Source organism: Caretta caretta, chromosome 1 (genome assembly GCF_965140235.1).
Source record: "Caretta caretta isolate rCarCar2 chromosome 1, rCarCar1.hap1, whole genome shotgun sequence".
Classification (NCBI taxonomy): domain Eukaryota; kingdom Metazoa; phylum Chordata; order Testudines; family Cheloniidae; genus Caretta; species Caretta caretta.
In genome coordinates, this window is record NC_134206.1 from 260,742,885 (window position 1) to 261,031,242 (window position 288,358).

The 288,358-nt window shown below is 46.3% G+C and overlaps 3 protein-coding genes and 3 long non-coding RNA genes across 15 annotated transcripts in view; 5 read left to right on the forward strand and 1 right to left on the reverse strand.

Annotated features, from left to right (window-relative positions):
• The first annotated feature begins 8,795 nt into the window (after positions 1 to 8,795).
• Positions 8,796 to 141,307, forward strand: CACNA1I (calcium voltage-gated channel subunit alpha1 I). Of its 3 annotated transcripts, XM_048834627.2 has the most exons (35): positions 8,796 to 8,906; positions 9,504 to 9,637; positions 39,187 to 39,284; positions 59,292 to 59,451; positions 62,141 to 62,456; positions 63,809 to 63,901; positions 72,655 to 72,961; positions 75,562 to 75,965; positions 90,941 to 91,092; positions 91,877 to 92,062; positions 92,803 to 92,920; positions 93,513 to 93,668; positions 93,945 to 94,035; positions 95,904 to 96,106; positions 97,328 to 97,747; positions 98,539 to 98,639; positions 100,026 to 100,149; positions 101,121 to 101,189; positions 101,983 to 102,167; positions 102,693 to 102,819; positions 103,875 to 104,000; positions 105,246 to 105,335; positions 106,361 to 106,553; positions 107,747 to 107,898; positions 110,246 to 110,355; positions 110,761 to 110,894; positions 111,925 to 111,995; positions 115,678 to 115,756; positions 116,672 to 116,793; positions 118,018 to 118,347; positions 119,507 to 119,653; positions 126,731 to 126,847; positions 127,605 to 127,770; positions 129,129 to 129,325; positions 131,476 to 141,307. In XM_048834627.2, the coding sequence occupies exons 1-35, from the start codon at positions 8,814 to 8,816 to the stop codon at positions 132,181 to 132,183; spliced, it is 6,279 nt and encodes a 2,092-aa protein (XP_048690584.1). In that variant the 5' UTR covers positions 8,796 to 8,813; the 3' UTR covers positions 132,184 to 141,307. The 3 variants fall into 3 exon arrangements, with proteins under 3 accessions (XP_048690584.1, XP_048690572.1, XP_074980289.1); XM_048834615.2 differs by lacking the exon at positions 119,507 to 119,653 and having other exon boundaries at positions 8,800 to 8,906; XM_075124188.1 differs by lacking the exons at positions 8,796 to 8,906; positions 39,187 to 39,284 and having other exon boundaries at positions 9,560 to 9,637.
• Positions 141,308 to 150,049: 8,742 nt separating this feature from the next.
• Positions 150,050 to 197,313, forward strand: LOC125629247 (uncharacterized). 3 transcript variants are annotated; one of them, XR_012666373.1, is made up of 7 exons: positions 150,050 to 150,318; positions 150,634 to 150,696; positions 164,971 to 165,021; positions 192,518 to 192,646; positions 193,071 to 193,273; positions 194,315 to 194,343; positions 196,770 to 197,313. It is a non-coding gene; the product is annotated as an uncharacterized LOC125629247 (long non-coding RNA). The 3 variants fall into 3 exon arrangements; XR_012666372.1 differs by having other exon boundaries at positions 193,071 to 194,343; XR_007354390.2 differs by lacking the exons at positions 150,050 to 150,318; positions 150,634 to 150,696; positions 164,971 to 165,021 and adding an exon at positions 173,765 to 173,854 and having other exon boundaries at positions 193,071 to 194,343.
• A 4,263-nt stretch (positions 197,314 to 201,576) lies between these two features.
• Positions 201,577 to 288,358, reverse strand: part of ENTHD1 (ENTH domain containing 1) — a 99,510-nt gene continuing 12,728 nt past the window's right edge. The window contains exons 2-7 of one of the 2 annotated variants that reach the window (XM_048834638.2): positions 267,759 to 268,194; positions 261,925 to 262,134; positions 244,339 to 244,457; positions 220,412 to 220,544; positions 205,376 to 205,834; positions 201,577 to 202,279 (exon numbers count right to left, since the gene is read on the reverse strand). In XM_048834638.2, coding sequence (XP_048690595.2) covers positions 201,681 to 202,279; positions 205,376 to 205,834; positions 220,412 to 220,544; positions 244,339 to 244,457; positions 261,925 to 262,134; positions 267,759 to 268,194 — 1,956 coding nt within the window. In that variant the 3' untranslated portion in view covers positions 201,577 to 201,680. Of the gene's footprint in view, positions 202,280 to 205,375; positions 205,835 to 220,411; positions 220,545 to 244,338; positions 244,458 to 261,924; positions 262,135 to 267,758; positions 268,195 to 288,358 lie in introns of those variants that run through there. The other variant, XR_012666374.1, reaches the window with a different exon arrangement.
• LOC125629278 (uncharacterized) lies at positions 208,822 to 232,783 on the forward strand. 4 transcript variants are annotated; one of them, XR_012666377.1, is made up of 2 exons: positions 208,822 to 208,980; positions 229,922 to 232,783. It is a non-coding gene; the product is annotated as an uncharacterized LOC125629278 (long non-coding RNA). The 4 variants fall into 4 exon arrangements; XR_012666375.1 differs by lacking the exon at positions 208,822 to 208,980 and adding an exon at positions 226,989 to 227,597; XR_007354392.2 differs by lacking the exon at positions 208,822 to 208,980 and adding an exon at positions 227,604 to 227,821.
• LOC142070518 (uncharacterized) lies at positions 245,149 to 260,497 on the forward strand. Its single transcript, XR_012666378.1, has 3 exons — positions 245,149 to 245,557; positions 254,361 to 254,536; positions 260,443 to 260,497. It is a non-coding gene; the product is annotated as an uncharacterized LOC142070518 (long non-coding RNA).
• GRAP2 (GRB2 related adaptor protein 2) overlaps positions 270,026 to 288,358 on the forward strand; it is a 63,370-nt gene continuing 45,037 nt past the window's right edge. The window contains exon 1 of one of the 2 annotated variants that reach the window (XM_075124189.1): positions 270,026 to 270,068. The gene's annotated coding sequence lies outside the window, so the exon portion shown is untranslated. Of the gene's footprint in view, positions 270,069 to 285,798; positions 285,818 to 288,358 lie in introns of those variants that run through there. The other variant, XM_075124190.1, reaches the window with a different exon arrangement.

A 288,358-nucleotide genomic window follows, 5' to 3' on the forward strand; every position in this document is an offset into this window, starting at 1 on the left:
ATGCTAAAGTGATTCTCATCTAGCTGGCAAAGTGCCCACAACGGCCTCCATGAAAGGCACTTCTTGTGAGTGCTGCTGACTGGCAGGAATTCAAAGTGAGGAGGGGATGGGACTGTGTGTCACTATGTGGTGGTTGGGATAGGTTTCACATGGCTGTGTGTTTGGGATTGTCTCTCCATGGGGCCTACAGCTTCCACTACTATTCCAGTCCTACAGCAACTCTGTCAATGTAGTGCCCACTGTTATCATTGTAGAATCCCTACAATCTCCCTTTAGCTAGTTTGTTCTTCCCATAGGACCAGAAAAATTCAGTTCCCGTGGCTGGCCAGTCACCAGAGCTAAATTTCCCTGACATAATCCCAACAGAGGTCTGCCAAGGATGAATTTGGCCCAAGAGATTTTGGGAGTGGGCTGACACAAGGTATGTAGCAGGGAGAGGGGCTGGAAAGTTAGCAGGACGTCAGCCCAAGGATCCTAGTGTTCTCCATGGAAATTTATCTATGTTTTTAATTGTCTGGGATCTCAGCCAGTAGGAAACTTTCTGGGTTTGATGCTCTCTCATGAGCTATAAAGTGGACTCTGGTTTAGGGAGAGCAGGGAAGTGGGCCATGCCTGCAAAATGCACAACACTTGGACTTCACTTAGTTTTGTTTTTTGTCTAGGAGAAACAGAAATGATTGTGGCTGATAGTAACCCATTTTGGGCCAGATTTTCCCTCCTATTGTTACTTGTCCTACGGAAATTGAAACCAAATGATTTCCCAGTGTCACAACATTGCCATGTTTTCAGTTTCATCTCATGGTCTCACATCAGTGCGTTAATTATCATCATGTATTTTCATGACATACAGATGCCGGAAATAAATGAAGGTATCTTTAATTGTCCCACACAATCCAAGGTGTACCATACTTTTTAAGACAGGTAGTGATCCTGTTATAGCCCAAGTTGGTGTCCTACACATCCCCTAAAGTAGACTTCAGCTCCCCACTTCCAACACCACCCTGACTGGTTGAGAGCAGAAGTTAAAGGATAATTAGCCATTTGGCTGATGCTCCAGAGAGTGCAGGCTGTCCAGCTGCTAGAAAATCAATAGACAAGAGGATGAGGGAAGGAGATAGATGACTGGTACTGTGAATTGTCACTGAAGTTGAAAGCCAACAAATGTAGAACTGATAAAAGGGACATACTTCTCAGGCAAAGCCTAATAAACCTGGATCTGGAACTTATAATAGGACTGGCTGCTTCCTGAGTGTTCCCTTGTGGCCAGAGGTCACTCTCTGGCATCCTGCCTCTCTTTCCTCCCCTTCAAGGCCCTTGAATAACTTACTCAGTCCAAAGGTAATCAAATCACTCCCCTTCTGGGGGTCCAATTTATTTAGTTCTCTGGGGACACACTGGCTCGCCAGGCTCCAGCCCCAGTTCAGTGTCTCTCTCCCCTTAGGTAGGGAAGCATCCAGCCCTTCTTCCCAGAGATGGGTCCCAGTTCAAAGGTCTCCTCCCAAGTAGGAGTTTGATGCCCCCAAACCCCATTCAATGTTTCTTTTTCTCTTATGTAGGGAGTTCTCAGCCCTTCTTCCCAGAGCTGGGTCCTAATCACAGTCACTTGGAGGCTTTATCTGGGTGGAGTTCAGCCTCCTTGCTCTGATTACTTAACTTCCCTGGTAGGAGCCTTTCTCACTCGCTGAGATTCCCCTTTCTTTGTTTCAGAGTAGCAGCCGTGTTAGTCTGTATCCGCAAAAAGAACAGGAGGACTTGTGGCACCTTAGAGACTAACCAATTTATCTGAGCATGAGCTTTCGCGAGCTACAGCTCACTTCATCTTTGAGTCTTCCTGCTGCCCTCCATCAGGCTCCATCCAGGCTGCTACTGTGGCACAGTAGGGCTGTAGTAGTTTCTTCAGAAATAGGGGTTGGTTGCCCTCAGGCCCCAGCCCGTAAAGGGCAAGCCATCCTGTTACAGAACTCATTGCCACAAGACAGCGCTGAGGCCAAGAGCTTAACAGGATTCTGAAAGGAGGAGACAGTTATATGGCTAATGAGAGCAATCCATGGGCATGGGAGACAGGACAAAAAAATTTAAATGAGAGATATGAACCCTTTAAGTTTCAGGGCATAAATCAACTGCTAACTGACAGTGGTTAGGAAGAAACTTCCCCTGAGGGCAAGTTATTACAGAATTGTTCACTACAGGTTTTCTTGCACCTTCTTCTGAAGCATCTGTTGCTGGCCTCTGTCAGAGAGAGGATGCTGGACTAGACATAAAGCTGATCTGATCCATTTTGACAACGTCTGAGTTCCTGTTTTCATTTCCTAAGCCCACCTTTGGCAACAGGCCTTGTTGTGAAAGTGTGTTGTCACTTCTCCATCCCTTTGGGATCCAGAACTCAGAACGAGAAGGAGAGCAATGACAGGAGAAGGAGGGATTGGAGCAGAGAGAGAGAGGGGGGTGGGAGAGGAACAGCTAGGGAAAAAGAGAAATGGGTGCGGGAGAAAGGGGGAAAATTCACTTGTAATTAGAAGACTTGAACTTCAGAAAAGTTAATTAGAAATGAAACTTCTGACTGAATGATGCAGATTTTGAATACCAGCTTTGTCAGCAGCTGAAATTAATTACAGGCTCAAACACAAGAGAAGGGGAGAGAGCAGAGAGGGAGGGGGAGACATTGCAAAAGTGAAGATTAAAAACTTGGTTCTAGGCTGTTGCCGTGGTGACTGGAGACAGTCCTTGTGGCTGACAGTGGTGACACATTGAAGGCAGCAGGTAGTTATAATTACCTCCTTCCATAGACTCAAGTTGACAGTGACCCCTCCCAATTCCAAGCGGGAGATGCTCCATTTTTCTCATCAGACTTTCTCTCTCTCAACTGTAGCTACAATGGGTCTTTTGGAGACCCACCTTCACTGAAAGGAAGACTACAGAGTGACAAGGGCGGGAGCCTTTTTTCTGTCATTTTAACCACAAGGATGCTCAACAATGTAACCAGGGAAACCTGGATGGCAACTACAAACTTTCAGAGCGCCAGTTTCTAAAAAGGGGAGGGGAAATCTAGTATGGCCAACCCCAAGTGTCCAAAAATCAGGTGGTTTTTAAAAATAACAGATGTGGGGTATTTCCATAGGCAGCGACTCCGTGGGTGCTCCAGGGCTGGAGCACCCATGGGAAAAAAAATAGTGGGTGCTCAGCACCCACCAGCAGCCCCCCAATCAGCTTCTCCCCCTCCCTCCAGCGCCTCCTGCCCACTGCAGATCAGCTGTTTAGCAGCATGCAGGAGGTGCGGGGGAAGGGGGAGGAGCAAAGGCAGGGAATGCTCAGGGGAGGGGATGGGAAGGGGTGGAGGCAGAAAGAGGAGGGGCAGGGGCTGGGGTTTGGGGGCAGGGGTGGAGTGGCGGCAGGGCCTGGGGCAGAGCAGGGGTCGAGCATGCCCCAGGAATGACAAAGTTGGCACCTGTGGGTATTTCTATTTACCTTCTGGTGTTTGGGTCTTTAGGGTTCATATTTTTTAAGCTTTTCTCCGCAACCATGAGGGCTAGAAAATTTTTATTATGTATGAGAACTGAGATTCTTATGTAATGCATGACTTCAGGAGCTAGGGCTTTAAGAAAAACACCGAATATTGTGAGATCACAGTAAAATCACGATAGTTGGCAAAACTGGGGAATCTTTCTCTCTTAGGTACTTATGTGGCCCCATTAACATAGTATTTGAGTGTCTCATAATCTGTTCTGTGTTTATCCTCACGACACCCCTGTGAGGCAAGGCTGTGCTATTATCCCCTTTTACAGCTGGGGAACTGAGGCAGAGGGAAACTAAATAATTTACCCAAGATCAGAGGAGGAAGCCCGGGGTAGAGCAGGGAATTCACCTAAGTCTGCCCAGCATCAGGCTAGCACCCTAACCACTGGACCAGCCTTCTTACACCATTATACAGATGTAACTGTCCAATTGTGGGACCAGTGATTAACCCACGTTGCCAGTGGAGGGCACTAGTCTTCTGTTTAAAAGTACAAACAAACATTTACTGGGTGTCAAAACAATATAGGGGCCGTCTCATTAGAATGACCTGGGTGAAAGCAAAGCTTTTGGCTCCTAGTAGCTTGGCCAAAATGGTGGGGGCAAAAGGGGGCTTCCCTTTGATTCCTTTAGTGAAGCTACTGCTGACACCCCAGCAACAAGAGCCCCCAGTTCCAGCCTCTAGTGCTGTAGTCATCTACCTTTTAGTCAATCTTATCCAGAGGGACACCCATGCCAGAGAGAACACTCCATCTCTTAGCAGGTAGAGAGCAGGGATAGATCAGCTGTAAACTCATGCTATATATGCAGTTAAATAATGTCCCTTGCTTCCAAAATGCCCCCATGAACCACCCAAGACCAGCTGGTCAGAGATAGATGTCATGACTCATTCCTGTCCTCTCTTCTGGATGGGCACCACTCTGTTGTAAACGGACCCAGCTCCTGGGCCTGTGTGCTACTGAGCTGCCCTGGGTCTGGGTAGTGACTGATTACTGTTCCTAGCTCTGTGTCTCTCAAGCACATGCCCAGGTGCAGGCCCCAGACACTTCTTGGGCAGTGGGACCCTGCAGTCCAGTTACCTATACCCCAGAACTGGTGTCGCAGCCCTTTGTTGTTTAGACATGTTTACCTCAGAGTCCATCTGGTTGTGGGTGCTCTGGTTTCTAGTGAAATCCTTCAGGGACAGTGTGGCAGGAAAGCAATGAATACAAGCTCAGCAAAAGAATTTCTTAAGCATTGTCATGCTAACAAAGCACACTAGAGGGTTACAGATCTATTCAAAACAAATTCCTGAATGCAACCCCCCATGTCTGATTTCACCCATCCTGTGTGCTCTGGGTTTGGTCATAGTCAGGCAGACATTTTGCCCTGGTCTTGGTCTTCTTTCATTCATCAGTGTCTGGTCTCGTGCTTAGAAAGGAACCCCTCTTTTAAAACAGTTTCTATTCCCTTTTTATGCATGTGCTCCAGGCAGCAGAGTTCTGGACTCCAGCTTCCTTCTCCCTGTCATCTTCTGTATAGAGAGACATTCAAAGTCAGTGGCCCCACCCATAGAAAATCCATTGTTCCCCTAGGGGAGAGTCATTCAACATTGATGGCTCTGTCATAGCTTCTCAGACAAAGACATTTCACTAGATGTTAAGCCCCTCTTACAAAACGACTCCTCTAATCCACAAAGGAGGTTGAAATACAACATGAAGGTCACAGTACAAACTAGAGCCCTTGAAACAAAGTGGAGTTCACAAAACAAAATGGAGCCTACAGTTTGACACAGACATGTGTCATAATGGGTTCCTGTAGAGAACAGTTTAGCAGATGAGAAATGGGAAAGAAGGCCTCATTTCCTTGAGTATGCAGGAGCATATTATCTTCAGGGCCATGAAAATGGAGGGAGAACCAGCAAACTGTGGAGACGCAGCTGAATGATAAGCAGCCCTTTCAACCCTCATCCCCACCTTCCAACAAAGTACAAAGCAATAACAAACTGTTTCTGTCTGCAGCAAGGGTGGACTGGGGGCAAAATGCAGAACAAGGCATCTCTGGCTTAGATTCAGCTTAGCACCTCCACAGGGAGTGTAGATAGGCAAAGCCCGTGCATCTAGGGTGACCAGATGTCCCGATTTTATAAAGACAGTCCCGCTTTTTGGGTCTTTTTCTTATATAGGCTCCTATTACCCCCTCCCATCCCCTGTTCCGATTTTTCACATTTGCTGTCTGGGAACCCTACATGCACCAGGCTGGTGAGTAGAAAGAGAAGTGGAGACTATCTAGAAACAAGGGGAGGGGGAGAGAGAACAAACCCAGGAAATGGACAGATGCCAATATAGGAAGAGAGGATGGGTGGAACAGAGAACAGGGATGGAGGAATCGGGTAGGAGAGGGGCAAAGAAAGGAGATGTTGCACAGTTAGGAAAGAGGGTGCTTTTCAAAGCAAAGGGGGGTCAAGAGAGTAGGATGATGAGGCACAAAAAGGAAAAGAAAAATGGGAGAGAATAGGACTGATGCAAACCCCACTGGAATCAATGGGAATCCTTCCATTGATTTCACTGGGCATTCGATCGGGTTCTTAAAGAAGTGAAAAGGAGAATAAAAGACACACATGCTCACAGATTTGACAGGGTGAGTGTATTTGATTAGTGTCCATATACTCTATGTTTGCAATGTTGGTTCCAGGATATGAGAGAGACAGGGTAGGATAGGTAGTTTCTTTTATCGGACCAGCTGCTGTTGATGGAAGGGACAAGCTTTTGAGCTTCACAGAGCTCATACCTTCCACCAACAGCAGCTGGTCTGATAAAATAGGTTCTTATTCTTCCTCATCTCTCTCATACTTCATAACATTTTCCTGGCAGGCAGGCAGTTTGTTTTAAAACTCGGTGCTAAAAGAATCTATTCATACAAAAATAAGCAGAAAGGACCTTCCTGGCATGGCTGTGAGGGGTGGGAAGGCAGAAGCCAGTGAATGATGGGGGGCAAAACTGGGGAAGGGACCACGTGAAGCTAAATAGGGAGCTAAATAGGGCCCCGTGTGCATTACTTTCTACTAAACCTGGTGCTGGCCTCACAAAGGAGCACAGGAGGAATGTGTTCTTTGAACTGCCTTTGAGCATGATTAACACAGAGCTCTGCCAGTGCCCTTGCTGAGCATTTGTCTGATGTCATGACAAAATGAAGCTGACCGCTGTTCCTGTTCTTCGGTGAGGGCAGTGGAGGAGAAGGAAGGGAATTCACAGTCCTCCATCCCAGAGCGTGAAGGTTTGATGTGCTTCACTGTCACATTACACTCAAGGAAGAACCCCACAAAACAAACTACAGGATTTGGAGTCTTCTTGAGACGTGACAGAAGTCTAGGCCACCATTTTGCGTTCACTTATGTAAGGAGTGAGAGACACCACAGCATGAGATTGCTTTTTAATAATGGACTCTTAAGCTCTTAAGAAAAGGTTTTGGTCCTGTTGATGCTGTAGCCCCATGTCTTTGCACCCCCTGGAGTCTGAGCAAGGTGTCGCCAGCGCATCTTAGCTCAGTTTTCCATCTCTCAGGTACAAACCAATACAAAACAGACTTTTGTCCTTTAAGAAGTGCCTCAGAGCCTCATTTATTGATAACAGAAAATGACATAAGTAAACCTTACTCTAGTAAGTAAACAGTCTCCAGTTCCTTCTGAACTCTTGCCCACTCCACGTGGGACCACACTCTGGTTCCTTCTTTAGGCACTCCTCTTTTGGAAACCATCTCATGCCCTTGCCTTGCCGGGTACACTGTTCTTCTCCCTTCCAGCCTGGAGAACTGTCACTCCTTCAGGTTGCCTTTCAGGAAGCTGTTCCCTCCCCATGGGAACACCCTCTCTCAGAGTTGCCTTTTAGTTACAAGCCAAGCTTCTCCTCTCTAGCAGCAGTTTCTTCTTCCTGTCAGGGAGCCTTATAGGAAGCAGTTGCTCTGCTGCTAATTGTCCATTAACCAGTTACTCCCAGATGGACTTCAGAGAACCGCCATGGGCATGTGAGGCCCTGATTCCCCTTGATTTCCCAGGCTCTAGGACTCTGTGAGGTGGGAAGGTCCCAGAGAACAGATTCCAGCCTGAGCCCATAAGTCTACACAGTGATGAAACAGCCCCACAGCTTAAGCCCAAGTCGGCTGGCACAGGCCAGCTGTGGGATTTTCTTGTTGTGTAGACATCCCCTTAAAGGACTGACACCCACTTTAAGGCCCTTTCACATTGCTAGAGCACTGTAAAGGGGGGTTAGTATAAGTGAAATCCAGGCCCCAAGTCTGTTTAGTTGGGAAGGGAGAAGAATAAGAGGAGAGAGGTATATAATTCTGAAGGGTATAGAGAAGGTCATTCAAGCACTCCTGTTTACACTGCCCCCTAATGTAGAAATGGAGCAGTACTTGATAAAATTAAAAGACAATTCATTTTTCACAAATAGAAGGAAACACTTTTTAATGTAAAGTATAATTAGCCAGAGTAACTCAATGCTGCTGGCTATTATCGAAGCAGATATTTTAGTTTAAACAAAGGATTCAACATTTTTTATGAATAAGTGTAGCATCTGCAGGGACACCAATATAGCTAAGAAAACAATTACAAGGACTATCAATCCTCATGCTTCTGGGCATAAACTGGTCACCAGCTGGGGTCAGGAACACAGTTTTCCCCTGTGGTGATAGTATAGCACAATTAGGCACATCATGGAAGTTTTATCCAACATTGATCACTGTTGGAGGCAGAATAACAGATTAGATAGACCATTGATCTGTTCCATTATGGCAGTTCCATGTTTCTAGGTTCTTATCAAGGAGAGAAAATGATTTCTAGGCTTTCAAACCTTAAGTTGTATTCTCCCCAGGAGAGACTCTTACTTCTAGGTTCCACTCCATTATGTTGAATGAACCCTGTCCTCATATGCTGAAGGCCTTTGCAGCTTTTGAGTGGAGGGCATGATGGGAAATCTGTTTCTATCACACTTAATTTGTAACAATTCAGCAAACCACTGAAATAGGAAGTTGGTGTGTGTCTGTGTTTAACAATGGATGTTAATTTGCCCACAATGCTTTGAGTTACTTGAATCTGTCCCCAAAATGAGTTTCAAGTTGTTTTTTTTCCTGGAATGGAATGGGAGAAGGAGGGTAAAGGATGGAGACAGAAAATATAGGGATCGATGACTTGGTTATTATATCACCTGGGATTTTGTTTTCTTTAAAGGTGTCTATTTTGTCATCCCAAGTTTTAGGTCAGTTGACCATAGCTGAGTTTTCCTTGACTCTTTATTCTCCTTTGCACTTGGTTCGAGTGTGTCAGCATGATGGTGATTCTGCTGAACTGTGTTACCCTGGGGATGTACCAGCCTTGTGATGATATGGACTGTCTCAATGACCGGTGCAAGATCTTGCAGGTAAGCAGTCTCCTGACCCTTAATGGGAGCAGGTGCACCATTGGCTGAGGCTCTGGACAGTGTTCTAATTGTTATGTCTGATGTTTCCCTTCCATCTGCACTCAGCTTTTTCTGAAAAAGGGTGGCAAGGAGCAGGGCTGATTGTGGGGAGGGGGGAAATCAGGGACAATTGCACTGGGGCCCTGAGTTCAGGGCCCCCCTCCCAAACATCTGTAAAGTCTGTTTAAATAAAATGAAAGGGCAGGGCCCCAGCAAACATGATGTAGTGGAGCCTCAAATTTCTCTCAGCAAGGATCCCATAGCAACAAACTAGCTTGATTTAAAAAAATTACAAGAGTTTGCCAGAGAGCAAGAGAGATAGATTGAATGTAGTTGAGGGCATAAGAATATAGAGAATTCACTTATACCTCTATGCATTCCTATTCACCCAGCCATGTTCCGAGGAAACTTGCCTGGCATCTCCACTGTCCAGAACTGTCAGTCACTCATTTTTGTGCACGCTGAAATTTATATTCATTTAAACACTTTGAACTGTAGACCAAAAGGGCAGCAAGCACTTGTTAAATTTAGCCTCCTTTTTCCCTGTGGCTCCTTCAGGTATTTGATGATTTCATCTTCATCTTCTTTGCCATGGAGATGGTGCTGAAGATGGTGGCCCTTGGGATCTTTGGCAAGAAGTGTTACCTTGGAGACACCTGGAACCGCCTGGATTTCTTCATTGTGATGGCTGGGTAGGTTAACTGTTTTCTGGGTTTTCACAGTGTTGGAGTGCTGGAGTGTTGCATGCAGTTGGGACATGGTACCCATCTCAGTCTTGTGGCAAATGCCGGAAGAGAATAGAAGGTTCTCGGGGTTTTTTACGCACAGAAACAGATTCAGCTCCCACTTACTTTAGTGAAAGGCCAGAGCAATTCCTGTGAAGTCAACATTGCTACTCTTGATTTGCCCTGCTGTAACTGAGAGCAAAACCCGCCCACAGTGTTTTTGTGGCTGTGTTGCTTTGTGGGCATCATCCCTGAGAAACTGGAATCACACATGTGCTCAGTTCAGCAGGATTGGGGAGAAACAAGCAGACACTGAAAGCCAGACCTTCCCCTCATATGAATGGGTGTAACTTCTTCAGTGCAGGGGACCTAAGCTGCTTTACGTCAGCTGAAGCTCTGGCTCTGAAACCCAGCAACCTTTTTTAACGTAATTGGTCCAATGAGGTGTCGCCTTGGCCCAAGTCAGTGCAACAGCTCTGCTCCCATTAGCTCAGCTTTCCGGTTAAAAACATCCTTTTAGAAACTGTGGGTTTCTGCCTTTGCATCACATGAGTCCACCCCACAGCACCTGAGGGACAAGTTGACATTTGAGCATTTTTAACAACAAAGTTGCTATGGTGAAGCTCTGATTTCCACTTCCCAAGCTTCTGTGTGTGCACAGCCAAAAGCCCACAAGGATTGCCCCTTGAATGTGTGGTGACATTTCACTCCTTGCACTGGCGAGTGCAGCTTTACAAGAGTTGCTTGTTTTTAATCAACTTGCCCCATGGCAGAAATTTTGCTGTTTAAAGAAGAAAATATGGCCTGGGTTTTTTACAGCAAAACAAAACATAAACAGCTCCTTTCTAGAGCTAGTCCAACTGCCCTTTTCCTCCCTGCAGGAAACAGCCAGCTTCCATTGTCATCTAGAACTCAGTGTATCACTGGTTGAGCTGGCAGAGCCATTCAAGCTTACCTCTCACAACTGTTCCCCAGGGTGAATAATAGGGCCATCTTTTACCTTTGTTTTTAATACACCTGTCTGCAACAAGGCTTGAAAGATGTTTCCCTTTGGGTGTGAGGACAATTGTTTTCTGATGCACTAAACTGAGACCTTCAAACTCATTTAATTTGTTGTCTGGGAGATGAAGTTAGGTGCCCAGCGGTGAAATCGGCCTGTACCTAAAAGAGAATGGAAGAAAATGAAAGATCCTGTTTTTCAACCCCTAAAGCGACATGGGCGAGATGGGAAGAGACTTCCACTCTTACAATCCCTGAGCCTGGTGTTTCAGTAGCTAGGGTCTTTAATTATACTGACCCCACATTGTGGTGAGCAGTGGCTAGTCAGTGAAAATAAATTAAAACAACATGCTGCATTCTACATCCCAGCGTACTGGTTCTGAACCTCTGTAAGATGAGGTGCAGCTGAGCGTATGGAGGGGGTGGGGTAGTGGCGTGAGAAGTGATGTTAAAGGAGGGGTATAATAGCTCAGATTTCTGAACTGAAAAGGACAATAAGTGCATTTGAAATGGGGTGGCTTGGCGCTGGTTGTATTTCTCTGACCATGTTAACCACGCTGTCATTCAGGTTGGGATTAAGACTCCATTCCAGATGGACACAGAAATCCAGTTCATTGATGTGGAATGAGGAGGATAGGAAATGGATGGCTTCTCCTGGCCTGACACTAAGCGCATATCCCATTAGGGAATGCCATTCACCTTTCCATGTCCAACTCCAGCACCGGAGATGCTAGACTAGAACCTCAAATTTGAACCCCTTCTGCATGGGCAGCGCATAGAGGAGGCGTGGGGAGGCTAAGACTCCCCAAAATAAAACAGGCTGGCCATGCGGGGAGCAAACGCCAGATGCAGGTCATCTTCCTTTTGAGGCGCACCAGCCCACCGCCTTTGTGCCCTGAGAGCAGGAGTGCCGGAAGCTCCCTAGAAATGGTGGGGCCACTGGTGCCCAGACCATGGCCCTGCCTCCCCTCCTCCCCAGGGGCCTGCCCTTAAGGCAGGAAATCCTTCGTATGTGATGGGGCCATGGCCCCCCACCCCGCACCCCCTATTCCAGTGCCCCTGGCCTTGGCGCCCTCACTTTTAAAAGTGGGAGGGTTATGCCCTCCCCCTTTTTTTCTTGCCTTAAGGGCAAAAGATGGGGGAGAGGAGGCAGAGAGGAGCGAATGAGAGCTGGATCTCGGGGAAAGAAGCGGAGTGGTGGCAAGGCCTAGGGGAAGGGCAGAGTGTGGGGGGAGCCCTGGGGGAGGGGTGTGGCCACCGCCTGGGCGCTGGTGGCCCCCCCACTTCTAGGGAGCTTCCAGCACTGTTGAGAGTAGCCTCCCCAAAAGAAAGAGTCACGTGCTGCCTATGCCCTTCTGATATCATGAGAGATTTCAAATCAAGTCCTGGATACAAATCCGACATGTCTGGTTATGGTTTCATTTCAGATTGAGAACTGGAAGGGGCTTTGTCATAAATATAAAGGGAAGGGTAAACCCCTTTGAAATCCCTCCTGGCCAGGGGAAAGCTCCTCTCACCTGTAAAGGGTTAAGAAGCTAAAGGTAACCTCGCTGGCACCTGACCAAAATGACCAATGAGGAGACAAGATACTTTCAAAAGCTGGGAGGAGGGAGAGAAACAAAGGGTCTGTGTCTGTCTGTAGTCGTCTTGGCCAGGGACAGAACAGGAATGGAGGCTTAGAACTTTTAGTAAGTAATCTAGCTAGGTATGTGTTAGATTATGATTTCTTTAAATGGCTGAGAAAAGAATTGTGCTGAATAGAATAACTATTTCTGTCTGTATATCTTTTTTGTAACTTAAGGTTTTGCCTAGAGGGGTTCTCTATGTTTTTGAATCTAATTACCCTGTAAGATATCTACCATCCTGATTTTACAGGGGGGATTTCTTTATTTCTATTTACTGCTATTTTTTATTAAAAGTCTTCTTGTAAAAAACTGAATGCTTTTTCATTGTTCTCAGATCCAAGGGTTTGGGTCTGTGGTCACCTATGCAAATTGGTGAGGCTTTTTATCCAACATTTCCCAGGAAAGGGGGGGTGCAAGTGTTGGGAGGATTGTTCATTGTTCTTAAGATCCAAGGGTCTGGGTCTGTAGTCACCTAGGCAAATTGGTGAGGCTTTTTACCAAACCTTGTCCAGGAAGTGGGGTGCAAGGTTTTGGGAAGTATTTTGGGGGGAAAGACGCGTCCAAACAGCTCTTCCCCAGTAACCAGTATTAGTTTGGTGGTGGTAGCGGCCATTCCAAGGATAACGGGTGTAATATTTTGTACCTTGGGGAAGTTTTGACCTAAGCTGGTAAAGATAAGCTTAGGAGGTTTTTCATGCAGGTCCCCACATCTGTACCCTAGAGTTCAGAGTGGGGGAGGAACCTTGACAGGCTTGTTTTCTGGTTCTGGTGCAACTGTCCTCATGAGATATCGATGATGGTGGAAATCTCTTGAGACTGTCTGGTCTCACAAGACTTCTCCCATGAGAGAGATTTCTCCCATTTACGTATATAAGTAGAGCCCTGTGTGGATACAAAATTTATATCCATGGATATAAAGCAGATATCCGTGGAGCTGCAGGGCTCTACCAGGAACCACCGCAGCGAAAGCAGCAGCGTGTTGGGCCGTCACTCGCAGGAGCCAGCGCCCAGCCTGGGCAGCTCATCCCACGTGGGTGTACTGCCCCCAGCCCTGCCCACTGGGGTGGCACTAGGCTCACCATCAGCTGTCCCTGGTCACATTAAGGTATGCAAGTGGCTTGCATGCTCTGGGACAGGAGTCTCTTCTATGCAGTGCTGTGCGCACAGGTGCTGGAACTAGGGGTGCCTGGGGTGCTGCCGCACCCCCTGGCTTGAAGTGGTTTTCATTAAAACCAGGGTTTACAGTTCGGTTCAGTGGCTCTCAGCCTCCCCCCCCCATACAAATTGTTCCAGCACCGCTGCGTGTGCGTCTCTCGTCCAGGAGCGTGCGAGCCGCTTGCACACACGAGCGTGACCAGGGACAGCTGCCGGTGAGCCTGGTGCTGCCGCAGTGGGCGGAGCTGGAGGCGGTACAGGCAATCTGGAGGAGCTGCCCAGGCTGGGCGCTGGCTCCTGCGAGCGATGGCCTGAGATGCTACAGCTTTTGCCACTGTGGTTCCTGGTAGGGCCCTGCAGCTCCATGGATACCCACTCTATATCCGCATCCACGGACATCAATTTTGTATCTGTGCAGGGATCTATATATAAGCTATTTTATAATGTATATATTATGTTATCTGTCAGAGAGAGAAAGAGAGCCATTAGTGCTATGTAGGAACTAGTTGTTTTGTTTTATTATTTGAAATCCATTAATATTGCTTATTCAATTGGGGTGTGATCAAACTAATGTTTGCCATCAAAATCTGAATGCAAGCTTTTATTCAGCCACAAACCCAACCCCAGAACTCCAGTTCTGATTCAGCCTCAAACCCAAATCCTCTCATAAATCTGTCCAAAATCCCAACCCCTCCTCGCTGGCTCATCTCTGACTAGAACTGACTCGTTTAGGAACCTCTTTTTGCCTGGAAGTCCCATGGAAATCCTTGACACTGGGTCCTCATGTCTCCTATCTGATTTAACTACTTCCTAAATCAGAATCAAGTCATTCCTCTCCCCTGCCCTGTACTGCGGGCCAAATTTGGCTCAAATAAGGAAAATGTGGTACTGGGGGAGATGATAGAACTAGGCACAATCAGGCTCCTCTCCTCAAATCAAGGGAAAAACAACAACTCGCCTGCCCCAAAACAAACGCCCACCCAGTCCACCAGACTGAGAGGCCAGGATTAAAAGATCACCCTGTGGCCAGAAAAAGCAGAGGAACAACAGACAGCAGGGGAGACTATCGTATTGGGCATTCTGTATGGTTCAAATTACCTCCCTCTGACTATTTGTGACAATAGTATCCTTTACCCAAAAATGTGGCAAAAACAAAAAGAACAGTCATTTGCTGACAATCACCCCAAACAGTGTTTGGGTTGCATAAACTTTGTTCACTTGTTCATTTGTTAAAGTCATTTATTCTTTTGGTTGTTTTTTCTCTCGCTCTCTTTTCACTACCTTTAGAAAGCCAGAAGCTTATAGTTTTAGTTAACTGAACTCCCTTGTCCGCCCCCTGCCCTGCTCTCCCTCGCTCCCCACACAATCTAGCCGCTTGAGGAAGAAGACTTTGTTGTCACTAAAAATGTTCAGTTTCCATGGCAATGGAAGCTGACATCACCAGAACTTTCTCCCCCTTCCCTCCCTAGTTTTTGGAGTGGATTAGAAAAAACAAAACAAAACTAAAAAAAAAAAAAAAAAACCCTCAAAACCAGCCTTGGCTAAGTCAATATTTTCCTCCTTTATTATTCCTTTTAAGAAATCTGCAAGCTCCCAAAACGAAGACAGCTGTTGCAGGGTTAAAGAACACATATGCCTGCATGCACATGAGCGATGAGGCTGCAGTCTAGCTTATGGATATTCCAGCCCTCAACTAGTCACTGGATGACAGTAGTCTCCAGGTACCCAGATGTCTAATGTGGGCTGCAGTTGTCACCAACTATCCTGGTGGGATGCCTTCCTCTCCACCTTTTGCTTTAGATGTTATCTCCTGTGATTTATGGCCTGCATTTCCCAAAAATGTCTAGTGATTTTGCATGCTGGATTTTGTTGGTGCTCAAGTTGAGACAACTTAATGGGACCTGGAAAACCAGGCCCCTTTTAGGGTCTCAAGTTTGGGCACCCAAAATCACTAATCACTCTGGAGAACGTAGGTCAATGTCTCCAGACCTAGGCCACCAATTTTTGGGATGGAATATTCACTCTCTCTGTCCTGATCTGGCAGCTGAATGCCTGTAAATAGTGATGTATTCACTTTCCTTGTCCAAATCAATTTGTGTGTGTGTGTGTGTGTGCGCATGTGCTTGAGGTCGGAGGGGGTCACTGCCTATTCAGGATGAGGAATACACTCTGAATGTCCTGCTCTGAGGGTTGCCAGTTAGCTGAGGTGTTATATAATCGTGCCACCCTCCTGGATCTGTGGGGGGATCACCTCCTATTTAGGGAGGGGTGTTTACTCTACCTGTCCTGATCCTAGATGCCATTATTACCTGACCTTGTTGGGATGCTAACTTTATCTCTGACCTGTTTTGTGGGGCCCACTTCAAGTCCAGATTGGGATATTCATGTGACCTGTCCTTACATGCGCATACGTGTGTGTGTAGGTTGAGGGGAAAGGGCTGATGTTCATAGATTACATAAGGCCAGAGGAGACTGTTGTGATCATCTAGTCTGACCTCTTGTGTAACAAAGGCCTTAGGACTTCCCTGAATGTGTCCCTGATCCAAGTCCGATAGCTGTCACTGAACTAGAGCATGCTTTTCAGAAAAACATCCAATCTTGATTTAAACATTTCCAGTGATGGAGAATCCACTACTATCCTTGGCAAATAGTTCCAGTGGTTAGTTACTGTCTCTGTTAAAAATTTGTGCTCCAGTTCTGGACTGAAATTGTCTAGATTCAGCTTCCAGCCATTGGATCTTGCTATACTTTTGTCTTCTAGATTAAAGAACTCTCTATTATCAAATTCCTGTTCACCATGGAGGTACTTACAGACTGTGATCAAATCACCCTTAAGTTTCTCTTTGATAAGCTAAATCGTTTGAGCTCCTTGAGTCTCTTATTGTAAGGCATGTTTTCTAATTCTTTAATCATTCCTGTGGCTCTTCTCTGAACCCTCTCCAATTTTTCAAGATGTGACTCGAGGTGCCTGGGGCAGCCCTCACTGGAAATGCCAAGGTCAGAGCAGGCTGCAAAAGGGAGAGCATGTATTCCCAAGGCTGGTGGGTAATGGTGAAGTTAAACTCCCCAACCAGTCAAAAACTGTGCTTCTGATCCCCCACACTGGTTATCAAGAAGCAAAAAATAAATCACACAGCCCCCTTTATTGTATTCCAGTTCTCTGGTTCCCAGTCAGTACATAGGTCCAGTACAGTGAGCAGTTATTTGAAAAACTCTGCTCACATATACAAAATGTTCTTCTGACCCCAAAAGGTCAGCCACATTATCAGGTAAGTATAAGTTTGGATCTTACCCAAAATACCACGCTGCCAGCCAATCCTTTAGTGTCTAAAACTAAAGGTTTATTATAAAGAAAAACGAAAGAACAAGAAGAGAGATGTTAAATGGTAAAGCAGTCACATACATACAAAGACTTCAAAGTCCATGTATCAGGTTCTTAGCAGTATTGGTGAGTTTGCTGGCTTGAAAGTCCCTCTGGAACATATCCACAGCTTGGATGGATCATTCAGTTCTTTGTTCAGAGCTTCAGTTTGTAGAAAAGTTACTCCAGAGGTAAGAAGCAGGATTGAAGACAAGAAGCAGGATTGATGACAAAATGGAGATGATGCAGCTGCCCTTTATAGTCTTTTTGCCATGTGACTGGTACTTCCTTTGTTTCAAACACAACAAACTCATAGCACATGTCATTGAAAGGCCTTAGAGTTCTCTTCATAGGCATGCCCCTGCATGCCTTGCTGAGTCATAAGGTGTAGTCTTGGCTCCTTTCAGTGGGTTCATTGTACAGCTGATGTCCCTTGATGGGCCATCAAGCAGGCCTAGTGCTGGTGCCATTCTGTCTGGGGGTGTCACCCAGAAATGCAGATCAAGTTTGGAAATACAGATATACCCTACATATCTATAACTCATAATACAAAGGTGATACAAACATATGAACAAGATAATCATACTTGGCAAATTATAACATTTTTTCAGATACCTCACACGGCATATCTGGCATGATTCATTACAATTTTATAATATTGGTATGAACAATATCATAAAGTGTCACCCATATTCCATATAGCGTCACACAAGAGTCTTCTTGAAGTGTGAGCACCAGAACTGGACACAATATTCCAGTAGCAGATGCTTCAGTGCTTAATGCAGAGGTCAGAGAACTTCTCTACTTTTATTTAATATTCTTGTCAATGCATCTAAGGATCACATTAGCATAGGGTCACGCTAGGAAATTTATGTTCAGCTGATTATCCACCATGACCCGCCTGTCTTTTTCAGAGTCACTGCTTACCGGAATAGAGTCCCACATCCTGTAAGTATGGCCTACATCTTTTTTCCTAGATGTCTGAGCTTACATTTGACTGCATTGAAATGTATATTGTTTGCTCCAGATTGCTCTGTATCAGTGATCAGACCTCTTCATTATTTACCATTTCCTCTACCATTGTGTCACCTGCAAATTTTATCAGTAATGATTTTATTTTTTTTCCAAGTCACTGATACAAATATTAAATAGTGTAGGACCAAGAACTAATGTGGGACCCCTAGGAACACTAGGGTCACCAGATGTCCTGGTTTTATAGGGACAGTCCCGATATTTGGGGCTTTGTCTTATATAGGTGCCTATTACCCCCCAGCCCCTGTCCCGATTTTTCACACTTGCTGTCTGGTCACGCTAAGTAACACACCTGCTTGATGATAATTCCCTATTTACAGTTACATTTTGAGACTCATCAGTTAGCCAATTTTGAATCCATATAATCTGTGCCGTGTTGATTTTGTGGTGTTCTAGTTACATCAATACTAGTATAGTCTTTATCAATAAAACCTGCAATAATATGAAGTTAATTTAATAAGATCTATTTTCCGTAAGCCCATGTTGACTGGCATTAATTATATTACCCTCCTTTAATTCTTTATTAATTGAATCCCATATCAACTGTCCCATTAATTTGTCTGAGATCTATGAGGGATCATGGGTCTCAAACCCAGGTCAGCAGGTGCCCAGGTAGTTCCCAGACTGCTTTCACTACCCAGCAGCTCACTGATACCAACAGGGAGTGTGGGCTGGTGGACCCAAGCTCACCAGAGGCACCACCCACAAAGCTCCTGATTGGAGGAGATGTCAGGTCTCTCTGACTCACTCAGAGTTACTATTTAAGCCAGAAGGAGGCACAGGAAGTTGTCTGAGCAACTTGAATTCCTGACTGGCTGCTACATTGAACCCTGCCTTCTTCCAGCCTTCTTGCTTTGTTCCAGATCCCTGCTTCTATGCCCCACATCTGGCTACAGTCCTTGACTTGACTTTTTGTTCTGGCTCTGACCCCTGACCCTGCATCTGTGTCTTGTTCCTGCTCCCTGGCTCTGGGTCCTGGTTCCGAGCAGTAGGCATGACCACCGCTAGAACTGACCACTTATAACTTGGTCCATGACAGGACTGGTGTCAGGTTGATAGGCCTTTACTTACTCAGGTCACCCCATTTACCCTGTTTAAATAGTGGCCCAACATTAGCTTTCTTAGAGTCCTCTGGAACTTTCCCAGTTTTTCAGGAAATATTAAAAATCAATATTAACATTCAGAGAGCTTCTTGGCCAGCTCTTTCAAAATTCTTCCATGCAAGTTATCTGCACCTGCTAATTTAAAAATGTCTGTCATCAGTAGCTTCTGTTTAGAATGCTTCTTAATTACGGTTGGAATGGAAAGTATTTCACCATCATCTTATGATGTAAATACATGATCTGGATTTTACCCGAATATAGAACAGAAATATTTATTGAATATTTCTCCTCTTCTGCATTACTATTCACAATTCTACCACTTCCATCTATTCATGGACCAATAGTATTACTAGGATTCCTTTTGTTCTTGATATATGTAAAAAAAAATCCTTCTGCTTGTCTTAACTCTGCTGGCCATAGAGTTTTCCTCGTGTCCTTTTGCTTCCCTAATGATTTTCCTACATATTCTAGTTTCTAATTTATGTTCATTGCTATAAACTGCCCCTTTTTTCCATTTGTATTTTTTGCTTTTTGCTTTGTTTTTGTTATTGCTGCTTTCATTTTCCTTCTAAGTCAGGTTATTTTTTTTTTTTTTAACCAGGATACTAGACGTTCTTCTCGATTATGGGATTGTGGCTTTTGGGGCATCTTGTAAAGTGTTCTTAAACAGCTCCCAATTATCATTCAAATTTTTCTGTTTTAAATTCTTTCACTCAGATGATTTGGCTTATAATTGTTCTAAGCTTTGGGAAAATGGCCCTTTTAAAGCACCAAGTATACATATTACTGGTTTGGACTTCATTCTGTTTGCACATAACCGATGTGATTAAGTCGTGGTCACTTTCTCCTAAGCTGATTTTTAGTTCTGTGAACAACGCCTGTATATCTGTTGAAATGACATCTAATACAGAATTCCCCCATTGTTGGATGTAACACTTTCTGAGTTATGAAATTTTCATTTATAATGTTTAGAAATTCCAAAGATGTTTTAGTAGTGGCAGCATGAGACCTCCAGATATGTCACTGAAACCAAAATCTCTCATGATGATGCAGTTTCCCCCCCTACACATTAGAGGTAGGTGCTTAGGGAGCCAGTCATCATGTTCTCTAGTGTGATCTGGTGGTCTGTAGCAGACACCAACTCGTAACCAGTCTTGCTACTTATCTGTTAGAACATTGATCCATAAGCATTCAAGATAATTTGCTTCTGAGTTGTCAGTGACTTAGAAACAGGTAATGCCATTTTTTACATAGAATGCCACTCCTCCTTCCCTTTGCCCACTCAATCCTTCCTAAATAGTTTATAGCCATTGATTTTAACATTCCAAAAGTGCAGATCTTTCCACCAGGTTTCAGTAATACTAACTAGGTGAAATATATATTCACAAATGAGCAATTCCAGTTCCTTTTGTTTATTACCCAGGCTCCTGGCACTGGCTGCCTAGGCCATTAAAATTTTTCTTCTTGTCCTTTGATCCTTGATTATTTTGTTACTGACATCTTGATTTTGTGGGAAATCAGAGCTCATTTGTTCTCCTTTTCACTCTCCCCTTTCATTGCTAATGCCCCCCTGACTAGACAAGCCAATCTGTGCCATAGAACAGTGGTCTCCAAGCTTTTTTGATCGCTCACCCCTATCAGTAAAAAATTTTTGAACATGCACCCCCAATATATGTATATGTATAAATTATATATATATGTACTACTGTACTAATTAGGTAAATTATAAAACATACACAAAAAATAGAAGTTAAAAAACGATGAGATAAAGATGAAATAAACAATATTTTTTTAAAAAAATTTATTTTATTTTATTTTCTCTCACTAAAAAAATTATTATTAATATTTTTAGTGAGAGCAATGTGATTGACTATGCTTTATTATTTTGGAAAATCTTGGTTTAACACTTTGTGATACAGCGGGCGCTCAGGGTGGGGTGCGGGGTCAGGGAGGGAGTTAGGGTGTGGGAGGGCGCTCAGGGCTGAGGCAGGCAGGAGGTGCAGAGCCCTTACCTGGGGCAGCTCCTGTTTGGGGCAGGGGGTGTGCAGGTGGCTCTTCGCAGCACAGCACCCACCCTCATGGCCACGATTCTGAGAGTCGCGATTCTGGGAGCTCCCCCCCCCCCCAGCTGGCAGGACCACCCAGAACGCAGGGGCTTTAGGGGCTGCAGGGCCCTGGGCTAAGGGGGCCCCGGGGCCCTGGCCTGCAGCTCTAAAGCCCCTTTTCGGGATGCGGTCCTGCGAGCATGGGCCGGAGGACTCAGGAGGAGCAGGGGCAGCAGCGCAGCCAGCGGCCGAAGAGAAGCGGCGCTTTCCTCTTCAAAGCGCCGCTTCTCTCTGGCTGGCTTTGAAGAGGAAAGCGCCGCTTCTTTCCAGCCTGGGCTGCGCGACTGCCCCTGCTCCTCCATGGGCCAGAGGACTCAGGGCCACCCCACCGCTTTTTTTCCCTCCGGCGGTGCTCCTCCTGCCACACCGCTCTTTTGCTCCGGCAGCACTCCTCCTGCTGCGCCCCCCAATCGGTCGACTTGTGCACCCCACTTTGGAGACCACTGCTATAGAAGATTGGATCCCCTTCTTCAAGCTGAGGTCATCCAAATTGTACAGCTCCCTCTACTCACAGAAGGTGGCCAGTATTCCATAAAACCAAACCCTTTACCTTATGCAACTTACTTAGGCACCAGTTCACATCCCAGAATCTTCTGTCTTCCTTTGTGTGCAGGACGGGAAGGATCTCTGAAAAAGATCACGTGGACATTCCTTTCCTCCTTCAACACCTGTCCAAGTTCTCTGAAGTCACCTATAATTAAGGCTAAGATTTTGACATGGTTATTTTTAGTAAAGTCAGGGACACGTTATGGGCAATAAACAAAAATTCATGGAAGTGATGACCTGTCCATGATTTTTGCTGCTGTGGCTCCATGATTTCTCCTGCCAACATGGTGGCTGGGAGCTGTGGGGTTCCCCCTCTGCCCATGGCAGCTGGAAGCTGCAGGCGGGCCCCCCTCTGCCCACAGTGGCTGGGAGCTGCAGGGTGACCATATTTCCCAAAGAGAAAACAGGATACCCCCACTTCGCCCAAGGTGCCCCCTCCCCTCCCACAAGGCTGTTGCCTGTCACTGGAACCCTGAGATCTTTTCATGGGCACTCTTGATAGACTTGTGGGTTGGGTTGAGTAGTACTTCTAGCTTCTAGCTCTGTGGGTATTCTTCCTGGTCCTCTTCTCTCTGGTGGTCACAGCGAGCCCATTCTGATATGCCTCCAGCCATGCAGAATGCTGCCTGGTCCTCTTGCCTCTGGTGGTTACAAACTGCCAAGCCTCCTCTCTGGTTCCTTGGTCACCAGTTTCTTTCTTTCTTGATTCTGCAAGGAGAGGGGTGCATGTGAGATTTCCTGAATCTGGTTTGCCAAGTACTCCTCAGTCTTTCTGTAGAGTCAGTACTTGTCCTTCCAAATCACAAATCTATTTTTGCAGCACAGCCACCAACTTCCACTTCATGTGGAGGAAGTCCCGTCTGGCTTCAGGCAGGAAAGAAAATGTCCATTGCTGCCATCAGGCTATTGAACATAGAACTGTACCTAGAAAGAAAGCCTCTTACACTCCCTCTATTAGCAACCCTGTTTGCCACTCCCGTTCATCTGGCAAATGATTTCTACACTTCTAGCTTCATCCCCCCGCTAACAGGGAGGGATTAACCGCTTGAACTTCAAACTCTGGGGTTAAGTACAGACCCAAAGTTCCCAGCACACAATCCTTAGAGAGACATAAACAAACAGACTGTCTCTCCTGGCCCATTCAGGAGCCCAGAAGCCCAGCCAGGTGACCCTCATGGAGAATAAACAGACTGAACACACGACTCACCCTGAATGGGTGCTGCTGGTTACTCAGTGGGATATGACAGTATCAGTTTATGAATTCTGTTTCCACCCATGCTGTATGGGCATGATGACTGCACAAGTCTGGGCTTGCCCAAGGGCAGCCTGTTGCACTTCATTCCAGCCAGCTGCCCTTCTCGGAAAAGGTGTTAAACACCTCGCTGAAGGACTGTCACCGAGAGCCATCTCTTGTTATCAACACTGAATGACTCTCAGCTACTGGCTCACCCCCATGGAACAAGGGTCTCTGTACAGGAACCTACAAGGGGCAAGCGAGCCTGACTGGTGAATCAGGAGCTTCTCAAGCCAGGTCTAAACTATGCCAGCAAATGTTCTTAGCTATGTCGATCAGAGGTGTGAAGAGATGAGTTCCCCGACTGACATACCTGTGCTGGCAAAAGCTCCTGATGTAGTTGCAATTTTACTGGTACAGCTTGTTTCACTCAGGGGGCTGGAAAAAGTTATGCTTGCAAAGTTTTGCTGGCATAGTTATAGTGGCTAGGAGTGTGGGGGGAAAATCACACCCTGAAGGGGACATAGATATTCTGCCAAAAGCCCTAGTGTAGATGCAGGAATCCCTTTGCCTGTATAGCTTATGGGGTTGGTTTTACTATACTGGCAGAAGAACTTCTTTGATCAGTATAACCTGCATTTCTACTAGGTGGCTTTGCCCACTTGGCAATACCAGTATAGCTATGCCAGCGAAGCACTTGTAGTGTTGACAAGTCCCTAGTGTAGAGTTGGCCTCAGCGTGAACACCTGCTACAGAGACAAGGGTCCTGTTTGAGAGCACGGTCCTGCTCTGTATTGAGGGGGCAACCATGGCCACATATAAGAAGGACTTGTAGGAGGATGAGAGCAGGAGGGACTGTATGCATCCTGAAACTCTGACGAACCTCAGACTCACAAGAAGAAGTGAGCTCTGACTAGGACAAGGTGTGCCTCGGGATTTTTGTTATTTTCAAGAATCTGTAACTGCTGCGTGTTTTAAGAGTCAAAGTGACTGTGTTCTTTGCTAAGCTTGTGTTCTGTGCTTTCCTGCCTAGAAGTCCAGAGAGTGGCCCACAATCTAGGTGGAGTTCTGGAGGAGCATGCCTAAGTAGCTTGGTGACTCCGGAGGTCTCAGACACTGGTTTCAGGGGCCAGGACAGCTGGATGCTGGTGTCCCATATCCCAAGGAAGGGCACTGGACAAAGAGGTCTGAGTCTGGAAGTATTCCCTAGAATCCCAGAGCTAAGAAATAGCTGCTAGGCTTTACCCATACCTAGTTGGCTTGGAAGTACAAGGGTCCCAGCATCTGAGTCCACCCACAACAGACTGATGACTATGCAGAGGGGTATTGGGCCAGGTAGTAACACTCAGCACTTGTGGAAGTCAAGTCACCTATTGAAGGGCCTAAATGTGGATTTATGAGCCTATTTTTAGGTTTGTGGTTTTAAAAACCTAGGCCCCACATTCTTTCTCCTGTTCCCTGAGCTGTCCAGTCTCCCCTAGCTTTCTCATCACAGAGAGAAAACCTGATTATGTCTCATATATTAGTCACAAAGTGTCTCTCCAACTCTTAAGGCATTCCGACATTTTCTCTTATTACTAGATTTGGAAGGAAATGTGAACATACAGTGACGTGAAATAATCACATCCCATGCAGCTAGGGAAAGGTATCATAGACTCAGGCAGGTTTCAGCAAGCCTTTGCTTGGAGAGAAATAAAAAAAACCCTGATTAAATAAAAAAATTACTTACTCAATTAAGTTATCCTGTACAGCATGGGTTTTTTTTTTGTTTTGTTTGTTTTGTTTTTAATAAGAAATGGAGTAAAAATTTCCATTGTCAGCAAAACAAGGAGGGCAAAAATTATATTGTATCTCCCAGCTCTGCTGCTAGTGAAGGGTTATAATTGCAGCACCATGAAATCTGATTTTAAAAGAAGTAAATAAGACTGCTTAGCCAATCAGTTTGTGGTATGCAAAGAAATCTAAAGCAAACTGTCATGATTAGCCAAGTCTCATCTGATGTCATATGATGGTTTTCTCGGTGGGGGGAAAGGAAGGTGTTATTCAATGGTTTCCTCAGTAGTTTTGCTTGACCCTTTAGTCCCCGTTTTCAAGCCTTGCCACGTAAGTTGTGATTGCAAAATGTGTGCAAGAGCCTTCAAACCTCATGCTTGAGTGTGTGTCTGGATACATAGCATGTGATATTGCTAATCAATATGTATGGAGTGCTGATAGTGTCCTCAGTGCTGTAGAGAGTCTGGAGTAGAGCCTTGCAACCCGACCTGTATGCAGTGGGACCTAGCTACAAGTGTTGGATTCGGCTTGGGTCAGGTCTGCAAACAACTTAACACTCTCGAGCTTGGTCAGGTTCAGGTAGCCATAGCCAACGCCAACACTGCTCGGAACATGAGCACAGCGGGACTGCCCCAACAGGGGGATCAGGATGCGAGGGGGACCTGCCTCAGTCTGGGGTGGAGGGGATGGATCCTGGACTCAGCTCCTCACATCAATGGCACCATGCTGCTTTCAGGACAGTCTGCCCCTTTATCCTTGTGGATAAGCCAGGGTACATACTTACTAATGAGGTTACTAATGCGGCTTCATGACAGGTGTCTTTCATGATACACTATCCACTTAAGCAATTTAGCTTCTTGTTTGCTGTCTTGCCTTCCCTGCTCTTGCTCCGCCATTATTGCCATTAGCATGAATGAGCCATGCTAACCAGACAGCAATTGGCTTCTTAGATGCTTTGAAGCTGGTTGGTTCAGCTGTTTCTGCCTCTTTCGTCCACTAATCGGGGCAGCTGTTGGAAGAGGGTGTGGGGGGTTTGTCCAGGCTGATTGTCTTTGACTTCTAGGAATTAACTGTATGGAGGAATATGCCTATCTGAGGTGCCAGGGTAGAGGATTTTTAATATCCTTGAATGGGTGGGGCTGGGCAAGGTATGCCAGGTGAGAGGAGACATAGGATGGGGGTATAGGATGCTAAGGTAATATGAGCCAATGAAAGGATTAGCCATGGAATTGGATGTTGGAATGTTTCCCCCACCTCACTCCATAGTCACAGATTTCTAAACTGGAGGTGGGAGTTTCCAAGGGTAATTGGCCTTCCCTCCATCCCTGCTTACCATGTGGATGAAGGAATTTTCAGGAGTGACTATCCTGGCCCCTCTTCCATATTGTAGGTGGGAAATTTGAAACACAGCATGTTCCCTTTCCTCAGCTATTATACTGACATCCACCAGGTTCCTTGACCTTGAAGTGGGAGAAAGGGGAAATCTAAAATTAGACTGGTAAGTAGATAAAATGCCCGTAGGTCTTATTTGGGAAGGGGAGACACATGACTGCATGGAGTCATCGCCCCTGGAATGAAGTGCCACAATCGGCATCTAAGACTGGACACATAGCTGACCACGCAGACTGAAAGAGACAATGTCATGCTGGCTGCCTCTTCAGGGGAGAGAGACCTATATCAGCATTCCCTTGCCTTTGCCCTCTTGCTAATGTTGTCAGCCTCGATACCCTGTTGCCTCTGCAACCTGGTGTGCAAGGGCAGCACCTTCTCATTCCATTCCTGAGACTCATTACTGCCATGAAGAGGGTCACCCACGATGTTTTAGATACCGGGGGAAAAAAAATCCCACCTTGCTGTGCAGCCTTCACTGTGTAATGTAATCCTATTGCTGTAACTCTTTTCCTCCTCCTCCAACTACTCCCCACTGTTCTGTCCCCTCTCCTTTGTATCTCGATTGCAAGCCCTTTGGGATATGGGCCAGGTCCGCTTTTTTCTGTCATGAAGCACCTTTGCCTTCTTTGTTCCCATTGCATATGACTTTTCTATGTGCTTAGTTTGTGTTGCCTTGTGCCCATGATGTGTACCTTTCATGTTTATTTCATGTCCCTTTTGTCTGTGGCTTTTGTACGTAAGGCAGGGGTAGGCAACCTGTCGTACGTGTACCAAAGGCGGCACGCGAGCTGATTTTCAGTGGCACTCACGCTGCCCAGGTCCTGGCCACTGGTTCAGGGGGCTCTGCATTTTAATTTAATTTTAAATGAACCTTCTCAAACATTTAAAAAACCTTATTTACTTTACATACAATAATAGTTTAGTTATATATTATAAACTTATAGAAGGAGACTTTCTAAAAACATTAAAATGTATTACTGGCACGTGAAACCTTAAATTAGAGTAAATAAATGAAGACTCGGCACCCCACTTCTGAAAGTTTGCTGACCCCTGATGTAAGGAATCCAGCTCATCTGAAAGAAAAAAAAACATCTAAAATGTGGCTATCAAAGGTCTCTTGTTCGGGACTTCTTCTTGTTGCCTGGCATAGTCACTTTGGCCAGGTTCTTTTGCTGCTCTCAGGTTCTAAACATAATTCTTCTCTCTGGAGCATATAGGGAAGAGGAGCAAAAGATGTGCAAAGTTGTGGCTGGTGAAGCTATTTGGCCTGGGCTCGGACCTCACGATCAGTGTCCCTCTTCCCTGACTGTTTGTTCTCTGCTTCAGTGGTTGGCATGAGTTGAAGGTGCTCCAGGCCAGACCCTTTTGGTACTTTCAGGCCAGGGTCAATGTGTTAATAGATTGGTCAACACATGGAACAAGTGACTGGGACTGTCCTTCCTTGTAACTCAAGGTCTCTTGTATATCATAGAATCGTAGGACTGGAAAGGACCTTGAGAGGTCTTCTAGTCCAGTCCCCTGCAGCCGAAGCAGGACTAAGTATTATTCTAGACCATCTCTGACAGGTGTTTGTCTAACATGCTCTTAAAAATCTCCAATGATGGAGATTTCACAATCTCCCTGGGCAATTTATTCCAGTGCTTAACTACCCTGACAGTTAGGAAGTATTTCCTAATGTCCAACCTAAATCTCCCATGCTGTAATTTAAGCCCATTGCTTCTTGTCCTATCCTCAGAGGTTAACGAGAACAATATTTCTCCCTCCTCCTTGTAACAACCTTTTATGTACTGGAAAACTGTTATCATGGCCCCTCTCAGTCTTCTCTTCTCCAGACTAAATAAACCCATTTTTTTCAATCTTCCCTCGTAGGTCATGTTTTCTAGACTTTTAATAATTTTTGTTGCTCTTCTATGGACTTTCTCCAGTTTGTCCACATCTTTCCTGAAATGTGGTGCCCAAACTGGACACAATACTCCAGTTGAGGCCTAATCAGCGTGGAGTAGAGTGGAAGAATTACTTGTCGTGTCTTGCTTACAATACTCCAGTTAATATATCCCAGAATGATGTTTGCTTTTTTTTTTTTTGCAACAGTATTACACTGTTGACTCATATTTAGCTTGTAGTCCACTATGACCGCCAGATCCCTTTCTGCAGTACTCCTTCCTAGGCAGTCATTTCCCATTTTGTATGTGTGCAACTGATTGTTCCTTCCTAAGTGGAGTACTTTGCATTTGTCCTGATTGAATTTCATCCTATTTACTTTGGACCATTTCTACAGTTTGTCCAGATCATTTTGAATTTTAATCCTATCTTCCAAAGCACTTACAACCCCTCCAAGCTTAGTATCCTCTGCAAACTTGTGTACTCTGTATGCCATTATCTAAATCATTGATGAAGATATTGAACAGAACCAGACCCAGGACCGATCCCTGTGGGACCCCACTTATTTTGCCCCCCCAGCTTGACTGTGAACCACTGATAATTACACTCCGGAAATGATTTTCCAATGAGTTATGCACCCACCTTATAGTAACTCTTCTAGGTTGTATTTTCCTAGTTTGCTTATGAGGTCATGCAAGACAGTATCAAAAGCCTTACTAAAGTCAGGATATACCACATCTACAATCATAGGTGCTGGAACTAGGGATGCTGGGGGTGCTACTGAACCCTCTGGCTTGAAGTGGTTTCCATTATATATAGGTTTACAGTTTGATTCAATGGCTCTCAGCACCCCCACTATAAAAATTGTTCTGGCACCCCTGTCTACTGCTTCACCCTGTCCATAAGGCTTGTTACCCTGTCAAAGAAAGCTATTAGGTTGGTTTAATAGGATTTGTTCTTGACAAATCCATGTTGACTGTTACTTATCACCTTATTATCTTCTAGGTGTTTGCCACTGATCGCTTAATTATTTGGTCTATTATCTTTCCTGGTACTGAAGTAAAGCTGACTGGTCTGTAATTGCCCGGATTATCCTTATTTCCCTTTTTGTAGATTGGCACTATATTTGCCCTTTTCCAGTCCTCTGGAATCTCTCCCATCTTCCATGACTCTTTGAAGATAATTGCTAAAGGCTCAGGTATCTCCTCAGTCAGCTCCGTGAGTATTCCAGGATGTATTTTATCAGACCGTGGTGTCTTGAAGACATCTAAGTAATGTCTAAGGACTTGTCTACACAGCCACTTTACAGAGCTGCAACTTTCTCACTCAGGGGTGTGAAAAAACACACCCCTGAGCGCTGCAAGTTTCAGTGCTGTAAAGTGGCTCTGTAGACAGCGCACCAGCACTGGGAGCTACTCCCGTCGTGGGGGTGGGTTTTTTTATAGCGCTGGGAGAGCTCTTTCCCAGTGCTGGTGCTGCAACTACACAGCCACGTTAAAGCACTGCCCTGGCAGCGCTTTCGCGATGCTAATGAATCATAGAATCATAGAATATCAGGGTTGGAAGGGACCTCAGGAGGTCATCTAGTCCAACCCCCTGCTCAAAGCAGGACCAATCCCCAATTAAATCATCCCAGCCAGGGCTTTGTCAAGCCTGACCTTAAAAACTTCTAAGGAAGGAGATTCTACCACCTCCCTAGGTAACGCATTCCAGTGTTTCACCACCCTTGTAGTGAAAAAGTTTTTCCTAATATCCAACCTAAATCTCCCCCACTGCAACTTGAGACCATTACTCCTTGTCCTGTCCTCTTCTACCACTGAGAATAGTCTAGAACCATCCTCTCTGGAACCACCTCTCAGGTAGTTGAAAGCAGCTATCAAATCCCCCCTCATTCTTCTCTTCTGCAGACTAAACAATCCCAGTTCCCTCAGCCTCTCCTCATAAGTCATGTGATAAGAGAGTCATAAGCCTCTCCTCCCCCTAATCATTTTTGTTGCCCTTCGCTGGACTCTCTCCAATTTATCCACATCCTTCTTGTAGTGTGGGGCCCAAAACTGGACACAGTACTCCAGATGAGGCCTCACCAATGTTGAATAGAGGGGAACGATCACGTCCCTTGATCTGCTTGCTAATCCCCTACTTATACATCCCAAAATGCCATTGGCCTTCTTGGCAACAAGGGCACACTGCTGACTCATATCCAGCTTCTCGTCCACTGTCACCCCTAGGTCCTTTTCCGCAGAACTGCTGCCTAGCCATTCGGTCCCTAGTCTGTAGCTGTGCATTGGGTTCTTCCGTCCTAAGTGCAGGACCCTGCACTTATCCTTATTGAACCTTATCAGATTTCTTTTGGCCCAATCCTCCAATTTGTCTAGGTCCCTCTGTATCCTATCCCTGCCCTCCAGCGTATCAACCACTTCTCCCAGTTTAGTATCATCCGCAAATTTGCTGAGAATGCAATCCACACCATCCTCCAGATCATTTATGAAGATATTGAACAAAACCGGCCCCAGGACCGACCCTGGGGCACTCCACTTGACACCGGCTGCCAACTAGACATGGAGCCATTGATCACTACCCGTTGAGCCCGACAATCTAGCCAACTTTCTATCCACCTTATAGTGCGTTCATCCAGCCCGTACTTCTTTAACTTGCTGACAAGAATACTGTGGGAGACCGTGTCAAAAGCTTTGCTAAAGTCAAGGAACAATACATCCACTGCTTTCCCTTCATCCACAGAACCAGTAATCTCATCATAGAAGGCGATTAGATTAGTCAGGCATGACCTTCCCTTGGTGAATCCATGCTGACTGTTCCTGATCACTTTCCTCTCATGTAAGTGCTTCAGGATTGATTCCTTGAGGACCTGCTCCATGATTTTTCAGGGGACTGAGGTGAGGCTGACTGGCCTGTAGTTCCCAGGATCCTCCTTCTTTCCTTTTTTAAAGATTGGCACTACATTAACCTTTTTCCAGTCATCCGGGACTTCCCCCGTTCGCCACGAGTTTTCAAAGATAATGGCCAATGGCTCTGCAATCACAGCCACCAATTCCTTTAGCACTCTCGGATGCAACTCGTCCGGCCCCATGGATTTGTGCAAGTCCAGCTTTTCTAAATAGTGCCTAACCACCTCTTTCTCCACAGAGGGCTGGCCATCTACTCCCCATGTTGTGATGCCCAGCGCGGCAGTCTGGGAGCTGTCCTTGTTAGTGAAGACAGAGGCAAAAAAAGCATTGAGTACATTAGCTTTTTCCACATCCTCTGTCACTAGGTTGCCTCCCTCATTCAGTAAGGGGCCCACGCTTTCCTTGGCTTTCTTCTTGTTGCCAACATACCTGAAGAAACCCTTCTTGTTACTCTTAACGTACCCTAAGTAATACGAAGACGTACCCTAAGTAATTTTTTAACTTGTTCTTTTCCTATTTTAGCCTCTGATCCTACCTCATTTTCATTGACATTCATTGTGTTAGATGTCCAATCGCTACTAAACTTTTTGGTGAAAACTGTCTACACTTGCAGAGTTTTTGTGCTCTCAGTTTCACGGTGATAGGGAACTGGTAAAAGAAAGGTTTCAGAGTAGCAGCCGTGTTAGTCTGTATTCGCAAAAAGAAAAGGAGGCCTTGTGGCACCTTAGAGACTAAATAAATTGGTTATTCTCTAAGGTGCCACAAGTACTCCTTTTCTTTTTGATAAAAGAAAAGCACTGATTTGTGTTCTCACTCACTTCCACAGGCATCAGATCGTGCTCACATTTGCAGTAGTTCCATTGCTGATGAGAGCAATGCACTGAGGGCAGCTATCCCACAGTGCAGCTCTCTCCATTTTGAGGATAGGTCTTGTGGGAAGGGAGTGATCCGGGGGCATCCCGGGTCCCTGCACAGCTTCCTCTCCCCAGACACTGATCAGCTCCACTAGCTCAGCATTGCTCCAAGCAGGGGATTCAGAGGAACAGCCGTGTTAGTCTGTATTCGCAAAAAGAAAAGGAGTACTTGTGGCACCTTAGAGACTAACCAATTTATTTGAGCATGAGCTTTCGTGAGCCACAGCTCACTTCATCAGATGTGATGAAGCAGGGGATTGTTTGCTCCGTGGAGCAGCCATTGTCACCTGGCCAGATGATAAGTGAGCACTTGCCAAGGAAACAGGAACAGGAGTTTCAAAGTTCCTGGGACTTTACAGGGGGAGGAGCAGACATCTGTTTACCTGGCATCGGAGCTGCTGGCCAGAGTGGTCACCTAGGCACTGTGGGTTATCCTCCAGAGGCTAAAATCTCTGTAAACAGGAAGAACATGTCTTCACTTGCACATCACCGCAAAAGTATCACCGATAAGAACTGTACACCTCTCGTGGAGGTGGTTTTCTCTTTGCGATGAAACTTCTGAGTTTCTCCGTAAAAAGTCATTGGCAAGCGTAGACATGCCCGAAAACAAAAAAGTCATTTAACACTTCTGCCATTTCCACATTTTCTGTTACTGTTTCCCCCCGACCGCCATTGAGTAACAAGTCTATCCTGCCATTGTTCTTCCTCTTGCTTCTAATGTACTTGTAGAATGTTTTCTTGTTACCCTTTATGTCTGTAGCTAGTTTAATCTCGTTTTGTGCCATGGCCTTCCTAATTTTGTCCCTGCATACTTGTGTTGTTTGTGTTTATATTCATCCTTAGTAATTTGACCTAGTTTCCCCTTTTTGTCAAACTCTTTTTTGAGTTTCAGATCATTGAAGATCTCCTGGTGAAGCCAGGGTGTTCTCTTGCCATACTTCCTATCTTTCCTATGCTACTGGGCTAGACAGATTTGCCAAGGCACAGGGTAGTGATTACCGTCAAAACAGAGAGTAGGAAGAGAGGAGAGAGAGAAGAGGAAAGGGAGAGTGGAAAGTGAATAGAAGGAAAAAGGGGAGAGTGAGTTATGAAGGGGGAAGAGTGAAAGAAGGACATCCCTGAAGGATGGGAGGGAGAAGTAGAGAGGGAAGGGGAGGAAGATGCAAAGAGGCGTGAGACAGGGAGATGGAGAGAAAGCAGCACAGCGATAAGAAGGGGAGAAAACTGGAGCAAGGGGGATTGAGGCAGAGCCACAGAGGAGGGAACATCTGAAACTACAGATGGCTGTTACTTTAGAATTCTGTGAAGCAAATATCATATTGATTTTGACAGCTGAAATGCACAGGGCAAAAACTGTGTCTTGCCTCTGCCCACCTTTTCCTTTTTCTGTTTTCACCCTTCGTTGCCCCCTCTTCTTCTAACTGGCCCCTTCCTGGGAATTGAAGTAACTTTCCTTGACGAGAGCTGCTGGCCCTGCCTCAGAGATGTCACAATGGATTTTTTACGCACCACCCCAAACCCCTACTAATTAATGCTGCATGTCTGAGAAGTCATGTCAACTGCTCTGTGGACAGGGATCTGAAAGCCAATCTCAGCAAGAGGGTGGGGGTGAGATTTGCACGAGGCTTTTTGTTCTTGACTCCTTTCATTCTCACTTCTCTAGTAACTGAAGTTCCCTTTCAGACAGCACCCCCATACCTCACAGCCCCTGGTACAGCACCATCTCCCCTTCCCCCAGCCTGTGCTTCCACCCTGTTCGCTACAGCAACTCTCCCCCACAGCCAGCGCTCCCACCACGTTCCTTCCAGCGACGCCCCCCCCAGCTAGTACTCCTGCCTTGTTCCCCACTGCAACTCCCCCCAGCCACAGACAGCCTTTCCACCCCGTTCCCTACAGTGACTCCCCCCCACCCCCAGCTAGCGCTCCCGCCCTGTTTCCTACACAACCCCCTCCCCACAGCCAGCACTCCTGCCCCTTTCCCTCCAGCAACTCCCCCTACAGCCAGTGCTCCTGCCCCGTTCCCTCTAGCAGCTCCCCCCACAACCAGTGCTCCTGGCCCATTCCCTCCAGCAACTCCCTCCACAGCCAGCGCTCCCGCCCCATTCCCTCCATCAACTTCCCCCTCAGCCAGGTCTCCCGCCCCGTTCCCTCCATCAACTTCCCCCTCATCCAGGTCTCCCACCCCATTCCCAACAGCGACTGCCCCCCTACAGCCAGAGCTCCCACCCCGTTCCCTCCATCAATTTCCCTCTCAGCCAGGTCTCCCGCCCCGTTCCTTCCAGCGTCTCCCCCCACAGCCAGAGCTCCCATCCCATCCCTCCTGACAGCAACCACCGACCCCCACAATCAGCATTCCCGTCCCGTTCCCTACAGCGACTCCTGTTGAGAGTGGCTTGAACTGGAAGTAGTTATGAGTTCCTACATCTTGAGCACTATTCTGCCATTCCCCACGGTGACCATTCATCATTCTTTTGCCCCCTACCCCTACCTTGGACAATAATAGTCTTTTGAGGTAGCATTACTCCCCCTCCCTTTCCAAGAAGGGTTGCACAGGAACCTTGAAGGGGAATATAGTCTCTGGGTGGAGAGGCATTACTGTACAAATTCAATTATCTTGACAGCTCTCTGCTCAAATCCCTTCACAGCTCAGGGGTTTCCCACTGATTTAGCAGTAGTTTCAGCTCCTAATCCCTTCCTGCACTCACCCACCCACAACCAAAGGCCAAGTAACATCTGTTCAACGGCAGAGGTGAGCTGCCATTTACTTGAGGGGGATGGAGGGAGAGAGCATTCAAATCCTGGTACAGGTTTTTGTTGGGCCGTTTGCTTTGCTTGATTGCTTCTGGGCCTGAAGACACCAGCAGCAATTACAATAAAAGAACAGAGACTACAAGATGCCGAGAGAAGCTAAATTGGAATATATAATCAGGCCCATGCTTTCTTGTCAAGCTGGGCTGCGACAAGGGGAGGATTAGGGGAGAAGGTGGTGTATGTCTTGGCTGACCTTAGTTTGACCCTGCTCTAGTTAAATTATAACACCAACAGCGTATTGTGATCAACATGGTTTCCCAAACTCTTTCAGATAGCTGGGGGCAAGTGATGGGTCAAAACCCCGAAGTTCAGATGCAGACTCAAACTTCCCCTTGTTCAGGTCCAAAGTTTTGGGTGCTAGCTGTGAAATTCTCATCCAGCTTCAGATTTCAACCCTTTCTCCCAATGCATAGGAGCCACTGGATCCAGGATAATTGTTCAGGCCCATTATAGAGGTGGGGATTTGAATTCAAACTTCAGAGCTGGGCCCCCTTCCCCCTGAGTTTTGGTCTAGTGAACTCTGTTGAACAGTGTCAGCCATGAAATCCTGATCCCTGTGAGGATCAGGCTCACTGCTGGTAGGGTGTGGGTATTAGGTGAACCAGGAGTTTGAAGGCAAATGTTACAAGAGCTTCAAACACTTGTGTGGCAAATGTGATCCTGGTTTCGTGATAGCCTGTTCCTGGCTACTCATTCTCGGTGACATCCCAGTCAGTCTCTGTGGTTATCTGTCCTACTGTCACACAGGGAAGATTATGACATCAGGTGATGCACTCAGCCAGTGCAGCCCAGCTTCCCGCCATGTACTGGGTACCACCAGTAGAAACACAGTCCGGGGAGGTGAGGCACAGGGTGGCAGGGGAAGGGTATGAAAGCAAACAGCAGGATTGAAAATTGGTGGGGTTCTGCAGGTCCACCTGCTGAAATTACCCGTGTCTCTGAAAGATCCCATTTTGAAAGGGGATGGAGGTGAAATTTGAATTGCCCACACAGACAGCAGGTTCCTTCCTGGGCAGGGGGTTGGCCTCATCCCAGTCTCCTCCCTCCTTGAGCCTGTGTGTATGGCATCACTTTGGAGGTGGGGGGAAATATTGACATAAGGTAATGTCAAGGCTAGAGACATCAGGAATGAGAGAGCCGTGTCAAGGAGTGGTCCTGAGACAGGAAAACTGCTGAAGCAGAAAGAACGAGGAGTACTTGTGGCACCTTAGAGACTAACAAATTTATTTGAGCATAAGCTTTTGTTAGTCTCTGAGGTGCCACAAGTACTGCTTGTTGAGGGGGGATAGCTCAGTGGTTTGAGCATTGGCCTGCTAAACCCAGGGTTGTGAGTTCAGTCCTTGAGGGGGCCATTTAGGGATCTAGGGCAAAAATTGGGGATTGGTCCTGCTTTGGGCAGGGACCTCCTGAGGTCCCTTCCAACTCTGATATTCTATGATTCTTTTTGCTGATACAGACTAACACGGCTATCACTCTGAAACCTGTCACCATGCTGAAGCAGAGGAGATTCTGGAACTGTGTGATGTGGAGGTTCAGGGTGTCCACGTTATAGCTGATATCTCTGAGCTGAACATAGTGGGCATAATAACCAATTAGCCGGGCCCCTTGTCATTCAGTGCGGGTGTGCATGCATGTCCCATTTGTTACCCTAGCCAAGACTATTACTGAGAATCCTCATGAGAAACGGTAAGTGACAGTTCTATCAGATGAGCTGAAACCCCTGGCCAAACCAGTAGGAGCTGAGCTCATCTGTATTAGAAGTTGCTCTCTGCAAAACCATAGAGGGTCAAACTTTCTCCCAAAAGAAGAATCCCCTCCCTTCCCTGAGAACCAGTTGTTCTTTTTCAGTGACACCTGGCACTGAGACTGACTGTTCCAGGATCTTTCAACCAAACAAACTAGAGTGTAACAAATCCAGAGCCACCTAGAATGCCACATACTGACACTGTGGCTACTGTAACTACAGCTGACATAGACTTCTGACCCTCCTGCTCCAAACTTCAGCTGGAGGAGGATCTCAGTTGTAGCACGATAGTTGACAAGTTCTGATTACATCCAGTATAGGGAAGTAGAGTACACGTACCCAGCAGCGAGTTCATTATGAGATTGTGCCTTTCTGCTGTGCTCATGCTCTGTGAGAGCAATTGGATCTTTTACCTGGAGACTTGTAGTTCAACAAAGGCCCCCGTTCCAAATTGCAAGGTTTTACATTAGGATCATTTGCTTATTTGATATCTGCTTGAGAGAATTTATTTCAGACTGTTCTGCTGTTTGTCAGAGAGGAAACCCCTTGTTTTCACAGCTCTCACCCCGCCCACCACACATCTCCGTAGGGGATATAGCTGACAGTGTCCTCGTGGTTTCAGTGTTGTTGTAGCCATGTTGGTCCCAGGATATGAGAGAGGCAAGGTGAGTTAAATAATGTATTTTATTGGACCAACTTCTGTTGATGAAAGAGACAAGCTTTCGAGCTCTGTGTAGCTTAAAAGCGTGTCTTTCTCATCAGCAGAAGTCGGTCCAATAAAAGATATTACCTCACCCACCTTTTCCCTCTAGTGTACTCATGGGAAGTGGGAGAAAAGAACATCTGCAAGTGTATAACTCTGTGTGGAGGCCTGTGTTTTTGCGTGCCTGCTTGTATGTCTGCAAGCACATATACAAGTGTGTGTGTGTGTATTGCCGTGTATCCTTCCCCAACTGCTGTTCACATCTTCAATCCCTGTCCATCATTCATGCTTTCTGTGAGCTGATTGTGTCTCCTTTATGAATATTTTGATTATCTGTGCAAAATCCCTTCTCTCTCTCTCTCTCTCTCTCTCTCCGTGTTCACTGTGTGTGGAGCTGACAGCTCCAGGGGGATAGATCAACACTGCTGCATTTCAGGAAAAGAATTATTTCACTCAATTACTCTAAAAGTATGAGAGAGAACAGAGCGGTGGGAAAAAGAGAGAGAGAGAAAAAAAATAATCACAACACCTCGACAGGTTTACCCCATTTTGTCTGAAAATCTATCACTCCGACAAGTCCTTTTGTGAAAAGTTTAGATAGAAAAGTTTAGATAGACACCTGCTTTTCATGTCCTTTGGTGGTGCTGGTGGTGCTGGTGGTGGTGGTGGTGGGGAAATGAGGTGATGGATTGCAGGGATCAATCCGGGTAGAGGGGTCACAGTGCTCAAAAGAACTGAGACAAAGCAACTTGGTATTTTAATATAAAGTGGATTTGGTGCTGGTGAAAGGTGCTGAATAGACAGCCCTGAGGTCCTAAGGCCTCTGTATATGACAAGTGCCGCATGTTAAGCAAGCGTTTCTGGTTTTGGAGTAGATGCAGCAGAAAGGAGAAGATTCTCCTATTCCTCTCCTGTGCATCTCGAAACAGCAAGAGAATGTCACCTTTTTTTTGATGGCCTTGTGGTTAATGTTGATTAGAACGATTCAGAAGATCTGGGTTCTATTCCTGAGTCTGCCACTGACTCAGTGGCCAACCTGAGGCCAGTCACTTTACTGCTGTGTGCCTCAGTTTCCCTTCATGTAAATTGGGAATCACAATACTTGCCTACCTTCCAGAGGGGTCATGAGCCTAAATTCATTAACGTGTGTAAAGTGCTTTGAGATCCTCTTACAAGTAAGTGCCTTATAAGGCCCATGTTTCCTCTCCTCCCCGCATATTAAAAAAAAAGGAATGTTTCCTTAATGTTTGTCTGACTGGCAGGGGTGGGTTCAAGCCAATGCATTACTTACAGCTGCTCAGTTCTCAAGGTGATTTGGGGAGAGAACTCGTTGCGTAGGTTGCAAGTTTAAAAAAACACAGATCCTGTATATATCATAAAATAAGGACATTCCCCTGAGGATGGTGTCCAACAGGAGTGACGTACAGCTGAGATGTGATCACTCCTGCTGCTCGTGGACCCTGCCCAGTGCTATAAGGACCCTTGATTAGATCCTTGCTATGGGAATCTATGGATGTGTATGTCACAGTAAGTCCAGCTGCACCATCTGGGAAGGGAAGGTGGCTGCTGTGCTCCAGAGTGTTCAGCTGCCAGTGAACTCCAGCCCATCTCTCTCTGCAGGGGTCACCTGTGGGGTGCATGCTGTTCTGCCACCATCCCCTTGTCTGTTCTTGCACAGCCTTTTCCCTTTGTGACAGTTGCCACAGGTAAGTGCCAGGCTGGGGTCATTGCAGCCCGCTGAGTTGGAGCCTGATGGCTTGTCACTGCTGCTCTGTCTCTCTTTTCCATTCCAAAACGTATGGATTGAAGGGCTGAATTTTCTACCTTTGGTTTCTGGGGACTTGAGTTCTGCTCTTGTCGGGCTCCCAAGGACTCCAGCTCCACTCTCAGGACTTATACTGTTGCCAGAAACTCTTGAATAAAAATGCACCCTGTGCTTTGTCAAGCCAGCTGTCATTAATTTCCTCTGCCTCTCTAGCCTCAGTGGGGAGCACATTAGCATATTATCAATGTGTTCGTGGGTTCATCAGTACCCCTTGTTTTTAACGCTTTCCCCACCAGCCGGATGGAAAAGCACGGATGCATTGAAAGGTTTTTGCACTGCATGGAGGCCGTGAACAGCCCTGCCCTCTCATCTCGGGCACCCCTCACTTCCTCCTGCTGGTGTCATACCTGTCGCTCAAACTGAGTCTTGGAATGTTTTAAACTCACTCTCTGTCTCTCCTGTTGCAGGATGGTGGAATATTCCCTGGACCTGCAAAACATTAACTTGTCTGCAATCCGTACTGTCCGTGTCCTGAGGCCCCTCAAAGCCATCAACCGGGTGCCTAGTAAGTCGTTCTTCCCTCTCACTGGCACCCCATTTCATCTGCACTTCACCCTTGTCTGTGTTGTTTTTATTCATTGCTCTGCTGCTATGTCTGGGATCTCTCCCCCCATTGATTGTCCCACCCTGGACCTCTAGGTAGCTGGATTGACCTTGTAGCCTATAAGACAGTTATGCATGTATACTCTGTGCAGATCACCAAAACCAGGGCCCCTAGATTCCAGTCTCAGCTGGTGGGCCATTGGCTGGGTCAAGAATTGGCAAATAGTTTTGGGGTACTTAGCCCTCCAGTTCTGAGTCACCAATCTAGCCTCAGTTTGGTGATGAGTCCTGAAGAACTCAGGGATGTTGGGATAATGGGACACAGAGCCCTCGTTCCAATCCAGGTGTAGGCTAAATTCCTGTGTACCTGAGATTCTCAGCCTAGCCTTCATTTTGTCTCCAACCGCCCCGCTCCCACCCTCCAAAAAACCCCTCTTCTCAAAGGGCTGTGCAAAGACTGCCTGGCTGCGTTGTGGGGAGTGTGTGAACAGTCGGGCTACACGTGGAGTCATTCTGTCTATAGTGTCCAACTGATAACCAAAGTGCTGGAGCTGGGAATTGGTAATAAAGCAAGAATTTTTTTTTGGTCTCACGTAAGAATATGGAAGAGGTGAGACCGCCTATAGAGACATGGTGAGGTGTGTGGTGGGTTATGGATGAGCAGTGAGATCAGGTGGGAGCGGGAGTGAGGGGGTTGATCTCTACTACCTTCTGCACCGTTCTTCAGTTTCCTCTCATTTAAAAATACACCAGCCCAGCTCTGCGTGGGGGTGAACAACAATGGCGTATTTTATCTATTCCTTGCTGCGCATTTTCTTCTTTCCCTCTTATTCTGGTTCCTACCTCTGCAGCTCTGTGTATATGCAGCATGTATGAGTCAGGGCTGTGAGCTCTGCTGGGGATTGAGCTGTCAGGATCTGATGGGCCGAGCCTGAACCTGGAGGCACAATCAGCTTTATACAGCTCCCTGGCCCAGCTAAATGGCTTCCCTGCTGGTTTGGCTCAGATCTGAGAAACGGTCCCACCTTGGTGTTAATTTCACCGTGGAGGGAAAGGGGTGAGGAGGGGTACCATACACAGGATCCAGCTACGTATCTGCTGTGTTCATATGACACTTCTCTCTTTCCTTCTTTCCCCTGCAGTCAATGGACACTTACCCCGGGGTATAATCTTTTGTAACCCTGCCCCATCTCATGAGGCAGGGGCTGGGAAACAGAAACTAGCCTCTTACCTGCGTGTCAATTCTTTATTACGCCCCACCTTTCTTCCTTTCCCTTTTCCCTCTTCCTCTGCATCTCCTCTTTCTTGATTCAGTTTTGATAACTATAGAGCACAGTAAGGTAGACAAGGATTGCCCATGTCACTACAGGAAGTATCCACTGTATATGGCACAGGTATCATGCTGGTTATAACAGGGGAATGAATTTGATGCAGTGGGCCAATTTCATGCCATTGAAGTCAGTGGAGTTACACCAGCAATGAATTTGTCCCACTCTGTCTGTTTGGTATTTCAGGTCATGCCTTGCTCAGTGAAAACAGCTGTCACATAAGACATTGTGGCACTTTCAGAATTTCTTCCATTTCTCCCTAGGTTTTATACTGGGTTTTTCTCCCTTACCATATAACAAGAAGTGTCTTTCATCTTCCACCTTTAATGCCCCCTGCTTCCACTTTTATCAGGCTATCAACAATGACCAAGACCTCCTTAGGGCTCTCCCACAGTGCTGAGGCCAATCCCATTCCTTACCTCAGTGGCTTCATTCCCTTCTCCAGAGCTGAGGGGAAGTTTATTACAGGTGAGAGCAGGCAAGAAACTAAATGAAAGAAACCCAGTTGACAGGCTGTCTCCTGAGGATGTGTGCCAAGGAAATTTTAATTATTGGGGCCCAGAACTAAAAACAAAGTTGGACAGATCAAAATGAAGCCCTGCATTCTTCTCTCTCTTATGCCAGGGTAAATAAGGAGTAACTCCACTAGAATCAATGCAATTACACCTGGGAAAAACCAGTGTGAGATCAGAATTGGGCCCACAGAGACTAGATTCAGAGATGTTAAAGCCAGAGGGGACCACTGTGATCATCTAGTCTGACCTCCTGCATAACACAGGCCATAGAATTTCACCCACTTACCCCTTTATAGAGCCCAATAACTTGCCATACAGCCACCTCTATGCATTTCTTCCCTACACTGGTCCCTCTTCTAAACTCTACTTCTCTCCACTATAGCAGTGTCTGTGTAGAACTAACACTGTTTTAGTTTCTGTTCTGCTATCAGACATTTATATCTCTGTCTGTCTACATAGATATATGGTTATATGTGCAGTAGTTCTGGATGAAGAGGCACTTTCATTATTAAATGAAAAAATAAATTTCCTTGGATAGGAAGACTGTCCTGTGGAGTGAAAACTGGCTAAAAGGCTGTAAACAAAGGCTAATGATAAATGGGAATGTGCTGAGGTGGAAGCAAGTGTCTAGTGAGGTACAGCCAATATCACCGATAGGCCCTTTTGTCAGAAATCTTATTGAATGTCTTCTTAAAATTCTTCATTAATGATGTGGAAGAACGAGCAAAGCACATCAAGGAGATTTGCAGACGATAGTAAAACTGGAGGAGTTGCAGACACTAGGCAGGACAGAGAAATAATACAAAGGGATGGAGAGAGAGTAGACACCTGGGCAGAAAGTAACAAAAGGAGAAAACTGGAGGGAATGATCTGAAACACAAGTATTCAATGTGAGGGAGGAGGACTCTGGGAAGTAGCCGTGGTGAGATAGACACAGGGCCACGTTTTCAAAAGAGCTTAGTGCCGCGTTTAGGCAACTAAATAGGGGCCAGACTTTCAAAAGAGCTCAGCACCCAATGTGCACCCAGTGGGCTGAGCTCTTCTGAAAATCTGGCTTTGTGTTTTGGTGCCTCCCAGAGAACTGAGTTCTTTGGAAACTCTCTTCCCAGTCATGGGTGTTGAATTCTTCTGAAAATTCCTGCCCATGGGAGTGAGAGCAGGCAGCAAAGAAGAGATGAGTTTGCAACGTGCAATGGCAGCATACAAGGTTGTTATAACTTTGGGCTTCATATGCCAAGATCTAGACTAGAAATTAAAAGAAGGTTTCTAATCATCAAAGGAGTAAGATTCTGGACCAGCCTTCCAATAGAAGTACTGGGGCAAGCAACCTAACTAGTCTTAAAATGAGGCTTGATATGTTTATGAATGGGATTATATGACTGGGTTGCCTGTGATAGCAGGGAAGTGGACTCGATGACCCAGGAGGTCTCTTCCAGTCCTGTTTCCTAATATTCCCCCTCTACATGGCCTTATCTAGAACATTGTTTTCAAATCATGGCACCGTACTACCAGAATATATTAGAAGGAATTCATAGAAGAGCAACCATAATGATCAGAAAGCTGGAGGGATTTGATTGATGAAGGAAGATTTTTAAAAAGTGAAATAGGTCTAGCTTCGCTAAACAGGGATTTCTAAACAGGATGGACATGATAACAACAAATAATTGATGTGTGTAAACACAAAAGAGAACAGATTTTTTGGTGTGCTGCCTGGGCTATAACTTAGAGTGATAGGATGAAATTACTAAAGAAGAAATTTAGAATGAATAACAGGAAGAACTTCCTTATACTGAGATCTGGTGAGCCATGGAATAGTCTCTCAAGGAAAGTGGTGGAAGCCCCGTTGGTTGTATATGACATGATAGAAGTATATAAAATAATTAATGGTACAAACATAGTAGATCGGGAACTTCTGTTAACACAAGAACAAGGGGACATTCAATGAAATTAAAGGAAATACTTTTTCACACAATCCATAATTAGACCATGGAATTCACTACCCCAAGAAGTCATTGAGGCCAAAACTTAGCAAGATTCAAAAGGAGATTAGACATTTGTATGGATGTTAAGAATATCCAGAATTATCATAGTTAAAGATAACAAGTTTTGGAAGAGACATTAAACTCCATGATTCAGGGTTTGAGCCAATCTCTAAACTACTGGGGAATAGAAGTTTCTTATACCTTCATCTGAAGCATCAGGTGCTGGCCACTGTCAAAGACAGGACTCTGGACTGGATGGGCCCAGGGTCAGAGCCGGTCTGGCAACTCCTACATAATTTTTAAATTAGACTGGACAAAATACGAGAAGCCCAGTTTTTATAATACTGTATGTCTCACCCATGCATTAGCATTCATGCTTCTCTCTCACATTCCTGCCTTTAGCCTTATGAATGCTGCCTGTCAGGGTTTTGTCTGAAGGTGCATGAAACAGAAATGATAGGCTGTTGTGGTCCTATAACCGTTCGATTTAATTCAGTAACACTGTATTGGCATGACAAGTTATGCAAGCTAACAAAGTGTAAAGAGGAGAAAGACCCTTCAGGTCTCTGTCAAAGGTAGTTACAATCTGCTCACAGTAGGTCTTCACACTGGGTTTGGGGTATTTTTCCACATCCTTTGGTTATTATTGTCCATTTCTGATTCAGTGGTAGGTTGCTATATAAAATGTCATCTCTGTCATCTCTTTTCTTCCCATCCTCTCAGGGTAATGCAGTTTTTCTTAACTGCTTTTTAATGGAAAGTCTTTAATCATGTCTGATAATTTGAGGAAATATCTCTTACTCCATCATATTTTTGAGATTGGAGCACAAAGTGTCTCTTCAATTCACTCTGCTGTCACATTGGTTGCACAGTCCTTTTGCACTGTACTATGTGTCTCCCAGTCTCTACCTCAAATTTATGGTCACTGATTCTTAATTTGAAAAGAGTCATCACAGACTGCACAGAGCTGCGGAAATCTGCTAATGTGAAGGTTCTGTGGAGGGATCTGTAGTAGACTGTTGCATAGCAACTTTGTTGAATAGGAAGCATATGTGTCTATTAATATATAGTGTATGACTGTAGGAATATATGTGAGGGGGTTGCATATACATATCTCACTATAGTGGCATATTATTATTTAGAGTTGTGTGGGAACAGGGATTTCCATTTTGTGCGGAATTCTGTGATTTCAAGATTTGTTTCAATCTGAATTGGAACAAAAACAAAAAAGTTCACATTTTCACTTGAAACAAAATTTCTTCCTTCCCACCACAAAAGAAAATAATTTTTGATCGATCAAAATGTTTCATTTTGGATTGTGACAGTTATACAATTTTTAGTAACATTAAAATAAAAGAAATTGTGAAATAAAAAATCAAAACATCTGAAAAAACCGAAAGTTTTCACCTTATTGAAACTTTTTTTTTTTCAAAAATATTTCCAAAATGAATTTTCATTGACATTGATACATTCCCGTGAGAAGTTTTGGTTTGATGAAATGTCATTTTCTTGATGGAAAATTGTTCCACTAGAAAATTTTCTACCAGCTCTGTCGTTATTGTTGTTCATTTATATTGCAGAAGCTCCTAGAAGCCAACCCGGTCAGGTTCCCATGCTTTTCAATTGCCAATCTCAAAAAGCTTTCCAAAAATGTATTAGTATTATCATCCTCTTGTTACAGAACGGGCGACTGAGGCACAATGAGTCACCGGCAGAGTCAGGAATAGAACCGACATCTCCTGATTCGCAGTCCTGTGTTCAGCCCACTAGACCAAAACAATAATATAAAAATAATGTAAAGCAGCTGAACCCTGGGATGGCAAGAACAAAGCAGTTCAGTATTTACTTGCCTGCCTTAAATCTATATTCCACACCCCGATGTTAGGTGTCATATCAGTGCCTAGGACAGAGATTTATATGGATGTAAACCCCACTTGCAGCACTGTGGAGAAATGATGGCTTTTGAGTTCTCTCCAATGTGTTTTTGAGGAACTAATTTCAATGGAGAGTGTATGTGAAATTAGCTTCTGATAGGGAGATGTATTGGTCTGTGGAACAGTCTGTCTTAAAACTAGACTAAACAAAAGCCTGTTTCCAGGGTCGGTGTGACCAGTAGGCGAACTAGGCAGGTGCCAAAAAGCGGTGCCCCCCAATTTTTTTTTACCCTATTGCTTAGGGGCAGGTACCTGTCAGTCTCCAGCGCTCGGGCTGTGCCAGGGCAGCAGCCTCTTCACCTCGGAGTCTCCCCCGTTTGCCCGGGGACCACTCCTCCTCTCAGGCTCCCCGGCCGCTGCCGCCGTGGCCACCCGGGAGGATGTGGGTGGGGGGCGCCACCGCGGAGGAGACGCAAGGGGCCAGGCTCGGCGGGGGCCCCTCACCTGCCGGCCGAGAGCAGCAGGAACTGGGCACCGCTCAGGGGGAGCTGGGCGACCTGAGCCCAGGGCACCTACGCTTCCTGCCTGTCCCTGCTGCTGCGAAGGCTGCTGCTGCCCAGGGCTTGGGCCGCCCGGCTCCCCCCCGACTGACGCCCGGTTCCTGCTGCTTTCGGCTGGCAGGTGAGGGGCCCCAGCTGAGCCCAGCCCCTTGCATCTCCTCTGCGGCAGCGCCCCCGGCCCGCGTCCTCCCAGGCGGCCGCGGTGGCAGCGGCCGGGGAGCCTGAGAGGAGGAGTGGTCCCCGAGCAAACGGGGGAGACTCCGAGGTGAAGAGGCTGCTGGCCCTGGCGCGGCCCGAGTGCTGGAGACTGACAGGTACCTGCCCCTGCCCCATCCCAGCACCACCTACCCCCCAGCCCAGTGAGTGTTACCTGCCCCACCAGCCTCAGTGCCCAGCCCCATACTGTGAGCCACCCCAAGCTCACTGTGACACCAGCACCCCTTGGCAAAGGGCCCCCTGATCTTCACAAACAGCTGTCACCATGGGCCTGACAAACTCACGCACCCCACACATGTCTTACAGGGCATTTACCCACAAAGAGGAACGTGGAAGGGATCTACACAAGGCTGGTAACTTGTCAAGAGTGAGAATCTTTGTGAGATGTGTGCATGGGTAATAGTGAAGGAATAATGTATTTACCTTAAAAGTCTGCTTTACAGACTTGGAGTAGAAATTAGTCACCAGGGGATAATGGCCCTTTGGGGCAAGGGGGATTTGTCACCCTGCCTAACCTGGCTGGTGTCAATCTGTCAATCTGTTTCTTCACTTCAGCAGGTGGTTATTGTAGTTGTAAGAATGCTTGATAGAGATCTTGTAGGTGTTTGTCTCTGTCTGAGGGGTTGGAGCAAATGCGGTTGTATCGTAGAGCTTGGCTGTAGACAATGGATCGTGTGGTGCGGTCTGGATGAAAGCTGGAGGCATGTAGGTAGGCATAGCGGTCAGTAGGTCAAGTGTTCTTACAACTACAATACCGACCTGCTGAAGTGAAGAAACAGATTGACAGAGCCAGGAGAGTACCCAGAAGTCACCTACTACAGGACAGGCCCAACAAAGAAAACAACAGAACGCCACTAGCCATCACCTTCAGCCCCCAACTAAAACCTCTCCAACGCATCATCAAGGATCTACAACCTTTCCTGAAGGATGACCCATCACTCTCACAGATCTTGGGAGACAGGCCAGTCCTTGCTTACAGACAGCCCCCCAACCTGACGCAAATACTCACCAGCAACCAGACACCACACAACAAAAACACTAACTTAGGAACCTATCCTTGCAACAAAGCCCGTTGCCAACTGTGTCCACATATCTATTCAGGGGACACCATCATAGGGCCTAATCACATCAGCCACACTATCAGAGGTTCATTCACCTGCACATCTACCAATGTGATATGTGCCATCATATGCCAGCAATGCCCCTCTGCCATGTACATTGGTCAAACTGGACAGTCTCTACGTAAAAGAATAAATGGACACAAATCAGACATCAAGAATTATAACGTTCAAAAACCAGTTGGAGAACACTTCAATCTCTCTGGTCACTCGATTACAGACCTAAAAGTGGCAATTCTTCAACAAAAAAACTTCAAAACCAGACTCCAACGAGAGGCTGCTGAATTGGAATTAATTTGAAAACTGGACACCATTAACTTAGGCTTGAATAAAGACTGGGAGTGGATGTGTCATTACACAAAGTAAAACTATTTCCCCATGTTTATTTCCCCCTGCCCCCACTGTTCCTCACACGTTTTTGTCAACTGCTGGAAATGGCCCACCTTGATTATCACTGCAAAAGGTTTTTTTTCTCCCCTGCTGGTAATAGCTCACCTTACCAGTGTGTATGGTAACACCCATTGATTCATGTTCTCTGTGTATATAAAATCTCCCCACTGTGTTTTCTACTGCATGCATCCGATGAAGTGAGCTGTAGCTCACGAAAGCTTATGCTCAAATAAATTTGTTAGTCTCTGAGGTGCCACAAGTCCTCCTTTTTTTATGAGAGCAATAGACAGAGAAGATGGAGAATGAACAGGGCCATGTAGAATTCAGTTCTGGCAAGTGAAGTGAAAGAGGTGGGTCTGAAGCAAGGATTCACAGGAGAAAAGTGGGTATGGTTGATAAACAAGAAGCGAGAGGCCATTCCTGCCCTAAATGTGGTTTGAAGAAAGACGTGACATTGATCTTGGAATAAGAGTGGGCGGAAGGGGAAATACCGGGGGTGAGGATTGGGAGGAGGGGGGAATGTCAGCAGAGATGGGGGCAAGTGCTACTAGGAAGAAAGTTCATTTTCAATCGAATAACTAAATGAGAAGTGTTTGGAAATCAGTATTTAATACTACCTTATTAATAAACTTACCAAGATCTAGAGTTCTAGACACATATAGGGATATCTAGAAATAATCCTGGTGCTGTCATACATATACATTTAAATAAAAATGTAATGCACTGGCCTTTATTTAAATGAGCGATCTATCAAAATAATTTTTTAAACAAAAATTAAATTACACTTATGTCAGTGCAGCATCATGGCAGAGATTTTAGATCCATGAGAGTCAGGGAATTCCAAAGTTAAACTTCCTACAATATTGTTAACGCTACCACATTGCACATGTGGGGACAAATTTTCAAAAGAGCTCTGCTCCCTTTTACGTTCATAAACAGGCCAGTGAGAAGATGTAAGGGTGCTCCAGCATGTAGGGGTTACTGGGTTCCTGTCTGTCAGGTGGCCAATTTGGGCAGGGCTATAAAAGGAAAAGAGAAGGATGTGACCTCTCTCCTCCCAGCTGGCTGAAGCTGGAAAGACCTCAGTTAGTTATTACCCAGTAGTTGGAGTTGATTTGTTCTGGTTGCAGTATTGCCAAACCCAAGCATTCAAAAGTCATGCCTCAGAAATCATGAGACTGGCTTAGAAATCATGAAAGTTTGAAAAAAAATAAAAAATAAACATGAGGTTCTTTTTATTTACCATATGGTTTTTGAACCTTCGACCTGGGTCCTGTTTTTAATCTTTTCTCTGCAACCATGGGGGATAGAAGCTTTTATTTCTTTTAAATGAAAGCTGGGATTGTCCTGTATTCCCAAGGCTGCAGGTCCTGGAACTTTACACCAAATATCACAAGACTTGCAATAACATCTCAGGAGTCAGAAACACTGTGGTGTTGGGTTTGGGTTTTGGAAATAAAGCAAGCCCTGAAGGAAGGGATCTGAAAGGGCCTTAGTTGAGCTTCCTTTTTCCTTTTAAAGCCCTGACCAAATCGGCCGAGTGACAGGCAGGATCTTTCAACATGCTCAGAAGCCAGCAGCTTCCATTGTGACACTTATGGCCAGATTTTCAGAAGAGCCAAGTACCTGACAGGCTGAGCTCTCTTGACTATCCGGCTGCTTATTTCGCACCCCTGCATGGGAGCTGAGATGTTTGGAAAATCTGGCACGATAGAGTGGTGGATACCATGGCAATATGTGTAATAATGCCAATATAGTATGGTGTAAAAATAAAGCAATATACAGTAATGCAAGTTACTGTCTATGTATGGGTGGGCCAAGCTACAACCATAACCTTGAATTTCTTGATGTTTGTGCATTTAGGGCCTGATTTTCCTCTCACTCCGGGTATGTCTACGCTGCAGTCAAAGGTGTGACTGCAGCACCCACTTTGCCGAAGCGAGCTTCAATAACCCTAGCAATGAAGCTCTAGCAGCTCAAGTACATACCCTGAGTTCTAGGCATGGCTTGTGAAGCCCATGCTGCAACCTGTGCTGCTGAGTTGTCACTGCTATTGTTATTCAAATTGGCTAGATAAAAGCTAGCATAGGTCTGCTGCAGTCACACCTTTGACTGCCGTGTAAACGTACGCTCAGTTTCATACCAGAGTAACTTTGTTGCCAGAGTAATTCCCATAGAATTACACCTGATTCATACCAGTAATAATGAGAGAACCTGCCCCTTTAAATCTTAACCACAGAATTGCATTTACACAGTTTTATGTCATATTTTGTATTGTTCTTTATTACGTGTCCGGCCCCATAGCTGTGTATGGCACTTTACAGGTAAATGGAAAGGACAGCTCCCTGCCCCAAGGGGTTTACAATCTAAACAAACACCTCCTGCAAATACTCAAGTCCACACGGCGATCGATAGAAGACCTGCAGCACAGCCATGGCTGGCCTAGGTCAGTGACTCAGGCTCATGAGACTCGGGGTAGGGGGGCTACATCATTTCAGCGTTGATGCTCAGTCTAGAGCCCGGGCTCTGAGATCCCATGCAGGGGGAGGGTCTCAGAGTCCAGACTCTAACCCAAGCTCATATGTCTCCACTACAACTTTTAGCAGTGACTGGAATCTCTGTTGTGCCCTTTTTTATTGTGAATATAAAACAAAACTGGGGGCAAGTGTCATGCTGAGACAAGTGATGTCTTGAATTGCTGAAGGCTCATAGTTTGATCCTGTTCCTTTCTTGCAGCAGGTATAACATTATCTCAGAATGACTTTGGCTTATTGCTTAATTGGCAACCCTACTAATTTTTAGCCCCACAGCCTGAGACCCGCAAGCCGGAGTCAGCTGACTCTGTGCTGTAGGTTTTTTATAACAGTGTAGACGTACCTTTACACGTATGAAGCCTGATCTAGAGCTCATTGATGTCAATGCAAAGACTCCTGTTGACTTCAGTGGTCTTCGGAACAGGCCCATGCTTCACTTTGTGTACATGAGTAGCCCCACTGATTCAAGTCCGTCACGTGTGTGAGTGTTTGCCGAATTGGGACATCAGGGTGTGTCTACCCCTGAAGCGGGGGGTGCGATTCCCTGCTCGAGGAGACACTCAGACTAGCTCTCTTCGAGCTCGTGCCCTCGCAGTCGAGTGTAGCTGTGGCAGTGTGAGCGGCAGGAGATTGGCAAGCCGCCCGGAGTATGAGCCTCGGGTCTCAGCTGGACACGTACTCGCAGGGACTAGTCCAATCTCAATTTTTTGTTTTTCAATCCTAATTGGAACTAAACCAAACCGTGACCCTATCAAACTCCTCGGCCAAATGGAATTAGCTTTTTCTGCCCAGCTCCAGTCCGGACCATTTGTGCTCATTAAAGATCTCATGACCTTCGTGTAAAAGCAAGACTGCCTAACCTAGTGCCCCAACCCCTGGCCATTGGAGTGATTCTATTTGCCTCCTCCTCCTCAAAGGATTTCATCATTTCAATTTAGATACAGTTTTCTTCACTTCCTGTCCTAAACCACTGCGCAGATTAGCCATGAATGGCTTCACCCAGGGATTGCTGCTTTTCAGCAGAAGACAAAGTGATTCCTGTGTGTAAAGATAGGACGACGTGCTCTGGAATGCGTTTGGATGAGAGATGCTGTGTAAATATAAGTTCATTATCATTATCCCTTCAGTTCTTGGCCTTCCCCTGCTCCAGTATGCCGCCGGTATTACTCGGAGCCAGAGTCTCTGCAATCTGTCCCCTGCAGAACACTGACCAACAACACTGCACCCTATTGAATCCTCACACTGCACTACGCTGCCAGTCACCCTCACAGCCCAGGCAGCTGCTGAGAGCTAGCGCCTGTTAACGCAGAGCTGGAACTGGGCGGGTCCGTGTTGACGTGGCGTATTACTGCTGTCCCCAGAATCAGTGCCAACGCACATCAGCACTTTCCCACCGTGCTCCTGACTCTTCTGCCCGGTGGTGGGTGTATCTGAGGACTGGGCTCTGCGCAGCCACCTCCTCATGCTCCAGCTGTCTAGCAAGGCTTGTGTGGCCTTCTTGTTCCCATGTACTCCATCAGAAATGGAGAGGGTGTGTAAGTTGCGTGGCTGAAATTGCTGGGGAGAGAAGCACTGTGGGGGCAGTGGAGGCCGACACAGGAGAACGGTGAAAAACAAAACCCAAGACCCAGCTACGTCCCCTGGGGATATCATACCACTTCCTCAGGGCTGGCCCCATTCCTTTCCCTGATTTAAATCCATGCCCAGTGGGCAGCTTCCCCTGGCTGGCTGGCTCCCTATGGGATGGGGTTCTGCCCAGTTGCCTTTAGGGCCCAACTCTGGCTCCCCACAATCCCCAGTCCCTGCTCTCCCAACTTGGAGGGCTCTGATTTTTCCCTCCATCATACAGTGCTGAGGCTAGCGCCATCTCCTGAAGGCCTTTGAACAAGGAAGCGGGTGGGCCAGACTCAGGGAGCAGAGGCATCGCAATGGGCTTTCCGGTCTGACCGATGAGTGGGCAGGGGAGGCGAATGGTGCTGCAGCCTATCAGGAGAAGGCCCGGGCGTACCAGGGAGCAGTGAAGGAAAGAAGGAGAAAGACCAAAGGTCTCCTGAACAGGAAGCTGGTGGTTTGCGAGAAACAGTGGAGATTCAGAGAGAGGGGTCACCAGAGTAATCAAGTAGAGGTGCAGGTCGGCAGGCGGCGGAGAGGGAGCGGTATATATATGAAGGGGGGGGGAGAGGGCAGGACGTAAATGGAGAGGAAGCTGATGCTCAGAGGGAGCGTACAGCACCAATACTTCTTTTCGGAGTGCCTTATCACTGGGGAATCTGGACACCTTGCCTCAGGAGGCCGTTGTGATGGAGAGGAAAGCATACGGGTTAGCAGGGCAACGGTTCCCGTTTGGGCTGTGAGAGGACACTGGAGCATAGTACAGAATGAGTGTTCAAAGGTCTCGGGAAGCTGACTCTTTGAGGTATTCCTCCCCCAGCTGCTTCCTGGCCTCTTTGCTTAATTTTTTTCCTGCCAGTCTCTCTCCCCATGTTCTTTTCTCTCACTGTGTTTTTTTCTCATTTTCATTCTCTCTCTCTCTCTCCTTTCTTCTCTCACCAGGTCTGTGCCTCCCTCTCTCTCCTTGTCTGACTCTCCCTCCCTCTCATCCGTTGTCTTTCCTCCCATCTCCATTTGTCTTTTTCCATTGGCAGAGCAGAAGCCACACTGGCTCACAGTGAGGAGCGAATATGAAAGGGACAATGACCTTTTCTGAGGCAGCCTTTGAAAAACAGCCGTTCCCTGAGAAGAGAAAGGAAGAGGGGCTGGGCGGTCCAGAGAAAAAGGGGGAAGGGAGGGCATTAATGAAGCAACACTCAGCAACCAAACAGGCTTCCAGGGCATAAAATATGAAAAGGTTTGCTCTTCAAGGGGAAGAAAAGCAAGAAGCATGAAATATTCATAAGTGCCAGGTGTGGGCTATGAAAGGCGTCTCACCCTCCCCACTCACCCTCTCAGGAAGACTGGGGGGACACACAAGGCTGTGTCTGCTGCAGGCAACCAAGGGAGGATTCTAGCTGGCTGGTTTCCCCCAGAAGACAGAGCTTGTGAAATGTTAGACAATAGTCCTCTACCACCCACCCATGCACACACCTCTGCACACACACAAAGGGTGGAGAATGGAAGAGCATGCCTGGTGGGTGTTTGTCATCTGAGGCTCCTCTCAGTGGGGCGTCCCCAGGACTCAGACTATGGGCGGAATGGAAACATCTCACTGACTCCAACATGGCAGTGTTTCATCAAACCAGGCAGGACACCCTGCCACGAGGGCAGGTGGAGGGGAGAGAGGGTTACAAGAGAAGGAAACTTTTAAGAAAACAAAACCAAAATCCACTGACAAGAGCCAATATTTTGGGAAAGTAGCTGAATTCCCTCTTGGATTTGGACAGAGCAACTCTGCTCTTTGCTCTTGAGGAGCCCCGGGGTCCTTTCTGACAAGCTTCTGTCAACTTCAGAGAGTCCGTGGTTCCCTCCAGACAGTTTCTGTCAGCCCCGATTAGCTTGGCCGTCACAGCTGAAACCTTCCTGAGTGGAAACACCTGGCATGTGCCAACCCTTGGGAAAGCAGAACCACGGTGAGCGATCCAGAAAGAACAAAGCAGGGGGCGTATGCTGCAACTTGCATGCTAAGCTAACAGAGCATGTGCAGAAGAGACCGCCTACTCTTTTACAAACAAGCGACTAAAGCCCAATACATTTCTTTTCATGGCCTTCATCACTCCAGTACCAAAACTGATGGAGGACACTGGACTGGTGGGAAAATTCTATTCCACTCAGGTTATTATACCTTTCCCCATCACCATGGTATCTGGGCACCTTCTAGGAGTGCATTAATGGACATGACTAGCATCTGTAGTGTGAAAAGTAGATGCAAGATTTGAGGCAATGAAGCCTTCTGTTCATTCAGTATCCACTGGTTCAAACAAACCAGGTAGAAGAGAGTATAATTTTCAGTACTCATCTTAACAGAGTGATGGGCCAAACTACCAGTGTGGATTTTTGTGGAAGCCAAAGCAATTAACTTCTCCATCAACATTTAGGACACAATGATCTGCAGGGGCACTGGGATACATAATTTTGCTGATTCCAATAGCCACTGCAGAATCTGAAGCATAATTCTGTCCCTCATCCAGGCAATGTGCCCCAACTGAATTTGCCCAAGCGTTCCCTCCTTCCATGCCCCAGTGTGCATGGCAATTCATAGGGATGTCATTGGGCTGGCTGGTCTTTTCTGTGGTCTGCTCTTTGGTGGGAATTTTCAGAAACCAGAGACTAGATATAGAAGTAGGCTGTATTTGGGTAGACAGAAGCAGAGAGAGATGTTCGCCTATTTTCATGCTATCCCCTGTGACTGAAAGAGCGTCCCTGTCCCCAGGCACAGTGCAACCCCACTCTCCTGATTCAAACCCAAACTCAAAACTTGCTTCTTTCCTTGCTGATCCCCAGCCTTCATTTTTGACATGGCCCACAAATTTTAGTAGGTTAAATTCATTTAAAACAATCCAGAGAGGCACTAATGAGCTGTGTAAGTAACATGTCACAAATGCACCACAAAACCAATGATATACCTGAGATACCTAGATAATATTTTCATCCTCTGGACAGATGATTTAAACTCCCTCACAGATTTCCACTACAACTGCCACCACCTGTCCATTAAACTCTTTCTGGAACACTCCCACACCAGCATCAACTTCCTGGATATCACGATCAGCTTCAACAGTGGAACCCTACATACAGCTAGATACAAGAAACCCATGGATCATCACACCTACCTTCACAGATCCAGGAACCACCCCAAATACACCAAGAGATCTGTTATCTACAGCCAGGCACTCAGATACCACAGAATATGCTCTGAGGAGGAAGTCTGGGGTATACACATTAACACACTCAAAACCACCTTCACCAAACAAGGAAACTCCACCAGAGAAGCAGGTCATATCATGGAACAGGCCACCCAAATACCCTGAGAGAACCTGCTCCAATACGGAAATAAAACCCTCTCCGACCACACATCCCTAGTTGTCACCTACCACCCCACACTGGAACCCATACAGGGTATCGTCCAACAACCACAATCCCTACTTGATGGGGACCCCATCCTGAAAGAAATCTTTCCTGAACCCCCTTTTCTGTCCTTCAGACAACCCTCCAGCCTCTCCGGATTTATCATCAGAAGCAAGCTCCCTACAGGCCAGGACATACCAACTCAAAGCAGCACCAGACCCTCCCAGAACAACAGATGCAAAACCTGTGGACATATCTCCACTGCTACAATGATCAACACCTCCCATGACATACCTTTCAAGATCCATGGGTCCTACTCATGCCTATCACAACATATGGTATACCTCATCCAGTGCATTATGGGTACAGGCTACACAGGGATAACCCGCACAACACGTTCAAAAGACGAGCCTAGGAGCTTAAATTCATAACTCTGCTAGACACTAAAAATCATAGACTGAATAGAAACATGGGGTTTATATCTTATTACAACAATCTGTAACCCACTCACAACATCCCTCCAGCTGCCTTTCCACACACCCCTTCATGTTCCCCCTATGACTGGAGGGGTGTTAATGGGGGTCCCTTGAAATATGTGTTAACTACTGATGCTAATCTATCTATTCCACCTTGTATTTAGCTGTGATACCCTGAGGGCAAGCCTACACTTAAAATGCTGCCTCAGTGAATCGGCGCGGTGAATCCACCTCCCTGAGAGGCGGTAGCTGTGTTGGTGAGAGAAACCCTCCCCCTGACACAGTGCTGTCTACACAGAAGTTAGGTCAGTAAAACTGCGTCACTTGCAGGGGTTGGTTTTTCACACCCCTGAGCGACATAGCTGCATTGATATAGGTCTGTAGCATAGACCAGACCTTAGTATGTTCCCCAGACCTGAAAGAGAGCTCTGTGTAATCTCAAAAGTGTGTCCCTCTCACCAACAGACATTTGTCCGATAAAAGATGTTACCTCACCTGCCTTGTCTCTCTACACGTCACCTGACATTTCATTGTTGCATGTTCAGCCCAGAGTCTCTCACAAACATTGTCATTATTTCTTAATGTGTTAAGTCTACACTGTGAACTGGGGATGTGATTTCCAGCTTGATGAGGAGCCTGGCAGGTGAGCTGGCAGGAAGCTAGACAGGTGTCCACGGGAGAGGCAGGTAGATTTTGGAATCTGCCTGTGTTCCATTGGAACTTCAGCAAAATTTGGCAAATTCTGACAAAACAATGTTTCTTCCGAATCTCTCGGACCGGCTTTAGTCAGGACCTCAGGTCTGTGTCTCATGTGAAAGATAGCACCATCCTCCTGTAGTGGGGCAGCTGCCGCACTCCATTAGGCCAGAAAGGGTTTAAAGCTAGCCCTTGGAGAGGGCTGGGGCTGAGAGCCAATAAGAATAGGCTGACTGGGAAGGCAGCCACAGCTGGGGCTGTGCCCAATTAGGAGACCGCTGACCCTATGAAAGGCCTGTGAGCCAGGAGCTGAGTCAGTCTCTCTCTAGTGGTGGAGAGAGAAGGATCTAGCTGCCTGGGAGCTGTGAACCAGAGGTAGAGCAGTGCTGGGGGAAGGCAAGGGAGTGGGGGAGCTCCAGCCTGATAAACCCCCAGGCTGTAGGCCTTGGTGAAGGCCTGCACAGGTGCTGGGGTTGCAAAGGCAGCTGGTTGAACCTCCTTGCCAATGATGAGTGGCCACGACAGATGGCAGTTTGCCCCAGTGAGCGGGGGCTAGATGGTGACTTGAAATAGCCACTGAGGCAAGGTGGGTTTAGAGGGTTGGGGGTTCCCCTGGGAGGGGAGACCCAGACTGTGGGTTACTACTGGGGGCAGAACCCCAAGGCAAAAGGCACTGGTGTACAGGAGGGACTTGGGCGTCAGCGGCAGGCGAGACACCGGTCAGGAGGAGGTGCTCTGTATGCTGGAGTGCTAATTCCCAAGACGGCCAGCAGGAGGCACTGCACTGGTGAGTCATCGCATCGCTACACCCCCCAAATACCAGCATGGAGCACTTGCTTAGCAGTGACTCAGTTGAAAGTCAGTGGAACACCTACTGCATTACCTGTACAGCCTCCTATGAGGCCTGGGTTTCCCTACAGGTCTCCCATTTACGTATTACCCAGTCTGATCCAGTCTAGCTTATGAGAGCTAATAAGATCACAACGTGTGGCAGTATTGTTGCAGGAAGCACATTACACTGTGGTGAGGGGGTGGAGTTGTAAGTTGGTAATGCTGTAAAAGGGTTTCTTCCAGCGACCGGGAGGTCAGGGTGACTGGCAGCACACAGCCCTGTGGCTGGACTGTGGGGCTTTGTATTATTACAAATCAGGAAACCAGATATGGGCAAATACTCTCAGGCAAGAGGCTGGAGCTGTGACCCTGTGCTAGTGAACTATTGGTGCCATATTAGGCTAGAAGGTGACTAACTGAAGACTAATGGCATATCCGGGCAGTGAAGAGACTGGGGCTTTGCAACCACCCTGACTTACGCTTATTAAGTCTAGAAGAGACTGTTCAATCATTCCTTCTACCCTCTCCCTCTCATGCATATTCCCCCCAATACTGGAATTCTGCATACCCACTACTGCACATGCAGACCACTGCCAGGGTGAACATGTAAAGCCCTGTATTAACTCATCAAATCACACATGGACAAGCTCTTCTACTCCCTCCAGCAGTGGAACCAGAAGGAAAGGAAATTCACCATCAGAACCCCCTCTGCTGGCTTAGCGCCTCACAAATTGTAAGGCTGGACAATATACACACCTGGTCAATATAAAAGATATATACCTCTCACACCCATACCATCTTGTCACATAGATACAGATACCTGTCCACCCCGTGTACATGCCTCACACTAGATCCATGCCCTCTCACCATACAGATACACTCTTCTCTCCTCCTCTCTCACCTTCTTACTCAGGTATAATAAACATCTCCACCAGTACAATTACACCTTAAACCTCATCCACCCTTGTTGCCCACACATGACATTTCTCTAAATGCCCAGGGTCCTCTCCCCCTGCAATAGGAACAAAACAACACAAGCAACTGAGACACAGTGTAACGCACAACTTGATGTTGCTAATTACTTGACAGTGGGCATAAAAGAGGGATTAACTGGTGCCTCAAGGGGCTGTTACTGAATCCTAATCTTATCTTTCCCTCCCCCTTCCTCTTCCACTGCCATCTGAAGTAATGAACTAGTTATAAATATCTAATTAGATAATTATATGCTGGCCTACATGGAGCGTCTTGTGTGATGAAATTCCCTGGACCCCTGGAGGAGGGAGTCTCAGTGGAGGAGGGGGGAGGTTTGTGTGTGTGTATATGTACGCATGTGTGGAGTGGGGGGCAGTGGGAGGGAGAAGGCGCTTGTTTCATGCTCTGAATGATTTCTAGAATTTTGGCAGCCTTGGAGACCAGAGGAAATGTAATTAATTTAGCAGTGGAGGGAGCCTGGCCTGACCTGACCCTGCTGGTCCAAAAACAAAACCACCAAAATTCTTCATGCAATAATTTCAACACAAAATTGTTTTGTTATGAAATGTTTGCAGTGGTCAGAGGTGCAGTATCAACAGCCCTGAATGCCCTGTTTTGCCAGAGAACAGGTACAGCATGGGCAGCAGCAGTGAAAGCTTCCTTCATACGGTACCCGCTAGCGTGCCTCAGCCCTGTCGTGGAGGGACCACTAGAGAGGAGAAGGGAGTTTGGTCTCCATGAGCTCTGTGTGGCTTGAAAGCTTGTTTCTCTCACCAGCAGAAGTTGGTCCAATAAGAGATATTGCCTCCTCCACCGTGTCTCTTTGATGAGGCTGTCACTGAGAAGGCCACCCCTGCCAGTTTGTTGAGGGGTTTGTGTGGTGTGCATACTCATCCCACTAGCAATTGGTCTCGGGCTCATTTCTCACAGGTCACTGGGCAGCTGGCAAGCAGTTATGACTGTTAGTTCCTGCCAGCTGAGGCTGGGGTTGTTGATCTGCATAGATTTCAGGGTGTTTTCATCCCATTGCCCTTCTGTGGGAAAGGAAGAAGATGGGATATCATATCCAATGGTGATTGTGCCAAAAACCTCTTAGAAAGATAGGACTAGCAGGGACCTCTTGGGTCATGGAGTCCAGTCCTCTGCTATCTGTCACAAGCTTATCATCATCCTTCCTTCTTGGGGCTATAACGTGAGGCCCGGGGTAAAGAGGATGCTGAACAGAAATGGCATTGTCCCCTGCCTATCATTTGGGAGTGAGACCAGGGGGCGGGAGCAGTGACCATACCTGAGTGACCCAACCTGATTTGGACAATAATGAATTTCCAATCTGCCTGTTTTATTTTCATTTAATTTTTTCTCTCTGTCTTTTTTTCCATTCCTCTTTTCTACTCTTCTTTCTTTCTGCTTCTCCCCTTCTCTCCCTCCATCTCAATCTCTCCTCCTCCTCCTCTTCTGCCTCTTCCCCACCTGCAGGCATGCGGATCCTGGTGAATTTGCTCCTGGACACCCTGCCCATGCTGGGGAATGTTCTGCTTCTCTGCTTCTTTGTCTTCTTCATCTTTGGCATCATCGGAGTACAGCTGTGGGCTGGTCTGCTCAGGAACCGCTGTTTCATGGAGGAGAACTTCACAATGTGAGTGCACGGGAGATGGCTACCCCCTTGTCCTGTCTGCTGCAGATTCCTTCCTTCCCCACCCTACTCTTTACTTCCTTCTCCCTTCTCTTGGTCACTGAAGATTTCCAGAGGCAGTGCCAAGGATGCTAAAAAGTCTAGCCCTCCCCCCGTCCCCCATTTCCACCCTCCCCTAGCCAGAAAGGTTTCTGTTTCCTTATGCGCACACACTTTCTGAAAGCTACCTCTGCCTGTGGAAGGGACCTGTCAGCATAATGGGCTACAGCAGCATTCCTCTTCTGCATCAGCCAGAGCAGTCTTCATTTCTGGGATCCCACTGCTACCTCTCCCATCCCCCTTGATTTCAGCTCAAACCGTTCCAATGAATAGAATCTCATCTCTACAGTCAAGAGGCCCAGTCTTCCATTGCCGTCCACCTGTGCAAAAGGGATGCAGGATTCCACGACCCTGATACTGAGCTGCATTCTGCAAAAATCAGAATGGGAAGGAGGGCAAAGAGGCCTGCACACCTTCTTTGCAGCCGCCAGACTCTTGGGCGAGCTGGGGACTGGTCCAGCCCTAATTACGTCTGGCTGCCCACAGCCTCAAGAGATCATTCCGGTTGCCAGGAATATCTATGAGAATAGTTAAAGGATTAGAAGACAGGCCTTATAGTGGTAGACCCAAGGTGCTCAATGTATTTAGGTTAACAAAGAGTAAGTTCAGGATGGCTTCGATCATAGTCTGTAGGTACCTACATAGGGAACAAGTGTTTGATAATGGGCTCTTCAAGCTGACAGACAAAGCTCTAGGCATATGTGGAATGTCAGATGGGATCTCTGTGTTCCACGGCACATGCTTAAGAGTGATCAAGGTTCTCTGCCCAAAGAAGGGAAGGATGGTCCAGTGGGTAGGGCACTGGCTTAGAACGTGAGAGATCCAGCTCTACCATGGACTTTCTGTATGACCTTGGGCAAGTTACTTAGTCTCTGTCCTCAGTTCCCCCTCTGTAAAATGTGGATAATAGTATGTCCCTACCTCATAGGGGTATGGTGAGGATAAATACGTGGGTGGGGGGAGAGGAGAGAGATCGTGAAGTGCTTTGAGATCTACTGATGGAAAGTGCCATGTAAGAAATAGGCATGATTAGTATTACCTGTAGTCAGAGAGAGCATGTACAGCTCCGTTTACTTCTTTCAGTAACACAATGAACCATGAAAATGTCTGTGGGTGATCAGAACTCCAGTTACCTTGCATGGGGAGGACAGAGCACCAGTGCCAGACTGCCGCAATCCCTCCAGATGCTTATTGTCTTCTTTGCAGCTTAAACTGATCTAAGGGTTTAAAGTGTCTTAGCCCCTTAAACAAATCTAAGGCCTTAGATCAGTTTAAACTGCTTAAAAATCTGAAGTGTTGGATCAATTTAAACTGTTTAAACAATTTTAAGTCCCTAGATCATCTTAGACTGAAAAAAAATATTGCAAAAACACAATTTAGGGGGCAGCAATGGGACTGGAGCGCTAACCAGGGGATGGAAGCTCCTTAAAGCTGTCTTATACTGTGTGTTTATAAGGGAAAATGCATAAGCAGGACTTTGTTCTTCTCTCATGTGCACCAGTGTAAATCAGGAGTAACACCGATGAGACTATGGAATTACACCCATGCAGAGCTACTGTAACTGTGTGAGGTGAATCAGGCCCACAGCCTGCACAACCATCAGATACTAGTTAATCTTTGGCTGACCATTGCTGGTTAAGTCTACAGAGACTCAGTTTACTAATAATATTAATATGCACTGATATGTCTTCATAGATTAGTGTCTATTAGTTATAGAATTAGGAGCTTTTCTTTTTTCTTTTTCTTTGGACACATTCCCATCCACCACAATATTTAATGCAAAAAATCTATATTAATGCAACATTCAGGCTGTGTATTATAGCTCTGTGAAGACTGGAAATGCACAAGTTAAGGTTGAATGCAAAATCCTAAATCTTCTCCCTTTCATTTGCTCATTATTGTCTAGTCTTAAATTAGGTGAGCACAGATTATTTCAGATACACGTGTATTTTGAAGGTTGTAGAACAGATTGTGTTACTGCAGAAATATCATGTGATCTTGAAATTAAAACGTTCTCTGTAGTACATACACACAAGGGGTCAGAGTTAAGATTGTTCATTCAGTTTTAACTTCTTCATTTATTGACTCTTGAGAGCTTAATTGTGCAACTTTAACTTTGCATTAAGTGGGGGTTTGTACTTTATTATAGAAAATTTACCACCAAATGTTATCAAATTGATGGTCACATTCACAGGCACATCACCATGTAGCCCTGTACATTTGCTTTACATTGCATCAGTTGTAGGCTTTGGTGCCAACCGGGTGGGAGAGCTGACTGCACAAGTTCCCTCCTTGTTCTTGAGAAAATGAAAACTTTCCTTTGGCAGCTGTAAAATCTTGTTCCCATCCCCCAAATCTGCTGATGGTGGGATTTGTCTTGGGACTGTGCAGTTTGACCAGGACAGGGCTCTGCAAAACCAGGGACCAGCTCAAGAAACTTCCTATGTCTCTATTCAGCCCCTCACCAAAATAGATCTGAAGACCCTTTGTATGCAAATTTCATGCACCAAAGTGGGAGTTCCCAGTTCCGCAAATGCCACTAAGGTGCATGTTTTTCACAGTAACTTCATTAGTACATTTTTCCTCTTCCTAGACAAGGCGACATCATTCTCCCCCCCTATTACCAACCCGAGGAGGACGATGAGATGCCCTTCATCTGCTCGCTGTCAGGAGACAATGGCATCATGGGGTGTCATGAGATCCCCCCGCTGAAGGAGAGGGGCCATGAGTGCTGCCTGGACAAGGATGACTATTATTACTACAACTCTGTCCGGCAGGAGTTCAATGTCAGTGGCATGTGCGTCAACTGGAACCAGTACTACAACGTATGCCGCACAGGCAATGCCAACCCACATAAGGGTGCCATCAACTTTGACAATATCGGTTATGCCTGGATCGTTATATTTCAGGTACGATAAGGTTGGCTTCCTAGCCTCAATCCAGGTTTGTGACCAGATCCTTCTCTTGCCTCCATGCTTTTTCAGCCTCTAACTGAAATGAGTTAGGCTTCACATTCCAAGTCTTGTTGTGTTTCTCCCTACTGCAGCGATCTGGGTTGAAAAGGAGACTGAATTTGTAATTCAGATCTAGGTTCTAAGAACCCACTCCAGGTGGGAACTGAAATCCAGGCCTGTTTCTTCTCCTCCCCATTCCAGAGGCTGTACCCAGAGTTCAAGCCAGAGGGCACAGAAATCCAGTTCAGGTTTTCTTTCTTTTTGTTCCAGGGAAACAAACCATTTGAATGAATGGTTTCAGAGTAGCAGCCGTGTTAGTCTGTATTCGCAAAAAGAAAAGGAGTACTTGTGGCACCTTAGAGACTAACACATTTATTTGAGCATAAGCTTTCATGAGCTACAGCTCACTTCATTGGATGCATTCATCGGATGCATCCGATGAAGTGAGCTGTAGCTCACGAAAGCTTATGCTCAAATAAATGTGTTAGTCTCTAAAGTGCCACAAGTCCTCCTTTTCTTTTTACTGTAACGAGAGTGATCACTTAAGGTGAGCTATTACCAGCAGGAGAGCAGGGATGGGGGTGGGGGAACTTTTTGTAGTGATAATCAAGGTGGGCCATTTCTAGCAGTTGACAAGAACGTCTGAGGAACAGTGGGGGGTGAGGTGGGGGGGAATAAACAAGGGGAAATAGTTTTACTTTGTGTAATGACCCATCCACTCCCAGTCTCTATTCAAGCCTAAATTAATTGTATTCAGTTTGCAAATTAATTCCAATGAATATAAATTGGTGACTAGTGCAGTTCCAGGTTATGTCTAGACTGCAGTCTCAGGGTGGGATTACAGCTTGAGCAGACATACCTGAACTAGCGTTAATCTAGCTAGTTCGGATTCTGGAGCTGTGCACATCTGTCAACAAAATCTAGCTCTGCAAGTAGTTACCCAGGGTTCTGGGTGAGTTCGTACAGCCTGCACCGAAGCCCATGCGGCCACAGCTTCACTGCTTCGGTACCTAACTAGTTTAGGTATGTCTACTCGAGCTGCAGTCGCATCCCATATGTATATAGACCTACTCTTTCAGGCTCTGTTAGCATGTCTCTTCACCTAGGAGAATCTCACTGATATTCTGGCCTGGAAATTTGGCTTCCTTGTAATGGATTCATTTTCTCACCTTTGTTGAGGTTTGAATCGCCTGCTCTGCTCACCAGCATCAGCCTGTGCCTCATGTAGAAATGAATATCCCAGCTGTTGAATGAATCCAGGAGTCCCACATCCTGGCTGTCTCTCTTGCTGTCTCTTCTCTTTGCAGGTGATCACACTGGAAGGGTGGGTGGAGATCATGTATTATGTGATGGATGCTCATTCGTTCTACAACTTTATCTACTTTATCTTGCTGATAATCGTAAGTACAGGGTAGCCTCTCACCCTAGTAGAATACTATTTTATGACTGAGAGTATTCCAGCTTTTTAAGCCAAGGGTCTGAGAAAGGGCATATATATAGATTGGAACCAATCTAGTCCAGGGAGCTGAGGAATCTAGGTCAGGTTCTCGTCTTCCTGGTTCTATGCCAAAGCATATAAGTGCAAGTCAGGTTTTTCTCTTCCTTCCCGCAGGATACACCCAGAATTTGTTCCAGGAGGCATAGAAATCCAGTTCAGGATTCTCTCCTGTTCCTAGGGATCTACACCCACAGTCCATTCCAAGGGAATCTAGAATCCAGATCAGCTGCTTCTGCCTGGTAGTGCTGCATGTAGATTCCATTCCAAGTGCACAGAAATCCATTTCCACTTCTTTCCCTGTAGATCCTTTTTACACATTGGGCAGTCTCGAGTAGTTCCTCCTCTTATTAATTTCTTTCTCTTACAGTAGCCCAAAGGACCCTGTTACAATCAAGTGCTGAGTGACATAATCACCCAAAATAAAAAACAGTCTCTGCCTCAAAGATCTTACAATCTAACTAGAGGCAGAACATAAGTTGGTGTAGTGCACAAGGGATGGAGGGGAAGGAGGAAGAGAAGTGTGACAGGAATAGGAAAATAAGGTTGTTTATTTTCAAGGGATGTGATCGTTCCCCTCTATTCGACACTGGTGAGGCCTCATCTAGAGTACTGTGTCCAGTTTTGGGCCCCACACTACAAGAAGGATGTGGAAAAATTGAAAAGAGTCCAGCAGAGGGCAACAAAAATGATTAGGGGACTGGAACACATGAGTTATGAGGAGAGGCTGAGGGAACTGGGGATGTTTAGTCTACGGAAGAGAAGAATGAAGGGGGATTTGATAGCTGCTTTCAACTACCTGAAAGGGGATTCCAAAGAGGATGGCTCTAGACTGTTCTCAGTGGTAGCAGATGACAGAAGAAGGAGTAATGGTCTCAAGTTGCAGTGGGGGAGATTTAGGTTGGATATTAGGAAAAACTTTTTCACTAGGAGGGTGGTGAAACACTGGAATGCGTTACCTAGGGAGGTGGTGGAATCTCCTTCCTTAGAAGTTTTTAAGGTCAGGCTTGACAAAGCCCTGGCTGGGATGATTTAATTGGGGATCGGCCCTGCTTTGAGCAGGGGGGTTGGACTAGATGACCTCCTGAGGTCCCTTCCAACCCTGATATTCTATGATTCTATTATATTAGTTAGGTGTACAGTTTGGAAGCTTTATAGGTTTTTGTATGGTTTTGTTTTAAAGATGTGCTCAAGAGCTATTAACGAACCACTAACAAGCTGGACTTAATCTCTTTTGGGTTCGTACATGCAGAAATTCTGCCTGTCAAGTCATTTATGACACAATCATCACCATGGTATCTGGATTCTGGGTATCTCCTCGTTTCCAGGTTACTGTCCACGTGGAGAATACGGAGGAGACAAAGAGAGAAGCAATAAGTGCTAATGGAAAGGGAAAAGGAGGGAATATTTTTAAACAAAGCCTGATTGAAGAGCTTCATTGTGGCTGACAGCTGAAAGTGTCACTTCACCCTAGCTAAACTTTGTTTCTGTCTGTCTCTTTGAGCTGAGATCTCTTTCTTTCTCCTCTTTCCCTTTATTGCTCAGGAAGTGTCTATGATCCTTCTTTCTGCTTGGGTCTGAAATGAGCAGGAGCACTGGGTGCCTAAGTGAGAGGATGCATGGAAAGCTGGATGCCATTGCTTCTTTTGTCCCACAGGACCTGCAGACATGAACATCCTCCCTTCTCCTCCTTCTCCTCCTCCTCCTCCTCCTCCTCCAAAAAGGGATTTTTTTTCAAAAACTATCATGGAGTCTGGCTACACAGGAACCAGACCCAAGAACAGAGGGGAAGCCCTAAAATGGGTTGTAGAATATATAGGATGTATCTGGGGAAGGCTCCGTCTCACTTCTTGATCACTTCCCTTGTAAGGCCTTTACTTAGCCTGTATTTTCGAAGTCTCACGATACATCTACCTTTCAAGCTTAAGGTTGTAATTTTCAGCTAAAATAGACGTAGGAATGCTAGCTGTGATTGACCTACCACGCTAAAAATAGCAGTGTAGCTGCAGCAGCATGAGCGGCATGGTGGGCTAGCCACCAGAAGTCAGGACGTAGGGTCCTGGGTGGGGTCGTGCTCAGGCAGTTAGCCCATCTCAACACACGACAGCAATGACACTTCTGTTTTTAGTGGGCTTGCTCGATCAAAGCTTGCAGGCCGGTTGAAAGTGTAGATATATCCCAAGTGGATGTGGAGTGGAGATGAGACAGGCCTAGCTAATGGCCTATTTTGCACCATTCCGTTGAGTTTGTGAACCCCCCGCCACCCACTCCTGCAGGGAAATGGGATCTCAGGAATGTTCTTGGAACTCATCCCCAGTGGAATTCTCCACATACAACTGCTTAGCTCATCATCTCATTCAAAATAAAGTGTTTCCACTTGGTGGGGTGCGAGGCCTGGGGCCAAGGGGGAATTTCCATTGTGTTCTTTTACTAAATATTCGTCTTTGTTTTCTGGCCTGTTGACCCCATTACACACTCACTAGTGTAGGAACAGAGTCCCCTGTGAGGGAAAAGAGAAATGGAAATGGCGAGGGAAAGCCATATCTTCAGCAAGAAGACAACAGAAAGCTGTCCCCTTTCCCAGTGGCACTGTGTACTGATGGGCTGAAGCATGGGCTAGGGGAGAGCATGGATGCAGGGAGGTATTTTTTCTTTGAGGGGCTCTGTTTATGGTTGGGGGAAAGAAAAACCAAAGGATGGGTGCAGGTCTATCAGCCTCTTCAAATCTAATAGACTTTTAAAAATCTTGAGGCAGAATCCCTTAAAATGGTGGAACAGCCTCTCCCCACCCCACCCCCAAAATGGAAAGTGGTCTTCTGAAGTCTCCACCCTAGCACCCTTTGGTAGAACTCCCCTGTCACCTCAACAAGAGATGTTATGTCTGAAGCAGTTTGTCCAAGAAACAACTCCCAAAGGGGCAAACCAAACCCTCTGTGTTTTCTATGAGTTTGAAACAATTTTCTTTCCGTTGCAATTCATTCATTTCCCCACAGGAACACACATTTTGGCCCCTTTTTCACCTGAATAGCACCATTGATTTAACCATGTTTGTACAGTGTAACTAAGGATAGAATTTAGCCTTGTGTCCACATCTGCAATGTCCACTGAGGTGAGCAGGAGTTGTGCGTGCTGTTCTAAAGGCCGAATTTAAACGTGGGGGCTGGTTCCCTCTGAGTAAATTCAGATGCTCCCAAACCACCTGGATGCTACAGGTGAACATTCCATCTCTGGAAGAGGAGGTGTCTTGCCAATTCAAGATTAACTCGCAGTGATTTGAACTTAGTCTCTGCATTTGTACAGTCATCTGAAACCCTCAATTAAACACTCAGCCTGAGACTGTGCAGCTGAATGCCATTGATTTTTTTTTTCTATGCACACCCCATTCATGATGGGTTTGCTTGCTTGTTTGTTTGTTTTTTTGGCAGGCACATGCTCAGCACAAAGACCCAAGGCCAAATTCATTTCTGGGGTAATTCCATTGCCTTCAGTGGAATTATGCCAGGGATGCACTTGATCCCATGTCATCATCTCTGCTTGTGTAGGGTACCCTGTAGCAAGGGAGTAGTCTCAGCGCACCCCACCCCATGGCATGGCACTGCCATCACACCATCTCAGTGCCCCCTCTTGGGTCTCCAATCTATTCACATGCACTCAGAAGTTTTAATAACATTCCCCTTCTTGAGGTCTAATTTATTAGGACCTCACAAAACAAATACAGTTCCTCTGGCCCTTCCGTGCTCCAGCCCTTCCTTCCTTGGGTCTTCAGGCCCTAGCTCTCTCTCCACTCCCAAGCTCCCTTTGAGCAGGGAAGCTCTGCTGGTGCTACTCCAGGCCATGTGTCTCTTTGGGGAGACCTCCCTCTAGGTCTTTTCTAGCACTGGTCACTGGGCTCAGATTCCTTCTTTTGGGAAAGAGTCTCCACAGCCTGTCTTGGGACTATGCTATAATCCAGGCAGGCTTCCCCAACCCACCCTCATCCTAGTTCTACCAGAAGAACCTTCTCTACTTCCTCCCCACGTAAGTCACACATGGCTCTCACTTGGGACAGAGCTAAGTGCACTTCTCTTTAATACTCAGCCAGTGGCCACGTGGCTCAGGCTCCAGGAGCCATTCCCAGCTTGATCTGGTGATCCTTCTTAGGACTTCCTGTTCTTAAAGGGGCCATGCCTTGGACAGGGCCGGCTCTAGGCACCAGCAAAACAAGCAGGTGCTTGGGGTGGCATATTTCTAGGGGCAGTATTCCGGTGCCGGCCACACTGCCCCTAGAAATGTGCCCCCGCCACCCCAGCTCGCCTCCGCCTGCTCCCCTGAGCGTGCCGCCACTGTTTCGCGCAGCAGGCCTGGGAGGGAGGAGAAGCCGAGTGTCAGCGCTCTTGGGGGAGGCAGTGGTGGTGTAGCGGAGGTGAGCTGGGGTGGGGGAGCGGTTCCTTTATCTCCCCATTACTTCCTGCACTCCCCCCCACCCTCACTCACCTCTGCTCCGCCTGCTCCCCTGAATGCACTGCCTCTCCCTTGCCTGAGAGGAAGGGGTGAGAAGCAGAGTGGCGGCGTGTTCAGTTCAGGGGAGCAGGTGGAGTAGAGGTGAGGTAGGGCAGGAGGTTGCGCGGGGGGAGCCACAGGAAGCAATCGGGGGGGGGGGGGGAATGCGGCACACCCGGGGGATGAGACAGGGCCGGGGATTTGGGGAAGGGTTTGGGAAGGGGCAGAGTTGGGGCAGAGCTGGGGGTGGGGGGGCACAAAAAAAAGCGGGGGCTACCAAAAATTTTTTTGCTTGGGGAGGCAAAAATCCTAGAGCCGGCCCTGGCCTTGAAACAGGGTTGACTGACTCCCTCCCCTGCCAGCCCCCACTGCCTTTAAAGGAGACAGACCACTCTGTGAAACGCACCACTCACATTCATAATAACCATCAACCTCCTTGCCAAAGACCTCGTGGGCAATATGTATGTGGTGAGTTAGGCACTTAACAGAAAAAAAGACCTCAGGTTCTTGAGGCCTGAAGCTGCTAGTTCGGAAATCAGAGTTGAGTCCAACGCACCCTTTGACTCTTCTCCTGTGTGTCCGTGGATTTTCCTGTTGTACTAAGAATAAAACAAACACATGCGCTCATATTTAATGACTTCAACAGAGTGGTTCATGAGTTGGTCGTCCAGTAGCTATATCCAGTCCTCCTCCTCCCCCTTCCTCTTGATTTTAGATGAGCCCATGGAGGAAGGACTGCTTTGCGGCACAGGATTAGGAGACGGGCGATCCGAGTTCTATTCATGACTCTGACACAGTCATACTTTGTGATCTTGGGTAAATCGCTTCACTTTTCTGTGCCGCAGTTTCTCCATCTGTAAGATGGGGATACGTCTTCTTTTTCCCCCCCTCCAGTTAGTTTGTGAGGTTCCTAGACAGCACAGTGAAGGGCACCTTAGAAATGCCTATTAAAAAAAACAACAATTCTTCCCAAACTCCATGCTCTGATTCATTCCATATGAGGGGAGGGAGACAATGTAAATGGGAAAGTGTATGTGTGGTGTGGTGGGGAGGGCATGTGTGAAGGAGATTTGGACTCCCACTCACTCATCAATAAAAACAAGATGAGAGTATGAACTACCCAGAATCCTCTGAGGGAAAGGGATCTGTAGCAAACAGCAGTTTCCTTATTTTCTCTCCTCCTTCCTAGGCCACATAAAAAATCTGAAGGGCAGATGGGCTGAAGTGGGGGAGGGCTCTGTGGATGAAGGGGAACGGATTTAGAACTGCTTTGAAGGGCATTGAGAAGGCAGGGAGAAGCACTTTATTTTGAAACCGCATATATTGTCCTAATGCTGATCTGGCCAGGAATGGCTTCATTTTTCAAAGGCTTATTTATATGTCAGCAGAGATGTCTCCCCTTTGAAATAGTAAAAGCCGCTGGATTGAATCTCATGATGGAACCTCTAGGCACCTGTGTGTGTGTGAGAGCGAGAGCAAGTGAGTGTTTGGGGTGTGTGTGACTAGGTATGGGTAGTGAAGTGAGGATATCATCTATTCGAGTAGATGCTTGAACACTGTTCATAAACAATCCCCACTGTTTCCTTTTCTGACTCAGGTAGATAGTGGAATTGGAGTAGGTGTTCTCCCCTTCATCCTACCTGCCCTCTCCCCTCCCGTTAGGAGGATTTTGATTTTAATGACCCAGGAGAAGAGTTGCCAAACAGGATGAGTAGGAAGGTATTGGATACAGCTCTGTTGTATTCCTGAGCTGCATCAGAGTTGCCACCCTGGGAAGGAAGGACTAGTAGTTCTGCTAGTGGTCCTAAATCTAAAAAGGAATGTGATGGGAACACAGTGCTGGTGGTACCTTCAGAAGCCCTTCCAGTGGAGCATGGGAATCCAGTTCAGGTTTTTCTCCTTCTCTCCAGAGGGCTGCAGCCAGAGTCCACTCCAGGGGTACAGCAATCCAGTTCACGACCTTCTCTTCTTCCCGGGGGCCTACACCTAGGGTCCATTCCAGGGTCTCTCTGTAGGAATCTAGCTCAGTCTTCTGCACAGGTCGCATCCAGACTCCATTCCAGATGAATACAAAAATGCAGTCAGAGTTCTAAAACAATCCCTCTTTTTAGCACTGGCATATCACAGTTCACAACTCTGTGGAGAACAGATGCCAACCATATTGTAACAGTGTTTAAAATGAGTGGTTAAAAGTCCTAGTGTGGACTGGATTTGCATTCCTGTTGAATTTCTATCCCCATCCCTGCAGTAAGGTAGTGATCCCATTGTGGAAATTCAGATTGATCCCACAATAGAGATACTTAAAACTAATATTGTGATTTTTATCTATACATCTCCAAGCATTCAGCATTATTGTCTCCATTTTAGGGATGGGAAAATTGAGGCATAGCTAGATTAAAGGAGATCTGCAAATGAATAAAATAGAGTGTTTGCCCTGCTCCTCCTGAGTCCTCGTGCTCGTGGTCTCAGGGCCGCATTCCAATTGGGGCTTTAGAGCTGCAGCCCAGGGCCCTGGGGCCCCGTTAGCCCAGGGCCCTGCAGCCCCTAAAGGCCCTGCATTCTGGGTGACCCTGCCTGGGCGGGGGAGAGGGGTGGCAGCTCCCAGAATCGCGGCCATGGGGGCAGTGCCGCGCTGTGCGGAGCCACCTGCACCTGCCGTGCACCAAACAGGAGCTACCCCAGGTAAGTGCTCTGCATCCCCTGCCTGCCCTGGTCCTGAGGCTCCTCCCGCATCCTAACTCCCTCCCAGACCCCGCACCCCCATCTTGAGCCTCCTCCCGCATCCTAACTCCCTCTCAGACCCCGCACCCCCACCCCGAGCCCTCTCCCACACCCTAACTCCCTCCCAGACCATGCATCCCCAGCCCTGAGCCCCAGGAGGAGAATGGTGAAAAAAAGAATGAAAAATGCAGGGGGGGGAGATAAGAGAGAATGCTCCCTCCGTGTGTGGGGGAGAAGGCAAAAATGAAGCTGAGCACAGGGCCCCACTTACTCTAAATCTGCCACTGGAGGGAGGGGGAGGATGTGGGGAAGCTCCACCCTCCCCTCTCAGAAAGTCCTAAGTGGCGCCAAACAGCGCCTGTTCTTCTGGGGGGAAGCTGCTGCTGTGCAAGGTGCTTCCTAGCGTCCTTGCCTGCCTCATTGCCTGCAGCGGGCTGTGCCTATGTGGGGTAAGCCAGGGGCACCTCCCCACCACAGTACAGTACAGTACTGTACCGTATATAATGCATTTTGTCTGCCCCCCAAAATTTTCCTTGGAACTTCACCCCTCGCATTTACATTAAATCTTATGGGAAAATTGGATTCGTTTAACATCGTTTCACTTAACGTTGTAGTTATGTTCCTGAGGGGTTACTGTATTTAAAAAATGAAGGGTTCTGCTTGTTTTTTACGTTAGCAATTGAGAGCTTGTCTAGACTGGAGACCTCTCGTGATTCGGGGACTAATGAAAGTAGGACATCAGATGAGCCAAGAGAGTGAAAGTTGAGCAAGCAAGGCATTTTTGGTCAGACTTTTTAACGCTCTTCGTTTTTTATTTGTTTTTGTAAATATCTATTTGACTTCAGTGTCTAGTTAACCTTTTGGAGAAGAGCCATCTTTGTTAAAGACTCAGCATCCCCATCTTTTCAATTAAGGCAAGAGAGTTAGCATCAAATATGCTCTGAGACCACCACCAAGTCCTCCAGAGGTACTAGGGAAAAGCAGGGATGACATTTCCAATTTTCCTAAACTAAAAACCAAGAAGGGAAAAGAAACCAAAACACTTCATTTGTACATCAAAAAGAAGAAAGCTTAGAGCAAAAGTCCAATTTTTATAAAAGCTTTTGCAGGTCACCTTTACATGACTTGCCCAAGGTCACACAGCAAATCAGTGGCAGAGTCAAGCATAGAACCCAAATCTCCTGACTCCCAGCCCAGTGTGCAAGCCACTGGGCCACATGGTGAAAATCACATCAAGGGAGTTGTCCTCAGAAACAAGGTGAGCCAGGCAAGGTTTCCTTTGAGGACTGAAGTCCCACCTTCTTGTGCAGAATCTCACCTATCTCTATTTTTTCCTTCTCTCTTTGTCCTGTTTTATTTTCCCCTTCCCCTTTTTTCCCTCTCCTGTCTGCCTCTTTGCCCCATGCTCTTTCTCTCTCTCCCTTTCTCACTTTTTTCCTCTTCCTTCATCGGTTGTAGGTGGGCTCTTTCTTCATGATCAACCTGTGCCTGGTGGTCATAGCTACTCAGTTCTCTGAGACCAAGCAGCGGGAGCACCAGCTGATGCAGGAACAGCGAGCACGGTACTTGTCCTCCAGCACTGTAGCCAGCTACACAGAACCAGGAGACTGCTACGAGGAGATCTTCCAGTACGTTTGCCACATCGTGCGCAAAGCCAAGCGTCGCACACTTAGCCTCTACAACAGCCTGCAGGACCGACGCCAGGGCCGGATGGAGTCAGGCTGTGCCAAGCTCGGTGTGAACGGGAAAGGACAGAGACGCTATAGTAAGAATCCCATGGGCAAAGCTGGGAATGCCAGTAGAGGAAGTGCAACAGCAGCTGGGAACTTCACCAACCTTGCAAAGGGCATGTGCCCCAAAAGCACAGAATTCAGAATTAATATTAGGCACTAGGAATTGGACAGCAGCATGGGAGAGGCAGGCAATGCATCAGAATAGTAGCAGGTGTTTCTGGCAGGAATTGTGGGGGAAAGCCAGATCTAGCATTCCAGGGCCTGCTGAATGATAGGATTGAGAGGTATCAACAGGTGCTTGTAAAGGGTTCCAGATCTGGAATAGCAGAGGGTATTGCAAATTGGTTTAAGTGCATTAGCAGAGTGGGAGAGAGGGGAATTGAGCTGCTTAAGCAGACCCTCTGGGACCTCAAGATTAAGGAACAAAGGTATTGCAGATCAGGATTGAGGTGTTTTGGCAGTGAAGTGGTGGGGGGTGTCCCAGGACCAGAATAGAAGGGAATGCTGAAGTATACAGTTTTGAGGTGTATTGGCAGAATTGGGGGGAGGGGGGACAGCATAATTTTTGAAGGGCCAGGGAAAACATTTTTTGAATGTGTAAAATTAGACGTGAGGTACAATTGTATAATTTAAATTGCAGTTCTAGTCTGAAGAGTGACAATAAAAATGGCTTTATGGGTTCTATGTTAATTGTCTCAAAGGCTTCCATATCAAGTGAGTTCAGTTTACGAGTGAACAGATAAAATTTCTAACTGCCAGCCTTGCAGGCTCAGCCTTTCACTTTTGCGCCTGTTCACCAATAATAAAGTTTCTGCAGCTGGCAATTTGTTGTAGCACTGGACTCTGACTCACGCTCGCATAGCTGTGTTGGTTCTGCAGAGCTAACAGGAGGAAAAAGGAATAAAAACTTAGGTCACTAAAGCCAACAGATCTGATCTCATACGCACAGTGTCATGTACAGTAACTCCTCGCTTAACGTTGTAGTTTATGTTCCTGAAAAATGCTACTTTAAGCGAAACGATGTTAAGCGAATCCAATTTCCTCATAAGAATTAATGTAAATGGGGGGGTTAGGTTCCACTGAAATGTTTTTCACCAGACAAAAGTCTATATATATATACACACATATACACAGTATAAGTTTTAAACAAACAATTTAATACTGTACACAGCAATAATGATTGTGAAGCTTGGTTGAGGTGGTGAAGTCAGAGGGTGGAAGAGGGTGGGATATTTCCCAGGGAATGACTTACTGCTAAACGATGAACTAGCACTCTACTGAGCCCTCAAGGGTTAACCCATTGTTAATGTAGCCTCACACTCTACAAGGCAGCATGAATGGAAGGAGGGGAGACAGCATGGCAGAGAGAGACAGAGAGACACACTGTGTGTGTGAGAGAGAGAGATGCATTGCCCCTTTAAGTACGCTGACCCGACTCTAAGTACATTGCCTTTTTAAGTAGATCAGCAAGTTGAGACAGCAGCTTCTACCAGCAAGCTCCCTCCATTCTGAGCCCTGTCCTGTCCCCCACCCCACTCTGTGGAGATGGGGTAAAGTAGCGGGGGGCAGGAGCAGGGGGGAAGGGGACACCCTAACATTAGCCCCCCTCTTCTCCTCCGCCCCTGCACAGCAAGTAGGAGGCTCCGGGGAGCAGCTCCAAGGCAGAGGGCAGGAGCAGCACACAGCAGTGGGGGGAGGAACAGCTGAACTGCCGGCAATTGACAGCCTGCTGGGCCGCTGCCGCACAGGGAACTTAGGGGAGCGGAGAGCTGATGGGGGGGCTGCCGGCCCACCCTGGTTCCAAGCCCCCACCAGCTAGCTGCAATGGGCTGCTTCTTCCTGCAAGCAGCGGACAAAGCAGGAGCCTACCAACCAATGTTATACGGGAGTGTTGTATAAAAAGATCTTCTACACTTTCCACAGTATGCATCCGATGAAGTGAGCTGTAGCTCACGAAAGCTTATGCTCAAATAAATTGGTTAGTCTCTAAGGTGCCACAAGTACTCCTTTTCTTTTTGCAAATACAGACTAACACAGCTGTTATTCTGAAACTTTAAACGAGCATGTTCTCTACTTGATCAGCAACGAAACAACATTAACCAGGACGACTTTAAGTGAGGAGTTACTGTATAAAGTAATGCCATTTTCAAAGTCACTCTTCTGGCTCTTTAAGATGCTGTCAAAGGGTTCCTAAATCAGGGGGCCCAGTTCTGCCTTTAGGCGCTCCATATGCTCTCATTGATTTTAAGGCCAGAAGGGATGACTGTGATCATTTCGTCCAATCTCCTGTGTGACACAGGCCATAGAATTTCACTCCCTGATTCATGCAGCGGAGGAAATAATTCTTCCCTACGGTGTGAGGGAATAATGTTGAGCCTAATCACTTGTGGCTGAACTAGAGTGTATGTTTTACAGAGGCATCCAATCTCAATTTAAAGACTCCAAATGATGATGAATTTACCACTTCCCTAGATAAGCTGTTCCAGTCTTTAATCACCCCCACTGTTAAAAAGTCTGGCTTTCCACTTTCGGTGCCTTCTTGCTATTTAAGCACACAAGTGGTGCATTGATTTGTATGCCTTATTTGAAAATTGAGCCCTGTTCCTTTAATTGTAATGATTTCTTTCCCCAGGGCATTGCCGGAAACACAACTCTCTCGAATACACTCCTCATGCCCTCGTCCAGCCCATTGCTATGACCCTGACCTCTGACCCCAACAACTGCCCCAGATGTCACAGGGTGCAGCATGAGGCAGCCCGGAGGCTCTCCATCCTGGACAGTGCTGATTCGGACCAGGAGGAAGGAGGGGCTGGCAAAGAGCAAGGAGAAGGAAGAAGAGGAAGCAAGGGTGCCACAGATCTGGAGAAGGAGGAAGAGGAGGGGGAAGAGGGCGGATGGCTGAGGCTCTGTAGTGACCTGTGGCGAGAAGTGAGGGTCAAACTAAGGGGGATTGTGGACAGCAAGTACTTCAACCGTGGGATCATGATAGCCATCCTAGTAAACACCATCAGCATGGGCATTGAGCACCATGAACAGGTAACACACCCTTGTGGGGAAGTGGGCACCTTAAACCCTATCGGCCAGAATAATATCTGGCAACTTAGAATGGGGAAGGGGGTTAAGGGGGGGGCTTTGGCACTTTTGGTTGCCTGGGGTAGAATCAGGCAGCATGGGCCTGCCGAACCACATGGTCTAGACCTGAGCTGTATCCAGTGGTGGGTCTCCTTAGGCAGCATCTAAAGTTAAATGACCCAGTGAGGACCTGAGGAGAGGCTCTTGACTCACTTCCTCTTGACATTAAATCTCTCCTCTCCCTCCTGTTGTGATTGTTTATTGAGTGCCAACAGAGCGCTCAATGTTGTATAAATATCTTAAGGAGACACAGACCCTGCCCCAAAGAGCTTACAACCTAGCAGAGGTGGAGACAAAACAGTTTGGACACAGGTGACAGTGCATGGGGTCCCATCATGGGTTTGAGATGGAGTAAGGACCGTGCGGGGGATATCCTGTGCCTGCTTCTGCACTCAGTCATGTTGGCCATGGCCATCTCCCTCCCTCATCTGTTTCATCCCCTACTTTTCTTTCTCTCTTTGTCTCCTCTTTCCCTCTCTTTTCTTTTCCCTTGTCTTTTCCACTCCCCCATCTCTCTCCCTCATTTCTCTCTTCATTAGCTGACTGAATCCTTAGACTGTTTGGTTTAGTTTAATGTGCTCTCTAGGGATGTCACAGAGACTTCACCAGCATCTGAATTCAAATCCATCCGCTAGCTAGTCTTTCCAGCTTAATTAAGAGAAGCACAAGCACAGTCTATCTGTGGAGGACTGAGGAAAGCTGGTAAGTCTTGTGGTCTTCCCATTCCCTTTGGGGGCCCTGAGCTGGTCTGTAGGTCTGGCAGCATCAATTGGCAGGTGGATCATGACACGGAAAGCAAGTATCTATCTAGGTACGTGTATAGCTGTCATCACACTAGTCTCCAAGCACCTCACAGTCATTAATGGATTTTATCCTAACAGCATGCCTGTGAGGTAGAGAAGGGTTATCATCCCCTTACGGATGGGGAACTGAGGCACCGGGTAGATTAAGTGCCCTGCCCAAAGCCACACAGGAAGTCTCTGACTGAGCCATGAATTGACCTCCAAGGCTCCTCAGTCCTCGTCCAATACCCTATCCACGAGACTGTGTTTCCTACCCTCGCCTAGCCCTCTGATAGGAGTAGGAGTAGCCACAGTTTGATCCCAGAGTAAAAACTGCTCTGGGCACCTCAGTACCCAAAAAATGCTGTTGAGCTGCAGGGAGCTCAGAGTCGAGCAATACAAATTACCAGGAGATGGAAGGGGCTGAATCATGAGAAAAGATTAAAAGAGCTGAATCTGTACCACTTAGCTAAGCTATGACTAAGGGGTGAGGCACAGGACAACATGATCACTGGCCACAAGTGTTCAAAGGGTGTAAACCCCAGTCAGGGAGAGGAATTGTTCAGGGTCATTGGAGGGGGTATGACTAGGAGCAACGGAATGAAATTTAGCAAAGGAAAATCTGAGGTGGAGATAAAGAATTCTTTCTCAAGATTCTTGGCTTATCAGCTCTTCAGGGCCATATCGTCCTGTGTATTGGTACAGCACCCAGCACAATGGGTTCTTCTTCGAGTGATTGCTCATGTGTATTCCACAATAGGTGTCTGTGCTCGCCATGTGCACCGGTGCCAGAATTTTTTCCCCTAGCAGTACCCGTAGGGGGGAGCGCCCCCCGCGACCCCTGGAGTGGCGCCTGCCTGGCACGGTATAAGGGGAGCTGTGTGCTCCCCCTCCTCAGTTCCTTCCTGCTGCCAGTGAAGGTGCATCAGAACTGCTCTGCTCCAGCTTTGCTGTAGCTCATCCCCAGAACTGTTCGTTCGTTCAGTGTTAGTACCTGTAGTTAGTTAGCTGTTTAGTTAGTTTAGTCAGTAAGTGAGCCCGGGCCGGGGCATACCCTGCGCCCCGGGGTTTAAGTCATGTGGCTCTTGCAGGCGTTCTATACCAAGAAGTGACCCGCACGCAGACTGTTTGTGCTGCTTGGGAGAAACCCATATCAGCGAACGGTGCAAGATTGCAAGTCATTTAAGCCTCAGACCAATAGAGAAAGGGACATTAGGCTCCGGGCCATCCTGATGGAGTCGGCGCTGACCCCGACCTGGGCACGCCGCTCCGAACAGGTACCCGGCACCACGGCATCGGTATGCGGCAACCCTCTGGTGCCATCGACCAGTCGGCACCACTTCCCGTCAACGGGGCACACCAAGAGGGCCAAGAAGACTCCCTCTTCTCAGCAGCACCAAGGGAAGTTTGGGACAGAGTCTAGGCCCATGTCAGGCAGTCCTCGATCCCCACCGGGACCCGGGCCTCCAATTCACGTTGAGCGGAGTAGCCCAGCCCCTTTGGAACAGGCCTCTCCAGATATCCGGATGCCGTCCATGCCTGAAACCCTCTAGGCGGCCTGGGACGTTATGTCCATGCCGGTGCCCGGGGCTCCGCCGATGTCAGCCCCGTGCTCCAGAGGCAAGCCACCACTGGGATCTCCACAGTTGCCTCTGGCCTGGTACCGGTCTCGGTCAAGAGACCCCAATCACCACCCAGCAATCGCTCAGGGCAGAGTCCAGGTGGATTGCCCTCGACGCTGACCAGACTCTGGCTGGGTTCCATCTGGCTGGGACTCGCAGCACCGCTCGTCCTCAAGGAGCGAATATCGGCGGGACTGCGGCAGGCGTCGCCATTGGTCCTCGTCTCGGAGAGGGTACTGCAGTCGATCATGGCACGGTCATCGATGCCGTTCCTGCTCGGACTCCCGCTCCAAGTCTCCACCAAGACATCGCAGCCCCGGGAGTCAATTGCCGGCGTTTCGCTGTCGTGGGTCTGCCCATCGAGGCCATTCGTGGAGCAGCTGTTACCGCTGGTACCAGTCCTCCACGTCGAGATCGCAGTCCCATGGCTGTCATAGATCCCGGCACCGCTGCTCCTCCCAGTCCAGAGACAGCAGCAGATCTTACCCCAGCCTGGTCTCCATTTGTAGCCGTCCTTCGATGGGCCAGGCCAGCCAACCCAACAGTCGGCCCCACCGGGGCCACAGCAGATGCAGTGGCACCAAGCGTCGTGGCCGGCCCAATTGTACCAGTGGGCACTGTGGCCTCCGGCGCAGCCCCTGATGGGAGCTCGCTCGGTGGCCAGAGCTTCAGAGGCACCGTCAGCCACCCTCTCCAGACCCCTGAGAAAGGAGGCAGTGGGACATGCGTCCTCGGCACCATGCCTGGAGTCCAATCAGGTGGTGGACCCTCCAGTGCCGACCGACACCCAGAGCACTGCACTGGCCTCTTCGCCCTGCCCGGAGGAGGTGATTGCGGCCCTGCCCCCCTCCGTCCGGCAGGAGGACTTCAGGGCCCACCTTCTTAAAGAGGGTGGCAGCAAGCCTCCACCTCCAGGCAGAGGAGATGGAGGAGCCCTCAGACTCCCTGTTTAACGTGTTGTCCCCTTCGGCACCGGGTAGGGTGGCCTTGCCTCTCCATGAAGGGGTGGCTAAGATTTCAAATGCTGTGTGGCAAACACTGGCCTTGTTGGCCCCCATCTCTGAAAGGTGGAACGCAAGTACTTTGTACGCGCTAAGGGGCATGAGTACTTGTATACCCACCCGGAGCCCAACTCCCTGGTGGTCAAGTCAGTCAACCACAGGGAACAGCAGGGTCAGCCAGCCCCGACCCCAAAGAACAAAGACTCTCGGAGACTGGACTCTTTCGGAAGGAAAGTTTAGTCATCTTCAAGCTTCCAGTTACGAGTGGCAAACCATCAGGCTCTCCTGGGCCGGTATGAATTCAATCTGTGGGGCTCCCTGCTCAAGTCCAGGAGCACGATAGGAAGAAGTTCAAGGTGCTAGTGGAGAAAGGGGCAGCAGCCGCTAGGGCATCCCTGCAGGCAGCCTCAGATGCTGTGGACATTGCCGCACGATCAGTGGCCTCCGCGGTGTCCATGAGATGGGCGTCATGACTCCTGTTCTCTGGGCTGTCCAGTGAGACGCAGTCTTCCATGCAAGATCTCCTGTTTGACGGGAAAGCTCTGTTTGCAGAGGAAACAGATACAAGGCTTCATGACATGAAAGACTCCAGCACGACCCTCCAGATTCTGGGCCTCTATGTCCCAGCTCCAGCAAAATCTAAGTTCAAGCCGCAGCAGACTCCCGCCAAGGCCGCAGCGGGACAATAAGAGATGCCCTCAGAGGCAGTCTCAGCCTGCCTCCCAGCCTGGATCCTCCAAGGGCAAGCAGATGGAGAAAAAGCGTTTTTGACAGGACACTCGGGGGCACCCCACCAGTCCTCATCAGGGATCCACCCCCAATAAAGCTTCCCTTCTCCAACCGGTTGTGTGCTTTCCTCCTGGAATGGTTGCGGCTAACCTTGGACCGATGGGTCCTCAACTCCATCTCCTGGGGTTACACCCTCCAGTTTATTTCCTCCCCGCCCAACCACCCCCCACCCTCATCCCCCTTGGGGGATCCCTCGCACGAAGCTCTGCTCGAGCAGGAGGTGGGGCGGCTCCTAGGTCTACGGGCAATAGAGGTAGTGTCCAAGGAGTTCATGGGCAAGGGGTATCACTCCCGTTATTTCCTTATCCCGAAGGCCGAAGGGGGGCTCAAGCCCATCCTAGACCTCCGAGGTCTGAATCAGTACATGGTGAAGCTCAAGTTCTGCGTGGTCTCCCTGGCCTCCATCATCCCCTCCCTGGATCCCGGGGACTGGTACGCTGCCCTCGATCTACAGGACGCGTGCTTCCACATCCACATATTCGAGGGGCACAGGCGCTTCTCCATTTCGTGGTGAGACAGAATCACTACCAATTCACGGTTCTCCTGTTTGGTCTGTCCACTGCCCCCAGGGTGTTTACAAAATTCATGTCAGTGGTAGCGGCCTTCCTCAGACAGCGGGGGTCCAGATATTTCCCTATCTGGACAATTGGCTTGTCAAGGGCACCTCCCGGTCGCAGGTGTGGGATCACGTGGCGCTCCTCCTGTCCACGTGCACCGCCTGTTGGGCCTGTTGGTAAACAACACCAAGTCCACGTTAGTCCCGGTCCAACTCATAGAGTTTATTGGGGCGCTCCTGGACGCAGTGTCAGCCAGGGTCTCTATGCCACCAGACAGATTTGAGACCCTGAAAGGTTTCATCGAGTCGGTCACAAGGCTGCCGGTGACAACAGCCAGGGTTTGCCTACAACTCTGGGGTCACATGTCGGACATACGTGGTCCGTTATGCCAGACTCAGGATGAGGCCCCTCCAGCTCTGGTTGGCCTCAAAGTTCTCCCAGGCCACGGACAGGATGGACAAGGTCCTCACCATGCCAGACTCTGTGATCACTTCCCTACGGTGGTGGTCCATCCCAAACAACATGCTCCAAGGGGTCCCATTCAGGGACAGGGGTCTGTTGTTGGAGCTGGTGTCCGATGCATCGGACCTGGGTTGGGGGGCCCATGTGGGGAACTTTCAGACCCAAGGCCTGTGGTTGGCTCAAGACCTGACCTTGCATATAAACATCAAGGAGCTCAGGGTGATTCAGCTGACATATATGGCCTTCCGCTCGCACCTGGAGGGGAAGGTACTCAGTGTCCTCACAAACAACATGGCTCAATGTTCTATATCAACAGGCAAGGCGGGCCTGATCCTCTGCCCTCTGCCGCGAATCCCTCAGGCTGTGGGACTTCTGTATAGCCCACGACATCCACCTGAAAGCCTTCCACCTACCGGGCGCCCAGAACAAGAGGGCGGATCGCTTGAGCAGGGACTTTTCCTCACAACACAAGTGGTCCCTGCACCCAGAAGTGGCCCACCGGCTCTTCCAAAGGTGGGGAACTCCCCAGGTGGACCTGTTCGTGACTTGGCAGAACTGGCAATGCCTGGGGAGGGGCTCTATGTCCGATGCCTTTCTCCTGTCCTGGTCAGGCCAGCTTCTCTATGCCTTTCCCCTGTTCCCTCTAATCAGCAGGGTCCTGGAGTAGATAAAGACAGACAAGGTCTGGGTCCTCCTGATTGCCCCGGTGTGGCCCAGGCAGCATTGGTATGGGACCTTCACGGGCCTGGCGGTAGCTCCGCCGTGGCCATTGCCACTCTGCCCGGACCTGCTCTCTCAGGACCAGGGCCACCTCCTCCACCCCAACCTGGTGACTCTTCACTTCATGGCATGGCTGCTCAGTGATTAGGTGGAGAGGAAGGGACGTGCTCAGAGCAGGTTCAGCATATCCTCCTCAAAAGTAGATGGCTCTTCACTTGCCGCGCTTATTTGGCAAAGTGGTCCCAGTTTTCTAGGTGGGTGGCGGACCAGGGTGTCTCCCCAGTGACTGCCCCAATCCAACTTATACTTGATTACCTCCTCCACCTGAGGGCCCAGGCCTGGCGCCCTTGTCAGTCAAGGTGCACCTGGCAGCCATATCGGCCTTCCATCCGCTGGTGCAAGGGCACACGGTATTTTCCCATGCTATGGCTGTCTGGTTCCTTAAGGGTTTGGACCTTCTTTTTCCGTATTCTAGACCCCCAGTCCCGCAGTGGGACCTAAACCTGGTGTTGGCTCGTCTCATGGGGCCCCCGTTTGAACCACTGGCCACGTGCTCCTGGTTTCACCTCTTGTGGAAGGTGGCCTTCCTGGTTGCAATCACGTCGGCCAGGTGAGTCTCAGAGCTGAGGGCCCTGACCTCTGAGCCACCGTACACGGTCTTTCATAAAGACAAGGTCCAGCTCCGCCCACACCCCGTGTTCCTCCCAAAGGTGGTCTCCGACTACCACATGGGTCAGGACATTTTTCTATGGGTCCTCTGCCCCACGCCTCACGTGTCCAGTAAGGAGCGCCATCTCCACACACTCAATGTGCAGCGGGCTCTGGCTTTCTACCTCAAGAGGACCAAGGCATTCAGAAAGTCCTCGCAGGTGTTCATCACCTCGTCTGAGCTTGTGAGGGACCAGCCGATTTCCACTCAGCGGCTTTCCAATTGAATCACTTTGTGCATCTGTTCCTGTTATGAGCTGGCGGGTGTCCCCCCACAACCCATTGTGAGGGCACACTTGTCTTGGGCGCAGGCCTTGTCGGCTGCCTTTGTGGCCCACGTCCCCATCCAGGACATTTGTAGGGCCGCCATGTGGTCTTTGGCTCACACATTCACCTCGCACTATGCGATCGTCCCCCAAACCAGGGATTTCGCCGGGTTCGGCAGAACTGTCCTCCATCCTGGGAACTTGTGAACTCCTACCCACCTCCAACAGATATAGCTTGGAATCACCTGTTGTGGAATACACATGAGCAATCACTCGAAGAAGCAAAGACAGTTAGCTTTTCTGTAACTGGTGTTCTTCGAGATGTGTCGCTCATGTCTATTTCACATCGCGCCCTCCATCCCCTCTGTCGGAGTTGTCTGGTAAGAAGGAACTGAAGGTGGGGGGAGTGTGCAGCTCCCCTTATACTGCGCCAGGCAGGCGCCACTCCAGGGGTCCCGGAGGGCACTCCCCCCTACGGGTACTGCTAGGGGAAAACCTTCCGGCACCGGTGCACATGGCGAGCATGCACACCTATTGTGGAATAGACCTGAGCAACACATCTTGAAGAACGCCAGTTACGGAAAAGGTAACTGTCTTATCCTCACTGTGGCTTCTGGGTGTTACCATAATATAAATAATAAATACTGTTAATAATACCTTCCTGAAGTGAGATTTATTAAACTATTGACTGATCTGCCCAGGGTACTGATGGAGACCCCATCACCTAAGTTGTCTAAAAGTGACTAAGACAAAGAATTGTGAAATCCTGAATTGGATGTGGGATGGAGATTGGACTACATGTGACCAAATTTCCATCTGTAATTTCTATGATTCTCCAGTTACTGTTGGGTTACTTTGATGTAATTTACAAATATGACCAGACTAGAGAAATCTCTCTATTATATTTATAAGGTACTTATCATCCTGATATCTGAGTACTGATACATGGGGCTGGTCTTATGATCCCACAGGGAGTCACCCCAGTAAGATTTCTGCATAGTTGCCAATTTAGACATGGGGGGAGAAATTCCCTGTATGGACAGGTCATCTGATACACTACAGGTGTTCTTGCATCTCCTTCTGAAGCATCTAGTACTGGTCCCAGTCAGAGAGAGAATATTGGACTAGATGGACCCTAGGGTCTTATCCAGGATAGCAATTCCTTTGTTCAAGTAAGGAAATGTGTGGTGAGGGGAGTCAAGACCAAACAGCTGCTCTCCTTCATCCCAGCTCCATCATCTGATCATTAAGGGGGGGCTCCAAATGAAATCAGCTTCCCTCAGCATAAAGGTGGACTACATTGTTTCACAGATCTGCTTAATCCTAGTAGGGAGAGAGGGTTCACTGCCGTGGGAATCTGAATCAGATAGTTTCATGGAGTTGGAAAGAAATCCAGATTCAGGATAGACAAACTAGTTCTGAGACAAGAAAAAGTGGCCCGAACCATGACATCCACCCCCCCCCCCCGCACCCCATTCACATCTGACTGCTTCCTTCCCCCTCCCCTACTTGGGCCCAAACACTCCATACTTAGGAAAAGTTCCATTTAAGTGTTTTTCCCCAGTGCTCATGTGTGAGACTTGTGCATGCTCTGGGCTGGCAATCCTGTGTGCGAGAGAGAAAACAGGCTTCTGTGCTGGGGAGGTTTCTGATACTTTCTGCTTCTGGCTAGGCAGGAGATGGTGTGAATCCAACCCATGTGCTGAATTAATTTTGTTATGTGCACCAATATGGAGGTGATGTGTCACATATCACCTTCATATTGGTGCACGTTAGAAAATTCATGTGGTAGGCATGGGGCCGAGGGGTTTGGAGTGTGGGAGGGGGCTCAGGGCTGGGTCAGAGGGTTGGGGTGTGGGGGGTGACAGCTCCGTCTGGGGGTGTGGGCTCTGGGGTGGGGCCGGGGATGAGGAGATCAAGGCTGAGGCAGAGGGTTGGGGTGGGCGGCTTCAGCTGGGGGCTCTGGGGTGGGCCTGGGGGATGAGGGGTTTGGAGTACAGGCTGCCCCGGGGCTGCGATGGGGAGAGAGGACTCCCCCAGCTTTCTCTCCCCACAGCAGCACCTCAGCTTCGGGGGAGAGGTGCCTCTCCCTGGCACGGCAGGTCCAGGCTGGGGCTGAGTTGGGGCCATGGGAGAGGTGCCTGTCCCATGGCTGTGGCAGGTCCAGTCCAAACTAGGTTGTGGCCAGGGGAAGGGTGCCTCTCCCACGGCTGCGGCAGGTCCAGGCCAGGCTGGGTTAGGTTGGGTTGGGTCAGGGCTGGGGAAGAGGAATCTCTCCCCGCTGCAGCCCTGAGCGCCTGCATGGCACTTAATAGGTGGCCATGCAGCTTAGAGGGAACTTAGGTGTGAATTGCAGACCTTTTGTCATGGCTTTGTCAGTTTTACTGACTCTGGAAAGAGCCAGGAATCCTGGAAATGACTCAAGAAGGAAAGTGGAACCATGTTTTTGTTAAACCTCAAAAAAAGTAGTGGGGAAAGAATGATGGGCTGCTATTTATTTGATTCAAAGCAGTTTTCTACAACCCGGCATAAACCAGTTGGTTGTGGTTATTTGTGTGGGAGCAGCCGGAAGGAGAGTGATTGGCTTCCTTTCAGCCTCCCCCCCTCCTTCAAGATTACCCTTCCTCTGCCAGAGAGAAGCTCCCTCCTCCCCGCCCCCACACTCTGCCCCAGCCAACAGCTGTGTCCACTGTCAGTCATAGTTAAGCTGAAAACACATGATGGTATTGCTAGTCCCAGATGGTTGGAAACTCTCTTGGAGGATGGGGGCCTCTAGCCCCACCAACAGCACCTTGGGCTCAACGCTAATGGTTCTTTTCACTCTGGCTAATTATCTGTCTCTCCAGAAATAGCTGCAATGCAGGGTCTGTCTCTGCTCTAGGAGTATGTTGCCTCAGGCCTCATGGATCCAGCTGGCTCCTCTCCCTCCCTTTATCGCCTTTTTTTTAATTTTTCCACTTCGTCTTTAATCTTTCTTTGTATCACTTTTTCTCTTCCTTTCTGTCCTCTCTCTTTTCTCTCCTATTCTTTACCATCTCTCCTTCTTCCTTTTTTCGGCGGAATGGAACTGTTTTGTTTTTTCCTCTTTCCTTTTCTCCCCTTATCTCACCCTTCCTATTCCCTCCCCCCTCATCCCTGCCTTTCCCTTCCTCCCTTCCTGCCCCTCTCTCTAGGAAGAATGCTTGGGGGAAGGAGGAGATTGATGGCCCATTAGAAAAAGATTAACAGGTGTGGGCTTGACTAGAGAAACAGATGTCAGGGAGGGGAGGAGGGCTGGAGAGAACAGGTAACCTTTTCCTTAAGAGAGATGCAAGCATGACTTTTAAAACATCAGTTGCGCCCTACAAGACAGTGAGAGAGCAGATGTGTGGACAGCACAGAGCAGGCTAATCCACCATTATACCCTGTCGTCTTTTTACATTCTTCATCCGCATTGACATAATCATTTGATTCATGCTGAAATTGGCGTCTCTGTTTAGCATATGGGCATCTCATTCCCTGCTAGTGTCATTACTGCCTGGCTTTGAGGTTATCTTCATCTCTCTCCTCCCCGTGCTCTCTCTTTGTCTCTCTCCCTAGTTTTTCAGGACCCGTTTTGTTATTCAAATGTAATTATGGATGAAAATTGAGCCTCCCTGTTTTTTATTTTGATTTTAGAGAAACCAGCAGGGTATAAAATTCTGTGGCATGGGGAGAGCCTGCAATTTCCCCTTCCCCCAGCCAGAATGAAATCAAAGCCAGGTCCTAGTGAAGAAGGGGAAAGGTAGAGGTGCTGAGGAGAGAAAGGATTGAGTGAAGAAGTGGTTTTGGGTCAGCATGTGTCAAATACGATACAGGCACATGGATGGTTGGGGTTGGGGGGCTGGCTTCAGGAGCTGGAATGAAAGCTCAGTTAGAAAAGGACATGGAGGGGACAGTTGTGATGGGCTGGACCCCCTGGGATGTCACCTGGTATGCTGGGACACCACTGAGTCAGACTGTTCTGCCAGCCTGGGCCCCCTTTTACCTGGTCTTGCTGGGGTAGGCTCCCCAGCCTTTCCCAGCCAAGCACTCAGGCAGGGCCACATCCAGCTGCACAGAGAGACAGAGTCTGCTCTGGGAAGGCTCAGTTTAAAGGGCTTGCCACAGCACACAGATGTCCACCCCTCGCCCCCGCCTTGGAGTACAAACCCAAAATTATATGAAATTCACCTCTTCTCTCAATGTGGCAGAGGGTATGCACAACTCCTCACCCCACCCCCCAGTTAGAAATCACATAAACTGGGTTATATTAGAAACCAGAAATAAATTTATTAACTATAATAGGTGTATTTTAAGTAGTTAAGGAGGTAGCAGACAGAACAAGGCAGATTACTAAGAAAATAAAAAAGAGCATGCAAACTAAGCTTAATACACTAAAGAAACTGGTTACATGTAAGTTCTTCCTAAATGTGGTTCTAATCTTCTTCACAGGCCAGATACCCTTCCAGCCTCAGTCCAGTTCTTTCTTTCCCCCAGTTCAGTCTTAGTTGTTTCCAGCAGTCATCTTGGGTGGCGTAGCAGGGGAGAACTGACTACCTGGATTACCTCACTCCCCACCCTTAAATAGGATTTGCATAAAGCACGAGTCCTTTGTTTCCCAGTTTGACACCCCTCCCCCTCCCCAGCTTCTTGTGGAAAAGTACAGAATTCAAGCTGGGTTCCAGTATCAGGTGACATGGTCACATGACTCTGTAGGGCCCCTGTAGCCATTCTTCAGAGGCTGACCCACAGGTTCACAGGAAGACTAAGCTCTTTTACAGTCCATTGTCACTTGCTGATGGGCCATCAGCACTCTCCAGGTTTTCATTGTTGTACCTCAAGTGTTAGCAGGGAGCGTCATGCAAAAGTAACATAGTTGAAATATAGATACATAGTCAATATTCCTAGCTTCAGATACAGAAATGATACAAGCATACAAATTGGATAATCACATTTAGTAAATGATAACCTTTCCAATGATATCTTACACGAGCCATCGTGCATAAAGTATATCTCAGTTATGTCATATTCATATCATAAGCATATTTTCATAAAGAAAAGGAGTACTTGTGGCACCTTAGAGACTAACCAATTTATTTGAGCATGAGCTTTCGTGAGCTACAGCTCACTTCATCGGATGCATACCGTGGAAACTGCAGCAGACTTTATATACACACAGAGAATATGAAACAATACCTCCTCCCACCCCACTGTCCTGCTGGTAATAGCTTATCTAAAGTGATCATCAGGTTGGGCCATTTCCAGCACAAATCCAGGTTTTCTCACCCTCCACCCCCCCACACAAAGGAGAGTGAATTTGTGTGGGGGGGTGGAGGGTGAGAAAACCTGGATTTGTGCTGGAAATGGCCCAACCTGATGATCACTTTAGATAAGCTATTACCAGCAGGACAGTGGGGTGGGAGGAGGTATTGTTTCATATTCTCTGTGTGTATATAAAGTCTGCTGCAGTTTCCACGGTATGCATCCGATGAAGTGAGCTGTAGCTCACGAAAGCTCATGCTCAAATAAATTGGTTAGTGTCTAAGGTGCCACAAGTACTCCTTTTCTTTTTGCGAATACAGACTAACACGGCTGTTACTCTGAAATTTTCATAAAGAATATGCTTTGGGGTGGGTGACTGGCTTCAGTAACTGGAATGAGAGCTCAGTTAGAAAAGGACATGGAGGGTACGGTGACTTGGGAGCAGGCTCCAGTCCATTAATTTACTTGGGATAAGAACAATCAGAGTTGGATTCTTGTGCCTCCTGGACTGGACTCTGGGTGCAGCCCATGGGAGGAGGCAGGAGGGAAAGAACCAGAACTGTATTACTGTGTGTGTGAGCACCCCTCCCCCCAATGTACTGCTGGTACAGCCTATGGGGAAGGGAGGAGACCCCATTATTTTCTTAATTTAAGTACCTTTCCTTTAAAAGGACAGTAACCCTGTCCTTGTCATCATCAATAAAAAGGTGAGTCAATGAGTCTCCTCCGCACGGGGCCCCATGGGGCAGTGCTCACTTCAGTGGAGAACATTTGCTTAGACCTGGATGCAGTCCCCGTCTCCTTTCCCAATGGGCTCCCCCGCCTGTCCTCTCTTATCACCACCAGGGGGCGCCAGCAGTCTCTCTGTCACTAATTTTGTGTTATGTCAGAAGTATGACCTGGCATTTATGGGTAGCTCAGCCCCACAGAGGAAAGAGGCCAAGTGGATCTGTGATGGACACCCAATGTGTAGGGGCCTGTGTACACCAGAGAGTGAATGCTGCTGCCCCCTAGAGGATAGAATGTATTAGGCTTGCTCATGTCAGTTCCCTCTAAGACTGGACTACGGGAGCTGCTCCTTTAGGGATGGAAGGGATGGGAGCGTGGGGGGAATCAGACTTCAGCTATGTAATCCTATCCTGGGCAGCTTGTACTGACATGTACACAAGGAGTCTGACTTTCCTTTCACGTTGGTGACACTTTTGTTGCTTGTCATGCCATTAAAGTCTCATTGAAGTATGTGTGACAGAGCAAAAGAGAAAGAGAGAGTCTGCCCCCTACTGACAGGAATGTGTCAGACATTGTTATGTTTATTTCCATTGCCCTTGCTGGCTAACCTAGTGGCGTTCCAACTCAGCCAGTGAGGGGAGCCAGTATACTCTCACACATATAAGTGAGTCCATTATAATCAACTGGGGGGAGGGCTCCTCCTCCGCTTCACAACACCACCACCCCCTCCCCCGGCCATCCCTTTCTGAGAGAGGATGGAAAGAATATGTCATCAATAGTGACAGCACAGCCCCCAGCCATATAAACATCCACTTCATCATTGCTGAGCAAACAGGCTGGACCCCTTCCCAGCCTTGTCAGAGGGGCCTCCAAGAACTGAGCACAGCAAAGAAATATCCATTAATTCTGAAAACAAAAGGAGTAATTGAATTTGTTCAGGCTTGTTCAACTGATTGAGTCATTAAAGCTCTCTCTTTCTCTCTATCGCACACACACCACCCTTTGGCTGGAAGAAGCTGAATTACCTGTGGCAAAAGGTGTCACGGATTCAGTAGATGCAGATATCCTGGCCTGGACCAGTTATTTCCTTTTACTGACATATTTGCCCTGTTTTGTTTCTTGGGAATTTCTCCCATTATCTCGCCAGTTTCCTCTTTCTTCCTCATTGTCCATTTCCCTCTGTTTCTTATTCCCTCTTGTTCTCTCTGTCCCTTGTTGTTAGACATTAACAGGCTACTCCTCATTGCTGATGTGTTATTCATGCACTCTGATATTCCCCTGGGTAATTACTTAGACCACTGCAAAGAGAAAGGTATGAGAAAAGATTGCTAGAGCAGGCCCAGCAAATGAATTCTGGCAAGGAAAAGGATGGGGGGAGGGGAGAAAGGAGAATGGGGTAGAAAAGAGAGAAAACAAGGGACCAAAGGACAGATGTGTGGAAAGAGAAAGGAAAGGGGGCAGGGAGAAGTTTGGGAGGTAGGGTTGGGAGCTTGCTGGGGAGGGACTGTGTAAACACAAAGGAGAAAGAGAACACTGAGGTCTGGTCTACATGAGAAAATTAGGTCGTCATAACTACGTCACTAAGGAGTGTGGAAAAATCCACACCCTTGAGCCATTTAGTTAAGCTGACTTAAGTCCCCCAGCACTAGATGGATAGAAAAATTCTTCTGTCAAGCTAGCTGCTGCCTCTCAGGGAGGTAGAGTTCCTACGTGAAGGCAAAACCCCTCCCGTCAGCATAGGTAGTGTCTAACTGAGGTGACACAGCAACACAGCTGTGTCACTGTTGCATTTTAAGTATAAAAAAGCCCAAAGATGGCACCATTGGTCCCCTCTGTAATCAGCTCTACCGTCCTTCCCATTTCCCGCATGACTCCCATCCATGCACAACTGTGTGTCGTACAAGAACGGTATCCTTTGATTTCTGAGGTGACATTTTCAGATCTTGCCCAAGTCTGATCCTTGCTTTTGCCGCTCCTGCAGCCAGAAGAACTGACCAACATCTTGGAGATCAGCAATGTTGTGTTCACCAGCATGTTTGCCCTGGAGATGATCCTGAAACTCGCCGCCTTTGGCCTCTTTGATTACCTCCGCAATCCCTACAACATCTTCGACAGCATCATTGTCATCATCAGGTGATGACCCCAAAATAGGGAGACCAGGCTGGGGATACTGAGGTGCAGATACAGAGAGGCAGATCAGTGCCTGAACTGGGTTGCTGTGCCATTTCTGCTTCAGCTTTTTAATAAGTTACAATCTGAGGGAAAGCATGCTTAATGCACAAAGCAAAGAATCGGGAGCTCTAGATTTTATTCCCAGCTCGAACACTGACTCACTGACCTTGGGCAAGTCACATAACCTTTCTGTCCTCCGTTTCCCCCTCTGTAAAATGGGGATAATAATAGTTATCTACCTCAGAAGTTTGTGAGGCTTAATTAGTTGGTGCATGTAAAGCATTTTGAGGTACTTGGATGAAACATGCTGTAGAAGTGCAAAGTATTATAAAGGAGCTTTCCCCCGTAGGTCCTTATGATACAGCATTTGAACACGCCCCAGTAGCTGAGCAGCTCTTCAATTTTCCCCAGCAAGAAATGCAGTTTTACAGACATATACATACAAAATGTACACTGCATACACATACCTGATTCAGATTCTCTTTTACACCCAGATTTTTTTGCACACGCATATGCACACCCTACCAACACACACACTTGATTCACACAGAATTCTCTTTTACACTGTCTCAGTTCACACAGATTCTCTCTTTTACACACACAGACGCTGCATTGGTGAAAGAGTTCTCTCTCCCTCTCTCACTACCTCCGTCCTGTTTTTCTACCGCTCTCTTTCTTTGTCCCTTTCCGTCTGCATCTCTCCTTGTCCAACTTTCTCTCTCCTCCTTGTCTCTCTGGGCCACAGCATATGGGAGATCATTGGCCAGTCAGATGGGGGGCTGTCAGTGCTGAGAACTTTCCGCCTCCTGCGGGTGCTGAAGCTCGTACGTTTCATGCCTGCTCTGCGACGCCAGCTGGTGGTCCTGATGAAGACCATGGACAATGTGGCCACCTTCTGTATGCTCCTTATGCTCTTCATCTTTATCTTCAGGTGAGGAGGTGTTGTCTTCAGAGCAATTTGAGGAGACATCACAGGGCATATACAAACCCTGGCGCCAATCTCTTTGTGACGCATCCTGCCCAAGTCTTTACTTTAGACATCAAGAGGAACTTGGTTAGTTCTCAGAGACAGATCCTCAGCTGGTGTAAATTGACTGTATCAGCTGAGGATCTGGCCCTCAGGTGTTCACAAGTAGAGGCTTGATGGGGGTTGAGAAACTTTGCCAGCCAGGGAGTCTGCTGATCTGGGTTTCCATTAGAAAGGGCGAATTCTGTCAGTGACCCGTTGTTCACTTCAGGGAACAGTCTGACTCCTCCCTTTCCCCCTCACTAATTATTACAGAAGTGTGGTGTGGAGCACCTGGCAGTATTTCACAGCACACCATGCAGATAAGCTAGAAGTGGGTGGAAACAGGGAATGGAACAAGAGAGAATGGTGGAGTTAGCGGCCATGGGGGCAGGACTGGATGGAGTGGCCAGAAGCTGGGGTTCTTGATGCGTATGGTGGTGCAGGGGGAAGGAGAGGGTGCACGAGGAGATACAGGCTGATCAGTGTTTTGCCTTATTCACCAGTAGATCTTGATGGGTTAGGTATATTTTTATATCCCTTACTCTGGTGACAAGTGGCAGCAGGTTGGATTGTGAAAGAAAAAAGGGGAACTGCTCTAACAAGCTCATTTTGGTGGCAGAGATATTTAAATTGGACACCGTCTCCTCTTCCCCACCCAACAGCATCCTGGGAATGCACATCTTTGGGTGCAAATTCAGCCTCCGGACAGACACCGGAGACACAGTCCCTGACCGGAAGAACTTTGATTCGCTGCTCTGGGCCATCGTCACTGTGTTCCAGGTGAGTCAACACAGCTTCCATGGGCAGGCCAGACAATGGGATTGGAGGGGGATCTCAAAGTGAATTGGGTCAGGAATTAGTTGTAGGTTTGTACAATTGAATGTTACACTCATTCCTGATGACACAAAAACCAATCCACGAGGCTCCAGCATGTGATCCTGAGAGAGGAGCGACGGACACATGCTGTATAATCAAGCAGCTGACATCTTGGCGACCTCCAAGAAGCAAGGAGACAATGGAAGGATGCGGCATTTAGAAAGGTCAAAGCTGTTGGGACAACTCCTGTGTTTAGTGTTGTCACCGTAGCGTGCACACTATGTTTGTGTGTGTCTGTCTCTCCCCATTCGCCTGAGGTCTCTTGAGCTATTGCCATGGAGACAGCGTGAGAGATGGACCATGTTCACTAATGGCAGTCATTAGGCACCTGGGGTGGGATGTTGAGAGAAGATGGGGGAGCCTCACTCTGCAATAGGCATGTGGTGGTTAGATGATTTTCCTCTCACTGCTCATTAATGCAGCCTCCTTCCTCTATAATCCCTTCCACTCTCATTTTGCTCCAGGGGGCTCACACAGCCTCTCTTCTGTCTTGCAGATCCTGACCCAGGAGGACTGGAACGTCGTGCTGTATAATGGCATGGCCTCCACCTCACCGTGGGCATCCCTTTACTTTGTGGCCCTCATGACCTTTGGCAACTATGTCCTCTTCAATCTGCTGGTGGCTATCCTGGTGGAGGGCTTCCAGGCTGAGGTGAGTTGCCACTCCATGGAGGTGAGGAGCAGATGAGGGAGACGGCCTAAGGGGAAGACACCCTTTCCTGGGGGTGTCAAACCACTGATATGGAGGAGGGAACCTGCAAAGGTGACTCAGTCTCCCTCCATTGGCCAGGAGTTCAGCAACTAAGCACTTGCAGACCACACAGGGATTCCTCTATCGTCTGTAGCAATGGACAATCAGAGGGAGCAGAATCCCTTCCCCTGGGGGGCTCATGAGTCACAGACCTTTGCATTGATTTTTCTATTCCAGGGTGACGCCAACCGGTCGTACTCAGACGAAGATCAGAGTTCATCAAACATGGAGGACTTTGACAAGTTCCAGGACAGCCAGGATGTCTCAGGTCAGTGGATTCTCCCACCTCGTTTGCTTTTGTCCTACCAGCAGCTGGGTGAAAAATGTAAATGTGCAAATCTCCCTAAAATCTCATTCCTCTTTCCAAGATGGGACCAGAATGCTTTGGTCCTGACTAAAGCACTTTCATGGCAATGCAGTTTTATGCAGTTTTGTTTGTTTTAAAGTCACTGTCAGCTTGCAATGTCACTTGCAAAAATTAGAGCTATGGCAAAATTCTGTAATGCTGTAGCTAAGGCAAATGTGATCCTTGGATAGCGAAGCAGATCAGAGATATTGCATCAAGTAGGAGCAGGGAGGCCTTACTACATCTGCATACAGCATTGGTGAGACCATTGCTGGAATTCTGTGTCCAGTTCTGGTGTCTACACTTAAATTGGAAAGGATTCAGAGAAGAGCTACAAGAATGATATGAGGTCTAGAAAACTTGCCTCATAATGAGAAAGAAAGTAATCTAAATGATTTAATTTATCCAAGAGAAGGTTAAGAGGTGACTTGATCATGGTCTACAAGTACCTACAGGGGGAAAAGATTTCTCATGGTAAATGGCTCTTTAATCTAGCAGCAAAAGGCATAATGAGATCCAATGGGTGGAAGCTGAAGCTGTGGACAAATTCAGACTAGAAATAAGGGGCACATTTCTAACAGTGAGGATAATTAGTCCTTAGCATAGGCGCCGACTGCATGGGTGCTCTGGGGCTGGAGCATCCACCAGGCAGAGGGGAAGTTGGCGCCTATGATGGCCTGCATTATACAGGGGGTCAGACTAGGCTATCAGAATGGTCCCTTCTGGCCTTAATATCTATGAATGTAATAGAAAAGAGCAGCATATTTATTATTAAGAATATTTTGATTTCTTCTTTCTCCCATCTGTGCCTCTCCCTGGCACCCCGCAGGAGCAAATTAAAGCAGGTTTGCTGGATCCTTAGGATCTGTGAGCAGTGAGGGGGCCCAGTGCAGCAGTGAGTCAGTGAGAATTCAAAGCAGACTGGGAGGAGGAGTGTGTGCATGGGAATTTGGAGAAAGATAAAGGATTTCCAAGGAGGCCACAAAGTTTTGGTGGATCTGGGCCCCAATGAGTCTCAATCTGCCCCTCAGTATTTCAGCCCAACAAACTGATCTGAGAAAAACAGGGAACATGCCTAAAATATTCAATGGCTGCTGGTCTCACAGTTGTAGCGTTTGTTTCAGATGTGTGGATGACTGCCCCCTAATTCTAGCAAGTGGGGACACTGTCTCCCTCATGTGCTCCCAGGCAAGAGCCTTGCAGCATGAGTCTGCAGGGAGAGCTATCTGATTGGCTCGCCAATGGCTTTGCCTGGCCTTAAGCAGAGCTCTCTTGTAGGCACACTCCCTGCTCTGGGTCCATTAGAGCGAAGGAGGCTGAGCAAGTGGACTCAGCTAAGTGAAAGCTGTTGTGTGAAACACCCTTCCCCCTCCAAAGCCAGAAGAGAGGGAATGCTGCCAGCACTTCTCAAAGGGGCAGGGAAAAGTGACAAGGAAGAGAAGATGACATGGGGTGGGTAGAAAGAAAGACAAGTTGCATCATCACTTGTGTTCTTTGGCACCCCACCTCACCTCCTAGAGGGGTGCCCATGGAGGGACAGACATAGTTGAAAGGACTTTAGGGAATCAGTGCACCTAGTGCTTGGGAGAGAGGCCATGGCCTCAAGTCTGTCACTGTCCTGACCCACCCTTTGCATACAACCCAAAGGCACCAGGAAGCAGTGTTGGGTTCTAACAGGGCTAAGCAAACAGAACATTAAAACAGTCACTGAATGGTGCATGAGGAAACTGCAGAAGGGAAAGGAATGTCTTCTTCTCTCTTTCTTTCTCTCTCTGTGTTTTTCTGCTCAGATCCCAGGCTCTGTGCAATTCCCATGACCCCAAATGGACACCTTGACCCCAGCCTACCTTCTTCCAACCAGCCAGTGGCAGCTGGTGGGGTCACAAGTTCTGCCCGGAATTCCCTGCAGCCAGACCAGATCCTCATTGCCTTGGGTTCCAGGAAGAGCAGTGTGATGTCACTGGGGAGAATGACCTACGACCAGAGGTCACTGGTGAGTGAGTAGAACCATGAGTAACATACTTCTTCTGAAACCCAGGGGATCCATTGTCTCAGTGCCATCATCTTGGAATTCCATTGGGGTTCTACCCCTACTGGAAACTTACTAACAGAAGCTTGTTGCCTGGCCCCATTTAGCCTGAGGTGGTCGCCATTTCCAGTTTTTCGATCCATATTCCACTATGACTGGGTGTAGGATTCAAGTGCCTTGTTATCTCCTCTGGAGTCTTCCCTCCAGAATGAAATGTGCATTGACCTCTGAGCCCTCCACCGCAGTTCTGGAGCACAGAGCTTGGAATTATGGTGCCCTGCCTCCTCGGTAACATAAAAAACACATGGAGAACTTCTGCCATTAGGAAAGGATGGTTAATATCAGACCTAACAGGTCCTCTACCTGGAGAAGTTTCTGGAGCCCTTAGTTCAGGTGAAAATCAAAACCTTGACCTGCAGCACCCTTTCCTGTCCTAGGCCTGCCACCTCTGTCTATTCCTCCAGACTACCGTCACTCTCAGTTCTGCCAGTGCACTTCGATCCTGTCCTCTAGCAGCCCTGTTAGTTCAGTGCTTGGGCACTTCAACCACCAACACACACAGCTTTACTGGTGCACTTCAATCCTGATGTGCGGCATACCCTGCTATCCCAGTCCTTTGTTTCTCGTGAGCAGAGATGGCTGCTGGTAACAATTGGTGTTGAGATTTGGTGATGTGGAGGACTAGGCTGAGACCCTCAAACCCATATCTCTTGCTTTCTCCTCTCATTTGGATTGTAAGCTCTTTGAGGCAAAGACTATGGGCTGGATTTATCCATCACCCTGTTCCCTGTGCACCAGTGCAAAGCAAGTGCAAAATACTACCAACCTGATTTTGTAGGGCTTTAGCCCCACTTTCCATTGGTGTAAATGACTACACGAGCCCTTTGCTTTCTAACTTACCTTATGTGTAAAGTGCCTGGCACACAGCTGGGGCTATAAAATAAATATGACAGTGACCAATTAAGAATTATTAATTAATAATAATAATAATTAATTTGATGCCAGATTTACAGAGGTCACCTTTGACTTCACAAAATGCCTCTCCTGGAGGGGTGGGAGAGCAGGGTTTTGTAATCTTGTATTAGGAGATTTAGGGTCCCCAGAGGTGAGTCTTTGATCTAACCTGCTGAGGCCCCATCTTCCCCGTGACCCGAGTCACTGAATCCCTGTCTTCCTCTCTTACAGTCTAGCTCTCGCAGTTCTCACTATGGTGCATGGGGCCGCAGCGGGGCCTGGGGGAGCCGCCGCTCCAGCTGGAACAGCCTGGCTCGGGGACACAGCCTAAAACACAAACCTCCATCTGCCGAGCATGAATCTCTGCTGTCTGTGGAAAGGCACAGGGTGGCGGATGGAGAACGAGAGGGGATGGGAAGGGCCCCTCATCACCGGCGGACGCTCTCGCTGGACATCAAAGATTCCTGTGACCTGGTGGAGCTGACGTCATCAGTCCCATCCAGTCACAGGGCAGCACGGAAGGTGGGTGTGGCTCTGGGCACCAGCGAGCACCAGGACTGTAACGGCAAAATGCCCAATATCGCTAAGGAGATTTTCCCAAAGATGGACGACCGCAAGGAACATGGAGAGGACGAGGAGGAGATAGACTATGTGAGTACAGGGGGCTTCACCAGAGGAGCACCAAGGGCTTACAAGGGGGACAGCAATCACAAGAGATGGGAGGTGAGTTGTGCCAGCCTGGGAGACGTCCATGCTCAAGGCAAGATCAGATCACAGAATCCCTATGGGCTAGCCTGAGGTCTCTCGGAGCCTCAAGCAGAAGAAGACCAGAGTGCTGCTTCTTAGCCAGCCTCCAAGGCTCCGAGGCCCAAAACTGAAGAGATTACTGTGACACTCCAGTGGGGTCAGGGTCAATGGATATTTTAGCAGAAGTTTTCACTGTATAAAATGACATCACTAGGACTTCACTTAGGAGGAAAGATGCCAGTAGATGCCCATTCTGCCTTAGGCTCATTGGCTAGGCTGTGGGCCCAGTACTCTGTCTCCACTGTCCCTGAGGTTCGCGGGTAGTGCTGATACAAAGATCCAGTGTGCAACGGGCAGCATCGGTGTCAGCGTTCCACAGCAGAGTACAGGCTAGCATCAGGTTCAGTTTTAAGGAGTCAGAAGTGAAGTTTGATACTCTTCCTTCTGGGAGGAAAACAGGCTTATGGAATGGCAGGCCCAATGAATTTTCCACCCACCTCATTGCTCCCCCTGTGACTATGACATCAGCTCCTTTCCTCATGTGGGGTTGGGGCGGAGAGGGTAGAGAGAGGAGGATCTGGAGAGGCAATGTATCCAAGTTACTGGTATTTTAGGTTTAAAGAAAAAGGACAGAATGGACTTCTCAGTGAAGTGGGGAGGTGGCCAGTGACAACCCAGTCCCTTGTGTCCTGCAGAGCCTGTGTTTCCGCATCCGGAAGATGATGGACGTATATAAGCCAGACTGGTGTGAGATACGGGAGGATTGGTCCATCTACCTCTTCTCTCCACAAAACAGGTTCGCCCCAATTTTGTCGGTGGAGAGGTGGTTTAGTATAATCCTGTTGCAGCAGCCATGTACATGGGTTGGATGCTGAGCCTGCAGTTTTAAACTTTCAAAGATGGGAATGATTTTGTTGCTTCCAGTCACAGACTCTCCACCCAACTCTTGTTTGGTCCCTGAGGTGGGGGTAGAGAAGGGGAATCCTGAAAGGCTACTGTTGTTTTCCTTCCGGGGAATGCTCTGTTTTTCCTCAGTGTAACTTAAGGCAAGGCAGAGAATACTAATTCTGACCAAAAAAGATGATGAATGTATTCTTAACTTATCTGTGCCATTGGCAATGTCTCTGGTGGCACAAGAGTGGCCTGCATTGCATTAGAGGCCACGAAGTTGACTTATTAGCAATCCAATCACACTTTGTTTGGGCAAAGTTAGTATTCTCTGCACTTACCAAAATAAATATTAGAAGAACTCCTCCTTCCACCAGGAGGAAACAGTGTTTATCACCAACCATCAGCATGCTATACCACAGGGTAACAGCTCATGGAAACAAGAAGGTTTCATCATAACTGCTGGAAGATTAATCTTGGCTGCACGTGCTGATCTCCTACCTATTGTACTGGTTATGGCGGCTTTTAGAGAAGCTGGAGGGCAAAAGAACTAGTCATCTATTTTCATGGCAGTTATTCCTCATCAGCTGGCAGCACAAGGGAGTTTGATGCCTAGAACACTCTGGTAATCCCAGCACAGACATATCATGATAGGAAATTTTAAGTTGGGGGAGAGGGGGTGGGTTAAAGATTGTGACTCATCATCACCCTGTGAGAGCAGAGCTTAGAGAGGAAGGGTGGGGTGGTGCTTTGGGCATTTCTCTGGGGCTTGGGAGACTGAGGTTCAATTCCTTGCTCCAACACAGATTTCCTCTGTGACTTTGGGTAAGTCACTTAGCCTCCCTGTGCCTTAGCTCCCCATCTGTAAAATGGGGATAACAGCTCTGCCCTACCTCACAGGGGTGTTGTGAGGAGAAAGAAATAAAAGTACTGTGGTGATGGGGGGCATATAAACAACTAGAATAGACAGACAGCGCTTCGGGGATAAGGTCCTTACAAATGCAGGTGGTTTCTCAGGAGGAGCTCTTTAGAGAATTATTATTACTTGCATTGAGGTTAGCCCAGGCATGGAGCAGGACCCTGTTGTGCTAGGTGCTGTACAAACACCAAACAAAAAGACAGTTCCTTCCTGAACAAATATGTGTCCTTTCCAGTCTGGTAATGTGCACAACAGGGCAGCTGATTTTACACTAGAGAATGTTACAATTCAGGCAGAACTCTCTTTCTCCATCCCCCGCCATACCCAATTTAATTTCACCCCAGGCACATGGGTCCTTTTGGAACTCTCTTGCAGGTTCCGCATCCTCTGCCAAACCATCATTGCTCACAAGCTCTTTGACTATGTTGTTCTGGCCTTCATCTTCCTGAACTGCATCACCATTGCCCTGGAGAGACCGCAGATCGAGCATCGGAGCACGGTGAGCAAACTTGCACCCTCAACCTTTTTTGGCTGAACACAACCCCTGAACAGGTGTGGTGGACAAAGTTCAGTAATTCTCTGGGCATTGCATAGGCTCTGGATAAGCCCCAGTGCTGGAGAGTAACCCCCATCCCCCAAATACACACACCCCCCTCCATGATTTCTCTGTATGGAATAAGAGGCCTGCTTGCCTCCCTTTCAAGGCCTTAAAATAGTATAATCCTTCTTTCTCAGGAGTAGCTTCCTATATCATGGAAGGCAGAAGGGTCCTCCAGGCCCTCACAGTTGGGAGGTGGCTTGCCAATGGGAGTCAAATAACTAGGGACCATGAAACTAAAAGAGGGTGGTAACCTGGCTATGTAGCAGTGTGCCCGTGGGAATGGCATGCTAGGATTCAAGTGTGCTGTTTCTGCATTGGCTTTGAATGTGGATCTGGGTGCTGTGGTTGGGGAGAGGCTGGTCTGCTTCAGTGGGTGAATATATTCTCGGTTCTCCTCAATTCATTCTTAACAGAGGTCACAGCTGAAATGGCTTTTTGAGTGTCTCTGCTGAGTCCACATCGCCAAATGACACCACAGTTAGGTGAAGTCTGGGCTCAGGAGAGGTCCAAGAGTGGGGTGACAGGGCTGGGCTGCCAGTCAGCATTGTGTTGCATTGCCAGGTGATGAAAGTCTCCATAGCTGGATTAGCAGCAGATGCTGCAGATCACAATTACAGTGCATTAGTGAGCTGTATGGGAGTTGCAAGACTGGAGTAACAGGGAACACTGAAGGTCAGGACCGAGGTGCATTAGCTGAGCCGGGCGAGATGAAGGTTGTTCAGCATGTGCCCTTGGCTGTAGCCAGTGCTCTCACTCCCACCTTCACAAGACAGTGAAATTTGTCAAGTTCATAACAAAGGATTTAGTAAACTCACAGAAGTGTGGAAATGTCTCTCAGTGTTTTAGGGGCTTTTTTCTGTTCTTTCTAGGAGAGGATCTTTCTCACCGTATCCAATTACATTTTCACGGCAATCTTCGTAGCTGAGATGACACTAAAGGTAAGTCACCTGGAGACAGTCAGCCTTTGCCCATGTGTCATGGGCCCAACACATCTGCCCTCTACTTGTCATCTTTCCTCAGTCCATCCATCCTTTCAGTCTTCCAGGGAGGTCCACCCACTCCTCATGAACTCTGTCATGGTAGGGGCATGTCCAACCATTGGGTTTGAATCTCATTTTCAGATTTGGATGCATGAAATTAAACACTTTTTAGACATCTAAACAAGGGGCCTGGTTTTCAGAGGTGATGAGCATTCACCATTTCCACTGACTTCGGTAGCATCTTCTGGTGTTCAGCAGCTCTGAAAAGCAAACTACTTATTTAAGTGTCTGAATATGGATTTAGGTGCTTAATTTTGCATACTCAAGTTTGAAAAATTTGGATTAAGTGATTTACATAAAGTCACCAGAAGAGCATGGATGAGAGCCCCTATCTTCTGACTGCATGCACCTTGTCTTATCCTCTATACATCACCATCTCCCTCCAGTGCGGTAGTGCTCGGGGGAGTGGAGGAGATATTGGTTGAGAGGTGAGAGGACTTCATCAAGGCTTTGGTGGGTCTTTATTGTTTTTTCTAGAACATTTGCACTCCAGCATTTGATTTCTGAGCCTCCATTTTTACTTCACAGACTGTGGGTCTTTTCTGAGAAAGCAGATGAGTATCAATGTCATGGAAGGGTGAAAGATGGGTCATCATTGCTTCTTCACCTGTTGCTATCGAGTTATTAAGTACCTTCCCTCTGGATGGTGGAGAGTTTAACTCCCCATGCTCTCCCTCCTCCTGTCCTGCAGGTGGTCTCTCTAGGCCTATATTTTGGGGAGCAGGCCTATCTCCGCAGCAGCTGGAACATCCTAGATGGCTTCTTGGTCTTTGTGTCCCTCATTGACATTGTGGTCTCAGTGGCCTCTGCTGGAGGAGCTAAAATTCTGGGGGTGCTCCGGGTCCTCCGACTGCTGCGCACATTACGTCCTCTCAGGTGAGAACCCCATGGGCAAATTCCTAGTCTTCCATCCTCTCTCTCACTCTGTCCCTTCCTCTATCCAGCCAGGAATGGCTCCCACACAGTGCCAGTATTAGAACATGCTTTATGGAGAGACAGGGCATTGGCCAAGACCCCCAGGTTAACCCCTCACACACACACACACACACACACCTTAGCGTCCTGTTGGGCTGTGCATCAGAAAAGGGCTGATGGAACATCCTACTAGGGATGAGAATGTTGTGTAGTGTCCTCTCCACGGGGATGTTTCTCTTAACTGTGCAGCTTCTCCTCCAGCCCCTAAGGTAGTCACTCCAATATCCTCATTAGGTAACGTGCCCAAGTCCTGCTGTGAGGGACTCAAACCCACAGCATTCAGGCCTAAGGGAGAGCACGCTGTCCACTGGATGATAGCTGCACCATGATATCTGGGGTGCTACTGTTGTCTGATTCTGAAAACACAGGGGAAGAAAGAACTCTGCCATCTCTCTGTGTCACCCCCTCATGCTCCATCCCTTCCAGGGTCATCAGCCGTGCCCCAGGCCTGAAGCTGGTGGTGGAGACACTCATCTCATCCCTCAAACCCATTGGGAACATTGTCCTCATTTGCTGTGCCTTCTTCATCATCTTTGGCATCCTGGGTGTGCAGGTAGGGTTGTTGTTGTCTATCAAGCACCCACAACGTGCTCGGCACTGTACTGCCATGTAGGAAACATAATGTAGACACAATTAAGCAGATGGAGTTGTGGCGGGGGGCGCAGGGAGGGGGGGAGTGGGCCAGGCATCCCAGGACACCTTCCTGATCCTCTGCCCTGCTCTGTCCTCCTTTATGTAGTTCTCATCATAATGATTCTTAAGCCTTTGGCAGTGGCAGGTAGGGTCAGTGCTGAAGTCTTTCAACAGTAGAGACTGATATTCAGATCATGGTGTTAGCAGAGCTGAAGAGAAGGCCCAGGAGTGGAGAAGCAGCTGGGCGTGCTGCAGGTCATGACTCTGATGCAGTGACAGAGCAGTGTCAGTTGGGGCAGCCGCACAGGGGCCTGCGTGATGCCTGGCTCTAGGCAGTTCTTTCTCTCCCCTTTGTTCCAAGCGCTAAATCCACACACAATGTGGCATGTGTCAGGGAGGGGAGGGGGGACGGAGGCAAGCAGGGGGGAAGTTAATCCTCCCTATTTTAGGCTTGTGCTGCAGAGGAGTGCTGGAGTGGGTGTTACTTCCGTCTCAGAGAATGTGCGATACTTAGTCTGTATGCAGACTGTTCTGATGAGCCTGTACAAATGCACAATCCAGTACCCTCCATATGGAAAAGGAGCCTGGGGCAGAAGAACCGCATCAGTGTTCCTTTATTTAAAAGTATCGGTGAAGTAGGCAATATTTTTCTGGGTCTTTGCTCTCACAAGAGATCTTTTTCCCTTCAGTACACCTAGCAGCCATCTGAGGGAGTGGATGGCTCTGGGGGATTGGGCATGGGGTGTTTCATATCTAGATCATTGGTTCCAATCCAGCCCCAGCAGGCCACTACATGGCTGTCAGAGTGGGAGGACTTTCAGTCACTACTGACCCAGGGCAAGATTATAATCGGTGACAGAGAGGCGAAAGGCTCCATGTCCGCTCCTAATCTGAGGAGCTTCCTATTGCTCTTTGTCCCCTGACACTGAGGAAGTCTGAGTGAGACTCACTGACCAAGTCGCTTCCATCTTATAGCTCTTCAAGGGGAAGTTCTACCACTGCCTTGGGATTGACATCCGTAACATCACCAACAGGTCTGACTGTATGGCCGCCAATTACAAGTGGGTACACCAAAAGTACAACTTTGACAACCTTGGACAGGTATGTGCAGGACCCTCCAAGCCCCCTCCTCTCACGTGAACCTGGGCTGTGCTTTGCCCCTTTGGGTGTCTCCCACCAAAGCCACACTCACTCATTTCGAGGGGAAGGGTGGAGTGTTCCAAAACATACTCTGAGCCAGAGGAGGCAGTCATGTGAACAGGGGGTGGGGGTGGAGGCTGGTTAGACATGGGTGTCCAGGTTAAAGCAGAGTAACTCGTGTAAGGATGCAGCTTCCATGCTGAAGAGGGGGGAAAGGGGGATGTAACAGCTCAAGCAACTCACATGAGTGTAAGCTAAAGGCAGGGGATGGGGGGCGGGGGGCTGCTTTTCCTTACACTCTCCTAGGTGTGCCTCTTCTTGCTAGCCCCTGACCTCCCTCAACATGTAACACCCGGTTCCTGACCCATGCTTAGGGGTGAATCCTGCTTTCACTTGCACAGGAGCACCTTCCATTGGCATTGCATGTAAATGATTGCAGCTTTGAGCCCTTACGGCCTGATTCTCTGAGCAGGGTGTGACTCAAGGGTAACTCGCTGAGGTCAGTGCAGTTAAAAAACAGTGAAAGGAGAATCAGGCCCTTCATAAGCAATTTACACCCCCGTTTACATCGCCGAGGAGTTGGGCCAATGGTGTCTGTGCAATCTGCGTGTCTGCAGTCCCCTTAGGCACCACCAAGGAAACGGATTGGCAGAATCCTCCCTTCCTCTCTGCAGCCTCCCTACCAGTCCTGTCAGTGGAGCGCTGCCTTCTAAGGCAAGGGGCCACTCCAGGCTCTTTGGTTTCTGAGCTAAGGCCCATGCATGCAAGTAGGGAGGCTTCCTCAAAGGCAGGGGTGGCCGGTGGGTGTTTTCTGATTGTGTTGGCCAGATCTGCCATGGCTCTTGTAGATTTCGCCATGTCTCTAGCCTTTATATATTTTCACAGTCAAGCAGCAGGCCTGTCGTCCTGAGGTTTTCTGTGTTTTAATTCATCTGCCTGATGCAGTTGTTGCTGAGTTCATTTGTCCCTGGGGAGGGGAAACCTTTTACTCTGGTGCTTCCACAGGGCAGACTTGCATAATGGTCCCTCTCTGCTGGCAGCTCCCCTCCCTCTCCCATCTGTTAGTAGTTATGCAGATGACAAGTGCTTGGAGGATGACACCTTGAGTTTTAATTATGTTTTGTGCCTAAGAACTTAAAACCTGAACCATCCCAACCCTACCGCACACAGATGCTGTGTGTCTGACGTGTTTCTCTTGTGTTCCAGGCCCTGATGTCCCTCTTCGTTCTGGCCTCCAAAGATGGTTGGGTCAATATTATGTATAACGGACTAGATGCTGTGGCTGTTGACCAGCAGGTATAGAGAGTTCCTTCGAAACTGATCATGCCATCTAGACCTCCTTCAGGCAGGAAGGTGGAAGCATGCTGTATCAGCCAGCTTTTGGTACTTCCTCTCCACCCAATAGCATTTTATAGCATTGCTCAACCCTGTCCATCTGCGAGCCCCTTCTCTTCACTTTCGTTATTACTGGTGGGTCAGTGCCGTGGTTCTGCATACGCAGGGAAGCGTGTTTGGAAGTGATTAGCCTGATGTAGCTGGGGAAGTTATGCAGGCTGGGTCTTTATGTATCCTGTGATACCTTTGAAGCAGCAGTCACCCATGTCTTTCTCGACATGGTGCATCCACCAGATTTACAGTTGGTTCCTCTAATTGCTTATAAATTGGGATCCTCTGTCCCTGCAACTAAGTCCCAATGGTATCCAAAACTCACATTGACTTGAGTAATGCAGGGTCAGGCCCCTGGCAAAGGTTGCAGCGACAGAGGACTGAATGGCAGTGAGGATACTATCCTTACCCTCTGTTCTCAGCACTAGAAGTGCTGTTGGTCTTTTAAAACCCTCAGTGGTGAGAAACCTAGAAACAGTAATGAGAAACTTTTCTATTTGATCCTGAATGACACCTGCTTTCAGGCACCCCTCACCTTTCAGGAGTTCCCCCATTGCACCTTAGAGGTGTGATTTACCTACCCTCAGCCCAACACACCTTTTCTTCAGGTATCTTTAGTGTCTGTCATATTCTCTGATGTTTTAATTGTCCATTTGATCTGTTGTGATTATATTGGAATTGTAGGTGCAGCATCCTGAGTGCTTTATTATTATTATAAACTTCTCCTTGACTTCCAGACACCCAGACTATTTGTTGCTCCTACCTTCATTTTCATAATCCTTTCCCAACCAGCCAATCACAATCTGTTGATCTCCCTCATTTTCACAATCCTGCCACTTCCAGCCAATCACAACCTGCTGCTCTCCTTCATTTTCATAACCCCACCTCTGACTCCCAGTCAGCCAATCACAGCCTTTCTTTTCTTTTCTTCCCAGCCAGTGACCAACAACAACCCCTGGATGCTCCTTTACTTCATCTCATTCCTCCTCATCGTCAGCTTCTTCGTTCTCAACATGTTCGTGGGGGTGGTGGTGGAGAACTTCCACAAGTGCCGGCAGCATCAGGAGGCAGAGGAGGCACGCCGGCGGGAGGAAAAGCGCCTCAGGCGCCTGGAGAAGAAGCGCAGGAGTAAGGCACAGCCTCAGTGTTTGGTTGGTTCGTAGGCCAAGGTTTTCTGAGAAAAACCCCCTCCTCCTCCTCCTCCTCTTCTTTTATTTTTTGACTGATCAGTTTCTCTATAACAGCATCTCTGTCAATGCTCTCAGCACTGCTCTGCTCTCGGTGGGACACCGCTGCCGGGCTGCCGCATTGCCTGACGCCCCCAGCCAGCTACCCTCGCGTCAGAATCCCAGCAACAGAGGGTAGAGGTGACAGGGTGCTTGATGGCAACTGGGGGTGTTGGGAAAGGCTCCTTTTCCCTTAACGCCTTGCCTCTAGAAAATAACACATTCATAGACGTGTGCGTGTGTGTGTGTGTTCTCTGGGAACCTCCACCCAGACACACACACTCCCTCCCTCAGGGATTTAGACACTCCTTTGGAGAGCCCTGCGGCACCAGCCAGTGCTGTTGGGCGGACCCCTACATTAATCCTTTCCTGTTTAATGCAAAATGAGGCAGGGGAGAAGAGGAAAAAACCCACACTGTGTTCCTGGGCCTTTCTATTCCTGTGGCAGTTTCTCCAAGGCTTCCTTGGAACTAAGAGGGTCCCCCCACAGTGATGGTCCCCACGTGTCTGTTTTCTGTGCTCCAATGAGAGAAACATCACAGATGCACACTTGACCCTGGGTGCTGGCAATCACCCCTGCTCCTTCCTACCCCTACCCTGGAGATCCTGTCTGATTACTCTTCTCCTTTCCAAGCCCATGGGCTTCCGTCTTCCTTCCCCTTCTTCAGTTTTTCCTGTCCCTGATGCCACCTCTGGGCATCTCCTGGAGCCAATTGCTCCTTTTTATCATTTGTGATCTTAATTTGTTGAGGCATGAAATGCTGATTTAGTGCCATTTCCACAAACATAGGACTAACAGATTCTTTCTATCGCTCCCACCTTCCCTCTCTTGTCTCTCCCTACCTCCTCTTTCCTTTTACACTCTCTCTTTCCTCACCATTTCTGTTTTCTTTCTCTGCATTCTTTATTTTATTTTTCTCCTTTTTCTATCTGTTTCCTCTGCTTCTTCCTTCTCCGTTCCTGTTTCTGTCTCTCCCTCCCTCCATGCCTTTCCATTGCTTCTGTTCTTTCCCCCACTTTCCTTCCTAATTCCCTTTGTTTCTCTTCCCTCTCTCTTCTATCTTCTCTCTCTCTCTCTCCCCCCTCCCATTGAAGAGGCGCAGCGCTTGCCGTATTATGCCACCTACTGCTCTGTCCGCCTCCTCATCCATTCGGTCTGCACCAGCCACTACTTGGACATCTTCATCACCTTCATCATCTGCCTCAACGTCGTCACCATGTCCCTGGAGCACTACAACCAGCCAGTGGTGAGTGAGTTCAAGGGACCAAACCCTGCCCCTACCTCCTTCTCTTTCTTTTCCCCATCTCATTTTCCATAACAAAAGAGACTTGACATTTTCCCTTCCAAGCAGTCAAACACATAAGGGGTCACTAGGTTATAAGTAAAACTTAGCAGCCATTAGAGATTGACTTGGAAGAGCAGCATCTCCCAGCATGCTTTGCAGAGGGTGGTCAAATTGCAACCCAAAGGAAATCTCTATATATTCTGTAACCTTTTCTAACCTCTATCTTCCTCAAACCTATCCTCTCTGCAATGTCTCCTCCCCACTCCTTATCCTGGCAACCCCACGTGCTCGAAACACTAACCAGCGACTGATTGTGTAATTTCTCTAAGGCTGCCGGTGTCATGATCCACCATGATAGATGGTAGAGGAGGGTCCCCAAGAAAATTGTCGTGCAAAATTCTGCAAGATAGGGTGATAGAGGGAGTTAGTTCTTTCCACTGTCATGTGGATGACCCAAGTTTAGCCTTGTGGTTTCCTTCTCTTTGTAGTTTCCCTTGGGCCCCAGCAGAGGGTGGCATACTGCCCCTGGGAGCTAGTGCTTTGCGTTGCTAGATGGATCAGATTTCAGTTTCTCAGTAGCCACCCCCGAACCTCAGTGGAGTGAGTTGGGAGTGCTACAGGGGCTGGCAGACCCAGTCCTTGGATAGCTGAAGAGAGACCCTCACCCAGTCACCCTCATTCCACAAGAGAAGCAGTGTGGACAGACGCTGAAGAGAGTCTGACCTAGTTTCTCTCAGCTGGAAGAAGGGTGATCACAACAGAAGGTCTTGAGGGTTGGGAAAGATCAATATTTGGGGTGGGGGAGATTTGGAAATCCTCAATATTTGTTGACAGGGTTACAGACACGTGCGGGAGAGGGGAAATGTGTGCTGGAAAAGGGGCTTTCTCCCTCTATCTGAAAGCACCACGCTCACTGCTCTGTCTGTTCAGAAACATGCAGTTCCAGGGAGCCCCTTTCCATCTCCAGGAAGCCCTTGGTAAACTCCTGAGGGGTTTGAGGTGACAAATCTGATTTCATAGCTGGAGCTGGTTGTATTAGAAGTGACCAGGGCTGTGACTTGTCTATTGTTGCTCACATTCACTGCCAAGTTTTTCCTCTAGGTCCAGCTTATCTTTCTGGTTGGCTGTTTAATTTTGTTACTGTTTATCTTGTGTTCCTGAACTGCCCCCTCGTCCTGCCCTGGATTCCTCACAGTGTTTCCTATATCCCTATTTGTTCTGCAAAAGTTAGCATCCCTTGTCCCTTCCCTTGTGCTAATTGCACAAGTCAATTAGCTTCCCTGTGTCTCAGTTTCTTCATCTTTGCAATAGGGATAAGCATACCCATTTCCTCACAGGCGTATGGTGAGGCTTCCCTAATCAGTTCTTGCGAAGTGCTTTTAGATTTCCAGGTAAAAGGTTCTGTGGACATGCTACATACAATTAATAGAAACCCTCTGGTGGCAGCGGCACCAATTCAGATATTTCTTTGGGGGAGGGCTAATTCCAGTCCCCGCCCACTCCGCGAGGTCACCTTCAGCCAGGGAGTCTCCCTTCTCTGTACAAAGGGGCACCCAGGTCAAATTTCAGTGGTGTTGCGATCACGTAGCCGGAGGGACACTCCACTGCTCCAGGAGCCACAGTAGTGATTTAGTATGGAGCCACTGCTTAAAAGTGAGCAGCCCAGGGTCTGTGGAACTTTCAGTAAGTCTAAACACTTTGGGCGGGGGTGGTATTCACCCCCACAGCCCTCCCTAGCTGGTGCCACTGTTTGGTGGAGAACAGAGACCTTACATGGGAGAACCAGGGCAGCGGAGTAGAGGGCGGAAGCTTGCTAAATACCCACCTAGTCCCCATCCAGAGACACGGGGTTTCCCCTTACTGCAGATAGCGACAGGTTATTTGCTCTGATGCACTCTCCCTGCCTGAAGCATTCCCTGTAGATTTATGGAAGCCATTTATAGGGTAACACCTGGGTGATGTCCCATGAACCTGATGCTGCTGATGTCAGAGATGCTGGGTGATGATGCTTTGTTAACCCTTTGCACACCACCGCCCTTCCCCAGGCCTGCCCATTCTCTTGAGCCGTGGCTAGGCAGAGCAGCAGGTATCCTGAGAGCCCCTTGGCATGGGAGTGCAGTGTGATGGCTGCTGCCCTTGGTAAGTCTGTGCCAGCATTCAAGTTGTTGCAATCCAGGATTTGGCAGCCCCCTCCTGCCTCCACCATTCCTGACCAGTTAAGCAGGCTGGAACTCAGTGACTTCACAAGCACGTCTGTAGTTAATGCCTCTCACTCTCCACCTCTCTCAGCATCTCTTTCCATCCACAGTCTCTTGAGACTGCCCTGAAGTACTGCAACTACATGTTCACCACAGTTTTTGTGCTGGAGGCGGTTCTGAAGCTGGTGGCATTTGGATTGCGGCGATTCTTCAAAGACAGGTGAGCAGTAGGGCACGCAGGTCGTCCGGTGAGGCAGTGAAGTTTTGGGGAGGGATCTGTATCTGCAGTGGAATCCTAGAGCATGGGGGCCTCAACTTCTTCCTTGTTCCGGGTAGCAAAGATCTTATTAGCTTCACCTTAAACACACTGGAGCGATAACGGGTTAATGAGAGTTATCCAATGCTTCCTCTTGTTGGAGTCTGCTGATTGGTCCAGGAAGCAGAGTAGACGGGAGTAGAATAAATGACATCCAGTCATATTAGGCTCTAACTGTCACAGCGAGGCCTCCGATTCACTGATTTGGAGGATTTTATTTTACTTTATATTTAAAATGTAATGAATTCACATTCCCCTGTCAGTCACACTGAAAAGCTCCATTCTTCCTTATTCTTTTATTTTTTTAAGGTGGAACCAGCTGGACCTGGCCATTGTGCTGCTATCTGTCATGGGCATCACGCTGGAGGAGATTGAAATCAACGCAGCTCTCCCCATCAACCCCACCATCATCCGCATCATGAGGGTGCTGCGCATTGCCCGGGGTGAGAGAGACACTGGAGGGAGACGTGGGGCACAGACACCTCTGGGGTGGGACAGAATGCACTGGGTGCTGCCTGTGATGCCAGTTCACCAATTGGCTTCTCATATCTGTAATCTTGGATGGTTATGGAAACTCAGGGCTTGTTTACAAGAGCAGTTATTCTGGAATAGCTATTCCAGATTAACTCCATGTGTGGATACTCTTATTCTGGAATAAGAGTGCCTTATTCTGAATTAGCTTAATCCATTTTGGATTAAGTTTATTCAGAACAAAGCACTCTTATTCCAGAATAAGAGCATTCACACATGGAGTTTAATCAGAAATAGTTAATCCACCACCTTATTCCTGATTGATTTTCATGTGTAGACAATCCCTTAGGCTGTCTCCTGATTGCCCTCAACTTGACATTTAGACAAACCTTTGTCCAGGAGAGCCGTAGTGGCTTTCACTTTGTGAGAGGGACCAAAATGATTGGCAGATTTTGTGAGAAACAAATTCTTTCTTCTTTTCTTTTGTAATGCAAATGTTGCTGTAATTTTTACAGAAAAGACAAAGGGCCTGTATGGTTTGCACTGGGGAGGATAGATTTACAGTGATGAGGGCGAATACTTGCCAAGCTTCAGCAAAAAGGAGAGGGAGGAGGAAATGAAGCAGGTGTAGAAGGATACGGAATTGGAGTAGGAGAGATTGGTGATGTGTGGTGTTGGGAAAGGGAGGGCCAGTGTTCAGGATGTATGGGGATAGGATGGAAGGAACCAGAGTGGGCATGGAATGAGAGAGAAGGGTCGTTAGTATGCAGAGGGATAAGTTAGAATGGAAGGGACCGTGGGGCGGATGTGGGGGTAGGGCGTGGAAGGAAAATGGCCAGTTGGAGGAGGAGAGAGAGGTTGGTGGGTCAGTTTTACAATGGAGGAGAACGATAGAACACCCACATGGTGTGCTCCGTCCAGTTGTCCTGGCATACTGGAAGCAGATTTCTCTCCCTTGAGTCCCAGCTCTGAGTAACACTTTTGTTTTGGTTCTGGTACCAGTGCTGAAGCTACTGAAGATGGCGACAGGGATGCGGGCGTTACTGGACACAGTTGTGCAAGCTCTGCCACAGGTAAAAGAAAGCAGCTACTAGAAAGATGCCCCTTTTGTGCACCGGTCTTTCCATTAGTTCATTTCCTTGAGCGTGCCTAGAATCAGAGAGACAGTGTCTGCTGAGGTCTTTAGGACAGTGGCACGATGTGCCAGAGGGTCGTGCTCATATCGATATGTCAACCACATGGTTACATTCATTTCTTTCTGGCCTTGTCTGCTCACAACTTTAACCCCCCATGGTGTTACTGAATAAAGCAATGCTCCATTCCTGCATGAGACCTGCTTTATTTTTGGCTGCCCCTTCCCCCTTACTGCTGTCACTTTCCTCACACTCATTTGCCATGAGGATGGAGAGCAAACCATGACCATTTTAGGGAGAAAGCTGATGTTCAAGTATCTCTTCTGTGTCCCTCTCATTCTTTCCCACTTGTTCTCCCTTTCCACTGTCCTCTTCCATGCTGTGCTTGTTTCATTTCTGCCACCGCCTGCCTGCTTGCTTTCCATTTGCCCTCTTCTCCTCCTTGGTCTGCAAGTGATTTTGAACCTCTCACCCCACGAGAAGCAGTGACATTACCTGTGGTGGCTTGTACAACATGCAGCTAAATGCCTCCTGAAAGACAGCTAGACAGAAGGATTTCACGAGCTGTGAGTGGCAGCTGTTTTGGAATGAGTTATTCATGTACCACCTCATGCAGGCATCAGGCCCGCTGAGAGAAGCCCCTGTGATGGATGAGCAGCCAGAGAAACAGTTCTCTTCTCTTTTGGATCCTCCAGAGAGACGTGTTAAGAAAGGAATAATGGCACCAAGTAGCTGTATTGATCATAGATCAGATCATTCCTCTGGCAGGCCCAGAGCAGACAGTAATCTTATCGGATATCGAAATGCACAGGCATTTGTCAGCTGACTTATTAGGTAACACACCAGTGTTCGTGAATGAGGCCGGGCTGAAAATCAATCTGGGGACAGCACGAGCAGTTACACAAGGAACTTAATTCTGATATTTTTGTCACTAAACCATGTCCATCTGAATTAAAGGGAATCACTTGGCACAAGAATGAGATGGAAACACAATTTCCAGTCTTCGCTGAATTCTGGGCTTCATCTGACTTTCCTCTATTTATTGAGATTCTTTATTTATCACAGTAGCAGTGAGGGGCCCCAACTGAGACCCGGGCCCTATTGTGCTTGATGCTTTTATAGAATCATAGAGATGTAGGGCTGGAAGGAACTTCAGAGGTCACCCTGTCCAGTCCCGTGTGCTGAGGCAGGACCAAGGAAACGTAGAGCAACCCTGACAGGTGTTTGTCTAACCTGTTCTTAAAACCTTCCAATGACGGGGATTCTGCAGCCTTCCTTGGTAACCTCTTCCAGTTCTTAACTATCCTGGCAGTTAGAAAGGTTTTCCTAATATATAATTTAAGTCTCCCTGCTGCAGACTAAGCTGATTACTAGTCCTACCTTCAGTGGACATGGAGAACGAGTGATCACCGTCCTCTTTATAACAGCCCTTAACATATCTGAAGACTGTTATCAGGTCCCTCCCCTCTGTCTTCTTTTCTCAAGACTAAACATGCCCAGTTTTTTTAACCTTTCCTCATGGGTCAGATTTTCTAAACCTTTTATCATTTTTGTATAATATGCAGAGTAAGAGACAGTCTCTGCCTCAAAGAGTTTACAGTCTAAATAAACAAAGTCAATGCTATTTTCTCCATTTTACAGATAGGGAAACTGAGCCACAGAGCTGCAGTAAGTTGCTTAGGGTCACCTAGGGATTCTGGGGCAGAGCTGAGAATTGAACCCAGATCTTCTGAATCCCAAGGCAGCACCTTGGTTACAAGGTCACCATTCTTCCGTGCTTAATAAATCCTGGGTCTTTCACATTATTTCACCAAAGAACCTCACTGCTAAGCAAGAGTTCTTAATATCTGCCCCTGCACACACACAAACACCTATTAAAAGAAGGTCCCCCCTTGCAAAGAGTACTGGGTCAAGGAATTTCCAGTAGTAATTTCTGGCACTGAAGGAGTGTGTAGTCAGGACCTTCCTATCTGATGGTCCTTGGTTCTGTAATAGGGAAAGGTTGACTTCATTTAATAAAGTTACATTATGGAGGCATCAAAAAGGACTCCACAGTCAAGACTGTGTTAAAATGTGCTCTTAAGGCAATACTAAAACCCCTCTGTTTCACATTTAAATGATTGAATTTAGTCTCCATATTTTCTTTTACACACTAACTCTTCAGGGGACAATTGAATTATCCATAATACTATTTTTCTCCAAGCTTTATTAACATTGGCAGAATAAGTGTCTTAAAACAGTCTCTCCTTTCCTTGGCACTCTGTTCTCCTCTCGACCTTTCTCTTTATATTACTAGAGCAGAAAGTCATCAATGGTTTTGTCTTGCTAATGGCATGGAAGGCTTCTCTGGCTGCCCTGTTTGAATCCCCTGTCTGTCTTTGTTACTCTGCAACCATTCTGAAAAGTGAATAAAGATGTCATTTAAAAAAAATCCCTTTTGGAAATTTATCCCTGAGCGTCTCAGCTTTTTTCAGCTCCCTGTGGCTAGAACCCTCCCCTCCCCACAGTCAGTGTGTACGCACAAGTGCACACACACATGTGCTGACATCTCACACCAAGGCTGCTTTCCAAATTTTTAAATGTAACCAGATCAGAGTTACTCCCCTCCTTCATCAGCACCTCACCTAGCTCAGCCCACAGAGCTACCAGCTGGCGTCAGCTACTTCCCTTTTCTGCTGCCGCCCAGTCTGCCTTCTGGACACGCTGGCCTGTTCCTCACACTCCTCACTGCAGACAATGGAGCCAGGAATTGGAGAGGCAAGCAGAGATATTGGGGAGGGATAACAGGGGAGTGCTTTCCCCTGTTACTGCTGGCACAGCTTCCATGGTGCACCAGACAGCAGCCCCATGGGAAACCCTGCAAGTGCGATAGCTGGGGGCATAGAAACTGGGCTCTCTCCCACAGGCTACCTGCTCCTTCCATTCCAAGCTCCTCATACACAGGCCTAGTTCCCTACTTGAGTCCCTGCAGTCTCTCTCCTCCCTTGTTCCCCTCCCACCACACATATCAGGAGAGCCTGGTTCATTCCTTCTGCCCCCTGCCGCATGCCCACTCCCGCGGTGCTCGCTGATAGACCTGCTCTCACCCTCTTCTGCCCCCACATTTGACTAGCACCTTGACTCCCACAATGCACCAGGCAGCAGCACTGAGGGGGAGCTGGGCAGCTGGGGAGGGGGGCTCTTTGGGGTAAAATTTTACTCTCGGCTCATACTTTGTCCTGTGCAACAGGCTTCACCACTTCATATGTGCCTAAATATGATTATCTTCATCTCTCTGGGCTTGGAGTCTGAGGGGTGGGATTGTGAGGAACTGGATGACCCGCTATAGGCTACGAATGAAAGGAGCCGTGGCGGCTGTGAGTGGCTTTGAAGGTTAGGATGTTTGGGTAGGAAGACCTGGGGAGATGAGGTTACTGTGAGCATGACTGGTGGCTTCACTGGCGACTTCCTGGGTTCTGAGTGGTTGCGTGCATGAAGTTTCTAAAGGTTTCGGAGTGGAAATATTTGATGGTGTTCTGTTGCTGCTGCTAGAGTGATGATAGCTGGCTTGGCCTGGTGTGATTCAGTCTTGCTTGGCTTGGCTTGGCTTGGCTTAGCCTGATATGGTTCGGTTTGGTTTCAGGTGGGGAACCTCGGACTGCTCTTCATGCTCCTCTTTTTCATCTACGCTGCTCTAGGAGTGGAACTCTTTGGGAAGCTGGGTAAGTTTCAAGCATGCCGTGCTCTTGGGTGAGCCAAAGAATGGAAAAAAAAATGGCAGTTTCCCATATTGCAGCAGGCCCAGCTCTGATTTAATGAAAGGGCTGGGTATTCTGATGACCTTTAACCTCCTCTCTGGGTATTTGCCATGATAGGAATTTCCACCTTTCCAAAAAACCTGTCTCCGAATGAGAGAGTTAGATGGCTTTCTCTCATTCTTAAGTCTTTGCTTTCCATGCACTGCCTCAGCAAATCAGCTCCTCTCTGTCCCAGTTCCAGCCAAATGGCTAAAGGGAAGACTCAGGGGAAGTTCATGCACTCCTCTGGTCCATGTTGACATGTATCAATGGGCAAAACTTTCAGCCAAGTACATGAAGAGGGGCAGGGAATCTTCTTTCACACCAAGAGGATTAGGCCCTTGATCAAGTGACTACTGCTGGGTGTTGTGGGGGTAGCATTTTACCACTCTTACCAGTATGCCAGGTACGTCTGGCTCACATGCACTTGCTATGCTGCTGATTGTAGCAGGAAAACCCTCAAAATCCCTTCATTTTAATGGATGGTGCCAGCACAGCAAGCTTGCAGGCTTGGATCGGCAGCCATGGGGTAAAGGAGAACTATGTTTTGGACCACTAAGCATGCTGGGAGACATCCATGGGAAATGAGTTATGCTGCTCGATATCCTGGGGTTGGGGTAATTATTCTGATACTGCTAGACAATGTCCAACCCATTGGTCATTACTGTCATGGACCCAGCCTATGGGACTATAGACTGGAGCCATTAAGTGCAGACTTCTGGATGTGAAGCTAATAATCTCAGAGTGGAATGGTCACAGGGAGGCTTATTCTGAGTCCCTGGCACACTCTGAGAGCTAGGAATCAATCCACTGCACAATTATAAATTCCTTCTTTTGCAGTGTGCAATGACGAGAACCCCTGTGAGGGCATGAGCCGCCATGCCACCTTTGAGAACTTTGGGATGGCCTTCCTCACGCTCTTCCAGGTCTCCACTGGCGACAACTGGAATGGAATCATGAAGGTAACATGGGCCTCAGAGGAGGAAACATCTCTGTTCTAATGAAGGAGAAATTCTACGCTTGAGTGGGAGGGATCAGCACTGCTTGGAACTGTCGGTGACTCGGACATGGGTGGCCATGTCTAGGGGTTAGAGTGGGCGTCAGACCCAGAGTCAGAGGCCCAATGCCAGAGCCAAGGGTCACAGCCGGAGTCAGGAGTCAGGGCCCAGGGTCAAAACTGGTTTACCTGGTGTGAGGCTAGATAGGAGCAGGGCTGGGTCCAAGACAGAAGCTATTGCAGCCAGGGGCAAATACTTAAAGCAGCAGCTGCTGCTGGGTTTAAGAGCCGGTCTGCTGACTCTTCCAGTCAGTCAGACAGTGTAACCTATTAGGCAATCTACTACAGGCCATTAGGGGTCCTGCAGACTGGATCTGGTGCAGACCCTGTTTTCTGACAGAAACTGTTTTTACAGGAGCTCAATGATGAGGAAATGTAGATGCTGGCTTGCCAGTTCAGACCACTGGCCCATCTAGTCCAGGATTCTACTTCCTGCCAGATTAGATCAGATCATTGGCCCATTTAGTCTTGCAGGCAGCTGGCTGAGAGAAGTGCAAATTCTCTACTCAAAGAGCAGGACAACAGTGTGGCCATGCTGAGAAGGGAGATTCACCACCATCACCACCCTAGCCCCTTCTCCGAGGCTGAGTGTGGGGGGGCATTTGGTATGACACACACATGGAGCTGCAATGGGAGTGGCTTGTGATTTAGAAACCTCAGGCAGATAAGTTTTCTCCCCCATGTTCAAATCATATTGCTCCAAATTAAATAGCTTACAAGGATTCAAGGAGGGGAAATGGACAGTTCTTTGGACATGGGTAGTGTCTTTGGGAGATGAAGGGGATTAGGCACTTAGTTGCAGTGACTCTTGCTCACACTTGCAGAATTAAAATGTTCACATTTGCGGGTCTGGAAGGAATTTTCTCCCTAGGCTTATGGGGAAGAGGACACCTGTTTCTGGAGCACTGGGCAGAGACTGTCAAATGTGATGGTCTTCCTGTGATTGCCGGGGGCACTGGGCACCGAGGATCCCAGATGCTCAGACAGCACTGGGTATTGGAGAACCTTAGTCCTGCCTGGCATTGGATTCTGTGTTTTTTTACTGAGGGAGCAGCCAAATTTAAATTCTTACTCTAGTCCTTCCCTCCCTTTTCCCACCACTTCCTCTCACACTTGCCCTTTCCTCAAGGATACCCTGCGGGACTGCACCCATGATGACCGGAGTTGCCTCAGCAACCTGCAGTTCATCTCGCCACTCTACTTTGTCAGCTTCGTGCTCACAGCCCAGTTTGTCCTCATCAACGTGGTGGTAGCTGTGCTCATGAAACACCTCGACGACAGCAACAAGGAGGCGCAGGAGGACGCAGAAATGGATGCCGAGATTGAGCTCGAGATGGCACACGGGCTCTGCCCCCGCACCGTGGGCTCCCCGAGCTCAGGACAGGGAGCAGGAGGTGGAGGAGGTGGGAGAGTGGACCCTGAAGGACGTCTGTGCATGAGATGTTTCTCTCCAGCACAGGTGGGTAAACCTTTATGCTTACCAGCAAAACTGCAGCAGGCTGGAGTGGGGAGAAGGAGGGCAGTCTAGATGATTTAGGGCTTAGTAATGGGATACACACTGGTGACTGGTTTGCATTCAGGTCTAGCTTGGGTGAACTGGGTTGTGCCGGTGCATTGGTGGTGTTGTGTGGGGCCAGGACTGGAAGAGTAAGGGGTGCAGGGGGTACTGCAGGACAGGTTGGAGGTGCATTGTCAGAACTGTGCAGGAAGCTCAGGATTACAATAGGAGGGGTGCTGCAGGTCAAGATTAAGGTGCATTAGCAGAGTATTTTGTGTGGGAAGCTCAGGATTGGAATAGCAGGAGATGGTGCAGTACAGGAGTGAGATGCATTGGCAGAGCTGGAAGGGAAGCTTACGCAGTGCCTGTCTGCAATGGCAACTAGTGATGTTAGTCCCTCCATTTCACATGAACACTAAGGCCTGGTCTAACTAAAAAGCTAAGTCAACCCAGCTACATCGCTTAGGGGTGTGAAAAAGCCACACCCCTGAGCAATGTAGCTGTGCCTAACCCCCGGCATAGACAATGCTAGGTCAATGGAAGAATTCTTCCACTGACCAAGCTGCCACCTCTCAGGGAGATGGGTTACCTACGCCAGTGGGAGAACCCCTCCTGTCAGCATAGGTAGTGTCTACACCAGAGGTTTTCAACCTTTTTTCATTTGTGGACCCCTACAAAACTTCAAATGGAAGCACGGACCCCTTTGGAAATCGTAGACATACTCTGCAGATCCCCAGGGGTCTGTGAACCACAGGTTGAAAACCACTGTTCTACGGTAATGACAACCTTTCGTGGACCCCTTAGACGTAGTCTGAGGACCCCCCAGGGGTCCGTGGACTACAGGTTGTAATCCACTGGTCTCTGCTGAAGCGCTGCAGTGGCACATCTGTAGTGTTTCAAGTGTAGACAAGCCCTAAGTGCTGTATTCTGTCACCATCAAGTGACACCTTGCTCCACGACCAGCCTCATTGACTTCAGTAAGGTTGCTCATAGAGTAAAGTGCTACTCCCTCTGTGTAAGGGTGGCAGAATCTGGCCCTCAATTCACACAACACATTAAAGCAAAAAATTCTGGGTTCTTTAAATAATTTCTCCCATCCTCCCCCTTTCTTGTCCCCTAGGAGAACTTATGGCTGGACAGTGTCTCTTTAATTATTAAGGACTCCTTCGACGGGGAGTTAATGATCATCGATAACCTATCGGGCTCCGTCTTCCATCATTACTCCTCGCCGGCCATGTGCGAGAAGTGTAACCATGACAAGCAAGAGGTAACCTGCGTGCGAGGATGGGGAGGGAACCCCCAAATACACACACACATGCTCATACCCTTGAGGTTTTCCTGAGGAGCGCTCCATAGATTGTTTAGACAGAAGCTTTGACCTTTGTTACTACAGTGAATTTATGATATTGGCCTGTCCTCCTAAGCAATTGGAGACACGTATGTACTGGTGGAAAGCAGGAAGGAAAGGCAGTTGTACCAGGAAGGATGACAGGAGAGAGTGAACTAGAGGTGGAGATATCGTTGCGGAGGTACAGTAGACTCTCCAGTTGGCATTCAGTTTTTCACTTAAAGAAGGGATTTTCAAGTAAATCTGTTAATTAGTCTGAGTTAAAATTAGGGCTGTTGATTAATCACAGTTAACTCACGCAATTAACTAAAAAAAAAATAATCGTGATTAAAAAGAAATAATTACGATTAATCGCAGTTTCAATCACACTGTTAAGCAATAGAATACCAAGTGAAATTTATTAAATATTTTTGGATTTTTTTTTTATATTTTCAAATATATCGATTTCAATTACAACACAGAATACAAAGTGTACTGGGCTCACTTTATATTATTATTATTACTAACATTTGTACTCTATAAATCACAAATAAAAAAAATAGTATGTTTCAATTCACCTCATACAAGTCCTGTAGTGCAACCTCCTTATTGTGACAGTGCAACTTACAAATGTAAATTTTTTTTGTTACATAACTGCACTCCAGAACAAAACAATGTAAAACATTAGCACCTACAAGTCCACTCAGTCCTACTTCTCGTTCAGCCAATCGCCCAGATAAACAAGTTTGTTTCCATTTACAGGAGATAACACTGCCCGCTTCTTATTTACAATGTCACCTGAAAGTGAGAACAGGCATTCGCATGGCACTTTTGTAGCCAGCATTGCAAGGTATTTACCTGCCAGCTATGCTAAACATTCATATGCCCCTTCATGCTTTGGCCATCGTTCCAGAGGACATGCTTCCATGCTGATTATGCTTGTTAAAAAAAATGTGTTAATTAAATTTGTGACTGAACTCCTTGGGGGAGAATTGTATGTCTCCTGCTCTGTTTTACTCGTATTCTGCCATATATTTCATGTTATAGCAGGCTCGGATGATGGCCCAGCACATGTTGTTTCTTTTAAGAACACTTTCACTGCAGATTTGACAAAACACAAAGAACGTACCAATGTGAGATTTCTAAAGATAGCTACAGCACTTGACCCAAGATTTAAGAATCTGAAGTGCCTTCCAAAATCTGAGAGGGACTAGAGTGCTTTCAGAAGTCTTAAAAGAGCAACAGTCCAATGCAGAAACTACAGAACCCAAACCACCAAAAAAGAAAATCAACATTCTGCTGGTGACATCTGACTCAGATGATGAAAATTAACATACGTCAGTCCGCATTGCTTTGGATGGTTATTGAGCAGAACCTGTCATCAGCATGGATGCATGTCCTCTGGAATGGTGGTTGAAGCACGAAGGGACATAGGAATCTTTAGTGCATTTGGCACGTAAATATCTTGTGACGCTGGCTACAACAGTGCCATGTGAACGCCTGTTCTCAGTTTCAGGTGACATTGTAAACAAGAAGCAGGCAGCATTATCTTCTGCAAATGTAAACAAACTTGTTTGTCTGAGCGATTGACTGAACAAGAAGTAGGACAGAGTGAACTTGTAGGCTCTAAAGTTTTACATTGTTTTATTTTTCAATGCAGGGTTTTTTTTAACATAATTCTACATTTGTAAATTCAATTTTCTTGATAGAGATTTCACTACAGTACTTGCAATGGGGGAATTGAAAAATACTATTTCTTTTGTTTTTTACAGTGCTAATCAAAAATAAATATTAACTGAGCATTGTGCACTTTGTATTCTGTGTTGTAATTGAAATAAATATATATGAAAATGTATAAAACATTAAAAAATTTAAATAAATGGTATTCTATTATTGTTTAACAGCGTGATTAATTGCAATGAATTTTTTTAATTGTACGATTAATTGTGATTAATTTTTTTAATCACTTGACAGCCCTAGTTAAAATGAATTTAAAATTAGCTTATTAAGGAAGTTTTTGAGTCTCTTTTTTTAGGAGGGGATCCTTCTAGCTAAAAACGGCTTCTTACTAAGGATGGGAGTTTCAAAATCACATCAAGGACTTAGGAGCACAAGTCCCATGGACTTTCCGTGAGACTTGTGCTCCTAAATCACTTTTAGGTGCTTTTGAAAATCCTTCCCTAAACCTCTGGAATTTCCATTAAAACTCACTGAAAATGTTGAAAGAAATTAGGTTGTAATTAAGTAAAATTTTTAACAACTGTTGTACCTCCCTGTCATGATTGTGGTTACAGTTGTGTCAATAGCTCAGGTTATTCTTATATATTGTCAATGTGATACCAGCGGTAACACAACCAATCCTCACCATTCCCTGTCTAGTTAATTTGCATTCTACAGTGTTATTGGTTGAAATTAGTTAGCAAAGTTAGAGTGTCAAGAGTTCTCATTGGTAGATTACGCTGTCCTCTGTACATAAAGAGAGCAATGGATTGGCTCCATGCCTCTGGGTCCAAGGCACCAGGCCTTCTCCTCCCAGCCATAGCCTTCTCAATGAGTCTTCCTCAGAGGCAGCAATATTAATATTAATATGGATGCTGCTATTCTTCTCCAATTGCCGAGTCTTCAAGCCCTCATCCACAGGGGGCATGTGGTGGTATACCCAAGATTTTGATGAGTGACTAGTAATTTGGCGTGCCTGCATTTTTGGCTGACCAACTCAAGGCCCTTTAAGGGGCCTGATATTTAGAGAGTGAGTGCTAAGCACTTTCTGTTAATCAGGCCCATTTAAGGCATCCCAAGGTGGGCACCCAAAATCACTTGTTGCTTTTGAAAATCTTGGCCATAATCTTCAGCATCATGCGTGGGGAGGCAGGTGGCAGGAGAATTTTCTCACCCTCTCATGCAGGAAGGTAGGCAGCAAAATCACCATACCACCATCAAGGGGTAGGATGGCAGACTTTTCACAACCACAAAGGGTACTTGTGGTGACATCTTCCCCCATGGTAACAAAACTTTAGAATCCAAGTCAAGGGAAGGGGAAAGTAATAGGGCTAAAGAGAAAGATGATGAATCCTGGACTTTCATAAGCATCATTACTATGTATGTGCTGTATGCAGCTGAATTATGGGTAGGTGACAATCAGCAGTAGCCTTGAGCACTCCCGCTAACCCTACAAACATCCTTTGGGTCCCCAGGATATCCCACGCCTACCTGAGCTCAGCATGTCAGCAAAGCTTCTAAGCTCAGCAGAATTTCTCTGGCCCCACTTGGGTCTTTCTTTGAGTCATCTGCCCCCTATTTCTCAGCTCCCCCAAGTTCCATACCTTGATTCCAACTTCTGGTCCCAGATATTCTTCCCTGCAAACTTTTTGAAGTCTTAAGGATCTACTGTGGACATTAGTAGATCTGACACTGGGTCGATGGTTCCTGCAGACCTGTTAAGGTCTGCAGCAGATTCTGTGGACTTCAGAAGGTCCACAGGGATGCAAGACTGGGAGAAGAAGCAGGAATCAAAGTTTGGAGCATGGGAAAGCAGGAAAGGCTGGTGAATAGTGGGAAGGTGATTTCCAGAGGATAGCTGGGAAACCAAGGTCATGCATAGTTTCTCAACTCCACAGAGTTCTTTGAACTCTGGCTCCTCATGGTTCCCAGTGCCCTGCAGTTCTCCTGGTTTTACCTGGTCCCATTTCCTATCAGAACATAGGAGCTTCAGCAGGTTTCCTCCTGTCTGCCTGTCTTGTTCCCTGTGTATGTCATAACCATGTCAAACTGTTAAAAAAACACAGGTGCTCTCTAGACAAAACCTTTGTTAAGGTGGAGTTAAGGTTGAGATGACATACAGGAAGATGCAAGAGAGCACAAAACAAAATTTGGATTAAAAAACCAACAAAAAAAGTATTTTGAAATATTAAATGAAAGAAAACCGCAATTTCATAAAAAAAATGCCCAGGCAAGCACAGTTAGCCAGAATGATAACCACAATCTATAATAATTTATTTTTAAAAGATAAAAAAATTACATTAAAAGAAAAATAGGAATCAAAAAACTTGTGCTAAAAATGGGGAAAGTGAAAACAACTGTGAAAGAATTGATTTGTAATTTTAAAAAAGTTCCAATAACCACTTTAGAATTATAAATTATCTTCCAAAGTTGCTATTTTTGATTCATATAAATACATACTGGAATTTAAAGGAAATTATTGATCAACTCATGAAGGAACAATTTAGCATTAAAATTTAGATATTTTTGTTTTCTAAATCACATTAAAGTAAGATTAAAGATCAACGTTTTAACCAGATATATGCATCATTATTTTTTATCCATAATTACATAGTATAAAACTTTTGTGAAAAACAACAAGGAAATTCCACCAGAAGAACACTATGCTGTGTAACACTGAAGGCTGTCCAGATACAACCACCACTACCTCTAACATTAAAAATCTAGGATGTACACAGACATTTCAAACACACTGTAGAGTAATCAATCAAAATTTATGTAGACAGAGCACATTCTTCATCTGGCCCTATTCAACATGTGTGTGCTTCATGACAATTATAAGGAAGCACCATGCCAAAACAGGTTGAAACCTGCCCCATGACAACACTTGCCTACAGCCTTCAGTTCTTTGTTCCCTTCTTATCTAGAGCTTGATCCAGCAATGTGCTAAATGCTCCAGCTCAATCCAGCCAAAACACTACACATGCTTAAAGTTCTTAAGTATGTGCTAAGTGTTCTGCTCTGTCAAGTGAAAGCCCACTGTCATAATTTCATGTTTACTTCGTCAACTTTAGTCAGGAGAGTTCTAAGTAGTCTATAGAAGTTGTAATATTAAAATATAAGAAGACCCTTCCTCACCACGAAGCTGGTCTCTTTTCATGTCATTTCTATCATTTCATTTTCTGTCTTTATGAGGTTTGTGTACATACTGGCAATGTGTATTGGTGGTCCATGGAGTGTTTAATCTGCAGCCCAGGGTTTGTCAATGAAAAATGGTGAACAATGGCTTTGAGCCTACTTATTGTCTATTTATGATTTTGTTAAGTGTGTCTTTCTGTGTAGACTGCAAAGTGGACAGATTTGCAGAATAACAGTTCAACAAAGAGTAAAGTAGTCTAGTGTTTGTGGTCACTGATGATTTTAAACGCTTTGTTATGGTTGAAGGAGGTTGTCTCAGATTTTTTTCCTATTTCATGCCTGCATGCCTATAGGGACAGAGTTAAGGTTGTTTTGGTGGAATGTTTCCTTATACATCATGGATGAGCACACATGTCGAATGGGGCCGGATTCAGACTGTGCTTTCTAGACCTTAAATTGTTGTTGACTGGTTGCTGAGTAGCATGTCTGACACAATGCAGTTGTGGGTTTCCGAGTTTGTTAACGCTCTGAGTTGGTGGCTTTTGTATTTGAGCAATCTGAACAGGTATACCACATGGAGTTCTTGTGTTGAAACAACCTAATGGCTATGGATGTCAGGTCTCTTCCAAAATCTAGCTCAGGTTTTTTCTTTTGATTATTCCAAGTGAATTATCACTCTGAAGGAGTCCTCTTCCAATCACTGACGCTGGCACAGACTGCTAAACTTCCAGCCTGAAGGAGCCATATCACCATCATCTTATTCTTATTCGCATAGTGGCACTGGTGCACATGGTCTGTTCACACACACAGGAGGACAAGATCTTGGTCCTGAGGGGCATGCAGCCCCAAATAAGACGGTTACAACAACAATAAAGGATCAGGTGCAGCAGTAGGAGCTAGCTCTGCTCTAGAGATCAGTGAGGGAAGCCTGAGTGAAGGAAGTATGTTTGAAGAAGGAGAGGGAGGCTGCTAGGAAGAAGGAGATGCTTTCCAAGTGTAGAGGAGAGATGCAAATGGGAGGAGGCAAAGGAAGAACTAAGGAGAGAAGGTTGAGGAGGGGAGGGTGTAAAATGGGATGGGGATGAAATGAACAGAGATGTAGGCAGGAGCAGAGCTGTATAGAGTCTGAAAGCTGAGAATGATGGGCTTTGTTACACCTGATGAAGAAAGAGGAAGCCAGTGAAGGGAATGGAGGACGGGGTGCCATAGATAAAGCAACAGGGAGGAGAAGATGATGTTAGTTGAGGTGTTGGATAGATTAAAGGTGAGAGAGGGAAGAAGCAGAGAGGCCAGAAGGGAATAGGTTATAGTAGTTAAGGTGAAAGAGAGTCAAAAGCATGACACTGGCATGGACTGAAGGTGGCATGACTATCCCTGGCATGAAAGAGCCTTCACACTATTTAACTAGGGCAATCTTCATTAGCCCCAGACTGAGGGGGCCTTCTCTTCGTCCAGCATCAGAGCACACTCTGTTGTCACCAGACTAAGGGCTTGTGTACACAACATTTAGTTTGCAGCAAGGTGGGGTGTGAATCAACCCTGCACTAGCCTGATGTGGGCTGGCTGTCTGCATGGACCCTGCTGAAGGTCAGAGAGGACTAGATCAGAGCACATTAATGAACTGTTAATGCACGGCAGCAGGTCCACAGGGACAGTTTGTCTGCCAAAGGCTAGTGCAGGGTAGATTCACACCTCAGCTTGCCACGAACTAATTGTTGGTGTAAACAAACCTTACAGGACTCTTCCCCAACTCTCTGTCTTTGGGGCAGACTATTATCCCCAGACTAAGGAAGACCTCTCCTGGCACTGGCTCAGGGAACCGTATGCTTGAGGAGCCTGGTGCCAGACCCTGACCCTGGGACAGACTCTGGATTCATCTCTCCATCTCTGACACCAGGGGAGTTTTGATTAGGGAACCCATCATCTGGATTGGTCCCTGGCAGCTCCCAGACTTCATTTCCATGCTTTACTAGAAGTGGGTCATCTCACCAGGCCTAGCTCTAGGTTAGGAAATACATAGTATAAATAAAGGAATTTTTTTATAAGTCAATCTCATGTGTCTGGGCTCTCTCCCTGCACCCATCCAGCCTTAAAACAGCAGGAGTGGTTGAGAAACAGATTCAGGCCATATCCTGTGACCGCTTCTTTTTCCTCCTGTAGGTTCAGCTGGCTGAAATGGAAGGCTTATCCCTCAACTCAGACAAGTCTTCTTCCATCCTGCTAGGGGATGATTTAGACAATCGCAGCATCTGTCAGTTGAGTTCTAAGGAGACCAAGGTAGGAACATCCTAGGTATTTGGGATATATGCGTACACAGTGGGAAGAGTGCGCATCCTCCCAGGTCCTGAATGACATGTCCTTCCTTGAAAGAGCCACCATTCCTCCTAGCAGTGCTTTGGCAAGAACCCGTTCCTCACTCAGGGCATGGGAGTGAATCCCGTGAGGGTCTGGCTTTTCCCAGTGGAGGAGGTTACAAGGGGTGAGTGTCTCCTCTCCTCTTCACTTCTCCATGCTGTCTGAGACAGGGTCCGTCACAGAACTTATGTGTACACAGCACAAACCATGGGAGAGGCCTGCATCTTGGAACAGGACCACAACATCCATTGGCCATTAGCACCTGCTGATCGGATACATGTTTCTCTTAATGTGCCGCACTCTGTACCTCTGTCCCAGCACAGCCTGGAGTGCCATGTATTCCCCTGCTGATCACACTTCACTCCCATGAAGAATGTGAGTGCCAGGCACTTAGCAGCAACTCCTCCCCTAGAAACTTATCACTCAGACAGATCTGATGACAACACGGAGAGGGGTGCAAACGACAACTCCTTTCACCACGATCAATGGCTTGCTTTGACTGGAAATATGTTTAGGGGGATGGGGCTGTAACTCTTTGGAATGTCCATTTGCTAACATGAATGTGCACTGTTCAGGTATCTTCAGAATCCACCCCATCTCCAGAGCTTGCTCAGGGAGCTTCACCCCATCCATGTGATTTTTAATTTCACAAAGGATATCTCTTTAATTTTTTCAACAGAATGGCCAGAACAGCCCTGACTCCATGGGCATGGGAGATTTGGGGGAATGTTTCTTCCCATTAACAACTACAGGTGCTTCTCCAACTCCAGAAGGTTACTTGTGTGAAATGGAGAAAATCCCTTTCAACCCCGTCCAGTCCTGGCTGAAGCATGAGAGTAATCAAGGTAAAGAAAGTCCCCTCCATTCTCCTGGACAGTGTGGTCATTTGATGCTAGCTCTGCTGACAGTGCAGACTGGTTCAGTTAGTCTGACCTGGCTCTGCTTTATTCTGGTCAGGAATACAGTTGATATGATACAGGATTTCACTAAAGAAGACAGGTTTCAGAGGAACAGCCGTGTTAGTCTGTATTCGCAAAAAGAAAAGGAGTACTTGTGGCACCTTAGAGACTAACCAATTTATTTGAGCATGAGCTTTCGTGAGCTACAGCTCACTTCAAACATCTGATGAAGTGAGCTGTAGCTCACGAAAGCTCATGCTCAAATAAATTGGTTAGTCTCTAAGGTGCCACAAGTACTCCTTTTCTTTTCACTAAAGAAGAATTCACTCTCAGTTTGACAATCTCAGTGTAGTGCAGGGCTTAATTTGTAATGAAAGAGGTGCCGGGGCTCAAGCAATTGTTTTACATTCATAACTGGTGCGGCAAGCTCAGAGGTGCTGGGGCTATGAATTCCCAAACCTAGAGGTGCTGGGGTTCAGTCCTGGCAAGCCCTGGCACAAATTAAGCACTAGTGTGGTGCTTGCTTGGTTTCCCTGGCACCTTCTGTCGTGACTATTGTCTTTCCTTGGAGTTGCCCTAGACAGACAGATGTTCACAATCTTAAAGGACATGATTCTCCTGTACACTAAGGTCCCTTTGGACAGCTGGAGCAGGATGCAAATGAGAATGAGCCCAAAGACTTCAAAACCAGTGTCACGTCAGCTAGCAATCAGGTGGATGAACCGTGCTAACTCTGTAGTGTAGACAGTGCCACCATCTCCTGAGGCCATGCTCCTTAGCTCTAGGGTCCGTACAGTACCTTCATCTGCCTTGGAAACAAGAGTCCTAATTCCACTCCTGAGCACATGCCTCTGGCCTTATGGGGTCAGTGAGCTCCCCAGTCACCTTTTTGTGTATTTCCCTTTTCTACTACTCCGCAGGAGCCCAGCTGTAAGTCCCTGGACTTTAGTGGCGTTGCACGTGGGTTAAATTTGGCCTATCATGTCTCCGCCTTTTTCTCCAAGGACATTTATGGGAGGGGCATATTGCTCTCCATTTCCTTGTTGGGCTATTGATCCAAGCTCTGATAGTGCTTCTGAGTCTGTTACTAACTCCGGTAATTATGTGGAAAGCAGGATCAGTGGAATGTGTGAACACCCAGCACTCCGGATCCATGCCTGGGTGTACTTGTCACTAAACACCTTCAGTTTAGAGGGCTTACAGGACCCTTACCTAGGTAGAAACAGAGACTCCAAAGTGGATCAATGGACTCTTGAGGTCTTATTTTTCTGTTTTCATTCCATCTCCTTCCTCCACTCTGCCAGTTCCCCCCGGACCCTTTTCTCCAGGTACGTCCAGGCCACTGTTACCTGTACCAGCAGAGTTTTTCCATCCAGCCATCTCTGCCACCCAGACTGGGCAGGAGAAGGTTTCCTGTCCAGGCAGCCTTCCTAAAATCTCTCTGCAGGGTTCATGGGCATCACTGCGATCCCCAAGTGTGAACTGCTCACTACTCCACCAGGTAAGGGCCCTGCTTCCCATCCATCCATGATAGGGGCTCCTCATGTATATCCAAACAAAGAGGGAGCTGAGGGGAGGAGAGAGAGAAGAAGGGCCTAAAGCAGACATGCCAAACCCGCAAAAAAACCCACAGAAATTGGGCTTGTTTTTGGCTTAATTGGCTTGTGAGTTGCTTGTTGGCTAGTTTTTGGCTTGTAGCTTGTTGCTTGTTTGGCTTGTAGCTTGTTGCTTTGTTTTTTTGATAGGCTCCCGGCAAGCAGGGGCAAGGATGGGGCAAGCAGGGGCAAGGGGGGAGAGAGTTGGGGTGCACAGCAGGCCCACCATAGTCCCAGGCTGCACGCCGGGGGATTTTGTCACATAGAGTGTTGGGGTTCTTAGGGATTGGCTTGTTTTGGCCTTGTTTTGAAATGCAATTAGCTTGATCCTTGGCTAATTGTGAAAGTCGGGGTGCTTATTTACCACGTGAAAGTTGGCAACTGTGGCCTAGAGTGCACTGGATCTGGGGGCTCAAAGGGCTAGATCACTACTGGGAACAGAAAGTACACTAGGTTGAAGATTTATTCATAGTGAGTACTAGGGAAGGAGGAGCTGGGCGGAACAGTAGGTAAGGCACTGGCCCTGTGCCTCCAGAAAACATGCACTGGCCTGGTTTGGGTCGCAAGTTAGCTTGACGGCCTCAGTCTAGATCCAAGTAGGCATGAGTTCACATTGGCTCCTCAGCCATGCCTCCCAAGCTCCTGCTGCTTGGATGGCAAGTATAAAGAGGTAGCGCCAGACACCCCTGTTTCTAGGTTTGGTGCTGATTGGTTTCCACTTAAGGACTTGGTCTGGTGACAGAGAGGGCATTTGCCCTTGGGTTCAACACATATAAAAATAGTCTCAGCAGGAGTTAAAGAAGGTGGGTAGGAAGCCAGATGTTTTTCACAGGGCCCAAGCAACAGCGGCAATGAAGTCCGAATAGAACTGGAATGGACCTTTCTTCATGCCCACACACACGATGCTTGTTAGGTCTGTATCCCATCCAGATGGACTGTGTGTCCCTGGCCTTGTCTGTGTTCATATCCCATCTGGCCCCTATCTCCCAGGTAGATATTGCTGTTTGTCACTTAGGAGACTGGGGAGAACAGAGTAGAGGAGGGGAAATAAAATGTATTTGAGAAACACAGGTGGTGGAAAGGAGAAGCCAGGGGACTTCCCTGCTGTGCTTATGCTAAGGTGTCTCCTGAATGGCTCATGTTCCGGGCTGCAGGACAGTGAAGTTGAAGAAGGGTTGGGCCATTCCAGAGGAAGAGAAAATCAGACACCCTTTAATTCACCTATGATAAACCCTGAGGTCTCCAGAGCCCTTTGTTATAAACAACTAAAATGTGAAATAACAATTTAACTGGGAATTGGTCCTGCTTTGAGCAGGGGGTTGGACTAGATGACCTTCTGGGGTCCCTTCCAACCCTGATATTCTATGATTCTATGATTCTATGAACAAAGGAGACCAACGAAACAGAGAAATTAAGGCTGTTTTCCCCTCCCTTGGGGCTCTCCCCTATCTCCACATCACCTTATTGAACAATTCTGATCCAACATTTTTTCATCAGAATTTGCCAGTTCATCAAAACCAAAATGTTCTGCGGAGATGGTTGATTTTGTTGCAGTCCTGACAGATTCCTGCCTTGTGTCCAGTCAGCACACCCACCCAGCTCCTCAGCAGGGCAGGCTGACAGGGAGCTGTGAGCCCTTGCTCCTCAGCAGTGTGGGTTTGCCGGGCATATGCCCCTGGGGCAACCTTCCAGGTGGACTGCCCCAGAGCCCAGCTCCACGGCCTTTGGCAGAGAATTTCAGAATATTTGGGTTGCATTTTGAATCCGAGTGAAACCAAATTTCGAAATACCAACATCCGTCATGAAATAGAATTAGCTTTCTCTGCCCTGCTCCGATTGTGACCTTACCACCTGATGGTGACAATGGAACAGATGGGCCCACAGCTCAAAGGCACCTGTAGAGGCTGAATACAGGGTCAGAGATGTTCAGGCCATCTAACTGGTGCTTTATAGGAGCCCTTCCAAGTGGACTGTAACTCTTGCCACATTTCCTGTTGCCCCAGATGCTAGGAACTGAGATTGAAAGCTTTCCCTTTGTTGCATATTGTTCTCTCAGGCCACGGAGAGCGACACCTCCCTCGATGACAGCAGGAGCAGTAGCTCAGAAGGCAGCTTGCAGACCACCCTGGAGGACAGCTTGAACCTTAGCGACTCACCCCAGTGCACCCTGGACCTCCCGATGGCACTGTGCCCGATGCCAACGGCTGCCAGCCAAAGAACCATGGCAGCTCCACTTTCCCCTGCCTCCCGGCGGCGGAACCTGCGGGGCCGCGGGATATTCAGCCTGCAGAGCATCAGGCGGCATCAGCGGAGCCACAGCAGCGGAGGGAGCACGAGCCCTGGGTGCACTCATCATGACTCCATGGACCCTTCTGACGAGGAGGGCGCGGGGAGCAGCCTGAGGGGTGGCAACAACAGCGAGCAGTCAGAGACCCTCAGCAGCCTCTCCCTGACATCCCTTTTCTCCCCACCCCCACCGCCCCCAGGCCGGGCGCTTGTGAAGAAGTGCAACAGCACAAGCAGCCTCACCGCCAACCCCTCTTCCCGAGGGCCCACCACCAACGAAGCCAAGCCGTTCTACTCGGTTGACCCCCGGGGGTTCCTCTCCATGCCCTCCTGGGTGACGGACTTCTGCAAGGACACCCCCTCACCGGGTGATGGTGAGGGGTCGGACAGCCCCGATAAACTGGGGGTGGCAGACCGCAGCTCCCCACTCCCTTCTGAGCTGGAGCTGGGCAATGGAGTCAGCAAGAGGAACAGATGAGGGTTAGGGAGGGGAGTGAGCAGCGTGGGCAAGGGCGCGCCTTGTGCTACCATTTCCCAGCAGCAATTCCAAAGGACTGTGGGAAAAAGAAACACGTAAACACAAGCTATAAATATATATATATATATATATAAATATGTATTTAGTAAATACTCTGGTACTGTACCTCCGAGGTGTGAGAGAGCGAAAGCAATATGGCAACATTCCCGCCCACGCGCTGGACGGGGAGCCCCACCGCAGAGACCACAGGGATGAGGAGGGCACCGGTGGGCTTGGAGGGACTGGGCCCACCAGCCAAACTCCTGCCCGGGTGGCAGCCATTTAGTTATATACATATACATAGAGAAAGAGATTGATTTATTTATTTTTTTTACTGAGCGATTATGACTTCCAGAAAGTGCTAAGCAGGGGAAAGGGTGGGGGGACTTGGGGACGTTCATTTTGAACAGGGAGGGAGAAAGGAGATGAGAACCCAAGGAGGGTTTGGTTGTTTTTGAGAATTTCATTCAGCATTCATACTTCCATTTTGAAAATGAATGATCCTGGGCTGGCTCCTCAGCCAGTGTAAATCGGCAGAGCTCCGTGGAGATCCGCAGCTGGAGTAAATCAGTATAGCTTTGGTTTCAGTGGAGAAATGCAAGTTGACCCCAACTGAAGATCAGGCCCAGACAGCAGGAAAACCCAAACAGAGGGGGAGCATTGGAAGTGATTTGTTACTTTGATGAGTGTGTGTGAACGCAGCAGGAATGCTCCGGGAAGGGAAGAGATGGAGGCAACATGGCACCTGCTGAATGTGTTCATTTAATGGTGTGATTTGTTTTATTTTATTTTATTTATTTATTTACTTATTTTGGTTTTGTCTTTTTATTTTATTCCAAAAAAAGAAAGAAAGAAAGCTGCTAAGAGAAGAAACTCAGATGTTCAGGGTCTGTTTCCCCACACCTTAGGTTTCTGTAATGGTGACAATTTTTATTTTAGAAGCCCAAAGGCGCAAAAACTGTCTATAGAGAATCAAATCTGTTATTTTTTATATATCTATATCCATGTGTACATGACAAGAAAAAAAAACTAGAATTAAAAAAAAAAGGCAATACAAAATGAGCCTCAGTCAGATATTAAGTGCAGTCAGTCCCCAGGCTCAGAGCTGGGGTTTGTGAACCAAACTCTCTTCCCAGTTCTACTGATGTGAATCCACAGTAATGCCACTGAAGTCAATGAGCCTCATTCTACTCTCACACCGGTGTGACTCTGTTGACATCAGCAGAGTTATCCCTGATTTAAGCATGATCAGAATCCAGCCCAATGGCAGTTGAGGGTGTGGAGGACTTCACAAGATCAGGCTCTGAGGGCAGAATTTGTGCGTGTGTGTGTGTCTGCAATATCATGTCTATTTGACTCCCTAGTGACAGTTTTGTGTGTGTGTTTCTCACCTTGTCTGTGTTTTGCAAAGGAGTGTGCACTCGTTGTGAGGTAGGCTGGTTGCATGGCTGGTTGCTGATTGGTGTCCATTGATTGTGTGGTATGAAGGCAGATTGGCCCCTGGTTCCAGAGGATCTGCTTCAGGATCAAGCTGAAAACAGGAGAATCTGATTCTCTTCCATAACTACTGCAGCAAGCCCACTGAGACTGTACCCCTGTTTGAGGCCCGCTGTGTGGTCAAGGTTTGCTTCACCATTTACCCTCTCTACTTGTGAGAGTCCATTTTTAAGAACTCACCTGTTTCGTATCCTTTCCAGATTTATGGATAGGACAGAGGACAAAAAAATGGCCTGAAGAGCTTGAAAAAAGTGGGATGCAATCCACAGGCTCACAGGGCTCTGACACGGGTATTTCTGAGAGCAAGAAAGAATGAGAGAAGGGATGAGGCAAAGAGATGGAAAGGAGCAGGGGGACAGAGAGAGGGAGGTTCAGAGGACATTGCTTCGTCATATTCAGAGGAAAGAATGAATTTCCCACATTGGTTCCTGCAGCAAACCCCTCTTGGAGGCACCTTCCCTGCTGGAATCAGAAGCACTGTGCTGCTTGGTACTATACAGATTTGCTCATCTGGTTTTTTAGCAGCTGCTTCACCCGATAAACTGGGGCTGTGAACACCAAACATGTCAAGTGTAACAAAACAAAACAAAAAAAAGGATAAATTAACTTATGTATTTGATTTATTTGTTGAGAGTAATCTATGCTTTGTGGAAAGTGCACAACTCTGACTGCAGGCATGCCAGGGAGGACAGGAAAGCCGGAGTCCCCACCCTGGCAGGAAGGCTGCTGGTCCAGATTAATTAAAGCAATAACAAGGGTTTTAAATGTTTTTTGCAGTGGTTGTTCCTTGGGTGGGTTCTTCTTGCACATTCAATCACTGGAGCAAAAGGAAAAAGAACCAGTATGGCTCTGTATTACCTGGGAAGGAAAATGGTCAAACCATAGTAGACAAAAGACTGAAATTGACTACTCTAGGTCCAATATTAGATCCAGGCATATTTTGAAATTGGAGACCTGGCTTTACACAACACAGACAGCCTACGCACAGTGTGTCTTCAGTTATTTCAATTGTGGCCTTAGAGGGAATGAGACAAGGAGCTGGGAATCTGAGCTGCCCTGGGAGCAGGATAGAGGGATAAGTATCTTGTCTGACCTAGAAATGGGAGAGGAAGCTGGGATGGGAGTGGTGCCAAATCTCCAATATATGGTCACGTCTGAAACAGGTTCTCCTATTGCCGTGTTAATGTCTGTTTATCAACATGGATGGAAGACAAGTCATGTTCCTGGTAAAGCTCAGCTATGCAATACCATCCCCATGCAGGCCCCAAGAGAAGGGGTGTCATTCTTTGATGTGGGGCTCCATTCCATGGGCCAGTGCTACTCCCAATTCACAGGTGGTACAAGGACCCATGACTGTAGAGATCCTAGGCCTTGCTACCTGTTAAGTGGCAGGTAATATTGATTTATAGTACAGCAGAGATCTACACTTTTTAAAACCAATCCCAGCTGCCTGGCACCACAATGTCCCATGCAAGGTTGGTGATAAAAAACAACGTTGGGAGGATGCTTGCTTGTGATGGTCAAGTGACCAAGAGGTGGTGTCAGTGTGAAATGTGTCCTTGTGCTGTCCCCTCTGGAACAGAGAAGGCCATTATGTGCTTGAGACGCTGTCACTTTCAGCAGGAGGTCAGGCTGGGAAATCTGATGTCTTTTTCCGTATGCAAGCAATATATTTCTGCAGCCAGCATGTAATGGTGGTGCTTCATCTATATTTTTGTATGCACACCTGCCTCCACTTCTAGGCCACCTTTTTATATCATTAAAAGGTATAGGTTTGACATCTGAGTTGGGACCTTTCAGAGTACTCCATTTGCACACAGTCTAGCCATGTCTGAGAAGTGGCGGATAGGGGTACTGCTTGCATTCTCACTGGCTCGCTTTTGAGGGGATCGCCTGGATACCCCATGAACCTAGTTAGTGTAAGGACCACAGGTAGATAAGATTAGATTGGGCTTGTATCACACAAAGGAGAGTGGGGAGAACAGCTGTTCTCCCGAAGCTCCTACCATTCCTTCCTCTGCCTCATAAGTATCCCCTGACTTGCTGAGACAAGCATATTCCAAGATTTGCCTAGTTCTGTCATGGTTAGGGTTCGATTCCTCCTGATGAGCCTGTTTAGGAACTACTGGGAGGTTGGAAAAAACAACCACTCAGTGAACCAGAAAGACATCCCCTCTCAGAATTCTTCCTAAGGCTAAGGGCCAGTTCTGCAGGAGAGGAGCACAGCCTTCATCAATGGCCCTAGTGGAGCCAAGTCACCAAATCCCCATATCTCTTGTTTCTATAGTTTTCCTTGGGCTCCCATCTATCTTTGACCTCCTGCCATTTTCCAGATCATGGCCATGTCTGTGATGGTGGGTTCCCTGTCACTTGGTCTTCAGTGAGATGGTGAGAGTGGCCCCCAAAAATGGTTGCTTTGTCTGCTTCTCCCCAGTCCCACTTAGAAGCAACTCACAAGGGAAAAGTTCCCTTATTTTTCTGGAAGCTCAAGTTCCCAGACAATTCTTCCCTTCTCTGCTGAGTCACATGGTCTCCCACACCTCTCCTACTGCGTGAATTGGCGAGGTCATGCTCATTCCCCTCCGCCTCATCAAATGGTTTGCACCCTTCACTATACTGCTCATGCAAAAGGCTTCTGGCTTAGGAAAGTGGTTACCATGGAAACAGAGGACTAGGTTATCTTTAGAGAATATTTTGTCTCTCTCTTTTAATTATTTACTAACGGTTTGAAGAAGAAGAAACATTGATTCTTCCCAGAGAGAGGGAGTTGTTAAAACACAGCAGAATTTGTTGTCTTTTCCACCAGGGATTTGTGTGCATTCATTTGGATCAGGGCCTGTTCTCCGTATTTGAGAGGGTTCCTTTGGCCTTGTTGGTTTAGTGTTTATGGGGAGCCCATTTTCCCAGGCTCTCTGGGATAGGGGAGTGGGGAAAGCAGAGCCCTCATTTCTGTGCTACTGTGGGAATTTCTGGGCTCTCAGAAGCTGTGGCGGGAGGGAGGAGGCCCGTGATGCGTGCACCCGAGTGACATGAAGGAGGCATCACATGAGCCAGAGGCACTATACAGAGAGGGTTGTCTGCACTCCAGTGTCACCGGTTGACAACAATTGCCATTATGTGGTGTCAGAGATGACTGTTGCTTTCCTCCATACTTGAACAGGAGCTACCTCCTGTAGCTCAGACACCACTGTGTGGTGACTTGCTAAGGGCTGATGTTTTAGGTGTGTCTGCACTGGGAGATGCGAGGGTGACTCTGAGCTCAAGGAGCGATATACATGCACTCGCTCGGCTCCTGCCAGCACACTAAAACTGGAATGTAGCTGCGGCAGGGTGAGCAGCGGGGGCAGGGGTCGGCTGCCCTGCGTGTGTGCCTGTCAGAGATCCTAGGTGTGTACTCGGGGTGGCTAGTCCATCCCACCACTCATGCTGGTGCGACTACATTCTATTTCTAGCATGCTAGCTCAAAGAGCTTGCTTGAGCTGGGAATCACCCTCCCAGCCCCAAGTGTAGACATACCCTTTGTGGTGATTGCTGTTCTTCCCAGCTCTACTGAAAGGTTGCCACACAAAGGGGAGGCGTGGTGGCCAAAAAGCCATGGAGGATATTTGAATTAACATACACAAAGATGCAAAAGCCAAAGCTGGGGCATCGGGGGCGCAAAACTGGATCTGGAACAAGCATAAGGGTTCTGTACAGACCCATGTACTATGCACGTGGTGTCACATATTCCTTCCAGCTTTACAGTCTTAGAATTACAGCAGTAAGAGATGCCAAAGGCCTCTCTGATCATCCACTCCATCTCCCAGCCGGCACAGGATTATTCCCTATGAGACAATTACTAGGATTTTGTCCAGTCTGTTTTTCAACGTCCCCTAGTCCTGAGGCTTTCCCTACCTCCCACAGGAAACTATCCCATAGCCTGCTACCATCAGGAAGGGCTTCCCAACATTCAGCTTCAGCTTGACCTTTTCTTTATTTCATCCCATTGTCATTAGTTACACTCCCTCCCCTACCTACCACCATAAATAATTCATCTTCCTACTTGATGTTTAGAGTGTTGAAATACTTGTAGACTGTTACTATGTCCCTCTTAAGCCGTTGCTTAGCCAAACTAGATGTATTTAGCTGTTTTAATCTTTCCTTGCCAGCCAGTTCCTCTGGCTCTTTGATCATTTTTTGAGGAGTTTTCTTTATAAATCCTTTCCTCTCTCTCCTGACTTGAATCCTCCATACCTGTGTTCTGTGGGTATTATCCCAGGCACAGGGCAAAGCCCAGGCTGTCAGCCTGAGTGCTAGCTGGCCTCCTCTATGCAGGGAACCCTCTCCTCACCCACTCCAACCTGGGAATGGAGAAAGGCAGAAGTACTTATCATTTCCTCCATGCAGAGGAATGGATCCTCTTTCAGCACTGCTGCTTGACACAGCGACCTGCCATATTCGCCCCCCCTCCAGATGCCTCTCTCCCCTAAATAAAAACCAGGTAGGCAGTGGCTACTTTGCCTGCCCTGCACCCACTACCACTAGTTTCATTATGAACTATGAAGAGAAGTTAAGACTCATGGGACAGCAGTGACCAGGATCACCCTTTTATGGAAAATCTGCACCATAGTGCACTTGTTTTCCCTCCAGTTTTCTGCCCAAGTCTCAATGATTTTTTTTTTAAATTATCATACTTAAGTTGTTAGCTAATTTTTAAGTTTATCAGCTAATTACTTAAATACTATGGGTCCTACTCCTTTGAGGTGCTGATTGCCATAAATTCCCTCTTAAGTCAATGGGTGTTGACTTTTCTGTCCATGGGAAATTGGGTTTTTGATCAAAAGAAATTTCAACTTTTCATCAAAAACCCAAATGCCTGAAAACTGAACTTTTCTGGGATGCGGCCAAAAAACAAAATATTTCAGGCAAAAACTGATATATTTCTATTCTGAAATGCCACTGTGGTGTCTCATGGGAATTGTGTCTCAGGGACCTCCTGCTCCCAGTTGCTTCTGTGCATCACCTCCCCAGCAGGAGTTCATCTCCCATGAGCCATAGCAGCCCCTCATCAAGAGAGGAGGCCATGATGCATCATGGGTGATATATTCCAATTAGGGATCCCAGGCTATAGAGGTGAAAGGGAGAATGAGGCATCCAAACTACAAATCCCATAAGGCACCACATCAGCATTTCAGAATCAAAATATTTCAGGTTTTTGACAAAATATTTCAGATTTAGATGTTTTACCAAAAATACAACATTTTCTGAGGAAAAATGTCAATGAAAACCAAATTATTTTTTACTTTTTTTTCAAAGTTTTCCACAGGAAGAAAACCTCCATTTTCCAGTTCAAGGTGTAGAAAAGTGCTTAGCATTTTGCACTGGCAGTCCCCTTGGATGCATGCCATCCAGCTCAGAGGATTTGCATATGTTCAGATATTCCAGATATGCCCTTCCCCAGTCTTTATTAATAGATGTTTTACAGGATCTGCCTTACTTCTCAATTGTTCAACATTATTTATGTTTCTGACTAGAGACAGGTTTCAGATTGGAACTTGGCATCTCAGCCATTTGTGAATTATCATTAATTTCCTTCATCTCATTTATTAATGAACTAGTTCTTCTCTAGCACTTTTCCTTCCCCATTGCTAAAAGCCTTTCTTATTCCTCCTAAGATGCAGCTATGGTCTGAAAAATGATTGTAAAATATAGCATTGTAGGGGTTTGTGTTTATTGCCTTCAAATTGCTTCCAGATCCGAAGTGCTCAGTTTACAGGTAAAATTATGCTTTTTCCTAAAGGCCAACACCACACACTCCACCTGGCTCCAGATGGGAGAAAGCCGAGCTGGGCTCTCTCGCCAGCAGCAGCAGTAGTGATGAAGATTCTACAGGCAGAATTCTGCCCTTGGTGACGCCTTCAGTGGCGTTGCACAGATGTAACCGAGAGCAGGATTTGGCCCTGCAATTGCCTGCAAGATGCTTTGCATATTCTCTGAGATGTGGAGCACCCTGGGCTCTCATTGACTTCTGTAGGAACTGAGGGGACTCAGCACCTCACCGGATCAAGGCCTTCATTAACAATTAGATTGTTGCCAAGTAAGCCACAACAGACTCCAGCTTGCTTACAAAACCCCCTCCTCCCCCCTTCCCCCCCCAAGCCATACTGGGGTGCTGGGCTACAAGGAATACAAATCTGAATCATCTCATTTTTAGTCACTAAAGTCAGCAACTCTGTGCCAGGGAGCAGACCTGTAGAATAAGAAAGGGTCATTTCTACAAGATCACTTTTGTGACTACAAGAACACTCTGACACCTTTGGCTCACACTATCTTAGCTGCTCTTAGTATTTTCCCCTCCAACTCTCAAGTGATTCTGTATTCTTATTTAGTTACTTCCTCCCGTTTCTGTATCAGTGCAGGCTTTCCTACCATCAGGTCTGTGAGCATTTCTTTGTGAAACCACACTGGCCTCTATGTCAGTTCCACCCTAGCAGAGTATTCTCCTCTGGCTGAAATCATCTCGCTGTGAGTCACCAGCGGTACCTCCAGTGGCCACATTGGAATGTTCCCTGCTTTGCTTTGCTTTGCTGTGGGAGGCCTGCCCACCCCCCGCCCCGCCCCGATGTAGGTCTGGCATCTTACAGAGCCTGTAAGAGTGTTCCCACGAAGACAGGTAGGTAGGACCCAGTACAAACAAATGTACCAGTCACCCCTTGATCTGTAAGAAGTACAAACCTGGGCTCAGTTCCCAGCCAAGTTAAACCAGTCATTGTGCTCTGGGCAATCCAGTAACCATTCAGAAATGAACTCGGAGGAGACTCTACTGACTACACACTGAAGCATCTTTTAATCCACGCTTTTGTTCTTGAATCATAAAGTGTATTCAGAGAGGTACCAATCCACACATGCCCAGGATAAGCACCGGTGACTGGGATCATGTCACGCACCCCAGGATAAACATCAGAGACCGGTACTGCCCCACAGGCCTCTGGGATAAGCACCGGGGACCTGTACCACCCCACACATATACAGGATAAGCCTAGGACCTGCTCCATCAAAATTAACTAGGAACTGTTGATTTTTCCCCCTTACAAATACCTCTTAGATTTAAAAAAATAAGAATAATTAAACAAATCCAGCCAACCTCATTTCATCTCCAAATGTGTCCTCCCAAAACCTGTTATTTTATCTTCTCCTCAAATCCCTTTCCGCCACCTCCCTTGCTGAGCTGTGTAAAGGGTTTTGTTTCAAGCATTCCAGCTTAGGCCACATGCAGAAATGCTCCACGCAGTCTGTGCAATGATAGGAGTGTCTAACCACGGGCCGAGGGTGACAGGAAGTTGTGTGTAGGAGAGGATTCCTTCTGCCATGGTGAATCCCAGTCTTCCTTCCCCCACCCCAAACACTCCTCTCCCTCTTTTAATGATGAACTTCCAGTGAATGTGCAGTTTCAATCACGTGACAGGATTTTAAGCCTAGCTGTCAATGGTTAGTAGCTACTGTTATATTTGGTCCGGGGTGGGGGAAGAAAATAACCCAACGACCAACAGTATTGTATTGAATTTTTTTTAAAAGGCTGTTTTTGAAATACATTGGGATCTGGCTGACATTTATTGCTTCCTCTCTTGTGTCTGCCATGGCGGGTGTGGGTGAGGGGTGTGTGGAGGGTTATAATGGATTTCTCTCTAGTGGACCTTTTTCATAGATGTATGTAGGCAACAAGTAGCCCAGCTTGTGCATGCAGGAAATTGCTCACTGTAATCTCTTAATGGAACAGGTACAGACAGTGAATCAGACCCAACTGTGGTCATGGAAGCTCAAGGTTTTGCTTGGAGGGTGGGGGGAAAGCAGGGCGGCAGGGTTATTTGGTGACCCTTCCTGCCTGAAGACAGTAGAATGCATTTCCTGCTAGAACCTGCCAACGCTACTCCCGGAGCAACCAGTAGAGGTCGCACAAGAGCAATGCACGCTCCTGGGCGGAGCTCTCTAGAGTGAGGCAACCCTGCAGCTGGATCAGCATAGGTCTCGACTCAGAGGGCACTACGGTGAATTATACCTGCTAAGGACCCAGCCCTTCAGCTTCACAGTGCTACCAACCTGTCGTCCCAGATATTAGAGCTCCTCCGACTCCATCAGCTCGCTTGCTTGCTGAATCCACATATGGCCACTGGCACGCACGGCTGGGCTATTCTAAAGCTTTGGGTGTCCTTTTAAATCCCAAGAACAGAGTTTGTGCCACTACATGCTTGGTCCTGCACCAGTGACCAGGGGCTGAATTCAGCAGCATTCTGTAAATTAACCCTCCCTCATACTATAACTTATGGCATGTCTACACTGGAGCCGGAAGACAGCCCCGCGAAGTGTAGCCACAGTGGCATGAGCCGTGGGCAGGAGTAGCCACCCGAGCATGTACCTATGATCTTGGCCTGGCACACGCTTGGGGCAGTTAGCCCCTCCCGCCATTGCAGATATGCTATTTTTAGCACCGTAGCGCAGGCAGAGCTAGCGAGGGTATGTCTGCTCGAGCTGGATTTAACCTTCCATGTGAGCATCCCTGGTACCTTCTTTATTAATGGAATCTCAGTGGGTGTAACTTCCACCCCAAGGCTCTGGACGAAGGTGTAAGTGGCTGTAAGTTAAAGTGACCCCACTCTTTACACTTTCTTCTTGCCCCAGATCTCCCCTCACTTGCAGTTACTTCTGAATGCCACCTGCATAGCCGAGAGCAGAATCGTGTCCTTAGTGTGTAAGTGACACCAATTATCCCAGACCCCGCTCAGCAATGCCTAGCATGGGTGTGATAGTTCTAAGGAGGCCTGGTTCTGCTCACACTGGTGTAAATCCAGAATACCACAATGGATGGCAATGGAGTTACACCAGTGCAGGTGGGATCAGAATCAAGCCCAAGCAGTCTGAGGGCATGTCTACACAGCCGGTGGAAGTGAGCTTCCCACCCCAGATCAAGAGACTCAGGCTAGCAGGGCTCATACCAGCGCTCTAAAAATAGCTGTGTACACCGCGCTCTGACACTGCAGCTGGGGCTCTGAAGCCACGCCGAGCTGCAGTGTCCGAGTGCTGGCCCTGCAGCTGTTTTTAGTGCAGGAGCTCACTCCCGCAGGCTGTGTAGGCAGACCGCCACTGAGCCCACAGAACAGGAGTCGAAATCAGTGTTGCAGGATTAAGGAACTCTGGCTGAAAATAAGTGGCTTCCTACTCACCAGCAGAGAGCCTAAGGGAGAGTAGCAGCAGCTACCTTCTGCCAGGTTGAATTCCTTAGGGCAGAGAGGCCTAGCTGGTGCAGGGAAATGTAATTTACCCTGACCCCACTGCAGCTGTGAGCAAATCTGGGTGTGAACGAGAGCTAGCCACAACAGCACGAAGGAAATAAGAAACTTTGCCCCAACTCTGAATCTCCAGAAGCTGTTTTGTGGCCCAGTTAGCATGTGAGGGTTTTGCTTTTAAGGCTAAGCTCATGAACATTTCCTATTGAGACAAGGAACCGCTACAGAAAATGAACTTATTTCTAGCATGGCTGAAACCGGGGAGTCCGTGAAATCTCACAGCCAAATGAATGTTCTCGTGACCTTTGCAGCCCCTGTGGCCAGACCAGCTAGACCTCGAGCATTTGGATGCTGCTGCAAATCAAACCTTTTACCCAGGCCTAGTCAGCATCATGCTTGGAACAGCTGGCACATGCATCTCAGCTAGCCCTGACTCTGGTTCTGTATAAGGCTATCCAGTGGCAGCCTAGTCCCGTGCATCCTGGCCTGCCTGGTAAATGACCCTTATTTGTGTCTGGAGGAACACAATGTTTTAATGTTTAGTTGTGCACAGCAAGGCAAAAATACTGTTCAGTTACCAAAGAGGTGAAGAGCATTGTGGGAGATTTGTACTAATTATGGAGGAAACTAGTTAAAGGTCCAGAGGAGGCCAGGATCTGAATCTGGCCTGTGTGACTCAGCCAGTCTGCCCCTCAGGGCACCCTCCAGGTGCAGATTTCCTCCCTCCCGTCTAGCTCTAGTTGCTGCAACATTTTGCTGCTCTGTAGCTACTGTGGGAATCAGCACAGCGGCTCATGTGGCACTTGGGAGGGGATTGATCACAAGTGACTGAATAAATTTGCTCCAATAAAAGTCCAGAGATGGAAAACTGAAGCAGGCTCACGGCATTCCCCCGCCGCTCCCCTCGCCCAGACACACACACACACCAGATTACTGCTGGCAACACCCTCTCCCCATCAAGGGACATGGCCCAGAGACGGAGGAAGCCAGTGTGCTGTTCTAATGCATTAATATTCCAAGTGCTCAGGTAGGGCAGGAAAGGTGCACACTCACTGCTTTGTTGTTAGTTGGTTTGCATTCACGACAATGCAATGGTGTCATTTTCACACTAATGCTAATTTTATGCTTTACTGACTTCAGAGTCGCCTTCATTTATATAATTCAGCTCAGCAGTTAAAGGGCCGGTCTCCCATATTAAGGAGCCTGAACAAAATGTTTCAGAGTAGCAGTTGTGTTAGTCTGTATCTGCAAAAGAAAGGAGGACTTGTGACACCTTAGAGACTACATGCATCCGATGAAGTGCGCTTATGCTCTAATAAATTTGTTAGTCTCTAAGGTGCCACAAGTCCTCCTTTTCTTTTTTTGAACTATATTGTCTGCCATATGTGTGAATTAAGCACCGTGTGCAAGAGAGAGCAAAATAATGTTTGTCTATCCTTCTCTGTAGGAGCTTGTGCTAGTATGAGAATAAATCTATGTAAATGACTGGGGTATACTTGACTGCAAGAGCAGCATTGGCTGTGACAGGGCACTGGACCAGCTTCCACCTTGGGCTTCTACTCTCAGCCCTAACACTGACCTGCCATGTAATCTTGTGCAAGTCATTTAAATTAACCTCCCTGTGCCTCAGTTTTCCAGTCTGTATAGTATAAAATACTTACCCTTCTGTGTAAAGTGCTTTGAGAGCTACAGCACTCTCTGTGTGCTAACTAGTGCATGTGTAAACGCACATGTGATTGTGTATATGCATGGATGTGTGTATCTGCCAGTCATTATGGGCCAAATTTTCAGAAGAGCTCAGCTCCCATGAGTGGGATTTTCAAAAGCACTGAAGTGTGTCATGAGCACGTCTCCCTGAAAGTCTGTCAGATTTGGACGCCTAACTCACTTAGGATTTTGAAAATTTCACCCTAAACTGAGTGGCCAGATTTTCAGCAGTGTTCAGCAGGCCAGTGCCCTGGGGCTGCTGAGTTCTTTTGCCCCGATGTGTGTCAGAGTCTGCTATGCAAGTGTCTGAGCATGTGCATATGTATGCTATGACTGCATGCATGAGGGCACATGTGCTGATCTGTTCATGTGAGAGGATGAGGATATGCGAGAATGTGCTTGAAAACATGTAAGTGTGTGAATGGCGGTGCAGCGAGTCAGTGACACTGTTTGCCTAATGCCCTCGCTCATAAAGCTTGCGCTGCAGGATGGGAGCCCAGATCCCCTCTGAGTCTCCAGCAGGCTTACACATCCCTCCTAATGGGAACAGGAGATCAGTCACTCCAATCCTCACCACTTTGATTTATCTCAGTGTGATTTAATGTCCCCATTTGCATGGAAGGAACCACTCCGCCTCTCCTTGCCAGCACTGCTATAACTCTCTCTGCCTGTCACTCAGCTCCTTCAGGGACAGCAGACTGGTAATGAAGCTACACTGCAGTGACAGCCACTAACACAATTAAAACTACATGGAAAACGAAGGGCAGAGGGGAGGGAAATGAGAGTTCAAAGGAATAAGCAACAACTCCTCTCTTCGCTCCGGTGTGTGCATGTGTGTATGCTCTATGTCAGCAGTTTTACCAGCAAACCCTCAGGAGCCAGCAAAAGAACATAAGGTGTTTTGGGGCCAGGAAAGGCTGCCCAGCCCATCACTTTAGCACCTTCTTGGATCTATCTGAATTTTCCTTCCTGCTCTTTCCAACAGGCCCCTCTAGTCCCTCCTCCCTGTCCCAGAAACCAGCAGTTCTCTTGAACTCTTCTAGTCTGCCTCAGTTTATTGATATTCTCTCTGGCTTTTGTTCCATTGCTGGCCCCTTTTGCATGAGATGGGAGCTGCTGAAGGTCCCTGTTTGCCCCAGATTTCTTCATTTGGAGACTCGCCCCATCATGTTTGTGAACCTCTCAGTGGTGTGAAAAATCCCTCTGAGCCAATGCAGGGCCTTCCCTGACTCCGAATGCCTGGACTGGGGCACTGTCCTTTTATCCAGTGAGAACAAGCCCAGTTTCCTTATCCTTTTCCCACGCCTCAGCGCCTTCCTACCTGCTCTCATCTTTGCTACCCTCTGCTGTGCCCCTCCAGGGTAGGGATGGGGCCGGCACACTCTCCACAGAGGCCTTGATTCTGGGCCAGGGTCAACCCTTTTATGATGCTTCAGAGCCCCTAGGTATCACCCCCTCACTGGGAATATACTTTCCCTCCCCTCGTAGCCCTGACAAAGGAGTGTTCCGGGAGGCCGAAGGAGGTGTGGCCAAAGCACTGGCCCAGCTCTATGGGAAGCTGCGGGCAGCAGCTGCAAGTTAGAGCAGCTCCTGGGGCCTCCAGAGCAGCCCAGAATTCAGGAGGCACAAAGGAATGCACAACCACTATGGCCCTCTCCCCCTTCCCTGGGATGCACCTCCCACGCTGCAAAGCACACAGGGTTCAGCTCAGAATCTGGGCCAGTATCCCAGATGGAGTCAAAAAATACCACAGTATGATCCAAGGCTTGATCTCCTCCCTTTGGGACAGTTACCAGCGACAGAGGCCCAATCGGGGCTAACAGGAACCGTACATAGTAAGAGTATAGCCAAGGCATAATCTCCTTCTAGATGCGATTAGTAAAGAATTAAAGGAGGGTAATTTAATTAATGCCAGTCAACATGGATTTATGGAAAATAGATCCTGTAAAATGAATGATATCTGCTTTTTGGATGAGATTACAAGTTCGGCTGATCCAGGTAACAGTGCTGATGTAATATACTTCTTTAAGGCATTTGACTTTGTACCATACAGCATTTTGATTAAACAACTAGAACCTGTTAAAAGCTGGCTAACTGGTAGGTCTCAAAATATAACTGTAAATGGAGAATCATTATCAAATGGGTGTATTGCTATGGGGTCCTGCAGGGATCAGTTTTTGGCTCTAGGCTATTTAACATTTTTATCAATGACCTGGAAGAAAACATAAACTCATCACTGGCAAAGTTTTCGTCTGACAACAAAAATTGGGGGAGTGGCAAATAATGAAGTGGACAAGTCACCGATCCGGAGTGATCTGGATTGCTTGGTAAGCTAAGCAAAAGCAAACAATAAGCATTTTAATATGGCTAAATGTAAATGTGTACATCTAGGACCAAGGAATGTAGGCCACACTTAGACTTTGGGGGGACTCTATCATGGGAAGAACAGTGGCCCTGAAAAAGATTTTGGGGTGATGGTGGATCAGCTATACATGAGCTCCCAGTGAGAAGTGCTGTCCATAAATTACCTAATGCTGGGGGTCTTTAATTTTACTTGTTTGTTTCAGTGTTACAAAGTGTTACAGGAGGTGGGTGGGTCTTGAGAAATCACCAAAAAATGAGTTATGTAATTTATGGACACCCCTGACACCATGGCCAAAAGGGCTAATGCAATTCTTGGATGCTTAATCTGTGGAATCTCATGTAGGAGTTGAGAGGTTATTTCACCCTTCCTCTGTATTTGGTACTGATTTGACCGCTGCTGGAATACTGTGTCCAGTTCTGTTGTCTACCCTTCAAGAAGGATGTTGCTAGTTGGGGAGAGGGTTCAGAGAAGAGCCATGAGAATGATTAAATGATTAGAAAACCTGGCTTATATACTAGTAGATTCAAGGATTCCATCTATTTAGCTTAACAAAGAGAAAGTTAGGGGGTGACTTGATTACAGCCTATAAGTACCTACATGGGGAACAGATATTTAATAATGGGCTGTTCAATCTAGCAGAGAAAACTAGAACGCGATCCAGTGCCTGGATATTGAAGCTAGACAAATTTAGACTGGAAGTGAGGAGTAACTTTTTAATGGTGACAGTACAATTTACCAATGGTCATGGTGGATTCTCCATCACTGGCAATTTTAAATCAAGACTGGACGTGTTTCTGAAAGATCTGTGCTTGGAATTATTTGGGGGAAGTTCTCTGGCTTGTGCGAGACAAGAGGTCAGACTAGATGATCACAGTGGTCCCTTTTGGCTTTGGAATCGATGAAGCCCAGCATCAAACTCAAATCTCACTTGGCCAGGCTGACCCACTTAATGCTTCTGAATACAGTATCTCACTGATCTCCACATCCAGGCCTCCGCCCCCTCCCCCATTTTGAAAGGAAGGGGGACTGCCAGAAAGAGACATGCAGGTTACGATGATAAAAAAGAGTCAAATTAGTTGAAATAATTCATCCAGACTGAAACAAATTAATAGCTTCCCTTTGATTTCCTTGTTGGGTCTCTTCAAACAAACCCCTCCCCCTCCTCCCAGGAGCCCTTCTCTTCCCCTGTATCCCAATACCTCACTCCCTCAGCCTTTCTTATTGTACCAAATGGAATGCCTGAGGTGGCCTGAGCTGGTCCACCATTCCTTTTGTTGGCTGCCATTAATCTAGGTAATCAGTTGTATTTGAAGCACTGTTATTAATCCTTTCATCAAAGCTAGATGTACCTAGGTGACTCTGTGTGTGCCCGGGGGGAGAGGGATGGTATTTCACCGTGACAAACTGAGTATACTTGTTTGTGTCTTGCAAGCTGTGTTGGGTGGGTCCATGTTTCTAGGAATGTTTGGCTGTATGGGAGCTCCAGGTACATGGGATTAAATCCTTCAGGGGTCTCTGGTTTACCAGGGACGGTCTCATCTAACCCAGCTGAGAGCAGGTCTAGATGAGGTCTAGATGAGCCTGTGGTGTGTGACCGCTTTCAAGCTGTCTAGGCTGGGAGGCAGGGGGAGCATTTGCAGGGAAGGGGGATTCAGTCTTCTGGCTAGAATGTAAATAGGCTTGGGCACATCTCTCTCCCCCTGCCCAGAGATCTGCTCCCGCTCATTCAAGAATTAGGTAGAAGGGAAAACTGCACTTTAATCACTAGACCTTTCCCCTTTCAGCTCATGCTATAGCTTTCCTTCCCCTTGTGCAGTCAGGCTGCTCAGAGGTCAATGAAGATGTGAGGAGCAGGAAAACCACTGGGGACAACAGTTCTGGGTTACAACAGAAATCTCTCTCTTTCTCCTCACTGCCTCTGTCTCTCTCTCTCTTCCCTTCTCCCTCTGGACCAGACTGCGCCCTCAGGCATAGCCAGACAAGCCTGGCAAATTTCAGAGGAAGCCTCTCTTCCCTGGAGTCCTGTCACTGCTCCCCCTCCTTGTCGCTTCTGCCTGTAGAAGAGAGAAATCTTCTTAAGGAGCCTTTGTTTGTATGCCCTGACCAGGACTTTGGAACAATCACAGGTCCCCAAACAACCTATCGTTAAGGAGTCATGATAGTGTTAGCCAGAGTATTATGGGATGGAGTAATGTTCCACCCCCTCCCTTACTTTCTGTTTGAAAAAACATTTAATGCGGGTACGGGGGTTTTCCCACTCCCTTGACCTACTCAGTTGTGATGCAGTTAAATAAAACAGCAAGTGCCCAGCCTGCAACCCTCTGAGTAGATTTAGTTTTGTTGCTCCAACTGGTCCCTTTACAAAATAACCCACTGCCAGTTTTACCCTGAGCCTGGTGCCAGCCAGGCCAGGATTTGCGGGTTGGTTCCGAGCTGTATAAACACTCATAAAGCTCAAATTGCTAGTGCTCACTAGTGAGTCTCAGAGCTTCTATTTACGGAGCTCCTCATTAACTGAGGGAGGAGGGCTCTGGGTGAAAGCCTAGTGAGGGTAGCTGGAGGTCTGGCCAACACAGAGGTTTTGCAGCCACCCAGATGAGACCCAGCTGAAAATTCTTAGAAAAGAAGAGCAGTATCAGAGGCCAGGTGTAGAGGCAATGGGTAGTCCCTGCTGATTGGACAGGAGAAGGAGTTTTAGGGTGGAAAAGGCAAGAGAGTTGAATAGTAGGGAAAGGGTGCATCAGAGGAGAACAGCTGGTTAGGTAAAGCCTGTCTGTTGTTGCTGATCTTTGTAGGATAGTAGAGTTCTTAGAATAGGACTGTTGCCTGAACAGCATTGCTCTGAGAGCAGCTCATAGATAAGATGTGCCTATCTAAAAACCTCTAGCTCTGCTGTGAACAATTTCTAGCAACTAAGCTAGGGCACCTGACTTTGTGGTCAACCACTGCTAGAAGTAGGATACCTCCTGACAGTATGCTGGGGGTAGCATCAGTACAAACTTAGAGGCTGCACAATGTCTCCTTGGGCTTGTGTCCAGATACATCCAGTGGAGAGAGCGACAGAGGCTCCAAAGTTTAACTCTGCCCCCTCAGTTATGATTTCTAGGTTTGGAAGGTGTTAGGGGAAGTAGGGTGACACCTGAGTACACATCAACTTTAGGAGGTACAGCAGAACCTCAGGTCCTGTAGCCAACTTTATGCTGTTGCTGCTTTACTCCACCTTCTCTTCACTGTAACAAAGCTGGCCTTTGTCTGCCTTTTCATGAGGTGATTTCAGCTGAGACCTAACTTAATCTTTGCATCTTTGTCTCCCCATTAATTACGGGATTAAAAGCAAGCTGCACCAAGGTGACTTCAAGCTTTAAAATTCTTTTCTTTTTTTAAAGAAAGGAAATAAACTCCGAGCCAGCAGCAATTTTTATTTAGATCTGAATTCATGAATTTTAGCCCAATGTTGGCATGTTGGGTATTAATGTATGTCTGATTATGCAAAGCCTCCTTTATGTCTCTAATGAAAATTAGATTCTGCCACTGAGGTTGTATTCAGTGATGGCATAAATATTTATTATTTATTTTTTTTAGATGCATGATCTAAGGTTATGGTTGCTATGGCAATAAGACTGTTACCAGAGGAGGGAGCTAAAGGTAAGTGTGTGTGTCTGTGTGTGCTGGGGGAAGGATGGGTTTACTGGCTGCCCGTCATGATTCCCCAGTGCTGCTTTCTCTCCCTTCCACCTACTAAGGCGCACTGTGAGTCTCCACCCCTGGGACTGAAATGTGTAACGCACACCCAGCTACTTTATTTTCTAAGTCCATGTAGTATCGAGATTGACAGCTGCCCTTGGAGACTGAAGTCCTCTATTATTCACAAATAGTTACAGTGTGGGCAGCAGGTTTAAGGGCTTCCCAGAGGCTGCCTGTCTGGGCAGGACAGGAGGTCAGTTTCTGTATCCCATTGGATCTTGGTCTGTCTGCTCAGACTGCCACAGGAACCAATCAGCTCCAATTCCAGGGGTGGTTTTTGTGATGTGGGCACCTGTCCTACTGGGAACTGGCCTAAGAGGCCCCCCAGCTGCTGTCTCACAGGTCACTGAACAACATTCAAAACTTCCAGCCACTACCAACCTAGGGGTTGGAACTGGTGACCTCAGGCACAGGGGAAGAACTCCAGCTTCCCAGTCACTCAGTCCACTTCTCCATTTTTTGCTTTTGTTTTGGAGCACTTGCCCCCTCAAGGACCTGGAGAAAGCCCTAGATTCCTAGAAACTGTCTCTGCTGGTGAAATCTCCCAGGATACGTCTACAACAAGGGTAAAAGATCCATGGCATGGCCACAGCTGGTCCAAGTCAGCTGATTCAGGCTCCCAGGGCTTGGGAGCTGTGGGGCTAAAAAGCTCTGTGTAGATATTTGGTCTGAGGCTGGAGCCCGAACCTGAACATCTACACAGCAATTTTTCACCCCGAGACCCATGCGCCTGAGTCACCTGACCCAGGCTAGCCACGGGTTTTTTATCCGTGTGTAGACCTACCTCCAGTGACAATAATGCTAATATACCTTTAGACTCAAGCAGTTAGCCAATATTCCGGGTCTTTCAGGTTGTTCCCATTAGGAGGAGAAATTGATGGTGGAGTCAGGTATTTCTTCGATGCGATCCTATTTATTTAAAAAGAGTGCGTGCAAAGTCGTCTTTCCCTGAACACAGTAAGAATCAAACAGAAGCGTTTCCTTGCTTATCACTTCAAGTCTCTTTTTCCAGCCAAATTGCTCTTTGAGTTTTCTCTCAGGGTCCTGCTACAAGTGCTTCTGTGCCTGTCCTTGGCTTTCTGCTGCCTTCTTTGTCTGGCTCTGTGGTGTTTCTGGCTGCATCTGCACCCTGTCATGTGCATGCTACACACATAAATACACACTCACAGCTCCCATCAAAACCGTACCCAACCCTCTGCGTTTGCTTCGAGCCCCCAGCAAAACTCCTCCATTTGAGTAGCTCAGCTCCTGACCGGCCTTGCATGGGGCTGGCATTCCGGGCAGCGTCCCTTCGTGTTCCAGCTATCTTACTCCAAAAGCGGCTTAACTGCTTCTTACATTCTTCCTGAATGAAGAGTGGCTCTTACATCCACCAGCAACAATGAGATTTCACCCAACCCGCAGTGTGCTAACATTTTGCACCTATGTAGAATCCCATCACCTCAGGCCAGGTTCTGAGCTCAGTGGCTCACAGCCAGTGGAGTTGCTCTGGATTTAACCCAAGTGTGGCTGAAGTTAGCATCAAGCACTCAATTGCTTCTTCCTTTTTATTTAATTTTTTGGTGCACATTTTTCACAGACGATCTCACACTAATTTATTTTGTATCCTCCTTTGACTAAAAATAGCCACAAGTGTTTTAAAAGGGTCTCTCTCTCTCTCTGTCCTCCCGGTCACATTTAATGTGATTTCCCGAGCTTGCTCCTTGCCTGCATGCAGCTCATCGGAAGAGAAGCTGCTTTAATGTGAGCGGACATTTCGCTCCCATGGGGAGGGCAGGATAAATGACTGGGGCTTGCAGGGGTACTGCCATCCACATTTCCCTTCACTCTCCTCTCAAGGAAGGCCTTTCAAAACCACCTGCAGTTAAACCACTGCCCCTCAGAAGGGGCCCCCTTCCATCAGTCACCACCGAAAACTGGTTTGCTCACCAGTGACTTCAGATCCAGGGGGCGATCAGGGGAACTAGCAGATGCTGCAGCTGTGGTGACTGGAGAGCAGGCAAAATTGCTTGTTAGTTTTAAGGTAGGAGAGAGCAGGATTACACTTGATGCCTGCATGCTTTTTTCAGAGGAGCTGCGGCCATAGTCTAATTAGAGAAAGGAAGTCCTTGGGGACGATGATCTTTAAGGCTAAAAGCCTGAGAATGCCGCAAAACGGAGCGGCCTCATCACCTGCTCAATTCTGTCATTATTTGGCCTTCCCCTTTTAGATCTTAAATATAATCTGAGTAGTTAAAAACAGAACAGACCTGCCAGGTCATTCCCCCACTTCAGCCAGTGCAGTGCGGTTCCCCGAAATATATTCTCAGGTGCCTTCTTCAGCTGGTAGGGCCCAAGCAATGTGGGTTTCCAAATTTCCCTTGGGGATGATTCCACAGTGTTCCCAAGTGTGCCTGATCTCTAGCCTACCTTTCTTTGTGCTTAATTTCATCCCAGCACTCCCAGTTATGGCTCCTCAGACCCCTCTGAGAAATTCCTCCCCTTTGTAGCCTCTTATTCCTCCTCACTATAGCAGGTTTTGCAAACTACTGCACAGATTTTTATTGCTTTCTCCTGATGGGGCCAGGAAAGCTGGATTAGTCCTACCTCTGAGAAGCCCCCTCCTTGCATTTCTCACTTTACTCCCTTTCTTGCTTATTGGATGGTCATTAGTCTCTTCCAGGATGGCTTAATCCAGGCCAGGATTTAAGGAAATCCTGTGTTGTGACACTGGGAAGTGCAAGTTGTGTTGGTTACTCTGGGAGCAAGAAAACCTGAGAACTAGAGGTTGTGCCTGTGTCCAGAAGCCTCGGTAAAAAAGTGCCCTTCCAGCTCACGACACCGGACTCCTGTCTCTTGTCCCCTAAGAAGCATTACAATGCTGAAGCCCTCATCATTCCATCTGAGGAGAGCCTCTCTTGGGAGACCCTCCTCTCGCTGTTCCTGAGTTGGCTAGAAGAGGGATGGGGGAATTGCTGCAAGGCATCGCACGACTGGGGTGTCGCTGAGCACATGGCCTCTTTTGCTGCCAGGTTGTGGGGTGAAAGAGAATAGGAAGTAAACCTAGGTAGCCTGCACATTAGCATGGAGGTTGAAGTGGATTAGCCCAATATGTGTCCTCATGGTGAGAAAGGGTTGCTGAGTTTAAACACGAGGCGAGCGAGGCTGGATGGCGTAAGGGCTTGGTTAGGCAATAAGGAGGCTTTCATCTCTAGGACAGTGGTTTAATTCTAGCCAAGGTCAATTAAGGTGCAAAGTCATAACCTGCAGGTTGTTGCTTGGTAGCAGTCAGTTTAAAATAATGTTGGCAGCAAGCCAGCTTTTGGGAGATGGGTCACAAAACTTGTCATCACATGGGAAAGCGAGTAGGACCATCAGAGAGGTCAAGGAGCGAAGAGGCCAGTGCATGTAAAGTCCTTTCTGACCCTGCAGCTCAGGGGTGAGGTGTCTGTGCAGAGAGGAGGGCAGTGTGCATAGGAAACTGGCACCATTTCCTGTGCTGGGAATAAATACAGGCCTGGAGACACCATGGGCAGCTGTCAGTCTGGCCCTCTCACTGGCACAAAATTCACTGCGAGAAAATGTCATCTGTTGAAACACAATTTCACTGTGCAAATATTTGTTGTGAGTAGTTAAATGGAAGGTCGTGCAGCTGTGGGCTATGAAATTCAGGTTTGTCATCCTCTTCCATCTAGAGGAAGATCCAGTAAGCCCACAAGTATCCTTTTCCTCCCCCAGGCCGCCTCAGTACACTGCCTCCACAAAGATTCACCGAGTGTTCAGAGACATTGATGCAGCAAATAGAAGCTGTGTGGCCATAATTTTCAAATGAGCCAGTCGGGTATTTAAGGACAAAAAACATTAGCAGGGGATCACCAGCTAGACAGATCTAAGATGGTCCTAAATGGTCCACACATAAGAATTGCAGCCTAATTTGTAGCCATCCTGAGGGGTGCATTATAGTCTCAGCATGAGATTATATCTTGATATTTTGTGTCTTCATACCATGCTGCTGCAGCAAGGGCCACTTCTAGTTTTGTCATACACCATCATGGCATCATGAGCTATCAATGACCCTCCAGGTGTGCTGGGAGCATTCAGGACACAGACAGACCCAGAGAAATCCTATTTGTTGGGCTGAGTGGCAAATCCCTCTCCTTCCATCCCTCAGTGTCACTCTAATAAATGGGATGGAAGTGTTGGGAGGGATGTAGTGGGCAGATGAAATGTCCACCTGTGCTGAGATCCGATGTAACTGCAGGGTGTGGCGGGGAGCCCTTAGCCATGACGTACTGCAAACGGGGAGTGGCATTTTGTAAAAAATTGGGCATTGGCTCCTTGATGTGTGCTGCTGGCGGGCCTCGGTGAGAAGAGATGAATGCTGTGGCTCTGCATTGCAGCGTCACGGCACAGTTGTTTTCTTTCTGGGTTATTAAGACAAGTAGGGAGTGCTCCTAACTCTGCCTGTTGTGGTGGAGGGGAGGGGAGAGTGGGTTTAGATGGGCTTGGGACTGCCTCAGCCCAGCTACTGCTTTCGCAGCGGGTGCAGAGGGAATGGTTGATAGTGGCACTCCTGCAGTTTGAGATTTATATTGTGTCGGGCTGGTTGCTTTTATAACTGGACATTGCCTGCCTAAGACATTGCCTTTGTCTGCCTGAGAGCTTATCCCTTTTCTGGGCTCTCTGTGTGGAATGCCCAATGAATCCACTCTGATTATCACAGGAAAAAAGAATATACATTTTCTCCCAATACAGATGCACTCGTACCACACTGTTCCTTCAAAGCCCACCAACAAAAGGATGGTCCATTATTTGTCTCTGTACATTCTTCCTCTCCTTTTAAAGGATCTTCTATCATATTTGTTGCCGGGGTCGAGGTGAAGAACTGCCTCTTTGTTTGTTTTGTTTCAGGGGAAAGTTTTCTGAGTAGAGATTTTATTCCTAGGAGCTTTTCTGCCACTAAAGGACCTGCAAAGGCTCTCTTCGTGTTGTGGTTGGGTTCTAGTGACCTCTAATGGACAACTTTTAACAGCAAGTCAAGCCCATAAAACGAATAGCTGCCAGCTTCTGCTGAATTATCAGAGTTTCTAGCTGTTCTTGTTTCAACAGGGAATATATGGTATTTTGGATGTGGCTTTAAGGTTTTATTGTCATGATTTTTGGATGGTCACATTACTTGTGTGTGTATTTATTGTGTGTATGTAGATTGCGCGTATCTGACTTGGTCTCCATCTTTTCTTATCCAGCTGGGGTTGGGGTCCTAACCCAGTGCCTGCTGGAGACAGGAGTATGGATTGAAAGCAACCTAGCTTAAGGCACAATCTAGATAAGATGGAACTGACGTTGAACTGGAAGCTATGGCAGAAATCACATTGGCCCTTTTGATTGAGAGGTTGCACCTGCTGTGCAGTACCAGAATTCATCACTTAGTTTCCCCTCAAACCCACAGCTGTGTTTAGATGACCAATTAGCTGGTGTGGCCAGGATGGCTTTTCTTAGAGAGATTTGTCTTTCAGCCTTTTCTTACAGATGCAGTTCCCGCTCCCACCATCAGTGCCTTTAGCACTTTGGGGATTACACACTACAGTGCTGTCTCTGTGCAACTGGAAGTAGAAAGTGATGCAAAATACAGCTGCCCCACTTGGTGAGCAGAGTAACTTTCTGGGCCATCATGACACCATCTGGACTGGCTTTCTGTTGGCTTATGAGTAGAACTTAGGGGGTTGATTTTGACCTAAAGTCCTAAATGACTTGAGACCTCCCTACCTGAGAGGCCTTTCCTCCTACGCCATATTGCAGCAGCTGCTCAGCGGGGGCCCTCCCTGGGTATATACAGGAGGGAGCTGCTCGGAGGATGTTCTCCTGAAGTGCCCCTTGACATTGGAATTTACTCACCTCCCTGGCTGATCTTGATGAGCCTTGCAAAGTACCATGTTTTTCTCCAGGCAATTGGGGAAGGTCGGAGCGTAAAAGAGATGGGGGGGCGCAGAATGGGGTAGTGGCCAGTCTGATTTATATATGATTTGAGTAGGACTGGATTTTGTTAGTGAGGCCAATGGGGCTTTCCTGTATTCTCTAATTCCATATGTGATTATAAGGAGCGGTGGGGTTCTTAGAGCACTAGAGAAAGGTGTTTTATTTTTTTTGTTTGTTTTTTTTTTAAATGGAAGTAAATGAGTACATTTTAAACAATGCCGGGAGATCTTCCGTGTAACAGCGCTTGTAGCCCAAGGAAGGGAACTCATTTGGCAGCCTACTCAGTAGAGCACTTTGACAGTGGTGTTTGTGTCCATGGCCCCTTTGCCGGCAAGTCCTCTCTCTTCCTATGTCCTGTTGTCACTCTTTAGAAGCAAGTAACCCTTACTGATAGCTTCACGATCAGCTGGGGGTATTTAGTCCCTGCCCCTCTTTCCCTTTGTGCTTTTTCATTTGCCTCTTCAAGCTTACGGTTGGATTCAAATGGCTCATAGTGTTGCCAGGTGTCCTGTTTTCGACTGGAACGCCCAGGCGAAAAGGGACCCTGGCAGCTCCGGTCATCACTACTGACTAGATCATTAAAAGTTCAGTGGGCGGCACAGCGGGGCTAAGGCAGGCTCCCTGCCTGCCCTGGCTCTGTTCAGTTCCTGGAAGCAGCAACATGTCCACGGTGGCCCCTAGGTGTAGGGGCCAGGGAGGCTCCATGCGCTAGCCCCACCCCGAGCTCCAGCTCTGCAGCTCCCATTGGCTGGGAACTGCAGGGGCGGTGCCTCCAGACATGGGCAGCACACACTGCACAGAGCCACCTGGCTGCCCCTGCGCCTAGGAGTTGGACATGTTGGCCGCTTACGGCAGCAGCATGGCAGACAGGGAGCTTGTCTTCTCCCCGCTGTGCTGCTGACCGGAAGCCGCCTGAGCTAAGCGCAGCTTGGGTGGAGCCTGCACCCGCACCCCAGACCCCTGCCCTAGGTCAGAAGCCCCTCACACACCCAACCTCCCTCCCAGAGCCTGCACCCCCTCGCACACTCCAAACTCCTCGGCCTCCTCCTTCACCCCAAACCCATCAGCGCTGGCCCCACTTCAGAACCCACACCCTCAGCCAGAACCTTCACCCCCTCCTACACCCCAACCCCCTGGCCCAGCCTGGATCCTGCTCCTGCACCCTGAACCCCTCATTTATGGTCCCACCCCGGAGCCCAACCCCCTGCCCCAGCCCAGTGAAAGTGAGCGAGGGTGGGGGGAGAGTGAGCGACAGAGGTGGGGGGGCCTGGAGTGAGTGGGGGCAGGACTCAGAGAAGGGGTGGGGCCTTGGGGCAGGGGTGTTCAGTTTTATGCAATTAGAAAGTTGGCAGCCCTACTGTTGTGGGGAAGCTGTGCTGAGCCAATGTGCGTCTTCACTGATACGCAGATGAGTGACTTTGCTTCCAAGTTAGAACCCCCCGGCAGTGAGAGCCCACCTGGCACCTCAGCTTGTCTGTAATGTTTCAAATGGAATCCTGTGATTCTGGACATTCAATTACCTTTAAAAGGTGGCAAATTCCCGGAGATACTTTTCACATAACACATACTTAGACCATGGAACTCACTGGCATGGGAAGTCATCAAGGCCAAGAAATTAGCTAGATTCATTCGGAGCGGGCTCTTCTATGGACACCAAGACTATCCAGAGTTATAATGAATGATGAAAATGTTGGAAGGGATATTCAAGCCCATGCTTCAGGGATAATCTCTAACTGGAGATCAGGATGAAACCTAATGTGGGGGGAGGGGCAGATTATCCCACATCTGCCTACTGTGGGGTTCTTATACCTTCCTCTGAAACATCTGATGATGGCTGCTGTCACAGACAGGATACTGGACTAGATGGACTCAGAGTCAACTCTGTGGCAATTTCTGTGTTGCTATTGTTTGCCAAGGACATGTATGTCTGTCTTTACTCTCTCCCCATGACTTCTCGAGGTGCCTCCCAGCCCTACATTTCTGTGACTTTTTAATGAGTCTATCTAACACCCTCAGCCAGGTCCACAGGAAGATTACAGGAAATGGAAGGTCAATTGATCCGTGACACAATTTAAGACTTCCAGTTCCAGAAGAATAAGCTCTGACAGGATAAACAGCAGCTGTCTTGTTCTAAGCGGGAACTCCTGTTTGCTCATTTGTATGCTTCCCCTTCTGTGTGCGGCCGGAGGTGTAGGTGGGTATTTTATCTGCGGTACAATCGCTGCCTGTATTGACTCTCAGATCCCCACCAGGTATCCTGTGTTGTCTCCTTTAATAGGCTGGAAGCGTTCTGTGAAATTGATACATTCTGGAAATTCAAAGAGCAACAAAATGTACTAAAGGGTATAAGAATTGACTTGAAGGAAGATTAAAAGAATTAAATATGTAGGGGCTAGGTCAAACAATTCCTTTGGGGCCGATATGGTAATCGCCAGCAAGATCTGAAGGAGGTACATAGCAAGGAGGGAGAGCAATTGTTCTGGGTGGGATGAGTGGATATAACTTTGAGTGATGGAATGGGGCTGAGTTAAGAGAAATTGAGCCTGAATATGAGGAAGAGATTAGCAGTTTGTTAGCCTGTGGATTAGTCTCAAGGGCTGAGACTGCAGAATAAATTTTAGGGAACAATTCATCAGCCGTTGTGGGGCAGGAGAAGGAAGGAGCTAGATGACTTGTGGGTTCTTTCCCACAAAGCTCTCTGGCTTGTTGGAAAGGTATCCCCCATGTTCCAACTATAACCTCACAATACATAGCCCAGAGGGAGACTACATATGAAATTAACACAAAGGTGAGGAGAGTTGGTGAATTGTTAGGGATGGAGGGTGTCAAGGCTAATTCCCCACTCTGGCACTTCGAGTGCAGAAGGTGAGGGCCCGCAAGGATTCTAAAAATTAATACTGGCCACTCCAGGCTTGTATTAAACTCCCAAGGTTACAGCTTTTCTCTGACCTTGGGTGGTGGCAGCATCTACCCATCCAAGTGCAGAACCCCTTGGAGAGCCCAGGAAGGCACACTTGGGAATCCCTTCCTGTGGGGTACCTTCAAGCCCTTTCACACACACCCTCCAGGAAAGAGCTGAGAAAGGGGGTGGGGGAGGGGGGTATGAAATCAGCTGTTGCCACCAGCTAGTAAACAACATGTACACAAACCTCTTAAGACGCAAAAATTTAATTTTGTTCTTAAAAAAAAGTAAATTTTATTAATAAAAAAAGAGAAACAAAAAATACATCTGGGAACTCAGGCTATTACTAGATTTTTAAAAGAGCAACCACAAGGATTAAGCACCAAGAATAGCTTTCTTGAGGTCCAGCTTAAAGGACGCAAGCAAAACAAAAGCATTGGGATTAGCACAGAGGAATCCACAAGCCATAAAGAAATAAGAGATAAACCTAATCGCGTCGTCCTAGACATTTCCTGATCTACTTACATATCTGGGCTTTTAAATGAGTAGTTTCTAGGTATGATACTGATGATTTTTTTTTCATACCTGGCCCAAGCTTCTTACAGCATAGCTGCTGCCCTTCCCCAGGAGAACAACAGACAGACAAGGAGAGTCTTTTCTCAATTTTTAAAAGTTCTAGCCTTCCCATTGGCTCTTTTGGCCACTTCCTTTTTACCTAGCATAACAGTGAAACTTTTTAACCCTTTACAGGTAGAGCAATTAGAGCATAGCTTCTAAGAGGGATTTTATAACTATTGGCTGACTGAGTGTCCATAAAAGGGAGCTACACCCCTCTTCATTTATCACACAGGGCCACACAAAAGTAGGTTAATACTAGCCTTTTCCTCCTTTTAATTGCAAGGATTCTATTTTCTCCTGACCAACTCTCTCAAGACATAGTTGGAGATTTCTACCACTTTGATTTCAGCACCTCTTCACATTCCTATTCATTCTTCAAAGGTGAATTCAAACCAGTCAGATCTGCCTGGGCTAAATGGCTAACATGTCTGCAGATGTCATTTTAACTATGGAAAATAATCGGCCTATTGACACTCGGGTGTGCATGATAGGGCGAGTGTGTGCAAATCTGCCTGCAAGCAGATTGTGATAGCATCAGCTGAGCAATGTCAGTTGTGATCAGCAGGGTGCCTGGATGGACGAACTCCAGGGGAAACCCAGATGTTGCAGGAAGTAATACTGATGATTCAGTAGGTGTCTCTTTCCCATCTGAGTCAGCAGTGACTCAGTGCCCTGACGTGGTTCTTGGAACTGTTGTGAATTTAGGGTAAGTCTTCGCTGCAGAGTTAGCACAGGCACAGTGTCTCCACTGCTATGCCCTAGCTCAGAGGTTCCCAAATTATGGGGTGCACCCCCCATGGAGGAATGTTTGGGGGGGGCAGTGCGGCTGGGGCCCGGGCCAGCCCCCACCAGGGGTGGGGAGGGAGCACCACCCAGCTCTGCTCCTGGCCTCGGCCCTAGCTGCTAACCCCATGCCCGGGGCCCCAGCTGCTAGCCTCGACCCCCTGGCAAGGCGGTGCTCTCGGCCCCGGCTGTGACCCCAGCCTGTCTGCATTTCTTCCCTCCCAGAGCCGCTGCTCTGCTCCTGGCCCTTACTCGGGGGTGGGGAGAGCATGAAGTAAAACATTTGTGGACCGCTGCCCTAGCTTTGTCAGGCCTCTGTGGCTGCATTCACAATGGTGCTGGGATAGATTTCTAGCAGGATATCCCCTTAATGGTGCATGAAACAGGGTGTGACAATCAGGATCCAGACACCCCCAGGGGCTGGGTTCAGGCCAGGGGAGGGGTGCTGTGGCGAGTTGGGCCCAGGGGAGGGATGCTGCAGCAGGTCCTGGCCGGTCCTGGCTGTGGCAGGCTGGGCTAGGTTGGGGCTGGGGAAGGGGTGCGTGGCTGGATCCTGAACCCAGGAACCGGCTGGGTTCCCTGAGTGCCTGCACGGCGCTAAATAGACCGCTGCACAGCTTACAGGGAACTTAGATTATGAGATGTGTATACAGGCTATGGTTATGAACCCATGTGTTTGTGTGTAAAGAGAACTGTGCTCATAAACTTCAGTTCCACCTCACAGCAGGACAGAGAGGAAGAGGCACCGCCCAAGCCGGGTATATATACAAAAGCAGACTCAGATAAGGATCCATTGTACAACCCAGGAAAACACCACAATGGGCTATTAAAGTTAATGGAAAGACATTGAGAAAACTGAGGATTTCCCCACTTTGAATCTGTGGTTTTTCTATGAAATAAACCTTTTGTTTGTTTGTTACCGCCAAGCAAGTATCTGCTGCACAAACTGTGAGGAGTGTGGGTGTGAGGAACTGATAACTGGGGGTCTGGTTTCACACATTCAGGGGTGACAAACCAGAGGGGATAGTCCAAGTGTCTGGTAGGTAAGAACTCGGGGCAACTGAATTTGGGGAGACTTGGGACTGGAAGGGCTGTTAGTGTTAGCCTACAAGGAGTAACTAGGCTTCTGGAAGCCAGGATGAGACCTTGTGTTTGTGGGCAGGCTGCTGGTATCAGGGACCTGAGCCATAGCACCCCAAGATTACAGGGCAGGAGATGACAGAACCCCTCACTGATCTGGGTAATCCCCAGAATGTCACAGTGGGCCACTCTATATGAATTCAAGAGCACTGTGTTGTGGAAGAACTTGTCTGTCCTTCCTGGGCTCCTATGTGGAAGTGTTCTTATGGGTCCTACTGATATTACACCAGCTTTGCCAGAAGGCTGGTATCCGTCTCTAACTGGCAGCACAAGAGAGAAATTTCTTTAATGGCATCTCTGTTTAAAAGCTGTGGGATTAAAACACAGTGCAGAAGAAGGGAGGAGTTAGACAAGAAAGTACAGCCCTGGAGAAATTGTGGGATAAGATTGGAAAACTGGCAGTGCCTTGGCTTGATTAGCCTGCATTCTCATTGCAAAATAGGTGGGTTGCCAGCCCATGCTGAAGCAAAACCCAGGCGCAAGCTCTACCTTCAGCTGGGCTTGCTAGCCTGGGTTAGGTTTTCCTTTGGAAGTGTGGTCAGGAGTAATATGGGGGCTATAGCCTACATTAACTCTGCAATGAAGACATACCCTTGGTGGTGCTCTCTTGCAGAAGAAACATAAAACTGAGCTCCAGTTCACTTGTATGCGTTAAAATTCCCAGGTAACTTTCCCCAAGAATAAAGGTGCTAACTTTGTTGTCAAATGAATATTCCAGTTCCATTTTTGCCTACCTAAAATTCCTGCTCTGGTTCATTGGATAGGGCACCCGCCCTCCCTGCCTATCCTAAACTGTAGCGTAGCTTTACTGTGCAGTATTAAACCACAGTGCCCTTCCAGCCCAAAATTGGCTACACTTGACTACTGTGTGTGTCATTCTGACATGAAGGCAGCTACATCCTGCAGTGGTGGATGAATGATCCCTATAAAGTGTGTGTGTCTGTAAAGCACTTTGGATGAAAGGGTTTGGACAAACAGGGTATTCTTTTGCCTTCCCTTACGTTTTCATCTTTGTGACATGCTATTTAACAACTTTGCTGACTGTAGTTCTGCCTCACACCTTGTTGAGTCAGGTGTTTTGAACACCAATTTGGGAGTGTCAGTGCTTTTCTGTTAATTGCTTTTTATAGTTTTTGTCCTTTCTGAAATTTTTTATGGCACAGCCACAAAAGGAAAGGCTACATTTGAAGCTAAAGCTCCAGCAATTGAATTGGTAGCAAAAACCAACAAAACATTTTGGCCAAATTCCAACCTACTCATTGGTGCTGACATGACAGCAAAGGTTTCTTCAGAGATGTATGTTGGTGTGGTTTTAAGGCAGGGAAGTTTAATTAAAAGGAGAGAGAATGGTGCACAGTGTTCCAGAAATTATCAAAAATCCAACAACCCAACTCTGGTTTCTGATTACTTTACGATCTATAACAAAAAGACAGCCCAGAGACTTGAAGATGCTTAGGATTCTTGCCATCCATTTTTTAAAAAATGTCTTATAACCTTATGTGTAGGATCCTCAGCTGGTGTAAATTGATGTAGCTCCATTGACTTCAGTAGCATTTGTCAGTTTGCACCAGCAGAGGATATGGCCATGTATCCCTGGATATGGAATGAGAGCCCAGCCCAAGGCAATAAGTAGTTATGGACATGATGGGAGAGCTCCAAGGAGAAAAGAGGGTGCTGCAGGAAGTGGTGTGGGTGGCTTGGTAAGTGGGACTCCTCTTTTTGGTTCATCATTGGTCCCAATTCCCAACCAAGGTCTTGGTGGCAGGGCGTGCCATCTTCTGGATGAAATGTAAAACTGAGGTACTAACCACTTGGAATTATTAAAGATCCCAGGGCACGTTTTGTTAGAATAGGACTATTTACTTCTGTTCTGGCCAAATCCAATGTGGGTAATTACATTATGTCCCACTAAAATTCCCCTTGTGGTTTGTTAGTTTCAAAATTCATCTTCACTTCCTGTCCTAAGGATATTGGGTAGCATTCTATGCTTTTTATCACAGAGCCAGGCGTAATGATTCCTGCATTATGAATAGTTGGAAGCATGCTTTGGAATCCATCAGTTAGAAATGTGCTATCAAAATGTAAATTATGTCCCTGCTTGTCAAGAAATGCCTGACCTTCAAAGACTTTCCTGCTACAATACTAAGTGAGGGGACAAGGAGGCTAAGAGAACATGACAAAAGAAATACTTTTCTTTTCATTTCACTTATAGAACTCATTGCTGCAAGGAATTATTGAAGTAAATCTAAGCACTTAGAAAAGAGTTAAGGAAGGCTTGGGTGCTGTTTTGCCTGTTAACAATAACACATAGTTAACATTCCACCAGCTTTTGTCCTAATGGAGCAGAGCATTTGCTTTGTGTTGCAGTGTCACTTCACAAACATTACATTGCCGGTCACTGTGCATTCCACCTCCTTTGTTGAGATAGCTGAACTTCCTGCTTAACAAAATTCAAATGTATGTATGTAAAGAATACAATTGTGCCAGGAGCTACCGTGGTCAGAATAATAACAAGAGCTATTAATCTTCATTATTGAGGGCATAAGCTGATCACCAACTATGATCAGGAGGAATTTTCTTCCTGATCAATGGTATATAAGAATGCAAAACTTTGACAAGGTGTACTGCGGGGGTAGGAGAGGACTCTTTTTCCTATGAAGCTTCAAATATAGTTCAGTGCTAGAAGATGGGTACCCGGCTACATGGACAATAGATGGGGCAATAAATTGGCAGTTCTGATTCGACAATGGTGTGACTTTTTTTTTTTTTTTTTTCAGGCAAGTGCAAGACTCCTTCATCTATCCTTCCCTTCATGGTCGGTCACAAAGGTGAGCCTACATCATTCTACTGCCCTGCCACAGATTGGTCCCCTCAGCCTTGCATGGCTGTCTCTCTCTAGAACAGTTGTTCTCAACTAGGGGTACGTGTAGCCTTAGGGATATGCAGCAGTTGGAGGGGTACATCAACTCCTCCAGATATTTGCCTAGTTTTACAACAGGCTACATAAAAAGCACTAGTAAAGTCAATACAAATTAAAATTTCATACAGACACTGACTTGTTTATACTGCTCTATGTACTGTACACTGAAATGTAAGTAAATATTTGTATTCCAATTGATAATTGTGTGGTAAAAATGAGAGTCAGCAATTTGTCAGTAATAGTGTGGCTGTGACACGTCTGTATTTTTATGTCTGATTTTGTAAGCAAGTCATTTTTAAGTGAGGTGAAATTTGGGGTATGCAAGATGAATCAGACTCCAGAAAGGGGTCCAGTAGTCTGGAAAGGTTGAGTGCCACTACTCTTGTTTTCCTTGGCTCAGGAAGGTGTTCTAGTGATTTTTCTTCACCTTGTCTCTGAACCCTAAACCATATATTCTTATGAAGTTCTGGTTGGTGGCAAGAGAAGACATGAAGCTTATCACTCATTGGTAAATCAAATGAAGAGGGTTTACTCCTGATCATTAAGAGGAAACCAGATGTAACATTTGTCTTTGTATCCCTGTGTCTCTCTAGATTAGTGGGGGCTATAAGATTTCCAACACCTGATAGGTTCACTGCCTATGGATCCTGGAAAGATCCCAGTTTGAGTCTATTGTAGTGATGTAATATGTATGACACATGTGCACCATGAGTCTGGTCATCAGTTGGAGGAGACTGCCAATTGGTTACATCTGTTCTGTTATCCCACCAAATAAGAGGGAGGAGGAAGGGGGATCCCTAACCATCCTTCTATGTTCCAAAGTATACTAGGGCTCAGGTCTACCCTTGGACTAAAGAGAACAGAAAGAGATCTGAGTCTAAGCAGAGTACTTCCCAGTGCCATGAGGATGAAAGGGAGCAAATCATTATGCATATATTCAGTGTATATCCTGAACCTTCTGAGGCATGGATGTCAAACAACTAGCACATATGTCTGGAGGCAAGTGTCTCAACTAATGAGCTTTGAAAATGGCTCCCTAACGGAGCTTGCTGGAAGCCATGTGACTCTGAAAGAGGGAAAGCCTCTATAGAGGGGGATGAGTGCAGACTAAATTTTGAATTGGAATCTCTCACACTGTTAAAAGCAAAGCAGACTAATGGCAAGGTGAACATTAAAGCCATTTAATCTTAACTTTTTTTATTTACAGAAGCCAGTTTGAGCCATTTGCTTAAAAGGAGGAAACAGAGATAAAATAGGCAGGTGTATATGTGGTATAAATATATTTATGCAAATACACACAAAGGAGGGTATGATATAGAGGCACAGCCATGAGTCTGGGGTGTTTTCTAGAGCTGAAGTCTTGTGTGTAAACTTTGTAAACTTGTGCTATAATGGCAAGTTTGTAAAATCAGGTGTGTGTGGATATATCTATCTACTCTCAGGCTGAGAAACACACAGGTATTTTGGATAAAACAGAATCCTCTAAAATCAGAGTTCATAAAATCAAGATGTTCCTACATAGACTAATTGTACAGAGTCGGTGTATATAACTACACAGTATGTGTTTAGTGTATATATCCTAGAAAACTGGCAGTATTTCCATAACTATACACCCAATTTGGGGACCTCCTCTAAATTCCTTCAACCAAAAGGCCTTTGGGCTTCAATTTTTGCAAGTATGATCTGTGGCAGTAAAGAGTATTTCTGACAAACATAGCGGTGAACTGAACAAACCATTTCTTAGCGATGGTACTTTGAAAATAAACTGCGTTCTTTGCTTTTTGCAAATTTTTCTAATACTTTGTCATGTCGTATCTCAGAAATGGCTTGGCCTAGAAACTTCAAATTTGGTTTATCCAAGAGTCCTTGATGAGTCTAGCGCCACGTACTATTTCTGATCAAGCCAGAAGCTATTTAAGCTTATTTGCCACAGAGTTTTTTTAACGTTTTACTCACTAGCAGTGGGCTATAAGGGTGGAATTTTCAAAAGGGCTTGGCAGTGGCCTAATTGCACACGTCCTGTTTGATGTCAGTGGGAGCAAAGTTAGGCTAATGCCAAGTGCTCTCGAAAGTCATGCTCTAAAAGTTGGCAGAGTTCAGAAGTTGGGGTACAGCTGCTCTAGTGGAGCCCATGTGGTTTATCAGCCAAAGCTCTCTGGTTAAGAGTTTCCAGTCTTCAGACTGCACTGTCACAGATGGCAGCACTTTAAGGGCTGCTGTCTGGCTTGCTCAGGTAGAAAGAGGTTACAAGCTCTATGAGCACAGCCTCCAGAGTTCGTAGATTCTGGCTGAGCCACTTGCCCTAGAAATTACAAGCTCTTCTGATGCGACCAGTGGAGCTTGTAAACTCCATTAGCCAAGCTGCTTGGGTTTAGGTTCAAGGAGTAAACTGACACCTGGCCCCTGCTGCAAGTTTCAAGGTTACAGTGCACAGGAATATTTCTGGCAAGGTTAGAAGCTTATGTGAGGAGTTACTTGCTATGGATTTTAACTCTCAAATTCTTTGACAGGTCCTGATGAATTTCATCAGATTCCCCACTAATCTAGTGCAGAATGCATGCTCTGCTGGGGTGTGACTTCTCATCAGGCAGACATTTAAGCTTTGTCAGCTGACTTGTTCCAAGCCAAGGAAGTTACTCTTCATGCTTAGCATTTGATTTGAATACTTCCATTTGAAGTCCATTAGGTTTTACCCTAATTTAAACAGGTGTGTTCCATTTTAATGATCTGAGGTGTAGAGTAGTAGCTCTGGTAAAGGCATTAAGCTTGATTCACCCATGCTGAAGATTCAAGACAGGTACATATTGCAGGTTGGTAGGGGTGTGATGCAAGAGGGGACTGTGTGTATGTGCATGTGTATTTCTGCTTTCTCTGATAGTTCCTTCAGTGTGGGAAGCTTTAATTTCAGCCAGGATGCCACTGAAGACTGCCTGGGTGTGGGGGGACCGCAGAGGGTGTGAAGGGGAGAGTGCACTGAGATTCTGATTCAAAGCCCATTGAAGTCCATGGAAGTTTTTGCATTGATTACAGTGAGCTTTGGCGCAAGACCCGAGTCAGTGAATCCCACAAGATATGCCCCCTCCTTGGCAAATTCTTCTAACTTCTGGGATGGCACTGGCTGGCTCTGGATGGAGCAGGGATTACAGGTACCTTTTGCCAGTGCAAACTCTTCAGCAAAACAGCAAGTTTAATTTTCTGGAAATTACAGCAAACCGAAGAGAAATTGATATTGCATCTTTCCAAAAGTAACTGTCTAATTGTGCTGGACACACTTTTTGTTTTGCAGTCTTAGAATCCGATCGTGCCCCCCATCAAAGTCAGTGGAAGTTTTGCCATTGGCTCTTATTGGAACAGAATCAGGCCTAGTACAATTACAGCAAACCTCTTCCTCCTCCCTGGATCCTGTTTTCTTCATTTCAAGTGCATGCATCTTGTTTAAAAATAAAAGTCAAGGTAGAATTCTCTGTAGAACCCCAAAGCACTGCATCAGCTCTATAGAAATAATAATTTGATAGATAAATGAGTTAATATTTCCTTTGTACTGCAACAGACTCAGTGACGTTTTTAATTGTCACTGGATTCTAGGGGTAGGGCAAAGATACATGCTCCCCATAGTATGGAAATATTCTGTTTTTTTTTCCCTTAAATATTATTGACGGTCCTTACCCAGGTCCAGGCAAGTTTTGCTGATGCAATTAGCCCTAAACAGCACATTTTTGAAATGAGAGCTATTCCAATCAGAAATGGAGCAAATACCTTCCTCTCCCAGAGCAGAATCTAGGCATGAATACACCCACTGGCTAAACTGGGGATAAACCAGTTTTGGGGGAGGTGGGGTAAGGGGGCGATGGAGAGTATTCTGCGATTCCCTCATGCCTCAAGAGTTCCATATTGCAACAGCTTATGGATCTCCTAGGGAGCATATTTTCACTTCCTGAATCCTGAGAAGCAAGAGCTGCTAGACAGCAATGTGGAGCCCTCTGTCCTCCTTGGTAGGGAGAGTTCCATAGGTGAAAGTAAGCCGATCCGGTCCGGCGTAACAGAAAGAGCCGGTATGCCATGCTGGACTGGACCAGCTTCCCCAGGCTGGCGATTTAAAGGGCCTGGGGCTCCCTGCAGCGGCAGAGCCCTGGATCCTTTAAATCGCCTCCCAAGCCCCTCTGCTGGACCCCAGGTAGCAGTGGCAGGATTCTGGCAGTGATTTAAAGGCTCCAGTTGCTGCAGGGAGCCCAGGGCCCTTTAAATCGCCACCCAAGCCCTGCAGTAGCTCAGGACTCCTGCGTACCGTACTCCAGCTCAGGACTCTGGCGTACTGATAGGTTCTTTAACTTACTTTCACCCCTGGAGAGTTTGTTTCTGCTGCGGCTCACAGTCTCCACCTCTCACTCCAGTATAAGGGAGCACATGGGCTGACCCCGAATTCCAAATGCTGAAGGAAGGGTGTGTCTGCCTTAGAATTCATAGTATACGATGTTGTAGGTGTTTGGTCCTAGGATAGAGACAAAAATGGGTGAGGTAAAATCTTTTATTGGACCAACTTCTGTTGGTGAGAGAGACGAGCTTTCAAGTTACACAGAGCTCTTCGTCGGGTCTGTGTCGCTTGAAAGCTTGTCTCTCTCACTAACGGAAGTTGGTCCAGTAAAAGAGATTCCCTCACCCACCTGGTCTCTTAAAATTCACAGCACAGTCCCGGAGGCCTGCAGCTCACAGGACAGTTAGAGTCCAGAGTTTGTTCTGGGTGTCTCAGCATCATGCTGCAGTGTAATGACAGGCTGAGCTCTCAGCTACCGTGATGGCACATCACAATGCAATGTCATCATGCATTGATGCTGCATTATAGCATAAAGATGGAAACAGCACAGCAATTTGTCCTCCCACAAACAGATGGTAATCCTAGAAAAGGAGTTTGATACAACAGGTGAACCAAGGAAGGTGATAGCATGGGTCACTAGGTCAAAGATTGGCTGAAAAGAACTTACAAGCTGTTTGTCCTGAACTTTTTCCGATAGTGATAATGCATCTAGTCATTCACTGGTGTAGCTCCGTCAGTGGTAGCAATAGGGTGCACTAGTGTAGATAAGTTGCTGGTGCTTTTAATACCATGTCATCTCACCTTGCCAGATTGAGGGGATGTCGTGGTAAAAATACTGCCCACTTCTGCTGCCTTGTCTACATTAGAGCTCCCCCCTTCGCTACCAGTGGTGGAGTCACCCTCGGGATAATACAGTGGTGGGGAATTTTAAGGAAACGGTCAATGTGGACAAGGCCACCGTCAGTCTGAAGTTGTAGTGCTACCCCACTCTCCAGCACATGCAACCTCTACCACAATCTGACCTTTTTTAGCAAAGGAGACGGGGGGGATGGGGGGGTTAAGTACATCTGTGTCGATAGAGCATCCCTGATGGACAAGCAGGACTCCCCTTCTGTAGCAGTCAGAATGGGTTCCTGTTAAACTGTGGAGGGAGCGGAGATGCTGATGGAATGGAGTTCCCACCCATGTGCTTGCAGTGGGTACACACCTCCCCATCGCTGCTGTCGTCACGCCTGGGAGTGGGGTGGTAACCAAAGGAACAGTGACCCTTGGGCCATCTGGGTGTGGGTTGGTGAGGGTAACAAAAGGCTGCAACCCTGGTTTTCCCAGAGTGGGTGCCAGGAAACCCCACCCTTGGGGTAAGGCTGACCTCCCTGGCAGAGCTAAGAGAATAAATGTGTTAGTGGGAGCATGGAGAATGAAACAAAGAGGCAAAGGAAGAGAAATTGTTCTGAAGTGCTTTGCTAGTGTGTGATGTGGTTGTTCTTTAAAAGAGAGTTGCACTTAAAGAAGGATAAACTTGGGGGTAAGGCATGGGACTGGGAAGATCTGGACTCAGTTCCTAGCTCTGCTACAAACTCCGTGTGACCATGGGCAAGTCATTTCACTCCTGAATGCCTTAGGTAACCTGGAGATAATACTTCCCTACCTCACAAAGGTGTTTGGGGATAGATCCAACATCCAAAGGTGTGAGGGGCTCAGATACAGTGTTGAGGGGCCATAGAATTACCAACAGAGAGAGATGTTAAGAAATTCCTTGATGCAGCGCTCTCTAAGCTACAGCAGTGAGAACTGCTGCTCTCCATTATTAAAGTGTGATTTGCATTTAAGGAGTGAATATTTGTAGCAGAGGCACACAGGCAATGGCAAGTAAACACCAAGCATGGCCAAGGTTAGGATGCCAGGGCCTTTACTTCAAGAGTCACACATCCCAGCAGTATTTTTTTAAAAAGTAAGTGTTCTTGTCACAGGGGAGTTCTGTATGGCCATTTTCTCAGACTTTAGGCTCACTTTGAGGGCAGAGTTCATTATTACTATGTGTAGTGTGTACGTATACTACCATAAATGTCTATAGTACTTTACAGAGGAAATAAACAAAAGGGGCTAGATATTCAGTAGACTCCACTAGAGCTATGCCAATTCACATCAGCTGAAGATCTCACCCCCTTATCCCTGACCCAAGAGTTTCCAACAGAAGGTTTCCAAGAGGAATTGTGACCCTCTGGGAATACAGGTGAAATTAGGTTTTGTTCAGAGGCAGGGAAATATTAATTATTTGAATAGGGTGGCTTGGGTGGGAAAGGAGTGATGCAGCTCGTCATGTTTAGCATCCAAAAGTACTTTTTTGTCCTCTGTGAGATGAGAGCATTTGATTTTTCTGGGCTGTGGTTAACGGAAATCTTGTCATATAATTGAAAATAAACCTTTGCTTTTTTAAATTAAAATGGGCATTTCTGAGGTTCCTGCTTGTGGTCACTGCACTGCAGAAATCAGATCCCATCTGTGACACTAGTGGCGTGCGTGCAGCCTGTTCTACGCTGCGGATTTCAGCCAGCAGTGTCCAGACCTCTGTGTAGATAGGAAAAACTGCTGTAAGCCTCAAGGAGTTCTAAGGGAGGAAAGATGATTCAGAGCTCAGGTGCTAGAGCCTGGGATTTGGGAGACCTGTTTAACTCCCTGCTCTGACAGACTTAATAATAATCCTCATGTTTGTTACCAAATTGCCTAAGGGCCAACCAAGAGTTGGGCCCCATTGTGCCAGGCAGTGTACAAACAGAGTAGTGTATAGTAAGGCTATACCTACCCTGTGAGCTAGGGGTGTGATCCCCCTACTTGTGTACACATACTTGTTAGCGCTCATCAAGCAAGAGTGAGTATAAATAGCAGCATAGCTGTGGTAGCAGCAGCGGAGGCATGACTGAGCTGTGCCAAGTACGTGCCCACTGATTTCAGGCAGATACATACGTGACACGGCTAAGCCATGCCTCTGCTGCTGCTATCTGTCAGCTAGGCTACTCTGTACACTACGCTAGCTCGATGAGGGCTAGCATGAGTATGTGCTCTACTCCTGGGGGAATTCTGCTCCGCCGCGCTCGCACAGAATTCATGTCCCCTGCAGATTTTTTTCTCCACAGAAAATGGATTCTGCTGGGAAGGTGCTGAAATTATACTTTTCATCCACCAGGGACTGCTGTGGCACCAGAAGAAAGGGCAGTCAACTCCGGGCCAGAGTAGCCAGCCATAGAGAGGGAGGAGGCAGTGACTTCCTTCCTCACAGCACCCTGCCCATGGGACCTGGTGAGGAGATATGGGGGTGGGGATGGACGGAGGAGGGCATGGGGCTGCTAGGGGTCACATAGACTGAGATTTGGAAGGGCTAGTGGTGGTGGGGGGGGAAAGCAGGCTGGAGCAGGGGCACAGGAACTACTAGGGTGACAGCATTGAGCCAGAAGTGAATGGAAGAGGGGGTGCAGGGGCACAGGGGGTCTGGGAGAGGAGGGGTGGCTGAGTGGGAGTGCAGGGGCGCAGGGGCACAGGGGCATACAGAGACACATGGAGGCAAGAGAAGATGTGCCTGACAGAATGGGAGAGGCTAGGGGGTCAACCAGTGTCTGCATGAGAGAGGCTCCCCAACTCCCTAACAATCTCCCTCCTCTCCCCCCCCCCCCCCCCCCAAAAAAAAAACTGTTCCATACTTCACCCACCCACACCCAACAATCCTTCAGGTTCACTCCCAGGCTCCTTCCCAGGAATTACTTCCCTCTCCCTCTGTTCCTCCATTCCCCCTGACTCCCCCAAGTCTTTGTACTGCACCTGACAGGTGTGGAAATTTTCTGTATTGTAATTTAAATGACTTATTTCTCGAAGTTTTATATTAATATGCCTAGTAAGGAATCTATTTGTTAAACATTTCCTGAATCTTTTATTGTCTGTATCGTTACAGACATACTTGCTGACAGGTATTTTGACGTAAATTGAACCTGGCGTGATTATATTGTGGTGGTGTTGACAAATAAAAGATGCAGAATTTTAAAATAGTGTGCAGATTTAAAAAAAATTTTGGTGCAGAATTCCCTCAGGAGTAAACAAGCAGGTGAATCACACCCCTGGCTCACAGTGTAGACATGGCCTAAATAGACAAGACGGACACAGGGTGGGCAAAGGAGTAGAACACACAAGCAGAGAGAAATGAAGGCTACTTACCCACCACCAGAGTTCTTCAAGATGGCCTCTGCATAGTAACACCCTTAGGCTGCACCAGTCAGAGCATCCCGAATGGTAGAATTCTAGCTAGCAGTCCCCATTGGATCACTCCTGCATCTTCCTTGCTCCTCCCCTCAGTGAACATCAAATATTCTAGAGCAAGGGTGTAGAAGGGGTATGGTGCTCCGACACCTCAGTGTCTTCCTCAGCGACCCTACGTCTCATGGTAAGTCGTACTCTAATGTAGTGGGGAAAGAGTGGGCAGGAAGTGTGAATAGTACAGAGCTCATCTCTGAGAACTCTGGTTATAGGAAGTAACCTTCAATTTTTCAAGTGTTGTCTGCATAGTCCCACTCTTGGGATAGACTAACAAGTAGTAACTGTGGTCCAGGATGGTGGGACCATGGAGTGCTAACTGAATAAAGACAGTAAACCTGCTTGCCAAATTTTGCAGCAGACCTAGATTCCAAGTCTATTGAGTAACGTTTAGGAAAAGCATGGACTGAACTCCATGCTGCTGCTCTGCATGTCTCTGTTAAAGGAATGTGTCTAGAAAATGCTGTAGAAGCTGCCTTTGATAGAATGTGCCCTAATTCCCTCAGGGACAGGTAAACCAAGCAACTTGTAAGCTTCATTAATACATAACCGAATGCATCTTGAAAGAGTTTGCATAGAAACAGTCTTCCTTTTATTTTTCTTTTCAAACAGTATAAACAAGCTTGGAGACTGTCTACGTTGTTTAGATGTTAGAAGGGCTTTTCCTGTTTAGACATCTAATGTATGTAGCTTAGCTTCCTCATCTTGACTGTGAGGCTTGGGGAAAAACCCTGGTAAGATTAGATGAAAATATGAAACCACCTTTGGTTAAGAAACAACTTTGAATGTTGTCATAACCATACAGCTAAGGGTAGCCAAGAATTCCGGCTTACCTGTAAGGGTTTAAGAAGCTCAGATAACCTGGTTGGCACCTGACCAAAAGGGCCAATGGGGAAAGAAGATACTTTCAAATCTTGGGGGGGGGGGGGGGGAGAGGAGGCTTTGTTTTGTGTGTTCTTTTGGGAAGCAGAGAAGCATCAGGTAAGAGAACTTCTTCTCCTATAAATCATCCTAAATCTCTCAGATTACAAATTGTAAGTAAAAGCCAGGCAAGGCGTGTTAGATTATCTTTTTTGTTCTGCTTGTGAAGTTTTCCTTTGCTGGAGGGAGGTTTATTCCTGTTCTTTGTAACTTTGAAACTAAGGCTAGAGGGAGTTCTGCTGTATTTTTGAATCTTTTGTTACCCTGTAAAGTTATTCTCCATCCTGATTTTACAGAGGTGATTTTGAATTTTTTTTTTAAATCCTCCTTTTAAAAACTGACTGGTTTCTCTATTGGCCTAAGACCCAGGTGTTTGGGTCTGTGATCACTTTGTAACCAATTGGTTTAGGATATTATTCTCAAGCCTCCCCAGGAAAGGAGGTGTAAGGGCTTGGGTGGATATTTTGGGGGACTAGGAACTCCAAGTGGTCCTTTCCCTGATGCTTTTGTTAAATTACTTGGTGGTGGTAGCATACCCTCCAAGAGCAAAGAATTTGTGCCTTGGGGAAGTTTTAACCTAAGCTGGTAGAAATAAGCTTAGGGGGTCTTTCATGTGGGTCCCCACATCTGTACCCTAGAGTTCAGAGTGGGGAGGGAACCCTGACAAATGTATACAGAGAATTACCTTATGAAATGGGAGACCAGCCATTAGACACACACAATTCACTTAATTATCACTTCAGCAAGACATATTAAAAATACTGTCTTTATAGATAGATGGAACTAGGTACAACTTCCCTTGGCTCAAAAGAAGGTTTCATTAATTGTGAAAGCACTATGCTCAAGCCCCAAGATGGCATGGGGTATCTAATTGGAGGATACAAATTAAGATCTTTAAAAACCTCTTAATTACATCATCAATAAAAACTTATTTACGATCATGCTATTCTTATATGGCTGAAAGATTAGCCTTAACTGTAGGCAATGAAAGACCCATGCTTTTAAGATGTAACAGATTGTTTTATAGCCTCTATGAAAATAATCTCTCGTACATGTTTCAGAGTAACAGCCGTGTTAGTCTGTATTCGCAAAAAGAAAAGGAGTACTTGTGGCACCTTAGAGACTAACCAATTTATTTGAGCATAAGCTTTCATGAGCTACAGCTCACTTCATCAGATGCATACTGTGGAAAGTATAGAAGATCTTTTTATACACACAAAGCATGAAAAAATGGGTGTTTACCACTACAAAAGGTTCTCTTCCCCCCCCCCCCCCCCCCACTTTCCTGCTGGTAATAGCTTATCTAAAGTGATCACGCTCCTTACAATGTGTATGATAATCAAGGTGGCCCATTTCCAGCACAAATCCAGGGTTTAACAAGAACGTCTGAGGGGGGGGCAGGGGGGTAGGAAAAAACAAGGGAAAATGGGTTACCTTGCATAATGACTTAGCCACTCCCAGTCTCTATTCAAGCCTAAGTTAATTGTGTCCAATTTGCAAATTAATTCCAATTCAACAGTCTCTCGCTGGAGTCTGGTTTTGAAGGTTTTTTTTGTTGTAATATCGCAACTTTCATGTCTAATCGTGTGACCAGAGAGATTGAAGTGTTCTCCGACTGGTTTATGAATGTTATAATTCTTGACGTCTGATTTGTGTCCATTTATTCTTTTACGTAGAGACTGTCCAGTTTGACCAATGTACATGGCAGAGGGGCATTGCTGGCACATGATGGCATATATCACATTGGTGGATGTGCAGGTGAACAAGCCTCTGATAGTGTGGCTGATGTTGTTAGGCCCCGTGATGGTGTCCCCTGAATAGATATGTGGGCACAGTTGGCAACAGTCTTTGTTGCAAGGATAGGTTCCTGGGTTAGTGGTTCTGTTGTGTGGTATGTGGTTGCTGGTGAGTATTTGCTTCAGGTTGGGGGGCTGTCTGTAGGCAAGGACTGACCTGTCTCCCAAGATTTGAGAGTGTTGGGTCATCCTTCAGGATAGGTTGTAGATCCTTAATAATGCGTTGGAGGGGTTTTAGTTGGGAGCTGAAGGTGACGGCTAGTGGCATTCTGTTATTTTCTTTGTTAGGCCTGTCCTGTAGTAGGTGACTTCTGGGAACTCTTCTGGCTCTATCAATCTGTTTCTTCACTTCCACAGGTGGGTATTGTAGTTGTAAGAATGCTTGATAGAGATCTTGTAGGTGTTTGTCTCTGTCTGAGGGGTTGGAGCAAATGCGGTTGTATCGCAGAGCTTGGCTATAGACAATGGATCGTGTGGTGTGGTCAGGGGGAAAGCTGGAGGCATGTAGGTAGGAATAGCGGTCAGTAGGTTTCCGGTATAGGGTGGTGTTTGTGACCATCGTTTATTAGCACTGTAGTGTCCAGGAAGTGGATCTCTTGTGTGGACTGGTCCAGGCGGAGGTTGATGGTGGGATTCCTCAAGGGCTTCTTTTACATGGGTCCAGATGATGAAGATGTCATCAATATAGCGCAAGTAGAGTAGGGGCGTTAGGGGACGAGAGCTGAGGAAGCGTTGTTCTAAGTCAGCCATAAAAATGTTGGCATACTATGGGGCCATGCGGGTACCCATAGCAGTGCCGCTGATTTGAAGGTATACATTGTCCCCAAATGTAAAATAGTTATGGATAAGGACAAAGTCAAAGTTCAGCCACCAGGTTAGCCATGACATTATCAGGGATAGTGTTCTTGACGGCTTGTAGTCCATCTTTGTGTGGAATGTTGGTGTAGAGGGCTTCTACATCCATAGTGGCCAGGATGGTGTTATCGGGAAGATCACCGATGGATTGTAGTTTCCTCAGGAAGTCAGTGGTGTCTCGAATGTAGCTGGGAGTGCTGGTAGCGTAGGGCCTGAGGAGGGAGTCTACATAGCCAGACAATCCTGCTGTCAGGGTGCCAATGCCTGAGATGATGGGGCGCCCAGGATTTCCAGGTTTATGGATCTTGAGTAGTAGATAGAATATCCCAGGTCAGGGTTCCAGGGGTGTGTCTGTGCGGATTTGATCTTGTGCTTTTTCAGGGAGTTTCTTGAGCAAATGCTGTAGTTTCTTTTGGTAACTCTCAGTGGCATCAGAGGGTAATGGCTTGTAGAAAGTGGTGTTGGAGAGCTGCCGAGCAGCCTCTTGTTCATATTCCGACCTATTCATGACGACAACAGCACCTCCTTTGTCAGCCTTTTTGATTATGATGTCAGAGTTGTTTCTGAGGCTGTGGATGGCATTGTGTTCTGCATGGCTGAGGTTGTGGGGCAAGTGATGCTGCTTTTCCACAATTTCAGCCTGTGCATGTCGGCGGAAGCACTCTATGTAGAAGTCCAGTCTGTTGTCTTGACCTTCAGGAGAAGTCCACCTAGAATCCTTGTTTTTGTAGTGTTGGTAGGGAGGTCTCTGTGGATTAGTATGTTGTTCAGAGGTGTGTTGGAAATATTCCTTGAGTTGGAGACGTCGAAAATAGGATTCTAGGTCACCACAGAACTGTATCATGTTCGTGGGGGTGGAGGGGCAGAAGGAGAAGCCCCGAGATAGGACAGCTGCTTCTGCTGGGCTAAGAGTATAGTTGGATAGGTTAACAATATTGCTAGGTGGGTTGAGGGAACCATTGCTGTGGCCCCTTGTGGCATGTAGTAGTTTAGAAAGTTTAGTGTCCTTTTTCTTTTGTAGGAAAGCAAAGTGTGTGTTGTAAATGGCTTGTCTAGTTTTAGTAAAGTCCAGCCACGAGGAAGTTTGTGTGGAAGGCTGGTTTTTTATGAGAGTATCCATTTTTGAGAGCTCATTCTTTATCTTTCCCTGTTTGCTGCAGAGGATGTTGATCAGGTGGTTCCGCAGTTTCTTTGAGAGCGTGTGGCACAAGCTGTCAGCATAGTCTGTGTGGTATGTAGATTGTAATGGATTTTTTACCTTCAGTCCTTTTGGTACGATGTCCATCTGTTTGCATTTGGAAAGGAAGATGATGTCTGTCTGTATCTGTACAAGTTTTTTCATGCAGTTGATAGATTTCCACTCCATACGGCTAAATGCAGTGCCTTGCATAATGACAGGTTTCAGCTATTACCAGCAGGAGAGGGGGTGGGGGGAGAGAAAACCTTTTGTAGTGGTAAACGCCCATTTTTTCATGCTTTGTGTGTATAAAAAGATCTTCTATACTTTCCACAGTATGCATCCAATGAAGTGAGCTGTAGCTCACGAAAGCTTATGCTCAAATAAATTGGTTAGTCTCTAAGGTGCCACAAGTACTCCTTTTCTCATCTCGTACATGGAAACTTACTTAATGGAAAAGGGTGTTATAGTATCAGGGTAGCCATGTTAGTCTGTATCCACAAACACAATAAGGAGTCTGGTGGCACCTTAAAGACTAACAGATTTAGTTGGGCATAAGCTTTCGTGCATAAAAAACCCACTTCTTCAGATGCAACCCTTTTCCGTTTATAACCATAACATTTTCATGTGGACTCTTTTCCTTGACTGTATCTGTATATTTTGCACCTCTAAAGAGCAAGACTTTAACAATCCCAGAACCTTATTCCCCATGCTGTTAAATAAAGAGAGTGAATATCTGGGTGATAACTTTCCCCTGTTGTTGTGTCAGCAAATACGGTACTACTAGTAGAGATGTGATTAACCCTTGTGACAAAGTTCCTCCTCTGCCTTAGTGGGTCCTGTGCTTTATTGGCAAATTTGCTCACCTCAGAGGTTCACAGCAGCCCTCCGTTTGGCCACTTTCGTGGCTCAAATCTGCCGTTCACTTAGTTAGCGTCATCACTGGCCAACATGGGGAAAAGGAAGAACCACAATCCCCGCAGTCTCTGCTGATCCACCTAGTGGATCAGGAACAGGCCAGAGACCTTCCCCTCTGGTGGAACCCACAGTCCAGGTCAACTCCTCCCTACTTGATACCGGAGTTGGGGGAATGGAGGGAACTCGGGCCTGCCCTCTAGTCTGGGTTCCAGCCCAGGGCCCTGTGGATTGCAGCTGTCTATAGTGGCTCCTGTAACAGCTGCATGGTAGTTACAACTCCCTGGGCTACTTCCCCATGGCCTCCTCCCAACACCTTTTTTATCCTCCCCACAGGACCTTCCTCCTGATGTCTGATAATGCTTGTACTTCTCTGTCTTCCGATAGTATGCCTTCTCACTCTCAGCTTCTTGCTCCCAGCTCCACACATGCACACCACAAACTGAAGTGAGCTCCTTTTTAAACCCAGGTGTCCTGATTAGCCTGCCTGTCTTAATTGATTCTGGCAGCTTCTTGATTGGCTGCAGGTGTTCTAATCAGCCAGTCTGCCTTAATTGTTTCCAGAAAGTTCCTGATTGTTCTGGAACCTTCCGTGTTACCTTACCCAGGGAAAAGGGACCTAATTAACCTGGGGCTAATATATCTACCTTCTATCACTCTCCTGTAGCCATCTGGCCCGACTCTGTCACACCCTCTGAACAGGTGAATTAAGTCTGGGTACCACTGTTGTCTCACCCAGGATGGTGCTGTTAAAATAACCATAGCTATGCCTTGTTTTGTTTTATCACTCTCTGAATGGGGAAAATGCATACATAAAGCCTTGACCCCAATCTATCAGAAATACCCCTGACACTGAGTCTCTATCTTTATCTGCCCTTGAGCAAACAGGGTCTCTTCCTTTGATAACACTTTTTTATTAAATAGTCATCTAGATAAGAATATATATATAAGCCCACTGTTTTTTCTTCGATATGCTGCTACAACCAAGAGGCATTTTGTAAACACTCTTGGGACTGTGGATAAACCAAAAGGGAGGACCCTGTACTGACCTTTCCTACCATGAAACAGATTTTTGATGACATGATCATATTGAAATGTGGAAATACACATCTGATAAATTCTTAGTTGCAAACCAAGTCTGAAGGGGAAAAAGGGATTATAGAAATTAGAGAGAATATGTGGAAACTAAACTTTTTTTATAAAAATGTTTAATTCCCTGAGATCGAAAATGGGGCGAAGGCTTCTGGGTTTTTTCAGAATTAGAAAATAATGTGAATAAAACCCCTTCCCTTTGTGCTTATGAGGTACTTACTCTATTACTCCTGATCCAATTTTTCCCCATATAAATGATATTGACATCTAGCCATAAAAGCTTCGTAATTTGCATTTCACCTATGTAACATAGCTGCAGGAAATATTTTTCTCCCATACACATCCAGTCTTTTCCCTTCCTTCTTAGAAGGAGTAGAGAGTGCACTTGTGAGACCTTGTTCCTGTGTAGTGCAGTCTCCACTCCTAAAGAGTTAGGAAAAGGATGCATATAGAAGGTAGCCAGACCTTCCTGAGGGGAAAAAGTACAATTTGTCAGCCTTTTTGGGCATAGGGTTGTGCAGACTAGGGTGTATTCCAGATCATTTTTGCTGGTTGGGACAATCCTTCTAATGAAAGAAGTGTGACTCTCTAGTTGCTTTCCCTAAAATATCAAACAAAGAGTGAGAAGAGTATTCAGCAGAAATGGAGGGAATGTCCAAAATCTTTATCATGCAATCCACCAGCTCATAGAATAATACCACATCCTCTGATGGCAATGCAGCTGATGTGACCCCCCCCCCCCCATTCCCACAGTTTCCTCTGGAGACATCATCACTCTAGAGGCTGGATCCAATTCTTGTATGTCTGCTATTTCTTCCTCTCTTGAAAGTGCATCTCTTACAACTGTTGGAGATCTCTCTAGACTTTGAGGCATCATCAGATCCATGTCTTACCGCATCAGTGAATGACTATTCCCAGGCATAGGGACATGTTGATAAGGAGCAGGACATGGTCAGTGTGGCCAACAAACTCAAGGAGGTTCTTGCCAAAAAAAAGCCAAATTCAGATCTGGGTGGAAGTTTTTGTTCATATGGAGCCAAAGGGAATGAGGTAAGATTGTTTGATATCTCTGGTTCCATTGATTACAATCTTCTAGGAGAGTAGCAAAAACCTCTTCTGTGGAGATCCAGAAAAGGTCTTCAGTGGAGGAAGCAAGGGAGAAATTCTGACTTAATCAGTTCTCCCTCTTTTCTCAGGGAAGCATCAAACTGGACCAGTGTGAAGAGAATGTCCAGTTCTTACACAATCAACATACATGGGTTAATCACCAATGGAGTCAGAGGCGGATCCAATCGGTGAACTTGCACTGCAACTACTGTTTGATGCAGTGCTGTGTCAGCCCTGGGTGCTGAATCCTTATCTTCCCCTCAAAACAGTTCCAGAGCCTTAACTTTCAGAACTGGTCTGATGCAATTGGATCCAAAGAAGAATATCTCCTGCCTCTACCACAAGAATCTTTACTTAAGGCAGGTTACTTGAAGACTCTTTGGTCAAGGGGGTCTTTCTTTTGCAGATTGACCTTTTTCAAAGAAACAGATACCGACAAGGATGGGGCATTCATGCTTCATAACATCTGGTGCATCATCTCATGGATTGGCTCAGGAGACAGAGGCCAGCGCAATGGTATGGGAGGCTTTCCTTTCTAATTCCACATCCTTTATGTTGACAGTTGAGGAGGTGGTTTTCTTTCTCTTCTGTGGATTCACTCAGAACCAAAGCTGGTCTCTGAGTTTTGTTTGAACTTTGCACCCACTCGATTCCACAAGGTTTTTCTGTAATAAAAATCACCCGAAGCCTGTTCTGCCTCTCCTTATTTGCTCATGTTGTTCAAGCCTTACAGTCAAGCACTTTGAGCATTGTGACTCTGACAGACCAGGTGCCAACTAATGCCTAGGCCCCTAGGCCTCAACTGAACACTGACAAATACATAGCTGGAGCCAGTCTGGTTCACTTGTGTGTTAGTACTGTTAAAATAGGTATGTTATAAAAAAATTTTAGTGTTTAGACTTTATGGAATGCTTGTAAATTACTGCAATGCAATAATCTCGCTTATAATATCTGTATCCCATGTTATAAGGTAATATTTAAGTGTTTGCTCTGTAACTGTAAATCACCAGTCAGGAGAGAAGCATTACCAAGAGTAAAATACTAATTTGGCATAGGAGGTGTTCTCTCCTGCCCAACAAAAGGTCCATCAACACCAGAGGACAAAATACTTTGTTTGCTCCCCCTACCCCACTTCCTTCCACTAAGAGGAGACATGCAACTGAATGCCTCCCAAAGGTTGAATGTGCAACTTGAAGTAGAAGTGGGGGAGGAATAAAAAGCCCTAACAAGGAAAACTTCATATTTTATGCTGCTTGGACTCTGGGGGACAAGGATTACTAAGCATATGCAAAAGATCACCAGTACCTGGCATGGGTTTGCCCTAAGGACATATAGAGCTTGCTTATCATAGGAGCTTTTATTACCTTTTGAAACCTGAGTGTAACTCAGTTGTATGAGTGTGTTTATCTGCTTCAACTTTGTAAATAACTCTTATTGCCTTTTCCTGGTTAATAAATCTTGAGATAGTTTATTATAGGATTGGCTACAAGTGTTGTCTTTGGTGTAAGAGCTAAGGTGTAATTGACCTGGAGGAAGTGACTGGCCCTTTTGGACTGGGAGTAACCTGAATATTGATGTGATCTTTAGTGTAAGGGATATTCTATCACAAAGTTAAGCTTACCTGGATGGCACGATAGTCCTCTTGGACACTCCGATCTATCTGTGACTCTTGGTTAAGGCTGTTATAGTGCTTGAGGAGTTCACACATGATACTTAGTTGGTGAAATCTATGTATAGAACTCACAACCAATTTGGGGTTTGTGCCCTGCTTCTTAACAGTCTGCCCTGCAGTTGGTACTCATGCTCTTGGGTCACGGCAGGACAGCTTGACATCAGGAACATCGTCCGACACCAGGAACACCGCTAGGTGTGACATGCACCCCTTAAATCCCAGCGATTTAGTCTTTGGTTCCACTATCTCCACACAGAAGATAATGACTTATAACTAACTTAATCAAATACTAAAATACGAACTAACCAACTCAATCAAAAACTAGCCACGGATCCAGGAGTATCCTGGAGTAAAGCTTAATCTGTTCACATAGTCATGGCTGGAAGGAACCGAGGTGGCTGGAGCACCACACACCTTTTCTATCCTCACTCTAGAGCATTTGACATTCACTGAGGAGAGGGGTGAGGAAGACACATGAGTATGGCTAAGATTTTTGTCATGTATATTTTTAGTAAAAGTCACGGACAAGTCATGGGCAATAAAGAAAAATTCATGAAAGCAGTGATCTGTCCGTGACTTTTACAAAAAATATCCCTGACAAAATGCTGGGTCCCCACGCCGTCTGCAGAGGTTGTGCAGCTGTGGGGGCCTCTTCAAGCTCTGAGGTCCCCCACGCCTGGGGGCTGGGAGCTCCAGGGTCCCCCCACAGCCTGCTGTGACCTGGAGCTTTACGGTACCCCTGCTGCTCCAGGGAGCCCGCACCGGGGGTACCCTGCAGCTCCCAACCGGTGCCGGCGGTGGGGGGATCCTGCAACTCCCAGCCGCTGGGGCTGAATTCACAGAGGTCGCTGGAAGTCACGGACTTTGTTACTTCCCCAACCTCTGTGGAAAAAATTGTAGCCTTATACATGATGATCCAACGGCTACGCCTAGCTAGAATACTACTGTTCAGGGTGTACTAGTTGAAGCCGTCCAAGAGTCAGACTGTGCAGAGGACACTAAAAGAACAAGGTGATGGCAGCAAATGGCATGTTAGTTCCACAATGTAATTAATTTACATGTTTGTGCTATGTGGGTTTACTTAGGAGGGGATTGGTTAAATGGGATGAAAAGGGAAGGGAAAATGGACGTGAAGGGGTCAGGGCAGGGGAGGAGGGGCAGGTGTTGAGTGAAGCTGAGGTGAAGAAACTAGGCCCTGGTCTACACTAGGACTTTAGGTCGAATTTAGCAGCGTTAAATCGATTTAAACCTGCACCCGTCCACACAGTGAAGCCCTTTATTTCGACTTAAAGGGCTCTTAAAATCGATTTCCTTACTCCACCCCTGACAAGTGGATTAGCGCTTAAATCGACGTTGCCGGCTCGAATTTGGGGTACTGTGGACACAATTCGATGGTATTGGCCTCCGGGAGCTATCCCAGAGTGCTCCATTCTGACCGCTCTGGACAGCGCTCTCAACTCAGATGCACTGGCCAGGTAGACAGGAAAAGAACCGCGAACTTTTGAATCTCATTTCCTGTTTGGCCAGCGTGGCAAGCTGCAGGTGACCATGCAGAGCTCATCAGCACAGGTGACCATGATGGAGTCCCAGAATCGCAAAAGAGCTCCAGCATGGACTGAACGGGAGGTACGGGATCTGATCGCTGTTTGGGGAGAGGAATCCGTGCTATCAGAACTCCGTTCCAGTTTTCGAAATGCCAAAACCTTTCTGAAAATCTCCCAGGGCATGAAGGACAGAGGCCATAACAGGGACCCGAAGCAGTGCCGCGTGAAACTGAAGGAGCTGAGGCAAGCCTACCAGAAAACCAGAGAGGCGAACAGCCGCTCTGGGTCAGAGCCCCAAACATGCCGCTTCTATGATGAGCTGCATGCCATTTTAGGGGGTTCAGCCACCACTACCCCAGCCGTGTTGTTTGACTCCTTCAATGGAGATGGAGGCAATACAGAAGTAGGTTTTGGGGACGAAGAAGATAGCTCACAGCAAGCAAGCGGAGAAACCGGTTTTCCCGACAGCCAGGAACTGTTTCTCACCCTAGACCTGGAGCCAGTACCCCCCGAACCCACCCAAGGCTGCCTCCTGGACTCAGCAGGCGGAGAAGGGACCTCTGGTGAGTGTACCTTTTTAAAATGCTATACATGGTTTAAAAGCAAGCATGTGAAAGGATTACTTTGCCCTGGCATTTGCGGTTCTGCCTTTGCAAAAGGTTTCTGGGGAGGGCAGCCTTATTTCGTCCTTCATGGTAGGACACTTTACCACTCCAGGCCAGCAACACGTACTGGGGAATCACTGTAGAACAAAGCATTGCAGTGTATGTTTGCTGGCATTCAACCAAAATCCGTTCACGCGGTGGGAGGAGGCAAAATGCGACCTTGTAACGAAAGCACATGTGCTATGTATGTAATGTTAACAGCAAGGTTTACCCTGAAAGAGTGTAGCCACTGTTTTATAAAATGTGTCTTTTTAAATACCGCTGTCCCTTTTTTTTTCTCCACCAGCTGCATGTGTTTCAATGATCACAGGATCTTCTCCTTCCCAGAGGCTAGTGAAGCTTAGAAAGAAAAAAAAACGCACTCGCGATGAAATGTTCTCCGAGCTCATGCTGTCCTCCCACACTGACAGAGCACAGACGAATGCGTGGAGGCAAATAATGTCAGAGTGCAGGAAAGCACAAAATGACCGGGAGGAGAGGTGGAGGGCTGAAGAGAGTAAGTGGTGGGCTGAAGACAGGGCTGAAGCTCAAAGGTGGCGGCAGCGTGATGAGAGGAGGCAGGATTCAATGCTGAGGCTGCTGCAGGACCAAACCAGTATGCTCCAGTGTATGGCTGAGCTGCAGCAAAGGCAGCTGGAGCACAGACTGCCACTGCAGCCCCTCTGTAACCAACCGCCCTCCTCCCCAAGTTCCATAGCCTCCACACCCAGACGCCCAAGAACGCGGTGGGGGGGCCTCCGGCCAACCAGCCACTCCACCACAGAGGATTGCCCCAAAAAAAAGAAGGCTGTCATTCAATAAATTTTAAAGTTGAAAACTTTTAAAGTGCTGTGCTTAAAGTGCTGTGTGGCATTTTCCTTCCCTCCTCCACCACCCCTCCTGGGATACCTTGATAGTCATCCCCCTATTTGTGTGATGAATGAATAACGAATGCATGAATGTGAAGCAACAATGACTTTATTGGCTCTGCAAGCAATGATTAAAGGGAGGAGGGGAGGGTGGTTAGCTTACAGGGAAGTAGAGTGAACCAAGGGGTGGGGGGGCTCATCAAGGAGAAACAAACAGAACTTTCACACCGTAGCCTGGCCAGTCATGAAACTGTTTTTCAAAGCTTCTCTGATGCGTACCGCGCCCTCCTGTGCTCTTCTAACCGCCCTGGTGTCTGGCTGCGCGTAACCAGCAGCCAGGTGATTTGCCTCAACCTCCCACCCCGCCATAAACGTCTCCCCCTTACTCTCACAGATATTGTGGAGCACACAGCAAGCAGTAATAACAGTGGGAATATTGGTTTCGCTGAGGTCTAAGCGAGTCAGTAAACTGCGCCAGCGCGCCTTTAAACGTCCAAATGCACATTCTACCACCATTCTGCACTTGCTCAGCCTGTAGTTGAACAGCTCCTGACCACTGTCCAGGCTGCCTGTGTATGGCTTCATGAGCCATGGCATTAAGGGGTAGGCTGGGTCCCCAAGGATACATATAGGCATTTCAACATCCCCAACAGTTATTTTCTGGTCTGGGAATAAAGTCCCTTCCTGCAGCTTTTGAAACAGACCAGAGTTCCTGAAGATGCGAGCATCATGCACCTTTCCCGGCCATCCCACGTTGATGTTGGTGAAACGTCCCTTGTGATCCACCAGAGCTTGCAGCACTATCGAAAAGTACCCCTTGCGGTTTATGTACTCGCCGGCTTGGTGCTCTGGTGCCAAGATAGGGATATGGGTTCCATCTATAGCCCCACCACAGTTAGGGAATCCCATTGCAGCAAAGCCATCCACTATGACCTGCACATTTCCCAGGGTCACTACCCTTGATATCAGCAGATCTTTGATTGCGTGGGCTACTTGCATCACAGCAGCCCCCACAGTAGATTTGCCCACTCCAAATTGATTCCCAACTGACCGGTAGCTGTCTGGCGTTGCAAGCTTCCACAGGGCTATCGCCACTCGCTTCTCAACTGTGAGGGCTGCTCTCATCTTGGTATTCATGCGCTTCAGGGCAGGGGAAAGCAAGTCACAAAGTTCCATGAAAGTGCCCTTACGCATGCGAAAGTTTCGTAGCCACTGGGAATCGTCCCAGACCCGCAACACTATGCGGTCCCACCAGTCTGTGCTTGTTTCCCGAGCCCAGAATCGGCGTTCCACAGCATGAACTTGCCCCATTAGCACCATGATGCATGCATTGTCAGGGCCCATGCTTTCAGAGAAATCTGTGTCCATGTCCTGATCACTCACGGGACCGCGCTGACGTCGCCTCCTCGCCCGGTATCGCGTTGCCATGTTCTGGTGCTGCATATACTGCTGAATAATGTGTGTGTGGTGGTTAATGTGCTCCTAATTGCCAAAGTGAGCTGAGCGGGCTCCATGCTTGCCGTGGTATGGCGTCCGCACAGAAAAAAGGCGCGGAACGATTGTCTGCCGTTGCTCTGACGGAGGGAGGGGCGACTGACGACACGGCTTACAGGGTTGGCTTCAGGGAGCTAAAATCAACAAAGGGGGTGCCTGTACATCAAGGAGTATTTCAGGCAGGACTGCACGGAGGGTTCCAATAAGAAATGGTGCACCTAAGTTATCGTTGTTATTGGAACAAGGAGGTTAGCCTGGCCTCTGATTGATACATGGCTAGATTTACCTCGCTGCACCTTCTCTGTGAGTGACTGCAGTGTGACCTAGAGGAATGAGTCCCCTAGACAGGGGAGGAGGCAAATGAGTACAAAACAAATCTGGTCTATTTCTTGTTTTGACCCACTCCATCTATCTTTTACATCTTTGGCTGGCAGCAGACGGTGCAGAAGGACTGCATGCCATCCACATCTGATGGCTGCTCGGCAGAAGATGGTACAGTACGACTGCTAGCCATCCCCATCTCTTGCCTGCCTGGCAGAAGATGGTGCAATACGACTGCTAGCAATCCTCATCTCTTGCCTGCCTGGCAGAAGATGGTACAGTACGACTGCTAGCAGTCCGTATCGCCTGCCCGCTCACCATAAGACGGTTCAATAGGACTGACTGCAGGACTAAAGAGAATGACCTGGTCAAGTCACTCCAAATTTAGTCCCTGCGCCCATGTCTGCCCAGGCGCTCCCAGCCGACGCGGCCAGGAGCACCTCGGACACGATGAGGACGACTACCAATCGTATTGCACCGTCTGCTGCCAGAAGGCAAGGGGTTGCTGCTACTGTGCAGCAAAGCCGTACCGCGTCTGCCAGCACCCAGGAGACATAGGGTGACGGTTACCTGAGCGGGCTCCATGCTTGCCGTGGTATGGCGTCTGCACAGGTAACTCAGGAAAAAAGGCGCGAAATGATTGTCTGCCCTTGCTTTCACGGAGGGAGGGAGGGAACGGGGGCCTGACGACACGTACCCAGAACCACCCGCGACAATGTTTTAGCCCCATCAGAGTGCTCCATTGTGACTGCTCTGGACAGCACTCTCAGATGCCCGATTGTTTGCCATTGCTCTGACGCTGGGAGGGGTGCTTACAGGGTTGGCTTCAGGGAGCTAAAATCAACAAAGGGGGTGGCTTTACATCAAGGAGTATTTCAGGCAGGACTGCACGGAGGGTTCCAATAAGAAATGGTGCACCTAAGTTATTGTCCTTATTGGAGCAAGAAGGTTAGCCTGGCCTCTGATTGATACATGGCTAGATTTACCTCGCTGCACCTTCTCTGTAAGTGACTGCAGTGTGATCTAGAAGAATGAGTCCCCTAGACAGGGGAGGGGGGGAAGCAAATGAGTACAAAACAAATCTGGTCTATTTCTTGTTTTGATCCACTCCATCTATCTTTTACATCTTTGGCTGGCAGCAGACGGTGCAGAAGGACTGCATGCCATCCACATCTCATGGCTGCTCGGCAGAAGATGGTACAGTACGACTGCTAGCAGTCCGTATCGCCTGCCCGCTCACCATAAGACGGTTCAATAGGACTGACTGCAGGACTAAAGAGAATGACCTGGTCAAGTCACTCCAAATTTAGTCCCTGTGCCCATGTCTGCCCTGGCGCTCCTGATCGACCTCACAGAGGCGACCAGGAGCACCTCAGACATGACGATGACGGCTACCAGTCGTACTGTACCGTCTGCTGCCACAAGGCAAGGGGTTGCTGCTACTGTGTAGCAATGCCGTACCGCGTCTGCCAGCACCCAGGAGACATAGGGTGACGGTTACCTGAGCGGGCTCCATGCTTGCCATGGTATGGCGTCTGCACAGGTAACTCAGGAAAAAAGGCGCGAAATGATTGTCTGCCCTTGCTTTCACGGGGGGAGGGAGGGAACGGGGGGCTGACGATATGTACCCAGAACCACCCACGACAATGTTTTAGCCCCATCAGGCATTGGGATCTCAACCCAGAATTCCAATGGGCAGCGGAGACTGCGGGAACTGTGGGATAGCTATCCACAGTGCAACGCTCCGGAAGTCGACGCTTGCCTCGGTACTGTGGAAGCGCTCCGCCGAGTTAATGCACTTAATGCACTTAGAGCATTTTCTGTGGGGACACACACACTCGAATTTATAAAACTGATTTCTAAAAAACCGACTTCTATAAATTCGACCTTATTCCGTAGTGTAGACATAGGAGGGAATGGGATAGGGTGTGTTGAAGCAAGCAGCCAATTAGCACAGGACAGAGAAAGTAAGCTCAAAACTGTAGAAAGGTATCTGACTGTTCAGAGGCCCTGATTTTCTGGCTGCTGCTCCTGGCCAGAGGTAGACTTCTCGTGTGACCTTTGCTGAGTCATTTAGTTTCTGCATGCCTCAGTTCCTTCTCTGTAAAATGGGAATAATAGTACTTATCCTCACAACAACTCTACCACACAGGCGCCCACTTTCCAATGTGCCGGTGGGTGCTCGATCCCCAGCTCTGTCCCAGGCCCAGCCTCCACTGCACCTCTTCCTCCAAGGCCCCACCTCTTCCCGCCCCATTCTGCCTCCTCCCCCACAGAGTCTCCTGCATGCCACGTAACCACTGATCGTGACTGGTGGGAGGCACGGGGAGGGAGGGTGAGGTGTTGATTGGTGGGCAGGAGGCGCTGGGGGGAGGGAGAGGTGCTGATGGGAGGGCTGCTGGTGGGTGCTCTGCACCCATCTTTTTTTTTTTTTTTTCTTCCCTCTGTAGGTGCTCCAGCCCCGGAGCACCCAGAGAGTCAGCGCCTATGCACACAGGGGGGTTGTGAGGATATATGCATTAAAGATTGAGAGGAGCTCAGACACAATGGTAATGGGGGCCATGTACGCACCTAAAATCGATATCTAGATAGGCAAGCTGCAATTTGCACTGGTGCAGTTTAGCCATGCTTGAAACCAGGGAAAATATTGCAGTAATGCAAATAGCAGGTTGGCTGATCTACCATAGGGTTTGCACTGGTGCAGCTGGCCATCAATGGCAATAACTGGGGCACATTCCCAGTGTAAACAAGGGCTGGAATGAGGAAACAAAGTGTGTGAGCAGTGGCTGTTTTAAGGTAAAACAGTGGCTTCTACGCTCTATGCCTAACTGCTTCCTTACCCAGCAATGTGTGCGCAACTTGGTTGGCAAGGGAAACACAATCACTTATCTGAGGAGGGACTGAGGGGAAGAGAGCGGAAGAGTGAAGAGGCTGGGAAGAAATGGGTTCATGTGTTCCCTTTATTTTTCCAGATCATTTCAAAGGCCTTTCAGCAAAATGGCTCTGAAGTGAATTAATTACAGGGATAGGGTTATTCATATATAAACATGTGAGTTTGTTTTCTCTTTTTTCCTGTTAGTGGCAGCTTTCCTCTGAAAAATGACCAATAAACCCCTATTTCTTAATCCCCAAACTTCAGTCAGAATGAAATCATGGCAAATCTCAGTGGATTTAGTGATTTAAATTGAGCCTCTTTTAAAAAAAACAAAAACTACTATTAAAATATCTGGACAAAACTCAGGCAGTGTGCTTTTGCTATGCTCAGCCCTTCCACGGTCTCCAAGTTATTCCTGGCATGCTGCTGTTTTACATAATATTGGTGCTATGAAGCCTCTTTAGGTGAAGAGGCAGAGATTAATGAGCCACATGGAAACCCTAATTTGTCTGAGTTAGAGGAGATTAATTATGTTAATGGTCTAAGCAAAGTAATCTAGAGGCTAGAAATGTTCATTCAGTGTCGCCCTTAGAATTGTTGGACTTGTATTTAAACTCTGTGAAAAGAGAATCTGAAAATAAGTGATGTATTTTATTTACCAAATGGGAGCGCTATTCTTTTTCTCCGTGCATCAATACCTACAGGAGTTGTGTATGTGTATGGGGAGGATAATAGATCCCTCATTATTTAATAATATTTTACATTTCTCTATTACCTCCTATCCCAGGGGTTCTCAAACTGGGGGTCGTGACACCTCACGGGGTTGCGAGCTGTCAGCTCTGTGGGGCTGACAGCCCCGAGCCCCCATTAAATTAAATTCCTCCTCCCCCCATTTTTAATTTATAAGGGGGGGTCACACTCAGAGGCTTGCTGTGTGAAAGGGGTCACCAATACAGAAAGTTTGAAAACCACTGTCCTAGCCTCAGGGATCCCCAAATGCTTCCGAAACAATGCATTTCAGTCACCACTGAAGTCCAGCCGCTTCTGGAGTGAAATACAGTAGCTGTTTAACTTTCAAGGAGCTGGCTAGTCTTCCAGAAATGTTGTGCGCTATTGCCAGCAGTATCAAAAGTCGCCTCTGATGCTGAGTGCCTCCACTTTTAATTGAGATCCTTGGAGCCTGAGTTTCAGAAGTGCTGAGTATCTATGGCTGAAGTCAGCGGGAGCTGGGGCTGTGCAGTACCTCTGAAAATCAGGCCCTGGGTGTGACAAACTGGGCACACAAAATCTGTGGCCACATTTGAAAATGTGGCTGTTAAAGACTGCTCAGTTCCTGTGGGGTTGGGGAAGCCTGTAAAGGAGCTAGGCTAAGACGAAAGAAGGATCTATGGCTAGGAGAGTGGGAGCTGGAGAATCAGTATTCTTGAGCGAGGCAATGCTCACCCGTGCTCTACCTCACCTGCATTGGGAAAAGTCCCTCCTCCCCTGGCCTGCCTTCCTACTGTTCCCAGGTCCCATCCCCTGCCTCCCTTGTGGAAGTCTGGATGGCAGACGGAGAGGAGCATCAGTTGCCAGGAGCAGAACAGAGCTGGCATGGTGCCAAGAGTGACTCCATGATGAAGAGGCTACTGCCTCAGGAGGTAAGGTGGGCAGGGAGTGCAGCGTTCCTCTCCATTTGGGGGAGTCCCTTTCTCTTGCCTATTGTGGCGATGTTAGTGGTCTAGAGAAGTGAAAGAAGACACTTTCTGCTGTTGGGAGGATTAAACAGGAAGGGAGCTGAGAGTGGGGTGATGGAGAGAGGGAGGAGAAACTGCTCCTATCCCTTCTCTGGAATCTTAAGGATGGGTGTAAGAATGTGACGGTGATGTGAAAGCTCTTGAAGCATGGCTGTAACATGTACCTCCCATCACTAGATAATTCTGTACAGTAGCTTTGGTGGGGAAGGGGTGGCAGTGAGTGAACCTCAAACATGGAGGTTTGACATTATTACACCATAGTTAAAGTTGCGACTAGCTTTTGTTTTAAAACTATTTTGTCACTCCTGTAATTATAAATCTGTTCCAGAGAGTATGAGAAACCAGAGTTTGGGGCTGAGAGGAGCCACAGCATTCAGGAATTTAAGACAAACAGATGGAAGATGCCAAGACAAGTACTTTAACAGCTGGGAACTGGAATACAGGCTGTGTTGTGTCCTGGTTTGACTCGAGGGAATTTGGGTTCTCCTGAGACTCGTATGGAAATGACTGGAACATGCATCTGCTAGGGAGGTTTGTTATCACAGCATTGCAAGGTGAAATTGTTTTATCTTTCTGACTTTAAATTTTTGTTTTTATTTTCAGCTCTTCAGATTTCGGAAAGTTCAGTTGGAAAGAGCAGCTGTGCTTGTTGGCATTAGCTTTGATTCATAAAAGATACAGGTGTGCTGCCAAAAAATCCTAAACTGAAAGGAAATCGGGTTACATGAGTAAAGATCAACACTACACAGAAACACTACCCTGTAGTGTAAGACAAGAAGTGAAGAGCTGTGTGCCCAGCTGAAAGCTGAGGGCATGCAGCTGCCCAAGTTGGAATCTGGCCAAGACTTGTGAGCCAACACCACTCGTTCAATATAATATATAGGGTTGGAGATAGAAGACTTGAAGCAGGTTGGGTTTCTCAGCCCCTGTTCATTCTTCAGCTTCATATTTCGTAGGTGGTCTTATCTCCACATTCCCTTCCCTTTTGGTGGTTCTCCCTTACTCATGGATTTATTTTATACACAGTTGTGGGTTTTGAGAGGATGGGGCCACTTCTTCAGTAAAGGAATCTTCCATAATCTTCTAGGAGTATGAGAGAGAGAGAGAGTCAAATAGCTTCTTTTAGCAGCAGCCATGGTGGAAATATTCTGCCCACCTCCCCAGAGAGGGGAGGGCAGTGTGCCCACAGCAGATTTTAATGTATTCGTCAACACCAGACAGGTTCTGATTAACCACAGTTGTGTCTTCCAGTGGAGCGTAATGATTAGGTCCATCCATCCTTTCTATCACTGCATGCTCCCTTCCAAACAAACCTCATCAGTCAGTTATTCTCCATTAGACCTTTATCAGACAGCATTTAAACTGCCACTTGAAATCAGCCACACTGAGTCTATTATTGGCATTTCCACTTCTGTTTCCAGTTCTGAGTTTTTCAAATTGATGAACCTCCATTATCATTGTATATATTCTCCTCCTGTGACCTCAGAACCTTCAGCCAGTTCTCTTGTATTTGTATGTCTCAGTATTAACCCCTTGTTCTCTCTTCTCTCCTTGCTCTCTCTGGCTTTCAAGGGGAGACTCAGTGCTGTGCAAGCAGGAAGGTGAGTGGGATATAGAGGCTATTCAGCCCAAGCAGAAGTGCCTAGAGACATGACTCAGCCAGAATACCTCTGGGAGTAAAAGTCAACAGGCACCGCAATACCTATTTAAAGGGTGAAGCATGTGCTCTCCCACAGTGCTTGCCCCTGCTTCACTGGCCATAGTAGAAGGTTCACAGCACTGGCTGTGCCTCTCTGTGATGCCACACACCACTCTCTGAGGAAGGTCACGCATTTGATGAAAAACCTTGGATAGTGTCTAAAATATTGTGGCAAATTATGTTTGATGTTAAGCAAGTATGACTGTCTGAGTATTTACGGTCTAAAGTAATATCAGAGCAGTCTATCTGAGAGACCACCTGCAGCCTTCTGTCCTGTCAACTGACTGTAGGAATTGCTCATCCCACTATAGAGTTTTGAAAGGACAGGAGGCATGGCCTTCTCTATCAAGGTCCTGTACCTCTGGAATGCTTTCCTCCTTAATTTACACCTAGGCAATGATGATTTTACATTTCACCATAGCATCTTTTATCCTAAAAGATCTCAAAATGCTTTACAAATTGAAATCAACACACAAACTGCACATAGGACATGCTTAATCCATAGCTGAAATGTGACCATCTCCAGGATGAAAACAACTAACTTCAGTAACACAAAGCAACATTACACAACAGGTTAGGATAGGAAGTGAAGAGTACCTTTTCCAAGTGAAACTGTTTGGGGAGTTTTTAGGTAGGCAGCACATAATGGAATTTTGGTCAGGACACTGGGTGATCTTTACTGGCCTTTATTTTTATAAGGAGTGCCAAGCATTCATGTCTTCTCTCTGTCTTTGTTTTATCTGAAAGGTTGCACTTACAGTTGCATGGGGCTTCCACACACCTTGCTAAGCCATTGGTTCAATATTAACTCATAGCCCTGGTCTACACTAGGAGTTGAGGTCAAATTTAGCAGCATTAAATCGATTTAACCCTGCACCCGTCCACACGACGAAGCCCTTTTTTTCGACTTAAAGGGCTCTTAAAATTGATTTCCTTACTCCACCCCCGACAAGGGGATTAGCGCTGAAATCGGCCTTGACAGGTCGAATTTGGGGTACTGTGGATGCAATTAGATGGTATTGGCCTCCGGGAGCTATCCCAGAGTGCTCCATTGTGACCGCTCTGGATAGCACTCTCAACTCAGATGCACTGGCCAGGTAGACAGGAGAAGGCCCGCAAACTTTTGAATTTCAATTTCCTGTTTGGCCAGTGTGGCAAGCTGCAGGTGAGTGTAGAGCTCATCAGCAGAGGTGATCATGATGGAGTCCCAGAATCGCAAAAGAGCTCCAGCATGGACCGAATGGGAGGTATGGGATCTGATCGCTGTATGGGGAGAGGAATCTGTGCTATCAGAACTCCGTTCCAGTTTTCGAAATACCAAAACATTTGTCAAAATCTCCCAGGGCGTGAAGGACAGAGGCCATAACAGGGACCCAAATCAGTGCCACGTGAAACTTAAGGAGCTGAGACAAGTCTACCAGAAAACCAGAGAGGCAAACGGCCGCTCCGGCCCAGAGCCCCCAACATGCCACTTCTATGATGAGCTGCATGCCATTTTAGGGGGTTCAGCCACCACTACCCCAGCCATGTTGTTTGACTCCTTCAATGGAGATGGAGGCAACATGGAAGCAGGTTTTGGGGACGAAGAAGATGATGATGATGAGGTTGTAGATAGCTCACAGCAAGCAAGCGGAGAAACCGGTTTTCCCGACAGCCAGGAACTGTTTCTCACCCAGGACCTGGAGCCAGTACCCCCCGAACCCACCCAAGTCTGCCTCCCGGACCCGCCAGGCGGAGAAGGGACCTCTGGTCATTGTACCTTTTAAAATACTATACATGGTTTAAAAGCAAGCATGTTTAATGATTAATTTGCCCTGGCATTCGCGGCTCTCCTGGATGTACTCCCAAAGCCTTTGCAAAAGGTTTCTGGGGAGGGCAGCCTTATTCCGTCCACCACGGTAGGACACTTTACCACTCCAGGCCAGTAGCACATACTCGGGAATTATTGTAGAACAAAGCATTGCAGTGTATGTTTGCTGACATTCAAACAACATCCATTCTTTATCTCTCTGTGTTATCCTCAGGAGAGTGATATCATTCATGGTCACCTGGTTGAAATAGGGTGCTTTTCTTAAAGGGACATTCAGAGGTGCCTGTTCCTGCTGGGCTGTTTGCCTGTGGCTGAACAGAAATGTTCCCTGCTGTTAGCCATGGGGATGGGGGAGTGGCTAGGCACAAGGTGCGGGGAGGCAAAATGCGACCTTGGAATGAAAGCACATGTGCTGTGTATGTAATGTTAACAGCAAGGTTTACCATGAAAGAGTGTAGCCATTGTTCTATAAAATGTGTCTTTTTAAATACCACTGTCCCTTTTTTTTTCTCCACCAGCTACATGTGTTTCAAGCATCACAGGATCTTCTCCTTCCCAGAGGCTAGTGAAGATTAGAAGGCGAAAAAATGCACTCGCGACAAAATGTTCTCTGAACTCATGCTGTCCTCCCACTCTGACAGAGCACAGATGAATGCATGGAGGCAGACAATGTCAGAGTGCAGGAAAGCACAAAATGACCAGGAGGAGAGGTGGCGGGCTGAAGCTGAAAGGTGGTGGCAGCATGATGAGAGGAGGCAGGAGTCAATGCTGAGGCTGCTGGAGGATCAAACTAATATGCTCCAGCATATGGTTGAGCTGCAGGAAAGGCAGCTGGAGCACAGACCGCCGCTACAGCCCCTGCGTAACCAACCGCCCTCCTCCCCAAGTTCCATAGCTTCCTCACCCAGACGCCCAAGAATGCGGTGGGGGGGCCTCCGGCCACCCAGCCACTCCACCCCAGAGGATTGCCCAAGCAACAGAAGGCTGGCATTCAATAAGTTTTAAAGTTTTAAACTTTTAAAGTGCTGTGTGACCTTGTCCTTCTCTACTCCACCACCCCTCCTGGGCAATGTGAAGCAACAATGACTTTATTGCCTCTGCAAGTGGTGATCAAAGGGAGGAGGGGAGGGTGGTTAGCTTACAGGGAAGTAGAGTGAACCAAGGGGAGGGGGTTTCATCGAGGAGAAACAAACAGAACTTTCACACTGTAAGCCTGGCCAGTCATGAAAGTGGTTTTCAAAGCTTCTCTGATGCGCACCGCGCCCTCCTGTGCTCTTCTAACCGCCCTGGTGTCTGGCTGCACCAGGCGATTTGCCTCAACCTCCCACCCCGCCTTAAATGTCTCCCCCTTACTCACACAGATATTGTGGAGCGCACAGCAAGCAGTAATAACAGTGGGAATATTGGTTTCGCTGAGGTCTAAGCGAGTCAGTAAACTGCGCCAGTGCGCTTTTAAATGTCCAAATGCACATTCTACCACCATTCTGCACTTGCTCAGCCTGTAGTTGAACAGCTCCTGACTACTGTCCAGGCTGCCTGTGTAGGGCTTCATGAGCCAGGGCATTAAGGGGTAAGCTGGGTCCCCAAGGATAACTATAGGCATTTCAACATCCCCAGTGGTTATTTTCTGGTCTGGGAATAAAGTCCCTTCCTGCAGCTTTTGAAACAGACCAGAGTTCCTGAAGATGCAAGCGTCATGTACCTTTCCTGGCCATCCCACATTGATGTTGGTGAAACGTCCCTTGTAATCCATCAGTGCTTGCAGCACTATTGAAAAGTACCCCTTGTGGTTTATGTACTCGCCGGCTTGGTGCTCTGGTGCCAAGATAGGGATATGGGTTCCGTCTATGGCCCCACCACAGCTAGGGAATCCCATTGCAGCAAAGCCATCCTCTATGACCTGCACATTTCCCAGGGTCACTACCCTTGATATCAGCAGATCTTTGATTGCATTGGCTACTTGCATCACAGCAGCCCCCACAGTAGATTTGCCCACTCCAAATTGATTCCCGACTTACTGGTAGCTGTCTGGCGTTGCAAGCTTCCACAGGGCTATTGCCACTCGCTTCTCAACTGTGAGGGCTGCTCTCATCTTGGTATTCATGCGCTTCAGGGCAGGGGAAAGCAAGTCACAAAGTTCCATGAACGTGCCCTTACGCATGCGAAAGTTTCGCAACCACTGGGAATCGTCCCAGACCTGCATCACTATGTGGTCCCACCAGTCTGTGCTTGTTTCCCAAGCCCAGAATCAGTGTTCCACCACATGAACCTGCCCCATTAGCACCATGATGCCCACATTGCCAGGGCCCGTGCTTTGAGAGAAGTCTGTGTCCATGTCCTCATCACTCTCCTCACTGCACTGTCGTTGCCTACTCACCCAGTTTCACTTTGCCAGGTTCTGATGCTGCATATACTGCTGGATAATGCACGTGGTGTTTAATGTGCTCCTAATTGCCAAAGTGATCTAAGCGGACTCCGTGGTATGGCATCTGCACGGAAAAAAGGCACAGAACGATTGTCTGCCATTGCTCTGACAGAGGGAGGGGCAACTGATGACATGGCTTACAGGGTTGGCTTACAGGGAATTAAAATCAACAAAGCGGGTGGCTTTATATGAAGGAGAAACAAAAACAACTGTCACACAGAATGGCCCCCTCAAGGATTGAGCTCAAACCCGTGGGTTTAGCAGGCCAATACTCAACCCACTAAGCCATCCCTTCCTCTGGTATTTCAGCCAGGACTGAATCTCCATTGAAGTTTTCAAGGTGCCCCTGACAGACCTCACCAAAACGATTGTCAGCCGTTGATTTCATGGAGGGAGGGAGGAGGGAGCAAATGAATAAAAAACAAATCTCGTCGATTTCTTGTTTTGATCCACTCCATCTATCTTTTACATCTTTGGCTGGCAGCAGACGGTGCAGTAGGACAGCAAGCCATCCACATCTCCTGCCTGCCTAGCAGAAGATGGTGCAATAGGACTGCTAGCCATCCTCATCTCCTGCCTGTCTGGCAGAAGATGGTACAATAGGACTGCTAGCCATCCTCATCTCCTGCCTGCTCACCATAAGATGGTACAATAGGACTGCCTGCAGGACTAAAGAGAATGACCTGGTTGAGTCACTCCTAATTTAGTCCCTGCACCCATGTCTGCCCAGGTGCTCCTGACCGACCTTACCAAGGCGGCCAGGAGCACCTCAGACACGATGACGATGGTTTTCAGACCTACTGCACCGTCTGCTGCCACAAGGCAATGGGTTGCTGCTGCTGTGTAGCAATGCAGTACCCCGTCTGCCAGCACCCAGGAGACATACGGTGACAGTGAGCTGAGCAGGCTCCATGCTTGCCGTGGTATGGCGTCTGCACAGGTAACTCAGGAAAAAAGGCTCAAAACAATCGTCTGCCGTTGCTTTCACGGAGGGAGGGAGGGAACGGGGGCCTGACGACATGTACCCAGAACCACCCACAACAATGTTTTTTGCCCCATCAGGCATTGGAATCTCAACCCAGAATTCCAATGGGCAGCGGAGACTGCAGGAACTGTGGGATAGCTACCCACAGTGCAACACTCCAGAAGTCAACGCTAGCCTCGGTACTGTGGAAGCACTGCGCCGAGTTAATGCACTTAGAGCATTTTGTGTGGGGACACACATAATCAACTATATAAAAACGATTTCTAAAAAAAAGACTTCTATAAATTCGACCTAATTTCGTAGTGTAGACATACCCATAGAGAAGAATGCCACATCTGACTTACCACCGTCACTTTCTGCAGCATCTAAGTATTTCTTAAAGGTCTCTGATCCAAGCATTAAACTAAATGGGATTGATTTAGATGATCTGACTGAATCATATCTGTGACATCCTTTCAGTAAGGGGCTTGATTCCCTCCTCCACTGCCCCAGAGGCACAGGGTTTGCAAGTTGAACTTCCCTGTGTCTGCAGTTGCACCGTTGGACACATTCAATTCCAGTGATGGGCAGGCGCTGGTGCCATCCTCCTTTGGGACTCCTGATGAAGAGCAGAAGTTTTTAACACCAGCTAGGACTCCAGAGAAGCCACATCACAAGTGGCTCCCTAGGAGATGCATTGAATCAGCACATCTAGCTCCGTACCCTTCTGAAAGAATTGGGTTTGAGGGCACCTTGAGCTCCTCCAGGCAGATTTTTCTGCCTTTTGAGCATGTGCAACCAGGGTTCTGCTGACAAGAATGGATTGGGCTTGAAGATTTGGGTTTTTTGATTAGCTGTGGCTGAGGGCTTAGAATCATAGAATATAAGGGTTGGAAGGGACCCCAGAAGGTCATCTAGTCCAACCCCCTGCTCGAAGCAGGACCAATTCCCAGTTAAATCATCAACTGCTTGTTCTGACGGTTGGGCTAGCAAAATTTCTTTAAGTCAGTTGCAGAATTCATTGAAAATGCCATATAGTGGTTGCTAGCCACTCCTCAGGCACTTCCTCTCTTAATACTTAGACTGGACCTGTTGCACATGGCAGGGTCCGGGGCAACCAGCCAATCCACCTATTTAGGTTTTGGTCTGGAACCAGGGAAAAGGCTGTCAACCATTCTTGAGGGAGGGAGAGAGGCTAACTCGGACCCCTCCTTACAAAGTAAAATAGAAAGAGGGTGAGTTTGTCATCCTCCCTTAGGAAGACACAGGGTGGGGAAGGAGAAAGGGGCTCATTGCCTTTGAAGGAAGAGGGACCCAGTGCTTTTAATATACAAAGCTTTTGTCCTTACCTAGTCAGCGGTAAGAGTAACAAACTGTAGAGCTTAAAGACAGCTTGAAAAAGTAGTGAGTCATGTGGCAGCTATAAGTTAGTTTTTTGCATTATTTGGGGTAATTATTAGGACCGCAGTTCATTTCTCTTTTCTGGTTCATTTAGTGATGCATTTTGTTATTTCAGTTTTTTGTTTCTTTAAACAATTAACTTACACCTTATTTTTGGTCAATAAATCTTACACCTTCGGGTAAGCTATTTCATGTGGCTGCCTCTGGGATTCCCTAGCACTGCATCTGCAGTACTTCCAAGCATGCACATGCTGCCATTTTCCCACTAAGACTTATATTATACAGTTTGCGAGTGAGGCAGGGGTGTTCAGACATGCAGGGACACCCTATACATGAACTGCATGATACATATTATTTTATTTGCTGACAAATAACTGCTCTGGCAGATTTTCATGCACAAAAGCTTTGTCCTGTGCAATGTGAGGGTTTTGTAAAATGCAAGGTGTGCGTAGATGTTAACAAAACTCAAAGGATAAAGATGTACATTATTTATTTATTGACCATGACAAGAACAGAATAGCCTTATGCATTTCTATTTATAATTATTTCAACACTGTAAAAGAGGTCTGATGAAGCGCAGTGTTGGGGCAAGATACCACAAAGCTACACTGAAGTTTGACATAGCCATTGTGAAAATTACTACTGACATAGAGCATCCTTAGCAGTTCGGGAAGCTGTCGAGAACTTGCTCAGATGCTGAATGTCACCAACCAGGCTTGCCATCTGGCTGCCAATGGTTTGCAGCTCCTGGGCCACTTTGCCTACATCCCCTCGCAGTCCCAGAACTGCATTTTTTATCTCCTCCAAAGTGCCCAGGGCTTTCTGTGTAGTGCCCCCATTAGGTGACCCTCCAGCAGAAGGCATACTGCGGCTAGCCACAGGATCTACATTCTGCACAGGAAATGCCCCCCAACTCCCACCAGAAATGCGGAGAATTCTGCTCTCAAAACTGTTCACTTTTCCAGCGCAATGTCTCGAATTATCTGGGAGGAGATTCAGGATGCTGGTGTTTTCATTCTCCTCTTCCTCAGATCTTTGGCAAGAAAAAGGATGTGTAACCCTGTCCTTGAGATCATTAAAGAAAACAGAAGAGGAGAGCTTGTGAGGTGAAGACAAGCTTGAAGGTCCACAGGAAGGGATAAGGTTAGGCTGAACTATGTTCTCTGGAACAACTGAATCTGGGGATGAGATGGAAAAGGTGGAAAAAGAGGAAGTTGTTGCCATGGAGCTGGTCGAATCTAAAACATATATAAAAGAGAAAATAAAATGAACACTACAGTCTTTGCATAAAATTAATGTTAGTAGTAGTAAATTATTTATACTAAGGTAGTGTCTGAAGGCCCGATTGGGCCCTGGGTCCCCTGTGCTGGGTATTGGGCACACACACACGCCCAAGCGATAACCCCTGCCCTAAAAGGCTTATAGTCTAAAGACACAAACAGTAGAGCTGGTAGGAAAATGAGGTGGTATTGTATGTAACATTCAGTCCACATGCTGTACTTGACACAAGACCCAAACAGCTTTAACGATGGACTGATTTACAAGCCAAAAAGCACCTACTAAAACATGCAGTATCGTGCTAAATTGTAACAGACCAATGTTCAGGTTTATAGGTGGAACAGCCGCTTATTTCAAAATTCATGAGACAATTCCTGATTTTCATACATGACCTGAGAGCACAGAGCTTGTAGGACAACTAGAGAATATAGGAATGACATTTCTAGGCCCCACAGCCTTACAAAGACATTACACTGAGCATTAAATCCTCAGATGGGCCAGAGCAGTTCCCAGCACACCTTGGGACAGGGGGGAAGGTAGCTTTATGCCAACTTTGCAGTCCTCCTCCCTTTCCTAGGACCAGCTGGAGACTTGTTTGGCCCCTGGAGTAACTAAGAGCAGCCTCTGGGCTGCTCTAGGTCACACCAGTTTGTAATGGTCCCAGAGTTCATTATACTACCTGAGGATCACTACAGTGTAGCACTCTCCCTACTTGAAGGGCTTGGAAGGAGAGAGTTATGTAATGCTAGCCTTATTCCCCCATGCTGGAGGAATCCATAGCTGTCTTTTTAGAAAAGCTTTGTCTTTATTGCACTGCCAGAGTGCCAAAAAGGAGCTTTGTTATGGGCCATGACCTAGCACTCAGTGTTCACACTGTGACATTTTACTGATGCCTGATATCATTGCATCACTGTGCACTGATTCCACCTCCTATGTGAAAAAGCAAATATGATGCAATTATTTTGTCCTGCAGGATAAAAATAAAAAAGATGGAGTGACACAAATAACTATTGGCTCCAAAAGGAGCAGTTTAACAGATTTTTTGCCTCCAGGCTACTGATAATATTTTGATTATATCTACTACTATCTAAAATATAAACACATATGTAATTTAACAGTAAGAGTACCTGTCTTGCAAATCTCCACGTACAATCTATAAGAGGGCTTGGATGTCTGACTGTCACCAAACTGATCAGACTTTATTTATTTATTTATTTTTAATTCTTTTTCTGGGATGGAGAGATTCTCCACTTGATTGCTGCTTCCATGAGTAACTGGCTTCCTCTTCTATTCTGAAAATACTTTGTATCTCCTTGGTGGCATCAATTTAGTTTCATTTGGTAGTAGTGACACTTTATTGGAGTAAAGTTTCTTCTTTTAGAGGTTCCACCCTCTTCAAGGTGGTCACTTTCATCTTAGGATGCAATCCACCGTGTTTTCCACACCCTCCTAAACAATTATATGCACAAAATGCTAAAATGAATCTGACTCAATGATCTAGACTGAGTATGATATGTTGCCAGGCAGAGATGGATTCCTGAGAGGTGAGAGCAATAAACTGGCTCAACACAGTGACTGTGAGGTGAAGAGGGGAATAATGCTTAGTGCAACTCACTTAAAAACATTACCAAATGATTGCATTTTTGTTTACATTTTCAAGACCCAAGAATGTTTCTTTGCGTACAACAACATTCTATAAACCTAAATGGGAAAGTCTCAGAAATGCCAAGTTTAAACTTAAAAAATAGTTGCTTTCAAAAGCAACTGACTCTTTATCAGCAAGTGAGAAGCATTTCTTAGTAATGACAGGTTTCAGAGTAACAGCCGTGTTAGTCTGTATTCACAAAAAGAAAAGGAGTACTTGTGGCACCTTAGAGACTAACCAATTTATTTGAGCATGAGCTTTCGTGAGCTACAGCTCACTTCATCGGATGCACTGATGAAGTGAGCTGTAGCTCACGAAAGCTTATGCTCAAATAAATTGGTTTCTAAGTCTCTAAGGTGCCAAAAGTACTCCTTTTCTTATTTCTTAGTAAGTGAACCTTCAGAACACTGCACTGACTCAAAGGAAGGCAGCTATACATTCTCTAGTCCTGTCTCCTCATTCAGAGGTTTCTTCTGACATCCAGTAACTCTCACAGGTGTGAACACAAGATTACTAACTCCTGACATTTTCTGTTTAGAGAACTTCTCATTTGAGAAGAAAACAAAGGGGTTTCATTTGTTTGCGTGTCACACGTATAAAGCTGTATGGTACAAAAGTCACAGGCCTAGCTAGGTCAGGGAACCAAGAATGGGATAAGAAACCTTTCACTTCTAAACCACTAGTTTCAGATCTACTGCAGATCATTAATTACTATCTGATAGCTTTTCAATGGCTTAGGTGAAGTGAGTTTGTGGTCTCTGTCCAGGCCCTAGTAAGGGAGCGAGTTGGTACTACTGGACCCTCTTGTTGGCAGTCTCAGCAGAGAAGCCAAGCAGTGAATGGGCCCTGGAGACTGAATTCCCTTATGGTCAGGATTGAACAGTGGAGGTGGGACTGGGGGAAAAGCTTGTTCGGACATTAACTATGCTGTATCTGTTCTGTGAGTAACCAGAGAATTTCCGTCCCCAGCTCTAATAATCCAGCACCTTGCAACTGCACTAAATTGACTTAAATGATGTACAAACATCTTACAGCATTTCCAGGGGCTCTGTTAAATAAAGATACTTATTACTGCTTTCATTCTGTAAGATTTTGACTTGGCTTGTAGTATCTAATCTTGAGTATGAAAATGTAAAGGAAAGATGTGACTTAACCTCCACTGAAGTAGCTCTGAACACTTAGTGTTGTCTTTGCCCTCTGTGATAGCAAGGGCGCCTGCAGCACAAGAGGAGGCACCAAGGGCTTTTTTCTTAACACCTTCTAAATTCTGAAGCGCTGACTTCCTTTGCTGAGTGCTGTCACTACTGCAGGCAAGTTTTGCAAGAACTACAAAGAGGATGTGGGCTGGGAGAGGAGGTAACAAAGAAATTAGACACGTGTCTTTTGTTAGACATGGAATGCACAAACTCACCTGGCCTTGGGGAAAGGTGGAGAGTCGTGTTAAATGTCTGCATGCTACTAGGTGTGGAGGGATTGAAGTTGAGCATGGTGGTTGTATTAAGTCCAGGGAATTGTTTAAAAGAAGCTGGAGTTGGTTTCAGAATCTCACTGTTTGCCACACTATTCCCTAAAGGATCAAAGAGGTTGAAGGTAGGGGAGAGGTAAAGGGTCTCCACAGAAGCTACACTGCTAGAGGGAAGAAAGTCTGGCTTTGGGACATATTGGCTGGTTGTGGCAGGCTTTTTTGGAACTGACGACTGATGATCAAGCAAGATTTCTGCAATTTTGGGAGTGTTTGCTGACTGTGTTCTTGAAGGAGGCATAAGAGTGATTGTTGAAGCAGGATTTGTGACTGTGCTGTATGTTCTCCTGCCTGTGCCCCATTTTTGTGAAGTAGATAGGCTTCTCTGTGGGGGGAAGGATATGACACCTGTAAGGCAAAAAGTGAGAATGTCACAGAAAAGGAGCTGCATCTTGGATGGGAAAAGTAATAATATTAATAACAGTACCTAGCTCTAAAATAGCATTTTTCATCAGTGGATTCCAAAGTGCTTTACAAAGGAGGTAGATTATCCTCATTTTACAGATGGAAAAACTGAGGTACAGATAGAGAAAGTGACTTACCCAAGGTTACTCAGTAGGCCAGAGCTGGGAATAGATCCCAGATTTCCTCCGTCCCAGTCTGGTATGCTAGCCACTTGGCTAGGCTACCCAAGTTAGAATTGCAATAACAATAATGCTTAGCATTTTTCAGCCATAGATTTCAAAACATTTTACAAAGGTGTACAATACAATATCTTAATTTTTACAAGGGAGTTAATGAGACCCAGAGAGGTTAAGTGACTCTCCTGAGCTTATACAGTGAGTCATAGGTAGAGATGGAACAAAAAGTGCACTAATGTACAGTTCTAATTATTACATCTCGTTACAAATTACCATAAATCACTAAACCTAAGTGTCTTATGTATAATTAGAAAATTAACAATCAACCCATAAGATGTAATCTTGACAATCTGATGTAAATTAAGATGGCAGTTTGATTCAACAGTGGAATGCATGAGACAGGCAGACACTCCTGAAATCCTTATAAGGTAAGTTCTATTACTTTCAAAAATTATTGCAAAAAGTTCCATTTTTAGCTGAATTAATAATTATTAACCATTTTTTAAAGTCCCTGCTTTGCTATACATTCAACACTACATTCCAGTGTCTTAAGCCAAACTTTGGGGCTCTTGACTCCCCTAAGGCCTCCCCTAGATACCTGCAGAGGTGGTGGTGTGGAGGCTTAAAAGCAGGTTCCCTCCTCAGAGGAGTGGAGCTGACAACAGCACAGCATTGGCTCCAGAGCAGCCTTCAGAAATCTAATGGCCTAGAGAAATTATCAGAACTCATTTGGACTTCTATTTTCGGCAGGGTGGCGATGAGTGTGGGGAATTGGGGTGGAGGTTGCCTGCTCACATGCATGTGCACACACATACACACACAAAGTTATCTATCTAGCTATAGAGAGAGAGAACCTGCTTTGTGGATTGGAGCTCAGTTGTTTGGTGGAAAGGGACTGGGTGGTATTTTGTTAAATGTATAAAGAACAATAGTTATGTTGCAGAGGTAAAGCTAAAATAATAGAATTAGGCAAGGGCAATTGTACATGGTTCTGGTTTTTTTAATAAAGTATGTAAAAGGCTTTTTTAAAAATGGAAAAGGCAAGTATCCCTCCCTTCCCTATCGCAGTCCCTCCACTGCCAGCCTTAGTCTCCTTACCCACACATGCTCTGCTTCATCCTTTCCTTCCTCTTTCCTCTCTCCATATCACCTTCTCTCTGTCCCCTCAGTGTCACTTTTCCTCCTTTTTTCCTCCCCCTTGCTCTTATTAACTCCTCTTTTGCCATTTCCCCTTCACCCCAACCTTGAATAAACTTCAAAACATGCATGTTACTGATATATGCCAATCATCATGTGGATCATCTATTTGGACCCCACCCTCCACTCTTCCTTTGTTTTTGTGCCTTTTAAGGCCCAATCCTGCTAACATGATGTACGTAATTTCAGGCAGACCAGAATTAATCTTGAAAATCTCAACTTACTTATACAGTTAATATAGACTCACAGAACTGTTTGAATCTAAGAAAAGGGGGGAGGGTGAGAGCGGGATTAGCCCTTGTTTTTCATAAAGTGGTGGGAGAAGTTCTCCAACATATTGTCCCCTCCCTTTTTACTCTTACTATCACCCTTTAGGACCTTGTCTCAACACAATTTAAGGACTGTTCTCTCTGAGCATTCACCAGAAGGAGCTTGGGAAAGATTGCTTCAGAGGATCTTGAGATGCTCCCAGTAGTTGGAATATGGTTCTGCCCAGGGTGCTGGAACAAATTGTATTGTGGGGGTGCTGAGAGACATTGAACCAAACTGTAAACCCTATATATGATGGAAACCACTTCAAGCCAGGTGGTGCAGTCGTACCCCTGGCACCCCTAGTTCCAGCACCTATGGTTCTGGCCTGCCCTCGATTCCCATGTGCTACTGTCCCTCTACGATATAAAGCTCTGTCCTACAGTACTAGTGCCTTCTCGATTGCTCTATCTTGATATCTCCACTTTCTTTTTCCAGGTACTCACTGCCTTATTCTTCATACACCACCATGTGGTTTTGTTAGACAGAGCTAGATTCCCAGAGGCTATTGCTGTGAGCAATTTCCATGTTAGCCCGATATGCATGCATGCATTACAGGTTTCAAAGCAGAGAGTCAGCAGGTGTGACAGGAGATTTTAAAAAAGTTGAAATGTATCTCACAGTTTAAGAATGTGTGAATGAAAGTTCCTCTGCGAGTAATTACAGTTTTCAAAGGAAATAGAGCTCAGAGATAATAGAAAGACCAGTACACTAACTGCCTGCTGTATTAAACTGTTGATACAGTGGGGAGATTGGAATCAGTTAATGTACTGATTCAATGGTAGATACATTCTGTCTTTTAACAAAGATGCTATATGTTCTTGTTAAATGTTACATTTGAGAGGTGGGTCTTTAATTGCTGGGGCAGGGGAAAGGGGGAGGTGTTTGTGTGTGTGCACGTATGTGCGTAGGTAAGGAGTGATGAGATAATATATTTCTAATAATGGAAAGATCTGAAATCTCTATACCTTAACTCTATATTTTTCAGAAAAATATAAACAAGTTAGAAGTGTAAATTAAAGTGCCTTCTCAATACTATAGCCTTTGTAGAAAACACATTTGGAAGTCATTTAATAATACTGTAGGGAGCCAGGGTGGCTCCCCTCCAAACCAGAGGGTAAACAGCCACCCTCTGAGCCTGAGTGGGCGGGGCCAGGCCAAGCTTCCGCCAATCCCCGGAAGGGGAGGGGTGGGACAGGAAGTACAAAGGGCGGGGCCCTTTGCCCAGCGAGGAGAGCACCAGGGAAGGAGACAGACACAGGCTGCTCCCTCGCGATCCTGCTGCTGACCCAGGTGAAGCCCTGGGCAAGGAGGAGCCTGACCGGGGGGAAGGCCTGTGGCAACCAGGGCTGCCGGCCGCTGAATACCCGGAGGACCTGGAGGGGCCTGACTGCAGCCCGGGCCAGCGTGAGTCCGATACCGAGGGGGAGCGGGGAGCAACCCGCCTGAGAGAGACCGGGTAGGAAGTAGCCCAGGGGCCCAACTACACCGTGGGGTGGGTGTGTTGGTCAGCGGGTGCGGATTGCCCCGCTGACCCAGCGGTGGGACCTTCGCCTCCCGCCACTGTCAGGGCCCTGGGCTGGAACGCAGTGGAGTTAGGTCGGCCTGCGTTCCCCTACCCCGGCGCTCCCCTGCCTGAGGGGCGCGCTACTGACTCTTGCCGGTGCTCCCCTGCCTGAGGGGCGCGCTACTGACTCTTGCCGGCACACCTTCCCCGCTAATTCCCCAACGCCCGGGAGGTGGGGCCGAGGCCTGCCCCGGAGACCATTGCTCTCCATCACCCCTAGGGGCTCGGAGGACTGACCGACGCCTGTCACAAATACATACACTCCAGTTTTTTCACAGTGAAACAGTGTAAAGCTGAGAGTAGTGGCAAGGAGCCATCTGAGAAATGTGTTGAAGATGCTCTTCCTTTTCCTTCCCCTTATTATGATCCGTACCTCTCTCCTTCAGCATTGGGCTCCTATTTCATTCCATTTACCCTTCTGCGGTTTTCTTAACCTGAACACCAGCTTACGGAACCAGAACACCCCCACAGGGGAGCTAATACTAGGAAATGCTGCTTTCTGCATTCATTTTTGGTTGACTCTCATTGCCTCTGCCCTCGGAACCACTTCATTCATTCCCCTGGAAGGGATAGGAAGCAAAGGATAGTGAACAAGCACATATGCTACTGGCCAAATTCTGCCACTCCAAACAGCACTGTGGGCTAGATTCATGAGGCATGTAGGCACTGCAATACTGACCATTGCACCATCTCACTTTTAGATGCCATGCTGCCTAGTGGAATTCACTACCCCAAGTTAGGGACCCAGGGTCCTTGTACAATATATGGGGAGAGTTGGGTACCTAAAAATGGGATTCACAAAAGCCAGTAAACCAAGTAGGGAGCCACCTAAGCTCCCTAGCAGAAAATGCAAAAGGGGTATAAGCCTATACCCCATCCCTCCATGGGAGTTAGTCACCTCCCTCTGGATTTAAGCACCTATCTCTACTTGGGATTCATAGCCGTGAAACCTCTCCTGAAGTTAGACACCTAAGCCAAGAGGAGGCAGTGGTGCCCCCCTTATAGCCAATATCTCAGTGGTTAGCGCACTCACCCAGGATGTGGGAGACCTGGGTTTAAATTCCCTCTCTGCCTGATGTGGAGCAGGAACATGAACCCAGGTCTCCCACTGCTGAGAAGAGTGCTCTGACCACTGGGCTATGTGGTACTTTGGGGTGGGGCTCTGAGTCTCTCCTGTTGGACCTGTTCCACTGTGTATAAATAATTCATTGGGCCAGAGTGAGAAGGAGCAAGAGCGAGAGTACCTCTGCAGCACAATGGTTAGGGCTCTCGCCTGCAGGGCTTGAGTCATGCTGGAATGCTCCGGAACACCACTCTGGCTTCTTCCTCAGACTTCTGGTACTCTCATTTTTGAGTGATGAGGAATGGAAATGCATTCTGGCCCGTTTTTTTTTAATGACTATTGCTGCTCACCTGGGAGGTGGGAGTCCTGGTTTAAATCCCTGTAGGGTGACCAAATACCAAGTGTGAAAAACTGGGACGTGGGGGGGCGGCGAATAGGTGCCTATATAAGACAAAGCCCGAAATATCCGAAGTGTCCCTATAAAATCAGGACATCTGGTCACCCTAAATCCCTGGGTTTAGTGTTCTACCCACCAGGACACTGGGTAAAAGGCAAGTGGCACCACCTCCACCATTTTGTGTGGGGCCCAATCTGATAGACATGCTCTAAGGTATCCTCTGAGCATGCCTACTGGATCAGGCCCCAAATGCAAGGTAGGCAGGGGAATTTTGTGAATCCCACCAGGCCTTAGGTGCTTAGGGACTTTAGGGGTTTACTGGTTTAGGCAGCAGCTGAATGGTGATTTTGTGAATACCAGTGGCACTTAACGTGCCAGTTAAGTGCCTAAGTCCCCCTTGTGAATCCAGTCCTGTGTCTCTCTGGAGATTAGAACAGGTTGAGTCTGAACAGCTAGCTGCAGTTTCTAGGCAGGAATTCTGCCATCCTCCAGTAGTCGTCTCCCAAAAGATGGTGTGGGTTTGACAAACGTAAACATGCTCTCTATGTACATAAACAGTGGAACAGAATTGCCAGGAAAACATTCTGGCCAAGTTCATAAAAAATAGATGCTTTAAAGTTAGGGTCCCAAATTCTTATTTACACACCTATATACGTGATCTGGTTTTCAGGAGTGTTGATTGCCACTGAAGTGAATGTTAGCTGCCAGGGGAACTGATCGCTTTTGAAAATTATGCCCATTTATTTCAATGCTTAAATAAGGCTGTAGGAATCTAACTTTAGACACCCAATTTTTGAAAATATTGGTTTCTATTTCTGTTCACTTTGGGAATGTTTTCAAAAAGTACAAAAGAAGGTGAGGCGTAAACAGCACACAAATTGGAAATTTCTATTTTAGGGTGTTATACTGCCACCCATCACAGCTGTATCTGAGCCAAAATATCTAGGTTTCAATAACAATAGTATCTAGTTCTTATACAGCACTTTACAAAGGTGGTTAGTATCATTATCCCCATTTTACAGATGGGGAAACTGAGGCACAGAGAAGGGTGTTACTTGCGCTAGGCTACACAGCAGGTCACTTGCCGAGCCAGGAATAGAACCAGGTCTCATGAGTCTGTCCAGTGCTCTATCTACTATTCAAACAGTAGTTGCGGGACCAGCCTCGCTGTAACTATGCAACCGACTTTGCTGTTCTAGAACTGCTCTCCCACAGATCTTTGCCCGTGATTGATCCTGACCTGCAGCACCCCTGTTATTTCAATAGTGCTGCCCTTTGACTGGTTATAAACAACCCATAACACTGTGCTCTCTTCAATATCTATAATTATGATTCTAGTCATAGTATTGTATTCAAATTTGTCTTGCTCAAGCTGAATGCTGTTTTGGTGCATGTAACTTATAGTCCTCACTGACTGTCTTATTTAAATGCTAATCACCTATGAGAGGCTTGGTTCCTAGAAATGATCAGACTAGTCTTCTTCAATAGCTTGGTATTACAGTATCACAAACCTCAGATACAGAGAAAAATCATTAAAAGAGAGAAAGTTTCCAGGAACTAGTCAAAATGCATCCAAAACTATTAAATCCCCCTGCAATAGTTTTGGGGAGAGATCCAAGAGCTTACTCGCTCATTCTCTTGGCACTATCTGCAGCCAAAAGTGCTCCAGAATGTTACTTTTATTTCCTTGCAGCCAGAAGAATTTCTTCCAAAGTTGCAGTTAATTCCTTTTTAACTGCCTTGTTCCACAAAGAAGTCTATGGACTCACGCATCAGCCAACAAACATGGTACATGAACTGTATTTTTTGATCAGTTGAGCCAAAGATGAGTCATCTCCTCTGTCTCTAAAGATTTTTCAGTGTTTATAGTGCTTGCACTGTGAAAATACCCTTGAGTTTGCCAACAAGTATCTCTTTGAAAGGCTGCGTAAACATAAAACATGGGTCTCAGAATTGAGGAGTACACAGTTACAAGGTCACAGGCCACGCTCTCACCCTGTTTTTTAATTTATAAATATAGATCTGATTCTTCTCTCACTTACACCAGTTTTACGTTAGTGGAAATATTGACTTCAGTTGTTATACCTTATGTACAGCCATGCAGGTGAGAGCAGAGCAATAATTCTTTTATATTGCATTATATGTCATCTGGAGCATACGAGTTGTTGCACTTTAATCAGATCGCTGGTTCCTTTCGTCCTATAGGTTGTCTCCAGCAATGGACAATATAGGAATCTTCAGAGCATGGTTAACATTCCTAGTAATTATGCAATGATGAGCATGGGGGTTGGAACTATTCCTGACACCTTCACTCTGACCTAAGCATAAGGATTGTTAATCTCATTTTAGCTTCTCTAGCTACAATGTTATTAATGATTATTTTTGTTTAAGGAGGAGTCAGGACCCCAAGGATCTGTCATATAGTGGGCTCCCCACCCCCACTCCCAAGTAGCTCACCAAACAGAAAACAAAGACACTTGTTCTTTTTTCCAGAATGTAATCTCACCCTTTCTGGATACAAGCAGAAAAATCAACCAAGGACAAGATTCTTCTCTTTCCAAGGTGCATGGTGTAGCAGCCAAACTCCCATCAGGCTGAGGCCAACATCTTCCCACCAACTTTGTTCTTTCTCCTTTTTATACTTGGCAGCTGAGCCTTGCCATTTAAATGAACCCCATCTGCACCTGTCCTCTGCTATCGTGCCACCAGTCTGATGACTTATCCTTTAGCATTGATAGAAAAAAAGGGTTGCAGGCTTTAGCCCTGCCTGGGCAATCGGGATGGGGCAGTACTGAAACCTGGGCATGTAAGATAGTCACAGTATTGCCCTCCTACAGTTTTCCCTAATTGACTCTGTCAGCCCATGAAAGGTTCTGTGTCCTACTGCTCCCTAGAGTCATAGATTCTGAGGCCAGAAGGGACCACTGTGATCATCTAGTCTGACCTCCTGTATAGCACAGGCCACAGAACCACCCCTAAATAATTCCTACAGGAGATCTTTTAGAAAAACATCCAGTCCAGATTTTAAAATGGCCAGTGATGGAGAATCCACCACAACCCTTGATAAGTTGTTCCAATGGCATTTACCCTCACTGTTAAAAATGTATGCCTCATTCCCAGTCTGAATTTGTCTAGCTTCAACTTCCAGCCACTGGATCATGTTGTTCCTTTCTCTGCTAGACTGAAGAGACCATTATCAGATATTTGTTCTCCAATTGGGTTCATTGTCCCTAGTCTAAAACCCATCAGGGCTGCCCTGAATTTTAGCTGAGAGCACTGCTTGGGAGCAACATGATATGAACCATCCCCCAGAGGGGCTGAGCATGCTGTGTTCTCAGCCCACAAAGGGCAAGGCAACATACGGTGGGCTATTGCATTAATATTTTGCCTGTTTTCTTTTTAATGTCTTAGTTAATGTGTTCAAGGGTGGGGCTGTAGGTTAGAATTGGCATGCCCTGATAGAGCTGTGTCAGGGGAATGGAGGGTGAAACTGCTTTTAGCCTTTTGGTGTGGCCCTTTTGGTGCCCAGCCTACCCCTAGGCAGTGCCAGGGCAATTTCTAGGGGCTGATTTTCTCTGATGTCAGACCAACAATTCAGCAGTTAATTCCTCTTTACTTTGTTTTGAATTTGAAAACAGGCAAACAGACCACTCCGGGACATTACAGTCAATATTTTCCCAAACGGAACAGCCAGATCCATTTCAGTTTAGATAAAATAGAATGCATTTCTTGAGGTGCAGATGTGAAAACAGAAAATAAATGGTTTTAAACATTAACTGCCTGACAGGATAACAATAATGAGACACTCTGGAAGCTGGGCTATAAAGCTTGCAGAATAATTGTCCCGCTAACCATTTTAAAAAGGACTGAAAGTTGCTTGTTGTCTAAATAGCCAAAGCTTCTCCTTTCAGTGTCTGACTTCTCTGACTACGCACACAAACATATACAGGGTATGTCTACACTGCAATAGAATACCCACAGCTGGTCCATGTCAGTTGACTTGGGCTGTGGGGCTGTAAAATTGCAGTGTAGACATTGAGGCTTGGGCTGGAGCCTGAGCTTTGGCACCCCACTGACATGGGCTCATGGGCCTCAGACTTCAGGGCTATAAAATTGCCATGTAGACATTTGGATCTTAATGTGGAGATGGAATATAGGATCCGCTATGCTAGCACATCCTTCAGAAAGTTGCTTCATCGCGTCTTTATTGACAGAGATCTGCAGATGGAAACTAAGATCTACAATGCAGCGGTTATCCCCACTCTCCTATATGGGTGTGAGACATGGATGACATACCAAAGCCATCTTAAGCATCTGGAGTGGTACCAACAGTGCTGCCTTAGAAAGTTTCTCTGTATCGGGTAGGAAGACCATCGCACCAATGGAAGTGTTCTCTCTGCTGCTAATATCACCAGTGTTGAGGCAAAGATTATGAAACATCAACTTCACTGGGCTGGTCATTGTGTGTGGATGGCTGATACTCGTCTTCTGAAGCAAGTCCTCTTTTCTCAACTTAGTCATGGTAAGAGGACCCGTGGGGGACAGAGGAAACACAACAAGGGTATCATGAAAGTGTATCTTAAGAAGGGAGCCATTGATCCCACGAATTGTTAAGAGCTGGCTGGCAATAGACTGCAATGGCATCGCATCATGCATCAAGCCTCAGCCCATTTTGAAGAGAATCACCTTGCTCAAGAGGCGGAGAAACGGCAGAGGAGGAAAGAAAGTGTACAGCATCCCAGCCAGCAGTTGTGCTTTCTCCAAGCAACTACCTGTCACATACGTGGAAAAACCTGTAGAGCACAGATTGGACGCCTCAGCCTTCTTACATCTCATCATGACTTTTCCCCCTGACAGACATCATCCTCGTATCAAGGGACAGCCACCTCTGCCACCGAGGCATTTGGGCTCTGGGACCCCATTAGGCTCCAGCCTAAATGTCTATACTATTTTATAGCCCCACAGCCCAACCCCCAGGCAGCTAAAACAGGCCATCCGGGGGTGTTTTATTGCAGTGTAGACCTACCATATGTGTCAAATCCCTCAAAGGAAATCTCCCACCTCAGAGCCCTGTTTCATAACCAGCTTCTCATTGCCTTTATTATTAGCCACATTTTTCAATCTGATATAATACTGACATTTCTTTAGGAATTTACAGAACCAAGATACTGGGCGAATCCTCAGTTGTTGTAGCACCACTGACTTCAATGGAGCAATGCTAGTTAACATTAGTTGAAGGTCTGGCCCATTATTCCTTAACATACATAAGACCAGTTCAAATAGAATGTTTAGGTGTCAGACATTGTTAAATCCTATTCCCTTTTCCCATGCTGGATTTGCATTTTGACTAGTTTCTGGAAACCATCTCTTTTGATTTTTCTCTGTATCTGAGGGTTTTTTGGTTGTTGGGTTTTTGGTGGTTGTAATAAGGGCTGCATTGAATTTCACAGCAATGCACTGCAGGCAGCCACCTTCTAGAATGAGCAACTAGAAGAAGGAAATTAGCTTTTTCAAAGAAAGGGGGAAAGGAAGTCACTTAAGTGTCATGTGTTCAGTAACTATGATTGCAGTCATACCTCATTTATGTTATATGAAAAGAGAATGCTGCAGGTTTTTAGGATATGCTTCTATTTCTCAGCCATCCTCTCTTTGGGGTTTCAACTGTGGTTTAACTGCTGTCGCTTTAACTAGAACTAAGCCGCATGCACCAATTTCAGGTTGCTGCTGCTTTTTAAAATTTCAACTATAACTTTTCTCTGTTCTTAGTGGGTACTGAGCAGTTCAGAAATGGAATTTGTAGATGAAAAACTCAAGGTGTTCACTAGACTGCGCTAATAAGTCTGACTATTGGGTCTACTTATTCAACTAGAATAACTAACTCTGAGTATTGACTTTCCACATCTTAGTTAATATGTAAAATCTGATTGAAGAAGTGTGTGTGTGTGTTTGCAATTTTCTCATTCCTAGAACTGAGACTGAAAAGTACTTGATAGCCAGGGTCAAGACTATACAGGCAATTCCATGTAAGCTTTCACACACTGTTCTGCTGATTATTATGCTATCCAAATTATTTCACTCTATCTATTGCATCTCATATATTAGGAATGTTAAGCTCTTTGGGACAGGGACTGTCATTTACAATTGTGTATGGCACACAGCACAATGAGGCCCTAATTGGGGTCTCTAGGCCCTATTGCAATATAAATAATTATTAAAAAAATACACTTCATTCCTGATCTGCAGAGCCACTCCTAGTCCAGCACTTTGCCTCCCACACATACCTCTCCCTACACACCTTGCAGCGCTCTCTGCCATTCTAACAGTAAGCCTCTACTGAACATATGGGAAAAATGTTAATTGAAAACTAGAATGGAAAGACAAGCATAACAAGCTATTATGCAACCTACCATAGACCTGTAAAAGCCAGAAGCTCAAAACGGGGGAACATCCTGGCATGCTCCGATTCAGAGCTGTATGTTTTCCAAGTATACTTACCAGTGGTATGCTATTCAGCAAAAATGAATTGAAATGGTGACAGTATAAATCAAAACTTTGGATAACATATTGAGAGAAGGGAACAAGCTATAAGGGGAATTATAATTAGTGCAGATGCTTTCAGCTGAGTTGTTTTCTTTAAAAAAAAAACACTATATATCTTAAACCCCTTTCTTTGGTTGGGTTCCATTCTGAACTCAGCCATACATGGTATCTTTGAAATCAAGTACCATGCACATCTGATGCAGCCAATTTGATAAGCCTTATGCCTGACCAACCTGATTGCCTTCTATGATGAGATAACTGGCTCTGTGGATATGAGGAAAGTGGTGGACACGATCTACCTTGACTTTAGCAAAGCTTTTGACACAGTCTCCCACAGTATTTTTTTCAGCAAGTTAAAGAAGTATGGATTGGATGAATGGACTATAAGATGGATAGAAAGATAGCTAAATCGTCGGGTTCAACAAGCAGCAATCAATGGCTCCATGTCTAGTTGGCAGCCGGTATCAAGCAGAGTGCCCCAGGGGTCAGTCCTGGGTCCAGTTTTGTTCAACATCTTCATTAATGATCTGGAGGATGGCGTGGATTGCACCCTCAGCAAGTTTGCGGATGACACTTAGCTGGCGGGGAGAGGTAGATATGCTGGAGGGTAGGGATAGGATCTAAGTGACCTAGACAAATTGGAGGATTGGGCCAAAAGAAATCTGATGAGGTTCAACAAGGACAAGTGCAGAGTCTTGCACTTAAGACGGAAGAATCCCATGCACTGCTACAGGCTGGGGACCGACTGGCTAAGCGGCAGTTCTTCAGAAAAGGACCCGGGGATTACAGTGGACGAGAAGCTGGATATGAGTCAACAGGGTGCCCTTGTTGCCAAGAAGGCTAACAGCATATTGGGCTGCATTAGTAGATCCAGGGAAGTGATTATTTCTCTCCATTCTGCACTGGTGAGGCCACCCCCCACTACAGAAAGGATGTGGACAAATTGGAGAGAGTCCAGGGGAGGGCAATGAAAATAAGAAGCGGGCTGGAGCACAACTTATGAGGAGAGGCTGAGGGAACTGGGTTTATTTAGTCTGCAGAAGAGAAGAGTGAGGGGAGATTTGATAGCAGCCTTCAACTACGTGAAGGGGGGTTCCGAAAAGGATGGAGCTAGACTGTTCTCAGTGGTGGCATATGACAGAACAGGGAACAATGGTCTCAAGTTGCAGTGGGGGAGATCTAGGTTGGATATTAGGAAAAACTATTTCACAAAGAGGGTGGTGAAGCACTGAAATAGGTTACCTTGGGAGGTGGTGGAATCTCCATCCTTAGAGGTTTTTAAGGCCTGGCTTGACAAAGCCCCGGCTGGGATGATTTAGTTGGGGTTGGTCCTGCTTTGAGCAGGGGGTTGGACTAGATGACCTCCAGAGGTCTCTTCCAACCCTAATCTTCTATGATTCTATGATCAGCTGAGATAAGAACCATTCTAGAAAACACAGTGGGATTATTGTGTGTTTTTACAGCAGAACGATTTGTTAAAGACATGTAGAACTGGTTTGGATTGTCCATTTTTCCCAAAAGTCACATGACAGACCCCAGTATTATTTTAGGCTTTGCAACACGATCCAATGATAAACATTTTTTCCCCCTGCAGGATAAGTAGGGAGAGATTTCAGCCCTACATGTAGCGAAGTCCGGCTTTTACTGCAGGCAGCTTTGGTTTTACCTATTACATTCACAGGAGCAGAAAAATGAATCCCCTCATCCTTGTTCTCTCCCCTCCCCCCATTTTTATGATCGGCTTTTTTAGAAAGACATATTTATGGCCTGTTTCACAAACACAAATAATGAAGTGACACATTCTCCCATGTTTTTAAAGGCAGGGAAGGGCAAGGAGTAAAAGCAAACAATCCCTCTCCTCCCCCCGGCCCCCAAATAGGCTTCTTATGCTTATACCTAAATATAATTTTATAACTGTGCTAACTCTTCAGTTTTGTGTCTTCATTAAGCATGTAAAAAGTTGCTGAAGCCTCATGGAAGACTTTAAAAATGTAAAAGAAATTCAGCTTCTAAGCTATGAGATTTCGTGCATTTCACTCCCCCTCGTTTTTTATCACTAAGGAGACAAGCATTGGCATGAAAACAGGATCTTGGTTCCTTGAGAGTTCACCTACTCCAGCTGCTTATTATTCTCTCACCCCCGTGTCTTGCGCCTGAGGTCCTAATTCTCTGCTTGTGACATCACTTGTTTCCATAGCAACCAATTGTGATGTCACAGAACTCTTACTTGAGGTGCAGGAGAAGAGATAGCAGCAGGAACACATGAACTCTTCTCAAGGAAGCTGATTTCAGCCCTTTGTCCCAATGAAGTAGAGGGAAGAAAAATACAAACCATATTGTGGAGAAGCTGAGTTGCTCCTGCTTACAAAAATAACTTAAGCCAGCATCAGCTGTTAGAAAGCAATATACAAATAATTCTGTTTCAGAGACTCTTCTTAAACTAGGACTGTACAATTTGGGGTCTCAAAAGTATTAACTGAATTGAATCTCAACCCTTTCTCTGAAATGCTTCTGAACTTTTTTACAGTTCATGTTTCCTCCTCTCTCCACAGCCTCAAAAAACTTCCCTTCCTTCTAGACTCCTTCCACAGCACTAGCTCCACGCCCTAGTCTTTTCCTTCACTCCCTTCCCTGATTGCCTCTTAATAACTCCTTTTCCACACATGTCCCTTCCTTCCTATAACCCTTCCCCAGTACCGTTTGAACATCCTGCTATCTAGTAGTATTGACAGCCTCTCTGGTTGAGTCTCATGCTCCGCTGTATTCCAATCTTCCAAGCATTGCACCCAGTGCACACCTCTGAACAGGGAAAGTTTAGAGTGTAAGGAAAATGTAAATACAGAGGGTGCCCATGGACGAGCAAAGAAGCTGATGTCCTACATGCAGCAGCCTTGTTAGGGGAAGTCTTCAGGGGGGTCTAAATAATATCATAGGGTTGACGGTAAGAAACCAAAGGAGACAGAGTCAAAACAAGCATCCAAATTTATGGATGGTTGCCTGAAATCGAACTGAACCCTTTTTAGGTCTGCCCATTTCAATGAACTCTTTCCCTGTCCATTAGAATGGACTATTTCTTTGAAGCACAGGATACATAAACCAGAAGCTGATGTGAGTTTTGGCCCATGTATCAGATATGTTATATAATCACTTTACTGCTGAATAAAATGCCTCCCAAACTGACTTATTTTGGTAAAGCTCATTCAGTTAAAGATTCTCTATTAATACAGAACTTCTGTCCCTGCTCAGGTTTTGAACTGTTTAGCCATCATACTTCTGTTCCAGGAGTCACTGGCAGCTGCCTGCACTGCTGGTGGTGCTCCATTTGAAGAGCCCTCGGCATGAAACGGGCGTGGCAAAATGGTGGTGGCGGGGGTCTGCTCATCCTCACTAAATACTATCAAGTCCTGGTGGAGAAGACAATACAGAAATAATCAGTTAAGCAGTGAACACTCAGATACAAACCATGCTGCTCAAAGTGGTGAAGACTCGAGCTTTACAGGTGTTGTTAAAACCAAGAAAGGGGCAGGGTGTTAAAAACTGCAACTTACCTAAATTGATTGGTTGGTTTTTTAGTAAAACCACTGGCCATTAAATACAGACTGAATTTTTTTTAAAATGTTTAAGACTGATAAGACATTTATCCATGTGAGAATCAGGCCATTGCAAGTATACATTTAAGAACAAAAATAACTGAATGCTGACTTCTCCCACTTACCTACATGCTGAGATCTGAGTTCAGGGCGCTGCATTTCCCCTACTAAAGTTGATGTCACTAATGTCTAAAGTACCATAAAGAATTCAGCTCACTGTTCTGCTCTAGGTGTCAGTGATATGATCATTTATTATAGGAGAAACACAGAACCCTATAATGAGGTCTTGCAGGCTTTTCTGGTCACCTTTTAAAATACTAAGGGACTTACTTCAATCTGTTATTCTACTACAAGGTGACTTTCGCCCTAGAGCAAACTTGTAAAAAAAGACCGTTGATACAAAAAGAAATGTTCTGGCCCTATGTTTCCTTTGCTATTATTGAAAAGATTTGTGTTTTCATGAGGACTCTCTTTTACCAGTCCCAACTTCAGCTTCGTAATACTACAACTACTTTGCAATTTCATAGCACCTTTCATCTGAGGATGCTAAAACATTTTACAAACATTAAAGAATGTAGCCTTACTACAGCACTGTGAGGTAGAGTATTAGTATTTTGTCTTTTCAGATGCGGAAAACTGGGCTAAGAAAAGTAAAGAAATCTCCCCAAGAGAAGAGAACCCAGATCTCTTTAGTGTCAGGTGTGTTGGGCCAGGTCCTCAGCTGGGATTAATTGGTGTAGCTTCCTGGAACTCATTGGAGCTATGCTGATTTCCACCAGCTGACGAACTGGCCCAGTGCCTCTCACAGCTTGTTTTGTTTTATTTTATCTTAGAGGGAAGCCAAAAATTGGTGATTATAACATCTCAGCTGACCACTGATGTGTCACACACTGGCAGCTAGTACAGATATGAAAATACTTTCATTGAAATAGGTAATGTTTGAGATGCTTTCCTCTCTTCACAGAAAAGGTTAAAAATAGGGCTGTCAATTAATTGCAGTTAACTCATGCGATTAACTCAAAAAAATTGATCGTGATTAATCGTACTGTTAAACAATACAATACCACTTGAAATTTATTACATATTTTTGGATGTTTTTCTACATTTTCAAATATATCAATTTCAATTACAACACAGAATACAAAGTATACACGGCTCACTTTATATTACTACAAATATTTGCACTGTAAAAATGATAAACAGAAGAAATACTATTTTTCAGTTCACCTCATGCAAGTACTGTAGTGCAATCTCTTTATCATGAAAGTGCAGCTTAAAAATGTAGGTTTTCTGTGACATAACTACACTCAAAAATAAAACAATGTAAAACTTCAGAGCCTACAAGTCCAAGCAGTCCTACTTCTTGTTTAGCCAATCGCTAACACAAAGTTTGTCTAGATTTATGGGAAATAATTCTGCCCACTTCTTAATTACAGTGTCACCCGAAAGTGAGAACAGGCATTCGCATGGCACAGTTGTAGCTGGTGTCACAAGATATTTACATGCCAGATGCACTGAAGATTCATATGCCTCTTCATTCTTCAGCCATCATTCCAGAGAACATGCTTCCATGCTGATAATGCTTGTTAAAAAAATAATGCATTAATTAAATTTGTGACTGAACTCCTTGGGGGAGAATTGTATGTCTCCTGCTCTGTTTTACCCACATTTTGCCATATATTTCATGTTATAGCAGTCTCAGATGATGACCCAGCACATGTTGTTCATTTTAAGAACACTTTTACTGCAAAATACAAAGCAGATACCAATGTGAAATTTCTAAAAATAGCTACAGCACTCGACCCAAGATTTAAGAACCTGAAACACCTTCCAAAATCTGAGGGGGATGAGGTATGGAGCATGGTTTCACACAAAGTAAAACTATTTCCCCTTGTTTATTTCCCCTCCTACTGTCCTTGTAAAAAGAAAAGGAGTACTTGTGGCACCTTAGAGACTAACCAATTTATTTGAGCATGAGCTTTCGTGAGCTACAGCTCACTTCATCAGATGTATACCGTGGAAACTGCAGCAGACTTTATATACACACAGAGAATATGAAACAATACCTCCTCCCACCCCACTGTCCTGCTGGTAATAGCTTATCTAAAGTGATCAACAGGTGGGCCATTTCCAGCACAAATCCAGGTTTTCTCACCCTCCACCCCCCCACACAAATTCACTCTCCTGCTGGTGCTAGCCCATCCAAAGTGACAACTCTTTACATAATCAAGTCGGGCTATTTCCTGCATAGATCCAGGTTTTCTCACATCCCTCCCACCCCCATACACACACAAACTCACTCTCCTGCTGGTAATAGCTCATCTAAACTGACCACTCTCCAAGTTTAAATCCAAGTTAAACCAGAACATCTGGGGGGGGGGGGTAGGAAAAAACAAGAGGAAACAGGCTACCTTGCATAATGACTTAGCCACTCCCAGTCTCTATTTAAGCCTAAATTAATAGTATCCAATTTGCAAATGAATTCCAATTCAGCAGTTTCTCGCTGGAGCCTGGATTTGAAGTTTTTTTATTTTAAGATAGCGACCTTCATGTCTGTGATTGCGTGACCAGAGAGATTGAAGTGTTCTCCGACTGGTTTATGAATGTTATAATTCTTGACATCTGATTTGTGTCCATTTATTCTTTTACGTAGAGACTGTCCAGTTTGACCAATGTACATGGCAGAGGGGCATTGCTGGCACATGATGGCATATATCACATTGGTGGATATGCAGGTGAACGAGCCTCTGATAGTGTGGCTGATGTTATTAGGCCCTGTGATGGTGTCCCCTGAATAGATATGTGGGCACAATTGGCAACGGGCTTTGTTGCAAGGATAAGTTCCTGGGTTAGTGGTTCTGTTGTGTGGTATGTGGTTGTTGGTGAGTATTTGCTTCAGGTTGCGGGGCTGTCTGTAGGCAAGGACTGGCCTGTCTCCCAAGACTTGTGAGAGTGTTGGGTCATCCTTTAGGATAGGTTGTAGATCCTTAATAATGCGTTGGAGGGGTTTTAGTTGGGGGCTGAAGGTGACCGCTAGTGGCGTTCTGTTATTTTCTTTGTTAGGCCTGTCCTGTAGTAGGTAACTTCTGGGAACTATTCTGGCTCTATCAATCTGTTTCTTTACTTCTGCAGGTGGGTATTGTAGTTGTAAGAAAGCTTGACAGAGATCTTGTAGGTGTTTGTCTCTGTCTGAGGGGTTGGAGCAAATGCGGTTGTATTGCAGAGCTTGGCTGTAGACGATGGATCGTGTGGTGTGGTCAGGGTGAAAGCTGGAGGCATGCAGGTAGGAATAGCGGTCAGTAGGTTTCCGGTATAGGGTGGTGTTTATGTGGCCATTGTTTATTAGCACTGTAGTGTCCAGTGAATTTGTGTGGGGGGGTGGAGGGTGAGAAAACCTGGATTTGTGCTGGAAATGGCCCACCTGTTGATCACTTTAGATAAGCTATTACCAGCAGGACAGTGGGGTGGGAGGAGGTATTGTTTCATATTCTCTGTGTGTATATAAAGTCTGCTGCAGTTTCCACGGTATACATCTGATGAAGTGAGCTGTAGCTCACGAAAGCTCATGCTCAAATAAATTGGTTAGTCTCTAAGGTGCCACAAGTACTCCTTTTCTTTTTGCGAATACAGACTAACACGGCTGTTCCTCTGAAACCTGTCCTTGTAAAGTGCTGGAAATGGCCCACCTTGATTATCACTACAAAAGGTCACCCCCCCCATCCCACCCGCCGCCGCTCTCCTGCTGGTAATAGCTCACCTTTCCTGATCACTCTTGTTACAGTCTTTATAATAACACCCATTGTTTCATGTTCTCTGTGTATATAAAATCTCCCCACTATATTTTCCATTGTATGCATCCGATGAAGTGAGCTGTAGCTCACGAAAGCTTATGCTCTAATAAATTTGTTAGTCTCTAAGGTGCCACAAGTACTCCTTTTTTTTTAAATGAGCAACACTCTGATGCAGAAACTACAGAACCCAAACCATCAAAAAAGAAAATCAGTCTTCTGCTGGTGGCATTTGACTCAAATGATGAAAATGAACATGCATCGGTCTGCACTGCTTTGGATTGTTTAACAGAGCGATTAATCGTGATTCATTTTTTTTAATCGCTTGACAGCCCTAGTGAAAAACCACAGCAGGTTTCCAATTGTCTTAACAGATTAGGTTTAACAAAGCAGTGCTTTAAGCAGCTGAATGGGGAATTAAGGCCTTGTCTACACTAGAAAAGTATCTGTTGCTTACATCAGGGTGGTAGGAATGAATGCAGTTGAAACAGTGTTGAGGTCTGTCCTTAGCACACTTGCAGGTAAACTACATTCAGCATTGGTTTAACTCTCTTTGTTGATTCCTACCACCTGCTATCAACAATGACTATTTTTTGTAGTACAGTCAGGATTAAAGTAATAAATTCCTAGAACAGATTAAAATGAATCTGCCTTGGCAACTCCAGTCAGATTGGCAGCTTTGGGTTTGGAGGCATAATTGTGATTGGCATACAGCTGGTGGCAGTGACTATGAATGACAGAAAGGTATATGATCTTACAGAGTTTTAATGTGTTTGGGGTGGGTTCAGACACACAGATGTTGGAAGCAGTCTGGTGACACCCAGGTTTAAAGTTTGAATGCAAAGATGGTCTGATAGAGCCTTGAAAGTGGTGCTGTGCTACATGTGTGTAATCTTAATTACTGCTTTTGTTGTTTTTACTCATCTTTATGCAAAGAAATAATAGGAACAATCTAAAAAGTAGAATAAGAAAGAATATACCAAGTCTGTGTCTTTCATTTTTCTCACAACAAAGAAACCGCATACTCCAGAAGTCCAAATCCTTCTAGACTGCTCGGAAGCTGACACAACTCCAAAGTCTTGGTAGTTCAGTTCATGTAACTACGCAAAAGTTTGGATAACGATTCTACCCTCTTAGATCTACAAAGCAGGGCCAGAATTAGTGAGAAAAGCCTTTCTCACAATATTTCTCTATTTCTGCTTCACGCCTTAAATAGGTAATGCAATGACTGCACTGAAATGAAAAATAATGGTAAAAACATTAACTGATGGTCATTGAGTTTTCCAAGAGCTTTGGTTTGGTTTCAGTTCTATTTGGGAACAAAGATTGATAATGGTTTTTATTTTGTAAGAATCAGGTTGCATTTGATGTGAAAATGATTCTGATAGCAGAAATTGATGATTATGAGTTTATGGAAGGATCCATTCAAATAGGAGGATAAAGCTGAGAAAGGATAACGCTTCTGTAAAGCTTAAATAAGTTAAATTAGCAAATGTGGCAAGGAAAATGATTAACACTGTGTGGAAGGTAAGTGGAATCATATTGATGGCTTTGTTTACAGCAGAGAATGGAACCATTTGTAACTGAACTGGTGGGATGACGCTGCTGTTAGTACCAATGCAGCAGTGTGTCCACAATAGCCATTCTGTTCTGGTTGCAGTTTTGCCCTGTATACACACTTGTGCTCCATTACATAGTTATGGTTGCATTGCCCTTTGGATTTTTTATCACACAGTTCCCTACTTGACAGTCTGAAGCAGTGGATTCTGGGAGCTAGTGCAAGGACTCCAGAAGCTCCTCTATTATACACAAAGTTGCAGGCCAGCTGCAACAGCAAAACAAATTGACATAGGTACACTATAAAAAGCAATAGAGATGCTATCCTCCAAGTTCAAAAGTGCATCTCACTGGGACTCCAATTTTCCTTTCCAGGATCTTGTAAAGGAGTGGAATGGCTATGAGGCAGCAAGAGTAGGAGGTAATTCAATAAGGAGTGGTATCCTGATTTAAAATGTTTTACTGTGCAGGGATTGCAGGCATAGGTGTGACAGCTAGTTGTTGCATCAGTACTTCACTTATGCTTGAGCCCTATGTGATAGTTGAAAATTTATTTTTGGAACTGTCTGTCCTCCATTTGAATTTCCCATTCCTTCTGAAATTAGCCCTGCATCATTTCCCTGTTGTCCTGTCTGAAACCTTCCTATTTCTCAAAGGTAGTTTATTTTATGCTCCCCAAATTTATATGTGCAGTCCAAGTCTTTATTCATGTCTCTGTGCATGTCTAGGTCTTCCCTGTTCTTCCTTTTCCTGGACTTCAGGTCTGTCAGTCATTTCATCTCTATGGATCCAGTCTGCTTTCCCCCAGGTCTGTTCTGGGATGTCCACAGTAGCCACTAAAATTAGAAATAAGAAATAAAAGAGTTAATAATCATAGCAAAAGCACATCCCTCCCTTAATACAACAAGGAATGTGATCAAAAGTAACCATTCCATTTCAGTTTTGAATTCCAGTTCTTGGTCACAAGGCACTTTCTTCTTTGAGTAGAGATGGTAGGAATTGTTAAGGAAAAGTTAGCACATGTGACTCCATTTTGGTTTGGGGCCCACCATTGTTTAAATGCCAGCACATCATACACCAGGAGGAGTAATCCTTAGATATTGAATCCCTGTGAAAATCCTCCTCCTTGTCTCCAGCCTGCCTTGACTCCCAGTATCTGGTTTTTGTCAGTCTCTAACTCCCTGTCTCTTGGCCTTGATGTGAGGCCTCCCATCCTGATAATAAAAGTTACTGAGGCATAGCTTTAGGACCATGCTGTGTAATTAACATACTGGTATAGCACGAGGAATGCACCAAGCAGGGATAGGTGGTAGATAAGACAAGGGTTTGTTTATTGGCTAAGGTTTCCAATGCACGAGGGCAACATGCTTTGCTAAAAGGTATATAACCTTTGTATAATCTGCATTCAGGGTCCCCTCCTGGCTAGCAGGGGGGCACCACGCTCGAGCGTAATAAACTTAGTGTCTTTTGGGAACTCTGCAGTTGTGGACTTTGTTTCTGTGCCTCAGCCTAGATTCGAACTGTGCGTGTCCTACCAGGTGTAATTCGTAGCACTTGTGTGCGTGTCCTACCAGGTGTAATTCGTAGCACTTGTGTGCGTGTCCTACCAGGTGTAATTCGCAGCACTTGTGTGCGTGTCCTACCAGGTGTAATTCGTAACAGTTTTGGCGATCACGAAGGGACTCTAGGCTCGCCCCAACAAGCGAGACTACACTCCTCCTCTCGGACAGCTCCAGCCGGCACAGGGTGAGTTCACCTTTGAGAACTCCGAGGAGGGGGGGTGTGAGCCGTCGCTTAGGCGATAAGGTGGCACATTTTGTGTTCTTTTGGTAGCCCGTTATAGGTTCTGGGCAGAGTGTAAGTAAGGGGACCCCTTTGGCTGAAATTCTCAAGAATTGGGGGAATATTTCTGGCACCCATGGGTTAGGCAGAAAAAAAGCTGTTATTTTATGTAAGGTTGAGTGGCCAGCACTAACAACTCAAACATCTGTTGAATGGCCACCGGATGGGTCCTTTGCTGGGGATACATTAACAGTGCTTAAAAGGAGGCTGGAGGACAAAGCTCCAGCCCAGATGGATTATTGGTATGTATGGGACAACTGGGCTTATGCGCATGCAAAAGGACATCCTCTTTCCTCCTCCTTTTCTTATTCATCTCAGGGGTCTCCAGCTCCGCTCTGTGCTATGCCTGCTTCTGCCCCTCCTCTGGCTTACCCTCGGCTTTCTGACTTATGCCCGTCACCTCCTTGCTTGCCAATTAGCCGTGCTTTCTGTCCAGGTGACAAGCCTCATGTGGGGAGGACTCGGGTAGCCCTTGTAAGTAAAAATATTTTAAAAAAGAGACCAGGAGGGCTGGGGGCTAGTTAAGAAGCCCACCCTCCTTGTTAATTTGGTAGTGAAACAAAGCTGGTGCTCATGGAAGGGACAGTTCAGAGAAAAAAAACCAGGATCGGGCCCAAGCGGGCAGGCAACAGATAGAGAGATTGGAAAACAGGTTGAAAACTTAAAGGTCATAGTGAAAAAAGAGGAGTAAATAATTACAGGAATGAAAAATGTAAATCCCGGAATAATACTTAAAATGGTAAAATCTAAGTAATTGGGTGTCGTTTTGAAAAATAAGCAAGTAATTTAAAAAAAAAAAAAGTAAAAAGTTAACTCTTTAGTTGCTGGAAAGAATTAAGCAGTTAAACTTTGTAAAATACTGAAAAGAAAAAAAAAATTCTTGGTTTCTTTGCAGCCATTTTGAAAAAAAATGGGCCCTTTTCCAAAGAAATGCAATTATACAGTGCTACTTAATTAATATCTTATTAGGTTCCAAGAGGCTACAATAGGTGGTGTCTTCCTTTTCAGGTCGCTGTGTGTTTGACAGCAGGAGTTAAAAGTAAAAGGCAATCAAAAGTCTGGTAAAGTTTATTGTGCCCTTGTTAAAGTAAGAATCTTTAACCTGTGGATCCAAAAGCAAACCGGAAAGCATTTATTTTAATGTAAATTACCTAACTAATAAGGTAGAGGCCACTGAAACCTGGGCTGCCTATAAAACAAATACAAGAAAATATGGGTAATTCCTCTGTTTTGCCTGCAATTAACAAGGGTATTTGTATAAAAAGGAAATATTTTAAGCAATGACTGACTGCCCAAAAGGGGTAGATCTGTGTTTTATTTTTGTCTTTCAAAAAATCAGAGAAAACTGATGCCAGCTGAAAAGCAATTCAACATCTCATGAATTTACTGGCACAATAGAAATTCTGTTCTGTGTTCTATGTCCTGTCTTGTGGTGTTTGTCTTGTGGCCAGAATTGCTGTGTTTAATTTTTCATAGGACAGTTTAGTTTAAAACTAAATAGAAGGGTTACATCAAAATGCAGATACTTGTTTTATTCAACTTGGAATACAAAGTGTTTGGATAATATCAAAAAATGTGATATACTAAAGTTTAATACATTTGCTTAAGTAAAAAAAAAAAAAAATTTCATTGGCCAGATCTTTTAATTAAAAAAATTGTTGTTAAAATTTGCACACCAACAGTCTTTGGAAGCAAGGACATCAAAGGTTAACCCACTCCCCATATTATACATGAGATCCTTCTGGCTACCTCACATTTCTAGCCAGAGGGCTGGGGAGGGAAAAAAGCTATTGGACACCAGAAGTTGTACCAAGTGGACTCCTCAAAAGTGGGTGTGCTTGTCCTGGCTTGTTGCTCCAAAGCTCTGTAATAGAGTCATTTTCCTAGAAGGGTATATGTGGCATACATTATACAATAAGACTAAAGTGCTGTATAATGGGCAATGTACATGTGTTCCTTTTTAAACAAAAATGTATAAGTAAAAAGTAAAAATTTCCTTTGCAGGTTAATAAAAGCCAAGAAGGGGAAAAAAAATAAAACGGAGGACGAGCTAATTCAACGCTGTAGCTGGCAGGCTTGGCAGGCTCGGTCCAAAGATAAGACACTGGCCTGCCCAAGGACACTACTCACAGCTAGGATTTGGCTAACAGCCAAGAAAGAGGGGGGCTTAAATGTGCCCAAACAGCTGTAAGATCTGCAACACACTGCCAGACATTAATGAAATGTGTTAGGTCTCTGTATTTACAGGTAAAAGAAGTCCTGCTTCAAGAATCCTGAGCAAACCTGCCATTTGTTAAAACCAGGTGACTGGGTCTACATAAAGGTCCCTCGACAAAATACTACTCTGGCCCCATGCTGAAAAGGCCCTTATTAAGTCCTGCTAACTACCAACACCGCTGTGAAGTGCCAAGGACTGACTGCCTAGACCCATGCTTCTTACTGCAAAAAGACCCCTCCACCTCGAGGTGACTTCACTTCGACTACTGATCAGTCTGTCCCTCCTTCTGGGTTTTTTTTTTTCTTTCCTCCTTTTAAACAGCAAAAAAAACAAACAAACAAAAAAAAAAACAAGGTGAAGTGCTAGTAACCTCTCCCTTGTCCACTGACAAAGCTAACCTGCATTCAGTATTTGCTAAAGAAACCAAAGCACTACAGGGTAACGTGCTAGTAACCTCTCCTCTGTATAATGCAAAACCATGCCTGTTCCAAGAGAGAAGGAACGCCTGCTCTGCTAAAACCACCAAAATCTAAAAATTCCTGACTGCAAAAGACACTGAGAATTGGCCTTGATGGCAAAGACGGAGCATTGTACATTGGCAGGGAGAAAGTTGCGGAATGTATTCTTGGGAATGTGAAGTAAAGTGGTGGGGTGGGTTTATTCCAGAGGCTGGAACTGTGCTTGTAGGCAAGTATAAATACCAAAAACGCCTTACAGCAACGAACATTACTCCCACCATCTGCCACCACTCCTTTGCAGGTAAAGGTTCCTGGATCCATCATAGCTACGTTAAGTTGGCGCTGGGACCCCCACCTGACCCTGACAAGCCATTGGATGAGCCACTTCACGAATGAACACCACGACCAACCTATGGACTAAGCTTTCCAGCTACTGGGACCTTCACAGCCCACCAGGACTTTTTGTGTTCCTGTTTATTGGACTTATATTGGGGGTAGTGTTTTTTGTATAGTACAGGGGAGGATGTCGACATTGGTATGGTTTGCCTGGGAGGGGTTCTCTCCCTATTCCCAAGTCCAGTACAAGGACGGGAGGTCAATAGCTTCTTGAATTTAACCCGTGCTATCAAACAGGGTGTAAATCGAACGCAGTGTTGGATTTGTATTCGTACCCCCACATATTTAGGTCAGGGAGTCCCGTTGGTAGGGGTACCTATCCCCCTTAATCGAACACTCCAAGCTAAGCTATGGGCAAACACTACATTTAACTGAAATGTTACAATCCAAATATGGTCTATTGATATGGTGGCCCAGAGTAATTATGCTTTATGTGTGTCACGACATAAGGGCATAGAAAATACAGTTTTTGTAGGGAATTTTGTAGGGTGCAAGGACACCACCCAAATCAGCTCTGTTGCGGGAGGCCCCTCTACCTACCCCAGGACCCCGTGGCCAGTCCCCGAGGGGTCTGGCTGGTATTGGTTATGCAATCACACAGCCTATAAGGTTCTCCCAGCAGGATGGTGTGGTACATGTACCTTAGGGGCTATAGTACCCGCCGTGACAGTACACCAGAACCTGACCCGGGGAGAGATCCGCAATCTAGTATGGAGGGACCGACGAAGTATTCCTTTAAACCCCCTTTCTTATCGGCCCAAAGGCTTTCACTCCTTTGTGCGTTGGTTTCTGCCATGGTTGGGAGTAAGCGAGCTGGAAAAAGCTATAGTTAACATTTCAGCTGCTTTGGAACTAATGGCAAATGCTACTGCAGATGCTCTCTCTGCCCTTCAAATTGAAGTCACCCAGCTATCCCAAACTACATTGCAAAACCACCTAGCCCTGGATTATCTCCTTGCAAATCAGGGCGGGGTTTGTGCTCTGGTCAATTCAAGCTGTTGTGTATTTGTAAATCAGCACCATAGGATGGAAACTGACATCCACATCCTCAAGCAACAGAGAGCCCTATTCCACCACATCAGCCTCGACACTACCAAAGCCGGATTCCAGGAGGTCTGGGACTGGCTCACCTCATGGCTACCGGATGTGGGGACTTGGGGACGGCGTATTTTGTATTTACTTTTTTTGACTGTTATTGTTTTTGCGTTATTTTTTGTATGCCTACAATGCTGCAGTATGTGCTGTCGGCAGTTGCTAACCTTGCAGCGCGGTTACTCAGCCCCGATATAGCTTACTGACGTACAAAAAAAAAGGGAGGACTGTTAAGGAAAAGTTAGCACATGTGACTCCATTTTGGTTTGGGGCCCACCATTGTTTAAATGCCAGCACATCATACACCAGGAGGAGTAATCCTTAGATATTGAATCCCTGTGAAAATCCTCCTCCTTGTCTCCAGCCTGCCTTGACTCCCAGTATCTGGTTTTTGTCAGTCTCTAACTCCCTGTCTCTTGGCCTTGATGTGAGGCCTCCCATCCTGATAATAAAAGTTACTGAGGCATAGCTTTAGGACCATGCTGTGTAATTAACATACTGGTATAGCACGAGGAATGCACCAAGCAGGGATAGGTGGTAGATAAGACAAGGGTTTGTTTATTGGCTAAGGTTTCCGATGCACGAGGGCAACATGCTTTGCTAAAAGGTATGTAACCTTTGTATAATCTGCATTCAGGGTCCCCTCCTGGCTAGCAGGGGGGCACCACGCTCGAGCGTAATAAACTTAGTGTCTTTTGGGAACTCTGCAGTTGTAGACTTTGTTTCTGTGCCTCAGCCTAGATTCGAACTGTGCGTGTCCTACCAGGTGTAATTCGCAGCACTTGTGTGCGTGTCCTACCAGGTGTAATTCGCAGCAGTTGTGTGCGTGTCCTACAAGGTGTAATTTGTAACAGAATGTAGTATTAGAATTCACACACAACATTTATAAGGGTGAGTGACGATGCTAGATTAATGTGAGGATGGGAGATTGGCCAGGAGGTGGTCACGCTAACTAGATTAACAAGGGAAAGAAAAGCAGTTTTTGTTTGCGAGGACCAACACTGTGAATGAAGAAGTTGTCTGAGCTACTGTAGGGGTGGAGGGAAATATGTAATGCCCCAAAATTTGATTGTAAGGCTAGAAGACTTGTTTTGTGCAGGTTTTTTGACATAACTCCTGAATACTGGGGGGAAATCACATCTAAGATTAATCATATCTCCACAAGACTTCAATCGATGTATTTGATCTCTGAGAGCTGGTGGGATAGACAGCATAATTAGTTCCCCTACTCTCATGGTCTGTAGTTATCTGTACTTCATTGTGCCATCAAAATATGCCTAAGACTGCTTTTCATGCATTAAACAGCAAGAAAAAATAAAATTTTTGATTGCAGGTAGATACAAGCAGCAAACTGTGTATGGATTGAGAAATACAATGTCACATGAACAATTACACCAATATGCCCAATATTACAATCTTGCTATAGAATCTTATTTTTAGACCTTTTTTTGTTGTGATTTCTAGGTTACTTTTGACTTTTTTTCTCCCCTCTTCTCCATCATTTTGAGTCTGGCCATGAGGCATGACATGGCACAGCCAGCTGGGCAAGCTGAAGCAGACACTTCCATCCCGAACTCTGCAGCAGAAAGCACGGGGCAACATTACTGAGGGACGTGCTGACCTTGGTGGATTACAGGGGAACTGAACTGGGTGGACTGAGGAGAGGGTCAGTAGCTATCACTCATTCTGTAGGGGCGGAGAGAATGGAAGAGTTGGACACTTCCACCTTACGTGAGGCATTATCCCCTATCCACAGTCACTCAGAACAGCATTCATAGGAACCTGGAAACCATTCTTCTGTCCTCAAGCCTACAAAATCCACTCCCATTGGTACATTTTACAATAAAAAGCTGCATACCTGCTGTAGAGGCCATCTCTCCTGTTCTGCGTCCTGCAGAAATGGTCTCTGCATAGTCTCCACCTCCAACTCTGGATCCTGAGATTCCAGCAATGTGTCCGGAATCACCTTGTCTGGATCCTTGTCTTGCTGGTCCACCTGATGTCACAGATCCTGTGCTCTCCTTTTTTCCATCACCATTGTGCTGCAAGAAACCTCCATGCTATCTAGAAGCACCTCAGGCTATGTAGGAGAGCGAATGCTAAGAACTCAGTCCAGTTTGTTGTAAAAGGGGCACATTTTCCAGCATAAACCAGATCTACTGTAATTGTCCCAAGCCTTGTTCTTCTTGGACCTTCAGTTCCTTTACCTTCTCTCAGTACTCTTTGCCACCTTGAGCAATACTCATCTTGGTACCCAGTAGCTCACGTACCCAGTCATACATTAAAGTAGTGTGAAAGAAAGACTAGTTTCAGGTTGTCCTGGATCGCCTCATTGCCCCAGATGGCCACAAATGCCTGCACATTTGCTGTCAAGCCACCTGGCAGCGTTCTGATACAATGGCCTCCTTAGATACATGCCGATGATAGAATCAGAATAAAATCAGAGTCTGATCACTGTGGAAACAGCATGCAACTAACTCCATGCTGTTTGTTGTGTTATTTGTATTCATAAGTGTTTTCAGGCAAACTTATCTCCTTTCTGACAAAGTGCAGAAAGAAGACCACGCAGGCTGTATGAGTTGTGACCAGTGTGCTGTGAGGTGGTAGTGGGAGGATTGTTTGCACAGCTATGGCTATTATGCCAGTGATCTTCATCTTCTGGTGATTAGCACCACAAATTTCTCCAGTGTAGACAAGGCCTCTGTGAGGTACATTTGAAAGCTTTCTCCACGTTAAAAAGTTTTAGGGATATAAGTACAAGACCAGAAACTAGGAACTCCTGAATTCTAATCTAGAATGACAATGACAATGTGCAGCAAAGCTAGGGGCTGATTCTCATTTACACTAAGACTGCTTGATGCAGCCCTGGAAGTGTGAAAAGGCTTTAAAGTTGAGTAAATTACACTGACAGCCATTTTAAGACCTCTTCACAATGCCACGGTGGTGAAAAGCGGCCTTCATGTAAATGAGAATCAAGCACCTAATCTCTCAGATTGCCAATCTGTACTATAAGGATAATATTACTTACAGTGGTCCCCGTTAAAAATTCAGCATTCATCTTCAGTCACCACAGTGCTGGAAATCATGGTAGTTCTCTATTCAGAGAACAGGAAATAAGTGCAGTATCTCCAGCATCATTGCTCATTATGCAGTACAGTATCTGGATAAATGTTGACTTTTTAATGGCAACCACTGGGCCTCAGTGAGGTTTAATTAGCCAATGACAGTGACTTTAAATTGTAAAGTCCTGCATAAGTGCTAAGTATTATTTTTTACTAGGAAAGCGTGCAGCATAAGAAAAGAGAAAGTATGGCTTTGAGTCTGAAAGCGCTACTTTCCTAAATTCCAGTGTGCTGTGCATGGAAAACAGAATGGGTTGAAATATTTATTTATGTTAAGCCATTTTGAAAAATATGTGCAAGCTTTTCCTGTGTTGACTTAGCATCCATAGAGATGAACCCTTCTCAATTTCTCTTTTGTAATCAGACTGTGTGCTTTCCTTTAGTACTGTAGATCACATACAGTCCCTTACACAGCACATGTGGGCATCACTAATGAGATTTATTGTTTATCCATGCCAGGTTTCATCATTCACTGCAAAAGCAGCTTGCTAAACAGAGGGAGAGCTGGACTGTGGCTAGCGCTGCTGACATTTAATAAGAGGAGAGGCTTGGCAGGGGGATTGTGGGATATTAACATGCTATGATAATGCTTTTAAAATGAAAAATATCATTTCCAAACCTCTTTGCAAAGCAGGGGGTACCATTTATAGAAAACTGTTTGTTTGGGATGGGGAAGGAAGCAAATCAGTTACAGCAGGTCCTTGTAGAGCCACAGAAATAATAGCCAGGAGTAAGTGGGAAGAGACAGAGACAAGACTTCGTTCCACTTCATCATAAGATTCCATAAAACTTTTGGGGCATATTCCACTCCTCAGTGTACAGGGAATTTTATGCACTGGCCAGAGAATATGCCCCTTAGAGCAATATAGTGTGCATTTGAAAAAAAATGTCTTTGAACACAGAAATGGGTCCTCTGGGATGGGATTTCCCCCTCCCAGGATTTTCTTCCTCTTTATTCCGCCTCCTATTGCCACCCTTACATGCAGGGATGCAGTAGTTCTCCCACTGGTCAAGGGCTGAACACACCTCCTTTCAGAGTCTGTATTCACTTCTGTAAACACCAGTCAGAAGAGGCAGTTGCTCCCGGCCGCTATATAATTGATTTTGGAAGACAGAACAAGGATGAATTTGAATATATCAAAGTCCTAGGCCACCAGTGTCCCTCCCGCTTTCCCACAACTGAAGGACATAGTGTAGGATTCATCCATCTGATCTAAAAAGCAATGTCTCCTCAATGGTCCAAATGAGGAAAACCTTCCTCCCCAAGATCCCTGTCAAAAGACTTTCTAGAACAAGCAGTTTAATCAGGTGAAGTTGCAGTTCATAAAGCTACCAAATATACAAAGGTGTGTTAGTCTACATATTAATCAGATAACCTCTTTGTGCAGGGACTAGAGATCAAATAACTAAGACCAGACTAAGACCTTACTAAGAAAGAAAAGAGTATTTGCCCTGGAATACCCAGGCATGTCTACAGGGATATGTTTATTTGTATTAATAAACTTATCACTGCAATTTTACAAGTTTTTTTTATAAGTGACCTTCCAAAACATGTTCCAGGTGGGTATCAGGTCTGCTGACTGATGGCCAGATGCTAGAGCTAATTTAACCAGATAGCATAATCCCGCTTCCATGTGGTGGTTGGACTCACTCTCGGCCAGATTGGGATACCCTTACTCACACTGAATTGTACCTGATTCCACAAGTTGTCCCATTGATTTAAATGGAATTACTCATGGTGAAAAATGATGTTAAATGTGAGTAAGGGTAAAGCACTCTGGATCTCTGTGTGCATCTCCCTCCCAGCAGCAGTTTACCATGATGACCCTGTAGGATGTGTCCTGAACGGGTACTGGTCTCAGCTTTCGTCACTGTTTGCTGATCACAGAGGGGACCCAGGGAATGGCTTAAAGCACAATGTCTGTGGCTTCCTATCATAACAAAATGGAATATATCCAAAAACTTAGAAATAGAAATAACATTTAAGAAATACTTCTTGATAGTTCAACTTTACTACAGCTACATGTTTCAGAGTAACAGCCGTGTTAGTCTGTATTCGCAAAAAGAAAAGGAGTACTTGTGGCACCTTAGAGACTAACCAATTTATTTGAGCATGAGCTTTCGTGAGCTACAGCTCACTTCATCGGATGCATACTGTGGAAACGAAAGCTCATGCTCAAATAAATTGGTTAGTCTCTAAGGTGCCACAAGTACTCCTTTTCTTCTTACAGCTACATGTGTTTCTTAGCTCGTTCCACTGAAGCTGCCATTTTCTGACTATAGGAGAAGAAGAAATTCATTCTGAAATGAAACCAAGCTATTTTTAGGTGTTTTGGAATATATTTAAGAAAGGATGTCAGGTAAAAGTAGGGGGTGGGGGTTGTGTAAGTGTTTGGTTTAATGTAACTTGTATTTCTTTATTTTCATTGCTGGCAATTGCAGAGAGAACCTGGAACCCATTCCTTGAGAAATGGCATGCCTCTAACCTCTTCCCTTCCCTGCTTCTTCAACACAGTGATCTCCAATCGGATTACTTCCCTACCAGATAAATCCCAAGGATGAGACAAACACTTTGGGGTAGGGACTGCCTTTTTCTCCTGTGTTTGTACAGCACCTGGCACAATCAGGATCTGTTGCATGACTAGGGTTCTTAGGTGCCATGGCAGTACTATTACTACTAATAATAAATCGGGCTGCAGGCTGGAATTTATTTCTGAGAATAGGTGGGATTCTTTTGGGGCCAGAAACCACAGCAAGGGTTGAACCAGAGTTGGAGCCAGAAATCACACCAATGGTCAAAACTGGAGACAGAATTAGAAGTCACACCAAGAACCCAGAGTTAATAACTGGAGTCAGAATGAGGGACAAAATAAAGGAACAAGGTGAGGTAACAAAAAGGAGCGGGAACCAGGCAAGGAGGTATGAACATGATCTCAGGAGTCTGGTCAGCCGCAGGCCTAGCAGCTAGTCCCTCAGACAAAGGGTAAGGCAGGAACAGGAACCTTTATGCTAAGAGGTGTCCAATCATCAACCTGCTGCTTGTCAGGTGATGCAACTGAGTTAGCAGGTTTAGCCCCTGTTGAGGGATATCAACTAATTTCCTTGTCTGGCCTTGCAGGGTGGTGGTGCAGGGGGTATGGCTCTCCCTCTTGGCAACCCCGCAGGATTGGATGATGCCTTACACTACTTCTCCCCCACACCCTCAAGGCTGGTCCCTAGGAACCATGGGGTCAGGCTTTTCATGGTGATCCCTGTAGTTTTGCAGGGGCACGAACATGATGAGCTGGCGCCCAAGAGCATTCTTCTCACCCACGATCTTCCCAGTCGATCAAATAATACAGTGCTCGCTCCTCTGTGTATTTGGGAATCCATGATGTCCCCAACTATGTAGTCCTCATGGCCCTGTATTTGAACTGGGGGTGGGAGCTGTAGCACCAGCAGGGAAACAGATTATTGAGAAGAGGTTTCAGGAGGGATACATGAGATACCAGATGGATCTTCCAGGACAAAGGGAGTAGTGCAATTCATATGTCACCGGACTGATTTGCTAAAAGGTGTAAGGGCCTTTGTATTGATTATCCAATTTGTGCATAGGTTGGTTGGTCTGTAGGTATTTAGTGAACAGCCATACTTTTTGACCAACCTTCATCTTTATGGTATGTGTCAACATGATGTTCGTAGGCTATGGCAGCTTCTGGATGCTCCTTTAATTTAGCCTGGGTGTTATGAATAGTCTGTACCAGATCTGAGGCAGCAAGAACTGTTGTGGACAAGGGGACAGAGGGGTGGAACTGTGGATGAAAACCATAGCTGAGATAGAAGGGACTGAATTGGGCCGAAGCACATTGTGTTGTTATGAGTGAATTTGGCTAACAGGAGTAACACAACCCAATTATTTTGGCAGTGGTTCAGGAAACAGTGTAGATACTGTTCAAGTGCCTGGTCGACCCATTCTGATTGGGTCAGATGTCTGGGCATGATGGGAGGTGGATGTATGCAAATGGACATCCAAGACATAAAACACTTCCTTCCAAACCCTGAATGTAAACTGAAAGCCTCAATCTGTGGTAAGATGATCAGGAAGGCCAGGGAGGTGAAAAAATGCATAATTAAGCGTTTGCAGTAATTTCTACAGTTGGGAGGCATATGCACGGTATAAAGTGGGCCTTTTTGGTAAGTTCCTCCACTATTGTGAGTATAGTATTGTGTCCTTCTGATTCTGGTAGTTCTATTAAGAAATCAAGGGTTTTATGTGACCAGGGTCGGGAAAGGTTTTCATACTGTATCAGGAGGACAAAACGCTTGCTTCAAAAGGTCTTACTCCAAGCGCAGGTGTCACAGAACCTGATGTAGGATCAGACATCATCCCGCCTCTGTGGCCACCAGAATAAGCAGGCTACTGCATGCCAAGTCTTGGATTGTCCAAAGTTAAGTTGGTTAAGCATTATTTATTCTTGACAAATCCATGCTGACTATTCCTTATCCTCCAGGTGCTTACAAACTGATTGTTTAATCATTTGCTCCAGTACCTTTCCAGGTACTAAAGTTAGGCTGACAGGACCTGGGGAATTATAGACCACCTTATTCCCCTTTTAAAAGACAGGTATTATGTTTGCCCTTCTCCAGTCTTCTGAGACTTCTCCTGTCCTCCAGGAGTTCTTAAAGATAATTGCTAACGGGTCTGAGGTTGCTTCAGCTAGTTCCTTAAGTACCCTAGGATGAATTTCATCAGGCTTTGCTGACTTGAATACATCTAACTTATTTAAATATTCTTTATCCTGTTCTTTCCCTATTTTGGCCTGCGTTCCTTCCCCCTGGTTGTCAATATTAATTGTATTGAGTATCTGGTTATCATTAAGGTAAAGATTCTGTCACAGATATTTTTGGTAAAAGTCAGGGACAGGTCATGGGCACTAAACAAAAATTCATGGAAGCCCACGACCTATCCCTGACTTTTACTAAAAATGATCTGGGGGGCAGGGAGAAAAACAGACTCTGCTCCTGTGGCAGGGGCTGACCGCTGCAGCTCCAGCCCCAGGGGGACTGACCCCACCCCAGACACTGCTCCGGCAGCCCCGGGGCTGGCTGCCAGTCAGCTGTTCTGGCAGCCCTGGGGCTGGCCGCTGGCTAGCTGTTCCAGACCCGCCCCAGAAGAAGTCACGGAGGTCCTGAAAAGTCATGGAGTCTGTGACCTCCGTGACAGAATCTTATCCTTAGTCATCATTAACCTTTATAGTAAAGACTGTAAACAGCTCCTGATGGAGTCATATGCATCACTTACTATTCTTCCTGTCTTCCTTTGTATCAGAATAGTTTGCAGTTTGTGCCTTTACTATTGTCTCCTTGAGGAACTGCCAGCTCCCCTGAATTCCTTTTTCCCTTAGATTTTCTTCCCATGGGACCTTACCTACCAGTTCTCTGTGTTTGTTAAAGTTTGCTTTTTTTGAAATCCATTATCCCTGTTCTCACTCCCTTCCTTTCCTTATAATCATTAAATCTATCATTTCGTGATCACAGTCACCCAAATTGCCTTTCACCTTCAGATTCGCTACCAGTTCCTCCCTATTGGTCAGAATCAAGGCAAGACAGATTCACAAAGGAAATGGTGCGGTTTCTGTATGTGGGGTGATGGTTTTTCTGGTTTCACAGGTCTATGGGACAACCATAAATCATGATGCAGGGATACTGTGTGCGTGCATTTTGTTTTTTCGAAGATGTCCTGGTAGTCTCGGTATTTTATGGGAAGGCATGGAGAACTGGTGTTTCTGGATCCAGTGGAGTTGCCACCATGTGGATGGGCCTCTGGGTTCTTCAATTGGGTTTCTCCAGCTTGGGTTCTAGGATTCCAGGTTCTTGAACTGGGAGAAGCTCAATGGGAAAGAGATAATGTGTTGCGACCACAGAATATGGGGGTCATGCCAGATTAGCCAGGTGTCCCAAAATCAAGGTAAGATGCAGGACACTAATAAGAGTGAATTGTAGGACTTCCTGCTGTTCCCCAGTCACAACTTTAAAGATGCGGTCTCTTGAGTAACTGGGCCCAACATCAGTGGGAACCCGTCTACTGTTTCTATCTCATCTGTGGTGTTTTGTGGTTTTATTGGAAGGCTGAGGACCTGAGCTATAGAGAAATCCATTAAATTATCCCCCACTCCCGAGTCAACTGGGGCCCACTGCATGGGAAAGGCCTGTCTGTCCTGCAGGATCTGCAGTTGCAGGGGAATTGGTCGACGTAAGGAAGAATGATGGGCTCCCAGTTGACCAGAACCTTGGGATCTTTCAATGGTGGTGCCCAGGCTCGAGACCCCAGCTGAGCCTGGGCCATAAGTACGGCCCTACTGGATCAGACCAAAGGTCCATCTAGCCCAGTATCCTGTCTTCCGACAGTGGCCAGTGCCAGGTGCCCCAGAGGGAATAAACAGAACAGGTAATCATCAAGTGATGCATCCCCTGTCGCTCATTCCCAGCTTCTGGCAAACAGAGGTTAGGGACACCATTTCTGTCCATCCGGCTAATAGCCATTGATGGACCTATCCTCCATGAATTTATCTAGTTCTTTTTTGAACGCTGTTATCATCCTCTGGCAAGGAGTTCCACAGGTTGACTGTGCATTGTGTGAAGAAATACTTCGTTTTATTTGTTTTAAACCTGCTGCCTATTAATTTCATTTGGTGACCCAAATTTCATTTGGTAGTTCTTGTGTTATGAGAAGTAGTAAACAACACTTCCTTATCTACTTTCTCTACACCAGTCATGATTTTATAGACCTCAATCATATTTCCCCTTAGCCATCTCTTTTCAAGCTGAAAAGTCCCAGTCTTATTAATCTCTCCTCATACGGAAGCCGTTCCATACCCCTAATCATTTTTGTTGCCCTGTTGGGCTGGCAGAGATTTTGGCAGGGCACATGGATACCTCCTGTCCTGCTTCTCCACAGTAGAAAAAGAGGTTTTCCTGTCTCCAGCACTCTCACTCGCTCTGGGTCAGGTGGGACTGCACCACACCTATCTGCATGGATTCAACTAGGGCCAGACTTCCTTGAGTATGAGGGATGAACATTGGGCAAGTGTGGAACATAGAGGGGGGCTTCCTGCATGTCATTTGTCGTTCATGAAGTCTGATGTCTATCCTGATACACAAGTCCATTAAGGCCTTCAGCATGGCAGGAGAGTCTACCTGTTCAGGCTTGTCCTTTCATTTGTCACAGAGACTGAGCTGAAACTGATGGAGGAGTGTGACATCATTCCCCAGGCAATGTCTGTGGCCAAGCATCTAAACTGCGTGACACAGGAAGGGGCTGACCACAGTTTTGCCAAAGCTTACGTAAGGCAGTCTCTGCCATGCGAGTTTTATGCAGGTCCTCAAAAATAGTGGCAAATATTTGCAGGAAAGAATCCTATCTTGTCAGCACTGGGTGATCCTTTCCATGGCATATTCCTGCGGCTGGAGCACAAATAGGAGTCTGCGCTGGGTAATCAACTTGCAAAACTTGCTACAGGTACCATCGTATCTCTCTGGTAATGGAACTCTGGGGTTGGTCACCCAACCTGGTGTCATAAGGGGAGATAAGTGGGTACCTGCAGTTGTTCCAAGTGCTGCTACTTGTTCCCACACAGAGCAATTTGCTGATGCCGTATTTGATCCCTGTGTCTCTGGTTCTCAGCCTGGAGGACAGTAATCTGTTTCCACAGACTCACAAGCCCCTGGAGCACTGGTGAGGCAGGAGCACCACTAATGTCCATACTCGGTCCAGGGGTTCAGCAACAAGTCCTGGAAGAGACTGAGAGGGTCTGAGCTAACTGTCAGGGCCCATAACATGGGCAGTCTGAGTTAATGGTCGGAGTCCAGAGTAGAGTTGGGGTCAGGAGTCACACCAAGGGTCACAGCTGGAGTCAGTCAGAAGCCATGCTAAGGATCAAACCAGAGCCAGAAGCGCACTAAGGGTCAAGAAGCCAGAGTCAATAACTGGAGTTAGGATAATGGAGCAGGAAAAGGAACGAGGTGAGGAACAGTGGGAACCAGACGAGGAAGCAGGAACTTAGTCTCAGGAGTCTGGTCAGCTGCAGGCCTAGTGACTAGTTGCTCAGACAAGGAGTGTGGGAAGAACAGGAAGCCTCATGCTAAAAAGTGTCCAATCAGCAGTCTACTGTTAGTCAGCTGATCCTGCTGAGTCAGTGGATATAGCCCCTGTTGGTGGGGTTTCAGCTGCAGTTTCCTTATTTGACCTTGGAGTGCAGTGGCACATGGGGTAAGAGTCTCATTTGTAAACCTTGTGGACTAGGTTCGAGAGCTGTGGGTGCCTTACAGTTCGACTGATGAAGTCAGGCTGTAGGGACTCGGGAAGGCAGAGCAGAGAATATGGGTGGAGTTTAGTACTGAGGTCAGAGGTAAAGGATGCATGATCTGGTATAAGAATACAAAGCTGAAAAGAAGGGAAGGGGACAGATCAGCTGCCTGCTATTTCTCCGAGGGGGAGGCTTCAGTTTATCTCCATTTGAAATTCCTAGATGCTATCTTGCAGTAAAATAAAGTAAGGCAAGTTAAGTTCAAACAAAATTATGTTTACCTGAAAAATTTGTCTTATTTTAAATTTACCAAAAATTGGTATTCACAATCCAGTGTTTCCTGGCTGATTTCAATGCACACTAAATTGCTCCCTGTCCTAATTTCTACCCGTTAGCAAGATAATGGCATTCTTCATGGAGTTGTACCTTTTTTAATATTTAATGTCAATTTTAAGAAGACAGCTTTGATGTTCTCTTGATACAAAATTTTAAAAACAACACTGGAGTTTTCCTTGAAGATTGCTGGGAACCTTCACTTCGGGGAGCTTTATACAGACTTAGCAAGTCATGTCCAGTCTCTTTGTCCAGCCTCTTCCAACGGTTGGGCTAGAGTGGGGAGATGGTGGACAGCATAATTCCCCTAACTCCAGGAGTTTGGGGACCCACAAATCATAAAGCTGGCTCTGAGATCGCATCCTAATTTGGAAAACTCCAGTGTGTTTCTGACCTGCTCTCTGCTACTTGTTGTTCACTACCATGGTAATAAATAGCATAAGGATCAGAACAGACTGATTTAGGCATCCTTCAACCCCTCTCCTCCAACAGTAGCATTGTTCCCTATAGCATTTACCTCTGATGACTTCTTAGCAATGATTTGGGGTGCCACCATTTCTTGGGCCGTTGCCGCTTTCCCTGGTGACTGAAAAGGCTGGTTTTGCTGTGGCGCAGATGCTGCCTTAGGAAAATAGTCTGTCAAAGAAAGAAATGTTTTAAAAAAAATTACTTTGGCAAAAGAAAAAAATGAGTTTTACACAGGTGTTAAATTTTCTGGAGTTAATTGGGTAGAAAAATGCCTCTGAAGCCTCATTTGGTCCATTAACTGCAATGCCACCTGCCAATGACTGGGATTGAATACTAACAGCTTTTATAACTCTTTATGATAATGGACAAACCCAGATGGACTGAAAATTCAGCACAGCCCTCCTATTCTTACCTACTGCCTTCCATGTTATATCCCCAGTGTGTAAAACATGCCTTCTTTTATAAACTGGTGAAATGAATGTAAGAAGCAGGGTCGTTCTGCTTGCTTATGTGAAAATTATACAGAGAAATGAATGCCCAGCAAACCAGTACCAGAATCATCCCCTCCCCTCCTACCAAACCTTCTAATTACTATTTAAAAGGAATATTATTACTGCAGCATGGCAGACATGTGCTGCACATCACAAGGAACTAAACAGGAGTTTAGAGACCATTTGAAAAGATAATGACAAATTTTAAAGACCACAAGCCACTAAAAGAGATCTTTGTTCAGAGACAAATGTGAAAAAATATGAGATGATGAAATGATATTGTCATTAATAATTTTTATTTTATTTGCTACCATTTCAGACTGTTTTTATATTAGCTTTTTTCCCCGGTTATATCTTTTAACAGCCTGGCTTAACTAATAATTAATCAAAAATTATTTTCTTGTCTAGTGCTGCAATGAATCATGATTCTCTTGCTGGGGTTATGGCAAAAATTGTGATATCACATATTCAGTATTGTGATTTCACATGGCAGGATAAAATAGGAGTGGGATTGTGTATGTAAAAATGAGAGAGAATGGGAGAGAGCACTGAGAGAAAACACCTTCATTTGATGCCCTTATTTTGTGGGTAAAAGAGTAAATATTGTTTAGATATTTTGGCAGCTTCTCTGTGGACAATCTTTTACACTCAAGGGCCATTCAGTAACTTTCCTAAAACTGACAAGGCATGGATGGGGGTTCCCTTTGGAGCTCACGAGCGCAGTGGATCAGCTAACGGATATCTCTGTACAGCAATGCAAAGCACTTCCACCCACAGGTATGTGAAACTTTGTTCAATAAAAAATGCAGATTCGGTGACACTGGAATGTTTTGTGAGTTCATGTTGGCTTAGCTGAAGTGTTTGTGTTGAAATAAACATTCCAAAACAGTTGATTTTTTTTCCTGTTAAAAACAGTTTTATTTCAAAATTTCCTTCATAGGAAATTGTTTTAAAAAATTAAATTAAATCCAAAATTATTTGTTTCTGATTTTTTCCAGAATTGCCAGTGAACCAAAAAATCCATTATTTGCACAGCTCTACTTCCAGCAGGAGGGTGCTCTTGGCTGGGATCAAGGGGTTCAGAGGGTGGGAGGGGGATCAGGGCTGGGGCAAAGGAGGGGCTCAGCGGTGCAGGCTCTGGGCAGCGCTTACCTCAAGCAGCTCCTGGAAGCAGTGGCATGTCCCCCCCTCTGGTTTCTATGCGGAGGTGCAGCCAGGCGGCTCTGTGCGCTGCCCTATACACAGGCGCCATCCCTATATCTTCCATAGGCTGCAGTTCCTGGTCAATGGGAGCTTCAGGGGTGGTGCTTGGAGCGGTGGCAGCATGTGGAGCCCACTGGCTGCCCTTATTCTTAGGAGCCGGAGGAGGGGACATGCCACTGCTTCCGGGAGCTGCGCGGAGCCGCAGCATGCATGTATGGAGCGGCCCCTGGCCCAAGCTCCCCAGCTGGAGTGCGGGAGTGGGGCAAGCCCCAGACTCCGCTCCCTGGCAGGAGCTCAAGGACCAAATTATATTGGCTGGCGGGCCAGATGTGGCCCACGGGTTGTAGTTTGCCCACCCCTGCCTTATAGGGTCAGTACATTTCAGATATCTGTGTCTTCTTTAAACAAGTCCAGCAATCAAGTTAATACAGGTAATTTCAGGTTAGTTCAAGTTAGTTAGCAAACAGTTAGGTTGTAGGCTTCCTTGTAGTGTTTGTGATGATGGTTTAGACACCACAGATTAATCTGTGACTAAAGTATTGGGAATTTGTGCTGTTAAAGTAAGTGAGAGGTGTCTGAGAGACAGTAAGTCATGTTGTTTTATACCGGGATTGTAGTTAAAAAGAGATGGGTTTTGCATTATTAACCCTTTTGACATTGTGTACATGCACAGAAACACCTTCTAACTATTCATGTGACTGGAAGTTTAGAAAATGTCAGTATTCTCAGTGTTAACCTAGATTTTTCTGAGTTTAGAATGATGGCTACTTAAAATTTTTAGTACCAGGACTTCAGAATTTGTACATAAATTCAGTCGCTAATTGCCAACCCTTAAATTGAAAGATGCTTCAATTTTTTAAGTACATTTTAGAAATATTTGGCTAGAGGGGTGTAGTTTTTCCTCCCTAGACACGTATAGCTCTCAGCAACAGCTTTGTTGTTAGTCCTTCACTCCAGCTGCTGTGCTGTTTATTTATTGCCTCATCTTCCACTGAAATCACAGTGGGATGTTGCAATGTGTCAAGTGTGACAGGTTGAAATCCCCTTCCTGGGGTTCCACCTGATGTGCTGCAGTCCCACTGAGCCCACCCTTTCCACCAGCCTGGGTTTCCTCACCCTGTTCTTGCTGTACTAGGCTCTCAAACCTTCTCCAGCACACACAGAGGTAAGGCCACACCCAGCTGCAGACACAGACTGAAATAAGCTCTGTGTTGGAAGATTTAGCTAGGAGAATGGCCAGCATTCATGTGCACACCTTCATTGGGGTATAAACCCAAAATAATATTGTCTTGCACTGTATAGAAAGATCTGCATAGCATAAGCTCATAAAAATTTGCCCTCTCCCTCAACGTGGAGAGAGATATGCACAGCTTTTTGCCCCCCACCCCAGATATGAATTGCACAAACTGGGTTTTGAAATAAAAAAGAAATGTTTATTAACTACAAAAGGTAAATTTTAAGTGATTATAAGGGCTAGCAAACAGAACAAAGCTGATTACTGAGCAATAAAACAAAACACGCAACCGAAGCTTAATTCACTAAAGAAACAGGTTACAAAATGTAATTTCCTACCCTAAATGTTGTTTTAGGCAGGTTGCAGAGTTTCTGTAGCTTACAGTTCCAGTAGTTTCTCTTTACAGACTGGACCCCTGTGTCAGCCTGGACTCAGCCCTTGCCTTTCCCTCAGCTTAGTTCCTTTTCCTTCAGATGCTTTTTGCAATCTTCCTTCTTGGACAGGGAGGCAATGGGGAAAAGTCCTGATTGACTTACTTCCCAGCCTTAAATAGAATTTACATAAGGCAGGAATCTTTTGTTTCCCAATCTAACATCCACTCTTAATGGAAAAACACAGAAAGCCCAAGATGGGGGTGGGGGGGTGTCTAGTACCAGGTGACATGATCACCTGACCCTGTAGTGTCAAAGCAGCAACGCTGGGAGCATCTCAGGAAGGTGGGAGATCAGTATCTTCCAAGTCTTATTGTTCTTCCTAATGGCCCATTGAGGATGATTGCCTACTGTCTGGTGGGTGTTCCCTAAGTACACACACAGTTGTAATTGTTACGTAATCAATATTCCTAACTTCAGATACAGAAATGATATATGTATACAAATTGGATAACCTTTCCAATGATACATGACCAATCTTGCATAAAACATATCTTAGTTATGCCATATTCATATCATAACAATATTTTTATGAAGAATATGGGGTGTAATGTCACATCAGGTATATGCAGTAGCTCTTGTTTTGCCCAGGGTACAGTAATTGATGTGTTAGACAGAAGTACAGTAGAATCATAGGGTTAGAAGTAACTTCAAGAGTCATCTAGTCTAACTCCCCGCCAAGATGCAGGATTTGTTGTGTCTAAACCATCCAAGACAGATAGCTATTCAGCCTCCTTTTGAAAACCTCCAGTGAAGGAGCTTCCACAATCTGCCTCGGCATTCTGTTCCATTGTCCTATTGTTCTTACAATTAGGAAGTTTTTCCTGAGATTTGATCTAAATCTGCTATGCTGTAGTTTGAACCCATTACCTCTTGTCCTGATGTCTGTGGCAAGAGAGAACAACTTTTATGCATCTTTTTTATGGCAGCCTTTCAGGTATTTGAAGATTGCTATCATGTCCCCCCTTAATCTCCTCTTTTCCAAACTAAACATACCCAGTTTCTTCAGCCTTTGCTTATATGGCTTGCATTCCATCCCTTTGATCATCTTTGTAGCTTGCCTCTGGATCCTTTCCACTTTCTCTACATCCTTTCTATATGTTGGTGACCAAAATTGGACACAGTACTCCAGCTGAGGCCTAACCAGCACTGAGTAAAGAAGTACTATCACCTCCCTTGTCTTGCACGGTATGCCTCTGTTAATGCAACCTAAAATTGCATTTGCTTTTTTTTGCAACAGCATCACATTGCTGACTCATGTTGAGGCTGTGATCTATGACAACTCCCAGATCCTTCTCAGCAGTGCTGCAGCCAAGCCAGTTATCCCCCAGTCTGTATTTGTGTGTTTGGTTTTTCTTCCCTAAGTGTAGCACCTTTGTCTTTGTTGAATTTCATTTTGTTGTCTATTGCACAGTTCTCCAATTTATCAAGATCCCTCTGAATTTTAGCATATCCTCCAAAGTGTTGGTCAACACCCCAGCATTGTGTCATCTGCAAATATAATTGGTATACTCTCTATTCCTACATCCAGGTAATTAATAAAGATGTTAAACACCAGACCCAGAACAGATCCCTGTGGAACCTCACTTGAGACCTCCCCCAAACCTGACATGATTCCATTAATAGTTACTCTTTGTTTGCTGCTGTTTAACCAATTATTAGGGCTCTACCAAATTCATGACCGTGAAAAATGCATCACGGACCATGAAATCTGGTCTCACCTGTGAAATCTGGTCTTTTGTGTACTTTTACCCTATGCTATACAGATTTCACCAGTATTTCTCAAACTGGGGGTCCCAACCCAAAAGGGAGTCACAGTGGGGGATGGAGGTTGCAAGTTTATTGTAGGAGGGTCACGGTATTGCCACCCTTACTTCTGCACAGCCTTCAGAGCCGGGTGGCCAGAGAGCGGCGGCTGCTGACCAGATGCCCCACTCTGAAGGCAGTGCCCCGCCAGCAGTAGTGTAGAAGTAAGCATGGCACGGCATGGTATTGCCACCCTTATTTCTGCACTGCTGCCTTCAGAGCTGGGTGACTGGAGAATGGCAGCTTCTGGGCTGGAGAGGGCCCAACTGTGAAAGCAGCAGCGCAGAAGTAAAGGTGGCAATACCATGCATGCCTTGACATCCTTATTTCTACACTCTTGCTGGCAGCGGCACTGCCTTCAGAGCTGGGCTCCCGGCCGGCCGTCACTGTTCTCCAGCTGCCCGGCTCTGAAGGCAGCGCCACCACCCGTAGCAGCACAGAAGTAAGGGTGGCAATACCATGACCCCCCTACAATAACCTTACACACGCACCCCAGAAACCCTTTTTGGGTCAGGACCCCTAAAGTTACAACAGCATGATATTTCAGATTTAAATATCTGAAATCATGAAATTTATGATTTTTAAAATCCTATGGCTGTGAAATTGACCAAAATGGTCCATTGGCCCTACCAATTGTATACCACTTAATGGTAGTTCTGCCAAGCCCACATTTCTACAGCTGACCTATCAGAATGTCATGTGGAACTGTTAAAAGCCTAGCTGAAGTCCAGGTATATTATGTCCACCACATTCCCCCTATCCATCAAACCAGTTACCCTGCCAAAGAAGGAAATGAAGCTGGTTTGGCACGATTTGTTCTTAGGAAATACATGCTGGCTGCTAGTGCTCACCTCTTCATCCTCCAGGTATTTGCAAATTGAATGCTTTATACATTGCTCTAGTAGCTTCTCAGATATCAAAGTGAGGCTGACTAGTCTGTAGTTCCCCAGCTCCTCCTTTTTCCCCTTTTTAAAGATGGGCACTATGTTAGCACTTCTCCAGTCTTCCAGGACCTCTCCTGTCATCCATGAGTTTGTAAATATTATTGCCAGGGGCTCTGAGATTTCTTCAGCTAATTTCTTCAGTACCCTCGGGTGAATAGCATCTGGGCCACTGATTTCAATTCGTTCAGACTGGTCAGAAGATCTCTAACATGTTCTTTACTTATCTCGATCTGCATCCTTTCTCCTTTATTGTCTGTGGTAACTTCGCTAGTCATCCAGTCACATGTTATTTTTTGTGAGAAGACTGAAGCAAAGTAGGCATTGAGCAGCTCTGCTTTCCTATCATCTTCCGTTACCAGTTTTTCTCCATTGAGCAGCGGACCCACAACTGTCCTTGATCTTTCTTTTTTTTTGTCTCATGTATTTGAAGACCCCTTCTTGTTGTCTCTAACATTTCTTGTCAGCTGTAACTCATTCTTTGCCTTGGCTTTCCTGATTTTGTCCCTACACATTCACACTATTCCCATGTATACTTCCTTGGGTGACGTGCCCCTCCTTCCATTTCCTGTATGAATCCCTTTTGGGTTTTGGATAGCTAAAAAGCTCCTTGTGCAGCCACATTGGCCTCTTGTGGCTCTTCTTATTTTTCCTCTGCTTGATGTTGAGCCTCCAGCATTACATCTTTTAGGAACTGCCAGTTCCCTTCAATTCAATAGTTTATGTCAAGCGCACACACACTGACAGAAAGAATAGGTACTAAAATAAATTAAGCCCTTTTAATTAGGGCTGTCGATTAATCACAGTTAACTCATGCGATTAACTCAAAAAATTAATCTTGATTAAAAAAATTAATCATGATTCATTACAGCTTTAATCGCACCGTTAAACAATAGAATACCAATTGAAATTTATTAAATATTTTTGGATGTTTTTCTACATTTTCAAATATATTGATTTCAATTACAACACAGACTACAAAGTATACAGTGCTCACTTTATATTATTTTTTATTACGAATGTTTGCACTGTAAAAACAGAAATAGTATTTTTCAATTCACCTCATTCAAGTACAGTAGTGTATTCTTTTTATTATGAAAGTGAAACTTACAAATGTAGAATTTTTTTGTTACATAACTGCACTCAAAAACAAAACAATGTAAAACTGTAGCACCTACAAGTTCACTAAGTCCTACTTCTTGTTCAGCCAATTGCTAAGACAAACAAGTTTGTTTACATTTACGGGAGATCACATTGCCCGCTTCTTATTGACAATGTCACCTGAAAGTGAGAACAAGTGTTCGCATGGCACTTTTGTAGCCAGCATTGCAAGATATTTATGTGCCAGATATGCTAAACATTTGTATGCCTCTTCATGCTTCGACCACCATTCCAGCAAGCATGAAGCATGCTTCCATGCTGACGATGCTCATTTAAAAAAAAATGTGTTAATTAAATTTGAGACTGAACTCCTTGGGGGAGAATTGTATGTCTCCTGCTCTGTTTTACCTGCGTTTTGCCATATATTTCATGTTATAGCAGTCTTGGATGATGACCCAGCACATGTTTGTTTTCAGAACGCTTTCACTGCAGACTTGACAAAACACAAAGAAGGTATCAATGTGAGATTTCTAAAGATAGATACAGCACTCGACCCAAGGTTTAAGAATATGAAGTGCTGTCCAAAATCTGAGAGGGACGAGGTGTGAAGCATGCTCTCAGAAGTCTAAAAAGACCAACACTCTGATGTAGAAACTGCAGAACCTGAACTACCAAAAAAGAAAATCCACCATCTTCTGGTGGCGTCTGACTCAGATGATGAAAATGAACATGCATTGGTCCGCATTGCTTTGGATCGTTATCAAGCAGAACCTGTATCATCAGCATGGATGCATGTCCTCTGGAATGGTGGTTGAAGCATGAAGGGACCTACGAATCTTTAGCACATCTGGCACGTAAATATCTTGCAACACCTGTTCTCATTTTCAGGTGACATTGTAAACAAGAAGCGGGCAGCATTATCTCCCGCAAATAGGAATACACTTGTTTGTCTGAGCGACTGGCTGAACAAGAAGTAGGACTGAGTGGACTTGTAGGCTCTAAAGTTTTACATTGTTTTGTTTTTGAATGCAGTTATTCTTGTACATAATTCTACATTTGTAAGTTCAACTTTCATGATAAAGAGATTGCACTATGGTACTTGTAATGGGGGAATTGAAAAATACAATTTCTTTTGTTTTTTACAATGCACATATTTGTAATAAAAAATAAATATAAAGTGAGTACTGTATACTTTGTATTCTGTGTTGTATTTGAAATAAATATATTTGAAGATGTAGAAAACATCCAAAAATGTTAAATAAAAGGTATTCTATTATTAACAGCGTGATTAGTCATGTGATTAAACGTGAATAATTTTTTTAATCTCTTGACAGCCCTACTTTTAATATATCTCTTTGACCTGTGCTCTCAATCATTCTCACAAGCTAATTAGGACCAGGACCAGTCTGTTCTTAAACTGAAAACTTCCAAGTAAATTTTTACAGCTACAGAAGTGGTGGTGATGATGATTCAGTATGTAATGTGCTTCTCTTTGAGTCAGTACTGCACCAACACCCCTAGGAGGTGCTGACCTTGCAGTCTTTTGCATGAGACATAAAACCAAGGTCCTGAACACTTGAAGGGGTTAATTATCCCAAGGAATATTTGCAAAGCTTCTCTCTGCTATTATCATTGAATATATGGTATTTCTTCTTCACTTCCAGTACTAGGTGCTCAAATACTATGATGGAGGGACAATGGCCCGAGTCTGTAATGGGATTTAGGTCCCTAAACACCAGATTTAGAGGCCTGAGTCTCAAATTTAGGCACGATTGGGATCCACAAAACCCCCACTCAGCTGCCACCTAACACTGTAAGTCCCTAAATTCACTCAGTGCCTAAATTTTTGGTGTAAAAGTTCCCTCGGTGCCTACGTTTCTGCCTTTGGGAATATGTACATCTCATTCTAGAAAAAGAAAAGGAGTACTTGTGGCACCTTAGAGACTAACAAATTTATTTGAGCATAAGCTTTCGTGAGCTACAGCTCACTTCATCGGATGCATAAGTGAGCTGTAGCTCATGAAAGCTTATGCTCAAATAAATTTGTTAATCTCTAAGCTGCCACAAGTACTCCTTTTCTTTTTGCGGATACAGACTAACATGGCTGCTACTCTGAAACATCTCATTCTAGGTGACCAAATGCCAATCTCACTCCTACATCCCAGCAGGATACTCAAACCAGGTGAAGATAAGTATTCCCCTGCCTATGTCACCTGCAAGGCCCAATCCAGCAGATGTGCTCAAATCACACCTTCCCAATCTAGGTCCATTCAAGAGGAGGAGATGATGGTGACAATGCCCTTATAAATTTTAGATCAGTGGTTAAAGCACTCCTCCAGGATGTGAGAGATCCAGGTTAAATTCCACCCTCTGTCTGATGAGGAGAAAGAAGTTGAACAGGAGTCTCCCACTTCCCAGAATAGCACCCTTATGTGTCTCCCTCAGTCTCTCCTGTTGAAGCTGTTGCAGTTTGGATACATAAACTCCCCAGTAGGGCTCCCCACTGCACAGAACATGTCACCTCGACATGGCACACCTACAGTATACATTGCAAGCCAGAGGCAGTCACAGGTAACTGAACTCATTAGGTCTAATTCTCATTTACACTAAGGCTGCTTTACCCCATTTTGACAGTTTAAAGAGGTCTTAAAGTGGATGTAAAAGCAGTTCACACCCACTGGAAGGTGCCTTTACTTTGCCAGAGTGATGTAAAAGGACTTCAGTGTAAATGAGAATCAGGCCCAAAATTAGCACTATGCCAGAAAACTATTAAGAAAGTTTGAAAGCCAGATATGGGATATGGTATCTTGGGGTATACATGAAATTAGATGCTTAGCTATCATTCTTCTTGTTCACATGCACAGAATTTAAATGACCATTAGATGTGGGAGTCAGGAAGGAATTCTTCACCTCCATCCCTGGGCATACTGGTAAGAATCTCCCGGAAGAAGTCACCTTCCCCTGGAGCACTGAGCTGGGATCATCCATTAGGGTTAGGTAGCTATATCCTGAGCTATCAATTTCCTGTGATTGGAGGAAGGTGAGTGGCACTGTGAGTTATACACACTGTATACATCTATGCTGCAACTAATTTAATTTTAAGATTATTTTTTAAATCAATGTTGTTTCCCTCCAGCTAACTGGGGAGGGGGGAGAGACAGAGGGCTTATCTACACTTGAAATGCCACAGTGGCACAGCTGCACCCACCACAGAGCTTCAGCGTAGACACTACTTATTGTGAAGGAAGGTGTTCTCCCATTGGCGTAGGTAATCCACCTCCCTGAGATTTGGTAGCTACATCGATGCAAGAATTCTTTTACTGCCTACACTCGGGCTAAATTGGCTTAACTATGTCACGCAGGGGTATGGACTTTTCACATCCTTGAGTGACATAACTGGGTCAACCTAACTTTTTTGTGTAGACCAAGCATTAATCATAACAAAGATTTTGGGACAATATCTACACATGTCTATTTGGAGACAATATTACAATGTTAGGAAGAGCAAACCAGTGTTGGTGTAATAACGGATGGCTTGTAAAGCCTGAATTTGTTAGACTGGATAATGATACTATTGTCTTTTATATCATCCTGACTGCCTTTTTAATTTATTTTGGCTATAATAAATTACCTGTTAAATCTGACTTAACCAGATTAAGAACACTCAGTTCTCAGGTGTCGTTCACTTGAGAACTGCTCAGTGTCCTAAGGATTTGAGAGGTGGATCAGCAGGACATGTGTGTCTGGAGCATTAGAAGTGTTTCTGAAAGGGGAATAGTTTGTATCTTCTGTCTGATGAGAGGAAAAAGGAGAGGTCAGCAGGTATGGGGTGGGAAACATGACGATATATTCATCTTCAGTTCCCCAATACAATTTACTAAGAAACTAGTCTGAATGTTAAAACCCTATCAGCCAAGAAATAAATTGAACTGAAACTCCAGCCTCTACACACTTATGGTGTTTAGATATTACAGCACATATGGTCTATAAATATCAAGCCCTATCTGAAGATGTTACAGTGCCTCAGAGCAGTATGTCTGCCAACAGGTGACCACACATTAGAGCAGCGGTTTTCAACCTCTGGTCTGTGGACCCCTGGAGATCTTCAGACTATGTCTAGGGGTATGTCTACACTGGCAGAGTTACAGTACTGGCAGTTACAGCACTGCTTAGAGAGCACTGAAGGGAAACTGCTGTTGTTTGTTCACACTGTCAGCTGCCTGTGCAATAGCGTGTTCACACTTGCGGCACTTGCAGCAGTATTCGGAGCAGTGCACTCTGGGCAGCTATCCCACAGAGCATCTCTTCCTCTTCTGCCGCTAAGAGCTATGGGAAGGCAGAGGGGGTTGTGGGGCATCCTGGGTCCTGTCCCAATGACCCATGATGCACTGCTTCGCATCCCAGCAATCCCTGTGCTTCCGTCCACGTTTGGCACCATCTTTCAGCGGTAAGGGTACTGCGCGCCCTGCCTCTTCAGTCTGCAGGAATAGATCCTGAACTGTTGACCAGCCTGCTGCTCAGACTGACTAACACATCGCGAGTGGCAGTGGAGTTATTCCTTAAACTACAAAGGCAAGAGGAGTGTGACATTGATCTCGCCATGCATAATAGCTACAACACGAGATTGCTTGTGGCATTCATGGAGGTGCTGAACGCAGTGGAACGCCACTTTTGGGCTGGGAAAAGAAGCACTGAGTGGTGGGATCACATTGTCATGCGTGTCGGGGATGACAAGCAGTGATTGCAGAACCTTTGGATGAGGAAAGCCACATTCGTGGGACTGTGTGATGAGTTTGCCCCAGCCCTGTGGCACAAGGACATGAGAATAAGAGCTGCCCTGCCATTGGAGAAGCACGTGGCAATTGCACTGTGGAAGCTGGCTTCTCCAGACTGCTACCGATCGTTCGCTAACCAGTTCGGAGTGGGAAAGTCAACCGTTGGACTCAGGTTGATGGAAGTGTGCAGGGCCTTTAATTGCATCCTGGTCTGAAAGACTGTGACTCTTGGCAACGTGCATGACATTGTGGATGGCTTTGAACAAATAAACTTCCCTATCTGCGGAGGGGCAATAGATGGCACGCATATTCCAATTCTGGCACCCGACCACCTAACCACCATGTTCATTAATCAGAAGGGATATTTCTCAATGGCTCTCCAGGCTCTTGTGGATCACCATGGACATTTCATTGACATTAATGCAGGCTGGTCCCGAGAGGTGCATGACGCATGCATCTTTCGGAACACTGGTCTGTTCAGGAAGCTACAAGCAGGGACTTTCCTTCTGGACCAGAAGATCACCATAAGGGAAGTCAAAATACCCATTGTGATCCTGGGAGACCCGCCTACCCCTTAATGTCGTGGCTTATGAAGCCATACACGGGGCACCTTGACAGCAGCAAGAAGTGGTTCAACAACAGGCTGAACAAGTGCAGAATGGCTGTTGAGTGTGCTTTTGGCCGTTTAAAGGTCCGCTGGCGCTGTCTGTATGGGAAGCTGGACCTCGCTGATGGCAATATTCCTATGCTTAGAGCTGCATGCTGTATGCTCCATAATATTTGTAAAGGGAAGGGTGAAAACTTCACTCAGGGCTGAATCGCTGAGGCTCAGCGCCTAGAGGCTAAATTTGAACAGCCAGAGACCAGGGCTGTTAGAGGGGCGGTGCACGGGGCCATGAGAATCAGGGATGCCTTGAGGCAGCAATTTGAAGCTGAAAGCCACTAATATTTGTTACTATGTTCAGGAGTGCAGTGCTTGTAATGCTAGGAGGTGATCGTGATTGGTGCAGACAATGCACTATGAAGGTGTAAGAAAATTGCCTGTTGCTTTGCAGTGCTCTGTTTGCTTTCAATTAATGGAATAAAGATCGCTTTCAAACCAGAACAATTCTTTTATTAAAAAACAACAACTGGAGGACAGAGACAAACAAAAAAACACTTCAGCACTGAGAGGGATGAGGGAAGGGAAGGTCCCAGGAGAAGGTGGGGTCCCGGGATGGTTAAAGATTTGTGTATGTCCAGGTATCATATCCAACCTTCTCCTTTGGAGTACAGTGCAGCTGGTACTGTGCTTCGGCAGGGCCAAACTGCAGAGGGATGGGTAATGAGTACAGTGGGTACTGGGAGTCCACAGGACTGGACTGTGATGGGGCAGGAGTGGAATGCAGCGGGTACAGACTGAAGCCAGGAGGTTGATAAGCGTGTGTTGGCGGGGTCTGGGGGGCGCATGGGAAAGAGTTTTGCAAGAGCGGCTGCAGGGGAGGGCGGGCACGGAGCTGCTCAGTTTGCAGTGCTAGTAGCGCCTGGAGCATGTCCGCTTGGCGCTCCAGAATGTTTAAGAGCCGCTCCGTGGCTTTGTTCTGGAGCACCGCATTCGCCTTTTGGTCCCTCTTCTCGCAGTCCCACCATTTCTTCAATTCTTGTTTTTCGGCCGCAGAGTGCATCATGACCGCACGCAGAAAGTCCTCTTTAGTTCTTCATGGCCACTGATAACTGATAAAGCGGGAGGCTGGGCTCCCAGGGTCATATCTATGAAGCCAAAATGCAACATTTTACAGAAGCAGTATTGTTTGCAACACAGAGACCACTGATTTAAAATACAGCCACTATTCACATACCTGTCACTAACTGGCTGACCCCAGTCAAGCACACATGAGCCACAAGACACCCAGAGTGGTGAGTAACTGCAGGGGCAGGGGAAATCAGTGTTCCAGGACCAGGGCCATCCTTACCCAAATGCAAAGTACGCAGCTGCATAAGCCACCAGGAAATTTGCAGCACCAAATTTCCTGGTACCCTGTACAGCTGCATGATGCTCCAGCCCCTGCTCCGGCTCGCCCCACCCCAGGCCTTCCCAGCCCCGCCTCTTCCTGCCCCTGCTCTGCCCCAGCCCACCCCACACTCCCCTGAGGAGTGCAGCAGGGCTGGGCCTGCACTCACTGGTGGCGAGAAGTGCAGCGACCCGGCCCCAGCCACGCCGCTAGCTAGCCCCCCCCCCAACGGAGTCCTGGGGCCAACTCTCCCACCCGCCCCCTGTCCCCCGATGGAGGCCTTCCCCCTCCAGGGAGGTCTGGGGCCATTCCCCTTGTTCCCACCCCCCACAGAGGCCTGGGGCCCCACACCCCCATGGCGGGGCTGCATAGGGCCCCAGAATTGCTAGGGATGGCCCTGTCCAGGACCATACTGTACACTGGGCACGTGGCTCTTGGTGAGAGCCAGCACTGTAGGGGGGCCTTATAATCATTCCTGTCCCCACATTTTCCACAGGCTATGTTCATTATGGAACATATCTCGCTGCTGAGGGTGAGCAGGGAATCAAGGGAGGGTCTTCTCCAGGATTGCAGCTTTTGCCCTGGCCCTTATGTGGCTCACCTGTGTGCATCAATGGTCCCTTCCCCATCCCCTCCCCCCATGATGGCAGACTGGCATGGGAAAGTTACCCTTAATGGGGCAAGAAACAAAGCAGCTCTGCCAAAGAACCTGCTGCAGCGGATTGTCCAGGATCTCCATAAGAGTTTCCTGGAGATCTCTGAGGCAGATTTCTGTGAAATGAGGAAGTCAAACAACATCCTGTTCTGACACTCAGACTAGGCATGTGGTGGTATGCACATCATACACACACAAGCCTGCTTTCTGCAACCCTCCTGCCCCCAACAATTCACTTCAGCAATTCCCAAAATCAGGGCCACTTACCAGGGGCCTCCTGTCCTGTTTGCGCTTTGTCAAGATCCGCCAGCTGTGACTGGCTAGTCTCCTCTGACCTCCAAGTCGTCCCCTGCCTCTGGGTCCCCGTCCCCCTCCACATCCTCATCCAAGATTTCCTCCTCCTGGCTCGGTCCACTCTCGACTGGCACATGAGCCACCGAAGTATCGACAGTGGCCTTTGCAGTGGAGGTGGGGTCGCCACCGAGTATCGCAGCTAATTCTTTGTAGAACCAGCAGCTCATGGGTGCAGCACCGGAGTGGCAGTTTGCCTCCCACGCCTTGTGGTAGGCATTCTGCAGCTCCTTCACTTTTATCCTGCACTGAAGTGTGTCATGGTCCTGGCCCCTTTCTGTCATGCATCTTGAAATCTGTCCTTAAGTATCATCATTCCTATAGCCGGAGTGCAGCTGGGACTGGACAGCCGCCTCTCCCCAAATGCTGATGGGGTCCAGCAGCTCGGCATTGCTCCAAGCAGGGGATTGCCTGGTGCGTAGAGCAGGCGTGGCCACCTGGAAAGATGTGCTGAGACCACTGCACACATCACTGAGCAAACAGGAAGGGAACTTTCAAAATTCCCAAGGAATTTAAGGGGTGGGGATAATGGTTGGTCACCTGAGGGCAGGGCAGTAGAGTTCAAACCAATGACCAGAGAGGCGAGAACAGGCATTGTGGGACACCTCCCAGAGGCCAATTGCAGCGCTGTGATCACCACAGTGTCTACACTGGCACCGCAGTGCTGTAGCCCTGGCACAGAAAGCTGTACGCCTCTCGGGGTGGGGGTTTTTACAGTACTGCAGCTGTGCAGTTTCTGCACACTAAGTGGCTTGACAGTGTGTACACCTTGGGAGTTACAACACAGAAAGCTGCTTTACTGCACAGAAATTTGCCAGTGTAGACAAGGCCTAAGATTTCCAAAGGGATTCGAACCTCCATGTAAAATTTTTAATGAAATGAAAAAAGGTTGAGAACCACTGCATTAGCCCAAATGTAAGAGTGGCATCTCCTCTTGATAATCAGCAGCTGGACTTGCTGTGCACATAAGTCTTTAATGTTACAGTGGAGCAATGGTTCTCATTGGGACCCTTGTTAAGGTCCCCAGGCAATAGTTGCATCAGGTCCCCAGGCAATAGTTGCATCAGGTGGACCAATCTGAAACTCCCATGCCCATAGGAGCTGGTATAATCTGCTGTCTGTTGGAAGTCAATCTTTGCATAGATACCACATTACACTTTGTTCATTCCTAGAGTGACCAAGAATTGCAGTACTTCTGGTCTTCTGTTGGTGTATCTGGACAGCATGAGATCTTGTATATTATATAGACTGCATGTAAAACGCTGGAAAATTTAGGATGACAAGAAGAGTGAAAGGTGAAGCAGCAGACTGAATACTGTATATCTCTTGGCTTTGGTTGGTTTGTATTGTGTCAGCTTGACCATTCATGTCTTGTAACTTTGCATTCAACAAGCAAAAATATCTTGGATTGTTTTTCCATGACATCAAACATTGGCTTATGTACTCTGTCTTCCAAGTGCCAGTTCTGTTCGAATGACACTTGCAGCATTTAGGAGGATTGTCTGAGCAGGATTAACTCCTGGCAATATTAATTAAACACAAGTCCTCCCTTACTTTCATTTTATAATTTAACAAAATTTTATGTGGACTTATTTACTCATGGATGGATAGCCTTGATGCTTTTTAGATTCTCACGTATAATATGGATAAAGGCAGGACTCAAACCTCTGAAAATAAATGTACCTGTAACAGGCCATCTTTCTCCGTTTGTTGGCATAGAGCCACATTGGTTTAGTTCACACCAGGATACAGTCACCTTATTCACACGTTATTTCACTGTGGATACCATCTGACAATTCAGTCTGAAAGGAATGATCAGCCTGAACATTGGGGATTTTTTTTTTAAAACACAGCCCAATTTAAAGAATCAACTTCTTCCTTTTTCCTATATATGTTGTACAGTTTGGATGAATTTCAGTAGTCTCAAAACTGAAGACTGTCAGTACTGTCTGGAGTCAAGCATAATGCCACACTGGTGTGCTATTACTCCCTCTCCCTCACCTCTACCAGTGTGTTTCAATACTGATCTCTACAGGATTCCTGTTATTCCAGTTTTGCCATCTTGACCTTGGTTCTGCTAATGTACCTAATTCTTACTCACTGCACCCTTTCCTATTTAAGTCCCTATATCCTTGCACTGCTCTGCTTGTTCCATAACACTGACAGGCAGTATTTCTTGCTATTCCAGTACTAGTACCCTCCATACATCTCTGCCAATGCACCTCAGTGCTGACCTACAGCACCTCTTTGCTATTCCAAATCTGGGTCCCCTATGGACTTTTATCAAATTACCACCATTATCCCCTGATATTTCAGTCCTGAGTAAAGATTATTAATCATACCACGCCATGCAAAATGGGGGTGGAGATTGTCTGAGAAAACGACATGTTCACTAGTAAATACGTTAGAATACCACAAAACCCCAAAGTCCATTTCATTTGAGATTGACAAATGAAAAGGTAGTGCAGAAAGACCCATCATTTTGCTCCTGCAAACTTCGCCTCCTCTCTTGACTCTTAAGCCCTTCATCGCTACATCCTGCAGTGTAATCTTTTTAGATTGTTTACTGAAATGCAAAGCCCACCCGCAAATCCCACCCACCCGTGGCTAAAGTATTGGCACATGTAAATTTGCAGTTTAAGCCTGAGGTGCTTACCTTGAAGTTTGAGTGAATCAGGAAGCTCTGGTATGGGCTCAGAGGCAGACATTGTTGGTAAACAGTCCTTGGTAGTGGTCTTCTTAGGCAATAGCATTGCATAGGAGGTCCGCTGCCTAGTTCTACGTGCTATCTCACGTTCATTATGTAGCAGTTGGTCATCTGTTAACAAGGCACTGACTTGCTTAGACTTTTCTCTGATGTGATAACCTGTTGAAGTAATTAGGTTTAATTTAAAGAAAAGAAATACTTGGTAAATATGTTAGAAAGCCACCATCCCATTCTGTAATGAGGATCAACTGGATATATCATGGGCCCCAGCAACTACAGAAAAGTGCAAATTGCTAAGGATGCTGAGCTATTTATAACCATAGAACAATGAGCCAAAAAAACAAGATCTCAGTAAGCAGTTGTCTTTAGTAGACTTACTTTGTAAGCATCTGACAAGAGTTTAAGACACTGCATGTGTGGTTCATAAACTGAAGTATGTTTTTAGGTTAAGGTCTTTGAGGTTTTTCCTCCCTTTATTTCTTCCAAGGACCAGCTTTGTAGCAGCCCATTATTCTGGCTAAATGCTATTAGCAGGATGCTATTCCTTTGGTCAGAAAAGTGTTCAAACAGAATTCCTCCTTGCCTCTTTGGTGCCTTAGTGTATTGTCTCTGTCGGGCCTTGCCAGTCCATAAGCTCTGAGCCTTCTGTATGGCAGTGCAAAACACTGCCACCAGTAGGCTGGCACAAGTATGTAGGGTTTTTCTAATAAATTTGGCTATGGTTGTGTGTAGTGACAAGGGAGTATTAGTGTCAATGTGAGTTATAGGGAACAAAGAAAGACGCTGAAGTGCTTTTCATCTTCAATCTCTGGAAAAGATTGTCAAGCCCAAAAATGCTAGGGTCCAAGGAAGATGTGAAGGATTAAAGATCTCTTTCAGAAGAGACGACATTATCCTATCAAAATGAATTTGTCTAGAGAGGGAAAAAGACACACTTTTTTTGTATTCTTCTAAAAAATCTACTGTGTTTAGCATGTGTTTAAACCATAGGTGCCGACTTCTTCTGGCGCCGATGGGTGCTCGACCCCCCTCTGCCCCCGGCCTCGCCCTGACTCCACCCCGCCCTTCTCCCTCCTGCCCCCATTCCAACCCCTTCCCCAAATCCCCGCTCCGCCTCCTCCCTGAGTGCGCCACGTTCCCGCTCCTCCCTCCTAGAGCTTGCTACAGCTGTTTGGTGGCGGCAAGCACTGGGAGGTAGGCGGAGGAGTGGGGACATGGTGCGCTCAGGGGAGGAGGCAGAGGTGAGATGAGGTGGGGCGGGGAGCTTGGCTGCTGGTGGGTGCAGAGCACCCACTAATTTTTCCCCGTGGGTGCTCCAGCCCTGGAGCATCCACGGAGTCGGCGCCTATCTGTGAAACAACATCCCCAAACTACCAGCTGTAATGGAGTCAGTTAAATAAAGCTGTTGATTCTGCTTAGGAGATTCACAGGTCTGAATTCATTGAGGGGCTGGTACAGCAATGAAACAGAAAGGTGCATCAAATTCACTGTTTGCAATAGTTATCAGGGAAACAAACATAGAGACGACTGTATGTCATGATGATCCTTCTTATACTGGCAGGACCCTGGGAGGTGGAAGGGACGAGGGAATGTTGCTCCTCTTTCTGGTGTTTTGAGTGGGGAACCTTAACACGTGACTGAATCCCTCTGTTGGCAGGTATCAGGCATTGGTACTCCGTATCTTCTGTGTTTCTAGATCTATCTTACTGAGGTACACATAATTATAAGAATCCAGTATTAAGATGTTCTACTAATGTATATTACTCTCTCTCCCCCCATAACTGCTTCAAACATTGAATTTGATAGCTCCTCTAATCTCAAAGTCGTATGACCCACCAAGTGAATTCTGTCCTGGCATTCTCCTAAGTAGAGTGACCAGCTTTATTTAATTTATTGTATTTGAAGCTGATAGTTTCAGGATGTTGTTTCTGTTAACTGGGATGTCCAGGCACTGCAAACTGACATTACATAACTCAGTCAGTGGATTTCCACTGGGTTTGTTCTGCGATTTGACCTGCATACCACCACAGATTTAAACAGTGGTGAGATGGAGACACTTTCTCCTTTGTTGAGACAGCTGTGAGAGCACCACTGAAATGCTGATTGTCATGCAACAATTCTAGTTTTCATAAATCTGAGTCCCATGACCCTCAGATTCTTGTAGTATGATTAAATGGTCTTGAATTTATTTAATCTCATTCTCATAGCAATATGAAATGAAGCAACATCATTATGCACTGCTGCAACATCATTACATGAAAACTGAGCTATAGCAGTGTCATGATTTAGCATCATGGTGTGATCATTTTGTCCTGCAGGACAGATACAAATAGTTGGCATTTCAAAGCTAGTAGGAGCAGTATTAAGCTTTTATCAGCTGGAATTCACTTTTACATACATCACATGGGAACATGAATTGCCCAGTGTGATAGGCCCATCACTGCCAATAATTCATCTAATTTACTATGGTAAGGTGGATGCATGGTTGGATCTCAGAGCCAACAGGCCAGTAGCTTCATCTACCAGCTCATGCTGCTCCCAGCAGTGCTGCATTCTTATTAATAATTTAATCTTGTCTTTGAAGTTCAGCTCCTAGCAGTTTGCCTCCTTTTTTCTCATTTTCTTTCACTTCTGTTTAAAATTATAATGGTCCATTTCAACAAAATTAACTGTAATTTCATGGATCAGCACATCAGGAATAAGTTTTATACATAATACTATAATCCATGTAGTTGTTTCCCCAAAAGCAAATTGACTAGATGAGCAATTCTGTCTCCTGTGTAAATAACCCTGGTTCTAATTAAGACCTATGTTATTTCAGGGGTTTTTTTGGTTTTAGTATTTTCTGGCAATTTGTGGGTATGGCAGTTTTTTTAAAGGAAATGTTTACCAAATATAACATGAGGGTAATAATATAACCTAGTTTTTACATAGTACTTTTCATCAGTATATCTCAAAGTACTTTACAAAGGAGGGTAAATATCATTATCTCCTTTTCACAGATGGGGAAACAGGTTCAGGAGGTGAAGTGACTTGCCCAAGGTCACCCAGGAGGACAGTGGCTGAATCAGGTTTTCTGGGTTCCAGTCCAGTGTGTTATCTACTAGGTCATACTGCCTCCCCTCGTTAATTTTATTTACTTTTAACTAACCCCTCCCCCATGCTTTTATCCATGTTTCATTCTTCATTACAGTATACTTAAACTGGCTTTTTTTTTTTAAATTAATTTAGTCCTCATGGAAGTTTCCAGACTGATAAAACCTAACACAGGTAAGTCTTCTATTTATATGTACAACAGGTGCATCATGGGCAGTGACAGGATAAGATTCCTACACCACCCTATCAATATGTCATCAGTAATACCCTGGAAAAATCACTTCTAGGGCTAGATGATGGGAAGTTTGTTTATTGTGGCCTCTATTCAGTTTCACCGTCTCCCTGTTGAGATTGCCAGCCAGTGGATCAATTAGTATGAAACTGGGTGGTTCTTTTTGTAATATGTACACTTTTCTGCTATGAATTGGACTGCAGCTTCCAATTTATTTCACAAAGGTCACTAAACATATATTGGATGGTAAGAACTTTCAGTTGTTACCAACCTGTCCCAGACTGCATAGGCGCCAACTTCCCCTCTTTCCCGTGGGTGCTCGATCCCCGCCCCCACTCCACTCCTTCCATGAGGCCCCGTGGAGTCGGCGCCTATGCCAGACTGGAACCGGAGACCTAGAGATTATGGTGATAATAAAGATAAAAGGCCACATATCCCAGTTCCCTATGCCATCAAATTCTCAAACTGACTTTACTTTCATTATTCCTGAGGTGGGCCAGTGTACTCAAGTTCTGATGGCAAACATGCCCAAAGGCAAACATCAAGTTTTAAATATGATAAATTTCACTGGCATACTGACCTGAAATCTATTAGTCTAGCATGATCCAACCCTGCACTAATGACAAATTTAATTATATTATTGTAACCATTATTTAGTGGCTCAGTAACCCTTAAGAACATAAGAATAGCCATACTGGGTCAGACCAATGGTCCATCTAGCCCAGTATCCTGTCTTCTGACAATGGTCAATGCCAGGTGCTTCAGAGGGAATAAACAGAACAGGTAATCATCAAGTGATCCATCCCGTGTTGCCCTTCCCAGATTCTGGCAAACAGAGGCTAGGGTCACTTCAGAGCATGATTTTGCATCCCTGCCCATCCTGGCTAATAACCATTGATGGGTCTATCCTCCATGAACTTCTTAACCAAGGCCTTTGATATGCCATATCAGGGCTAAATACTACATGCTGTAGTTCCTTCAGCATTTGCCTCTGAGTTACGGTACACATGGCATACTACTGAGGGTATATCTATGCAGCAGCTGGAAGTGTGCTTCCTAGAACAGGTAGACAGCCATGCGTTAGCTCTGGTCAAGCTTGTACGCTAAAAATAGCTGTGGGCTAGCTGCCCAAGTACAATCCTGAATGACCCCGTGGGTACATGCTCAGATGGCTAGCCTGAGTTCCCACAGCCACACTGCTGTTTTTAGCACAATAGTGTGACAAAGTCAGGCCCCACGGCTGCAAGAGGGTCCTGAAAGGCCGATATATTAGCCCAGAAGGTTACAGGCCCTTTTTCCTACAAGCTGAGAAGGGATTACCTCAGGTCAATTAGGGACACCTGAATCCAATTAAGGGCTGCCTGGGGCCTTTAAAAACCCCTCCTCTGGGGAGAGAGAGACAAGCTACTGCCAGGCTACTGTCAGCAGGGAAACAAGCTCTTCCAGGCTGAGAGGCTGTGCTCCTTCCCATAGGGGAACAGCCAAACCCAAGTGCCTGCTGGGGGAAGGACTGACACCCCAGGGCAAGCAACAGGATGATACCCTGCCCCAGGGAGGAGGCAGGGAAGGTATCCCATTTTGTTTTTGTGTTTACGAGACTGTTTCCTTTTTGTTTGGTGAAGGATCACCTCTTAGGCCGACCCTGGGGCCTACCCTGAAAACACAGCCAAAGGAGCACAGAAAGTGGAAGGCAAAGTGTGGCTGATTTACCCCAGGCCTGCCATCGCCAGAGGGAGAAGTGGTAAGTCTGACGAGACGAAGGAGGTGCCTTGCCACAATAGCTTGAGCAGAACTAGCATGTGTCTGTCCACCAACACTGGGAAGCCCCCTCTCAACTGCTATGTAGACATACCCTTCATGCCTTAAGAGGCACTGCACTGAGCAGCCATATCAGTTACACCACTGTCTTATTAATGTTCTTATATTCTGAGGTTTGTAGCTAAATCGTTGCTACCTCACAGTCTTCTCCCCTTAGGTTTCCGTATACTGTCAAGAGAATTTCTATGTGAAGTACTACACCCTCATATCTACAGTCTAACATATTTCAATATATATTTTATAGTCAGGTATTATGGTATACTCTTGCGTATTCTCATCTCACCATTTTTCAGAAATGGCATGCTAATCTTCTCCCAGTTCCAAGCATTCCACCTCACCCATATTTGCATTTAAACGTCTTTCAACAGTGCATAAGCACACGGGTTGAAATTCTGGCCTCTTTGACCTCAATAGTGCTGGGATTTTACCCTTTCTTTTTATATGTGAGAGATGGGAGCATTTTTAGGTATCCTTTTTTTCGCTACCATGGTAAATTGCTCCTCCATATCCCCTTCCTGTGCATTTTCCTTCAGTGCAGCCATAATTACTTGCTATATTTTCCCCAGCAATTAGTTTAAATAATCCCCCCAAAAACCTTCTTAATTTTAATTGACAGGCCTTGTCAAGCTACATTTACCTTGATCCTTTCCAGCCTCATCTATATAATGAAAGTCCTTTAATGTCTGAATGTTAAAGAGCCCCTCTTGACAATGCTGTATGACTTTCTTTGATCCATTCTTGATGAGATAATCCAAGAGCATGAGGGATTTATACACATGCCTCCAGTTCTTTCCCTGGTCGTTCATCCTGTGCCATATCATGTTCATAATCTCCAAAAGAGAAACTGTATTGTATGTCAGGTCACTGATCTCTAACATTAGTGAACTAGAGGGACCCCATGGGTCATTAGAGGTTGCTTCCCTGACTTTAACCTCAGAATCAGAATAATTTTTCACAAAGTTCTTCATGTGCCTCCTGAGTGCCATGGAGATGACAGGTTGCTCAGCTGATAAAGTAGGTAAGAGACGCCTGTGCTGCTGTCCCTGTCTCCACCTCAGCAAACCACAATGATTCTGCAAACAGAACAATACAAGGAACACGTGTAACTTGTTATCCACTCAACATTTTGGAGGAAGAGGGGAAGGCTGATATAATGATCAGTTTCTTAACAATAGGGGCCAGCGAACATTGGGAGCACTATGATTGCAATCATAGAGCATTACCTTCTGGTCCTACCTAGCCCAAAAAGGAGACCCATCCTACTTGTCCCTAACCAGAAGTATGGCAACTATGATTAATGGCCGCAAGGGTGAGAATACAGTGAAGGGGATACTTAGGTTCTCCTTAGGAAAGACTGCAGTAGGGCAACAAACTGGAAGGAAGATGACCTGTGTTCTACTTAACGGCCTTGTTATTAATTTGCTGACCTTGGGCAAGACACTTAATCTCTCTGTACTTCAGTTTACTCATCTGTATAAGTGTTAAATATAGTTATTAGTGATCATTATTTATTATTAGGTGTTTGTCAAGAATAGTAAAGTCACTGAAGGTGGAAGAAGGGATAGAACATTTAATTATCTAGCAAACTTAACTAAAACTAGACCATACCTTCCATTGTTAAACCAGAGCTCCAGGTCGCTTGTATGGTGCCCCTGTAGTTAGTACTTTGCTCACACATACAAGAGACCAGAGTTCAAATACCAGATTCAGACTTGGGCCTGCAGAAGTTAAATTATACTGCCAGGGCAGTGTATGCATGCAGGGAGGAAATGGTCTCATGTCACTCTGCAGTGACCCTTCTCTCTTCTGCTCCTCTAAATTGGAGAGGGAGGGTAGAGGAAGGAAAAACAGGGTTCCATTTAGCTGAGGACTGCTCTGCTAAACTGAATAGAGATTCTCTACTGATCATCTTGGATTTGTCAGCTTTCACAGCTGGCATACGCAACAGGGGGGTGTATTTTAGTTGAGGCAGTGATAGCATAAAAAGGGAACACAGCCTCCAAACAATTTAAACAAAGCCTGCGAATTGTCAATTCACAGCTTTATGAGATGAACCCATTCCCCTTCCTTCTTTTCATTAGTTATCATGAGGTGGGTAGGTCTCTGTGCAGTTCCCAACTGAGTCACCAGCAAAGGCTGTCATGATCATGTATCAAATTGATTTCAAGCCCTGACAAGTGCCCAGCCACAATGAGGGAGACAATGTGTAATCAGATTTTATGCACACAAAAGGCAAAATATTAAAATTCATAACAAATGTGTTTGTTTTCCACCTTGCTTCCCCACATCCACCAACACCTTTGTCCACTCCGACTTCTATTATTTTGATTGATTCATTCAATGTTGGATTTTTAACACAATGGCAGGGATAGGCATGAATCTGAAGCAAAACACCAAATGTTACCTTTTCAATTTTTAAAATAAAGAAGATAATTAACCTTTTTATCAAAGTATACACAACTTCAAGTAAGTTGGATGGAAAATATATTGGTTTAATTAAGATATTGTAGAGGGCGATAGCTGCAAGTGCTGGGAACCTGGAGAGCAAAAAGAATCTGTCTGAGGACGGTACTGCATAGTTTACAACTCCCTGCTTCTCTTTCTTGTTTGCACTTCAAATGGAGTCAATTTTTATCTGTCTCACTCCTGCAGAGAAAAAACTGATTTTATAGTATGTTTCAATGAAGCTATTAAAAATTTCAATCACAGCAGGTGTCATAACCATACTGCTAAGGGTAGCCTAGAATTCCTCCTTACCTGTAAGGGGTTAAGAAGTTCAAATAACCTGGTTGGCACCTGACCAAAAGGACCAATGGGGAAAGAATATACTTTCAAATCTTGTGGGGGAGGCTTTGTTTTGGTGTGTTCTCTTGGGAAGCAGAGAAGCATCAGGTCAGAAAACTCCTTCTCCTATAAACCATCCTAAAAGTCTCTCAGATTACAAATTGTAAGTAAAAGCCCGGCAAGGCGTGTTACATTATCTTTTGTTCTGCTTGTAAATTTTTCCTTTGCTGGAGGGAGGTTTACTCCTGGTTTTTGTAACTTTAAAACTAAGCCTAGAGGAAATTCTGCTGTGTTTTTGAATCTTTTGTTACCCTGTAAAGTTATTTTCCATCCTGATTTTACAGAGGTGATTTTTACCTTTTTTTAAAATAAAATCCTTCTTTTAAAAACCTGACTGATTTCTCTATTGTCCTAAGACCCAGGGGTTTGGGTCTGCGATTACTTTGTAACCAATTGGTTAGGATATTATTCTCAAGCCTTCCCAGGAAAGGGGGTGTAAGGGCTTGGGGGAATAGGAACTCCAAGTGGTCCTTTCCCTGATTCTTTGTTAAATCACTTGGAGGTGGCAACATACCATCCAAGGGCAAAGAATTTGTGCCTTGGGGAAGTTTTAACCTAAGCTGGTAAAAATAAGCTTAGGGGTTCTTTCATGAGGGTCCCCACATCTGTACCCTAGAATTCAGAGTGGGGAGGGAACCCTGACATGGTGGTAGTGGTGGGATCATTTTGAACCAAAAGCACAGAGCTTAGGATTTTAAAAGGCTTTTTTTTTTTCTCTCTCCTTTTGGCTGCTTGAGAAGCAGGGAGGTTTTTTTTAAAGCTGGGAGCACCTGGAGTGTTTTTTCTCTGCCTGAGGGCAGGGTAGTTAACCTCCTGCAGGGGAATTCACAAGTGTTTTTTTTTTTTTCTTTCTAGCTCTCGGGTAGGCTAGATTAAACACAGAAAGGCTAGGATGGCTGACAGTGACGTCCAAAAGAAATTAGAATTAGCCAGATTCGAAGCTGATAAGAGACAAAAAGAACATGATAGATGGATGGAGGCAGAAAAATCTGCCCACAAGAGAGCTATGGAGGCCCAGAAGCATGCTCAGGAGGAGAGGGAAAGAGAGAGGAAGCATGAACTGGAGGATAAAGAAAGAGAGAGGAAGCATGAACTGGAGTTAGAGACAAAACGCTTAGAGATGGAAAGGGCTAAGCAGAATATACCAGACAACCCTAGCAATCCTTCTCCAGATACTGCTTCCTATCCCAAAAAGTTCCCCACCTACAAGGCAGGTGATTCATAGATTCATAGATATTTAGGTCAGAAGAGACCATTATGATCATCTAGTCTGACCTCCTGCACAACGCAGGCCACAGAATTTCACCCACCACTCCTGCAAAAAACCTCACACCTATATCTGTGCTATTGAAGTCCTCAAATCGTAGTTTAAAGACTTCAAGGAGCAGAGAATCCTCCAGCAAGTGACCCGTGCCCCATGCTACAGAGGAAGGAGAAAAACCTCCAGGGCCTCTTCCAATCTGCCTTGGAGGAAAATTCCTTCCCGACCCCAAATATGGCGATCAGCTAAACCCTGAGAATATGGGCAAGATTCATCAGCCAGATACTACAGAAAATACTTTCCTGGGTAACTCGGATCCCTCCCCATCTAATATCCCAGATGATACTGAGGCCTTCTTAGAAAATTTCAAAAGGGTCTGCCTTGGATACAGCATCTCTACAGACCGGTACATGGTGGAGCTGAGGCCACAGCTCAGTGGATCCTTAGCAGAGGTGGCGGCTGAAATGTCTAAGAAACACATGAACAGTTATGAACTTTTTTAGAAAAAAAAAAGCCAGAATCAAAATGGGGCTAACACCCGAGCAAGCCTGTCAGCGGTTCAGAGCCCTAAAGTGGAAACCGGACATAGCATTTTCCTGACACGCCTACCACATTGTAAAAAATTGGGATGCCTGGATATCAGGAGCCAGCATTAAATCTCGGGAAGATCTGTCTTTCCTAATGCAAATGGAGCAGTTCTTAGAGGGTGTTCCTGAGGAAATAAAAAGGTATATCATAAATGGGAAGCCCAAAACTGTAATCGAGGCGGAGGATATTGGAACCAAATGGGTGGAGGTGGCGAAAAAGAAAAAAACTAGTAGCACTTGGAGCGGATATCAGAAGGGGCAACCCAAGACAACACTCTATCTCCAGGGGCAGCCCAAGGCCCCATCTACATCCCAAGGAAAAACCCAAACACCTTATCGTCACCCAACACCCGTCTCCAGCAACCCACCTCATCCCAGTAGCCAGTCAGCTAGACGATGTTTTAAATATAATGAGCTGGGGCATGTGAAGGCCAACTGCCCCAAGAACCCCAACAGACTGCAGTTCATTACACCAGAGTCACACCAAAGGTCCTCAGGCCCAGATGCCTCCCAGAGCGAAGGGAAGCTGTGAGTGTGGGCGGGAAGAAGGTTATCGCGTGGAGGGACACTGGAGCACAAGTGTCAGCTATCTACCAATCCTTAGTGGACCCCAACTTAATTAACCCAGAGTCCAAGTGATGATTCAACCCTTCAAGTCAAACTCTTTTGACTTTCCTACAGCCAAGTTGCCTGTCCAGTACAAGGGCTGGTCAGAAATGTGGACTTTTGCAGTCTATGGTGATTATCCCATTCCCATGCTGCTGGGGGAAGACTTGGCCAACCATGTGATGCGAGCCAAGAGGGTGGGAATGGTCACCCACAGCCAGGTGAAGTGAGGTGTCACACCTAGCTCTGTTCTTGAGCCTTCAACAAGGGCCCAGTCTGTGTTACCAGAGACCCAGACTGAGGTGGTGGAACAGGACCCCATGCCAATGTCTGCGACAGCAGTCATGGGTCCAGCCGCAGAGACCCAGCCAGAGCCAGTCCCAAAACCGGAACTGGCAGAGCAACCAGTACCAGAACCATTGCCAGCACTGAGTCCAGTGCTTGCAACCCCATCTACAGCTCCAACACCAGAGGGCACCACTGAGCCTGCACTGGCAGCAGCAGCAGATAACCCTACACAAGAGGCTCAGCCAGAGCCTGAAATACCACACAGTGCACCAGCGGAGGGCGGTTCACAGTCAATGGAAACAGCCCCATCACCTGCATCACTTCCAGAGGGACCAAGCCCAGATCCACAATCCAGTGAGGAACTGATGTCTCCAGCATCAAAGGAGCAGTTCCTAGCTGAACAGGAAGCAGATGAAAGCCTTCAGGAAGCTTAGACGGTGGCACGGAGCAACCCACCACCTATCAGCTCTTCTAATAGATCCCAGTTTGTTGTAGAAAGAGGACTTTTATACAAGAAAACTCTTTCTGGTGGGCACCAGAAAGACTGGCATCCTCAGAGACAGTTGGTAGTGCCAACTAAGTACCGGGTAAAGCTCTTGAGCTTAGCCCACGATCATCCAAGTGGCCATGCTGGGGTGAACAGGACCAAAGACTGTTTGGGGAGGTCCTTCCACTGGGAGGGAATGGGCAAGGATGTTTCTACCTATGTCCAGTCTTGTGAGGTGTGCCAAAAAGTGGGAAAACCCCAAGACCAGGTCAAAGCCCTTCTCCAGCCACTCCCCAGAATTGAAGTTCCATTTCAGCGAGTAGCTGTGAATATTCTGGGTCCTTTCCCAAAAAAAAACACCAAGTGGAAAGCAGTACATATTGACTTTCATGGATTTTGCCACTCAATGGCTGGAAGCAGTAGCTCTAAGCAACACCAGGGCTAAAAGTGTGTGCCAGGCATTAACAGACATTTTTGTAGGTTGGCCCTCCAACATCCTTACAGATTCGGGAACTAATTTCCTGGCAGAAACCATGAAAAGCCTTTGGGAAGCTCATGGGGTGAACCACTTGGTTGCCACCCGTTACCACCATCAAACAAATGGCCTGGTGGAGAAGTTTAATGAAACTTTGGGGGCCATGATACATGAATTCGTAAATGAGCACTCCAACAATTGGAACCTAGTGTTGCAACAGTTGCTCTTTGCCTACAGGGCTATATCACATCCCACTTTAGGGTTTTCACCATTTGAACTTGTGTATGGCCATGAGGTTAAGGGGTCATTACAGTTGGTGAAGCAGCAATGGGAGGGGTTTACACTTTCTCCAGGAACTAACATTCTGGACTTCGTAAACACCCTCTGAAACACCCTCCGACCCTCTTTAGCCTTTGCTAAAAAAAACCCTAAAAGATGCTCAAAAAGAGCAAAAGGCCTGGTATGATAAACATGCCAGAGAACCTTCTGTTAAAGTCAGGGACCAGGTCACGGTCTTGAAGGCACTCCAGATCCATAAAATGAAAGTGTCGTGGGAAGGGCCATTTACAGTCCAGGAGCACCTGGGAGCTGTTAACTATCTCATATCATCCCCCACCTCAAACCTAAAGCCTAAGGTGTACCATATTAATTCTCTAAAGCCCTTTTATTCCAGAGAATTAAGGGTTTGTCAGTTTACAGCCCAGGGAGGAGATGAAGCTAAGTGGCCTAAAGGTGTCTACTACGACGGAAAAAGTGATGGTGGCGTGGAAGAGGTGAACCTCTCAATGACCCTCGTACATATGCAGCACCAGCAAATCAAGGATCTGTGCACTAGCTTTGAGCCGATGTCCTCGGCCACCCCAGGATGGACCGAACGGGCATACCACTCCATTGACACAGGTAATGCTCACCTATTTAGAGCCCAACTGTACCAGGTGTCTCCTCAAGCCAAAATTGCTATAGAACAGGAGATCCAGGACACGCTATAGATGGGTGTAATCTGCCCTTCTAACAGTGCATGGGCATCTCCAGTGGTTCTAGATCCCAAACCAGATGGGGAGATACATTTTTGAGTGGACTACCATAAGCTAAATGCTGTAACTCGCCCAGACAACTATCCAGTGCCACGCACAAATAAGCAATTGGAGAAACTTGGACGTGCCCAGTTCATCTCTACCTTAGACTTAACCAAGGGGTACTGGCAAGTACCGCTGGATGAATCTGCCAAGGAAAGTCAGCCTTCATAGAATCATAGAATCATAGAATATCAGGGTTGGAAGGGACCCCAGAAGGTCATCTAGTCCAACCCCCTGCTCAAAGCAGGACCAATTCCCAGTTAAATCATCCCAGCCAGGGCTTTGTCAAGCCTGACCTTAAAAACCTCTAAGGAAGGAGATTCTACCACCTCCCTAGGTAACGCATTCCAGTGTTTCACCACCCTCTTAGTGAAAAAGTTTTTCCTAATATCCAATCTAAACCTCCCCCACTGCAACTTGAGACCATTACTCCTCGTTCTGTCATCTGCTACCATTGAGAACAGTCTAGAGCCATCCTCTTTGGAACCCCCTTTCAGGTAGTTGAAAGCAGCTATCAAATCCCCCCTCATTCTTCTCTTCTGCAGGCTAAACAATCCCAGCTCCCTCAGCCTCTCCTCATAACTCATGTGTTCCAGTCGCCTAATCATTTTTGTTGCCCTTCGCTGGACTCTCTCCAATTTATCCACATCCTTCTTGAAGTGTGGGGCCCAAAACTGGACACAGTACTCCAGATGAGGCCTCACCAATGTCGAATAGAGGGGAACGATCACGTCCCTCGATCTGCTCGCTATATCCCTACTTATACATCCCAAAATGCCATTGGCCTTCTTGGCAACAAGGGCACACTGCTGACTCATATCCAGCTTCTCGTCCACTCTCACCCCTAGGTCCTTTTCCGCAGAACTGCTGCCTAGCCATTCGGTCCCTAGTCTGTAGCTGTGCATTGGGTTCTTCCGTCCTAAGTGCAGGACCCTGCACTTATCCTTATTGAACCTCATCAGATTTCTTTTGGCCCAATCCTCCAATTTGTCTAGGTCTTTCTGTATCCTATCCCTCCCCTCCAGCGTATCTACCACTCCTCCCAGTTTAGTATCATCCGCAAATTTGCTGAGAGTGCAATCCACACCATCCTCCAGATCATTTATGAAGATATTGAACAAAACCGGCCCCAGGACCGACCCTTGGGGTACTCCACTTGATACCGGCTGTGTCAAGGTTCCTCCCCCACTCTGAACTCTAGGGTACAGATGTGGGGACCTGCATGAAAAAACCCCCTAAGCTTATCTTTACCAGCTTAGGTCAAAACTTCCCCAAGGTACAAAATATTACACCCGTTATCCTTGGAATGGCCGCTACCACCACCAAACTAATACTGGTTACTGGGGAAGAGCTGTTTGGACGCATCTTTCCCCCCAAAATACTTCCCAAAACCTTGCACCCCACTTCCTGGACAAGGTTTGGTAAAAAGCCTCACCAATTTGCCTAGGTGACTACAGACCCAGACCCTTGGATCTTAAGAACAATGAACAATCCTCCCAACACTTGCACCCCCCCTTTCCTGGGAAATGTTGGATAAAAAGCCTCACCAATTTGCATAGGTGACCACAGACCCAAACCCTTGGATCTGAGAACAATGAAAAAGCATTCAGTTTTTACAAGAAGACTTTTAATAAAAAATAGAAGTAAATAGAAATAAAGAAATCCCCCCTATAAAATCAGGATGGTAGATATCTTACAGGGTAATTAGATTCAAAAACATAGAGAACCCCTCTAGGCAAAACCTTAAGTTACAAAAAAGATGCACAGACAGAAATAGTTATTCTATTCAGCACAATGCTTTTCTCAGCCATTTAAAGGAATCATAATCTAACACATACCTAGCTAGATTACTTACTAAAAGTTCTAAGACTCCATTCCTGTTCTGTCTCTGGCAAGAGCAGCATACAGACAGACACAGACCCTTTGTTCCTCTCCCTGCTCCCAGCTTTTGAAAGTATCTTGTCTCCTCATTGGTCATTTTGGTCAGGTGCCAGCGAGGTTACCTTTAGCTTCTTAACCCTTTACAGGTGAGAGGAGCTTTCCCCTGGCCAGGAGGGATTTCAAAGGGGTTTACCCTTCCCTTTATATTTATGACACGCCCCCCAAATCTCAGCTAGGGTGAAACACTGGCTGGGATTTCTTCCTGGAGCTCTAGGAAAACAGAGTTAATAAGACACATGCATCTCTAAATATACTACCAAGTACATAAAGACTAACAATATTTTCCACATCTCAAGGACGATTTTAACCAGTTGATTCTGGGAAACTTTCACGGGAGAGTGCATCAGCCACTTTGTTAGAAGCTCCTGAGATGTGTTGGATGTCGAAATCAAAATCTTGGAGAGCTAAACTCCACCGAAGAAGTTTTTTGTTAGTTTCTTTGACGGTGTGAAGCCACTTTAGTGCAGCATGGTCGGTTTGCAGGTGGAAACGCCATCCCCAAACATATGGGCGTAGCTTTTCCAGAGCGTAGACAATGGCATAACATTCTTTTTCAGTGACTGACCAGTTGCTTTCCCTCTCAGACAGTTTTTTGCTGAGAAACACTACAGGGTGGAATTCTTGATCAGGTCCTTTCTGCATTAAAACTGCTCCCACACCACGCTCGGATGCATCTGTGGTTACTAGGAACGGTTTGTCAAAGTCTGGGGCCCTTAGTACAGGGTCAGACATGAGTGTCGCTTTAAGCTTGTTAAAGGCCTTCTGACACTTTCCGGTCCACTGAACAGCATTTGGCTGTTTCTTTTTGGTTAGGTCTGTCAGTGGGGCAGCGATTTGGCTGTAGTGCGGTACAAATCGTCTGTAATAACCGGCCAAGCCTAAGAAGGATTGAACCTGTTTCTTTGACTTTGGGACAGGCCACTTTTGGATAGCATCCACTTTGGCCTGTAGGGGGCTGATAGTTCCTTGACCCACCTGGTGTCCAAGGTAAGTCACTCTGTTTAGGCCTATTTGACACTTCTTAGCCTTAACAGTTAGTCCTGCCTCCCTTATGCGCTCAAGGACTTTTTGTAGATGTTCCAGGTGGTCTGCCCAGGAATCCGAAAATATGGCCACGTCGTCAAGGTAGGCGACTGCATATTCTCCTAATCCCGCTAGGAGACCATCTACAAGTCTTTGGAAAGTGGCGGGTGCATTTCGCAGCCCGAAAGGGAGTACATTAAATTCATACAGCCCGAGATGTGTGATGAAGGCTGACCTTTCCTTGGCAGATTCATCTAGCGGTACCTGCCAGTACCCCTTGGTTAAGTCCAAGGTAGAGATGAACTGGGCCCGTCCCAGTTTCTCTAATAGTTCATCTGTGCGTGGCATTGGATAGTTGTCTGGGCGAGTTACAGCATTTAGCTTACGGTAGTCCACGCAAAAACGTATTTCCCCATCTGGTTTGGGAACTAGAACCACTGGAGATGCCCATGCACTTTCAGAGGGGCGGATTACCCCCATCTGTAACATATCCTGGATCTCCCGTTCTATAGCAGTTTTAGCTTGAGGAGACACCCAGTAAGGTTGGACCCTAATTGGGTGAGCATTACCTGTGTCAATGGAGTGGTATGCCCGTTCAGTCAGTCCTGGGGTGGCTGAGAACGTTGGCGCGTAGCTAGTGCACAGCTCCTGGATCTGCTGTCGCTGCATACGCCCAAGGGTCATGGAGAGGTTCACCTCTTCCACACCACCAGCACATTTCCCTTCGTAGTAAACACCTTCAGGCCATTCAGCGTCGTCTCCTCCCTGGGCTGTAAACTGACAAACCTTTAATTCTCTGGAATAAAAGGGCTTTAGAGAATTAATATGGTACACCTTAGGCTTTCGGTTGGAGGTGGGGAATGCTATGAGATAATTAACAGCTCCCAGGCGCTCCTGGACCGTGAATGGCCCTTCCCACGATGCTTCCATTTTATGGGCCTGGAGCGCCTTTAAGACCATGACCTGGTCTCCTACTTTGAAGGAACGCTCTCTGGCATGTTTATCATACCAGGCTTTTTGCTCTTTTTGAGCATCCTGTAAGTTTTCTCTAGCAAGGGCTAAAGAGGTTCGGAGGGTGTTCTGTAGGTTGGTTACAAAGTCCAGAATGTTAGTTCCTGGAGACGGTGTAAATCCCTCCCATTGCTGCTTCACCAACTGCAATGGCCCCTTAACCTCACGGCCATATACAAGTTCAAATGGGGAAAACCCTAAACTGGGATGTGGTACAGCTCTGTAGGCAAAGAGCAACTGCTGCAACACTAGGTCCCAATCATTGGAGTGCTCATTTACGAATTTACGTATCATGGCCCCCAAAGTTCCATTAAACTTCTCCACCATGCCATTTGTTTGATGGTGGTAAGGAGTGGCAACCAAATGATTTACCCCATGAGCTTCCCAAAGGTTTTTCATAGTTCCTGCCAGGAAATTAGTCCCTGCATCTGTGAGGATGTCGGAGGGCCAACCTACCCTGGCAAAAATGTCTGCTAGTGCCTGACACACACTTTTAGCCCTGGTGTTGCTTAGAGCTACTGCTTCCGGCCATCGGGTGGCAAAATCCATGAAAGTCAGTATGTACTGCTTTCCTCTGGGTGTCTTTTTCGGAAAAGGACCCAGAATATCCACAGCTACTCGCTGAAATGGAACTTCAATGATGGGGAGTGGTTGTAGAGGGGCTTTGACCTGGTCTTGGGGTTTTCCCACTCTTTGGCACACCTCACAAGACTGGACATAGGTAGAAACATCCTTGCCCATTCCCTCCCAGTGGAATGACCCCCCCAAACGGTCTTTGGTCCTGTTCACCCCAGCATGGCCACTAGGGTGATCATGGGCTAAGCTCAAGAGCTTGGCCCGGTATTTAGTTGGAACTACCAACTGTCTCTGAGGATGCCAGTCTTCCTGGTGTCCACCAGAAAGAGTTTCCTTGTATAAAAGTCCTCTTTCTATAACAAACCTGGATCGATTAGAAGAGCTGAGAGGCGGTGGGTTGCTCCGTGCCGCCGTCCAAGCTCTCTGGAGGCTTTCATCTGCTTCCTGTTCGGTCTGGAACTGTTCCCTTGATGCTGGAGACATCAGTTCCTCACGGGATTGTGGACCTAGGCTTGGTCCCTCTGGAAGCGATATAGGGGATGGAGCTGTTTCTGTTGACTGTGAACCGCTCTCCGCTGGTGCACTATGTTGGGATTCAGGCTCCGGCTGAGCCTCTTGTGTAGGGTTATCGGCTGCTGCCAGTTCAGGTTCGGTGGGGCCCTCTGGTGTTGAGGTTGCAAGTACTGGATTCAGTGCTGACACGGGGTCTGGTGTTGGTTGTTCGGCTGGTTCCGGTTTTAGGACTGGTTCCGTCTGGGTCTCTGGGACTGGATCCACTACTGCTGTTGCAGACATTGGCCTGGGGTCCAGGTCCATCACCTCTGACCGGGTCCTGATAGAAGTTTCCGGAACAGAGCTAGGCCTCACGGCTTGTTTAGCCTGGCTGCGGGTGACCGTTCCCACCCTCTTGGCCTGTTTCACATGATTGGCCAAGTCTTCCCCCAACAGCATGGGGATGGGATAATCATCATAGACTGAAAAAGTCCACATTCCTGACCAGCCCTTGTACTGGACAGGCAACTTGGCTGTAGGCAAATTGAAAGAGTTGGACTTGAAGGGTTGAATCGTCACTTGGATCTCTGGGTTGATTAAATTGGGGTCCACTAAGGAAGCATGGATAGCTGACACTTGTGCTCCGGTGTCCCTCCACGCGGTGACCTTCTTCCCGCCCACACTCACAGTTTCCCTCCGCTCCAAGGGTATCTGGGAGGTATCTGGGCCTGTGGACCTCTGGTGTGATTCCGGTGCAATGAACTGTAATCTGTTGGGGTTCTTGGGGCAGTTGGCCTTTACATGCCCCAGCTCGTTACACTTAAAACATCGTCCAGCTGACGGGTCACTGGGGCGAGGAGGGTTGCTGGAGAACGGGGTGGTGGGACGATAAGGGGTCTGGAGGGTTCTTTGGGAGGTAGGTGGGGCTTTGGGCGGCCCCCGGTAATAGGGTGTGGTCTGGGGTGGTCCCTTCTGGTCTCCGCTCCAACTGCGACCAGTTTTCTTCTTCTCTGCCACCTCCACCCATCTGGCTCCAATCTCTCCTGCCTCGATTACAGTTTTGGGTTTCCCATCTAGGATGTATCTTTCTATTTCCTCAGGAACACCCTCTAAGAATTGTTCCATTTGCATTAGGAAGGGCAAATTTACTGGAGATTCAACACTTGCTCCTGATATCCAGGCATCCCAATGTTTCACAATGTGGTAGGCATGTCGGGTAAATGACATGTCTGGTTTCCCCCTTAGGGCTCTGAACCTCCGACGAGACTGCTCGGGTGTTATCCCCATTCTGACTCTCGCCTTGGATTTAAACAGTTCATACTTGTTCATGTGTTCTTTAGGCATTTCAGCTGCCACCTCAGCTAAGGGTCCACTGAGCTGCGGCCTCAGCTCTACCATGTATTGGTCAGTAGAGATGTTGTACCCAAGGCAGGCCCTTTCGAAGTTCTCTAAGAAGGCCTCAGTATCATCACCTGCCTTGTAGGTGGGGAACTTTCTGGGATGGAAAGTGGTACCTGGAGAAGGATTGCTAGGGTTTGTTGGTATATTCTGCTGGGCCTTTATCTTCTCCACCTCCTCCACATGCTTCCTCTTTTTTTCCTTCTCCTCCAGTTCTTTGGCCCTTGCTTCCATTTCTTTGTCCCTTGCTTCCATTTCCCTCTTGTGGGCAGCCTCTTGGTGTTGTTCTGCCTCCCTTTCTTGTTCCTTCTTCAGCTGCATGAGTTCTATCTGTCTTTCATGTTCCCTTTGTCTTTCCTCAGCCTGAAATTTGGCTAATTCGAGCTGTAGTCAAGCCGCGGATTTGGCCATTCTAACCTCTCTGTTTTTACTAACTTTACACCCGAGGTTTAGAAATAAACAAACAAAACTTGGCTGTAAAATTTTGCTGTGCTGGAATAGAATACCTATTCTCTGATAGTTATTGTCAGCCTACAGAAAAAGACAATTCCCTTGTCTCTGCTCTGGGCCCAAATTAAAGCAAAAAACCTCCAACTACTTGGAAACCTGCTTACCCAGCCCAAAGAAAAAGCAAATGGGTAGAACACACACACCCTATTTACTTTTAGGAAGAAAAGAAAAAAAAACCTCTGGGTTGGAAGATTTCCCTGCAGGAGTTAAGTACCCTGCCTCCAGGCAAAGAAAACCTGCAATTCACAAGATAATCCCCTTTTGTCTCTGCTTGGCCACAAAGCAGAGAGAAACCAAGCTGCTTTCAGTTTCAAAGCTGCTTTCTGGACTTTCTTTCCAAAGAAAAAAAAAATTTCCTTTTTAAAATCTGTATTTCTAGTTCAAAAAATCTCAACTGGATCTCAAAATGATTTCAGGTTAATCCCACCACTATGCCACCATGTCTAGGTTCCTCCCCCACTCTGAACTCTAGGGTACAGATGTGGGGACCTGCATGAAAAACCTCCTAAGCTTATCTTTACCAGCTTAGGTCAAAACTTCCCCAAGGTACAAAATATTCCACCCGTTGTCCTTGGACTGGCCGCTACCACCATCAAACTAATACTGGTTACTGGGGAAGAGCTGTTTGGACGCGTCCTTCCCCCCAAAATACTTCCCAAAACCTTGCACCCCACTTCCTGGACAAGGTTTGGTAAAAAGCCTCACCAATTTGCCTAGGTGACTACAGACCCAGACCCTTGGATCTTAAGAACAATGAACAATCCTCCCAACACTTGCACCCCCCCTTTCCTGGGAAATGTTGGATAAAAAGCCTCACCAATTTGCATAGGTGACCACAGACCCAAACCCTTGGATCTGAGAACAATGAAAAAGCATTCAGTTTTTACAAGAAGACTTTTAATAAAAAATAGAAGTAAATAGAAATAAAGAAATCCCCCCTATAAAATCAGGATGGTAGATATCTTACAGGGTAATTAGATTCAAAAACATAGAGAACCCCTCTAGGCAAAACCTTAAGTTACAAAAAAGATGCACAGACAGAAATAGTTATTCTATTCAGCACAATGCTTTTCTCAGCCATTTAAAGGAATCATAATCTAACACATACCTAGCTAGATTACTTACTAAAAGTTCTAAGACTCCATTCCTGTTCTGTCTCTGGCAAGAGCAGCATACAGACAGACACAGACCCTTTGTTCCTCTCCCTGCTCCCAGCTTTTGAAAGTATCTTGTCTCCTCATTGGTCATTTTGGTCAGGTGCCAGCGAGGTTACCTTTAGCTTCTTAACCCTTTACAGGTGAGAGGAGCTTTCCCCTGGCCAGGAGGGATTTCAAAGGGGTTTACCCTTCCCTTTATATTTATGACAGGCTGCCAACTAGATATGGAGCCATTGATCACTACCCGTTGAGCCCGACAATCTAGCCAGCTTTCTACCCACCTTGTAGTGCATTCATCCAGCCCATACTTCCTTAACTTGCTGACAAGAATACTGTGGGAGACAGGCCAGTCCTTGCCTACAGACAGCCCCGCAACCTGAAGCAAATACTCACCAACAACCACATACCACACAACAGAACCACTAACCCAGGAACTTATCCTTGCAACAAAGCCCGTTGCCAATTGTGCCCACATATCTATTCAGGGGACACCATCACAGGGCCTAATAACATCAGCCACACTATCAGAGGCTCGTTCACCTGCACATCCACCAATGTGATATATGCCATCATGTGCCAGCAATGCCCCTCTGCCATGTACATTGGTCAAACTGGACAGTCTCTACGTAAAAGAATAAATGGACACAAATCAGATGTCAAGAATTATCACATTCATAAACCAGTCGGAGAACACTTCAATCTCTCTGGTCACGCAATCACAGACATGAAGGTCGCTATCTTAAAACAAAAAAACTTCAAATCCAGACTCCAGCGAGAAACTGCTGAATTGGAATTCATTTGCAAATTGGATACTATTAATTTAGGCTTAAATAGAGACTGGGAGTGGCTAAGTCATTATGCAAGGTAGCCTGTTTCCTCTTGTTTTTTCCTACCCCCCCCCCCCGATGTTCTGGTTTAACTTGGATTTAAACTTGGAGAGTGGTCAGTTTAGATGAGCTATTACCAGCAGGAGAGTGAGTTTGTGTGTGTATGGGGGTGGGGGGGATGTGAGAAAACCTGGATCTATGCAGGAAATAGCCCGACTTGATTATGTAAAGAGTTGTCACTTTGGATGGGCTAGCACCAGCAGGAGAGTGAATTTGTGTGGGGGGGTGGAGGGTGAGAAAACCTGGATTTGTGCTGGAAATGGCCCACCTGTTGATCACTTTAGATAAGCTATTACCAGCAGGAGAGTGGGGTGGGAGGAGGTATTGTTTCATATTCTCTGTGTGTATATAAAGTCTGCTGCAGTTTCCACGGTAAACATCTGATGAAGTGAGCTGTAGCTCACGAAAGCTCATGCTCAAATAAATTGGTTAGTCTCTAAGGTGCCACAAGTACTCCTTTTCTTTTTGTGGGAGACCGTGTCAAAAGCTTTGCTAAAGTCAAGAAACAATACATCCACTGCTTTCCCTTCATCCACAGAACCAGTCATCTCATCATAAAAGGCGATTAGATTAGTCAGGCATGACCTTCCCTTGGTGAATCCATGCTGGCTGTTCCTGATCACTTTCCTCTCATGCAAGTGCTTCAGGATTGATTCTTTGAGGACCTGCTCCATGATTTTTCCAGGGACTGAGGTGAGGCTGACTGGCCTGTAGTTCCCAGGATCCTCCTTCTTCTCTTTCATCACGCATGTAGAGCTGTATAAATTTAATGTGCTCCCTTTCGAGCTGCAAAATGCACCCGCCGCTTTCCAAAAACTTGTAGATAGTCTCCTAGCAGGATTGGAAAAATCTGCAGTCACCTACCTTGATGATGTGGCCATCTTTTCTGATTCATGGGCAGAACACCTGGAGCATCTGCAAAAATGAGCGCATAAGGGAGGCAGGGCTAACTGTTAAGCCTAAAAAGTGTCAAATAGGCCTAAACAGAATGACTTACCTTGGACACCAAGTGGGTCAAGGAACTGTCAATCCCCTACAGGCCAAAGTGGATGCTATCCAAAAATGGGCTGTCCCAAAGTCAAAGAAACAGGTCCAATCCTTCTTAGACTTGGCTGGATATTACAGGCAATTTGTACCGCACTACAGCCAAATCGTTGCCCCACTGACAAACCTAACCAAAAAGAAACAGCCAAATGCAGTTCAGTGAACTAAAAAGTGTCTGAAGGCCTTTAACCAGCTTAAAGCAACACTCATGTCTAACCCTGTGCTAAGGGCCCCAAACTTTAACAAACTTTCCTAGTAACCACAAATGCGTACAAGCATGGAGTGAAAGCAGTTTTAATGCAGGAAGAATCAGATCAAAAATTCCATCCTGTCGTGTTTTTCAGCAACAAACTGTCTGAGAGGGAATGTCACTGGTCAACCAGCAAAAAGAAATGTTACGCCATTGTGTACGCTCTGAAAAAGCTACGCCCATATGTTTGGGGACAGCGTTTCCACCTGCAAACAGACCATGCCACACTGAAGTGGCTTCATACCGTCAAGGACAATAACAAAAAACTTCTTCAGTGGAGTTTAGCTCGCCAAGATTTTAATTTTAAGATACAACACATTTCAGGAGCTTCTAACAAAGTGGCTAATGCACTCTCCAGTAAAAGTTTCCCCAAATCAACTGGTTAAAATCGTCCTTAAAATGTGGAAAATATTGATAGTTTTTATGTAATCAGTAGTATATCTAGAGGTGCATGTGTCTTATTAACTGTTTTCTCCTAAAGCTCCAGAAAGAAATCACAGCCAGTGTGGTACAGGCTGTACAGCACTGTCTGTGATTTGTGGGGCGTGTCATAACCATACAGCTAAGGGTAGCCTAGAATTCCTCCTTACCTGTAAGGGGTTAAGAAGCTCAGATAACCTGGTTAGCACCTGACCAAAAGGACTAATGGGGAAAAAAGATACTTTCAAATCTGAGGGGGGGCGGGGTTTTGTTTCGGTGTGTTCTCTTGGGAAGCAGAGAAGCATCAGGTCAGAAAACTCCTTCTCCTATAAACCATCCTAAAAGTCTCTTAGATTACAAATTGTAAGTAAAAGCCCGGCAAGGCGTGTTACATTATCTTTTGTTCTGCTTGTAAATTTTTCCTTTGCTGGAGGGAGGTTTACTCCTGGTTTTTGTAACTTTAAAACTAAGCCTAGAGGAAATTCTGCTGTGTTTTTGAATCTTTTGTTACCCTGTAAAGTTATTTTCCATCCTGATTTTACAGAGGTGATTTTTACCTTTTTTTAAAATAAAATCCTTCTTTTAAAAACCTGACTGATTTCTCTATTGTCCTAAGACCCAGGGGTTTGGGTCTGCGATTACTTTGTAACCAATTGGTTAGGATATGATTCTCAAGCCTCCCCAGGAAAGGGGGTGTAAGGGCTTGGGGGAATAGGAACTCCAAGTGGTCCTTTCCCTAAATCTTTGTTAAATCACTTGGTGGTGGCAGCGTACCGTCCAAGGGCAAAGAATTTGTGCCTTGGGGAAGTTTTAACCTAAGCTGGTAAAAATAAGCTTAGGGGTTCTTTCATGTGGGTCCCCACATCTGTACCCTAGAGTTCAGAGTGGCGAGGGAACCCTGACAGCAGGATTTCTCTCCTGCCTTTGTGTCTTTCTTTGTTTTGGTGCACTGATGCACTGTGACAGTGGTTATATAGCAGCACATATTGATCTGTTTTTTACAAGTTGATTAGATAACACTATTAGAATCATAACCTGCTGGAGTTGAACACTTAGCACCAGTGCCTTTGTCCTCCTGGTGTGGGTCTCCCCACTCATCTTGATTTCTGTGGGGCTGGTCTTACTTTTGACATGGTGTTCTATGACTTCCAAGCTAGGCATGTAAGTTTGTTTGTTTGTTTGTTAAGGTGAATTTACTGATAGTGAAAGGTTCAAGAGTAACAGCTTGAAGTTTTCTATTCGCAGAACAGGAACAGCATGGGCAACATCAGTACAAACCTACAGCTCACATTAGATGTCAAGAAATATATTGGGGATACAAAAATCAATGCAATGCTGGGTCACGGCATCACAGTACAACATTTGGGGGCAACATTACATAGGACTCCTAGGTCTACATAATAAATATTATGCTTTTTAAAAATACCTAGAATTACTTATTTACTCAACACCCTGGATCATCTCTTAAAGAACAGTGTACCTGATTAAAACTATGTAACAATTATTTATTCATAATTGAACCCAGATCATTAAACTAAAATATATTCCTGCTAAAAATAGAAAACTTGATATGCACAATTTAATTTAAATAACATTAAAGCTAAACTGTACAGCCAGGAAATGAATAGTTAAGGACCACAAACTGGATGTAGCTGTGATTTTTTTTCTGTTTTTTTGTTGTTGTTTGTCAGTTCATATCATAAACATAATGTCATGTAAATGAAACTGTGCCTCATAGTTAGTCTTTTGTGCTACTAATCAAAAAATCAATATTTGGTTCTCGCATCCTGTCGCTCATTCCCTGAGCCAGCCATCTCTGGGATTAGTGTGTCTGTGCTACCACATGAAAGACACAGACTGATTTTGTCCAGATCTGCCGGATTGCTCCCAAACTCAGCAATGGCCGGGAGACCTAAGAGAACCTCACTTTAACCGTTGTTGGCATCTGGGAGGTTAGGCTGAGTGTAGCTCTGCAATAACTTATTTGGCCAAGCTATGAGCAGTGCTGATGAACCCTCAAAAGGGATTCCCATTTAGAAACTAGACCTAAAGCACAAGTGTAACAGTGAGTGCATGAAATCCAGAAATCTGGGGATCCCACTTCAGGAACTTTTATGATTTTATTTCAGTTTCACCAAATGATGATTTTTTTGGCTCACGGTCTACAAAAAAATGTGTATGTTTTAAATCCTGTTTTCAAACCATCAAGCCAACATCTCACTAGCAGGGAGAAACTTCTCCTTATGTCAGGTTATTCCATTAGTGCCTGCTGCAGGGTTTCTTTCACCTTCCTCTGGCACTGAAACAGCTGGTACTAGCTGCTGCCAGAGACAAGGTACTAGGCTAGGTGGACCATGGGTCTGATGATTCAATATGGCAGAAAGAGATCTTGGAATCGTTGTGGCTAGTTCTCTGAAAACCCACTCAATGTGCAGCAGCTGTCAAAAAAGCGAACAGAATGTTGGGAATCATTAAGAAAGGGATAGATAATAAGACCGAAAATATCATATTGCCCCTATATAAATCCATGGTACGCCCACATCTTGAATACTGTGTGCATATCTGGTCACCCCATCTCAAAAAGGATATATTGGAATTGGAAAAGGTTCAGAAAATGGCAACAAAAATTATTAGGGGCACAGAACAGCTTCTGTATGAGGAGCAATTAATAAGACTGGGACTTTTCACCTTGGAAAGGAGCCAACTAAGGGGGAATATGATAGAGGTCTATAAAATCATGGCTGGTGTGGAGAAAGTAAACAACACGAGAACTAGGGGTCACCAAATGAAATTAATAGGAGGCAGGTTTAAAACAAAAGGAAGTATTTTTTCACACACAGTCAACCTGTGGAACTCCTTGCCAGAGGATGTTGTGAAGGCCAAGACTATAACAGGAATCAAAAA

Excerpts from the sequence above, each read along its gene's own strand:
- CACNA1I (XM_048834627.2), top strand. The coding sequence starts at position 8,814 with ATGATGGTGATTCTGCTGAACTGTGTTACCCTGGGGATGTACCAGCCT. Across the intron at positions 72,962-75,561 it reads GAAAGGACAGAGACGCTATA|GGCATTGCCGGAAACACAAC; the intron begins GTAAGAATCCCA and ends TTCTTTCCCCAG. Across the intron at positions 91,093-91,876 it reads AGCATCATTGTCATCATCAG|CATATGGGAGATCATTGGCC; the intron begins GTGATGACCCCA and ends TCTGGGCCACAG.